The following is a 238,816-nucleotide window of genomic DNA, read 5'->3' as shown; positions in this document are numbered from 1 at the left end:
AGGCGTCTCAAGTGACGAACGCCAGACAGCAGAGCACTCCGCTTGTACGGAGGGAGGAAGATTCGGGCGCTCCCGGTATCGAACCGGAGGCCCAGAAAGACCAGAGACCAGGAGGGAGAAAGGTTGGCTTTCTCCTCGTTGATCAGCCACCTGAAGCTGGTTAGGGTCAGCAGGGTCCTCGTTCTGGATCCGGAACGGGGCCTTGATAAGCAGGTTGTTCAGGTAAGGAAGGACAGACACTCCCCGGGACCTGAGAATGGCCATGGCAGCCGCCAGGACCTTGGTAAAAACCCGGGGGGCCGTGGCCAGGCCGAAGGGCAGAGCCACAAATTGAAAATGACCCTGCGGAACGGCAAAGCGGTGGAAACGTTGACGAGGAGGAAAAAAAATTGGGATGCGTAGATACGCATCCCGAATGTCCACTGAAGACAGGAATTCAGGTCCAAAATCGGACGGACTGAACCCTCCTTTTTGGGCATAACGAAGAGGTTTGAATAGAAACCCCTGAAACGGTCCTGAGATGGAACGGGCACAATGACACCCTGTTGCAGCAGAGTTCGAATGGCAGAATGAAAATCTGCGGCCAGAGTAGGTGAACAAGGAGGCCGGGACCGAAAAAAACGATCCCGGGGAAAAGAAGCGAACTCGATTTGGTAACAGTCGGAGATGACGTCCTGAACCCAAGAATCCTGGACTTGCGCCTACCAGACGTTCCGAAAGAGAAGTAAGCGACCACCCACCCGAGACGGAGTCCCGGGTGGGGGCGCCCCTTCAGGTCGAGGAAGGTTTGCGGGTTCCTGATTTAGCGGGAAAACGGTTGGAGCGATTATCGTGCTTCCAGGAGGAGCGAAGTTTGAAGGACGGGCCCTGCCTACCCTGCAAGGGGCTCGATTTTTCCTGGCGCCCTTGACCCAAGGAGCAAAAGGACCGAAAGGAGGTTGACTTACAAAAAACCCCACGCGCCGCAGTGCGGCGAGCCTTGTTCTGGGGAAGCAAAGAACTTTTACCGCCCGTAGCCTCAGAAATGATGTCATCTAGCCGTTTCCCAAAAAGGCGACTGCCAGTAAAGGCCATTGCCATCAGAGATTTCTTGGAAGCCGAATCGGCGTTCCAAGCTTTGAGCCACATGGAGCGACGAATTAGGTTGCCAGCCGCGACAGCCGCACAGCGAGCAGACTCCAACGACACCTGACGAGCAATTTCAGCCAGATCATCCAGGGAGGCCCATGACAATAGTCCCTGATGAAGCTGAGAAGCCCACACCGCTAAGGCCTTCGCGACCCAGGTTGAAGAGAAGGCTGGGAGCAGGGAGGATCCCACTGCCTCAAACGCGTATTTGGCCAAATTCTCGACCTGCTTGTCCGCGGGATCCTTAAAGGAAGCGGCATCCGCCAACGGTAGAGTGGTGGATTTAGATAAACGGGAGACTGGGGGGATCCGCAGATGGTGGAAAGGTCCATTTAGAGATAAGGTCCTGAGGGAATGGACACAAAGTCTTTAGCCGTTTAGTGCCTTGGAAGTGCTTCTCTGGAAGCTTCCAGGCGTTCTCCAGAAGTACATCAAACTCCTTATGAGGATGGAAAAACTTAGGAGAGCGAGGAGTACGGGTAAAGGAAACTTCAGGAGCAGGGTCTGAAGGTCCAGGGTCCTGTAGACGGAAGGTGTCCCTGACTACAGACACCAAGCTGTCCACCAAGTCAGACATGAAGGACAGCTCTTCAGAATCCAAATGTGGGTCTGAATCCGCCAATTCACCCGGGGATCGGGAACGGTTAGTGGAGGCTCCTGATCTAGGTGACCGGGATCTAGAAGGGCAGTTCGGGGAACGGCCCCTAGGAGAGCGGTCGAGAGACCGGGAACGCTGCCTAGGAATGGGAGATCTGGAGTGCGAGCGGTGCCTATTATCAGGAGATGAGTCAGGATAAAAAACCCATGGACGTCTGTGGGAGGGTCGACTGTCCGAAGACGCCGAACTCGCTTTCCAAGAGGGACGCTAGGAAGACTGCCTTAAGGCCGAAGCTACCTCCTTGGAAACCTGTGTCAAGTCTGAGATAGTTTGGCAGAGGGAAGACACCCAAACCGGGGCCGGATCAGGGACCACAGACACCGAAGGACCATCTTGGGCAGGGGGAGCAGGGCATGAGGAAGAGCAGGCAGAACAAGTGGGTACAGCTGGACCCCCCGAAAACGTAACCTTACACCCTGTACAAGCATAGTAAGTGACCAAGGCAGGGGCCGCCTGTCTGAGGGAAGGTTCAATGCTGGGGGTAGACATTGCCAAGCACAGCCAACTAGTGACAGAAGAACTGGAACTTGCTCACCCAGGTTCCTGGAGACCCACAGGAGCAGAGTGCAACAGCGTCTGTGAAGAAGCAGTGCTGAACCAGGAGCGAGTCACGTGATACCGAAGGGGAGGAGTTACCGCGCGCGCTAGCACAGGAGAGGCTGAGACAGCCTGGTGTGCCCGCGCTGCCGCCTGATAGGCTGAACCAGCCCTCCCCGTGCCAGTGCTGTAATGATTGGGCACTCAGAGCGCGAGAAGGGGCGAGCTACACTCGGCCGGGACCAAGCCAAAGCCGCGGCCTAAAGTAGCGGCCTGGCTCCTGGCCGAAAGCCGCCCTGAAGACTGTAAAGCCGGCAGCCGTCTCCCTCTGCGGGGACGGCTGCTGGGTCCGTGGGGCGGATCTACACTCGGCCGGGACCAGGCCAAGCTGCGGCTGGCTCCCGGCCGAACCATGCGGCCCCGACAGTGAAGCACGCAGCCGTCTCCCTCTGTGGGAACGGCTGCCGGAAAAAACCTAGCTGAGACCGGCCGCGGGGCGGAACTACACTCGGCTGGGACCAGGCTAAATTAGCGGCCTGGCTCCCGGCCGAACACGCCGCCCCGACACTGAGAAGCCGGCAGCCGTCTCCACTGCGGGGACGGCTGCCGGGGATATATAGCCAGACCGGACGGCCGCAAATCCCGTCCGGAGGGGCCGGCAGCTGCCTCACCATGTGTGGGGGGCTGTAGCCCACAGTATGATGGATGCGGCCAGTGCCCCAAAAAAGTCACAGGTCCCCAATGCCCTTACCCCACAACAATAAAGGGGCCCCCCAACTGGAATAAAGTAATTTCTCTGAGTAACCCTGAGGAGCCTTAGTAGATGGAGGGGGTGAGGGGTGTAGGGAACTCACCTGATTATGGAGGTATACTTACCTCCCCAGAAGTCTTCGCCAGACTAAGCCTGCTGCATCATGACAGGCTTCTTTAAGCGGGGCAAGCAGAGGCAATAGGCGACCCGGACCCAAAAGGTACGGACCTGGTGCTGGCCGGTGGCGAGGAAGGGTTAACGGACCATACTCTATGAAACCGTGCCCTTCAGTCGCATGTGGGGAAACAGGCAGCGCCATGCTCCTGTCGCCCCTACCTAGAAAATAAGTAAAAATTCTAAACGCTAACACTAAAAAATAATAAAAAGACCAGGCCTGGAGCAATCCAGGCCCGTGTTGCATCATATGACACTAAGCTAAAACTGAGTGTCTCTAAGGCAGTAGGTGGGGTATACCCTGCTGGGAGGGGCCGACTTTTTTTTTGTATGCCTAGTGTCAGCCTCCTAGTGGCAGCAAGATATACCCATGGTTCCTGTGTCCCCCAATGGAGCTGAATGAGAAACATCATTGAACCTCCACCATATTTCACTGTAGGTTCTGTGTTCTTTTTTTTGTAGGCCTCATTCCATTTTCGGTAAACAGTAGAATGATGTGCTTTACCAAAAAGCTCTATCTTGATCTCATCTGTCCACAAGACGTTTTCCCAGAAGGATTTTGGTAAAATGTAGTCTTGCTTTTTTATGTCTCTGTGTCAGCAGTGGGTCCTCCTGGGTCTCCTGCCATAGCGTTTCATTTCATTTAAATGAAGACTGATAATTTGCGCTGGCACTGATGCTCCCTGAGCCTGCAGGACAGCTTGAATATTTTTGGAACTTGTAAACTTGTATCTTTGGAATTATTCTGCTGAAAAAGGCCACTGTCATTATGGAGTACTGTTGAAGTAGCTATGAAGGAGTGTACTTGGCCTGAAACAATGTTTAGATAGGTGGGATGTATCAAAAGTAATATCCACACGAGTCCCAGGACTCATGGTTTCCCATCAGAACATTACCAAGAGCATCACACTGCCTCTTCCTGCTGTCTTCCCATAGTGCATCCTGGTGTCATATCACCCACAGGCAAGTCACATCCACATGATGCAATACAATGTGTAATTCATCAGACCAGGCTTTTTTTTTCTGTTGCTCTATGATCCTGTTCTGATGCTAACATGTCCACTGTAGTTGTTTTTGGTGGTGCAATGGGGTAACCTGGGCACTCTCAGTGCTATGCAGCTTCATACAGTGGGGCAAAAAAAAGTATTTAGTCAGCCACCAATTATGCAAGTTATCCCACTTAAAATGAGAGGCCTGTAATTTTCATCATAGGTATACCTCAACAATGAGACATAGGGGGGCTCCACGCAAGATCTCACCCAGTGGTGTCAAAATGGTCACAAGAACAGTGAGAAAAAAAATCCCAGAACCACACGGGGGACCTGCAGAGTGCTAGGATCAAAGTAACAAAGGCTACCATCAGTAACACACTACGCCGCCAGGGACTCAAATCATGCAGTGCAAGATGTGTCCCCCTGCTTAAGCCAGTACATGTTCGGCCCCGTTTGAAGTTTGCTAGAGAGCATTTGGATGATCCAAAAGATTATTGGGAGAATGTCATATGGTCAGATGAAACAAAAGAACTTTTTGGTAAAAACTCAACTCGTCGTGTTTGGAGGAGAAAGAATGCTGAGTTGTATCCAAAGAACACCATACCTACTGTGAAGCATGGGGGTGGAAACATCATGCTTTGGGCTGTTTTTCTGCTAGGGGACCAGGACGACTGATCCGTGTAAAAGGAAAGAATGAATGGGGCCATGTATCGTGAGATTTTGAGTGAAAACCTCCTTCCATCAGCAAGGGCATTGAAGATGAAATGTGGCTGGGTCTTTCAGCATGACAATGATCCCAAACACACTGCCTGGGCAACGCAGGAGTGGCTTCGTAAGAAGCATTTCAAGGTCCTGGAGTGGCCTAGCCAGTCTGCAGATCTTAGCCCCATAGAAAACCTTTGGAGGGAGTTGAAAGTCTGTGTTGCCCAGTGACAGCCCCAAAACATCACTGTTCTAGAGGAGATCTGAATGGAGGAATGGGCCAAAATACCATCAACAGTGTGTGAAAACCTTGTGAAGACTTACAGAAAATATTTGACCTCTGTCATTGCCAACAAAGGGTATATAACAAAGTATTGAGATGAACTTTTGTTATTGACCAAATACTTATTTTCCACCATAATTTGCAACTAAATTATTTAAAAAAAAAAAATCAGACAATGTGATTTTCTGGATTTTTTTTTCTCATTATGTCTCTCATAGTTGAGGTATACCTATTATCAAAATTACAGGCCTCTCTCATCTTTTTAAGTGAGAGAACTTGCACAATTGGAAGCTGACTAAATACTGTTTTGCCCCACTGTAGCTACCTATTCAACAAGCTGTGATACATTGTAAGATGTGGAAGTTGTCAGTATTAAGACTGTGCGTGTAATACATCCTGATATATAGTCTGACGTGTATTTGTTGTGTTACCCAAAAATAGTTCCAACAACTATGCCAAAATTGTTTTGAATAAGGGAACATGCTTTGGAGTTAGTAGAGAGGATTTAGGTGCCATTTGTGAAAAAGGCAATATTGAGAAATGAGAAACTTGCTTTCATTATGAATTTTACAGTAAAATTGAGGATTCTAAACTTGGTAAGGACCAGAGAAACGGCCACTCCAAAAAGGACTTTTCTCCTGGAGAAAGGGCCACCATACAATGTCTAGGAAACAATGAAAATTCTTCTCTCTTTGGGCCAGAAAGAGCTCGAGATTAGAAACCCCAGAGGCAAGCTCAAGCACCTACAAAAACAATCACTGGAGAATGCAGGAAATAGATCAGGAGCGAGGTGTATGTAACTGGACTAGATGGTCAAACGATGAGGCAAAATAAGCAGCACAGTGTCACAGACCAATGAGAATTACAAGACCACATGGTGGCACAAAGAGAGGTGTCACTAGGGCCCCTGTTGGCAATGTATATGCCAATTCCAATACCGCCTGGGGGCTGTCAAGATACCATGAAAGGTCCGTAAGAAAATGGTAGTCTAGGCCGAGGGATCAGCAAGTTCAGCACAGCTAGGCAAGGTGGCCTTGACATATAAGTACTGAAAGGGATGTTCTGCAGTATGAGAAAAGAAGGCAGCAATGTGGCTGAGGCCTGTGCAGAAAGCTGGTGAGCTCGATTTGTCTAAATGACCAACCTGCTTCTCTCAGTTTAATGATACAGGACAGCATGATGTGACAGGGCAGTACAGCTTTAGTGGTGCAGTGTTGCAGCTAAACAGATTTAATGATCTGAGGCTAGGAGGGGACATGATCTGGATTATTCAACAGGTGAGGACTTCCAAGGTGCGGTGGGGGGTATCGGCGCTAGCCAAGATCGGACACGTCAGGTGAGTAAAAGATTTTTTATTCACATCACATGCAACGCGTTTCACCGCACTTAGGCGGCTTCATCAGGCATCGATGCCTGATGCAGCAGCCTAAGTGCGGTGAAAAGCGTTGCATTTGAATAAAAAAATCTTTTACTCACCGGACGTGTCCGATCTTGGCCAGCGCCGATACCCCGCACCGCCCCTTGGAAGTCCTCACCTGTTGAATATTGCCCAGGTCGGGGAGGCTGCAGACCAGATGTACTCTCTCATCCATGCAGACCATTGTTGTGTATGTTCACACAACCGCCTTCGGTAAGGGATTTTTACCACTTTAAATTGGACCCTGGAGTGGCGGTTTTACGCTATGGAGCGCTCTTCTTTCTTGTTTTAATGATCTGGATTAGGCAGGCTATAATGTATATTGCATGGCAGCCTAGTGCATAGTGTATGGCAGCCACATATGTTCCTGTTGCTCAGCAGAAACAGGTTGTGTTATGACAAACTTCATCTGCTGAGCTATAGGCCTGACATAGGCTACTGCAAATGGCAGCCTATGTTCTGCTGAAGGAGATGCTGGGAAATTATAGTGATGTATGATCAGATCATTAGAGATGATAAAGAGAACAATTATGACCATAAAATAACATGTATATTTTGTACATAAAACTCCCTAATTTACATTCAGATAAGACTTCAAAGACATTTCAAGTTGTAGTATTGTTTATTGATCACAGCAGATTTTGGAATGCTGTGTTTATAATATTACATTCACCAAAGATGCTATATCAGTTTGCAATTTAAGCTGCAAGTTTTCTTTTGCTTTGGTTTACAAGATAAGGCAAGAAAAATGCTGCATTTCCATCATCGGGCAGCAGATTGAGAAAATCGTGAAGGTCTAGCTCCATGGCAATCACATCCAAAGTGTCTAAAATGAGAAAAACATGAGGCTTATTAATAATTCTCATGAGGCTTATTAAAGGGGTACTCGGCCACACCACGTTTGTGATGTCACGGCCATGCCCCCTCAATGCAAGTCTATGGGAGGGGACGTGTCGACCCCCCCATAGACTAGCATTAAGGGGGCGCGGCCGTGACATCAAGAGCCTCTGGCAGTGAACCCAACACTCTAAATGAATGCCGGCTGCAGGAAGGAGATCGTGGGGGTCCCCTTTGGATAGGGGATATGATGTCTAGGGGTGGAGTACCCCTATAAGGATTCTCCGATCTGTTGCAATGTTAGTCAGTTACAGCACATTCAATGTAAATGTAACAACTCCGTGATGCCAGTAGAGAAATTGGAAAAACAGGGATATTTAAACCATTCGACCATAATAGCAATGGTATGAAAGGGAACCAGAGGGCAAGAAGCAGCAAATTCCATTACCATATTGTCACAAACAGGGGTTTACTGTAAAGACATTCACAGTGACGTGACGTGATGTAATGTAATGAAATTAGGTATTCATTTGGGTGTTACTAAAAGGTCAATCATAATTCTAGTTTAGTGACAACAAATGTAGAGTCAACAACACATGTAAAGCAAATTTACCTTTTAAAGAAGAAATAAATACTGCATTAGTGTTTTCACTGCTGCGTACCCTATTACACAGTTCAGGTAATAACTTGTTCCACCACAGAGCCTTAAAAAAAAAAAAAAAAAAAAAAAAAAAAAGCAAATAATAAATCAGGAATATATCTTAATATCTGTCAATTGGTACCTTTAAAAAAAGTGGTATTGTGCTAGGAAAGCCCTGTACTACTTTGTCTTCTGTCAGGTATACTTGGGCTTTTTCCACTCACTGGACAAAAGTGTTATTTTCTACAGAAGTACCACCATTCAACAATATGTATTTATTTTTAAGTAAATGTAAAAAGTCTTATATGCTGGTTAGACAATGGAATAAATAAGCCATAAATCATGGATTCAGCTGGATTTTGTTTAAAATTGTCAGTTGTGGCCACATAAAGGACCCTGTGATACGTGTTACAGTACATTAAAATCCATCAATGAGGTAAACAGTCATGTAATGGACTTTCATCTGACATGGGAATCTTACCTGGCTTCCACCTTTTATTTCATGCTTTGCATACATTGTAACAGCCTCAGGACACTGATCTAGTAGTCGCTCTATGGAGCCCTCATAATTCAGGAGCCGTGTAGCACAAATAATGTGAATGCTCAGATATGAATTATTGCTGTCTGGTAAAAAGTCCAGAAATGGCAGAAATGACACAATATCCAGGGAAGGTCCACATAGCAGAGACTAAAAGCAGACAGAAGACAAGCACACATAAGGAGTCGTAAAGTATAAAGCGTTTAGCATTGTATTCCTACTATGAATTTAGCATATACTAGTCCTATGGGCCTAAATGTCAGAGGTAATAATAACAGCTTCATTAGTAGGAGAAAGATACAAAAAAATATATAAAAATATACAAAAGAAATCATCTCTATATGTTTACTGATTCAATGTCAATAGATTTGGATATAGACTAGGGTCTCCCTCCCTTACAGGAAAAGTAACTGTACATGACAAACCTGTAACTTCAGCAATTCTCCACAGGCTGCACATGACACAGGTTCTGAAGACACCATCTTTGATATCCAAGGGCTGATTAGTCCAAAATGGCTGCAGGAGTTCCTCTAAATAAGACAGATACATTAAAGGAGTACTCTGGGATGGAAAAATTGTCCTCCATACTACCGTCAGTAAAAAAAAAATAAAGAGATACATGACTTCCTTCGCTCCCCCGGTGCCTCCAGTAACCCTCTCCGTTCGCCGCCGCGATCCTCTTCCTGGTTGCTGGCGAGTCATACTGCACTCAGTCAATCATTGGCCGCAGCGAAGTCCCAACTCGGCCGGCGATAGGCTGAGCGGCAGGTGCCGGGGCCGAAAACGTCACACTGCCGCTCAGCCTAATGCCGGCCGAGTCGGGACTTTACTGCGGCCGGTGATTGGCTGAGTGCAGTATGACTCGCCAGCAACCAGGAAGAGGATCGCAGCAGAGAACGGAGTGGGTTACCGGAGGCACCGGGGGAGCGAAGGGAGGTATGTAGCTCTTTATTTTTTTTACTGCCGGCAGTATGGAGGACAATTTTTCCATCCCGGAGTACTCCTTTAACCCCTTAAGGACGCAGGACGTAAATGTACGTCCTGGTGAGGTGGTACTTAACGCACCAGGACGTACATTTACGTCCTAAGCATAACCGCGGGCATCGGAGCGATGCCCGTGTCATGCGCGGCTGATCCCGGCTGCTGATCGCAGCCAGGGACCCGCCGGCAATGGCCGACGCCCGCGATCTCGCGGGCGTCCGCCATTAACCCCTCAGGTGCCGGGATCAATACAGATCCCGGCATCTGCGGCGGTTCGCGATTAAAATGAACGATCGGATCGCCCGCAGCGCTGCTGCGGGGATCCGATCATTCATAACGCCGCACGGAGGTCCCCTCACCTTCCTCCGTGCGGCTCCCGGCGTCTCCTGCTCTAGTCTGAGATCGAGCAGACCAGAGCAGGAGATGACCGATAATACTGATCTGTTCTATGTCCTATACATAGAACAGATCAGTATTAGCAATCATGGTATTGCTATGAATAGTCCCCTATGGGGACTATTCAAGTGTAAAAAAAAATGTAAAAAAATGTAAAAGTAAAAGTAAAAAAAAAGTGAAAAATCCCCTCCCCCAATAAAAAAGTAAAACGTCCGTTTTTTCCTATTTTACCCCCAAAAAGCGTAAAAAACATTTTTTATAGACATATTTGGTATCGCCGCGTGCGTAAATGTCCGAACTATTAAAATAAAATGTTAATGATCCCGTACGGTGAACGGCGTGAACGAAAAAAAATTTAAAAAGTCCAAAATTCCTACTTTTTTAATACATTTTATTAAAAAAAAAATTATAAAAAATGTATTAAAATTTTTTTATATGCAAATGTGGTATCAAAAAAAAGTACAGATCATGGCGCAAAAAATGAGCCCCCATACCGCCGCTTATACGGAAAAATAAAAAAGTTATAGGTCATCAAAATAAAGGGATTATAAACGTACTAATTTGGTTAAAAAGTTTGTGATTTTTTTTAAGTTCAACAATAATATAAAAGTATATAATAATGGGTATCATTTTAATCGTATTGACCCTCAGAATAAAGAACACATGTCATTTTTACCAGAAATTGTACGGCGTGAAAACAAAACCTTCCAAAATTAGCAAAATTGCGTTTTTCGTTTTAATTTCCCCACAAAAATAGTGTTTTTTGGTTGCGCCATACATTTTATGATATAATGAGTGATGTCATTACAAAGGACAACTGGTCGCGCAAAAAACAAGCCCTCATACTAGTCTGTGGATGAAAATATAAAAGAGTTATGATTTTTAGAAGGCGAGGAGGAAAAAATGAAAACGTAAAAATTAAATTGTCTGAGTCCTTAAGGCCAAAATGGGCTGAGTCCTTAAGGGGTTAAGGTAGTCCAATTATAATGCAACAAATGCAAAAACAGCAAGTGAATGTATGCCTATATGAAGAGGACATATGAAAAGAACGAGACACCTACCAGATCCTCTGGGCTCTTGAGAGACTCAATACATGCATGTTGTGGTTGGCATAATCTGAGCACATAATGAGATGTAAGCTTAAGCAGTACATCTTGCAGGATAGATTCTGGAGGATATGAGGATAGACGAGCTTCCCAAAAATCTACAAGTAATTGTGGAATATCATCTTCACCAGTCTTGTTACATAATGTCTAGAAGAAAAGAACAATCTCTTAGCTTGAATAAGCCATAACAAAAGTTTCAGCACCATTGCTGTAACAGAGTGTGTTGTTCAGAAGAAGAGTTGGCACTCCAGTTGAGGTGATCAAAATATAAATTATATTTATCACAAAAAAAAACCACTGTGTATTATGGCAATGTTTCGGGTTAACAACCCTTCATCAGCTTAGAATGTCCTGGAGTCGGGCATGTACACAGTACTGTGCATACTGCTATGCATATGCTCGACTTCTCTGTGTCCTAGTCTAAGGAAGGGTTACCGTAATACACATTGGTGATTTTCTGCACATGGAATGAATTAAAATAACTTTTCCATTATAGTTTTTTTTTTTTTTTTCTACATCAGTCACACTTTTGGCTCCTGACCAATATCTAAGTGTGAACCCAGTCTAATTCCTCTAGCGAGCACTCAAAATCCCCCTCTCCAACTTGCAATCATCACACTGTATCAGTGAAATACATAAAAGCAAAGCCAAAACCAAGAGTGGAACCTTAAAGAATGACTCCGCTTCCTTCAGATTAATTTTACTGTTTTCATGAAAAGCCACCAGAACAGCAACAAGTAGTCCAGGCAGAGTGTCTCGGAATTGGAAGGCCATCTCTGTGGGAATGACCTCTCTGTCTCTACGTCTTAGAATAAGCCTTGGTTCATCCAGGAAACCAAGCAGGAGCTGCAGCTGTGAACAGAATAATTGGACAATGATAATAAAGGAAATGTAAGCAGTCAGACCTCTCTAGGACAATGGATGCTTTACAGTGATCCGGCTACATCTATGAATATATAAACGTGGTGATAACACATTCCTATACTGGATATTTTTAGTTGGTTTGATATGTAATGCATATACAGTATATAGCAAATAAACCAATATTGTTGCTATTATTATTATTATATACAAGGGTATACTTGTGCTAATCACTTTATTGTTGGGGAATGGTTTAGCTTGTATTGTAAGGACCTACTGTTAACTTGCTGGACCGGATACACCCCCATCAATATTGGTTTATATTACCCTAAGATGCAGATAGGCATACAGATGTATTTGTATTTATATTACAGTGATCCCTCATGTTACAATGGCCTCAACATGCAATAGTTTTAACATACAATGGTCTTTTCTGGACCATTGTAACTTGAAACCAGACTCAACATACAATGCTACGGACAGTCCAGATCTGCAAAACATGTCAATGGCTGAAAGAACCGACCAATCAGAATGGGCTTTTCACTGGTAAAACTCCTGTATTACTGAAGTGCATGCACTGACTGGCTGTCTGATGGCGCCCCCTACAGTACCGGGTGGTACTACATGTTCTATATTACTCTTTACCTGTGCCAGGGTTACCTGCTCTTTTGGACACCAAGTAAGGGTGGCTCCATGTTACTTTTTTAGGACACTGCGTGTACTGTACAGGACCCTGAAGAAGTTCCTGTCCTCTACATAGACAGTGATTACAGCTCCCAGCAGATCTTTATTACTTTTATATGTAAGGACTTGCTTTATCTATATTAACCCCTTAAGGACGCAGGACGTAAATGTACGTCCTGGTGCGGTAGTACTTAACGCACCAGGACATACATTTACGTCCTGTGCATAACCGCGGGCATCGGAGCGATGCCGGTGTCATGCACGGCTGATCCCGGCTGCTGATCGCAGCCAGGGACCCGACATGTCATTTTTACCGTAAATTGTGCGGCGCAAAAACGAAACCTTCCAAAATTAGCAAAATTGCGTTTTTCTTTTTAATTTCCCTACAAAAATAGTGTTTTTTGGTTGCGCCATACATTTTATGATATAATGAGTTATGTCATTACAAGGGACAACTGGTCGCGCAAAAAACAAGCACTCATACTAGTCTGTGGATGGAAATATAAAAGAGTTATGATTTTTAGAAGGCGAGGAGGAAAAAATGAAAACGTAAAAATTAAATTGTCTGAGTCCTTAAGGCCAAAATGGGCTGAGTCCTTAAGGGGTTAATGATCTACTTATTTTTGTTTAATCCTCACCTTTTCCTTTTTTTAGATGACATTTTGGGGGCTTCAGAACCAATTACCAGGTTTCCATAGAGTTATGGTCTAAACATACAATGGTCGTCCTGGAACCACTAATATTGTAACTTGAGGGACCACTGTATTACTATTTGACCCCCAGTACCCTAGTTTTTCTTTATGTGGACTACTAGTGTTTTTTTATAAAATTTTTCTTAATTTTTTTTTTTTTTTGCTCCTATAAAGCTAAGCCCACACTGCTCCTGGCTCGTTCTAGTAATTCAATAACACAAATATAATGGCACTCCAATAAAAATCACCTTGCCCGAACAATCCACATTTACTCCATACCACAGGGAGAAAAATAGATAAATCTAAAATATACTGTATGTGGAGCTGAAGGATCACTGGACAAATAAGTTTATATTTTATTGCTTATGCAGTTTATATTTTTATAGTGTTATTATACCAAGGGTTGCACCAACAGGTGCCCTGTGGGTGATAGCCCCGTATGATATGCTGATTGGTATATATACAGTGATCCCCCGACTTATGATGGCCCCGACATATGATCATTTCAACATATGATGGCCTCTCAGAGCCCATCGTATGTTGAAGGCAGCCTCGACATATGATGCTGCTGTGTGTCGGGGCCATCGTACAAACAGCTATCTGACAGCGCTGACAACTTCAGCAAATGACAGATAGTTGTATAATGTGCCCCGTGTGCCCCGTTCTGCCTCCTGTTACTCACATGCTGTACTGCTAACTCACGGAGGCTTCCACTGTGAGCTCCGTGTAAGCCCCGCCCCCCCAGTGCAGCCATAGCCAATAGCTTGCAGCATCTTGCTGCAGGCATCCAATGAGCTGCTCCCCTTCCTTTCCTATAGAGCTGTAGTCGGCAGGATCGTAATGGAGGACATTCTGTCCCCCCTGAAGGTATTTAAAGAACTGTACAGTACTGTATGCGATGTCACACATCACATACAGTACATATACACACTATACACCCCATACATCAATGTTTCCCTATCAGTGTGCCTCCAGCTGTTGCAAAACTATAACTCCCAGCATGCCCAGACAGTCAATGGCTGTACATGCATGCTGCGAGTTGTAGTTGTGCAACAGCTGGAGGCACCCTGGTTTGTTAAACACTCCCCATACATTCCACATACAATGGTCATCCCAGAACCAATTGGCAGTTTCCCATAGAGATATGTATTCAACATACAATGGTTCCGAGGCCCCAGAACCAATTACTATTTTTACATAGACATATGTACTCGACATATGATGGTTCTCCTGGAACCAATTAATATCATATGTTGAGGGACCACTGTATATGTTTTAAACAAATTTATAAGATTTATAAATTTGTTCTAGTAATTGGTCTAAATGTTCAGATCCCAACCAATCAAAATAATTGAACTGTCTCTGACATATCAAATGTTTTTTTTTTTCTAATAACAGTGCCCATTTGTGAGAGAGACGTTTTATTACAATACTAACAAAAACAGTTCTATGAACTATATAATTGTAAGGGAACCATACTATCCCAATTTTAATTATGTTGTTTTTATGAATCTACATTTGTCAGCACACACTGTTCCAAATCAGAAGTAGAGCTATTCTGTATTCTCGCTGACCACTAAAAAAATAACATCTCTATTTTGTATTTGACAAAAAGTGGTCATATGAACCAGCTGCAGTAATGCAATGTATGGATGCAGCTGACTGGGGATGAAACAGATGTCTCTTGAAGAATATTGGGGCTTAAAATGAGTATGCAAGTGAACAATAAAATAAAATAATGTCAGTGGGCTGACCATTAATTCTGTGGCCCTGCAGTCTTGGATAAGTAGATTTCCTTAGGTAATAGCATCATACCTCTGAATGACGCTGCATCTCTGCTTCATAAGTCTGAAGATCCTGCAGTTTCAGTGCCATTGCTGCCTTAGTGAGAGAAATGAGGGCTGAAGGTCCTGACGCACGTAATGTTTCCAATAGGCCCATTGCTTTTTTGGGGCATGCATTAATCATACAAGAACTACATAAAGCATGAGGCAACTGGTTTGGTTCTGTTGCACTGAAAATCTGCAGTACTTTAAATGCCACTGTCTAAGAAAAGAAGAAAATATAGCAATTATTAATGGTAATAAATTATGATGTACAGCTTACTATGCATCTGGTTGCCACCCTGACATACAGAGAATAATGGATTGCATTAAAGGGGTACTCCGCCCCTAGACATCTTATCCCCTATCCAAAGGATAGGGGATAAGATGTCTGATCGTGGGGGTCCCGCCGCTGCAGACCCCCGTGATCTTGGCTGCGGCACCCCAGACATCTGGTGCATGGAGTGAACTTCGACTGGTGATGCAGGGCGGAGACTTGTGACACCCCCTCCCATAGACATCCATTGAGGGGGCGTGGCCGTAACGTCGTGAGCATCCGGAGCTGCACCCGATGCTCTAAATGAATGCCGGGTGCAGCAGGGAGATCGCGGGGATCACCAGCGGCAGGACCCCAGCTATCAGAAATCTTATCCCATATCCTTTGGATAGGGCATAAGATGTCTAGGGGCAGAGTACACCTTTAAGAATATAATTTCAACAGGGATAGAAGTTAATGGCCCAGATTTATTAATCTGTCTAAGACAAAAATTGGTGTGATTTGCCCAGAGCCACCAATCACAGTATAACTTTAAATGTACCAGAGCTCATAAGATATAAAGGCTAAGCTGTGATTGGTTGCTATGGGCAACACCAGACAGTTTTTGTCTCGAACAGATTGGTAAATCTGGGCCAATGTTTAATTAACTATACATTCATAAGATTAATGTTACCAGTGATCTCCATAAGGAAATACAGGGAAGACACAGGTCATGTCAACTCTGCACCTTCCCATCTACTGTCACCAACTCAGGAATCAATACAATTAAATTTTAAAAAGTACTACAGTTCTCTGCTTATTTTATATCAGTACTATAATTTGGCTTGATCCCACTCCATAAAGAAAATTCAAAGAATTCAATTCACTATGTACGCAATTTAAAATATATTCAAAATATTAAAGCTAAATAACTGGTGAATGTACAAATTAAAAATATATAATATAAAAGACTTTTCTACTTCACTAAGTTTCTCATCCAGTTCTTCATAAAGTGAATGTTTGAGATAGAATATGAAGCCTTTGCCATAGTCGTTCTGCTGTTCCTTTGATAGTACACGCTCTATTACGTCTGACACTGATAAACCAGACATTTTGTAGTAAGGGAGAGCAAGGTGGGTATTCTTTGTGTCCAAGCTGAAGACCATGAAAGAACAAAGAAAAAACACAATAATAATTTTATGATAAGCCCAATAAATTGAACTAAACCAAATCCATCCATAAAAAAATTACATAAGGTTTATCAATTCTTTAAAGGGGTACTCCACTGGCTAGCATTCAGAACATTTAGTTCCGAACGATATATGTTCGCACTGCGGGGGTCGACCACGACCCCTCATGACGTCAGATCACACCCCCTCAATGTAAGTCTATGGGAGGGGGCAGTGGAGTACCCGTTTAAAAAGGAGATTTTTTAACACTTACCGTAAAATCTCTTTCTCGAAGGATCCATTGGGGGACACAGACCGTGGGTGTATCTTGCTGTCTCTAGGAGGTGTTGACACTATGGTATTAAAAAAAAGTCAGCTCCTCCCAGCAGGATATACCTGCCTTCAGGCTCTGAGCGAGTTCCAGAGCAATAGGAGGAGACCAATAGGTCAAGGAAACCCCCTAAAAAAAAAAAAAAAAAAAATAAAACCAGAAGAAGAAACATAACTGAACACACACCCTTGGACAGAGAACCAAAAGGAAAAAAAACAAAAAGGGCAGGAGCTGTGTCCCCCAATGGAGCCTTCGAGAAAGAGATTTTACGGTAAGTGTTAAAAAATCTCCTTTTCTCTATCGGCTCCATTGGGGGACACAGACCGTGGGACGTACCAAAGCCGTCCCTTGGGTGGGCAGATAAGTAATCAGGCAGACGGCCGATCCACTGCCGGCTGCAACACTTTACGGCCCAGACTAGCATCAGCCGATGCGAAAGTATGAACTCAGTAAAAACCTTGAGAAAGTGTGCAAAGACGACCGGGTAGCCGCCTTGCAAATCTGCGAGGCCGAGGCGGAAGGAGCCACAACCCTGAAAGAAGGAAACTACCCCTTACAGCGAAGGCTTCCGAAATGGCGGACCAAATCCACTGAAAAATGTGGGCTTGGAAGCAGGTTGTCCCTTGCGACGACCTTCTCGAGCTTGAGTAGTAAGCGCTCCTTAGGATGAGAAGGAACCGGAAAAAAGGGATGAGAGGACAATGTCCTCATTGAGATGAAAGGCCGAGACTACCTTAGGTAAAAAGGAAGGAGCTGGCCGGAAAACGACCTTGTCCTGGTGGATCACCAGAAACGAAGAATGGCAGGAAAGAGCTGCCAATCCAGACACCCTCCGGATGGAGGTGATAGCCACAAGAAACGCCGCTTTCCAAGAAAGGAGGCGGAAAGACATCTCTCTAAGGGGCTCAAAGGGTGCACCCTGGAGGGCACTCAGAACCAAGTCAAGTCCCAAGGGGGAGAAGGTGACCGTTAAGGAGGAACAGCGTGTGCCACTCCTTGCAGGAAGGTCCAGACATGAGGATTAGAAGCCAAGGGCCGCTGGAAAAGAACAGTCAGGGCCAAAACCTGACCTTTAAGGGAACTGAGGGACAACCCCAGTTCCAACCCCGACTGCAAAACGGAGAGAAGACGGGGAACCGCAAAGATCACCGGGGAGAAGACCTGAGCTGCACACCAACGAAAATAAGACCGCCAAGAACGGTGGTAAATTCTTGCGCAGGAGGGCTTATGAGCCTTGAGCATGGTGAGAAGAATTGGGAAGAGAACCCGCGGGTCCTCACAACCGCGGTCTCAACCACCACGCCGTCAAATGCAGCGACTGTAAATTGGGGTGGCAAAGAGGACCCTGAGCGAGTAGATCCGGGCGTAGCGGAAGGCGCAGAGTAGCGTCGTCCAGGAGCTGGACTACGTCGGCATACTACGACCTTCGGGGCCAATCTGGAGCTACCAGAATGGCGGAGACGTCCTCTGCCTTGAGCTTCCCCAGCACTCTGGAAAGAAGCGGAAGAGGGGGAAACAGATAAAGGTATGGGGAACCCCATCCAAGGAATCACTAGGGCGTCCACGGCCAAAGCCTGAGTGTCCCGGGACTTGGACACAAACGGAAGAATTTTCCGAATGTGACGGAACGCGAAGAGGTCCACGTCCGGAATGCCCCAGAGGCCGCAGCGCTGCATGAAGACCTCAGGATGAAGAGAACACTCGCCGGGGGCGGGTGAGGACCGACTGAGGAAGACCACTACCCCGTTGAGCACTCCCGGAATGTGAAAAGCCGAAATGGCCGGAACCTTGTTCTCCGCCCAGGTGAGAATCTTGGTCACCTCGGTCATGGCTGCCGAGCTGCGAGTGCAGCCCTGTTGATTTACGTACGCCACGCCGTGGCGTAGTCCGACTGAACGCGGACAGGACGGGACTGAAGACGGGACTCCCAATGAAGAAAGCAAAGAAGAATCGCCCGTAAGTCCAATATGTTTATCGGAGGAAGGGTCTCCGGAGGAGATCAGAGTCCCTGAACTGTCCAATCTCTGAACACACCGCCCCAGCCAGACAGGCTGGCATCCGTTGTAACAACCTGCCAGTGAAGGGGAAGAAAGGACCGCCCATGGAGAAAAAAGGGGGGAGTGAAGCCACCAGAGCAGAGACTGACGGACCCTGAGGGGGAGAACAATCTGACGATCGAGGGACAGAGGAGACCTGTTCCATCGAGAGAGAATCGCCAGTTGAAGGGGGGCGGTAAAGAAACTGGGCAAAGGGTACAGCCTCTATAGATGCCACCATCCGACCCAGGACTTCCATACAAGTGCGGATGGAGATTGATACCTGGGTCTGAAGGGAGCAGACCCCCGCCCGTAGCACCAGACGTTTGTCCGGCGGAAGACAAATTCGGGCAAAGGCCGTGTCGAATCGAAGTCCCCACAAGGTTAGAGACTGGGTAGGACGGAGGACTGACTTGTCCCGGTTGACCATCCACCTGAAGCGAGTCAGAGTGTGGAGAGTGACTTCCAAATTCTCCAGAGTCTGGGCTCTGGTTGGGGCCTTGATGAGAAGGTCGTCCATATAGGGTATCCCCGAGATACCCCTCGACCGTAACAAGCCTATCACTGGCGCAAGAATCTCTGTAGAGACACGAGGAGCCGTGGCTAGACCAAAGGGGAGGGCTACGAATTGAAAAATGCCACTCCGGAACCGCAAGGCAGAGGTACAGGGAGGCGAATTCGATCCGGTAACCGTTGGACACCACGTCCCCTGACCAAACGGTCCTGAACGTGCGGGGTCCAGATGTCTCGGAAAAACCAAGAGACTACCTCCCACCCGAAAAGAAACCGTGGGTGGGGGCCTCACTTCATGCAGAATTGGGTTTTGCGGTTGCCCGATTTGGGCGCAAAACGGCCAGAGCGGTTGGAAACCAACTTCCAAGACAGGCGCGCCCGGAACGAGGGAGCCTTTCTGTCCCGCGAGGGCCCCAGCCCGGACCCTTTACTGGGGCCAGAGGTCCGAAAGGAAAAAGGACTTCCTTTGGGAAGTAGGGCGAGCCTTATTTTGAGGTAACAAGGAACACTTACCTCCCGTTGCCTCAGAGATAATCTCATCAAGGCGTTTGCTAAAAAGACGGCCGCCCGTAAAGGGAAGCTCAGTGAGAGACCTTTTGGAAGCGGCATCCGCATTCCAAGCTTTAAGCCACATAGAGCGGCGGAGGGCCGCTAGGTGACCCACAGCAAAGGCAGAACAATGGCTGATTGCATGGAAGCCGCGCACAGAAAGTCCCCAGCTTTAGCGCATTGGAGAGCCAGAGCAGATAGATCCTCTGGGGGGGATCCCGCTAAGATATCCTGATGGAGCTTTTGGCACAACTCCGACAAGGCCTTGGACATCCATGTCGAGGCGAAGATGTGTAGAAGAGAAGAGCCAGCTGGTTCAGAAGCGAACTTCGCTAAAGATTCTACCTTCTTGTCCGCGGGATCCTTGAAGGCAGCGGCATCTGCTAGAGGCAGTGTAGTCGCTTTAGAGATCCGGGAGATTGGTGGATCTACAGAGAGAGGGGAAGCCACCTTAGCGACAAAGTCCTTGTCAAATGGATAACATTCTTGAATTGTCTTGATTCCCGGAAATCTCTTGTCTGGATGTTTCCATGTGGATTCCAGAATGCCATCAAAGTCAGCGTGAGAGCTGAACCTTTTACGTGCTGGCTGAGCACGATGAAAGAATACTTTTGGATAGACATCTGAAGATCCTGGGTCCTCCAAGTGAAAGGTGTCTCTAATGGCTGCCACCAATGAGTGCACCGTTGCAATCGAGTCCGAGCGGTCCTCTGGATCAGATGCCGGTTCGGAACCCCCAATAAAATTTTACTTTTAATGATAACTATTAAAAGGACAAAGGGTTTTAACCCTTTGTCCTTTTAATAGTTATCATTAAAAGTTAAATTTTATTGGGGGTTATTTGGCTTTTGTGTGCCGTTTTGCACTTGATTTTGTTAGTTATAATTAGCCTTCCCTGATAAGGGTTTCTTGTGGTTGTTGTTGCAGCACAGTGATTACAGGCACTTTGGTACTACAGTGTTTATAGACCAAAAAGTCTATGCATCCTGGCAGCTGCGGAGAGGAGAACAGCTCCATGCAGCTAGAGTGAGAAAGTGATGGCTAATGGTAGAGGGGGCGTGCCCACAGCAGAGGCACTAACTAGTTGCCCCCCCCCCTGACTGAAATTCGCGCCCATGGCGCTGATTGGAGGATGATGCGCGCCTCAGAAGAGCTCCGACAGCCCTGTGGGCGGAGCTAAAACCAGGCCGAGAGAGAGCTGTAATGGCGCCCGCTCCTTGTCCCGAGCGCACATGTAATTCGCATATGCACTCGGGGGAACAGAGCGGGCGGTTAAGACGCCGGCAGAGACTGCAGGAGAAAACGAAAGTAAGCCGGCGCTGAGAGCACCCGGCTCGTACCAGCGCCGCAGCTGTCAGCCGCATATAAGGCGCTAGCGGCGAAAATGAAAGTAAGCCAGCCCGTACTGGTGCCGCGGCTGTAAGCCGCAAATAAGGCGCTGTTCACCGTAACACACACAGAGCCAACATAACATACATGCCCCCTCAGAGTGCCACTGCTCACAGTGTTAAACAGAACATATATGCCCCCTCAGAGTGCCACTGCTCCCCCAGAATAAAGTTCATTCCCAGTAAGCCAGCCCAACCTTAAAAGGTGGGGCAGAAACAGGGGGTCTCCAGCAGTTGCAAGTCCGTTTACCTGAGGAGAAAGAGGGAAAGTACTTACCTCAGTCAGAAGAACTTACCTAATGAAGTCTTCAGTGAAGTCTTCAGTCAGCTTTAGGTACCTGCATCACGCCTGGCTGCTATGCACGAGCGAGGCGAGCAGGAAAAATAGGGGGACCCGGACCCATGAGGTACCACCCAGGCACTGACCGTTGGCGAGGGAGGGTTAACAGCACATATACGCAATGTCTGTGCACCCTTACTCACAATGGGGAAACAGTGAACCACAGTTCCTGAGTCCCCACCTGAAAACGGAAAAGAAAAAGGAATAAAAAACTAACACATCCCTATACTAGGAAAACAGAAGACCAGGTCTGGAGCAAACCAGACCCGTCCACCTCCTTCAGACACTAAGCTTAAACTGACTAGCTCAGAGCCTGAAGGCGGGTATATCCTGCTGGGAGGAGCTGACTTTTTTTTATTACCATAGTGTCAAACCTCCTAGAGACAGCAAGATACACCCACGGTCTGTGTCCCCCAATGGAACCGATAGAGAAAGGATGTTCAATGGGCATTGTTAGATCTAAAAACTGTTGATATGTTGTTACTGATTATAAGACCTTTTGTAATATGGTTGTTTAAAAAATGTTGAATATTTAATAAAGAAAACGGCTCCTGAAAATCCCACCACTAGGGGTCCCCATACCTGCTGTGACACTAACCAGTCCTGCAGCAGCATCAGGCTTGTCCATGACTCATGGACAAGGCTGCGTGAGCAGACACACTAATCACCTCCCTCCACAAGGAGGGACACGCCACCTTCCTCTGAGAGGATTTCTAATACTGTGAGCTAATGGAAAGAGGGATTTCAATAATAAATATAGGTGATAGATGCATCATTTTTTTGGTGGAATGTGACAATTACGCTTTTGCAATATATTGTTTTAAAAAGGCTGTCTTCTCACCAGAACTGATTGGTGAGGATTTGACTTGTTAACCATAATAAAAAGAGTTTCTAGGGCTAGTTATGTGATGTACAGTAGCTTCTTTACAGTTTCCCCCTGCAGAGCACAGCTCCTATCCAGCAATAAAATGCAAGACAATTCCATTCGCATCACTGGATCTTGTAGTTCCTGCACAACAACACAGCCACAATCTTAATATGCCAACCCTTTTTAAAATTGTAAGCATTAAAAAGGTACTCCTATGTGGACATTTAGGAGGTCAGGAAGTCAAACACATCCAAGCCAGCTATTTTACACAATATGTGACGCCCCGCTCAGCCAATCACCAGCTGCCAGCCATTGTTCCTAATGGAGAACTCTGGTCTTCTTTCTGTTTTTGGGGGCCAACATGTCACACTGCGTTCAGCTAACTGCAATCTGCAATGATGTCCAGCCTTGGCCGAGGTTGGACATCATCACAGCCAGCAATTAGCTGAACACGCTGTGATGTGTCGGGCACAAAAAGCAGAAAGATGTTCGGGGCAGGAGGGCAGGAATACAATTCCAGCGGCACTAGGGGAGAGGCGCAAGGTAAGTAAATGTAATACTTTAGTTTCAGTAGCCTGGGCATAATGTCAAAAGAAATATTTTTGTCTGAGTTCTCCAATAAAGTGACCATGGCCCACGCTGCCTGATCTTAAAATGTCAGCTGTTGCCGTAGACAGAAATATTATATATTATATATATATATATATATATATATATATATTATATATATATATCCCCTGTCCTGTTTTATGCTAACCCTATGTTTTGTGTCTCAAGGAAACATGGTCAGCCTACATTTATTGTCCCTTTAAATCCCTATCATTATATTCACCTGCTGAAGCAGTCTCCCAGGTAGGCACAGCTCTCTCTGAAGGCCGCCATTAGCTCCTCCTTCTCTTCAGATTCCACCACGTCTGGGTTTATTAACGCTGCTCTAAGTAAAAGGTGAGCTTCACTTAACAGATGAATACTACCATGGGTCTTTACTGTCTCGTATCTCTTGCTGTACTCTACCTGGTGAAAGCAGCAGAAAGAATGGATGAACATAAAAAAAAAAAAAAATCTGTATAGCACAGGCTAAATGTATTGAATGTATTGTCAGTTTTCCTCTCTACAGGCTTCACCGGCAATAAGCCTACCAACTCTATTGCAAGGCAGGAAAAAGGACAATAAACAATACGCAATACAGGCACTTGCCAGGACAAATGAAGGAGGCGGCATATATATGATAGAAAATACAATTAAGTAAGCCTGCTCCACCCAAACAGTAAGGAGAAAGCTCTGAAATAATTCATGTTATGAAAATGGAAAAGGTCCACAGCTGAGAGACCCCCTGACAGCAACACATATTAAAGTAGTTAAATAATAAAGAGAAATTCAGCAACTATGCATTTGATGACCAAGTAGACACCACACAATAGGACTGTGAACCTCCCAGACAATATCCTTTAAAACATTTTTCATCCCTTGCACTTCTTGTAGATGCCCCCAGCAAGGCGAACTATAGAAGACACTTTTAGAACAAAATTATTAGTAGCAGGAGGAGTATGGTGGGCTATAAGCATTCTTGCTAAATAAAGTATAATCAAAATGTCCATCTTAGGTCCAAAAGGTTCATCACTACAACCTATAAGGCCAGTATGCAACATTTAGGCATTAGAGATAGCCGAGTACTACATATCCTAAGTATAATAGCTAAAATGGAAGAAGAAGAAGTCATTCCCAAATCATGAGACAGTAGCATCCACACGCCCACACATAGGAAACTGGACACCAGCCATGTCTATAAAATAGAACCGGAGTTCTATATAGCCTATGAAGCCAATAGAGTTGTGATAATCGGCTAGCTTCAGAAAGGGAGAGTAACGGGGTATAGGATAAAGTGGTTTTCTAATCCTCAAGGAATAAGCCACCCAAATCAAAGTTTAATTCATTGAACTGTAAGGGGATACCTCAAATCCCAAGTGATACTTCTGCAAACATTCCCAAAAACATAAAACCTTCCTATGAAAATAACTCAGGGAGGGCCAGATTCCACCATAGTGGCATGAAACCAGTGCACCACTCCACTCTAAAGTTACAGGAAACATATTCATGAACTTTTGGGGTAATCTTGATACATTAATATTTGAAGGAAGAGACCATCTGTATCTAAAATGTCTGCACCTGACTGAGGCATATGAGGAAGAGGGGCTCGAGGTAGAGCAGATTTGTCCCAATTAATAAGCAAGCCAGAGTAGGAACCAAACTCTGTGATAAGGTGCAGAACTAGACCCAAGGAACTTGCAGTGTCCCCAAAGAAGAGCACCACGTTGTCTGCATAATGTGCTACTCTCTCCTCCAGTCCATCATACGTAAACCCCACAATGGAAAAAGAGGAGTGAATCAGAACAGCCATGACCTTGATGGCCAGGGCAAAGAGCAACAGGAATAAAGAACATCCCTGACAAGAAAATACATTGGACAATTGCCCAATAACCCCCACCCTGGCCACCAGATCCCTACAGAAAAGACGGACAATCAGCATAAATTAGGGATCAAACCCCATACAGTCCATTCACCTTCATAAATGATTTGGCACAGTGGAGTAAAAAGATGGAGCTTTAAAAACAAATGCGGATGTTATTTATAGTGGAGTTTAAATTCCATGGACCAGCGATAGGATCACCATCCCCCATCTATTAGCAAGGACCCTTTCAGTAATTTGATATCAGAACAAAGCAATGAGATAGGACAGTGGGCACCTGCATATAGAGGGTCCTTTCTGGGTTTCCGAATGATAACAATTATCACTTATATAGATCGGTGAAGGAAACCCTCCTTAACTGCAGTCGTGAAGACCCGCAACAATTGCGGAAAAAGTACTGTAGCAGGGTCACCTGCCGTAACCTAAATATACAGGTAGATCATGCGGGTGACCCAGTTTCTAACACTGCTAACATCTCAGGAGATATTTATCTTGTTGCTAATATGGTTTTTACTTCTTTAGTCTGCCCACTCTGGTCAATAATCCTGCCCCTTCACCTGATAACTCTGCCCTTTCACATACCTGCTGAGGAAGAGGGGATGAAAATTTATGAAGCGCGTGGCAGAATAAGCAACTGGAGGGGGGGGGGGGGTTATCACTGGAGTGGGCGGGAGAAAGCGTTACACATACAGCAGCAGCCGCCTCTCAGTGCAGCTAAGAAGTAAAAACCATATCAAGATTAATATGTCCTGAACGGCTTCACCGATTTTCACCCAGTAAGACGCATTTGAATCAGCATCATCAGCACCATCTACCTGTAGGGCAGGAAACCCTGTTGTCAGTTTCCCTTTAAGTATATCCAAAGTAATAGCACACATGGAGGCTCAGGACAGTGTTTAAACGGGGTATTCCATTCTTAGACATCTTATCGCCTATCAAAAGGATAGAAGATAAGATGTCTGATCACAGGGGGGGGGGGGGGGGCCCGCGATCTCCAGCCCGACACCGCAGCATTCTGAACACAGAAGCTTGGGGCTTCCATGTTTGTGATGTCACACCCCCTCCATTCATGTCTACGGGAGGTGGCGTGACAGACATGAATGGAGGGGGCATGACGGCTGTGGTCACCCGTCATGGAGCAGATTTCGCTCCGTGCACTGGATGACTGTGGTGCAGAGTCAGAGATCTTTGGGGGTCCCAGAGGCCGGACTCCCACAATCACACCTCTTAAGCCCTATGCTTTGGATAGGATGTTCAGGGGCAGAGTACCCCTTTAAGCTGTGTTCTTTGTTTCCCATACATGTAATATTTCAGTAAAAAGTTTATCAATCATCTGACTATTATTGTGGGTTGGGATTAGTTGAAGTGCTCTTTGTATGAACAAATACATGTAATATACATAAAAAGGAATACCATTTCTTTGTACAGCTGGAGAGTAGGTGTAGTGCTAACAACATAGAGATTCCAGCCATGCTCTGAATCACTGGAGGATTTGTTCTTCACACCAGCTTTTCTGGAGCTACAATGAGATGCAAGCTAACATTAATAAATGCATACATACAAGACATGTATTTTTCTTGACAAGATTATCTATGTGAAAAAAGCTGATCTTTTTTGTTCCCTAATGAACATTACACTCTTCCAGGCTTTGTGCTTAAGAAAGGTGCTTGTCTCTGAGCCAGAATGATAATTGTGGACAAATAATGGAGCATTTTTTTCTGCTTACAGTCAACTGCACAATACAATTCAGTGTGCTGCTCCAGCTCTGTTCACACAGGTATGTTATCTTTGTGTGTGAGCTCTATAGTTAACTTCCTCTGGCCTGCTTGTGGATGCCAGAGTTGGTTGGGAAGCCAAGAGCAACAGGGCAGACTGTTTAACAAAATTTATGTAACTCTCATTGACCTTAATGGAAGCTGTATAAACAGTGTACCTCAAGGTGCTATGCTGTTAATGCTATTCCCATTAAAATCAATGAGATTTAGGCAAATTGCGTAAAATAAACAGCTCTGCTCTTTTTTCCTTTCCGACCTTCCCCGGCAGCCACATGCAAGCTGAAAGGGGCTAGGAAGCCTTCATACCGAGATGGGTATACCCCTTTGACTGAGTCTATTACAGAGATCCATGTTGCAACATCTAAAACTGTAGAAAGAATGTGTTTTCAAAAGGTTTCCAGAGGGGGCCATAGACTTGGATAGATAATTATTCAGGAGGTACTGCCCATGTGCACTTTCATGCATGCCTGTGGACTATGTGACACCAGGTGCCCACTGGCTCAAGAAACACCTTTGCATCCCTTTTCACAGTGCCTATATGCACAAGCGCTGCTGGATGTGGTAAGAAATTAACTGAATGACTTCAGAGTTTCCAGGAGCAGTTTATGGGTACTTTATAGACTATTTTCTAGGAACCATGAACTGTTGAGCCTATCCTGGAAGCCAAGTGTTTTGTGTTTTAAAGGGGTTGTCCAGCAAAAAATTAACTTCTCCCCTATTCACAGAATAGGGGATACGTAGCTGAATGTGGGAGGTCGGATCACTTGGAGCCCCCGCACGCTACAGAAAGGGACCCCGGCTCTCAGTAAGGAGCGGTAGACGGTACGTGCTTTATTCATTTCCTGGAGATAGGGGATAAGTTAGTTATTGCTGGACTACCTTTAACCCCTTAAGGACGAAGCCCATTTGGGCCTTAAGGACGCAGACAATTTTATTTTTACGATTTCATTTTTTTCCCCTCCTATCAAAAAATCATAACTCTTTTATATTTTCATCCACAGACTAGTATGAGGGCTTGTTTTTTGTGTGACCAATTGTCCGTTGTAATGCCACTCACTTTACCATACAATGTATGGCGCAACCAAAAAAATACTATTTGTGTGGGGAAATTAAAAAGAAAACCGCAATTTTGCAAGGTTTTGTTTTCACGCCGTACAATTTACGGTACAAATGACATGTGTTCTTTATTCTTTGGGTCAATACGATTAAAATAATACCCATGATAATATACTTTTCTATTACCGGTACTGTTGTGCTTAAAAATAAATTGCAAACTGTTTAACCAAATTAGTACGTTTAAGATCCCCCTATTTTGAAGCGCTATAACTTTTTCATTTTTCCGTATAAGCGGTGGAATGAGGGCTCATTTTTGCGCCGTGATCTGTACTTTTTATTGATACCATATTTGCTTATATAAAACTTTTAATATTGTTTTATAAATTTTGGGGGGGAATAAAATGTTTTAAAAAAGCAGCTATTTTGGACTTTTTTTTTTACGTTCACACCGTTCACTGTACGGTATCGTTAACATTTTATTTTAAATAGTTGGGATATTTACGCATGCAGAAATACCAAATATGTATATAAAAAAAAAAAAAAAAAAAAAAAAATTTTATATATATATATATATATATATATATATATATATATATATATATATATATATATATATATATACACATTTTTTTTTTTATTTTTTTTTATTTTTTTACACTTTTTGGGGGTGAAATAGGGAAAATGGGACAATTTACGTTTTTATTGGGGGAGGGGGTTTTTCAACTTTTTTTACTTTTATTTTTACACTTTAATAGTCCCCATAGGGAACTATTTATAGCAATCAGTTGATTGCTAATACTGTTCAGTGCTATATATAGGACACAGCATTGATCAGTGTTATCGGTCATCTTCTGCTCTGGTCTGCTCGATCGCAGACCAGAGCAGAAGACCCCGGGAGACGGCCGGAGCAAGGTGAGGGGGACCTCTGGCCTCCATGCTGGATGATCGGATCGCCGCGGCAGCGATGCGGGCGATCCGATCATCCATTCAATGTACCGCGATGCTGCAGATGCCGTGATCTGTATTGATCACGGCATCTGAGGGGTTAATGGCGGACATCAGCACGATCGCGGATGTCCGCCATTATGGGCTACCAGCAGCCGGGACCTTCCGCGCATGACGCGAGCATCGCTCCGATGCTCGCGGTTATGCATAGGACATAAATGTACGTCCTGGTGCGTTAATTACCACCTCACCAGGACATACATTTACTTCCTGCCTCGTTAAAGGGTTAAATACACTCTGTAGCTTGCATGGGAAAACATTGATGAACTGGGAATAGATGTCCATCTAAGATTGACACAGGCTCCTCAGAAACTATACCATTATGGACAGTGAATGTTGTTGAAGAAGAGGACTGCTCCCTCTGCCCTTATATTTCAATAACCTAATGGGCCTGTGATACACCTCTATTTCTCTTACTTCACAAAAACCCCATCTAGTGTTTTAAAGTTTAACTGAATGGTAGTAATGCACAGTGACTATGCCCTTTTCTGTATGTACTTGTGCTACAATGTGTGTTTAAATGTTCTGTGTCTCTGTCTGGGCAGTGTCATGGGATATTGTATACCTGTATCTAACTGAAGCTGGGTGACCCCTTTTTGGAGGAGATTCTGATGTGGCTAAAACCCCAATTTGGTTTTAAAGACGATGGACTGGGCAGTGACTTATAGGGAAGTTACCTTAATATGTGGCACTTGAGACATTTTCTAGAGATAATTTGCTAAATATTTGTTACAAATGCAAGAACAGTATGAAGATACGATAACCTTCTGGTACTTTTCATTTTATCTGCCTTGTCCTCAATATCCGCCTTTGTTAAAATGATTATGTAGTTATTAAAGTGCTGAATGGCTTTTAATCCAATAAACAGTTGCATCCTTAGGGTACAGACATCGAGGGATACTGGCGGGCAAGTCTGGAAGAGGAAAGAAGGAAAAGGTTGCTTTAACTTTCTAATGAAGACAACCTTTCCTGCTCTAAAACAAAGAAATAGGTACATTTGACAATATGGCTTCTAAAATATGATAAATAAAAATTCTTAAGAGAAACTTAGTTCCAGTTTTCTCATTATCTAACAGTATTTAACCTTACAGAGTTGGTGTAGACACTCCTGTAGGACCTTATACTAGTGCTAGTATGGTGTTTGTATTCCATGCATGCTCAGATTTGCATATATGTTTACTGCTATAGGGGAAGGGGAGGTTAAAGAGGTTTTCCTGGTAAAACTAATAAATATGTGCCTCCCAATACATTAAAAAGTAAATATATTTTACCTCTCCTGCTGTAATTTGACATTGGCAACCGGAGAGGTAAAATATAGTACAGAGTATTAATATTATTGTGGTTTTTTTTTTGTTTTTTTTAAATGCTCAGAGAGACATACACTTAAATTATTAGCTTTGCCCAGAAAACCCAATTAAATGCTATCATTTAAAAATCCAACAGGCCAAAGCCTTTTGTACCCTGACATATGTTGCTGGGAGCAGACTGTGAGAAGTCTGTTTGCGGATCTATCAACATTAATCTAAATGTGTTATGCCACCATAAAAAGGTAATGTCTGAAGTAACTATGATGGAATACCTTCAACTAAAGACATATATACCTCAAATTTACATGAAAATTTCACTTGACATACAGTTTCACATCTGGCATGGCATATGGCAGCTATTTATGCTTGGTTTAAAACAACAGGTGAATTTGAAACATAACATAATATGGCTATATTATTCTGTTCCCCTTTAAAAAGAGTTGTCTGAGATTAGAAAAAGGAGATTTTTGTGTGCTCACCGTAAAATCTCTCTCTCAAAGCCTTCATTGGGGGACACCTTACAGATGGGTATATGCTCTTGCCACTAGGAAAAAAAGTCAGCTCCTCCCTGGCAGGATATACCCACCCACCTGTAGTGAGGTTATCAGTTTTGTCACAAAGCAGTAGGAGAAGCCAACAAGAAATGTCCGAAGGACGCTAGAAAGGAATGCTGGATCAACAACCCAAGAACCGGAAAAAGTAATCCGGAAAAAGACCATGAAGAATTGAGTGGGTGCAGTGTCCCCCAATGAAGGCTACGAGAAAGATTTTACGGTAAGCACAAAAAAAAAAAAATCTCCTTTTCTCGGTCGCTCTTCATTGGGGGACACCTTACAGACGGGACGTACCAAAGCAGTCCCCTAGGGTGGGAAAAACCAACCACCAGAGAAAAAGTCAGTCCTGAGACTGAACTCGCGTGTCCACAAGGCCCGAGGACGAGCCCCCAGGCCAGAGACAAACTAGGTCCATAAATAGAGCTTCCAGAAGATCCCCGGTCCATGGAGATGGACTAAGACGCCAAAGGAAGGGACCGTCCTTGTAGACTCAAGCTGCCTGGACTGTCCTTTGTAGACTCAAGACACCCGGTCCCTATAGAGAGACCAGAAAGAGTTGACCAGGAAGCCAGATGGGCCAAAACCATCCCGGAAGCAGATAGAAAAAAGTCCCAGGAACACAACAGGGAGATCAGCATACGCCTGATCTCCACAGAAGGTGGAAACCAGAAACCACAGGAAAAAAAGAAAGACGGAAACTGGGGATGTCAGACATCTGGAAGATGGACCTGTAAAGGAATACTCACACCTGAACAGACGTCCATGAAAACCCTCGGACGACAAACTTCCATGTCGAAACAAGAAGAAGTGAAGGAGTGCAGAACAGAACCCCCCCTCAATGGGATCGAGGAGGAGTTTGGGCCGGATGACCACACCTGCCTGAGACCTTAACCATCACCAAAGCCCAAAGAAACGGAAGAGCCGTCTGAAAGGAAGACACGCCACAGCAAAAGCTCTGTTGATTGCTCTCAGCAAAAACCAAGGGCCCAGTCAGATGCCCCACCTATATAGTGGAAACTGCGAGATGGCAATCTCTTGGCGGCAGGAAAAACTCAACAAAATAGTCCCCCTAGAGGAGGGAAAACAAGGGTGGACAAGAGAAAACTTAGGTACTGACCCATGCCAAGCACCCAGATACCCATAACCCCTGTAACCCCTGGAATTCTTCACACTGGAGCTGTGCAAAAATACAAGACGTGTTGAGAGCCAGTTCAGACGGTGACAAAGGCAGCCAAGTAGGTGCCTGAGCCACCCCAGATCGAAAACCCTGGAAACCTGGAGGCAGAGGGAGGGGCTTGACTGTGATGCCTCAGTAGGCCCTAGGCCAGAACAGAAGTGCACAAACGCCGCAGAACTGCACAAACAAAATCAGGAAGCCCAGAGGCACACCCCACCGAAAGAAGCGGTCTCAGCATATGTAGGGACACGACATGGGTACCTCCCCATAGTAGTGGGGAACCAAGACTGCAGACACGAAAGAAGCCACAGGCATTCAAAGGACTGGCAGGAAGGGAGGTATGCTATGCCTCTACATGACCCACATTGCAACCTTAGAAAGGAAAAAGGAATGATGCTGCTGTTTCTGAGAAAGTCCCAGGGACCTGAAGAAAAAAATCCACACCCCATCTCCCAATGGTGCTAGACACCAAGGCTGCAGACGCAAACTCAGGAGATGAAGAATGCATGTGTAGAAGGAAACATGCAGACACAGTAGTCTGACTAACAGGTAGATGAAGTTCCAAGAGCCCACAGATACACAATGTGGGATTAAACCAGGGAAGAGAGACACCGAACTACAGCCGCAGCATCGGCAGAAACGGGGGAGGTGACCTGGTGGAATAGAAAACCATGCAGAGATAGTTTGGCTATGTGGCATAGGGACCATAGCCACGCTGGGTCCAGCATACTGAAACCCACAGTGAAGTGAGATACCAGCCTACAAATAGAGTAGCAGGCGCACAGAGAGGGACCTAGTAATGTAGGGAACCCTGCAAATCAGCATGTGATGCATTGGATAAGGCCCAAGAAGCAGCATGGGGTGACTCACTCGAAACTACCACTTGGCAGTGGGTTACCTGAACTACCATCCACGGTGTGGAAAGTGTATGGTAGTTGACCCAACCTAGTAGAGAGCCATGCAGATAACCGTCTGGCCGACCGGCATTGGAGTCCTGAGCGCACAAGGTCACTCCATGCAAACTTCCAAAGAAAGCGGGGTAATTGAGTGCAGCCTATGCAACAGGCGACCTGGTGGTGGTGAAGACCCAACAGACGAAGGACTGTCCGACTGGCAGCAATCCCACGTACGTGTAGGGACCTTCCTCCAGATCCCTCACCCGGCAGTGAGGTACGGGAACTCGGCTATGTCCGCAGCAGCCCTGAAAACCATGCAGACAACAGTCTAGCTGAACAAGAACACCTCCAGGTGCTTGGTAAAAATGGAAAAGTCAGATAGGAGATAACTGTGCCCCTTGGTGGGAGGTCAGGAAGGCCTAGAAACCCCACCCCTGGGAAATAGGAGGCCGAGGAGCCATAAAATGCATCCCTGTCATCCTGTAAAGGGTCCATAGGACACGCTTGGTCAGTTCTACGTATACCGCGCACAGCAGTGGGGTACCAGAACTCCAGCCACAGATACATCAGCCGCGTGAATTGTGACAGACAGCAAAGGAAACCATGCAGACCACTGTCTGGCTTACCAGTATGGATCCATAGTAGATAATTCATTCCGTCAGTACCTCGCACAGTAGTGAGGAACCAGAACTCCAACCACAGATACATCAGCCATGTGATGTGTGACCGGCGGTATAGGAAACCATGCAGACCATTGTCTGGATTACTGGAATGGGTCGAACGTAGACAACGTGTCACTCCATCGGAAATTCGCTAAGTTGTGAGGAACCGAAATTCCGGCTGCAGATACATCACCGTGTGATGTGTGACAGGCGGTGCAGGAAACCATGCAGACCATTGTCTGGCTTACTGGTATGGGTCCAATGTAGACAACGTGTCACTCCGTCAGAACCTCGCGACAGTAGTGGGGTACCAGAACTCCAACCGCAGATACATCAGCCGTGTGATGTTTGACAGGCGGTGTAGGAACCACGCAGACCACTGTCTGGCTTACTGGAGTGGGTCCATAGTCGACAACGAGTCATTTTGTTGGCACCTCACACAGTAGAGAGGTACCGGAAGTCAAGCCGCAGATATCTTAGCTGTGTGAGGCGAGACAGGCAGCAGAGAAAAAACATGCAGACCACTGTCTGGCTTACTGGTATGGGTCCACAGTATCAAACGGGTCATCCTTCGGATACCTCGCACCAGTAGTGGGGAACCGGAGTGCCCGCTGCGGACGCGGCAGCTGTGAAATGAGTGACAGTCGAGACTACAGTCTGGCATACTAACATCGGATCCAATCCATGCCCCCATCGGAATATTCCCATGGAGACCTTGCGCTGGATGAGGGGATCCGGAACACTTGCCGCGTATGCGGCAGCCTGTGGGGAAGGGAATCATATAGCATGATATGTCAAGGACACCCTCAGGATGGGTGGCCGGTAGAATTGACAGATGAGGGATCTCAAAAGAAACTGGAGTGTCTGTTAGGAATGCAAAAGAGCTTACAATGTGCACTCAGTGGTATGAGAAGGCTTGGTTGAAAATATCCCCCGGGAAGTTTTCAAGGTAAAGTGAATCCCCGGCAACAACCCGCCACGGCAGATTAAATAGGCTCCACGACCATGAGCCATAATGCAGCATCAGGGATGCCAGAGGGATACCTTAAGCGGCTTATGTCGTTTGTGAATAGTAGGTCACCTGCTAGGGTGACTAAAACAAATAAAGCAGCCCTCAAAGAACAGATATGCCCACCAGGCTGCAATAGAAATTAGAGTACCATACAATTATTGGCCACAAGAGGGTGCCAAACCACCTCAAATAGCAGAAGTGACCAAGGAATACATTTTTTTTTTTTTTGCTGGAAAGGAGCATGGGGCGCCAGGCGCCCTGCAAAGTGGGCAGACAGGAATCCCATGGAGCAGCGATGGCTTATAGCAGCATGCTATAGAAGTGCCCGCCATAACCGCCGCAAGCTCCAAGGTAGGGGAAAATAGTTCATTACAATAAGCTCCCTCCGGCTACAGGCTCAGGAGCATGGAGTGCTGCCGGCCCCTGCAGCGGGTAGGGAGGGCGGAGCTAGACGCCACAGACACGGCCCCCAGCAGCACGTGAGCCGAGGAGGAGGAACTGCCTGATCTCCCGGCTTGCGCGAGAATAAGGGGAAGAAGGGCGAAGCTACTTGCCGCCATGGTTCCCATCCCCCCCGCGAACTCCCGCCGACTGAGCACCTTGGAGTGCACCCCTGCCAGGTCCGCAAAGCAAACCCGGAGAAGAGGTGCGGAGGTGACTGATCCAGGCGGCAGGAAAGATGAAACTAAAATTAGAAAGCTCCCGGCCGGGAAAAAACTAGCACTGCTCCCTATTAACCCCCAACTATAGCGCTGCGCACCGTAGATGCTGCAGAGGCTGCATGAATAAAAAAAGCTAGGGTTAACCCCTCACTGTTCAGACCCCCATAAACAACCCCAGAAATAGGGGCATAGTAACACTGTACTACACAAGGGGGGGGGATGTATACTCACCTCAGTTGCACACATACTCACCTGTCTCCACATACTCACCTAGAGATGTCTTCAGTCAGCTTTTTAGTCACCTGCATCACGTCAGGCTGCAACAGCAGGACAAGCAGGGAAAATAGGGGGACCTGGACGCAAGGTGCATACCCCAGGCGCAGGAAGTTGGCAGGAAGGGGTTAAAAGTGCATTCATCAATGACCCGTGCCCCTTAGCCGCATATGGGGGGGGTACAGGTAGCGCCATGCTCCTGAACCCCCGCCTGAAAAAAGGAAACAAAAGGGAATAAAAAAAACCAATACAAAAACTAAACTGCCCTTACTAGAAAATAATTAAAAAAAAGAAGGTCTGGGGAGTACCCCGACCTGTGTCTCGCCTCCTGCTGACTCTAGCTAAAACTGATTACCTCACTGCAGGTGGGTGGGTATATCCTGCCAGGGAGGAGCTGACTTCCCCCCCCCTAGTGTCAGGAGCATATACACATCTGTAAGGTGTCCCCCCAATGAAGAGCGACAGAAAAAAGGGTGTGCTTTTCTTTCTGCAGTCCTGACCCATTCATTTGGGCAATACCATACACAATATGAGGAAAGGAATGGCACTGTTTTACTGGAAACAAAAAAGCCTAAACATTTTTTTCTAACCTTTGATAACCCCTTTAATCCAGTAGAGAAAATATGTTTCTACAAATAATTTTATTTAAGCTACACCTTTCTTATTTCATTTAATTTTTTTGCACAGTTGAACAATCTAATAAGAATTTAAATAATTTCAGCTACATATTCAATGTCATAGTGATACAAATTCTGGATATCACACATTTAAAGGGGTACTCAGGTGGAAAATTATTATTATTATTTTTTTTTAATCAACTGGTGCTAGAAAGTTAAACAGATTTATAAATTACTTCTATAAAAAAATCTTAATCCTTCCAGAATTTATTAGCTGCTGAATACTATAGAGGGAATTATTTTCTTTTTTGGAACACAGAGCTCTCTGCTGACATCACGAGCACAATGCTCTCTGCTGACACCTCTGTCCATTTTAAGAACTGTCCAGAGTAGGAGAAAATCCCTATAGCAAACATATGCTTCTCTGGACAGTTCCTAAAATGGACAGAGATGTCAGCAGAGAGCACTGTTCTCGTGATATCAGCAGAGAGCTCTGTGTTCCAAAAAGAAAAGAAGTTCCCCTGTAGTATTCAGCAGCTGATAAGTACTGGAAGGATTAAGATTTTTGAATAGAAGTCATTCACAAATCTGTTTAACTTTCTAGCACCAGTTGATTAAAAAAAATAATAATAATAAATAAATAAAATTGTTCCACCGGAGTACCCCTTTAACAGAATTAGAGAAATATGCTTCTAGAGACGCTAGTATAAGGTGGACATTTACCTTCATAGTTGTACCAATATAGGGATCCTCCTCCCGAGCTGCGGCTGCACAGCATCTCACAGTAAAACACTGCAGGTTGTTACTGTAAAGAGGAGATTAGAAAAAAAATATTCTTTATTATTGACTAGGAGATCAGGGTATATTATAGGTGTACAAGTTTTAGGGCTAGTTAAGACTGAGAATTTCCGCTGCTGAATTTTTGCTTAAAGAATTAGCATTGTACTTCTTTCTGAGATATTGGGTGTGGATTGCATTGCTGTCAATGGGGATGGTACATGTCCACATGGTGAAAGTGCCAGCCGAACCTGCTGCACTCGGAATCTCCAAGAAATTTTCAGTGAGAACAGACCCTTAGGGCATCATGTCTATATTTAATTATTTATAAGTTTTCCTTGTATTAATGTTAGGTGCAAATTATGGCTATTTTATAGGGTCCTCTATAGTAGTGTACAAAAAAATAACAGGACGTTCACTCCCTGGGCCTCTCAATTCCCAGCTGTAAGGCCTAGTTTTGCCCAATGCCTATTTCATAGAGAGCATTAAACCCCCCCCCCCCCCCCCCTAAAATTGCTGCTTCTCTTCCAAACCTTAAATAAGCACTGTCAGATACAAAAACTTTTTATATGTTGTACATCTTGGCAACACATTAACCTTTCTAATATACTTAATTGGAAATTTTAATTTCTTTTGTATAGAAATCATGGCTCATAAAATCATGGTTTTGTCCAAGCTGAAGCACAGGCATGGACAAAGTCCAGTAAGTGAGGGTGGGCTAGCACTTCTCTGTGTTCTCTTCTGTCTGTCTGAGAGCCCAGAGGAGTGCTATCAGACAGGAGAGAGCCCAGAGGAGTGCTATCAGACAGGAGAGAGCCCAGAGGAGTGCTATCAGACAGGAGAGAGCCCAGAGGAGTGCTGTCAGACAGGAGAGAGCCCAGAGGAGTGCTATCAGACAGGAGAGAGCCCAGAGGAGTGCTATCAGACAGGAGAGAGCACAGAGGAGTGCTAGCCCACCCCCACTTACTGGACTTTGTCCATGCCTGTGCTTCAGTTGGGACAAAGCCATAATGATTTCTATAAAAAAGAAATAAAATTTTCTTATTAAGTAAATTAGAAAGGTTAATGTTTTGCCAAAATCTACAACATAAAAAAAAAAAGTTTTGGAATCTGACAGTGACCATTTAAAGGGAATCTGTGAGCTGCATTTACATACATATATACAAATACCCAATCTAGCAGAGCTTACACTTAAAAAAAAAAAAAACCATAACAAAAACATACCAAGTTTGGAAAGTAAATCCTTCCTTTGTTCTCAGATGAGAAAACAGTAAAGTGAGAGTCTTATTGTCTCTTAATTGATGTTATGTGCCAGAGACCTGGTGCCCCTTTATCTCTAACAGATTCTTTAGATTCTGTCATTTTGTGGTTTAAAATTGCCTGTTCTGTGGATAGATGAGAGGTTCAATACATTTCAACCCACCATAAATTTAACATTGGACTATTCTTATAGAGAACTCCTCTATAAGAATTTAAAACACCACAATTCAGATGTTCCAGTACAAATACCTACTAAATCGACCCACCCACCTTAGATGGGTCAGCTTCCACTCCAAATACTTTAAAAAAAATCAATTGCATACAGCTAGGCCATCAGACATTATCGGATCTGTTCCAACTCTACAGACAGAGATGACACAGCATTTAAAAAGGACATTCCTAAACCAGGGCCATCATACCATTTAAGTCCAAATCTTTAGAGCATCCAGGATACTTAGAAACTAATCACTCATATACAAAGGACAAAGAAAGAAATCGTGTACCACTGGTGGTGACCTACAGCCCTTGTATAGAGAAGTACATGAGAAAACTACAACATATGCTACTTAACCCCTTAAGGACGCAGGACGTAAATGTACGTCCTGGTGCGGTGGTACTTAACGCACCAGGACGTACATTTACGTCCTAAGCATAACCGCGGGCATCGGAGCGATGCCCGTGTCATGTGCGGCTGATCCCGGCTGCTGATCGCAGCCAGGAACCCGTCGGCAATGGCCGACGCCCGCGATCTCACTGGCGTCCGCCATTAACCCCTCTGGTGTCCGGATCAATACAGATCCCGGCATCTGCGGCAGTGCGCGATTTGAATGAATGATCGGATCGCCTGCAGCGCTGCTGCGGGGATACGATCATTCATAACGCCGCACGGAGGTCCCCTCTCCTTCCTCCGTGCGGCTCCCGGCGTCTCCTGCTCTGGTCTGAGATCGAGCAGACCAGAGCAGGAGATGACCGATAATACTGATCTGTTCTATGTCCTATACATAGAACAGATCAGTATTAGCAATCATGGTATTGCTATGAATAGTCCCCTATGGGGACTATTCAAGTGTAAAAAAAAATGTAAAAAAAATGTAAAAGTAAAAGTAAAAAAAAAGTGAAAAATCCCCTCCCCCAATAAAAAAGTAAAATGTCCGTTTTTTCCTATTTTACTCCCAAAAAGCGTAAAAATTTTTTTTTATAGACATTTGGTATCGCCGCGTGCGTAAATGTCCGAACTATTAAAATAAAATGTTAATCCCGTAATCCCGTACGGTTAACGGCGTGAACGGAAAAAAAAAATAAAAGTCCAAAATTTCTACTTTTTTAATATATTTTATTTAAAAAAAATTATAAAAAATGTATTAAAAGTTTTTTATATGCAAATGTGGTATCAAAAAAAAGTACAGATCATGGCGCAAAAAATGAGCCCCCATACCGCCGCTTATACGGAAAAATAAAAAAGTTATAGGTCATCAAAATAAAGGGATTATAAACGTACTAATTTGGTTAAAAAGTTTGTGATTTTTTTTTAAGCGCAACAATAATATAAAAGTAATAATGGGTATCATTTTAATCGTATTGACCCTCAGAATAAAGAACACATGTCATTTTTACCATAAATTGTACGGCGTGAAAACGAAACCTTCCAAAATTAGCAAAATTGCGTTTTTCGTTTTAATTTCCCCACAAAAATAGTGTTTTTTGGTTGCGCCATACATTTTATGATATAATGAGTGATGTCATTACAAAGGACAACTGGTCGCGCAAAAAACAAGCCCTCAAACTAGTCTGTGGATGAAAATATAAAAGAGTTATGATTTTTAGAAGGCGAGGAGGAAAAAATGAAAACGTAAAAATTTAATTGTCTGAGTCCTTAAAGCCAAAATGGGCTGAGTCCTTAAGGGGTTAAGGAAAACTGTGCATAGGAAAAGTTGTATTCCGCATGGATTCTGCCGAATGAGCAAGATTATTCTTTCGGTAACGGAATCGCAGTGGTGGAAGCTCTGATGCTGAAATTCCGTAGTGTGCACTGTGCAGCGGAATTCCCTCTACAAGAATGGGATTCTGCTTCACTGGAATTTCCAAGAGGACTTTCAAATCAAAATTCTGCTTGGAAATTCCCTAGTATGAACCTAGCCTAATAAGAAGCTCACTGCCTTCTGAGACACAAGGAACCTATCCCTGCGCTATAAGGGCCCGAAAAACCTGCTCCCATTTAATAACCACAGACAGGAACCATATGGGGGAGGGGCAGTAATCATTGTAGGTGTAAGTGAAGCATTTTTCTACACCTTTTTTTTGTGTGCTGGTAATGTGTAGGAGTTGATCAATTTTGTGCAGGTCACATTTCCTGAAATTTCACTCTTCACATACACCAAATAGTTAAGCTAAATCTGGGATGGTGTAGTTTTAGGGACTTTAGTGGCTTTGCGCCTTTTTCTGCACCTTTACACAAAAAGTCTCAAGTGATAAATTCATTACCACTGCAAGACTAACCTTACCAGGTGGTATGTACACACACACACAAAAAATAAATAAATAATTAAATCAAAAAAGCGCACAAAATAGCCTGAGGTGCTGCGCCAAATTAGAGACAAATCTACACACAAAAACAGCTCTAAAGACAAAAATAAATGTCCCCCACCACCTATATCCATAACACAACAGGACTATAAGATTTCTAGGACACTCCCATGTTCTACATCCAATGTGCTCTACCTGATTCCCTGCACTAAATGTTCCGTTGGGGATCTTTATGTTGGAAAAACAGAACATAGAGGTCAAAATGACAGAAGGGTCTGGAAAAGAAAATTCATGACAATCTTTAACACTTTAAAGGGGTACTCCGCTGCTCAGCGTTTGGAACAAACTGTTCTGAATGCTGGAGGCGGGAGCTCGTGAAATCATAGCCCCGCCCCCTCAATGCAAGTCTATGGGAGGGGGAGGGGCAGCTGTCACGCCCTCTCCCATAGACTTGCATTGAGAAGGAAGGGTGTGACGTCATGAAGGGGCTGGACTATGATGTCACGAGCTCCCGACGTCGGCTCCAGCATTCGGAAAAGTTTGTTCCGAACGCTGAGCAGCGGAGTACCTCTTTAAACATCTAAAGAATGTGCTCCTGAGATAAAGGGGCACAAGATCCCTGGGACATAACATCAATTAAGAGACCATAAAACTCTCACTCTCGAGTCTGCTGATCGGTGAACGGAGGAAGGATTTACTTTCCAAACTCAGCCTGTTTCGTTTTTTTTTTTTTTTTTTAACTAGCTAACTTGATTCCAAACCTTTATCTTTAACATCTTTACTGTAAACAGTATGAACATTAAAGTAGGTTTACTGGACTTTAAGGTGGAGGAGGGAGCTGCTGGGTCTGGTAGTGCAACTCAGTCCTATTTACTTGAGTGGCAATGGGCTCTACTAAACTGTAACATCTAACATTGGTACAACAAAATTTACCGAGCTGTGCGTGTAAAACAATGAAGGGGATGTGGCACCCTCTTAGCTAGCTGACTGTGGGTTGCCGGTAGTCAGACCCCCACCAATCTGATATTGGATAAGAAGAAGCATAAAGTCCCACAAATCCCTGAACATAAAGCGATGCAGGAACTGAAAAAGAAGAAATACTTTAACAAATGAATACCTTGTAATGACATGTAGGAATTGGGAAGTCAGAACTGCCTGCTGTGACCTTTCTGGGTACTGGTAAACTGATATAAGTTCTACAGCATTGAATAGTGTGTACAAGAATCCAGCATGTGGCATGGAGAAGAAACAGAACAGGCTTGAAATTTCCTTCCGAGAAGCTGAACTTTCGCCATGAGTAGGAAGAATATGATTTACTAAAAAGGTATAACAAAAATAAATCAGTGAAAGCAAAGGACAGCCATGTTCAATAAACTACTAAACCCCAGAAATATTATTTAATCACATTTTACCTTAATATTAAAAGGAGTAATGAGGGCTTTCAAAATGGACAGACTATCTTCAGGATAGGTCATTAATGTTAGATTGGAGGGGTCTGACTCCATGCAACCCCGACAATCATCTGTTTAACCCCTTAAAGGAAAACTGTCACCAAGTTCACCAACACTAAACCCAATACATAGGGTTATAGTGTGGGTGAACAAGATTCAAACGAGGGGTCACTTATTTTTGTCAACTGGCTGCCAAGATATGCTTCTAAAGTTCTGGGATTTCTATTATAAATAAGCGCACTGAAGGCGTCTCCCTGCCCGCTGGCCACCTCTAGGCAAAGCGGAGGGTCAGCCTTAGGAGCTTTACTCCAGGAGAGAGAGGCGCCTAGCGGGCGAGGGGGAAACCTTCAGTGCTCTTATTTATTATAGAAATCCCAGCACTTTAGAAGCATATCATGGCAGCCAGTTGACAAAAATAAGTAAGTCACCCCCTGTTTGAATCCTGTTCACTCACACTATAACCCAGTGTATTGGGTTAAAGGAGAACTCTGGAATATAAAAATTGTCCCCCATACTGCCGGCAGTAAAAAACAAAGATGTACATACCTTCCTCCGCTCCCCCGGGGCCTCCGGTAACCGTCTCCGGTCTCCGCCGTGATCTTCTTCCTGGTTGCAGGTGGTCGGAGAGTCATACTGCATTCAGCCAATCACCAGCCGCAGCAAAGTCCGACTCGGCCAGCGATAGGCTGAGCAGCAGTGTGAGAACGCTTCAGGACACAAAATCCTTCACTACACTGGCACCTGCTGCCGGGGCCGAAAACGTCACACTGCCGCTCAGTCTATCGCCGGCCGAGTCGGGACATCACTGCGGCTGGTGATTGGCTGAGCGCAGTAAGACTCTCCGACCACCGGCAACCAGGAAGAGGATCGTGGCGGAGACCGGAGCCGGTTACCGGAGGCCTCGGGGGAGCGGAGGAAGGTATGTACATCTTTACTTTTTTACTGCCGGCAGTATGGGGGACAATTTTTATATTCCGGAGTTCTCCTTTAAGTGTGGGTGAACTTGGTGACAGTTTTCCTTTAAGGACGCAAGACATACCTGTACACCCTGCGCCTGCTCCCCTGCAATGACGCGGGCTCAAGAGCGGACCTCGCATCAAAGCGGAGTGGACCCCAGTGCATATGTCAGTCACTTTTGATATTATTCATGTATACAGGCATTGACTGACACCTGAGTGATGCCTCTTTTGCCCTTGGGTGGAACTCCTCCATTTTTAATGTAATGTTTTATCAATAAAGATTTAGACATTTTGTAATAATTGTGGTTTAAATCACTCCAGTTTTTTTTCTTTGCGATTTTGTAGGTATTTGGGAGGTCATATAGCAGTATTTATTGAAGGTGTGTGTATTTTATACATTGCGTATAGACATTTGAGTAGTATCTACCTATATACCCCATGTCTGAGATACTTCGGGGACTATAAAATGAAAAAAATAATATCAAATAAAAAGTTAAATAAATCAGAAATAACCCCTTCCCTAATAAAATTTTTAATCATCCCCCTTTTCCCATAAAAAAAATAAAAATGTCCGAACTATAAAAATGACGTTAGTTAAACCGCACGGTCAACAATGGCGTATACATAGAAAAAAATACCAAAAAGTCCAAAATTGCGGATTTTTGGTCATTTTGCATACCCTAAAAATAAAAAGCGATCAAAAAATTCCCATTAAAACAAACATGGTACTGATAAAAACTACAGATCACGGAGCAAAAAATTAGCCCTCACACATCCCCGTATACGGAAAAAAAAAAAAAGTTATAGCAGTCATAAGAGGACAATTTTAAATGTACAAATTTCCGTGCACAAAGTAAAAAATTTTTTATAGAGGTAAAACAAAATCAAACTTATATAAGTTGAGTATCATTTTAACATTTATAATTTTTACTGAAAAGTGCATTGCGTGGAAACGGAAGCCACTTAACCCTGTAAGGACTGAGCGTTTTTCCACTTTTGTTTTTTCCTCCTTACCTTTTGCACCTAAAAATCCATATGATGGCTTATTTTTTGCGCCACCAATTCTACTTTGTAATGACATCAGTCATTTTACCCAAAAAACTACGGTGAAACGGGAAAAAAAAATCATTGTGCACCAAAATTGAAGAAAAAACGCAATTTTGTAACTTTTGGGGGCTTCTGTTTCTATGCAGTAAATTTTTTTGTAACAATGACACCTTATCTTTATTCTGTAGGTCCATCTGGTTAAAATGATACCCTACTTATGTAGGTTTGATTTTGTCGTACTTCTGAAAAAAATCATAACTACATGCAGGAAAATGTATACGTTAAAAATTGTCATCTTCCTATAACTTATTTTTTCTGCATACAGGGCGGTATGAGGGCTAATTTTTTGCGCCGTGATCTGAAGTTTTTAGCGGTACCATTTTTGTATTGATCAGACTTTTTGATTGCTTTTTATAATTTTTTTCATGATCTAAAAAGTGAACAAAAATACACTTTTTTGGACTTTTGAATTTTTTTGCGCGCACGCCATTGACCGCGGTTTAATTAATGATATATTTTTATAATTCAGACATTTCCACATACGGGGATACCACGTTTATTTTTATTTACACCATTTTTTTTTTTTATGGGAAAGGGGAGGCGGGTGATTTAAACTTTAACTTTTTTTTTTTTGCAATGTTATAGCTCCCATATGGGGCTATAACACTGCACACACTGATCTTTTACATTGATCAACGGTTTTTCATAGGAAACCATTGATCAATGATTCTGCCGCTTGACTGCTCATGCCTGGATCTCAGGCACTGAGCAGTCGTTCGGCGATCGGACACCAGGAGGCAGGTAAGGGGACCTGTGGCACCGCGTTATAGAACGGGAGCGGACTCAGGACTTACAGGTACGCCCCGAGTCCTTAAGGGGTTAAAATTACAAAATGGCGGGGTTTTTTTTGTCACAAAAATGTTTTGATTTCATTGTAGATTTTTGTGGGGAAATGACTGATGTCATTACAAAGCAAAATTAGTAGCGCATAAAACAAGCCCTCATATCGGTCTGTTGGTGAAAAACAAAGCGTTATGATTTTTAGAAGGTGAGGAGGAAAAAAAACGAAAGTGCAAAAATAGAAAAACCCTTAAGGAGTTAAAGGAATGCTGCAGACACATCGTTATGTAAATATGCTCTTACATGCACACGCCATATTTTTCATAGCAACTGTTAAGCTTTGTAACTGTGTGCCATTCTATTAAGCGTTTCTTAATGTTCATCTTAAATTGAACAGAATATTCAGATCCCCTTTAACGCTTTAAAGGGGTATACTGGCTTTATACATCTTATCGTCTATCGAAAAGGTTAGGGGATAAGCTGCATGATCGCAGGGGTCCCGCCGCTGGGGACCTCAGCGATCTCGGTGCAGCCCCCGGTGTGAGGTGCAAAACTGCGTCCCATGGATTTCTGTGTCAGCCCCTCCCTTCAGCTGTCTGGAGATTTCTGAACATACAGCGGGGGGAGGGGGAAGGCAGAGCTGTGCAGGACACAATTCTGCACCTCCCTCAGCCCTGTACAGACTTCCCTCCTCGCCCCTCCCTCAGGAGGAGGGACGTAGATTCTCACAGCTCCGCTCCTGGATGTAGATTTTGACAGTTGTGAAAATGTACATCCAGGGGACTGTGGGAAGCCCTCTCCTCCTAAGGGAGGTGCACAGCCCCGCTCACATAGCCCCCTGATCATAGATTTTCACAGCTGTCAAAATCTACGTCCAGGAGTGGGGGAGGGAGGTGCAGAACTGCATCCTGCACGGCTCAGCCTTCCCCCGACACAAATGCATGGGGTGCACGGGCATTCTGTGCCAGGCGCTGCCTCCGAGATGGGGATGTGATGTCAAGACCACGCCCCCTAGTGATGTCAGTTTCTGCATTCTACTTTTGTCTTAAAGGGAGTCTCTCAGCAGAATCACCATCACATTTATACAGGGTGATGCTAGTTCCATTGTGCCAAGAAAATCAGATAAATCCAAGTGTGTGCTGCGGAATCTGTAGGCGCTATATAAATAAATAAATAAGTATGCAGATGCTGGTCTTGGTGCATTGGGGGGGGGGGGGGGGGGGGGCGGGGGGCTTTCCTAGCACCATTTCCTAACACCATTCTTCCCGCCCAGCTGGTCCCTGTAATCCGGCCTTTTCATAAATATTCCTCTTCTCTCCAGCACTAGGGGAGTAGCTGAGAATGAGCATTCAAGGGCCAGGGCCATACATAATGGCATGCACGCAGCACGTAACGGTGTCTTGCTGGAGAAAAGAAGATGAATATTTATGAAGGAGCCACATTACAGGGACCAGTCTGACAGGCAGAATGGTGCACTTTTTGAATTTATCCATTTTCCTTAGGACGGTGCAACAACATTAAAAAAAGGTAACCTGTATTAGATTTAGAATCATCCACATTATTACCATGTATAAAATGGTTAGTGCAGGTGATGTCTTATATAGCTACATCACTTGTTTTTACAGGATGCTTTCTGGGGTAAAAATAGTTTTCTTAAATGTTTTGGTTGCTTGGTGTGTAAGTGTTCAGACTGCCACTATTCAGGCGATTCTAGCGATCCAGACCTTGACAAGTCAAAACTTTTTCGAAAATGAAAGAAACACTTTAAAAAGAGCTGTCCAGGAATACATTGTCATCTGATCTGACATCAGGAGTGAAAAGACGACACTACATACTGGGCTAGACAGATACTGAGGTAATTGCCTGAACCCTGCATTTAGTAAAATAATATAATAATCCATTTCAAAGCAGGATAATGTACTGTGACCACCAATTTTACTATACCTGTCTTATACATAGGCAGCAGCTGTAGAGAATGTAATCTTGTACTTTCTACAACGAAGCCATCTGTAAAGTCTGGAGCAAACCTCCTAAGCATAAAAAAAGTTAAAAAAACAATAAAACTAAAACAAACAGTGTGTTACTAGTCCCACAACAACTTAAAATTTACTTCTTGGTTAACGCTATACAAACAAAAGGCAACATACAGCAAAAAAAAGCATCAGCAATGATGTCCCTAGTGCATGGTTTGTTGTACCACTTTACTATAGGTCAGTGTTTCCAAACCAGCGTTTCCCCAGCTGTTGCAAAACTACAACTCCCAGCATGCCCGAACAGTCTTTAGCTGTCCGGGCATGCTGGGAGTTGTAGTTTTGCAACAGCTGTGGGCACAGCGGTTGGGAAACACTTCTATATGTCCACATTAGGATGTAAAATTCTTATTGCTCTGTAAAGCGCAATAAAAAGCATCTAAAGCATGTTTAGTCAAATACTATATATAGAGTATACAGATTTCTAGAATCACTGTTTCACCTTAAGGGCGGGTTCACACTACAGAATTCGTGGACGGATTTCTGGCTGAAGATTCCGCTCAGAAAATTCTGCAGTGTAAACGGGTATATATATATTTTACTCTCAGGAAAAAGAATTTCCGGACAAAATTTAGAAGCGGAATACCGGTCAGAAATTTGGTAATATGAACCCACATGTGAAGGAGAAAGTTAGTGCTGTACAAATATGGTACACGCTGCTGAACCAGACAATAGGTCATTCTATTCATTATTTCACATGGTGAAATATTGCTGTGGGCGCATAGATTTTGAAGCTTGGTCACAAGAGGGGTAAGGTAGTTGATCAGGTTTCATTACCTGTACAATATATAATTCACATGGCAATGGCTTTGTGCATCTATGGACAGCCCTGTTGGCTCTGGGGTCACTACTATGTTGCAGGATTTGCAGTCCTCTCCAACAAGTTCCTCAGGCCTCTGAAACATGACAAAGTCCTCACATTCTAATGGATGGGACGCTGTGACAACAAGACCATTCTTACTACCTGTAAAGCAAGAAGAAGAGTTTACACAGGGACGAGCAAATAAAAGAAGTCTTGTAGCCAACATATCTAGGTGGCTTACTTTTTGAGCTAAACATAAAAAAATAAATCGAAAATGCCTGGCATTGAGAGTATTATGTGCATTCATAGGCAAGGGTTGGCACTCCAAACTAATATTTTTACTGTACACCACATACTGCATGGGATTCTTCAAAGGATTCTTTAAGACTGTGTGTGCTGCCTGTGATATTTAATGGATATGCCAAGAAAAGCTGCCGGCATATAAGGTAAACATATTCATCCAGCACAGGACAGAAGTGTGTATTTGTATCAGGCTATTACACAGACATACCTTTTTTGTGTAACACATCGCTATTTACTATACAGAGGGTCACTGCAAAACAAGTATACTTAGTGTCAACTGCATAAATACATTTACCATCCTACTTATCAACCGTATGGGTCTTAACATAGTCTAACATTGTCCGATCAGTGCTGACAGTGTCAAGAGTCCATTGTGGATGGTAACACCCAGCTGTGAAATCATTCACTTCAAGAAGGAATAAGGCTGGGTTCACTTATGTCTGGCATAGGTGAACTTAGCCTAGATGCAACTGATGCCACAACTGATGACAAGTTGTCATCAGTTGTATGGCATGCGGCGTCTATTGTTTCTACCACTGGACAGCTTGCTGTGTTCCCCTATCCTGTGCCTTCCGTGCGTTTCCAACCATCCGGTATCAAAACTGAGACGCTGGATGATTGTGAACTGTCCCATTCAAATGAATGGGATCAGTTCTAGCATCAATTTCCCTCCAGTACACGCACGAGGGAAACTGTGTCGGGCAACTGATATATGTGAACTCAGCCTTACAGATGGATGGCAAAGTTCTAAGAAATGATTAGACAGAATGGTTATTTTATTGGTATTTTGTGCATTTATCACACAAGACATTTCATGACAGCTAACAGATCGTCCTATATTGGCACATGAAAGAAAGCAGTTACTTACATGTAGAGCAAAACAATCAATAGAATAGAATATGAAAAAAAATAAAAAAAATGATGGAAATGTAAAAATTCATTTCTGCTTTTCACGTTAAGCACGCTTTTTAGATTTAGAAGTACCTCTAATGGTGTGGTAATTTTATCAAAAAATAATACCGTGCAGCACTGTGCATTATGCTGGGTCTTGCACCAAAGATGACGGCTGCTATAGGGACAGAGCAGGAAGGTCAGTCTCATATGATTAGCAATATGTGGCGGTGAACATGGTGCCTCATTCTGTCATTTAGGTGGCAAACTTAAAGGGGTACTCCACTGCACAGCGTTTGGAACAAACTCTTCCGAACGCTGGAGCCGGGAGCTTGTGACGTCACGCTGTCCAAACGATGAGCAGTGGAGTAGCCCTTTAAACAGTGCTCCACGATATCCATTTGTCAAATTTTCATTGGAAGTAGCTTAAAAAGTGACACGCCCTTAGCTTCTTTTCTGCTGCTGATATTACCTGCTGTCCAGCGATTTCAGGTCAGGGGCCGCAATGCCTGCACAGCCAATCAGTGACTGAGGGGGGACACTACGGCAGCTGCTGATAGCATGAGTGGGTGCATGAAGTCAGGTCCCCGAACCCAGTAGAATGGGACAGCGAGTACCAGAAGCCAAACAAACTAGCAGCAGCAAGAAAGGCAAGTGTGTGTGTGCTTTTTTTTTTTTTCTTTCCTTTTACGTACCTCTTCTCTGACCAGATTTAAAAAAAAAAAAAAAAGAAAAAGGCCCAGACAACCTCTTTTATACTGTTCAAAACTCTCAACTGAAATGTTAAAATAAATTTGTACCTTTATCTGGCAACAATTTAACTTCTGTTGTGTTTTTCAAGGTTCCTTTTGGCGACTCCGAGCTCAGTCTGAACACTAAAACTTCCAGATCATTTGCGATACCAATATACCAGGAACAAAAGCACAGCTGACTAGGTTCAATTCCATTTATGTGTAAAACCAAGGATCTGTCAAAGTCTAACACTGCTGTATCACCAATGGCGATGTACTTCAAATTGAAGACCATTAGTTTACTTTTACAGCCGACCAGAAGATCTCCTCGTACAGGACAACAAGAGAGGCACAGTGGGTTTTCAGAAAGGGGCATCTCGATGATTTCCATCTGGTCCTTTGAGGCCCCACTAAGGAGAGACTCTAACTGGAGGCCAACCATCCGTACACTGACCCGGGAGCTCCCTGTAGTCTGACATCTCCAGTTCACATAGGCTCTAAGAGAGGAAATGTTGTTTTTCTCTTCGATTGTAACCAAATAATCTCCTGAAGAAGACAATCACATTTATTTAATACCAACAAAAATTGGAAGAAGAAACAGAAAATACCAAATGGGCATTGTATCCTTTGTTCTAATGATGACTTGGAGGGGCTAAGGATATGGACCCCAGAAATTACTATATCACAGCATTGTAAAGCTGAGCACGGAAATGGTTTTATACATTAAACTTTTTTTTATGTACTACTACAACCAAAGATAAGCTTCCTAATAATATTCATTATGTCTATGGTATCAAAAAGATCCAATACAATACAATAAGGTCATTTCAATTTAAATGGGCACTGTTAGATACAAAAAAACTTTTGAATATGTTGTACATCTTGACAAAACATTAACCTAACATACTTCATAAGAAAATTATGTTTCCTTTTTATAGAAATCATGGCTTATAACATCATGGCTTTGTCCACGCTTAAGCACAGGCATGGACAAAGTCCAGTAAGTGAGGGTGGGCTAGCGCTCCTCTGTGCTCTCCCCTGTCCGATAGGACTCCTCCTCTGTGCTCTCCCCTGTCCGATAGGAGGAGGACTCCTCTGTGCTCTCCCCTGTCCGATAGGAGGAGGACTCCTCTGTGCTCTCTCCTGCCCGATAGGAGGAGGACTCCTCTGTGCTCTCCCCTGCCCGATAGGAGGAGGACTCCTCTGTGCTCTCCCCTGCCCGATAGGAGGAGGACTCCTCTGTGCTCTCCCCTGCCCGATAGGAGGAGGACTCCTCTGTGCTCTCCCCTGCCCGATAGGAGGAGGACTCCTCTGTGCTCTCCCCTGCCCGATAGGACTCCTCCTCTGTCCGATAGGACTCCTCCTCTGTGCTCTCTCCTGTCCGATAGGACTCCTCCTCTGTGCTCTCTCCTGTCCGATAGGACTCCTCCTCTGTGCTCTCTCCTGTCCGATAGGACTCCTCCTCTGTGCTCTCTCCTGTCCGATAGGACTCCTCCTCTGTGCTCTCTCCTGTCTGATAGGACTCCTCCTCTGTGCTCTCTCCTGTCTGATAGGACTCCTCCTCTGTGCTCTCTCCTGTCTGATAGGACTCCTCCTCTGTGCTCTCTCCTGTCTGATAGGACTCCTCCTCTGTGCTCTCTCCTGTCTGATAGGACTCCTCCTCTGTGCTCTCTCCTGTCTGATAGGACTCCTCCTCTGTGCTCTCTCCTGTCTGATAGGACTCCTCCTCTGTGCTCTCTCCTGTCTGATAGGACTCCTCCTCTGTGCTCTCTCCTGTCTGATAGGACTCCTCCTCTGTGCTCTCTCCTGTCTGATAGGACTCCTCCTCTGTGCTCTCTCCTGTCTGATAGGACTCCTCCTCTGTGCTCTCTCCTGTCTGATAGGACTCCTCCTCTGTGCTCTCTCCTGTCTGATAGGACTCCTCCTGTGCTTCAGCTTGGACAAAGCCATGATTTATAAGCCATAATTTCTATAAAAAGAAAATATTTTCTAATGAAGTATATTAGAAAAGTTCATGTTTCGCCTAAATGTACAACATATAAAAACGTTTTTAAATCTGACAGTGCCCATTTAAAGGCAAAAACAAAAAAAAAAAAAAAGGTAGAAGAACATATGGTAAGACCACCTTGATAAAGCCTCATCTGCAAAGCTCCTGTAAAATTGGGGCTTCAGACCCCGACACTTGCTTGAGCTTATTCAGCCATGAATTAGGTAATAGCTGATATTCATTTGGGATCTACCTTAAATGTAATACACACATTTTTCTGTGCATAGCAATGCCATGACATCGCTGTAGCGCCAAAAACAACAACCCTATTTTATTTTTAAATGTATCCTTGTGCCCTTAGCTTTAGACACAGCCTCTAAACATGGGTGATAATCCCCCAGATACAGCATATGATTATATTTGGCGTAATGTGATTCTTTGTGACAGCTACTTGTTAATGCCCGAGCACTTTACATCCATTCAAAACACCTTAACCCCTTAAGGACCAAGGACGTACCGGTACGTCCTTGGTCCTGCTCTTCTGATATAACGCGGGGTTACACAGTAACCCCGCGTCATATCACGGCGGGCCCGGCGTCATGGCGAAGCCGGGAGCCGCCTCTAATAGCGCGCAGCGCCGATTGCAGCGCCGCGCGCTATTAACCCTTTAGCCGCGCGCTCAGAGCTGAGCCGCGCGGCTAAAAGTGAAAGTTCCCGGCTAGCTCAGTCGGGCTGTTCGGGATAGCCGCGGCTAATCGCGGCATCCCGAACAGCTGACAGGACAGCAGGAGGGCCCCTTCCTGCCTCCTCACTGTCCGATCGCCGAATGACTGCTCAGTGCCTGAGATCCAGGCATGAGCAGTCATGCGGCAGAATCGTTGATCACTGGTTTCTTATAAGAAACCAGTGATCAACATAGAAGATCAGTGTGTGCAGTGTTATAGGTCCCTATGGGACCTATAACACTGCAAAAAAAAAAAGTGAAAAAAAAAGTAAATAAAGATCATTTAACTCCTCCCCTATTAAAAGTTTGAATCACCCCCCTTTTCCAATAAAAAAAAAAAACAGTGTAAATAAAAATAAACATATATGGCATCACCGCGTGCGGAAATGTCCGAATTATAAAAAATATATCATTAAATAAACCGCTCGGTCAATGGCGTGCGCGCAAAAAAAATTCCAAAGTCCAAAATAGTGCATTTTTGGTCACTTTTTATATCATTTAAAAATGAATAAAAAGCGATCAATAAGTCCTATCAATGCAAAAATGGTACCGTTAAAAACTTCAGATCACGGCGCAAAAAATGAGCCCTCATACCGCCCCATACACGGAAAAATAAAAAAGTTATAGGGGTCAGAAGATGACAATTTTAAACGTATTAATTTTCCTGCATGTAGTTATGATTTTTTCCAGAAGTACGACAAAATCAAACCTATATAAGTAGGTATAATTTTAATCGTATGGACCTACAGAATACATATCAGGTGTCATTTTTACCGAAAAATGGACTACGTAGAAACGGAATCCCCCAAAAGTTACAAAACAGCATTTTTTTTTCAATTTTGTCGCACAATGATTTTTTTCCCCGCTTCACCGTAGATTTTTGGGCAAAATGACTGACGTCATTACAAAGTAGAATTGGTGGCGCAAAAAATAAGCAATCATATGGATTTTTAGGTGCAAATTTAAAAGAGTTATGATTTTTTAAAGGCAAGGAGCAAAAAACGAAAATGCAAAAACGGAAAAAACCCCGGTCCTTAAGGGGTTAAGGTCATGTTGGATGTCTGCAATTGCAATTGGAAAGGTGTGCACTTTATTTAGGAGAGGGGCCTTTTTTTTTTTCCTTTGATTTATTTATTTTTGCTATATTGTGTGTTTTTTGGGGGGGACAGTTTATATATGTGGAAAAATAAATGCAATGTGTTTTCTACTGTATTCAATAAGAATCTATATATTGGGTGTCTATTTCTGTTAAGTGTAAATAAGTAACATGATATGTACTTGAGTGGAAAATGTGTTGGGAAGGCATGAAGTGGATTCTCTCTATTAGGGTACGGTCACACATACAGGATCCTGCACAGATTTGATGCGCAGTATGTGTAACTGCAGATTAGAAGCTGGGCTCAGTCATTTGGTTTACATTGAAATCTGCAGCAGAAAATCCTGCACATGAAGTCTGCGTACGTGTGAACGTGCCCTTGTATAAAAATAATCCTCATCCAAAAATACAGTCAAAATGTGCAGTAATATAATACCCTGTGTAAACCTAGCCTCAAATGTAGATCCTGACAGAACCTGATTAGACGCCCATACACAGTGATTATTAATCCTTTTATCTATACACACTGATACAGGGGCAGCTGTCAATCACTGTGTGTGGGTGGGATAAGCAGGAATCTCCCACAAGTCCTTTCAGGATGTACTCCACTTTATATTAAAGGGGTACTCTTTATGAGAATGAGAATTTTTAGAATACAGAATATATAGAAGTATTATCCTCTTACCTATGTCACTGTAGCTCATATGGACTACTTTCCCCAAGGTGTTGAAGCTGCAAAGTGGCTGACATAGCTCCTGCCCCACACTGAACACCTCCACCTTACAGCCCCCAGCACAGGTCACAAATACACTATCCCGGCCACAACAAAACACCTCTGGTGCCTGCTTGGTGGGGACAATCCTCTGGGACCCAAAGGGATGGCAGTTGTATAATTGCACCATTGTCTCACACTAGGGCACCGCCACCACTGCTTGTACCAATCCTCAGCAGCTCTTCATGTCAGGATGCACAGGGGATTATTTAGGGTCCTGGATAAGGCATCTGCTGAGATCTGTATGCATGATGAGAAGAGTAGTCCTCTGCAGCTCTGTACATAAACATAGATTAATAATATTAGGTCTGATCCTTTCCCTCCCCCACTATAACGTGACAGTATGAAGAGCATCTTACCTGTCCCCCCTCCTCATTGTAACATCAACGGCTCCGTATACCCCGCTGCACAATAACATTACATGTCTGCCCCCCTATTCAGAATTGGGCTCTTCCACCTCTTCCTAGAGCAGCATGTGACGCCCATTAGCAGATCACATGCTCCGTGGACTGGGCGTGTCCATTGCAGTAGGAAGCAGGGGGGAGTAGCAGCTCACATGACCCACGTTTAGCACACGGGGAGAGTTGTTTTCTTTTTTTTTTTTTTTTTTTTAATTGAAAGGGTTATGGTTTCAAAAGGGAAGGAGGAAAAAAGAAAGCGGAAAAACGCTCAGTCCTAAAGGGGTTAAAGTTTTTGCACTGTACATGTGAATACACACCACAGGGGTTGGGTCACACGTACCGTAGTATTTTGCTGTGACCCTGCCATTAAGGCGTTATGCCATAGATGGACATCACAGTGATCTTATGGACACAGGATGGGGTAGTTGCCAATAGCAACCAGATTTCACTTTACCATAGAAAATAAAAGCAGAGCGCTGATTGGCTGCCGCGTCACAGCACACTACCTTTCCTCTGCTAAGCCTGCCCCAAGTGCCCTCCTATTTATGGAAACACTAATACTGTAACAGTCTGCATGTTGGATAGACATAACATGGGCGCGCTACGGGTCCCCACAAGGGACAACACAGACAGATGAGACACAGCTACGTCCCCGCGCCAACCCCACACATTGCGATCCTGCATAGCGCCGCCCTGCGCGCTCCTGATTGGCTGACGTTATGTGAGCGCGTTTTCATTGGCTTTCGCGACGTTTGCGGAGCGCTGATTGGCTGGGATCTAACCAATCAGGCGGGAAGTAGGAAGAAAACATTTCAGAGAGGACGCGGGATAGCGGCCTGTTGTGTATGACAAGGAGTGTCAGGATATCTGCCCGTACCGTATAACTATGTCCTGGGGATTCATGAGGTAATGTTCCGCTTACTATTCATCTCTACACACAGATCTAGAAGCCGTGTACATATGGACCAGTGTTTTCCGACCAAAGTGCCTCCAGCTTTTGCAAAACTACAACTCCCAGCATGCCTTGACAGCCAAAGGCTGTCATTTTGCAACAGCTGGAGGCACACTGGTTGGGAAACACTGGTATAGATGAATTCTATGGTAATTGTGCTCCATCACTTTACAGTCATATGTTGTGACATGTCTGCATTGTCAGGTGACAATTTTAACCCCATAAGGCCTGGTTCACACCACGTTTTTGCAATACAGTTCCAATATACATATTAAATTGGAAAACCATTCAGAACCGTATTGAAAACCGTATGCCAAATGATGCATCCGGTTGCATCCGATTTACGTCTTGTACGGTTTTGTCCATTTTTTTTTTCTCCCCGTACCCAAAACCGCAGCCTACCACGGTTTTTGGTCCGGGTGAAAAACCGTGTGGAAATTGTATACGTTTTTTTTTTTTTTTTTTTTAACCCCTTAAGGACTCAGGGTTTTTCCACTTTCGTTTTTTCCTCCTTACCTTTTAAAAATAATAACCCTTTAAATTTTTCACCTAAAAATCCATATTATGGCTTATTTTTTGCGTCACCAATTCTACTTTGCAGTGACATTAGTCATTTTACCCAAAAATTCACGACAAAACGGAAAAAAAAATAATTGTGCGACAAAATCGAAGAAAAAACGCCATTTTGTAAATTTTTGGGGCTTCCGTTTCTACGTAGTGCATATTTCAGTAAAAATGACACCTTATTATTATTCTGTAGGTCCATACGGTTAAAATGATACCCTACTTATATAGGTTTGATTTTGTCGGACTTCTGGAAAAAATCATAAATACATGCAGGAAAATTTATACGTTTAAAAATGTAATCTTCTGACCCCTATAACTTTTTTATTTTTCCACGTACAGGGCGGTATGAGGACTCATTTTTTGGGCCGTGATCTGAAGTTTTTATCGGTATGATTTTTGTTTTGATCGGACTTATTGATCACTTTTTATTCATTTTTTAATGGTATAAAAAGTGACCAAAATACGCTTCTTTGGACTTTGGAATTTTTTTGCGCGTACGCCATTGACCGTGCGGTTTAATTAACAATATATTTTTATAGTTCGGACATTTACGCACGCGGCGATACCACATATGTTTATTTATTTTTTTACACAGTTTTATTTTTTTTATGGGAAAAGGGGGGTGATTCAAACTTTTATTAGGGAAGGGGTTAAATGACCTTTATTAACACTTTTTTTTAACTTTTTTTTTGCAGTGTTATAGGTCCCATAGGGACCTATAACACTGCACACACTGATCTCTCATGCTGATCACTGGCGTGTATTAACACGCCTGTGATCAGCATTATCGGCGCTTGACTGCTCCTGCCTGGATCTCGGGCACAGAGCAGTCATTCGCCGATCGGACACCGAGAAGGCAGGTAAGGGCCCTCCCGGTGTCCTGCAAGCTGTACGGGATGCCGCGATTTCACCGCGGCGGTCCCTAACAGCCCGACTGACTAGCCGGGATACTTTTGCTTTAGAAGCGGCGGTCAGCTTTTACCGCCGCTTCTAAAGGGTTAATACCGCACATCGCCGCGATCGGTAATGTGCGGTGTTAGCGCCGGGACCGACGCGATGTGATGCGGGGTCGCAGCGCGACCCAGCTTCATATCGCGGGAGTCGGCGCAGGACGTAAATATACGTCCTGCGTCGTTAAAGGGTTAAACATGTTAGTCAATGGGAACCGTACAGAACTGTATGTGTGTACGGTTCCATCCGGTTTACACCATCCGGTTTTTGACTTTGCACAGTTTTTTTTTTCATGGAATTTCAATCAAACAAGTGAAACTTTATTCATAATAGGGTGAAAAACCGTGTGGAAATTGTATACGTTTTTTTTTTTGTTTTTTTTTTAAACATGGGAGTCAATGGGAAACAAGTGAAACTTTATTCATAATAGAGTGAAAAGTTAAAAACATATATGTTTTTTTTTCTTAAAAAAAGGATGCAACCGGACGGCCGTTGGCTGTCCGGGCATGCTGGGAGTTGTAGTTTTGCAACAGCTGGAGGCACCCTGGTTGGGAAACACTGCGCACAAGGGCTCAGCTCATTTTTATTTTAAACCTCACTTATCAATTAAGACGTAGAAGTGTCTAAAACAAATGAGTAACCCAGTTCAAGCAGAATTCTAATGCATTTGCAAGAGTACAATGGCCCCAATATGAGCTTTGTTTTTGTAATCCCTACAGAGGCTCTGCCTGGAGGTTCCTGCAGTCTCCGCAGTACAACAGAAGTGCCAGCCGCGGATCTATTTCAGCTTCCAACATATTTTTCGATGAATTGCAGGAGAATGTGTCTTCAGCGGATGGTTCTACATCTGGAGATGAAGATCTGGATTCTCTTGTTTTATTTGGGATGTTGAGAGGGAATGTGGTTGGATTACGTTACTATACAGGAGTGGTATGTGTAATGGTATTGTAAATGAAGATTTTGCTCCCAAAACCCATGTATTAGTAAATCAGAAGATAAAGGGGTGTTCTCATTTCAGAAAGATATGATAGTACGGTGTCCATTTTAGGACATCGCCAGTCGTCAGCCATAACTCTGTCCTCTGTCCTCTGTCAGGGGAAAAAGGGTGTCGCCTCCTCCCTCAGACCAATCTCTGTCAGACATCAGCCGCAAATCCCTCATTGGTCATCCTAAACTCACTCATCCGAAACTCCGTCATCCCTCAGACGAAAAACCTTCCTGAGCTGAGGTCAGTGTTGGCTCTCCGCTATACCGGTTCTGCTGTACACACTATTCAGTGTCGGCTCTGCTATACAGACTCTGTAGTACATTTAGTGTCCGTAGTACATGTGCAAGTTTCACAGTTTCGGCTCTGCTATACATGCTGTGCAGCGTCGGCTCTGCTATACATGCTGTGCAGCGTCGGCTCTGCTATACATGCTGTGCAGCGTCGGCTCTGCTATACATGCTGTGCAGCGTCGGCTCTGCTATACATGCTGTGCAGCGTCGGCTCTGCTATACATGCTGTGCAGCGTCGGCTCTGCTATACATGCTGTGCAGCGTCGGCTCTGCTATACATGCTGTGCAGCGTCGGCTCTGCTATACATGCTGTGCAGCGTCGGCTCTGCTATACATGCTGTGCAGCGTCGGCTCTGCTATACATGCTGTGCAGCGTCGGCTCTGCTATACATGCTGTGCAGCGTCGGCTCTGCTATACATGCTGTGCAGCGTCGGCTCGGCTATACATGCTGTGCAGCGTCGGCTCGGCTATACATGCTGTGCAGCGTCGGCTCGGCTATACATGCTGTGCAGCGTCGGCTCGGCTATACATGCTGTGCAGCGTCGGCTCGGCTATACATGCTGTGCAGCGTCGGCTCGGCTATACATGCTGTGCAGCGTCGGCTCGGCTATACATGCTGTGCAGCGTCGGCTCTGCTATACATGCTGTGCAGCGTCGGCTCTGCTATACATGCTGAGGCATGACGGTGTTTTGGATGAGGGAGTTGTGGCAGAAGGATGAGGGCGATAGGTGTGAGGGAGGGGGCAGGATGCTGTTTCGCCTGACTGGTGACAGAGTTGCGGCTGACGACTAATGATGTCCTAAAATGGATAGAAACATAATGAAAACACATTCTTCATGTAGAAATAAGTACCATATTTTTTGCCCTATAGGACGCACCGGCATATAAGGCGCACCCAATTTTAAAGGTGCAAAATCTAAAAAAAAAAAAAAAGATTCTGCACCCAACAGTGATCTTCAACCTGCGGACCTCCAGATGTTGCAAAACTACAACTCCCAGCATGCCCGGACAGCCAACAGCTGTCCGGGCATGCTGGGAGTTGTAGTTTTGCAACATCTGGAGGTCCGCAGGTTGACGACCACTGGATAGGAGGTAGTACTCACGTGTCCCCACCGCTCCGGACCCGTCACCGCTGCCCTGGATGTCGCTCCATCACTGTCGCCGCATCCCTGGGGTGTCCCCGACGCTCCGGACGTCTTCTTCCCCGGGATCCACGCTCTCCGTCGCCGTCATCACGTGGCTACGCACGCCGCTCCTATTGGATGATGGGACGGCGTGCGCGACGACGTGATGACGTCGAAGGAGAGTGCCGCCATGCAGGGGATCCCGGCACGGAGCAGACACCGAGGAGGCAGGTAAGGTCCCTCCCGGTGTCCTGTAAGCTGTTCGGGACGCCGCGATTTCAACGCGGCGGTCCCGAACAGCCCGACTTTCGCTTCAGATGCGGCGGTCAGCTTTGATCGCGTCTGAAGGGTTAATACAGGGCATCACCACGATCGGTGATACCCTTTATTAGCCACGGGTCCCGGCTGTTGATGGCCGCAGGGACCGACCCGATAGGTGTTTATTCGCCGTATAAGACGCACCAACTTTTGGGGAAGAAAAAGTGCGTCTTATACGGCGAAAAATACGGTAATAGCCAAACTTGTCTAATACCGATTCCATCTACAGGTAGACCACCACTAGCTCTCTTATAATAAACATGTAAGACAAGTGGGAAAGCAGTTCAGTATTTATGGGGCAATCATACCTCTGGCTTAAAACTGAAGAATAGCTCTATAGGAAATAAAAAACCAACTACAATGCATGACTGCTACTAAGCAGCCTTTCTAAGTCTGTATGTGGCAGAAGGCACTTGGTAAAGTTTAGAGATGGATAATAAAGGTTTATTTTTAGGCCTCGCCTTTACTTCATATGTGTGTTTGAGGCTCATTTCGGGAACACCGTCCCAGATGCAGAAGAACTGACCCTGCTGGGTGCCCATGGCTGCATTTGTTTTGCCCACTTGTATGTACATTTATTTAGTGGATAAATGGCACAGCACACTGAGTCTATCTGAATAAATGTACATGCGTGGGAAGTGGCCTGAACGTAATCACTAGCTGACTACATTTGGCCCATTAAAGTGGGGCTCTCTACAGTGTGCCACGATATACCTTGGCTTGTTTCCTTTTTTTTTTTTTTTGATGGGTTGCAGAAGTAAAGATAGTGCGCACTGCAATTACACTGTGAAAAGCCTTGTGAAATGTTAAAGCTGAACAGCTGGATTCCTGAAATAATCATCCATTATGTCCATGTTTGCAGGTAAACAACAATGAAATGGTAGCCCTTCAGCGAGAGCCCGGCAACCCATATGATAGGAACGCAGTAAAAGTGAACAATGTTAATGGGGAACAAGTTGGACATATCAAGAAAGAACTTGCTGCAGCTTTGGCACAGATTATGGACCGGAAGTTAGTGAGAATTGAAGGGTAAGTAGTTTTGCCCGGTGTGTACATTGTTTAAAATGTGTATTTTTTTATTTTTATTTATTTATTCTTTGGGGTATTACAGCTCATAGCCACTCGTTTACAGAATATGTAATAAGAATACTTTGGCATTAATTGATTAAATGGAGCTTGTCATTTGTTTTATGATGCCCAAACCCTACACAAATTGGGAAAGACGAGTCACTAAGGGACCCCTGGGGTATAGAGCAGCCAGAAGGACAAACCCCCCTCCCCCACCCCGGGACCACTTACTTGGGTATCAGTGGCTTTTTTTCTTTTTTTTTTCCTACTGATTATTTATTTGAAATGCTTGAGTGTTTCAGAGTAAATCTAAGTGTTTCAGGACCCTGCTCCCTGAACCTGTTTCATGCTGCCCATGGTCTAGGCAGCATGAAACAGGTGACTGGTCCTCTTTAACTTATCTTATGTTCATTGGTTGGATGTTCTGGTGATGTAAGCCAGTGTCAAAGTTGTCCAGCTGTCATTCTGCTAATGTGAAGCTGTCAGATTCGTTATAATTTTATAATGTAGCGACACACACTTTTTCAGCAGTCTATTGCCTATAGCAAGAGAAATTTTTACTCAGCTCATCCACATATGTAAGTGATCTCTGTGATTAACCACAGTACACAGAAGAGACCATGATAGCTGTGGATAATCACTTAGGAGTTTTATCAAAACCTGTACAGAGGAAAAGTTGACCAGTTGCCCATAGCAACCAATCAGATTGCCTCTTTTATTATTAACAAGGCCTCTAAAAAATGAAAGAAGCGCTCTGAATGGTTGCTATGGGCAACTTTTCCTCTGGACAGGTTTTGATCTCCCCATATGGCTTTAACCCCTTAAGGACATAGGGCGTATCCATACGCCCCCGTTTCCAAGTCCTTAAGGACCGAGGGCGTATGGATACGCCCTGAGCATTTCCGGCCCCCACCGCTAGCCGGAGGGGAGCCGGAGCCGGATGCCTGCTGAAATCGTTCAGCAGGCATCCCGGCATATCGCCCAGGGGGGTCATTATGTCCCCCCATGTCGGCGATTGCCGCAGATGGCTGGACAATTCAGTCCAGCGATCTGCGGCAGATTCCGGGTCAATCGGGTCTCCAGTGACCCGATGACCCGGAATTACTGGCTGATCGGGGCCGTCAGAGACGGCCCCGAACAGCCATTGCCAGCAGGGGTGAGGTGGCACTGGTGCCACCTCACGATCGCCCTGATTCGTCGGCCGGATTACCGGCCGACCAATCAGGGCGCCTGCTGCGGGTGTCACTCCCGCAACCCGCTCCGCCCCTCTTCCGGAGGACGTGAGCGGGTGCGGGATGACGACCCCCGGTGCTGGGGACCCCGATCCCCGGCGTCCCTGTTGGGATCGGGGCCCCAGGAGCGACGGCCGCGGCGGAGACGACGAGGGACTGACCTGTGCTGCTGGATCGTTGGAGGTGAGTGACAGCCTCCTGCTGTTGCTTAGCAACAGCTCCCAGCATGCAACAAGGGCATGCTGGGAGCTGTAGTTATGCAACAGCAGGAGGCAGACCACCACAACTCCCAGCATGCCCTTAACAGCTGAAGGCACATTCTTTCTATGTAAAAGTGTACCTTCAGCTGTTGTGTAACTACAACTCCAAGCTTGCACAATCAGCTAAAGTGCATGCTGGGAGTTGTAGTGGTGCATCTGGTGGTTGCATAACTACAACTCCCAGCATGCCCGTTGGCTGTCGGTGACTGCTGAGAGTTGTAGTTTTGCAACAGCTGAAGGCACACTGAGTTAAGTAGTAAACCAGTGTGTCTCCAGCTGTTGCATAACTACAATCCCCAGCATCCCCAGCCAATGTAGTATGCCTCCGGCTGTTGCATAACTACAAGACCCAGCATGCCCTTCCGCTGTCCGTACATGCTGGGGGTTGTAGCTTTTGCAACGGCTGAAGGCACACTGGTTGCAAAACACTGAGTTTGTTACCAAACTCGGTGTTTCACAACCTGTGTGTCTCCAGCTGTTGCAAAACTACAACTCCCAGCATGCACTGATAGACCGTACATGCTGGGAGTTGTAGTTTTGCAACAGCTGGATGTTTCCCCCCCCCCCCCCCCCAATGTGAATGTACAGGGTACACTCACATGGGCGGAGGATTACAGTAAGTATCCGGCTGCAAGTTTGAGCTGCGGCAAATTTTCTGTCGCAGCTCAAACTGCCAGCGAGAAACTACTGTGAACCCCCCGCCCATGCGACTGTACCCTAAAAACACTACACTACACTAACACAAAATAAAATAAAAAGTAAAAAACACTACATATACACATACCCCTACACAGCCCCCCTCCCCTCCCCAATAAAAATGAAAAATGTCTGGTACGTCACTGTTTCCAAAACGGAGCCTCCAGCGGTTGCAAAACTACAACTCCCAGCATGCACTGATAGACCGTCCATGCTGGGAGTTGTAGTTTTGCAACAGCTGGATGTTCTCCCCCCCCCCAATGTGAACGTACAGGGTACACTCACATGGGCGGAGGATTACAGTAAGTATCCGGCTGCAAGTTTGAGCTGCGTCAAATTTTCTGCCGCAGCTCAAACTGCCAGCGAGAAACTACTGTGAACCCCCCGCCCGTGCGACTGTACCCTAAAAACACTACACTACACTACCACAAAATAAAATAAAAAGTAAAAAACACTACATATACACATACCCCTACACAGCCCCCCTCCCCTCCCCAATAAAAATGAAAAACGTCTGGTACGCCACTGTTTCCAGAACGGAGCCTCCAGCTGTTGCAAAACAACTACTCCCAGTATTGCCAGATAGCCACTGACTGTCCAGGCATGCTGGGAGTTTTACAACAGCTGGAGGCCCCCTGTTTGGGAATCACTGGCGTAGAATACCCCTATGTCCACCCCTATGCAATCCCTAATTTAGGCCTCAAATGCGCATGTGCTCTCTCACTTTGGAGCCCTGTCGTATTTCAAGGCAACAGTTTAGGGCCACATATGGGGTATCGCCGTACTCGGGAGAAATTGGGCTTCAAATTTTGTGGGGTATTTTTTGCTATTACCCTTTTTAAAAATGTAAAATTTTTGGGAAAACAAGCATTTTAGGTAAAAAAAATAATTTTTTTTTTACATATACAAAAGTCATAAAACACCTGTGGGGTATAAAGGTTCACTTAACCCCTTGTTACGTTCCCCGAGGGGTCTAGTTTCCAAAATGGTATGCCATGTGTTTTTTTTTTTTTTTTGCTGTCCTGGCACCATAGGGGCTTCCTAAATGCGGCATGCCCCTAGAGCAAAATTTGCTTTCAAAAAGCCAAACGTGACTCCTTCTCTTCTGAGACCTGTAGTGCGCCAGCAGAGCACTTTTCACCCCCATATGGGGTGTTTTCTGAATCGGGAGAAATTGGGTTTCAAATTTTGGGGGGTGTTTTCTGCTATTACCCTTTTTAAAAATGTAAAAATTTTGGGAAACCAAGCATTTTAGGTAAAAAAAAATAAAAAATGTTCACATATGCAAAAGTCGTGAAACACCTGTAGGGTATTAAGGTTCACATTACCCCTTGTTACGTTCCCCGAGGGGTCTAGTTTCCAAAATGGTATGCCATGTGTTTTTTTTTTGCTGTTCTGGCACCATAGGGGCTTCCTAAATGCGGCATGCCCCCAGAGCAAAATTTGCTTTCAAAAAGCCAAATGTGACTCCTTCTCTTCTGAGACCTGTAGTGCGCCAGCAGAGCACTTTTCACCCCCATATGGGGTGTTTTCTGAATCGGGAGAAATTGGGCTTCAAATTTTGGAGGGTATTTCCTGCTATTACCCTTTTTAAAAATGTAAAAATTTTGGGAAACCAAGCATATTAGGTAAAAAATAAAAAAATGTTTTTACATATGCAAAAGTCGTGAAACACCTGTAGGGTATTAAGGTTCACATTACCCCTTGTTACGTTCCCCGAGGGGTCTAGTTTCCAAAATGGTATGCCATGTGTTTTTTTTTTGCTGTTCTGGCACCATAGGGGCTTCCTAAATGCGACATGCCCCCAGAGCAAAATTTGCTTTCAAAAAGCCAAATGTGACTCCTCCTCTTCTGAGACCTGTAGTGCGCCAGCAGAGCAATTTTCACCCCCATATGGGGTGTTTTCTGAATCGGGAGAAATTGGGTTTCAAATTTTGGGGGGTATTTTCTGCTATTACACTTTTTAAAAATGTAAAATTTTTGGGAAACCAAGCATTTTAGGTGAAAAAAATATAATTTTTTTTACATATGCTAAAGTCGTGAAACACCTGTGGGGTATTAAGGTTCACTTTACCCCTTGTTACGTTCCCTGAGGGGTCTAGTTTCCAAAATGGTATGCCATGTGTGTTTTTTTGCTGTTCTGGCACCATAGGGGCTTCCTAAAGGTGACATGCCCCCCAAAAACCATTTGACGCTCCTTCCCTTCTGAGCCCTCTACTGCGCCCGCTGAACAATTAACATAGACATATGAGGTATGTGCTTACTTGAGAGAAATTGGGTTTCAAATACAAGTAAAAATTTTCTCCTTTTTACCCCTTTCAAAAATTCAAAAATTGGGTCTACAAGAAAATGCGAGTGTAAAAAATGAAGATTTTGAATTTTCTCCTTCACTTTGCTGCTATTCCTGTGAAACACCTAAAGGGTTAATACACTTAATGAATGTCATTTTGAATACTTTGGGGGGTGTAGTTTTTATAATGGGGTCTTTTATGGGGTATTTCTAATATGAAGGCCCTTCAAATCCACTTCAAACGTGAACTGGTCCATGAAAAATAGCGAGTTTGAAAATTTTGTGAAAAATGTCAAAATTGCTGCTGAACTTTGAAGCCCTCTGGTGTCTTCCAAAAGTAAAAACTCATACATTTTATGATGCAAACATAAAGTAGGCATATTGTATATGTGAACCCAAAAAAAATATATTTTGAATATCCATTTTCCTTACAAGCAGAGAGCTTCAAAGTTAGAAAAATGCAAAATTTTCATTTTTTTCATCAAATTTGGTGATTTTTCACCAAGAAAGGATGCAAGTTACCATAAAATTTTACCACTAAGTTAAAGTAGAATATGTCACGAAAAAACAATCTCGGAATCAGAATGATAACTAAAAGCATTCCAGAGTTATTAATGTTTAAAGTGACAGTGGTCAGAATTGCAAAAAACGCTCCGGTCCTTAAGGTGAAAAAGGGCTCGGTCATTAAGGGGTTAAAACAAAAGGCAGGGTCCACCACACGTAAATAAAGGTGGATATTTATCAAAACCTGTCCAGAGGAAAAGTTGCCCATAGCAACCAATCAGCTAGCTTCTTTAATTTTTGCAAAATGAAAGAAGCGATCTGATTTGGTTGCTGTGGGCAACTGGGTAACTTTTCCTCTAGACAGGTTTTAATAAATCTCCCCAAAATCTTTTTATGAACAACCCCTTCAACTGGGAAAGGGAAAAAAAATGTACCGTATATAAAAAAATTTAAAATTAAAACATAAAACATAAAAATGACAGGGATGTTAAATGATAACATATATTCTTGACACGTTTTACTGTAATATCTTTAATTGTGATATGTACATTTTTATTTTACTGCAAACCTAGGGTTTAGTATTTTCTAGCCAGGAGATCGGGTTCAAACTTAGATTCATATTTATCTATGATGGCCATGAAGAAGGACTTGATAGGTCCGAAACACATCCAACTAAGGCGTGCCCTTGGGATGCCACATGCTTTCATACATGAATAAACTTGGATATTTATTCATGACTACTTGACCCTTCCCTCTGTTTGGAAAGTCTGTCACCTTTGCAGAAATATATAGTAGTTTAGGATAATTTGCAACTAGAAATACACAGTGTGCACCCAGCACTGCAATTGAGGAGTCAGCAATATTATTTGCCACTGGCTCTGCCCACTTGATGATGATGATTGGCAGGCTTCTCTTTATGCATAGTAATGGACAGCGTGGGGCCAGCGGCAGCTAATAAAAATAGGTGACGAAACCCTGCAGCGTCAGGCGCTCACTATTCTACAGCAAAGGTGACAAACCGCTTTAAAGAGGTCCTGTTAACAAATGTAATATGGACATGAAGTGCTCATATACTGTAATGTACATTCTTTTGCCTCACAGTTTGACTCTTTGCATACAATCTGCTCTGAAATCTGCAATATAGCTTCTATCTGAATGTAGTCTAAAACTCTGATCGGTCATTTCAATTTTTTTTTTTTTATATTAATGGGACATGAACTTGTCGACATTGTTAGTCTATAGGGTTGTGTTCATATTCCTGAAGCACTCCATCTTGTAAAAATCCTGTGGAGAGCACAGGGGTTAACTCCATCCTTACTTAGGCTGTTCACACTACTAGTTGACTCTGTAGTTCAGTCAGATTTGATGTGAAGAATGACAAATTGACAAATATCTTTTCTGAACCCAGTCGAGCCCATTGTAAGTCGTGGGGTCTGTAAAGCACAGTTGGTGTCCCTTTTGATCTGTCTCTTTCATCAGGCCTGCATTTGTAATAAAAACCATGACGGTGGTGTTAACAGAGCCCAGTACAAACTAATTACGACAAAACAATTTCTGGCTTAAAAAAAACCAAAACTGTTTTTTATGTAAAGGAGAGTTTGCAGCAGGAAAGTGTAGCAAAGTGAAGAGTGCTCACAGGCACCATTTGAGGTCCAGGAGTATGGAAGAAAAAAAACAACCTGGGACCAAATTTCTGGGGCAGCTGCAGAGTAGATTGGAGTATGTACGGCTGGGTTCACAGCCCGTTTTGTTAAATACGGCTGGGAGGAGGGGGCGGGGCTTAATCGCGGTGCCCACGCCCGACCGGAGTGAACCACAGCCTCCGGTCGGCTTCGTTTTCGGCCGTATGCGGTTTCCCGACCGCAGGCAAAAACGTGGTCGACCACGTTTTTGCCAGCGGTCGGGAAACCGCATACGGCCGAAAAAGCAGCCGACCGGAGGCTGTGGTTCACTCCGGTCGGCTCATAGACATACATTAAATACGGTTCCCGAATATGGCTGAGTGCAGGCGCGGCGATTAAGCCCCGCCCCCTCCTCCCAGCCGTATACGGGAGCCGTATTTAACAAAACGTGGTGTGAACCCAGCCTACCGGAGGCAAGACTTCAGTCCGTTTTTATCCCAAGCCTCCTGAAGTAATACTATCAGATCTCTGTCAAATGCTCTTACTGCAGGTCACTATCTCTGATCGGTCATGGAGAGGAGGAAGAGATGCAACATTGAGAGAGTAGAACTTTAGTAAGGTCAGAAGAGGGTAAGTTCTGGGAAATCTAAGGGTTTAAGGATGAAATGGATTGCCAAGGGAATACTGTTTACTTTAATATATGCTCAGGTTGGGGTAATGATAAAAAAATAAATGAGTACAAAGCTGTCTCTATCCCCTGCTGAGTGAGCTTGTTATCAGTCTCTAAAAGGATATACATATCTTTTATGGTTCTAATAACTGACTTTTTTTCTTTTGTATAGTGTAGTACCATACGGTGCACACAATGCTTTTACTATGCCGGTAAACTTGAGTTTTTGGGGCCAAGAAGAAAGCAAGAAGGTTGTTTTAGACCACATGAAGAAATATGGTTATAAGCTTGAACCAGTTCCCAAAAGTGAGTAATAATTCTGCCTACTGTGTAATGAAGAAAAAGGATGGCAATGTAATGTAACATGAAAGCAAGTGTAACTATGAATAAGAACTTGTCGCTCAGATCATGCTTGCCTACCTGAGGGCACTTAAAGGGGTACTCCGCTCCGGTGGAAAAAAAAAAAAAAAACATTTAAAATCAACTGGTGTCAGAAAGTAAAACAGATTTTTAAATTATAAAATGAGTTCCCAGTCCTCAAATACCTCAGCCAAAAAGGTTGTACAATGGATGTTTGGAAAGATGCATACATTTTATTATAAATAACTTTTACACATAAAATTTCTCACAGGGCCCGTGTGATATAACATAAAAATATAATTGATAATAAATGGACAATCTATAAAAATGGAAACCTGTAAGATACAAGAAAAATGTCCAGTGTGTATGGAAGGACACTTCTGAATATATATAAAAAAACTGCAATAGTGATTGACCGCAATTCACATTCAATAACAGTTCGTATTCAATAATGTGGTATCTGAATAACTGATGGTACCATGTACCGCTCAACGCTCCTTTAAATATTTGCCATCCACCACTCTGTAAAGGCTCCGCCGATGTATGTAAAAGTTGCTGGTATACAGTAAATAATATTGCGACTCTGCTGAAACAGTATACAGCCAAGGTGCTCCAGACCGGGCGCGTGTAGATGGTGAGTGAAACCGGCGTCTGACATCACTCTGGCAGCCGCAGAGCTCCAGTGATTTTGAAGCGCTGGATACACACGGTGGTATGCAAAGTAGTACCTGGCAGGGTACACAGATGGAGGTAGTTGGAACAGTGTGACGACAGGAGCGGCAGAATTTTCAATCTAATAGCGTCAAATAGTAATCCAGGTAAAGTTCCTTCATGGAAAATCCTTCCTTAACACCTTGTTTAGACAGGGTAGGTAGGCCAAATGCATTTCGGGGCATGTACAAATGTGTACTAGCCCCTTCCTCTGTGTCTTTAGAACTGTATACTGGCAACTTTTACATACATCGGCGGAGCCTTTACAGAGTGGTGGATGGCAAATATTAAAAGGAGCGGTGAGCGGTAGATGGTACCATGAGTTATTCAGATACCGCATTATTGAATACGAACTGTTATTGAATGTGAATTGCGGTCAATCACTATTGCAGTTTTTTTTATATATATTCAGAAGTGTCCTTCCATACACACTGGACATTTTTCTTGTATCTTCCAGGTTTCCCCTTTTATAGATTGTCCATTTATTATCAAGTATATATTTATGTTATATCACACAGGCCCTGTGAGAAATTTTATGTGTAAAAGTTATTTATAATACAATTCATGCATCTTTCCGAACATCCATTGTACAACCTTTTTGGCTGAGGTATTTGAGGTAGGGATCGACCGTTTATCGGTATGGCCGATATTATTGGCCGATAATCACGATTTTGGGCATTATCGGTATCGGCAATTACCTTGCCGATAATGCCCCGCACCGCTCCCCCATCCCCCCGACCCGCCGCACAGCGACCGATCCCCCGACCCACCGCACCGCGTCGCACCCCCCACCGTAGTGCTGGGCGGTATACCGGTATGGATTTTTTCCCATACCGCTATACTGGTCGGGCCCCTCCCCCACCCTCCGAGTCAATAAAAAAAATTAAACTTACCCGTAATGGGGGTGGTCCGGGCCATCCATCCTTCCTGTAGTGCCCGTCGGCATTCCAGGTGGAGGGTGAACCGGTCGGGGCTGTCCTTCTTCTCCGGGGGAGCTCTTCTCCACTCCGGGCAGGCTCTGGCCTAGTGTGCTGCATAGACGCCGCTACGCCGTGACGTCAGGTGCGTCGCTGCGCACGGGCGTCACTGCGCAGCGGCGTCTATGCAGCGTATTAGGCCGGAGCCTGCCCAGAGTGGAGAAGAGCACCCCCGGAGGACGACAGCCTGGACCGGTTCACCCTCCACCCGGAATGCCGCCGGACACTACAGGAAGGATGGATGGCCCGGACTACCCTGACAGGTAGGGGGAGAGAAGTGGGTGGTGGCGGCGGCGGCCTATGGCACCGCAAAAGCCACTGCAGTGCATTGATTTAAAGCGCCCGCTTTAAATCAATGATCTACAGCGGTGTCGCGGGGGGATAAATAGCCGATAACTTATACCGATATTATCGGCCCTAACCTCCACCGATTATCGGTATCGGCCCTAAAAAAAACGATATCGGTCGATCCCTAATTTGAGGACTGGGAATTCTATTATTTTACATTCCGTTGTTATTTCACCTGAGGGTACAGGTGCACCCAGTTAACCTTGTACAATTTTTAATGTGAGTTGTCCATCTATTTTGATAGATTTTTTTTAATTCTTTCTATTTAAAAATCTTAATTCTTCCAGTCCTTATCAGCTGATGTGTGCTCAATAGGAAGTTGTATTTCTTTCTGGAATTCTTTTCAGTCTGACCACAGTGCTCTCTGCTGACACCTCTGTTCATAGTACAAGCAAATACTCATAGCAAACCTCTACTGCTCTGGACAGTTCCTTTATATGGACAGAAGTGTCAGCAGAGAGCACTGTGGTCAGGCTGAAAAGAATTCCAGAAATAAATACAACTTCCTCTGTAGTATACAGCAGCTGATAAGCACTGGAAGGATTAAGATTTTTAAATAGATGCAATTTACAAACCTGTATAACTTTTTGGCACCAGTTGACTTAAAAAGAAAAAAAAAAGTTTTCCACCAGATTACCCCCCTTAACGACACAGGACATAAATGTGCGTCCTGGTGAGGTGGTACTTAACGCATCAGGACGTACATTTACGTCCTATACATAACTGCAAGCATCGGAGCGATGCTCGGGTCATGCGCGGCAGGTCCCGGCTGCTGATAGCAGCCAGGGACCCGCCGCTAAGGCCGACATCTGCGATTGCCCGGATGTCCACCATTAACCCCTCAGATGACGTGATCAATACAGATTACGGCATCTGCAGCGCTGCGGTCACTAAAATGGATGATCGGATCGCCCGCAGCGCTGCCGCGGCGATCCGATCATCCAGAACGGCAGACGGAGGTCCCCTCACCTGCCTCCGCCTCCTTCCACGGGTTATCTGCTCTGTTCTGAGATCGAGCAGAAGATGACCGATAACATTGATCAGTGCTATGTCCTATGCATAGCACCGAACAGTATTAGCAATCAAATGATTGCTATAAATAGTCCCCTATGGGGACGATTAAAGTGTAAAAAAATAAAAAATGTGAATTAAAAAAAAAAACATTTATTATTATATACATATTTGGTATCGCCGTGTGCGTAAATATCCGAACTATTAAAATATAATGTTAATGATACCGTACGGTGAACGGCGTGAACGTTAAAAAAATAGCTGCTTTTTTTTTTTTTTACAACATTTCATTCCCCAAAAAATTGGTAAAAAATGTATTAAAAGTTTTATATAAGCAAATATGGTATCAATAAAAAGTACAGATCACGGCGCAAAAAATGAGCCCTCATACCGTCGCTTATACAGAAAAATGAAAAAAGTTATAGGTCTTCAAAATAGGGGGATTTTAAACGTACTAATTTGGTTAAAAAGTTTGTGTTTTTTTTTGTTTTTTTTAAGTGCAACAGTAATAGAAAAGTACGTTATTATGGGTATCATTTTAATTGTATTGACCCAAAGAATAAAGAACACATGTCATTTTTACCGTAAATTTTACGGCGTGAAAACGAAACCTTCCAAAACTTGCAAAATTGCGGTTTTCCTTTTAATTTCCCCTCACAAATAGTATTTTTTTTGGTTGCGCCATACATTTTATGGTAAAGTGAGTGATGGCATTACAACGGACAACTGGTCGCGCATAAAACAAGCCCTCATACTAGTCTGTGGATGAAAATATAAAAGAGTTATGATTTTTTGAACAAAAACATAGAAATAAAATTGTCTGAGTCCTTAAGGCCCAAATGGGCTGACTCCTTAAGGTGTTAAAGGGGTACTCTGCCCAAAAAACATCTTATCCCCTATCCAAAGGATAGGGGATAAGATGTCTGATCAGGGGGTCTCAAGTGGCAATCTCTGGGCTGGCAGCGGGGACCCCTGCGATCAGACATCTTATCCCCTATGCTTTGGATAGGGGATAAGTAGTTTTTCGGCAGAGTACCCCTTTACTATTAGGGCTTCTACGGTAGGGACTGGTTTGAGCTCTGCCCATTTTTGACAGCTCAGATTATACACATATAAGATAACAAGATGGTCCATTTTATAGATAGAAAACTACTCTGTGAGCTGCTGCTCCAATATTTCAGGCTGTTTTTTATTTTTAAACTAGAACTGTCAACTGAGCTCTTACCTTAATGTGGAGAGCGTCTACACTCCACATTGTTACCAGTGGACCCCCCAATCTAAATCTACAATTAATAATCTGTCAAAATGCAATTACTATTTTATTGTTCTAGTGTACTTAAAAGGGGGGGGGGGAATTTTTTTTTCAATAGACTTATTTTTCTGTACATTTTCTGTAATTTTGTTTCAGTAGTTCCTTTGCAGACCTATTTGTCTCCATGGTTCTGATATATGGAAACTATGTAGGGGACAGACAGTACATGAATAAACACTTTGTTGTAAAAGTATTCATATCCTTAAAGGGGTACTCCAGCATAGAACTTTGTTGAGCAATCATCCCCGGGCTACCAACATATTAAATAACAACCTGAACTTACTTGCTACTGCTCCCACGGTGACCTGGTATCTCTGCTCCAGTCCTCCGGTGCCATCTACTTCCCAGTTTCCTGTGTTTGACAGGTGACACTGCTGATCAACTAATCGCTAGCCACAGCAATGTCCCGCCTCGGTTACTGAACGGCTGAATGGCAGTGTGATGTATTTGGCTCCAGCACCAGGAAAAAGACCAGTGCTGGGGGTCACTACGTCACACTGCCGATCAGCCTATCGCTGGCCGAGGTCGGACATTGCTGGGGCTGGTGATTAGCTGATTTAGCAGTGTGATGCATCGATCACAAGCAACCAGGATGTATGTGGCTTCAGAGAACTGGAGCAGTGATACCGGAGCAGTGCGGGAGTGTCAGCAAGTAAGTCTGGGCTGTTGTTTTATATGCCAGCAACCCAGGTATGATGGTTTAAAAAATTTCCATGCTAGAGTAATTCTTTAAGTGTAAGCTTTTTTATTAAACCATTAATCAGAGCAACTCTGCTCTCTGTGTGATCTGTCTGATGTTTTGTTTATTGAACTATAGATTTTGGAACAAGCTTCATGTCACAAGGTGCTGGATCCAGTCACAGTCCGCCTCTTCCAGCTGTGCGGTTAACAGTAGATCAGGTTTGTGGTGTCATTTAAATAATCTTAAATTCTTGCAGTATTTGTCCAATAGGCTAGGTTCACATTAACATTGTCTTCCGTCCCATTCAGGGTTCGTTCGGCTCCTTTTTATTTTATTTTTTGAGCAAAACGGACCCTGAAACAGGTCGGGACACAACCGACGGGGATCCAGTAGTTTAGCGGAGAAAAAAAAGTGACGGAATTGGTGACGAACCTCTGAGTAGCAGAGACCGACAGCATTGTGAATGAGGCCTCCATTTATACATATAGTGTTACAAATAAAGATTATTTACTCTCCTGATTTAAAGCATAATGATTACATATATTTTTTTTATTTAACAATTTTTCAGTAAAAATGTTCTGTTTTTGATACTAAATATGCTAAAGAATATCAAGAAACAATTATTATTATTTTAATTTTTTTTTTTTTTTTTTATAAAAAGTGCTTGCGCAGAATCCCTTTTAGGCTTTAGTTTCTGAGCCTAAGCTAGATATGGATCCAGTAGGAAGAAATAATATAAATACTGATTTTACATTTCCCATTCTTTTTTTGGATCAAAAATTGGCATTGGCTTAAAAACTAGCAGACTGGTAGCAGACAAAAAAAAAAAAAAAAAAAAAAATCTGGCAAATGGAAACCCAGCCTAATGGGATATCCAGCAAAATATTGTGAGATAGCATACAAAATCATGTACTTACCTCCCTGGCTGCTCTGGTATCATAGCACCCGGTGGTCTTCATTGAATTTAGCTTTTCTAAAGCTGCAGACAATACGTCACATTGCCTCTTAGCCAGTCACTGGTTGCAACAGTGAATCTAGTATAATTCTAAACTAAAATGTTTGTAGTGCTCCTGTTTTTATCTATTGGGTGACTGCTGCAATCCAAGATTACACACAGCTCAGTGTATTCTTTTTGACTACAGCTGTAGCTCAGAACTTAAAGGGGTACTCCGCTGAAAATCTTTTTTACTTAAATTAACTGGTGCCAGAAAGTTAAACAGATTTGTAAATTACTTCTATTTAAAAATCTTAATCCTTCCAGTGCTTATCAGCTGCTATATGGTCCACTGAAAGTTCTTTTCTTTTTGAATTTCCTTTCTGTCTGACCACAGTACTCTCTGCTGACACCTCTGTCCATTTTAAGAACTGTCCAGAGTAGGAGCCAATCCCCATAGAAAACCTCTCCTGCTCTGGACAGTTCCTAAAATGGATCCTATTACTGATCTGATAAATGCCACTGTTGGTTTAGTGATCCTACATTATCACTGCAATCACTGACCTCAGCAGTCTCTCTGCCCCTGTCAGAATTTGTGTACACGGTGGTAATTTATTTGTATTTTTTTTTATTTCAGTTGAAGAGTGAATTTGATAAATTGTTTGAAGATTTGAAAGAAGATGATAAAACACAAGAATTAGAGCCTGCAAAGGTGAATTTCTATTGTTAATTGTGAATCCTCTTATCCATTTTTGACCAATGTCTTGTTGCTCAATTTCTTGTCAAATGTTATGGTTTAGCAAGTGTGGCATTGGTCTTGTGTTAGACCCAACCCCCCTCTCCATTACCTTCACCATTTTGCGCAATATGACAAATTTGTTAGTCTTTCCTTTTTCTGTTTGTTGATTTGTAGTAAAACCGTTGTTAAAAGGAGTGTTATGCCATCCAACAACTGACTTCTATCTGTCTGAGCCAATATGGAGAAATATTTTTTTTGTTACTCCTTGCTGGATGTCAGATAGGTACCTTGGCAACGTTCTGCATTAACATACTATTTTAGAATTGTATAGGTAATTGAATGATGCTGAAATTAAAGAAATTCTCTCTTCCTCAAAATGAACAATTATTCAATTGTTACTTCTTGTAAAGACAGGGGTAGCTAGGGTATACCTATGATAAATGTCACAACACCTGGTATACGCCTTTATCTGGTATATGGTGGTCCATGTATCCATTTATGAATTGTCTTGGATCTTATCCTGGCACTCAGGTTAAACAGATGGATGTACACTGCGTATTGCTGTGTAAAACCAGCTCAAATGAGAAGTCAGAAAATCAGTTTAGGTAAAACCTTTACAATATTTTTCTGTTTAAAGTTTAAGAGCTTTAAAAATATGTTACCGTGTGTGTCCTAATGAAATTGCTGTTTTTTTTTTCTTTCTAGTCAATACAAACAGTTTTGCTTCCACATCAAAAGCAGGCTTTGGCTTGGATGGCTTCACGTGAGAACAGTACAGAGCTGCCACTTTTTTGGGAACAGAGGAACAACCTTTACTACAACACTCTTACAAACTTTGCTGAGAAAAGAAGACCTGAAAGTGTCAGAGGAGGGATTTTGGCAGATGACATGGGCCTGGTATGTATTTCTTTGTAGTTTTTGTGAAACTTAAGATTTTTATTTTACAAATTGCAGAAAATCTGATTAACTGTGTTAAAAATCACAAATTCCCAGAAGGATGCTGACAATCCACAATGCTCTATGGAGTAAGCAGCACAGGGGTAAAAATAGTGATGCACAACCACTCACATGACTACTATTCATCAGGGGTGTAGCTCCTTAGAATTATACTGTACATACTGTCCTATAATGTGACAGTCACAGGTCACATGTGGTGTACCTTGCTGGCTTACTGTCTAAAAATTAGACCCATATTTTTCGATAAGGCGACCTTGTCCAGCACCCTCTACTTTCAATGGCTTTTTATTATTTTTAAAGAAAAGAGAAGTGCAGATGACATAAACAATAAACAGGAGACAGAAGCAGCTGTCAACTATGGAAATAAGGCCAGACGCAGCAGTCATTGTGGTAAAATTATCTAATCATCTTGATGCGCATGTATCTTATTACCTTTTGAGGTTATAAAGCAAATAAAACATAAACAAGAAAACATCCCTGGGAGAGGAGAAGAACAGAACAGTATGCCTGCTCAAGTATCTTATAATAGACAGTGCCAAACCAATAAGATTAATCAGTGTTGATAAGGATAGCGTGAATTACAGCAGGATAGGGTCGACTTATGACCTCTGAGTAAAGTACAGAATATCCAGCACCTTTTAAATATATCACACTAAGAACTGACCCCTTCCCCATCTACGCCCAGCATAAAAGGCCAGAATGAATCCTGAAAAACATTATAAATGTAAGGTTTTGGCATTGTGGCTTATCTGTTTTTACCCTGCCCTTATACCAGTAAGTAGTTAGTATGGCTCTTTTCCAGTTTTTTAAGTGTATTTGTGCATTTTGATCTTTAGTTTATTTGTAACATGCACCTATCCACTGCATTTTGCAGATTTTACACTATTACTGTGCATAAGAAGAAAGTTGTAATCGGCAGAGGGAGCCTACATTTAAAAACTACACTGGACTCCAATCGGTTACATTACCATGCAACTAATAAACTTAGTTTCATAAAACTATGTTATAGTTCCACATAAACAGCACAGCTGAAATTGCTGTCTGTAACTATGTCATGCTGCCCCGAGAGAACTTATCTTTAAATGAATTCTCTATGTAAGTGTAGTTTTCTGTTTTGTCTTTATTTTATTTATCCTTTTTTCTACAGGGAAAAACTCTGTCAATGATTGCATTAATTCTTACAAACTTTCATGATGGTCAACCTTTGCCAACTAAGAAAGTTAAATCTGGAAAACAGGTGAGGTTTATGTTTTGTCTTTATATTGTGCAAATGGTTTGGAGGTTTTACTGACTATGAGCAATCTCCATCTTTTTATTTTTAAGAATATACCAAACAAATCTCTGACAAGTGATTCTGATAAACCATCAAGAAATAAAGCCTCACAGGGACTGTGTAGTGGTAAGTTTGTAAAAAAATTACTTGAAAGGACCTTTAAAATAAAAATGTGTATTTCATTGACCTTTTTACTACAACAAAATGGACATGGCAAGAATTTCCATTACATTTGCACAGTGTTTCTGTAAAATGCATATTCTATCTTATTCCCTTACTATAGGATGAAGGCAAATATTGGCTGAACCTGGCCAATAAACATGTAATAAAGTAGTCATAAGTAGAGATGACGAGCCGAATCCGGCAAACCCGGATTGGACCTGAACTTTTTTACCGCTCGGGGAACACTCAAGCTTTTACTGGTTCGGTAAATAGCGCGAAAAACCAGAAAGCATTATTTCTCGGTCGGCTCCATTGGGGGACACAGGAACCGTTGGTATATCTTTCTGCCACTAGGAGGCGCTGACACTAGGACATAACAAAAAACAAGTCTGCCCCTCCCGGCAGAATATACCCCGCCTACTGGCTCTGAGCTAGTCAGTTTTAGCTTAGTCTCAGTAGGAGGCAGACACAGGTCTGGAGTTCTCCGGACCTGGTCGGTTTCTTATTTTTTAGTTAGGGATGTTTTAGTTAGTTAGTTTTTTCATTCCTTTTATTTTCCTTTTTCAGGAGGGGGCTCAGGAGCATGGCGCTACCTGTTCCCCCTTCTGCGATGCAGGGGCATGGGACAGAGTATGGACCATCAACCCCTTCTCGCCAACAGCCAGCGCCAGGGTAGTACCCCGGGTCCGGGTTCCCTCTTGCCCCTGCTCGCCGCGCTATGGCAGCCTGGCGTTAAGCTGGACGAAAACTCCATCAGGTGAGTATGAGTGGACACGGTAAGCTGCGCCAAAAAAACGCAAAAAAGCTGCGTCTCCCCTGCCAATCCGCCGGAAACTGAGCATAGTTGGCACTGCCGACAGCAGGGACGCGGGTGAGACTTATTGTATTACAGCAGAGACTCATGAAAGCCCTGCCTCAATGGACTGATGGAGAGTATCCCAGCCGAAAAGAGTTTTTCTACGTTGTGTGTCTTGCCCCCATTCTCTGGAGGTCTCATTATGGCCTCTATATGCCATGTACAGCCCTCCACCTCTGCCCAGGATGCTCTTATAAACCATTCTGTGGCTGAACCAGACCCTTCCTGGGTTTCTCCCCTGTTCCAGATGATTTTTATCTCTGGGCCGCATTTCCCAGGCCTTTGGTGTCCATCCTGGAGCGTGCTGGTCCTTGCCATTCCCCTGTCCGAGCCTGTTGTCCTTTCGGTTCTGGCCAGTCGCCAGTTCCCCCTATGGGCACCCCAATTGTTCTTCGGGGTCCCCTGCTGAATCTCCTGTCTGGGTCTCCTACTCGCTTGGCGAGTGCGGTCCCCAGGATGTGCTGCTGCTCCCCTCCCCTGTCCGCCCCAGGTCCCCTGTCACGCCTTCCAAGGTTTCTGGGCACTGATCCTATTTCCTGCCCAACAGTTCTCTGTCTGGTTTGCCATGGGGCGAGTCCCCTGTGGTTCGCTCTTGCTCCCCTGGGAGCTTTGTGTTGTGCTTGAGCTGAAGATCAGATGTGGAGGAGTCCTCTCACACAGCTGACACAGTGGATAGCCTTTTCATGGCATTCAAGGACACCTCACACCTACAGAGACTGTGGGCTCAGTTGCAGAAGTCTCCTTCCACCGCTCTCGTCAGTCTCTTCAGATGTTCAGTCCCCATGCTGAATGGACGAGTTTCTGGACGCGGCCTGGAAGCATAAGGAACAATGTTTCCGGAAGCTTACAGGACTTGAGACCCTATACCCGCTCTTTTCCTGCTGGGTCTCCAAGTGGACATCTCCCCCTTGTGGGTTCTCCGGTGTCCTGTCTGTCTAGTCCGCCGCTCTACTCCTGACGAATAAGGCTACCCTAATGGCTACGGCGGCAGGCGCGTTGTGAACCTCTCTAATTCCGCCTTTAGGTTGATTTTCGCCTCTACCTGTGTCGTCACTGGTTTCCTCGTCACTGTGCTACCCTATCTGTGCGGTTGCCCTTTTACGTCGTTGGCTAGCACCTGCAGGTGTACCAACTGACAGTTCAGACTGTGGCCTGTACGATTTCAGCCTTCTCCAGTACCCCATCATGGGGCTATGGCATACAAGGCTAGATTTTTTGCTCCTTACTACTGGTGTGAGAAGTCCGGAAGTGTGTCCCTTCAGGTACAAGGGACCATAGGCCAGTCAGAAGGCTTGTAGTATGTATTGTCCCCTATGACGTCAGGTCGTCTGGCACATATCTGCCGCACCTGCAGCCACAGTCCGGGTCTAAGGAGTGGACCTGCAGGTTCAGGAGGTCTTTTCCTAGTCGGTCAGACTTGGTTTGTGCTCCTATCATACATTTCCTGCGCATGGTAGGTGGTTAGTTACCCTGCTGGCAGAGTGGGGGGTACTATTGTGTAGCCCTACATGTTACATGGGCCCTATACATTGCGCCAGACAGTGTCTGCGTGGTCCCATTTCCTGCTTGCCATGCCCACCTCTGAGGCCCAGTATTCTGCTTCCAGTGTGAGGTTTGGATGGATTGCCTTGTGGGTTCAGTGATCCCTCTACCAATTCACCAATCTATGTCTGGTTGGTTTCTTGTTCACCAGGTCACCTACTCTGCTACTCAAGTGACTGACGTCTGGTTATTGCCTTCGGCGTTAGGTTTCCGATTGACTTTGTGTGTTTCCTTGACCCTCATGCGGTCAGGGGGGCCAGATGAAGCAACACGAGTGTTCCTTATCTTCCCATTGTCTCTGCTAACAGATTCCCTACCTTTTTTAGCTGGGGGCTCAGTCCTCTGAGCCTTTGCCTTTGTTCAAAGGCCATAATGGTTCAGTTGTCACAGTGTTTGCCTTTTTACTCCAAGGGACCAGGGTTTCGTCCCTCTTGAGGACGTACCTCCTCAACTGTATGTTGCTGCGCGTGCACCTTTTTTTTTGTCATTCATACTCTTTTGTCTTCCCTAACACGTGTGTCCCCGGTTTCTCAGGAATGTGTGCCTGCGCTCTTCTTGGCTAGGAAGCTGGTTGCAGTGCATTGGTACTGCCAGTGTCGTATCTACTCTGTTCCCTTCCTGTATGCGGTATCTTGCTGGTTTCCTGTTTTTTGCTCAGAGCATCCCGGAGTAGGTTCCGCCAGCTATTCCTGTGTGTCCGAGGCCTCCTATTATGGCCTGGCTCTTTTTTTAGTTACCTGCTGTCCTGACAGCCTGGATTCTCTACTCTGCTGGAGGAGTTTATGCGGTCATGTCTGGCTCAGCTGCGGGGGGGGGGGGGGGGGGGGTTGGGGTGTTGGCAATCTGTGGTGTGGTTCCTGTCATAGCTCTTCTCCTGCCTTGGTGGAGACCTCCTGGATGGTGTGTCAACCCTTTCCTCTAGCTCTGTCACGCTGCACTGGCCCATTGGTCTGCTGGAGTGGCCTTCTGTGCCCGGATAATGGGAGTTCCGGCTAGGCTCCTTTTTCCCCTCCAGTCCCATCCTACAGCCTTTTGCTTCATAGTCTTCGGATCCCTTCAGACCATTGGGTCCAAGGCTTCTCCGGATCTGTTCGGACAGCTGGGGTCCAAGGCTTGTTCTTCACGTTCTCCCCTCTTTGTTCGAGTTCTCTTGTGCTGGGGAGTCTTCTTGCATGGCAAACTTCCTGGATGCCTGGGGTGTCCCTCTCCTTGGTCGGCTTTCCTGTTTGTGGGGCCGTGATTAGGTTGGGGTCTTGGGCATGGGTGGCACTCCTGCCCGGCTCCTCTCCGCTGCCCCGGACCCTCAGGGGTTCCGGGACATCCAGTTCCCATCTCGCCTGCTCCGGTATTCTGGGATGCTGCTGTTCCGGCATTCAGGGCTGCTCCTTCTCAGGGCATTCCAATCCTGGTTGGGCCATTTCCCTCGCTTCTCCTTTGGGGTTATTTTCCCCTGGGACGGAGGACGCTCTTATCATCCGGATTACGCCCATCTGGCCGAATTTCAGCTTATGTGTGGCCGTCTTTTCCTCGTCATGCTCTTTTCTGCGGTTCAGGCTGGCTGCCTTCTCTCTGGGGCCATTGCCTGTGGTCTGGTGATGGTGGTTCTGGAACCGGTGGCCTTTGTTTCAGGTTGTTTTAGAATGCCTCTCAGCAGTCGATTCTCGTCTTCTTCCTGTTTTGAGGATGTTTTTATCTCCATCTTCTGGGTGCTCGCCCTTCCCGGGCGTACACAGATCCCCCTGGTGTTTTCAAGCCACGTTCACTTGACTCGAGTGATTCTTTGAATGGGGTTCGCTTGCCGTTCCTCTTCCTCTGTGTTTAACAGCCAGGATGGTACTCTGGCAGGTTCTGTGGCTTCCTTGGACTTGGGTTTCTCCTGCCTTCCAGGATGGTGTGCGGTCCATGGGGGTCTCGAGTCGACCTTCTTGTTCCCCTGTGTGGCTGATTGGTCTCTGGTCTCTGTATGGGACCGTGTCTTCCTTGGCATCTTCACCCCCTCCACTGGTTGTGGGGGCTTCCAGGCGCACACTTCCTGGCTCCGGCCGCCTTGCGGCCCATGGTCTTGCCCTAATGCTTTTGACGCTTGTGGTTCAGTCTCTGGACTGGCTCCCTTTCTCTGGTGGTGGTTATTTCCCTCCCCGGGGACTGCTTTTGTACATCCAACGGTTCTAATGTCCCCCAATGGAGCCAACCAAGAAAAGTCCAGAGGATCCATTGGGGACACAGCACCCACCCATTTGCTGTTAGTTTGTTGGCCTGCCAGCCGGTTGCCTGTCAGTTGCTTTGTTGTCTGGGCTCTGTCCGGACATCCTTTGTTGTTTCCTGTCAGTTCTCTCCTACTGCTTTGGGCCTAAACTGATTAGCTCAAAGCCAGTAGGTGGGTATATGCTGCCGGGAGGGGACAACTCAATCTTCTGTGGAAACCTTAGTAAATTATGTTGTGATTATTATTTTTTTAAATGTTAGGGACACGCCCCCTTTTTGTCAACCACTCCCCTTTTCTCGGGTTTTCTCAATAAAATGGAGAGTTGGTCGGGTTTTTTTTTCATTTTGTTCGGTGCAAATTCTGGACATACAGAAATTCTGGTGCTATTTCTGGCGCACAACCCAACAAAATGGGTCGGGTTTACAATAGTAAATCCGGGCCATAGTGCAGTAATCTCTGCCTGCCAGTCAAAAAGCGGAAGTTATGCGTATCTAGCCTCTAGTGTTTAATACAGGCATTTCATACAGTTCCGCAAACGCAGTCAGTACTCATTGTGCTGTCATCTCTGGCATGCAAAAGCGTGATCCTCTGACACATATCTGGCATGTTAACACAGTTTTGTTGAATTTTATATTTTTCTGCAAATGCACCTTTTTAAATCTTTCTAGTTGTGTACACGCAGATATGCATTATACTAAAAAAGCCTGTGCGTTCCAAACACATTAGTCTTCTAAAGGGACTGAATTTAAAAATTTTGGTTTTATTAAACTTGCTCTATACATACCTCGCTGTAAGATAAACGCAGTTCGAAGCATTAAACTTAAAATTAACAGGTTGGTTAGAAATCGCCCCAAAAAGATAAAACGATCCTTAAAAAATATGTCTGGTAAAGGAATTGTTCTAGACTGTCTGTTTCCTCATCTCTGTCTTGCTTCAACCCCCCCCCCCCCCCCCCCCCCTCCTACTGCTACATAGAAGGATGCACTATCCACAAGGAGGAGCTGGGTCACGGTCAGCCTTTGGAGCGTGTTGCTGAGGTGGGGGAAGGGGTTGCAGTGGCCGAGCATAGCACTAGTGGGATTGGTGGTAGTCGTTATGAGGATTCTGGAAGGCATCATGGTGGATGTGGTGCAGAGGAACAAGAAGGTCACAATGACACGTCAGAAGTGCTAACAAAGAGGAGTGGTGGGGATGATGAAGAGGAGTTTAAAGAGGAGGGTGTCAGCGGGCCTTCTGGTCCGAGCAGCTCAAGAGCAAGTCTCTGCGGAGAGGAAGTGAGGCACAGTCAGGGTCCAAATTTAGGAACGCTGGCTACTTTTAGTAGCACCAATTCACCATCACCCTACTTTCAGCTAGGCCTACATGTACACAACCCATCATCCCCAGAGAAGGGATATTTTTGTTGGCTTTTCATACAAGAGCTATTTCTTCTTCAGTCTTCACTATTTTAGAACTCCAATTCTGTTACTACTAAAAAAAAAAAAAAAAAAAAAAAAGGATAATTTTTGGCACGCTGGGATAAAGCTACGACGTCTTCCCATTCCTCTGTGTGCATATTAACACTGGCAGGCATCTACCGACAACCAGGGATACTTTATGCTGTTTTATTTTGGTGTGAATAGGCCTAAAAATGGACGAGCTGGAATAGTTACCATGGGTTACCGCATGTCGCCATAACTGAGCATTAAAAACACTTTATAATACTACTAGAACTCCTAACAGTGTTAGACAGGGTTTAGAGCTGTTAGGCAGTGTTTTTAAACGTGTTTAGAGGCTTATTTAATTGCCGGTCCAAGTCGAACCGAGCCGAACTGAACTCGAGATTTTCGAAAAGTCCGGTGAACCTAATTCTTTAAAAGTTCACTCAACTCTAGTCATGAGATAGTCACAGGACTCAAATAACTATTGGGACAGTAGGAAACAAGGGAAGAAGAGGAAAATAAATATGTAGAAAAAAATTGAATTGGGGTGCCTTTCCTTGGAGGTAGTCACGCTGGTTTCTGAGGTTTTGGGAGTCATAATGGATCCATGAGAGCCAAGTCTTTAACCTCTTAAGGACTTAGGACGTACCTGTACGCCCTGAGCCCGGTCCCAGTGTGAAAAACGTTGTGCCACGCGCTGTTAATCCTTCAGACGCGGCGATCAAAGTTGACCGCCGCATCTGAAAACGAAAGTAAACGCTTCCCGGTAGCTCAGTCGGGCTGATGGGGACATCGCGATAAAATCGCGATGTTCTGATCAGCTGGGACGCAGGCGGAGGTCTCCTTACCTGACTCCGCAGCGTCCGATCGTCGATTGATTGCTCAAAGCCTGAGCTACAGGCTTGAGCAATCAAGCCCCTAGCTGACTGATCCGTGCAAAGCTATGGCTTTGCAGTGATCAGCATAGATCAGTGTGTGCAGTGCTATAGCTCCCTATGGGAGCTATAGCACTTCAAAAAAAAGTGAAAAAAATGAAAAAAAAAAAGTTAACAAAGGTCATTTAACCCCTTCTCTAATAAAAGTTTGAATCACCCCCCTTTTCCCATAAAAAAAAAAAAAAAAACTGTGTAAATAAATTCCAAAGTCCAAAATAGCGGATTTTTGGTCACTTTTTATATCATAAAAATGGTACCGATAAAAACTTCAGAACACACCGCAAAAAATGAGCCCTCACACTGTCCCATACGCGAACAAATAAAAAAGTTACAGGGGTCAGAAGATGACAATTTTAAACGTATAAATTTTCCTGCATGTAGTTATGATTTTTTTCCGAAGTGCGACAAAATCCAACCTATATAAGTAGGGTATCATTTTAACCATATGGACCTACAGAATAAAGATAAGGTGTAATTTTGACCAAAAAATGCACTGCGTAGAAACAGAAGCCCCCAAAATTTACTAAATGAAATTTTTTCTTCAATTTTGTTGCACAATTATTTTTTTTTCCATTTCGCCGTGGATTTTTTGGTAAAATGACTAATGTCACTGCAAAGTAGAATTGGTGGCGCAAAAAATAAGCCATCATATGGATTTTTAGGTGCAAAATTGAAAGCGTTATGATTTTTAGAAGGCGATGAGGAAAAAATGAAAATGCAAAAACGAAAAAACGCAGAGTCCTTAATGGGTTAAATTTGATTTAGTATTCTAAAGGAATACTAGTGAGCTTTTCATTAAAGGGAGCCTGTCATCACTTGTCTGAACCTTTTAATCTGAGTGGTCCCTGGGGATTTTTGCTGGCATTGATTGATCAATCTCTATCAATGAAGGCTGGTTGGACGTAGGAAGCAGTCAGGAAGGAGTCTCACCCCACCAACCTTGATAGATTTCTCCCTGTTTAGGTATAGGGAGAGATCAATCAATGAGGGCAGGCAGAAACTACCAGGGACCACCCTGCATGGTAGCATTAACTGGTGGCAGGGCTATTGTATGTATATTCAATGATCAATAGTATCTGAGTATGAGACTAGAAATATTCCACTCAAGTGTGGCTTTCTCAACTGACAACAATTTTCAGTTAGTCTCCTTGAGGTCACACTTGAGTGGCGAAACATGTGGGAGTGGACAGTGTTAAATTTAGCAGCAGTTCTCTTTGTCTACCTCTGAATTAAAACTAACCTCACAAGTAGCAGATAGGAAGCTTTATTGTTTGGTGACTAAGGGCACGCAAGGCCCACAGCCTGTGGTGCACAACAGACAAGTGGGATATCACGCCTGAGTGATTAAAGAACCACAAACTCTAACATTGTATGCCAATCTTATCACCCTATAAATAAAGGGGATATTTCTAGTCTCATACGCTGATACTATTGATCAATGAATGTACATAAAATGGCCCTGCCACCAGTGGACTCTCTCCTAGGACTATATCCACCTTTTCCAGCCCACCGGAGCACCTGAAAGCCTAACTAATTTATGCAGGCTAAAGTCGGCAACTGCTGAGCCGAGAAGTTTGTGATGAATTGAATTACTGGAAGTTCGCTCATCACTAGCTACCATGCATCATTTTTGATGTCAAGTAATTTATAAATAGCGAAACGAGACAACAGAGACTGTAGTTTTAAACCTTTTGCACTCACATCATACGTTTTAATTGAATTCAATAAAGTAAATAATTTTTATAGATACATGATGAGAAGGAATTGGTGAACCCCCTGGGGTTCTGTGTTGTAATTCTGTTGACCATCCCATGTGCCTGAGTACATTTGTTGTTTTGTCCCCCAATGCTCGTCTCTTATGCCTGCTTCCAAGACGAGAGATCTGAGTAGGACCTGCCCGCTAAGCCAATCACTGGCCAGGAGTGGACACCACCATGACCAGTGATTGGCTGAGTTGGCAGGTCCTGCTTCAATTTCTTGTCTCCAAAGCAGACAGAAGAGACAAATCGGGAGACAAGAAGAAGCTAAACAGGATCTGCAGAGCACCCAGGGTTATGTAAATGTAGCTTATTTTCCTTTCTTTACAGCCCCAGCATTATATGAAGATTTTGGGGTCATTGGTATACCCCCTTTTAAGGACTTGATAAAGGTGTGTGAATCATACCGAAACACATTCTCCATTTGTTTATAAAAAAATTACCACATTCCTAGGGTTCACTAAGTTTTGTACATAGGTGTCTGTGTTTATGTCTATGGGGGAGATTTTTAAAAACCTGTGCAGAGGAAAATGGTGCAATTACTCATAGCAACCAATTGGATTGCTTCTTTAATTTGTGAAAAAAAATTGCCTCTAAAAAAATAAAAGCAATATGATTAGTAGTTATGGACAACTTCAACACTTTTTCTCTGCACAGGTTTTTATAAATCTCCCCCTGTGTGTATGCACTGCAGCCAATCTGAGGAGCTGTGCAGGGGAGGGAGAGGAGAGGAGGTGCACTTTAGACTATCTCAGACTCCCTGTAGGTCCTGTAACAAAGCTATAGATACAGATCACCGCTCTCACCCTAGTTCATCTAAAAAGCAACAACCATTGTGGGAAAATAAATGGCAGGTAGGTAGAAGCTATAGGTCATGTTTGAGCTTGTGACTGGACATCTATTGTAACAACGTGGAGATGTGTTAACCACAGAGATTATGTTATATGTGTTTAATAGTACATAAATAATTCTAAACCTAGTTAGTTAGTTATTTAAAGAAAAAAAATAATTTGTTTTTCTTTTTTTGGGTTGGGAAACTAAAGAAACAAATGAGATTGGTAACAGCCAAGAAGCTAAAGGTACAAGTTCTGAAAGGTATGTATTACTGATTATCTATCTAACTTTTTCATTCATTCAAATAAAATCCAATACTAAACAAGTCGCTTATTTGTACAGCCCAGTATATCATTGAGGGGGAAAACAACTTAGTCATACACCTTTTAGACAAATCTGCAACAAAGTTATAAAATTAGGAAAACTTTAGCAGTGAAAATCTAATATCTTTAGCTTTTCATACATCTTATCTAAAGCAATAGATAAGATGCATCAAAAGCTAAAGATAGATGGAATTGTAGATTAGAAAATGTTATTTCATTTGAGATACCGATTTAATTTTTGTTGAACCATGGAAAAAGTGCATATTAAAGGGGTTATTCTAAGAATAAGCTTTTCCTCACAGGATAAGGGATAACTAGCTGATATTTGGGGTCTGATTGCTGGGATCGCTGTGGATAACAAGAATTGTCCTCTAAGCATATGGATATCTGACATGCATGTTCGGCCGCAGCTCCTTTCACTCTCATTGAGACTTACTAACATTAGACTTTCCAACATAGTGCTGAAGCTGTGTTCTGAAGTCCTCTAGACTGTGGAGGAGTGGTGACCAAACAGCTAGTTATCCCATACCTTGTGGATAGATATCTTGTCAAATAGTTACAGCAAGTCAGTCTCTCTTGGCTGTGTCTTGTGTCCCATCAACTGTAGTGTATTTATGTTTCTCAAGACGTAAACCCAGAAAAGCAAAGTGTGGTTTCAGTGATTCTGAAGAAGAGTGGCTTCCACGCAAAACAAAATGTGAGTACAACATAGAATCTAAAAATAAATGACTTATTATTTGAAGGAAGGTTACACTTACGGTTTTGTGTTATTTAGCTTCTCCGGCTTGCAGTTTGGTCGATGATGATCAGTTTGCTATGGCTCTGTCTGGTGCATCTTCCGGAGTGAAGAAAAAATCTAAGAAAAAAGTAATAGGTTTGTATTTTAAAAGGCCAAGAAAAAAGTAAAACAGTCATTACATATTTTTTTTTTCCAATGTGTTGAAAGAAAACACATTGCAGCACAGCACTCACCCTTTAGTTGCCAAACGAAGTGTAGTTTATTTCATAAATCACATTAGTACAGTGGAGCAGGAAAGCAGAGCAGGAAAAAACGAACTCTCATGAACTCGTGCAGCGATGGCGCTGTTTTGTGGGTAAACCGCTTGGTCACTCCTTACAGACCTGTGCACACGGTCAGGTAATAACCTCTTAATTGGTTGTGTAAGCTACTACCTCAATGACGATTGACACTAGGAGCAACGTATCGGGATGCAGAGGATTAACCCTCAGCTGTCTGTTGCTGAACGCAAACCTACTAAGACAGCTGCCATTCTAGCACTGTAACAGAGACAATAATAGGAGTACAGCGAAAACACTTATGCTACTGTAACTTCTTTCTTGGGTACCTGTTGGGAAAAAAAGAAAAGAGAAAAAAGAGCAAGCATAAAAACAATTACTAAAAACAAGGGTTGTGCTTTAGCAGGTAAATATTAACAGAACGCATTGAACTCCTTTCTTTCATTAAAGCCACACTATAGGCACATAGTGGAGGAAGATCCCACTTTGCAAGAAGTAGCTAAAAACAAAGCAGTAGTGGCTAACTGTAAAACCACCACTATAAAAAGTTTCCTGGTACAAAGTACGTACAAGTCCATGGGACAGCAGCAAAAGAGAACTTGGCTAAATGATGCATGTCTGAAGAGCACTTTTTAAATGCAACAGATTCTCTTTTTGTAAATATTTTTCACCAGGGAAAAACTATCAGATAGGAGGCAATGATGTCTATGTAAAAGATCTCATTACCTGCAGAACAGATCACATTGCATAAAGTGTCCTTGCCAAATGTACTACATCAGCTCTATGACAAGACCACTCATTTGTACGCTTCAGATTGACTCGCTTAGGTGCCGGAGTCCTGAGATTGTCCATGCATGTAAAGGAGCACAGCTGGATTTCCATTATGGTGCTCTTTTACATGCATGGACAATCTCAGGACTCCGGTCTTTAAGCGAGTCAATCTGAAATGTTCTCTGAAGCTTACAAAGAGTGGTCTCGTCGTAGAGCCTATGTAGTACATTTGGCAAGGACACTTTATGCAATATGCAATGTGATCTGTTCTGCAGGTAATTAAATCTTTTACATAGACATCATTGCCTCCTTTCTGTTTTTCCCTGGTAAAATATATTTACAAAAATAGAATCTGTTGCATTTAAAGTTCTCTTCAGACATGCATAATTTAGCCAAGTTTTCTTTTGCTGCTGTCCCATGGACTTGTAGGTACTTCGTACCAGGATACTTTTTATAGTGGTGGTTTTAAGGTTAGCCACTACTGGTTTGTTTTTAGCTACTTCTTGCAAAGTGGGATCTTCCTCCACACTGGCTTAGGCAATGTTTACACAGTGCAGTGGAATTTAACTGCATATGAAATGTGCTTCAAATAAACTTCAAGAAACTTTTTGCAAAATAAAAGAAAGGCCTCTAAAATACACACGAAAAGTGCACATATTTCAAGTACATTTCTGACTTGAAATACATTGGTTCTGGGACAACCATTGTATGTTGAAACCGGTAAATGGTTCAGAAGAACTTGAAATGTCAACTCGAAATAAGAAAATGTGAAAAATGAAGGTTTGGTTACTAAGACTTACTACCACTCTATTCATGGATCACTCTTAGACCGCTGTCCTCTTGCTTTGTGTGAAAGAAATGGTAGCATGTCTGCGTGGCCACTGCTCAGTTTACCCGCTAATGGCACTGAAGGAGATGGGACAGTGAATAGAGCTGTGCTTATGTAGGCGTACTACCGCTCCATTCACACAGGGCAAACCCCCACATGCTGTGCATTGGAGATAAAGTCTTACAATTTAAGAATTTATCATTTATTCTTCCCTTTTGTTCTTTATTATTCTTTTGCTACTCATTTATGGCTCCTGACTCCTCAGCCAATCAGCATTTACAATGATCAGTGTAAAACAGCTGTAGTTCACAGTAGTGAATAGCTTGATTTTCCAGCTGTTCAGTACGTTATTACAGAGTCTTTGCTGACTACCATCACTTATTACAACATGCAGAACTGCCTACTACAGCTGCTGCTGGGCAGCTACTGTAGTAAGCGAGCAATCCAGCCAGCAACTCTGTTAAGCAGCCTGACGGCAGCTATGGTGGGCAGCTCTGCCAAGCGCCTGTTGTAACAGGTTAATACACCATACACGGAGGGCAGAGGCTCTATCAAGCAGTTGTGCTCATCAGCTCCACCATATTGCTGTTTCAGTTTGGGCACCTGGCATACAGTAGTCAACGGCATAAATGGTTAGAGGTGCTCACTGCTGACTTCTGCCTCTGAGAAGCATCACTTGTGGATGCTGATCCTGTCAGAGGCTATCATAAGTTGAATCAATTAAATGTATATCATATGTTAAATGTCATATGTTCGGGGGAGTACTGTATTCTGCTTCTATTTTACACAGTGTGAACATAGCTTAACTGTTTTAAGCTAATATATAATGTGCTAATATTGGAAGCACCCTCTTTGGTTTGAGGGCATATCTATACATGATTGCTATAGGCTTCGAACAAACAAATCAATTAACATTCCAAGTGCAAGTACCTCTGTGCTTGTGCCGGTTGCTTTTGTGGATGGCAGTAAACTTTGTATTGAATCAGAATTGTAACTACTGCATATGCATGACCAGCTAAAATGTAGACTACTAGATGTCTTTGCTAATAGCAAGAAAAACAACGAGTAGTTTCAGGGGTTCTCAGCAAGGCAATATGTAACACATTACATAGCACAATTACTAATTACAATATATTGCACTTGGTATTGTACATAGATTCTACAAAAAAAATTATAATTGTAGTATTGGACATGTAATGGTTTATATATTTGTACATTTTTTTATATACATTTTTTTTTTTAGAGCTGTCTTAAGTTTTGAAGTGTCTGTAGTACATTGTGTGTGTGTGTGTGTGTGTGTGTGTGTGTGTGTGTATGTATGTGTATATATAATAATTACATTTTTTTTTTCCCCCAGAAACTACAGTGCAGGATCATTCCAAGTGTGGCAAAAATCTTCCTAGACCAACATTGATCATTTGCCCACTATCGGTGATGAGTAATTGGATTGTATGTAGACAATTTTTTATTGTATATTTTAGAAGTTAGTCTGTTTTTAGAAATTCAAATGTAATGTGTAGATCTGTACCAGATATGTGTAATGTATGTTTGATGTGGAAATCTACACAAATTGCAGGGTTCTGTTTACCTTTAGTGTTAATAGCCCAGTCTACAACACTATATTTTAACTGTCACATCCCATGATACTAGTTAAAACACACCTAAAAAATTTACTTTTAAATTGTCACCATCCTTTTTAACAGAGTTTTTAGTATAAGATGCCATGTGTGTGCTTGAGAAGTAGAGATATTTCTGGCCATTAAATAACTTGTATAGTAAACTTTTTACCATTTTTCGCCCCTGCAGGCGCCATCTTTAATTTTCAGTTGTCCCTGAGCTAGTGGTGAAAACTAGCTGTTATGATGTCTTTCAGAGTTAAGGAGATCCTGCTTGCCTATATCTCTATAGCATACCCTCAGAAGTAGCAGCATTATATGGTGCATTATAGAACAGTACTAAGCAGTGTAAGCTGTAAATCCAGCATTGGTGGAAATATAACTCAAAATCCTCACTCTCTGCCTTCAGCCTATTTTCGCCCCATAGACTTCTCTGGCCAGCTGTAACCTAATCTTTCAATGAACTCCTCTGTCTCCAGATGAACTTGACTACTTTTTGGACTGTGAATGAGGGAGGGGAGAAGGAGGAAAGGAGCCTGAAAAGTTAGTGACCTTTTAGGTTACAGTCCCATGTAGCGCTAACGCAGCGTATTTCATGCTGCGCAAAATGCTTATCCAACGGCAGCCCTGTGTATTCAGTGAGGTTTGGGAGCGTGGCATTACTGTGATGCGCAGTCCTGCCCCCAAACATCACTAAATACACAGGGCTCCCATCGGGTAGCCCTGTGTCTATGCCCATTGCAGAATCAGTAGCGTATTTCCCGCTGTGCAGCATATTTTGCCCAGCATGAAATACGCTGCGTTAGCACTACGTGGGACCATACCCTTAAGGTGGTACTTTGAAAAAGCCTTTTGGTGTGCAAAATTGCCCCCACTTACGGTGTCACTCTTATTTCAGATAAATTCTTTAGTCCCCTATGCACAACCAATTTCCTTAATATGCCATGTTTTTCAGTATACTATTTGAGGGTTGTCACAGAAAAGTCTGCTTTATATTACTTCTTAGATACTTAAACAATGCAAAGGGAGAAAGCTGTCAATCATCAGCGGGTGGGCGGGGGTTAAGACCTCATGAATATCTGCGACTCTTCTCTAGCAGTGTCGGGTGCACGCCGAGTACTTCAAAGCATTTTCTTAAACTGCACTATGTACTGGAATAAGTAACAAACTGCTGGAAACATGTCTGTTGCTATGTTAACATGATTTTTTACCACCTGTTAAAAAATAAATAAATCTGCAGTTATGTTTTTTTTTTTATTATTTTTTTTTTAGGGTAGGGTCACACGTAACGGATCCGCTGCATATTTTATGCTGCGGATCTGCCGGTGACCCAACCCATAGTGTGTCTCCAGCTTTTTCCATCCCCCGCCCTGCCCCCTGGCCTTCTTGAAGCGCATGCGCAGTGTACTCAGACATTGCGGCTGCTCCGTGATGTCTGAGTACACTGCGAGTGCACTCTGCGACTCGCAGGCCCCTGTGTGTCTGCTCGTAGCGGCAGATTGTCGCTATGAGCAGACCAGGGGCATTATAAAATACGCTGCGGATCCGTTACGTATGGCCCTACCCTAAATCAGTCAATGTATATGTACCTTAAAATGGTGTCCTCGATAAAAGCCCCAGATTAAGCTTCACACTAGGTTGGCTTAAAAAAATCATCAAAAATTATGGCTGTTTAAGTGTGAAAGTATCTAAAGGATGAGGGATAAGTGTCTAATGAGGGATAAGAGGTCCAACTGCTGGCATCCTCTGTGATCTGTACGGCACTACAGCGATGCTCGTGCGCGGAGCACGGGTTGACACTCCTCCTCCATGCATCTCTAAGGGAGAGCCTGAGATAAAAAAAATAAATACATTTTTTTTATTAAAGAATGGTTTTAATAACAACATATGCCATAATATCAAAGTAAACAATTTTAATAAATACTTCTTACTTTTCAGGATCAGTTTGAGCAGCATGTCCAAGCTGAAGTGGACTTAAATATCTATGTATATTATGGACCTGAGCGAAGCAGAGATCAAAAAACCCTTTCTCAGCAAGATGTTGTGCTCACCAGCTATAGTACTGTTGCCTATGATTATGGGGTAGGTATAATCTTGAAAGGCATCTAGGAAAATGGGAGGATTGCAAGTAACAATAATCCATATCTTACATTTTATAAACTAAAGTTAACATATCATGCGCATTTCCATACTTTGTCATTTAATTAGAAGATGACTGGTTTTAGCAGTATTAACTTATATGCGAAATTTACCTTTACACAATGTAAGTTAAAGACAGTCATCGGCCTATGGCAAGTGATGATAGTCTTTACCTCTCCTCAATTTTAGGGGAGTTGTTTAATGGGTGATTTAGGACAGGATACCTCAATAGGTTTCTTTCAGAGTAAGGGCCCATTCACACCTCAGGTCAGAAATTCAGGTGCAGTAGACTCCCTATTTCCACAGAAATTGAAATTCTCGACTCTGAAAGAATGGACCTGTTCATTCTTTCAGTGGAATCCACTCAGATATGCATTGATGTCAATGGAAACGCATGTTTGAGCGGTACTAACGCCTAATGGTTCAGATGGAGCATATGATGCTCAAGGAATGTTGGCTATTCTGCTGTGTTACTGGACCTATCATTTCCAGTCAGTTGGGGTTATGGTAAAATGCAAATGGCATTGTATGACCTGGGAGTCAAAAAGACTGTGGGAGGGAATGACCGAGAAGCCAAGTAGGAGCTCTTATGGATTTAACTAAATTTTGGGGAACATTTTCATATTTACATTTCTTCTTGCAGCCTAACAGCCCATTGCATAAGATAAAATGGCTGAGAGTGGTGTTGGATGAAGGGCACACTATCCGAAACCCAAGCGCACAGCAAACAATAGCTATTCACAGCCTGGATGCAGTTAGAAGATGGGTTCTATCAGGTACAAACAAATAAACTACTAAAAATAAATGGGGAAAAAAGAAACATTCTTGGTGGTATAATGTAGGAATCCTTCTAAATAAAGTGACTACCATAGTTTATGGATTCTTGAAGAAAAATCTGATTTTATTTGTTGCCATCACAGTCCTTGCTAACTTTTATTGATGTTTTAGGACATTTTCATAGAAGGGTTTATTTAGATTCTAGTAGATGTTAATTACATGATAAGAAAACAGTTTTATCTAAATGGATGGAAAAAAACCCTTAAAAAAACCTTTACAAAAAAAAAAGGGACAATAATTTCCCATAGTAAATTCAATTATTTTGAAATGGACCTGGAAGACTTGGGGGGACATTTATCAATGTTGGCTGTAGGATACCATTTTCCCTGGCAGAACTTTTGGGGCTTTTTTTTTCCGGCTAACTTGTGCCAAATTCACTATAGAGGAGCATGGTCTTAATGCATATTACGCATTTTTACTTTTAGATCTGATTTCTCTGGCTCCAGCCACAGTGAAAAGGTTGCGTTAACGTGGTATGAATTTGCAGCGCTATTAAAGTAAATCCGTTTTTTAATGCCCCCTTTTCCAAAAAGGCGCACATAATAAATAACATACACAGCGGCAGAAATAGCGCATTGCTGGATTTGTCACTTTGCAAAAAAGGACATATATCCAAAAGGCACACAAAAAAAGGCACAACAACACACTGAGCCTAAAGATGCGCCTTTTTGCCACCAAAAAAAGGCAGAAACACAATAATAAATTTCCCCCTTAGTTCTAGAATCATTTTGGCTGCTGTGGCTTACTATGTCTTCACTTTTGCTTTGTAAAAGTCTAGATAAATCTTTCTCATTGTGTTTCAAAGCAGCATTGTCTCTTTACTCATTGCTTCAGAATATATCCAATCCGGGTTTATGTCTGGCATCCACTGGAGATTGAGTTTGGACAATGCTATTTGTTAAATCTTGGTCAGCCTTACACCATTTCTCTTAGCCACCTTATAAACATGCATGGTCAGATTGGCTGAAAATGCTTCTTTATTTCATTTATGGAAGAGAGTGATTAAGCCATTGGCAACAGCTTATCTCTTGTGGGAACAAAAGATCTAGCATGTTGAAATCCACAATACTCATACACATCTGATGGCAGATCCAGGATAGCAAATACCATATTTTATTTATTTAGTCCCCTCTTGTCCTGGGTAATATTTTAACATTAAAGCACAAAGTGTCTTTTACCCAGTTCCCATAGTCAATGACCTGCAGGAAGTAGTGTAAAACCAGCAGTGTGAAGTCCTCTCCATCCTCAAGCTGCCCCCTCATTTATCAGTCTCCACTCTCTTGAGACATAGACCATGTGACCTAGGTATTGGGTAGGGGCCTGGCTTGCTGCTGCGTCTCATTGTAAGCCTATATGTATGGGGGACCTCCTGAGCCTCCTCTGATAGATGATGTCAGAGGATAAGACTATGTTTCCACAGCAGAATTGCTGCACGGAATTCTGCATGAAAATTCTGCAGAAGTTAATTGCCTATACACTTCAATGGAATTCCTGCAGCAGAAATTCTGCTGTGTTAATAAGACAACAGAATCCCATTGAAGTGTATTGGCTATAAATTCATGCAGATTTCTCGGTCGCTCTTCATTGGGGGACACCTTACAGATGGGTATATGTTCTTGCCACTAGGAGGTGCTGACACTAGGAAGAAAAAAAAGTCGGCTCCTCCCTGGCAGGATATACCCGCCCACCTGTAGTGAGGTAATCAGTTTTAGCTAGTGTTAGCTAGGAGGCAGACACAGGTCGGGGTGCTCCCCAGACCTTGTCTTTTATTATTTTCTAGTAAGGACTGTTTAGTTAGGTTCTTTACTCCTTTTTATTTCCTGTTTTCAGGTGGGGGTTCAGGAGCATGGCGCTTCCTGTTCCCCCATATGCGGCTAAGGGGCACGGGACATCGAGCAATGCACTGTTAACCCCTTCACGCCAACGGCCAGCGCCTGGGGTTGCACCTTGGGTCCAGGTCCCCCTATTTTCTCTGTTTGTCTTGGGCTATAGCAGCATGACGTGATGCAGGTGACTTAAAAGCTGGCTGAAGACATCTTAGGTGAGTATAAGAAGACAGGTGAGTATACGAAGGTGGAGTCCACGGGTGAGTATGTTGGGCCCCCGGCCCCCCCCCCCCCCCCCCCCGACACGGAAATTAAGGAGTTAATTGGTTCCCGTGTGTCTTTTAGGGCAGTTTAATGGAGATCATTGGCCTGTTCTTTAATGGGGTCTGGGCTCTCACTTTAAGTCTCTCCTGTCTGTGGGGTTTCAGAGCAGCCGCAGCTCCCTGTACTTATTGAGCCACAGTCACGGCTCTTCCGGCGCTGTGTGGCCGGCACGATCCATAATTGTGGCAGGTAGCTCCGCCCCCCTTCTTCCGAGTTCAGAGCGGGAACAAGGTTTCAAGTGTAGGGTCCCTCTGCCAGCCCTGCCTTCATAGCGCCGACAGGGCAGAATCTGCACCTCTCATTACGGAGCTTAGGTCCGCCCCCTCCTCCCCGCAGCAAGTTCTTCGGTCTGGCGCGCTGCAGGGGTCTTTAGTTCAACCAGGGATGTCAGAGGCTGTAGCCGTCCTCTGACTCCCTGGTTTGGGGCCGTACTTTTCTAGCCGGCAGGACGCTTCCCAGCCGGGCACTGCTGCTCTCCCTCTCCCACCAAATGGATGGGGACTCGGAGTTTTGCTCCGCCCCCGTCCTTTCTCCTCATTTCTGGACCCGTCTCTCTCCTCTCCCACAGCCTCACAGGTGCCGGCAGGCATGTCGCTGTTGTTACCTATCTTCCCCCCTTCCCTCTTATATTAGTGAATCTCTTTTTCTAGTCTTTAAGGCCATGTAGTGGTGGTTGGCGCCCTCTTGTGGCCTATAATTAGATTGTGCCTTCCTTTATTCCATGCACCCTTGTGACCTCTGGGAACACAAAATTGCAGCCTTAGCCGGTGCTATCTATCACTTCTGGCCTTTTGACTAACATCAATTGCAGTGTAGGTTCTTATCATTTTAATATCTGATACTTCCCCTATCCGGGGACCATATAGTACATGGATTTTTCAATACGGGGGCCCCCTTCCTGTCTCCATCACCCTGTATGGGTCCTGATATGACACACTGTATTGAGTCATGGAGGTATGCCTCTGGCATTCCTGCTTTAGCCAGGTTTCTCACTCTGTTGGAGACATACGTGACTCGCTGTGGCGGGTCGTGCCAGGGATTTCATGTTTCCTTGTAAGTATACCAGGGTCACAGTCAGGACTGTTTATCCTCTACTGCCGGCTGTCATGACATGTTTGCCATGTCCGCAGGTGTTCTTGACTGTACATCTATTATTCACTCCTCCACAGGCTGCCACATCCTCGGCTGCCGTCCCGGATCTCCACGTCCAGTGCGAGGTTTCCATGGAAGTGTCCCTGCGTGGCCATAGATTGCACCTGCTCTCATTGGGTCATTCATCAGCGTGAGGCGACCGCCGGAGTGTACCGTGCTCTACATGGACCCTTACCAGTAAGCCAGACAGTGGTCTGCATGGTTTTCTCTGCTGCCTGTTGCTTCTCCAAGAACTGAAGTATCTGCGCCTGAAGTTCTGGTACCCCGCTACTAGTGAGAGGTGTCCGCTGGAGTGCACCGTTGTCTACATGGACTCATACCAGTAAGCCAGACAGTGGTCTGCATGGTTTTCTCTGCTGCCAGGGGCTGAAGTGTCTATGGCTGCAGTTCCGGTACCTCTCTGCTAGTGCGTGATGTCCGGTGGAGTGACCTGGCTTTTCCTGTGGACCCTGTGCTGAGAATAGGGTTATAATCCACTGCTCCCAAGCCTCCCAGGTGACGAGGATCCTTTTTCTGGCTTCTAGGTTTCACTGCCTTTCCACAGGCATACAGGGGCCCAGTTATTGCTATCTGACTGTCCCCTTATCACCAGCGCCTTGAGGGGCACTCATTTCTCCAGACCATTGTCTACACAGTTTCCTTCCGCTGTTGGTCTCCCATCTCTGGGCTGCTGCGTGCTGTCTGTGGGTTCCTGCAGGCAAGGGTCAGCTGACAGTCAGCCAGCCTTCATCTGCATGGTCTTCCTACACCACCGGGTCGCCCATAAGTTTGGCCGCACTCCTGTGTCCCACTGTCTGGGGGAGGCTTCAAAGAAGTGTTCCTGTGTGCTCAGGAATCCTCCACCTGTCAAATACCATACACTTCCCACTGTGTGGTGGAAGTTCTGGTAACTTCGGTGTAGTCCCGAGGGGGTCTCCCCATGTTTCTCTGTGAGCCCACTGCAATGCGCCACATGCTGATTAGTGGGGTTTCCTATTTTATCATGTCCTTCTCCACATGCCTGCCGCTCTCATGGTTTCAGGCTCGTAGCCCATTTTTAGTGTGTGGTTCTGGATGCGGGACCCGGTGTGGCCATGGTCTCTATGCCAGATAGTCGGACTGTGCCTACATGGCTTTCGATTCCACCAGGTCATCTCCCCCATTCCTGCCGCTTCCGTGCCGTAATCTGGTGATCCCTTCCATGTGAAGTTCTACTCAGTGTGCCTATGGGTTCATGGGACCCCTTCCGGGTCTGCATGTTTCCTGCCCCACATTCATCCCTCATCTCTTGCATCTTCGACAGCAGTCCAGGGGTGTAGCACCATTAGGAGCTGGGACGTGGGCGTCTCCTGCAGGTTCCATGGCTTTTCATGGCTACAGCTGCACTCTCTGTTTTCCCTTTTTAGGAGTACTACGTTGGTCTGCTAGGAACATGGTGGTGACACACCATTGGGTGCTGTGTTTTCCATTCTGCCGGACTTTGCATGTCTGCGGTTTCCTTTGTGTCTGCAGTTTGGTTCCCCCTCTACTATCGTGAGGTAACCATGTCTGTGTCCCTACGTATACTAGATCCTCTGCAGGTGTAGAGTTCTCCCTTCCTTCTACTCGGTGTGGTACCTCAGGCCTTCCTGTGGTCTTGTTCTGCAATCCTGCGATGGTTGAGCACACCTGGCATTGGGGCTGCTTGGGCATCAGTCAGTTCAGCCCCTCTCTATGCCTTCAGGTACTTTTCTGGGGTTTTGGTCCAGGGTGGCTCAGACACCTACTCGGTTGCCTTCGTCACCATCTGGCATTGCTCTCCTCATGTCTTGCATTTTTGCTCTTTTAAGGTTTTATGGTTATCTGCGGCTGCTCTCACAGCCTTGGTTCTCCTCTGGTGGGAGGAGTTTGTGTCCTTTTGTATAGCCGGTGTCAGCTGGTCTGGCCACCGTCTGTTGTTTCGGGTTCTACCATTGCTTTTTTCCTCCCTCGGAGCAACCTCCTTGAAAGGCTGTGTTCTTCATTCCCTATTGTTTGTGTCAGTTTGTACTGCACCGACTCCATAGTGTTCTGAAGTAACCTTCCTGTGCCCAGAGCCTGTGAGTCCCAGCTGGGTTCTCATTTGTTTTCCCATCCATTTCCGTTTTGGGAGATGTTTCTCTGGAGTGCTCTGGTCCGCTCGGACCTCGGGGGTCCAACACCGGTTGGTCTCCTTGGCTTGGACTCTGTCCTGGGATGCTGTGGCATGCCTTTCTTTCAGACGGCTCTTCCGGTTCATTGGGCCCCAGTGATGGCTAAGGTCCCGGCCATGTGTAGTGATCCGACCCGAACTCCTCCGTAGTCTGTGGAGTTTTCGCGGATGTCGGTTCAGGGGTGAGTCTTCCATTACGAGTCCGTCTTCCAGATGGCTCAGACATCTCCAGTTTCCAGGTCGGTCTCTCCGGTATACGGGATTTCCCCTTTTCAGGGCCTTTCCACTCCTTTTTTCCTTCGGGGTCCAGGTCCTCCTGAGATAGAGGGCGTTCAGGTCTTCTGGATTGCACCAGTGCGGCTACTGTCGCCTTCCAGGTGCTCATGGCGAGCCCCTGGGTCAGGGTTTTTTTTTCCGGTCTGCAGCTGTTCTTTGTTCTCTGCACCAGACCTCTCCAGGGAAGATTCCGTCTTTCTTTTTTTCCTGTATTTTCTGGTCTCCACCTCATGTGGAGATCGGGCATACACTGATCTCACTGTTGTGTTCCTGGAATTTTTTTGTCCTATCTGCTTCTGGAATGGTTTCAGCCCATCTGGCTTCCTGGTCGACCCTTTCTGGTCTCTCTATAGGGACCGGGTGTTATGAGTCTACAAAGGACGGTCCCTTCTTTTGGTGTCCTAGTCAATCTCTAGGGACCAGGGATCTTCCGGGAACTCTATTTCTGGACCTCATTGGTCTCTGGCCTAGGGGCTCGTCCACAGGCCTTGTGGTCTCGGGAGTTTGCGTCTCGGGACTGACTCTCTTTTTTTTTTTTTTCTTCTGGTTGTTGGTTTTTCCCACCCTAAGGGACTGCTTTGGTATGTCCCATCTGTAAGGTGTCCCCCAATGAAGAGAGACTGAGAAAAGGAGATTTTTATGTTGTGCTTACTGTAAAATCTCTTTCTCGTGGCTTGCATTGGGGGACACCGCACCCACCCATTTCTTCATCTTTTTTTCCAGATGACTTTTTCCGGTTCTTGAGTTGTTTTATCCAGGATTCCTTTCTAGGGTCCTTCAGACATGTCTTGTTGGCTTCTCCTACTGCTTTGTGACAAAACTGATTACCTCACTACAGGTGGGCAGGTATATCCTGCCAGGGAGGAGACGTCTTTTTTTTTTTCTTCCTAGTGTCAGCGCCTCCTAGTGTAAAGAGCATATACCCATCTGTAAGGTGTCCTCTAATGAAGGCTACGAGAAAGAGATTTTACGGGAAGCACAAAAAACTCCTTTTTTCATACAGAATTCCACGCTATGTGAGCCTGAAAGGATCTGGTAATGTAAAATTCAGCTGCCTGATTCTTTTGTTCTGAGGGAGATAAACCACTGCATGATGTGTCTGGCATCTGTTAACACCACCCCCTTTCTTAATTCTGAATGCTTAGAGATCTAGTTGGGTTGTCAATGTAGCCATTTCCAAAATAAAGATTTGTTCTGCCCCATTAAAGTGGTTTGAAATAGGTGTTTTCTGCCTCATTTAAATACAAATTATTATATATTTTAAAGGGGTTATCCACCATAAGGTGATTTTAGTACTTGCCTGCCAGAACTGGGTATTTCCTGTTGCTTGAAAGTTTGAAATCACTTTCCTTCCTCCCACCCAATGAAACACTGTTTTCTAACCAGAGGGCCTACAGCTGTTGCAAAATTGAAGCAGGACAGTCTCCCTCTGATCACCTGACTAGTGATGTCAGGTCTTGATGCACTGCAACCTGGGAAATCCCGAGACATGAGTAATTTTGTATGCTGTTAAAAATAAATATTGGGGCGAAAATCACAGAAGAATGTAAGACAACAGAGACCACAGTCATACACAGGTACAGACACTATATTATGAACTACACTAACTTTACAGCCCCTGTAGCATAGTCAAATAAAAGAAAAACCTGGAATACCCCTTTAAGGCACAATTACTTTCTGGTCACTCTACATATAAAAAAATATATGTAACATGACAAAAACAAGTATAATAAACATGAATCAAATGATGGACTGATACAGAGGGAGAAATTACTCAGCCCTCATGGACTTACAATCTACAAGGCAAGACAGAAGGAGACAATAGGTGAGGGAAGCAGGAGATGTATGGCTGTGTAGAGGCAGCAGGATTATAATTGATTGTAGGCTTTGCTGCAGAGATGGGTTTTGAGGTTGCTTTTAAATCTTACGATGGGTGAGAGTCTCTTGTTGGGGTAGTGAGTTCTATAGCAGAGCCTTGAGGGATACCAACAGACTGAGGCATAGGAGATACTAAAGGGGACTTTATTAATCCATATTTGCCAGTTTTCTGGCCTGCAAAAGACAAAAATGACAAAAAGCTCATTTGCTGCAAACATTTTTTACTTATGGGCTTAGGAGGAGGAGGCTTAGGCCTTCTGTGGCCTGACACATTTACTGTAATTCACGCAGAAATCCATGCCATGCAAAGTCTGATAAATTTGGGACACCTTTAATTTTTTTTCTTTACTATTATTTTTTTAATTCTCCAATACATTTGTTTCATTAATGGGTGTGTTTTGTTAATACCTTTCATTTTTTGTTTTGTCCATTTTGTGTTTTCTTTATATTTTATCAGCACTGCTTGCCTTAATTGCATTAAAGTATATAGTTACTGACCACTATGCTTATTTCCTTTCATTTATCACATCATCACTGTGGTCATTGTTTGTCTGCTGCATTAACCTGACCTATTGAGATTATTGATGCAGGACCAGCAGAAGATTTAAATAGTACTTCTATGTTATTGTAAATCATATTCGATATGTATGGTAATGAAAAAGCCCTAAACTTTTTACAACACAGGTACGCCTATTCAAAACTCCCTGAAAGATATTTGGTCCATTCTGTCTTTCTTGAAACTGAAACCATTCAATGAGAGGGAGTGGTGGCACCGTACCATTCAGAGACCAGTCACTACTGGAAATCAAGAAGGATTAAGGTAAAACAGTTTCGTTTCTTGTTTATTTTTCCACAAAAGTGGTAAACTGGGCTTCTTTGGGCCCACCAGAGGAAATGATTCTGAGGCCGTGTCCTCCATCCATACAGAATGTGTGTACAATGTGGATTGGTAAATGTATGTAGATATACACATTTAAGTTTTTGTCAAGTTAAAGAGACATGTTTTGATCAGTCAGGCTCAGTGCTCAGACCTCCAATCCGTAAAACAAGTGGAGAAAAGCACGCACTTAAGCGCTTCACTCCGTGGCTTATAGTGATTAATATTACATACAGGGCATATCATCAATAATACAGAATCATCTCAATCCTAATAGTACATATATACAGATGTGCTGTTTTAAAGTACAGCTACTTCATCCCTGTACATTTCTCCTTGGATTTGCTTTCCCTGGTTTCTCTCTGATATGTTGCAACATAGCTCACATTTTCACACAATCCCTTTTGGACTCCACTGCTTTCATAAGACTTCATTTAAACCAAGCATGTGTGATCATATAACTGGGCTGTAACCAAGGACAATAGGTTAACAACCTATGCAGGCCTTTGTGGGGATATTACAAAGTACATATTTCTCAACAGGGCATTTTCAGAAATGCTTATATATTTGTTCTTTTCTCTGCTTTTCCAAGATTGTCCATATTGATGGTTGTCTATGTAGTTCCATATCTCTGGCCCATGTCCTTGGTGATCTGGCCCTAGAGGAGGATGTCCAGCTTCCCTTGGTTCTTTCCTAGTGGTACATCCCATGGAGACTTACCTCTTCTTTCTTGCTGATGTTTTTCTCCTCTCCTTGTTTATCTAACTTCCCATAGTTTTTGTGAGTAACCTTACCTCCTCTGTTGCCATTTCTCCAGTATCCTTGTCTTTCCTTCAAGGGTCCTATAGCGCAGTCCTGCTTTCTCCTAGTATCCGCTTCAGCCCAGGCCTTTCCAGGTTGTCTTGACAGACTGTGCTAACCAATGTTTGGTGCCAAGATTCTGCCTGCGACTCTAATTTATTATGTTTCTCTTCGTTAGCTGCTCTACCACCCTGGTTGCCAATGGTCCTGTCTATTTTGGCAGGCTTTTTTTTTTTTTTTTGTCTGTGATAAGGAGTCAGACACAGATTGTTCATGCATCTGGCTTTTTCCCCCCTTCCTATCCTTGTGGTAATAGGGTGACTTGTCTGGTTCTCCATGTCACTCTCATCAGTCTTTGCTCTGGTCCTTGACCACAGCATCCCTTTTTTTTCACCAGTCCATCTTCCTTTTTGTATGGTCTGCAGATCCTTGTCCTCTGCAAGGTTTTCATTCACTGTGTATGCACTCTGGGCATAGACCTTTTCCTGCCCCACTCACAGCTGACTACCATCCACCTGTAGCCGGCCCTCCTTGTTGACATGTCCTTGTAATTCTGCCCTTCTGTCAATTGGGTAATTTCTGCTGGTCTTCCAACCTCTGTCATCCATTTTTCCAGTTTGCTTCCTCCTCAGCTTTAGGTTAATGCTTGTTCCCATTCTTGGGTATTGTTTACGAGAGATCTACTAGCCCTTCTGTATAAGCTTTTCTTGTCCTCAACACCTGGGCCTCTTTCCCACTACCGTTATTATGTCCCGTGAATAACGGCCGTCAAACCCTGGAGTTTTTGGAATTTGACGGCTGTCATTTTGACGAGTCATAACTGGTCCCAATGGAACCCATTATAGTCAATGGGGTCCGTTGGGTGCCGCTATTTTTAGAGAGAATAGCTGGAGAAAAAGGTGTTGCAAGCACTATTTGTTTTCTCCCTTTATTCTCCCCAGCGGTCCTGACGACAGTCACACTACCAGGTCATAACTGTAGTGTGAAAGGGGCCTTACTCCTACTGCTTTTATACAAACTGATTAGCTTACTGTCTGCTGGAGGGGTAAAGACTGTGCATGAGGGGCAAACACTTTTATTGCTTAGTGTCACCTCCTAGTGGCAGCAGCTTATACCCAGTTTTCTGTGTCCCCTCAATGAACTAATCAAGAAAAGGATTTTACTGGTGAGAAACACAAATATCCAAATTTTCTAAACTTCAAAGTCATTCATGGACTTTTAAACTATAGCTTGACGAGAGTTAAAGATTATGCTTCAGTTTTGTCACTGAATGTGAATGTTCTGCTTTTTGGTAAAAACATTTTTGAACTTGACTTGCTAAGCTATACAAAGTTGCACAAGGGATGGTTCCTTTTGTCTTTGAGAAACTGTACCCATGGCCAACACTGATGAGAGGTTTACAAAATAAACTTTGTATGCCCTCATGTTTAGCATTTTATTTGATTTAGCAGAATTCACAAGTGACAACTATATACAGAATGAAATCTTGAGCTGGATTTTTTTTTTCTTTTTCAGACGTCTTCAAACACTTATTAAATATATCACTCTGAGAAGGACAAAAACTACCAAAGTCAATGGGAAACCTGTGCTGGAATTGCCAGAGCGCAAAGTTTATATCCAATACATCAAACTGTCTACAGAAGAGCGAAATATCTATGAATCTATGCAAAATGAAGGAAAGGCTATTATTGGAAGGTGATATGTTTTACACTTTTTTTTTTTCCTTTAGGATTCATTGTTCATTACATGTATTTCATAAAGGGATTGCCCAGTTTTTGTGTTCTTTCTCAGCATTGTGAATGTAAAAGAGGAAGCCTCTGTTTGGGATTTCTTTTATTTTAACCACAACAGATGGCTACAGTAAAGGGCAGCTCTCCCTCTGGGGCATTATATTTTCAATGGGAAATGAATCTTTTCTTAAACTGATTAACTCCTTTAGGGTATGTCTACATGTTACAGATCCTCTGTAGTTTGTAGCCTATACATTGCAAAGGACGAAATCCATTGTGAAAATCAACAAAAAATGTGAAGCATACAGATTTTAAAATTTACACCATGTGCCAATTTATAAACAGACATGTTTTCGAAGGGCACAGATAAGATTTACGCAAATAAAGTGGCCTGTGTAATACAGACACTTGTCTGCTACTTGTCATTGTAAATCTTTAATGAGTTATGTACTTAATAGCCTTGGTTGCATTTTTACATTAAGACCCCTTTATGACTCCCCAGTCTTACTCACTTCTACCCATTGTGTTTTGTTCTAAGTGATTAATACAATGATAACATTATGTTTCCAAACATTGTAAATAAAAAAAAATGCTTGCATCTTCCAGATACTTTGAAGAAGGGAGCGTTCTGACACATTACGCTGATGTTCTTGCTGTGCTGGTGCGATTAAGACAGCTTTGCTGTCATCCATATCTTGTACCTAACAATTTTTCTTCTGCTTCCACAGGTGAGGAAAGTATGTTTGTACTGTCTTAGCATGTAGATAGGAAACATGAAATTGAGTCCTCAGTTGCTAATACTTTTTTGGGAGCTAGCTGAAAAGGTAATGAATGACAAAGGGCAAACTTTCAAGACTGCCTAGGTGCCTTCTAAGGGTTGATAATTAAAATAAAGGCCATTTCTCTAGCGCTCTTCATTGGGGGACACCGAACTGATGGGTATATGCTCTTGCCACTAGGAGGTGCTGACACTAGGAAAAAAAAAAAAGCCGTCTCCTCCCTGACAGGATATACCCGCCCACCTGCAGTGAGGTACTCAGTTTTAGCTAGTGTAAGCAGGAGGGAAGACACAGGTCTGGGGGCTCCCCAGACCTTGTCTTTTTTTCTGTTTATTTTCCTGGTTTCAGGCTAAAAGTTTAGTTTTTCTCTCCTTTTTTATTTTTTCTAGCGTGGGGCGACAGGAGCATGGTGCCGCCTGATCCCCCACATGCGAGCTAGGGGCAAGGTGCATTGAGGATGGGCCGTTAACCCCTCCTCGCCAACAACCAGCGCCTGGCGGTGTACCCTGTGTCTGGGTCCCCCATTCGCGCCTGTTCGCCATGGCGCCTGTTCGCCATGTCTGCAAAAGGCAGGTGGCACTAGCTGGTCGAAGACTTCGAGGGTGAGTATGTGGTGGTTGAGGGGATTATATCCCCCCCCCCCCCCCCCCGGGGGTCATATTCCATTAATATGTTCCCTTCTTCCACTCGGTGCCATACAATGCGCAAGTTCTCTTGCGTTCCTGCAGACCCTCAGGTTTCTTAAGATTCCCCATCTGTCAGGTCTGCTACCCATCCATCTTAGGGGTGTTTTCTTGGCGGTTATGCTGTGGGATCTCCTTCTCCACAGACTATTGCATACACGGCTAGTGCTCCGGATCCCCTCATCCAGCGCATGTTCCGCAGGAGAATATTCCTGCTTGGGCATGGATTTGTCCTGATCTTATTCTGCCAGACAGTAGTCTCAACTGTTTCTCGGTTAATGACTGCCCCTACCGCGACTTGCACTCGGTACCCCACTGCTGGTGCGAGGTGCTCGGGGAGTGCTCCATAGCATCTATGGACACTTACCAGTAAACCACACTGTAGTCTTTTGCGGCTAGAGCCCGGTACCTCACTACTGTGTGAGGCTTCCGATGGAGTGTCCCGTTGTCTCCTGGGGGCCAATCCACGTAAGCTAGACAGTGATCTGCATGGTTGCCTACACCACCTGTCATACATCAAACGGCCAATGTATCTGCGGCTGGAATTCCGGTACCTCTCTGCTGTGAGGTGTCCGACTGAGTGTCCACTTGTCTACTTTGGACCATACCAGTAAGCCGGACTGTGTTCTGCATAGTTGCCTCCACCGCCTGTCATACTTCAACCGATTTATCTGCGTCCCGGTGCCCCACTGCGGTGTGAGGTACTGCCGGAATGACTCGCTGTCTATTATGGACCCATACCTGTAAGCCGGACAGTCGTCTGCATGGTTTCCTGCAACTGCCTCTCACGGCTGACATACTGCGGTTGGAGTTTCTGGTACCTCTTCACTGTGCAAGGGGCAGATGGACCGACTCCTTGCCTACTATGGACCCATACCAGTAAGCCAGACAGTTGTCTGCATGGTTTCCTACATCCACCTGTCACCCGTCACACGGCTGGCATATCTGCGGTCGCATTTCTGGTACCTCTCTTCCGTGCAAGGTACAGATGGACCGGCTCCTTGACTACCAGGGACCCAGACCAGTAGTTCTCTGCATGGTTTCCTTCTCCTACAGTCACCCATCACATGGCTGACGATTCTGCTGTTGGAATTCAGGTACCTCACTCCTGTGAGGTGTCCGATACCAGTGGGCCAGACAAGGGCCTGCATGTGGGTCTACACCACATGTCATTCATCAAACAGCTGAGGTATCTACAGTGGGTGTCTCGCTACCCCACTTTTGTGCATGGTGTCGATGGAATGACTCGTCCTCTACTGTTGAACCGTACCTGTTAGCCAGATAATTGTCTGCGTGGTTTCCTGCAACAGTGGTTTCCTACAACCGTGGTTTCCTTCTCCTACAGTCACCCATCACTTGGCTGACATTCCTGCGGTTGCAGTTCCGGTACCTTACTACTCTGCGAGGTGTCCATCGGAGTGTCTTTGTCTCCTATGGATCCATTTCGGTGATGACTGACACCGCCTGGCTTACATCAATTGGCTGATGTATCTGCGGCGGGAGCCTCGGTACTCCTCTGTTTTACGTGGTGCCAACGGACCGGCTCGTTGTCTACCCTGGACCCATACCTGTTAGCCAGGCAGCGGTCTGCTTGGTTCCCTACGCCACCTGTCACACGGCTGATGTATCTGCGGCTGGAGTTCTGGTAACTCACTAATGCCTGCCGGAATTACTTGTTCTCCCCATGGTTTCATACCACTATACCACTCAGTGGTCTGCATTTTTCCTCTGCCGCCTGTCGCGGCTGACTGCTTTGTGGCTGGAGTTCCAGTTCCCCACTACTGTAAGTGGTATGCTCGGAACTGACCCATAGTGTTCCACGGACCCTATAGGCATGACAGTCATGCACTCCTTGGCTTCTCTGCCCCCCTCTGGGGCACAGTTGCTGACCGTCTGGCTGTTCCCTTTCTCCCCACACTTTGGGCGATATTCTTGTGCAACTAGTCAGTTGTCTACTCGGTTCCACTGACATCGGTCCCTGACCTCAGGGCCGCCGTGAGCATAGCCAGTTTTTTTTTTCCGTATCTCACTGCTGGTTGGGGGAACTGGGATGAGGTCCCTACAGATACGTGGGTTGCTGTCAGTCGGTCATTCCTTCGGCTGCTGTTTTTTTTCCATTCAACCTGGTCAACCGTTTGGTCGGACCGCACTCTATTACCCCACTTTATGTGGGAGGCTGTCTGGAGTCATCTTGGGTTCTCTGGAATTCTATCCCTGTCGGCCAGTCGGTTTTTCAAATGGTTGACTGCTAAATTCAGTCATCTACCATACATTTCCCACTCTGTGGACGGTAGTTCAGGTGCACCACTGTCACTGTGTTTTTGCTGCATCAGCCCGTGTTGCTCTATGGACTTTGTTCCAGGCATCACATACTGAGTGGCCTGTCCGATGGCAGGTATCTCACCTCTCTGGATGTTTTCTGTATGCGGGACCGAGCTTGCCCTTGGTCTCTCTGCCACATGGCCGGAATGTGTCTTCATGTCCTTCGAGGCTGCAGATGTGGTTCGGTGTCCTTCTCCAGGTGCAGTTCCGCAGTGTGTGTATCTGTGGGTTTTTGCCGCACTTTCTACCTGTAAGTCCTCTGTATCTGCAGGTCTCCGGCTCTGCATGCTTTCTTCATTGGAAGTCGGCAGTCTTCTTTGCATGGCGGTCTTGGTACCCCACTACTGTCCTGAGATCCCCATGTCTGTGTCACTACGCATACTAAGGCCGCTCGGTATGTGTAAAGCCCACCTTTACTTTTGTTCGATGGGGTAGGCCTCGTTTTCTTTCTGAGATTTGGCTCCGTGATCCTGTAGCGATTCACCACTTCGGTTCTGACATGGGGCCTGCGGGGCGACAGTCTGTTCAGTCTCTCCCTTTGCCTACAGGTGTCTTAGGCCCCTTCTCTTTTGCCTTTTTTCTCCATATGGTCTGGCTCTCTAACCCGTTTTGGGTTCTTTTGCCCAACTCCAGTGTGCAGGCTTCAGATCCCTCTGGGGTCTCCTGGTAGCCCCCTAGACGGCGTTGAGCTGCCTCCGAGGTTTTGGAGCTCTTGTCCCATGGCCCAGCTCTTGTCCCATGGCCGTGGGGCAGCATTCCCCTTTTGCTGCTGTGCCTGGCGCACTTGCCATTCCCCTTCCACAGGTGGTGTGGTACTCTGGGTGCTTAGCATGGGTCTTCCAGTGTTTTTCTTCGCAAAATTTGACCATCCTTGTTTTTCCCTCCTCTTGAGGGACTATGCTGTTGAGTTTTCTCTACCGCCGTGCTGTTGCAGTCTCGTTGTTCCGCCTTTTTTAGGTGGGATTTCGGCGGGGCCCTTGTCTTTTACCGAGGGCATTCAACAGAGTTTCTTACTGTATGGGCTTGCCGGACGCCTTTGTGGCCTGGCTCTCTTCCACCATTTTGGTTGTTTACTGCTGCTCACGCAGCCTGGACTCTCTCCTCGGTTGGAGGAATTTGTGCGATCTCCATGGAGGGGTTAGTTTGTCGTTCCCTTCTTTGTCGGTCAGTTGCACCGCACTAGCCCCCAAGTCTTCTGGTGCACTTTTTCCTGCGCCCTGACCCTGGGGGTCACAGTTGGGTTCTCCTATCTGATCCGCTTGGACCGCTGGTTCTATGAATTGTTGGCCTTTGGCTTAGTCTCTGTCCTTGGATGCTGTGGCATGCCTTCTCTTTAGGCAGCTGTTTTGGCCCAGATTCCACCGCTAGCCCATCAGGCGGTGCGTTTATTTCTCCACTGCACTCCTTTTTTTCATGTTTTCCCCTAGACGTGGTCGTCCGGTTACGTTTCGCGGACGTCTATTTTTCCTTGCTCTTCAAGGATTTTTTGTTTTCCAGGTGACCCTGACATATTAATTTCCTTGTCTGGTCCCCCCAGAGGTCGGCCTTTTCCTTGGGGTCCTAGCCCATCTTCCTGGAAGGGGGATCTTCCCAGGAGCTCAATTTCTGGCTTTGGTCTGTATCCGACCTGGGAGCTCGTCCACGGGACCTGTGGACACGTGAGATCAGTCTTGGGACTGCTTCCTTCTTTCTGTCGGTTCTATTTTTCCCACCCTAGGGGACTGCTTTGGTACGTCCCATCAGTTCGGTGTCCCCCAATGAAGAGCACCAGAAAAAAGGAGATTTTTGTACTCACTGTAAAATCTCTTTCTCGTAGCTCTCATTGGGGGACACCGCACCCACCCTTTTCTTCTTCCTTTCTCCGGATTCTTCTTTCCGATTATTGAGTTGTCTCTCTGGGATTCCTTTCTAAGGTCCTTCGGATGTATTTCTTCTTGGCTTCTCCTGCTGCTTTGTGACAAAACTGAGTACCTCACTGCAGGTGGGCAGGTATATCCTGTCAGGGAGGAGCCGACTTTTTTTTCCTAGTGTCTGCGCCTCCTACTGGCAAGAGCATATACCCATCAGTTCAGTGTCACCCAATGAGAGCTACAAGAAAGAGCCAGATTTTACGGTGAGTACAAAAATCTCCTTATCTTAGAGTGCAGATAAATATTCACACTCCTTATCTATGAAATGCTCCAACTATTTACTACTTTAGTTAACTTCCAAACTTGCATTTATGATTCTTCTAAACACCACTTGTCTAATCCTACTGCCCTTTGTGTAAAAGTATGAAACATCAGATTTTGTGTTAATTATTCATAGATTTAGTGTTTTATCTTTTAAGCATATTACTTCAGATATGTTAATGTGGGTAGAGAAAGTTTAGTGGTTCTTGGCTAAGCTACTAAACACACAGAGCTATATTTAGAAAAGCATTGATGGTATGTAAGTCAACATTTTTACAAAAAAAATATAAAAATAAATGTTATTTTTTTTCTTTAGTAAGCTCAACCCCAGAAGAGATGCGTGTAAAACTTGTGAATAAGATAAAGCTGGTTCTAAACTCTGGATCAGATGAAGAATGTTCTATCTGTTTGGACTCTCTGAACATTCCAGTTATTACCCATTGTGCTCATGTTTTTTGTAAACTGTGCATTTGTCAGGTTATCCATAGTGAAAAGGTGAGTAGATTTCGTTAAAAAGAGGGTGATAATGGTTTCTACTCTGTTTATGTTATTTGTATATACATTCTAAATTAATTGTATTTATTTTCTGCAAGGTAACTGAAATAAAATGTAATTAATAAATTTACCTGCCTACAACTTGGGTCAATCTCTTGGCATATGTGTCATGAATGTGCATCATGTAGGGCAGGAAAGAGTGAGCCCTAAGCTTATCCTAGAACCTTCTTTCCCTGCCTACTTGCACAAAACAAACACCAGGAAAACATGGTAACAGAAGCATAGTGTACAGGCAACAGCCTAAGTACCAAAACAAGATAAACGGCAGATATGAAAATATGAACAAGACAGGTAAACTAGGAATTGTATATGACAGGATGCAAATACCAGAATGACAAGAACAAACGCTCTAAGGCTAACTGGTCTGAACACGGACCAAGAACAGGATACACAGAACTAATTCAAACTAGATACAAAGCAAACTGTCTCCTATGTTAGAGACAAAGTGAAGCTCAGGAAAAGGATTTAAATGGGCACTCTCATTAAAACTTATTTTGCTATTGCACTCCTTATGGTAAATAAAAAATATTTCTAATATACTTATATACTTTGTTTTAAAAAAAAATGAAGTTTTCTATGTTTTATTTGTGCTTAAAAAAGCTCAAAAGCACATTTTCCTCCATAATATACACAGACTTAGGACTGAGGTCCAAACACAGAAAGTGCAGCCTGGAGTGCTGAGGGGGTATTTCCAACCAACAGCATATGGCAGTTAAGTATGAGAGGAGCTATGATTGGATGAGGCTGGACACACCCCCCCCTCAGCACTTCAGGCTGCACTTTCTGTGTTTGGACCTCGGTCCTAAGTCTGTGTATAAGATGGGGGAAAATGTGCTCTTGAAGCTTTTTTAAGCACAAATAAAACATAGAAAACTTCATTTTTTAAACAAAGTATATTATAAATATTTTTTTATTTACCATAAGGAGTGCAATAGCAAAAATAAGTTTTAATGAGCATGACCCTTTAACACTAGGGGGAACCAGATAACTACAACACCAGACTCCACAAATATAGAGACACACAATACCAAATCCAAATAGATTCTAAGTTTGGGGCACACCACTCTGTGAGACAAAATCTAACCTTGGAGAAAACTAAAAATCCAAAACACATCTAAACACGGGTACATATACTAAGCCGCTTCATAAACTCACAAACAGGACTGAACAGGGGTCAAGATACAAGACTCACAGAAGCAGTTGTGAACACACACCAACTGATAATACATAACAAAACCCAACCAAGTACACATAATAACAAGAATATCCTAGCATAGCAGCAGGGAAAGGGGGGGGGGACTTGTTGGTGGCAGAACAGAGAGTTAAGATGTTACAAAGCACCCAAGTTCTAAGAGAGGGCAGATCACACATGCTGGGCGGAAAGCACAAACAAGTCAACATTTAGGGGGATGGGAAATAGACCACATAGGCTGTGTATAAGTGTAAAGAGAAAGCAGATCACCCAAGGCAAACTCACAGTTCAGTTGGAAGGTAAATCACACACTCTCCAGCTCATGGGAGGAGAGATTCCTCATGGATTGTAGAAGGGGAAATTAGTCCAGGAATTAGACTGTGTACTACATGAGTGCTAGTGAGGGCAGCAGCATCCTGGACATCCAGCATGTATTACTGGAAGGGATATGCCTACATGAGAAAAACTGAAACTAGGCAGGTTACAACTTGCATTTCAGGTGGTCTCAAAAATTGCATGAGTGGATGTAAAAAAATCAATCTTTCCATGTCCTTCGTATTAATCAAAGGGGTTATCCAGGCAAAGTAAACTTATCACCTATCCACAGGTAGGGGGATAAGTTTCTGATTTTAGTGGTCCAACTGCTGGGATTGTTGTATTAGTTGTGGAGATTGTGAGGGTCACAGCGGTACCCCTGCGATCAAACACTTATTCCCTATCCTGTGGATAGGGATAAGTTTGGGGGTGTTTTTTTGGCTGAATATCCTTTAAATTATAATTTAGGAAAAATTATTGTAAAATGTCTGTACTCTACTTTTCCCAGCCAAACGCCAAGTGCCCTCTTTGCAGAAGTGAAATACGTCTGGAACATTTGCTGGAATGTCCTGAGGAAGAACTTGACTCTAGCGCAAAAAAGGATCAGAAGTGGGTGTCTAGTTCAAAAGTAAGAAATGTTAATAAGTACAATAAATGAAGATAACAATAATTACTGGCTTTGTGGTTTTGCAAGTACAGTCACTGCTTACCTGCAAAATTGTGCAACTCTAAAGGGGTACTCCGGAGGGGGGGGGTTGGAGTTTTCAAATCAACTGGTGCCAGAAAGTTATACGGATTTGTAAATTACTTCTATGTACAAATCTTAAGTCTTCCAGTACTTATCAACTGCTGTATGCTACAGAGGAAGTTGTGTAGTTCTTTTCAGTCTGACCACAGTGTTCTCTGCTGACACCTCTGTCCATGTCAGGAACTGTCCGGAGCAGGAGAGGTTTGCTATAGGGATTTGCTCCTGCTCTGGACAGTTCCTGACATGGACAAAAGTGACAGCAGAGAGCACTGTGGTCAAGCTGGAAAGAACTGCACAACTTCCTCTGGAGCAATACAGCAGCTGATAAGTACTGGAAGGCTTAAGAATTGTACATAGAAGTAATTTACAAATCTGTATGGGGGAGATTTATCAAAACCTGCCCAGAGGAAAAGTTGCCTATAGCCAACAATTAGGTTGCTTTAATTTTGCAGAGGCCTTGTTAAAAATAAAAGAAGCAAGCTGATTGGTTGCTATGGGCAACTTTTCCTTTGCACAGGTTTTGATAAATCTCCCCCCTATAACTTTCTGGCACCAGTTGATTAAAAACATTTCTCTGGAGTACCCCTTTTAACTATTTTGAAAACCATCTTCACCACATGTGGGAATGTTTTTTAGTTGCATGTCACAAACCCTATGTGGGACCATATTCTTCTAAAAGTCCAGAATACCTGATAATCCATGATTAATATTTCAGATAGACGCTCTTATGTGTGCATTGATAGAACAAAGAGAGAAAGATCCACATGTGAAAAGTATCATCGTTTCACAGTTTACTTCATACTTATCACTAATAGAATCAGCGCTTGGGTAAGACTGCATCATTATTTTTGTTTACTTTATTAAATTATCAAAATAATGTTACATTCAAGTCTTGTGTACAGCTTCCTACTTAGTTATTACAGCTGAAAAGAAGTGCCCATCAAAGTCAACCAATTGGTGCATTTACCTTGTTTTATTTAGAAATCTATTTTTTATTGTATGTGAGTGCAGGGTCATACGGGGTGTATCAGCAGCCTATTTGACTCCAGGGGACTGCAGAGCGAGCTCCCGGCTAAACCAAAATGTTTAGATTACATCCAGATTGTACTAGTCTTAATAAAGTTTTTTTGTTCTTTGGGAAGGCCCCACCAGGAGAAAGAGACTTTTTAACAAAGGAATGTCCACCTTTTTAACCTCTTAAGGATACAGCCCATTTTAGCCTTAAGGACACAGACCATTTCATTTTCGTTTTTTCCTTCTCACCTTCTAAGGGTGGGTTCACACCATTCCTATACGGTTTCGGCATACAGTTTCATAAAAAAAAAAAAAAAACGTATGTAACCGTACAGAAAACCATGCCCATAGACTTCCCATTCAAAACCATATGCACCATAAAGTATACGGTTGTCTCCGTTTTCCAAACCATACGTTTTTTTACCTTTTTTTTTTCCAGACAGAAAGCCGTGGCCTACCACGGTTTTTGGTCCAGGTGAAAAACTGTATTAAACCATATACATTTTTTTTTCAATGGGTACCGTACAGAACCGTATGTAGGTACGGTTCTATCCGGTTTTCACCATACGGTTTTTGACTCTTTGCACAGTTTTTTTTTCTTGGAATTTCACCCAAACAAGTGAAACTTTATTCATAATGGAGTGAAAAGTTAAAAACATATACCGTTTTTTTTTTTTTTTTTTTTTTTAAACGGATGCAACCGGACATCATTTTTCAAACCGTATAAGGTTTTGAACCATATACAGATAAAAATTTGTATACACGTTTTGATACAGTTTAGTCAGGTTTTGAGGAATGTTTTTTTTTTTTTTAATCAAAAACCTGAAACTGGGAACTGTGTTGCAAAAACGTGGTATGAACCCAGCCTAAGAGACATAACTCTTTTATTTTTCCATCCATAGACCCAAATAAGGGCTTGTTTTTTGTGCAACCAATTGTACTTAATTACAATTGTACTTAATGACATTACTCTTTTTACCTTTAAAATGTACGGTGAAACCAAAAAAATATGATTTGTGGGAAAACTGAAAAGAGAACCTACTTTTCCCAAATTTTGGGGGGTTTATTTTTCACATGGTACACTTTAATGACATGTTTTCTTTATTCTGTGGGTCACTTTTATTAAAATGATACCCACTAAAAATTTGTAGAAAAATAAGTATGTTTTAAAATTTGCTCTATTCTCACCCCTATTAAAGCAGTACTCTGAGATATGAAAACGTATCCCCTATTCTAGTCCCCATAGGGCTCTATTAAAACAACCATTAGATTTCTATGTACTAGTTAGTATTATCGACGATCTTCTTGTACAGCCTGGCGTACTCCGATTGCACAGCGGAGGTCTGTAAAGCCCACCGGAACCTCCGGTTTACCTATAAATGCCGTGATGGGCATAGATCATGGAATCTATAGGGTTAATGGTGAACGTCAGCATGATCCCTTTTTGCTAAGTTTCACTGTTTGGAAAGAGTGCATTTTTGTTTTAAAGAAAAAAGAATGAAATATATAATTATGAATACATTTTGCATCAAAATTCTGGTGCACACACTTTTATTCATTACCCACTTTGAGGTAGAGTTAACAAAACAGGTGCAGAAGGAAAGGGGTGCAGTTGACTATATCAACCTGTCAGATTGCTTATTTCATTTTCAGAGGCCTTTTAAAAAAAAAATAATAATAATAATAATAATAATAAACAATCTGGTTGATATGGCCAACTGCACAATTTTTCTTCTGCACAGTTTTTGATAAATCTCCTTTATTGTCTATAGTGCAATTTAACCATTATGGGAATTATGTGTGAATAAACAATGTGCACTTTATTTTTACTGTACCGGTATCTGTTGCTTATAGACACAGTATCCTAATGTGATATGCATGAATACAGGATTTATAGCTCCAGCCATGTAAAGCCTTTAGCACCATTGTTCCTTCCCTTTTAGCACTTACGTAACCTAGTTATTTTTGTGCATAACACAGGCTTGATGCCACATCAGATTTTTTTTCATCCATGTAATGTCTGTTGTCATAGAAACTGTACACTGTCCTAATTTTGTGTGCAGAGAGTCTGGCTTCATGTTTACACGCTTGGACGGCTCAATGACACAGAAAAAGCGAACCAAAGCAATTCAGTCTTTCCAAAGCACTGATGTTGACTCTCCGACCATTATGCTGCTGTCATTGAAAGCTGGAGGAGTAGGTCTGAACTTGACGGCTGCTTCCCGTGTGTTTTTAATGGATCCTGTAAGTAGCAAAATAAAAGTATGGAGAAGCATTTGTGAATGTATTCTATAATGTGTATACCTCTTCTGCGCCTGGATCTTCAAGTGATCCACAATGATCATTTGGCATGACAATATGATAAAATATAGTTGGGTCATGGTCAGGAAGATGTTCATATGCCTTTTCATTAAATTTCCTTACACAAACAATCCTATAAAAATATATAAATATAGAGTATTGTTTTTGATAAAATATGCATATACCCACTTGACAGGCATGGAATCCAGCTGCTGAAGAGCAATGCTTTGATCGTTGTCACCGTCTTGGACAGACAAAGGAGGTCATCATTACCAAGGTAAACCTAGTTACACATTAGTATTAAGGGACCCTGCTACATATGTACTTTATAATGTTGTTAAAGAAAATTTGGATTTTACTTATTTAAAGGTGCTATGATCAAACACCTTTTTACATTTTTTTCATAGGCCTTCCAGTTCTCAAGATATGCGGGTTTATTGTTTATCTGACAATTCAGAAATGAGTCAGATGGGCGTAAACTTACTTTTTAAAAATACAAGTGAATATCCAGTGATGGGCGGGATTATACATTTGGGAGTGTGAATGCTGTACACTGAGGGGCATGTATGCCTAATACACACCCCCTGACTGTATCATCTCGCCCATCACTGGATAGTTACTCCAATCATTAAAATTAGGTTCATGCCCATTTGACTCATTCCTGAATGTCAGATTAAATATAAATCCTCATATCTCGGGAATGGAAGGGCATATCAAGAAACTATGATGTGGGTACCATAAGCTATTTAATGGTAACACAATCTTGTTTTGGGGTTGGTTCGAGGTCTTCTTTAACCCCTTAAGGACACAGGACGTAAATGTAAAGCGGTGCTGCCATCATGCACGGCAGGTTCCGGCTGCTGTTGGCAGCAAGGGACCCACCAGTAATGGCAGACATCAGCAATTGCAATAATATCTGCCATTTACCCGCTTAAATGCCGTGATCAAGACAGATCACAGCATCTGTGACAATGCGGGCGTTTGGATGATCGGATCGATCGTGGCACAGCTGCGGGGATCCGATCATCCAGCATGGTGGCTAGAGTTCCCCTCACCTGCTCCGTACGTCATCCTGGGGTCGTCTTCTCTGGTCTGACATCGAGCCCAGATAAAAAGATCGGCAAAAATACTGATCAGTGGGGACATAAAGTGTTACAAAGTGAAAAAGCCCCTCCCCAATAAAAATTTAAATTGCCCTTTTTCCCATTTTACCCCAAAATGCGTATAAAAAAAATGATATATATATATTTCTCGAGCGCTTCATTGGGGGACACAGGACCATGGGTATATGCTGCTTGCCACTAGGAGGCTGACACTAGGCAAAAAACAAAAGAAGGCTGGCTCCTCCCGGCAGGATATACCAGCCTTCTGGCTCTGAGCAACTCAGCTTTTAGCTTAGTGTCAGAGGAGGCAGACACTGGTCTGGTTTCTCTCCAGACCTGGTCTTCTATTCTTTATTTATTTATTTTTTTCCCCCTAGTTTCAGGGTCTAATTAGATTTTCTATGCCTTTTTTATTTTATCTAGCGTGGGATGACAGGAGCGTGCCGCCGACTGCTCCCCCATGTGAGCTAGGGGCACGGTGCATTGATGGATGCGCCTTTAACCCCTCCTCGCCAACAACCAGCGCCTGGTGGTGTACCTATGGTCCGGTTCCCCCAATCGCCCCTGTTCGCCATGTCGGCTTAAGGCAGGTGGCACTGGCTGGTCGAAGACTTCAGTGGTAAGTATAGAGGTCTCCTTTTGGTAAGTATTCCTTCACTTCGACACAGCGGCTGCTCGTGTCTCCCTGCCAGAGGACAAACTCCGGGAGCTCCTGTCGGGGTCCGCTCCCTTCGGGCGCCGGGCCCATTTCCCATCCGCACCTGCCTGTCCGTTTTGGGGAAGATGGTGGCCTCCATGGAGGCGGTTCCCTTCACTCAATTCCGATGCCGTCCTCTCCAATGGGCCATCCTGTCCCAGTGGGACAGGTACCCCTTGTCTCTCCATCACAGGATCCGGCTCTCACCCCAGGTGCGCCTCTCCCTCCTTTGGTGGCTCCGGTCCCCCCTTCCCCGAGGGGGTCGTTCGTTCCTGCCCCTCCTTTGGCATGTCCTGACCACCGATGCGAGCCTCCTCGGCTGGGGAGGGGTTTTCCAGGACCGGACGGTCCAGGGTCGTTGGACTCCGTCGGAGTCCAGACTTGCTATCAACGTTCTGGAGCTTCGGGCGATCCTCCTGTGCCTTCGGCACTGGAGCCGCCTTCTCCGGGGCCTCCCAGCCCGGGTGCAGACGGCCAACGCCAGGGGGGCACCCTCAGCTCGGCAGCCATGAGGGAGGTCACGAAGATCCTCAGGTGGGCAGAACTTTAGGTTTCAGCCCCCTCGGCCGTGCACATCCCCGGTACCGAAAACTAGGAGGCCGACTTCCTAAGTCGCGCCAATGCGGATCCGGGCGAATGGTCTCTCCACCCAGAGGTCTTCGATCATAACTGCCGCCGGTGGGGAGCACCGGACGTGGATCTGTTCGCGTCACGTCAGAACAGGAAAGTCCCTCACTTTGTGTCCAGATCTCGGGATACCCTGGCGCTCGCAGAGGACGCCCTGGTGGTCCCCTGGACCCCTACCTCTTCCACTTTTTCCCCGGGTCGTCCAGAAGCTCAAGGCGGAGGGGGTCTCGGCGATTCTAGTGGCTCCGGACTGGCCCCATCGCGTGTGGTACGCAGACATGATCAGCCTCGTGGCAGATGTTCCCTTCCGTCTTCCGGATCGTTCCGACCTTCTCTCCCAAGGGCCCCTCTGCCACCCCAATCCACTTCCGCTGCGTTTGACGGCGTGGCAGTGGAAACCGCAGTTTTGAGGGCTTGGGGGTTTTCCTCCCGAGTTATCTGGACTATGCTCCATGCCCATAAACCCTCGTCTGCCAGGATTTACTACCGCACCTGGCGGGCATATTTCCGCTGGTGTGAGGCCCGTTCCCTTTCTCCCACCTCCTTCTCTCTGCCGAATCTCCTGTCTGTCCTTTTCCAATTCCCTCTGACCTTCATATTCGCACCTTTTTGTAGGGCATGAGGTCCCACGCCTTGGGACTTTAAACTTGTTTTGGATGCTCTTCAGGGCTCCGTTTGAGCCTCTGGCTCAGGTTTCTCTTCGTTTCCTCTCTTGGAAGGTGGCCTTTCTAGTCGTGGTCACATCCCTTCGCTGTGCCTCGGAATTGGCCGCCCTCTCCTGCCGCTCCCCCCTTTCTGGTGGTTCACCAGGACAAGGTGGTTCTTAACATACAGAAAAATACACCCCAATGTAGAATCCAAATATTCAATATCAGCTAATGCCTAGTCTGGGATGCTAGGGTCTCTGACATACTGAACTTGGTATAGCTCCATAATAAAAATTTTGAATACAGACAAGAAAAGGAGCAATAGCTACTGCAAAAAATATATCTTTATTTATCAAAAATATTCATAAGAAAAAAACAAGAAGTTTAAAATCAAATTGGTAAGCAGGATGGCTAAGATAACATCAATAGTAATGCAATAAGGTGCAAAATGTGCAGGACAATGTGGGTAGCTGATCATAAATTTAACATGGGCAAGGTAGTGCACTTTATTTGCTGTAGATATACCAGCTACCTTGCCTATGTTAAATTTATGATCAGCTACCCACATTGTCCTGCACATTTTGCACTTTTATTGCTTTACTATTGATGTTATCTTAGCCATCCTGCTTACCAATTTGATTTTAAACCTCTTGTTTTTTTCTTAGGAGTATTTTTGATAAAGATATATTTTTTGCAGTAGCTATTGCTCCTTTTCTTGTCTGTATTCAAAACAAGGTGGTTCTTAGGCCGGGGCCCTCTTTCCAGCCTAAGGTGGTGTCTCCCTTCCACCTGAACGAGGACATTGTGTTGCCCTCCTTCTGTCCATCCCCCTTCCATCCAAGAGAGCGCCGGCTTCATAAGCTGGATTTGGTCCGGGCGGTACAGACCTATTTGTCGGTCACCTCCTCCTTTTGGCGAAGTGACTCCCTGTTTGTGCTCCCTGAGGGGAGGTGCAGGGGACTCCCGGCCTCAAAGTCCACGATCTCCTGGTGGATTCGTTCGGCCATTTCGGAGGCGTACCGCTGTAAGGGTCAGGTGCCTCCTGTCCGCCTGACGGCTCACTCCACCCATGGGGTGAAGGCCTCCTGGGCGGTCTGTCACGGGTCTTCGGCCCTGCAGGTTTGCAAGGCTGCGACTTGGCCGTCCCTGCATATCTTTACCAGGTTTTACCTGGTGCATACTTTTGCGTCCTCCGACGCAGGCTTGGGCTGCAAGATTTTGCAGGTGGTGGTTCGAGATTCCGCCTGAGCCTTCTTCTGTCGAGGTTGGTTTGCCCTCTCCAGGGACTGCTTTAGGACGTCCCATGGTCCTGTGTCCCCCAATGAAGCGCTCAAGAAAAGTCGATTTTTGGACTTATCGTAAATTCTCTTTCTAGGAGCTTCTATTGGGGGACACAGCACCCACCCATCGGTTTTTTTATTGCGGCCGGCGATTCCACCCTTCCGGGGCGGGGGTGTTTTCCTTTTGTGGTCGGTTCCCCCCCATTTTCTCTGGGTGTTGTGTTCCGACTGTTTTCTCTGGGTTGGCTCTCCTGCTTTGGGACTAAAACGGAGTTGCTCAGAGCCAGGAGACTGGTATATCCTGCCGGGAGGAGCCAGCCTTCTTTTGTTTTTTTGCCTAGTGTCAGCCTCCTAGTGGCAAGCAGCATATACCCATGGTCCTGTGTCCCCCAATAGAAGCTCCTAGAAAGATTTTACGGTAAGTCCAAAAATTGTATTTATTCTTGGTATCGCCGCGTGCATAAATGTCTGAACTATTAAAATAGAATATATTAATGATGCCATAGGAGGAAGGGCGTAAACGTAAACAAAACAAACAAAAAAAGTCCAAAATTACAGCTTTTTTTTTTTTTTGGGTCATCACAGTCCAAAAAAAAATTATAAAAAGCGATTTAAAGTTACACACACATATATATACCACAGAATACAGAAAAAGGAGATTTTTGTTTACTTACCGTAAAATCTTTCTCGGAGGATCCACTGGGGGACACAAACCGTGGGGTGTATGCTGCTGTCTCTAGGAGGTGTGACACTATGGTAATAAAAAAAGGTCGGCTCCTCCCAGCAGGATATACCCGCCTTCAGGCCCTGAGCTAATCAGTTTAAGTTCCAGAGCAATAGGAGGAGACCAACAGGTCAAAGAAAAACCCAAAACTGTCCGAGAACCAGAAGAAAAAAAAACTGAATACACTCTCGGACAGAGAACCAAAGGAAACCCCAAGAAGGGCGGGAGCTGTGTCCCCCAATGGATCCTCCGAGAAAAAGATTTTACGGTAAGTAAACAAAAATCTTCTTTTCTCTATCGGCTCCATTGGGGGACACAGACCGTGGGACATACCAAAGCCGTCCCTTGGGTGGGCAGATAAGCAGTCAGGCAGACGGCCGATCCACTGCCGCCTGCAACACTTTACGACCCAGACTAGCATCAGCCAATGCGAAAGTATGAACTCGGTAGAACCTCCAGAAAGTATGCAAATACGACCAGGTAGCCGCCTTGAAAATCTGCGAGGCTGAGGCTCTATTCTGGAGAGCCCAGGATGCCCTAACAGAACAGGTAGAATGAGCCACAACCCTGAAAGGAGGAATCTTCCCCTTACAGCAATAGACTTCCGAAATGACGGACCAAATCCACCGAGAAATGGTGGCCTTGGAAGCAGGTTGTCCCTTGCCACGCCGTCAAATGCATAGACTGTAAATTGGGGTGGCAAAGAGGACCCTGAGAGAGCAGGTCCGGACGGAGCGGAAGGCGCAGTGGAGCGTCGTCCACGAGCCTGACTACATCGGCGTACCACGACCTTCGGGGCCAATCTGGAGCTACCAGAATGGCGGGGAGGTCCTCTATTTTGAGCTTCCTCAGAACCCTGGGAAGGGGAGGGAACAGATAGGGTAGGGCAAACCCCGCCCAAGGAATCACTAGGGCGTCCACGGCCAGAGCCTGAGGGTCCCGAGACTTGGACACAAAAGGAAGGATCTCCCGATTGTGTCGGGACGCGAAGAGGTCCACGTCCGGAATGCTCCAGAGGTCGCAGAGTTGCGCGAAGACCTCTGGATGTAGAGACCACTCGCCGGGGTCGGGTGAGGACCGACTGAGGAAGTCCGCTTCCCAGTTGAGCACTCCCGGAATGTGAATCGATGAAATGGCCGGAACATTGCTTTCTGCCTAGATGAGAATCTTGGTCACCTCGGCCATGGCTGCCGAGCTGCGAGTGCCGCCTTGTCGATTTATGTACGCCACGGCCGTGGCGTTGTCCGACTGGACGCAGACAGGACGGGACTGAAGCCGGGACTCCCAATGAAGAAGACCGAGAAGAATCGCCTGTAATTCCAATATGTTTATCGGCCTCTCGGGGAGACCAGAGTCCCTGAACCGTCCAATCCCTGAACACACCACCCCAGCCCGACAGGCTGGCATCCGTTGTAACAACCTGCCAGTGAAGGGGAAGAAATGACCGCCCTTGGAGAAGAAGGGGGGAGCGGAGCGGAGCCACCAGAGCAGAGACTGACGGACCCTGCGAGGGAGAACAATCTGATGATCTAGGGACAGAGGAGACCTGTCCCATCGAGAGAGTATCGCCAGTTGAAAGGGTGGTAACGAAACTGGGCAAAGAGTACGGCCTCCATAGTTGCCACCATCCGACCCAGGACTTCCATACAAGTGCGGATGGGGACTGAGACCTGGGTCCGTAGGGAGCGGACCCCCGACAGAAGCGCCAGACATTTGTCCGGCGGGAGACAAATTCGGGCAGAGGCCGTCTCGAAGCGAAGTCCCAAGAAGGTTAGAGACTGGGTAGGACAGAGGACTGACTTGTCCCGGTTGACCATCCACCCGAAGCGATCCAGAGTGTGGAGAGTGACGTCCACATTCTCCAGAGTCTGAGCTCTGGTTGAAGCCTTGATGAGAAGGTCGTCCAGGTAGGGTATCAAAGAGATTCCCCTCGACCATAACAAGCCCATCACTGGCGCAAGGATCTTGGTAAAGACCCGAGGAGCCATGGCCAGACCAAAGCTGAGGGCTACGAATTGAAAATTCCCCTCCGGAACCGCAAAGCGGAGGTACCGATGATGGCCTGGAAATATTGGCACATGGAGGTAGGCATCCTTGATGTCCACCGATGAAAGAAACTCCCCTTGTTCCAGGGACGCCACCACCGAACGGAGAGATTCCATTTGGAAGTGGCGGATAAGAAGATGACCGTTGAGACGCTTGAGGTCTAGGATTGGACGCACAGAACCATCCTTCTTGGGAACCACAAAAAGATTTGAATAGAAACCCCGAAACCGTTCCCCTGGAGGAACGAAAACGATAACCCCCTGGAGAAGCAGAGACTGGAGAGCCTCTCGAAATTGCTTCGCCACAGAAGGAGACCGGGGGGGGGGCCGGGATCGAAAAAGCGATCCCTCGGAAGGGAGGCAAATTCGATTCGGTAACCGTTGGACACCACATCCCTGACCCAAGAGTCCTGAATGTGTGAGGTCCAGATGTCTCGAAAAAGTAAGACTACCTCCCACCCGAGAAGAAACCGCGGGTGGGGGCCTCACTTCATGCAGAAGTGGGTTTACGGTTGCCTGATTTGGGCGCAAAACGGCCGGACCAGATGGAGTCCGACTTCCAAGACGGGCGTGCCCGGAACGAGGGAGCCTTCTTGTCCCGCGAAGGTGCCTGCCCGGACCCTTTGCTGGAGCCAAAGGTCTGAAAGGACCGAAAGGAAGAGGACTTCCTTTGGGAAGTAGGGCAAGCCTTATTTTGAGGCAACAAGGAACTCTTACCTCCCGTCGCCTCAGAGATAATCTCATCAAGGCGCTTGCCAAAAAGATGGCCACCCATAAAAGGAAGCTCAGTGAGAGACCTTTTGGAAGCGGCATCCGCATTCCAAGCTTTAAGCCACATAGAGCGGTGGAGAGCCGCTAGGTGACCCACAGCAAAGGCAGAACAACGGGCTGACTGCATGGAAGCTGCGTACAGGAAGTCCCCAGCTTTAGAGCATTGGAGAGCCAGAGCAGATAGATCATCTGGGGGGGGATCCCGCTAAGATATCCTGATGGAGCTTTTGGCACCACTCCGACAGGGCCTTGGACACCCATGTTGAGGCGAAGATGTGTAGAAGAGAAGAGCTAGCTGCTTTAGAGGCAAACTTCGCTAAGGATTCTACCTTTTTGTCCGTGGAATCCTTGAAGGCAGCGGCATCTGCCAGTGGCAGTGTAGTCCCCTTAGAGTTCCGGGAGATTGGTGGAGGGAGGGGAAACCACCTTAGTGACAAAGTCCTTGTCAAATGGATAACGTTCTTGAATCGTCTTGATTCCCGGGAACCTCTTGTCTGGATGTTTCCATGCAGATTTCAGAATGTCGTCAAAGTCAGCGTGAGAGCTGAACCTTTGAGGTGCTGGCTCAGCACAATGAAAGGATACTCCTGGAGTGACATCCGAAGATCCTGGGTCCTCTAAGTGAAAGGTGTCTCTTAAGGCTGTCACCAATGAGTTCACCGTTTTAACTGAATCTGAGCAGTCCTCCTGAGTCAGATGCCGGCTCGGAAGCCTTGTCCGCCAGTTCACCAGGAGAATGGGAACGAGTAGAGGCAGTCCTGGAGGGGGGCGATCCTGACCGGGTACGCGGCTCTGGAGGAGCGACGTTTGTGCCCAGATGACAGGGGGCGGGACTCACGAGGGGAACGCCCACGTCTATCTGAAGTCTCAATGGAAGAGTCAGACGAGGCACCCCTAGTACGTTTGTGAGAGCGTGAAGTATGTGGAGACGAGCGGGCACTCTCAGAGGCCCTGCGCACGGAAGACCCCTTCAAGGCGGACACCACTTCCTGGGAGGCCTCAGCCACCGAACGGGAGACTTGAGTCAAGTCAGCCATATACTGGGTCAGGGAAGAAACCCAGGCTGGTGGAGCGGCTGAATCCACCGGAACCGAAAGGGCATCGGGGTACCAGGGGGTCTGGGGGAGCAGTGGAGCAGGCAGGGCAAGTGGGCCCAGTAGAGCCAGGCATCTTGGTATTACAGTGCTTACAGACAAAATAAGTCACTGACGAACCAGGTTTCTATTTAGAGGGAAGAACAGCTCTGGGTACGGACATAATGAGAAAAGAGACAGGAACTTTCTCACCCTAGTCTGTGTCCCCTGGCAGCTGCAGTGAGGAGAACTCGGCTCTATGCAGCTAGAGTGTAAGAAACAGGCTAGCCAATAGAGAGAGAGGGGCGTGCCTGAAGCAGAGGCACTAACTAATTGACCCCTTCTAACTTAAAATAGTGCCCACGGCGCTGATTGGAGGCTACTTTGCGCCTCTGAAGAGCTCAGACAGCCCTGTGGGCGGAGCTATAGACTGGCCAAGAAGAAGCTTTAATGGCGCCCGATCCTTGTCCCGAGTGCACATGTCAGCCACATATGCGCTCGGAGAAACAGAGCGGACGGCCTATACGCCGTCAGAGACTGCCGGAAAAAGTGAAAGTAAGCCGGCGCGGAGAGCGCCCGGCCCGTACCAGCGCCGCAGCTGTCAGCCGCATATAAGGCGCTGCCGGAGAAAGTGAAAGTAAGCCGGCGCTGAGAGAGCCCGGCTCGTACCAGCGCCGCAGCTGTCAGCCGCCTATTAGGCGCTGCGGACACAGCCGCAAATAACCACACACACACACAGTGAAGTGCCCAATGTAAAACATAGATGACATGCCCACTAAGGTGCCACTGCTCCCCCAGAATAAAAGTCCAGCCCCTGTATAAGTCAGCGCCAAAAACAGGGGGTCTCCAGAGAAAAGGGGGGTAAGTACTTGCCTCAGTCAGAAGAACTTACCTAATGGAGTCTTCAGTGAAGTCTTCAGTCAGCTTTAGTTACCTGCATCACGCCTGGCTGCTATGCGCGAGCGAGGCGAGCAGGGAAATAGGGGGACCCGGACCCATGAGGTACCAACCCAGGCGCTGACCGTTGGCGAGGAGGAGTGAACAGCGCATATACGCAATGTCTGTGCCCCCTTACTCGCAATGGGGAAACAGGGAACCGGAGTCCCTGAGTCCCCACCTGAAAAAAGGAAAGAAAAAGGAATAAAAAACTAACATGTCCCTATACTAGGAAAACAAAAAATCAGAAGACCTGGTCTGGAGAATTGCAGACCATGTCCACCTCCTTCAGACACTAAGCTTAAATTGATTAGCTCAGGGCCTGAAGGCGGGTATATCCTGCTGGGAGTAGCCGACCTTTTTTTTTATTTCCACTGTGTCCCCCAATGGGGTCTGTGTCCCCCAATGGAGCCGATAGAGAAACATGTAATTTTACTGTAAAGTTTACAGCGTAAAAATGAAACCTTGAAAAATTGTGGTGTTCTTTTCAATTTCCCCACACAAATAATATTTTTTTATGGCCATACATTTTATGGTAAAATGAGTGATGTCATTACAAAGGACAATTGGTCACAAAAAAACAAGTCTTAACATCGGTCTGTGGATGGAAATATGAAAGAGTTATGATTTTTAGAAGAGGAGGAGGGGAAAAAAAGAAAATTCAAACATAAAATTGTCTGTGTCCTTAACCCATTTTGGCCTTAAGGACAATTTTAATTTTTACATTTTCATTTTTTCCTCCTCGCCTTCTAAAAATCATAACTCTTTTATATTTTCATTCACAGACTAGTATGAGGGCTTGTTTTTTGCGCGACCAGTTGTCCTTTGTAATGACATAACTCATTATATCATAAAATGTATGGCGCAACCAAAAAAAACTATTTTTATGCGGAAATTAAAACGAAAAACGCAATTTTGCTAATTTTGGAAGGTTTCGTTTTCACGCCGTACAATTTATGGTAAAAATGACGTGTGTTCTTTATTCTTAGGGTCAATGCGATTAAAATGATACCCATTATTACATACTTTTCTATTATTGTTGCGCTTAAAAAAAATCACAAACGTTTTAACCAAATTAGTACGTTTATAATCCCTTTATTTTGATGACCTCTAACTTTTTAATTTTTCCGTATAAGCGGCGGTATGGGGGCTCATTTTTTGCGCCATGATCTGTACTTTTTTTTGATACCACATTTGCATAGAAAAAAACTTTTAATACATTTTTTATAATTTTTTTAAAATAAAATGTATTAAAAAAGTAGCAATTTTGGACTTTTTTTTTTTTTTTTTCCGTTCACGCCGTTGACCGTACGGGATCATTAACATTTTATTTTAATAGTTCGGAAATTTACGCACGCGGCGATACCAAATATGTCTATAAAATGAATTTTTTACGCTTTTTGGAGGTAAAATAGGAAAAAACGGACGTTTTTACTTTTTTATTGGGGGAGGGGATTTTTCACTTTTTTTTTACTTTTACTTTTACATTTTTTTACATTTTTTTTTACACTTGAATAGTCCCCATAGGGGACTATTCATAGCAATACCATGAATGCTAATACTGATCTGTTCTATGTATAGGACATAGAACAGATCAGTGTTATCGGCGATCTTCTGCTCTGGTCTGCTCGATCTCAGACCAGAGCAGGAGACGCCGGGAACCGGACGGAGGAAGGTGAGGGGACCTCCGTGCGGCGTTCTGAATGATCGGATCCCCGCAGCAGCGCTGCGGGCGATCCGATCATTCATTCAAATCGCGCACTGCCGCAGATGCCGGGATCTGTATTGATCCCGGCACCTGAGGGGTTAATGGTGGACGCCCGCGAGATCGCGGGCGTCGGCCATTGCCGGCGGGTCCCTGGCTGCGATCAGCCGCGCATGACACGGGCATCGCTCCGATGCCCGCGGTTATGCACAGGACGTAAATGTATGTCCTGGTGCGTTAAGTACCACCGCACCAGGACGTACATTTACGTCCTGCGTCCTTAAGGGGTTAAAGGGGTACTCCGTTGCAACACATCTTATCACCTATCAAAAGGATAAGGGGATAAGATGTTAGATCGCGGGGGTCCTGCAGCAGCGGTGTCCAAAACACAGGAGCGTGGAGTTACCACGCCCCCTCCATTCATGTCTATTTAGAAGACGAGGAGGTGTACGTAGACCTCTCATAGACCTGAATGGAGGGGGCGTGACAGCTGTAGTCACCAGTCATCCAACACGGAGCGGAGTTCGCTCAGTGCACGGATGACCGGGGTGCCGCACCCACGATCTAACATCTTATCCCCTATCCTTTTGATAGAGGTTAAGATGTTTTGCGCCTTAGTACCCCTTTAAGGCCAAAATGGGCTGTGTCCTTAACCCCTTGCCACAAATGGACGTTCATTAACGTCCATTTGCGGCTCCTGAGGTATGACGCGCGCTCCGCAGGTGAACATGCGTCATACCCGGTGGGTCCCGGTTGCTATAAGCAACGAGGACCCACGGCTAATGCCGGACATCGCTGATCGGCCTGATGTCCGGCATTAGCCCTTTAGACATGGGGATCAAACTTGATCGCTGCAGCTAAAATGAAAGTAAACATTAGCTCAGTGGTGCTGTTCGTGACCGCCGCAGTGAAATCGCGACGTCCCGAACAGCTTGCAGGACGCGAGGAGGATTCCTCCGTGCCTGAGATCCAGGCAGGAGCAGTCTAGCAGCAGAAACACTGATCAATGCTATGCTATGTCATAACAATGATCAGTGTATTGCATGTTATAGTCCCCTATGGGAGCTATAACACTAAAAAAAAAAAAAAAAAGTCTATAAATGGGATTTAACCCCTTCACGAATAAGTTTGAATCGCCCCCCTTTTCCCATTAAAAAAACTGTAAATAAAAATAAACATATGTGGTATCGCCGCGTGCGTAAATATCTGAATTATAAAAATATATTAATTGAACCGCACAGTCAATGGCATCCACGTAAAAAAAAAAAAAAAAAATAGGCCAAAATAGTGTATTTTTGGTAACTTTTTATACCAGAAAAAAATGACTAAAAAGTGATCAAGAAGCCAGATCAAAACAAAAATGGTACCGCTAAAAACTTCAGATCACGGCGCAAAAAATGAGCCCTCATACTGCCCCTTATACGGAAAAATAGTTGTAGGGGTCAGAAGGACATTTTAACATATTAATTTTGGTGCATGTAGTTATGATTTTTTTTATTTTTTATTTGTAGTAAAATATAATCAAACCTATATAAATTGGGTATCATTGTGACTTTATGGACCTACAGAATAAATATAAGGTGCAATTTTTACCTAAAACTGCACTGCGTAGAAACGGAAGCCACTAAAAATTACAAAATTACTTTTTTTTTTCTTTTTTTTCAATTTTGCCCCACAAATTTTTTTCTGGTTTCACCATTGATTTTGTGGTGAGATTATTAATGGTATTACAAAGTAAAATTGTTGGCGCAAAGAAAAATCCCTCATATGGATTTTTAGGTGGAAAATTGAGTGTTATGATTTTAAGGTGAGGAGGAAAAAAACAAAAGTGGAAAAATGAAAAATTGGCAAAGAGGGAAGGGGTTAAAGGGGTACTCCACTGGAAAACATTTTCTTTTAAATCAACTGGTGCCAGAAAGTTAAACAGATTTGTAAATAACTTCATATAAAAAGTACTGGAAGGATTGGGGATTTTTTAATAGATGTATACTACAGAGGACGTTCTTTTTCTTTTTGAATTTCCTTTCCTCTTGCTTTGGACAGTTCCTGAAGCGGACAGAGAGGTTTGCTATGGGGGATTTGGATAATTCCTAAAATGGATAGAGGTGTCAGCAGAGAGCATGTTTTCAGACCGAAATGAAATTCTAAAAGAAAAGCACTTTCTCTGTAGTATATAGCAGCTGATAAGTACTGAAAGGATTGGGATTTTTTTTATAGAAGTCATTTACAAATCTGTTTAACTTTTTGGCACCAGTTGATTTAAAAGAAAATGTTTTCCAGTAGAGTACCCCTTTAAAGAGGTATTCTGGCTGTATACGTCTTATCCCCTATCCAAAGGATAGAGGATAAGATATATGCTCGACATGACATGAATGGAGGGGTGTGGCGTGACATCACTAGGGGGCATGGCAGTGACGTTACTGCCCCGTCTTTGAGGCAGTGCCTGGCACAGAATGCCGGGAGCTGCACACAGATCTCGGGGATCCCGAGCAGCGCAATTCCTGCAAGCATACATCTTATCACCTATCCTTTGGAAAGGGAATAAGATGTATAAAGCTGGAATACCCCTTTAAGGGGTTAATCAGTTGGTCCTAGTCAGATTCTTCTCTAAATTGTGGCTTCAATCAACAGAAATGCATGCACTATATTCACCAATTTCTTGAATAGTTTGTTTCCACTGTTTACATGGGTATTTTAGCAATTTTAGGCTGCATGGTTCTGGATGTATTATGTACAGTTGTAACTTTTTGTTATTTTATTTTTTATACTGACTTAAAGGAAAACTGACAGCTGGTTTACCCGAACTTAACCCAATACACATTGTGCTGGTTAACCATATTAAAATGATGTATTACTCTCTTGGATTGGTGCCACCATTCTGGACATACAGCCCATATTAGTCTGCCTTGTTAGTATGGTAATTGACCCCCTTTGTGCAATGAAGGGTAGAGCTGGCATACCCAGCTTCCCTTAAAGGAGTACTCTGGTGCAGAGTACTCCTGCTCCGTCCTGTCCGGGCTGCAAAAAAAATTAAAATAAACCAGCCCTCACCTTCCTGGGTTCCTGCGGAGCGCCACTACAGCTGATCGGTCCTCCGGTCCATCTTCTTCATACTTCCGTGTGAACAAAGCGTCACATGGCGCTCAGCGCCGCAATGTTCTGCCTCGGCCCATAAAAGGCTGAGCGCCATGTGATTCTTCGTTCACACGGAAGTATGAAGAAGATGGACCAGAGGACCGATCAGCTGTAGTGGCGCTCTGCGGGAACCCAGGAAGGTGAGGGATGGTTTATTTTAATTTTTTTTTTTTTGCAGGACGGAGCAGTAGAACTCTGCACCAGAGTACTCCTTTAATAGCAATAAAATAGAGAAGAAACTGTGCACTCACCAGGACTTCTGGTAGTTATTTTTTATCGGCATCCATTTAATAAATACTGTACAAAGAAGGACTTGAATGCCGGTCGGCTGAGATGGAAACACAGCGGGGGAAACAAACACCTGCTACAATTCTTTCACGCCTCAACTGGCGCTTCTACGGGCTGGTGCTGACGTCAACATGTCAAGTACGTTTAAATGCCCTTCCCGGATCTAGTTGCCATTGTAACTTATAAGCAATCAAGAAATACAAAGTGCTTTTCATGATATACAAATGATAAAAACATACCCTCTCAGCAGCGAGCGGTTAATAAATAAAAAACTACTTAACTCATTATTTTCATTGAGACCTAAAGATCCTTTGGCATTTATAGGAATTTTCCATCTTGATTGACATTTCAATAGTTTATCATGCCTATCTCCTCCCTCTGGTAGAGCATAAACTCTCTCAATGCCAAAGAATTTTATTAAGTTAGGATCAATGTTATGCTTTTATCCTACGTGTTGCCCCAACTCCTGTGCATACAGAGCGAAAAGGCTCATTTATATGCACAAAGAGCTGGCGTTAAGCTTTCCCTATGTAGAAGAACATGCATGGACATACCAAAGTATATACCACATAGGTACTTTAGGCGGTTTTCATATCACTGTTAATCAATTTATCTCCTGCTAGTGTGAACTGTTTTTGGGCAATAAGTGCGTTACAAAGGGTGCAACCTCCACACTTAAAGTTTCTGTTGTGCCCAATATCGGAAGGGTTTTCTTTTTAGATTTTTTTCTTTCCTAACTTTCTTTATTTTCTCACCTATAGACTGAATTTTTTCTGTAAGTAATAGGTTTATTTACAGTATATTGTTTAAGGTTGCTGTCTTGTTCTAATATGTGCCAGTTATATTTAATGGCTTTCCTGCCTTTCTATCAAGTAGTCGAACACATGGATACTATAAAGCCACAGTGCCGAAGACTTTTCTTCTTGTTTTGTCTATTGTACACAATAGACTTTCTATCTTCAGTCATCTGAGCATGTGTGCCAAATATGGGTTGTCCCCCTTTACCATGACAATGGAAATGGACCTAGAGGCCTACGAGTATATAAAACCCCCTCTCAATACAGTGACGATCCTGAGTTTATGGCAAAGAATGAAGCTCATCTCATGCGCTCTTACACTACAAAAACTAATTTTAGAGAGGAATAAAAAAAAAGAATATGAAAAAAAAGCTACCGAGTTATGTAAAGCAAAGAAAGAAATACATACTTGTCTTTCTGGGGAATGTATGAAAAAATTCACTCAAACTTTGAAGAAATAAATGCTCTTTCAACAGGGTACCGGTAGTCTACAAGAGACCAAAAGGGATAAATACATGATGGATAAGAAGGACTTCGAGTCTAATATGGTGTTAATGTGGTCTAAAACAGAACCAACTGGAAGGGAAAAACATGCATTAAGAAAAATCTGAGGAGCAAAAAAATGCATTAGAAACGCACCTCAGATTATCTAACAACGGAAACTTAATCCAGCATGTCCGATGAAGGAGCAGCAAACTTTCCTCCCGAGATTATCAATCCCCCCTGTTCCCTTCAGGCAGAAAAATGAGACTAGGGGGCAGAAGGAAACTAACAAACAAGACAACCATGGCGAACTTAGAAACAAAAGAAAACAGTAACTTGGAATCAAAGAGCACTCAATCATTAGTCATGAACTTGACAGAATTCGAGATGCCTCAAGCAACCATCTCTGTCCTTAGCAAAGGACTGAATTTTGGACTTACTACTAATTTTTCTTATGAAAATTTTGAGATCGATCTTTTTAAAGTGATGCGGAACATCTGGCCAGGCAAAAAAGGTTAGTGGTTAGGTCCCGCATCACATGAGAAACCTTGGCTCAGGTATGTCCTTCATATAAGGATATACTGGCTAATGTCTCATTTTTACATCAGTTTTGAGGATTAGCTAATATCATTGTATATATTAACCACAGGATTGAAACCCCACTTTTGTCCATAGGTGCGGGTCCTCTACCCCATTGTATGAGTGCACAATTGCACTTGGGGTTGAGCACCTGTTATCACCTTGAGACTATGTTGTTTTGTTTTTCTGATGCGGAACATCAACCTCAAATTTTTCTCTAATTATGACCCTAATGATAAAAAGCAGAACTGATAAAAGGAGGGGTGACATTCCTTGTTGCAATCCCCTGGGATTCTCTTGTTAACCCCTTAAGGACCAAGGACGTACCGGTACGTCCTTGGTCCTGCTCTTCTGATATAACGCGGGGTTACACAGTAATCCCGCGTCATATCACGGCGGGCCCGGCGTCATAGTGAAGCCGGGACCCGCCTCTAATAGCGCGCTATTAACCCTTTAGCCGCGCGCTCAGAGCTGAGCCGCGCGGCTAAAAGTGAAAGTGAAAGTTCCCGGCTAGCTCAGTCGGGCTGTTCGGGATAGCCGCGGCTAATCGCGGCATCCCGAACAGCTGACAGGAAAGCGGGAGGGCCCCTTCCTGCCTCCTCGCTGTCCGATCGCCGAATGACTGCTCAGTGCCTGAGATCCAGGCATGAGCAGTCATTCGGCAGAATCGTTGATCACTGGTTTCTTATGAGAAACCAGTGATCAACATAGAAGATCAGTGTGTGCAGTGTTATAGGTCCCTATGGGACCTATAACACTGCAAAAAAAAAAGTGAATAAAGATCATTTAACTCCTCCCCTATTAAAAGTTTGAATCACCCCCCTTTTCCAATAAAAAAAAAAACACAGTGTAAATAAAAATAAACATATATGGTATCACCGCGTGCGGAAATGTCCGAATTATAAAAATATATCATTAATTAAACCGCTCGGTCAATGGCGTGCGCGCAAAAAAATTCCAAAGTCCAAAATAGTGCATTTTTGGTCACTTTTTATATCATTTAAAAATTAATAAAAAGCGATCAATAAGTCCTATCAATGCAAAAATGGTACCGTTAAAAACTTCAGATCACGGCGCAAAAAATTAGCCCTCATACCGCCCCATACACGGAAAAATAAAAAAGTTATAGGGGTCAGAAGATGACAATTTTAAACGTATTCATTTTCCTGCATGTAGTTATGATTTTTTCCAGAAGTCCGACAAAATCAAACCTATATAAGTAGGGTATCATTTTAATCGTATGGACCTACAGAAGATAAGGTGTCATTTTTACCGAAAAATGTTTTACGTAGAAACGGAAGCCCCCAAAAGTTACAAAACAGCGTTTTTTTTTCAATTTTGTCGTACAATGATTTTTTTTCCCGCTTCACCGTAGATTTTTGGGCAAAATGACTAACGTCATTACAAAGTAGAATTGGTGGCGCAAAAAATAAGCCATCATATGGATTTTTAGGTGCAAATTTGAAAGAGTTATGATTTTTTAAAGGCAAGGAGCAAAAACGAAAATGCAAAAACGGAAAAAACCCCGGTCCTTAAGGGGTTAAAGAATTCAGCTAAGTAGAAGTGGATAGTGCCTAAGTCCTGGCCAAATTGGGGAAAATGGTAACATGCTGATAAAATCTTTACTGGAAGTAATCAATCCTCATTCAATTTAACCCCCACCCTCATTGTCCCAGGCAGCCCCCTTGACATTTTCAGTAAAAGAGTCCTTAGAGATGGTAAAACCTTTATTGTACCCACATTCCAAACCCAACATTACCTGAGGGGGAAAAAAAAGCTATTACCTGAGCAGCAGAGATTCTTGTCGTGTGGCATGTGGCAGCAGTAGTCGTGTGGCATACGGCTGATCACGACACAGAGGCATTTAAACAACTTAGCAGTAGAACTGTATATGATACACTCCCCTCTGATCCCACTCATACCAGTGTTGTCTGAAAAAGCCACACTGGAATATCCTGCCCGAGATACACAAATTGCTGAGCCAACCCCCGGGTCACCCAGTTGTGGCGGGGGACAGCTCATTGACTGTCTCTATCCGTTTACCTTAACTGGCTCCTATCTCCAATTTTAAAGGAGTTTCCTACATACTTACGTGACACAGGCAACCTGATATCTACTTTAAAAGTAGTAGATATAACCTGGCATCCATTGATGTAGAAAGCTTATTTACCCGCATCCTCCATGATGTGGGTTAGAGATGAGCGAATTTACAGTAAATTCGATTCGTCACAAACTTCTCGGCTCGGCAGTTGATTACTTATCCTGCATAAATTAGTTCAGCTTTCAGGTGCTCCGGTGGGCTGGAAAAGGTGGATACAGTCCTAGGAGACTCTTTCCTAGGACTGTATCCACCTTTTCCAGCCCACCGGAGCACCTGAAAGCTGAACTAATTTATGCAGGATAAGTCATCAACTGCCGAGCCGAGAAGTTCGTGACGAATCGAATTTACTGTAAATTCGCTCATCTCTAATGTGGGTATACAGGCCATACAGGAGTTTCTGCATTACACTAATAAATCTGAGGCATTTATAGAGATTTTCATTGAAGCTTTGCAGTTTGTACTTATGGATAACGTCCTCAAATTCAAGAATCAGTGGTACCGCGATGGGTACTCCTGTGTCATGCACCTATGCTAAGGTCTTCCTCTCTATGTTTAAAAGTGAGTACATCTTCACCTCCAATAACACATTTGTTGGGTATATCAAAATCATTCTTCATTATGTCGACAACATTTTTTGTAATATGGGATGGAGGTGAAAATGTATTTAACCCCTTAACCACCAAGGAAGTAAATGTATGTCCTGAAGCAGTGGTACTTCGCGCACCAGGACGTATATTTACATCCTGTACATGACCGCGAGCATCTGACAAATGCTCGGGTCATGCACGGCAGGTCCCGGCTGCTGATGGCAGTCATGGACTCGCCGGTAATGGCCGACATCCGCGATCGCGCAAATGTCCGCCATTAACCCCTCAGATGCCATGATCAATACAGATCAATACAGTCTGCGGCAGCGCAGCTACATTTTAGGCTGACCTGATCCCCAGCGGCACAGCCGCGGGGATCAGATCAGCGAATATGGCGGATGGATGTCCCCTCACCTGCATCCACCGCCTTCCCAGCATGTTCTGCTCTGATCTGCCGTCCAGCAGACCAGAGCAGAAGATGGCCAATAATACTAATCAGTGCTATTCTGTTTGCATAGCACTGAACAGTATTAGCAATCAAGTGATTGCTATAGATAGTCCCCTATGGGGACATAAAAAAAAAAAATGTAGAAAAATTTTAAAAATTCCCTCCCCCAATAAAAATGTAAATTGTCCCTTTTTCGCATTTTACCCCCAAAAAGTGAGTAAAAAAACATAATTAATAAACATATTTGGTATCACCGCGTGTGTAAATGTCTGAACTATTAAAATAAAATAATATATAGGAGAAAGAAAGACAAGCGCACTCACCACCCACATATATTGCTTCATCTGTGTTGTTTATTGGTGTTCATCCATGTACAGAGGCATAATAAGTGCAGAGGGACGACAAGGAAGGGAGGTGTTCACGGGCTACAGAACAGTCTATACCTAATGAAGCGCATGTAGCGCAAAACTGTTCCGTAGCCCGTGAACACCTCCCTTCCTTGTCGTCCCCCTGCACAATTATGCCTCTGTACCTGGATGAACTCTAATAAACAACACAGATGAAGCAATATATGTGGTGAGTGCACTTGTCTTTGTTCTATATATTATGAACATTGTGTCTACTGTCACAAGTCACTCACCACCACCACCACTTGTGAATATACAGAGCCGCTGCCTTATAATGTCTATTGAAGGGATCACCATTTAAGATTTGCCACGCAGCAGTGCCAGGTAGCTTTCTTCTTTCTATACATATTAAAATATAATGTTAATGATCCCATAAGGTGAACGTGTAAAAATAAACAATAAATAAAAAAAATTGCTTTTTTTTTTGTCATTTTTTTTTTATTCCAAAAAATTAAAAAAATATTTAATTAAATATAGTTTTATACAGTGGTGCCTCAACATACGATGGTAATTTGTTCCAAATGAACCATTGTTTGTTGAAACCATTGTATGTTGAGGGATCCGTGCAATGTTAAATATAGGAAGGTATACTCACCTGTCCCTGCCGCTCCGGACTGTCACCGCTGCCCTGGATGTCGCCCTCCATCGATGTTGCAGTGTCCCCGCCACTCCACATAATTTAGTTAAAGTTTGCAGGTTTTTTTCCAAAGCGGTACAGTAATAGAAAAGTATGCACTCACTTTACGACACTGCACACATAATCCCCTGCTGTTACACCCCAATGTCACTCTACATACCACCTGCCTTAGCTGGCTAGAGTGGGGCCTTGTCTTGGCTCGGCGCCGGGTGGGCTCGGAGCATTTTCTTCTCCCTCCCTCTTTCCTTTCCCCTTCTTTTCATGATCCGGTTATTCTTTCCTATCCCCTCCCCCCCCCCCCTGTCCTGTCCTTGTTCCCTCTCCTACCCCCCCCCCAGCCCTCCTTCCTAGTATTCCCCTCTCCCTCCCCCCCTTCCCTACTAAGCGAGTGGTTTCTTGTTACCTCGGATTATCAATGCTACTGGAATATCTTGACACTTGACGTTCCGATGTTTTATTGCCTTGTCTTTGGCTTACCACTTTTATGTACTGCGACATCTTATCTGTCATGTTTTGCCTTCTGTTTACTTAAGTGAAAATACAATAAACATTTATGTGGAAAAAAAAAGTATGCACTCATGGGTACCCTTTTATTCGTATGACCCACAGAATAAAAAACAAGTAATTTTTACCGTAAGTTGTACGGCGTGTAAACTAAACCTTCCAAAATTTGCTAAATTGCGGTTTTCTTTTCAATTTCCCTACACACATAGTATTTTTTGGGTTGCGCCATACATTTTATGTCATTACAAAGGACAACTAGTCGCGCAAAAAAACAAGCCCTCATACTAGTCTGTGGATGAAAATATAAAAGTTACGATTTTTAGAAGGCGAGGAGGACAAATTTTAAAATTGGCCTGGTCCTTAGAGGGTTAATGAATTCATCGATTTTCTAAATCATACCAACCAAAAGAATATGCTGTTTACTAGTCATTTTGGAGGAAATACTCAATTTCCTGGACGTGGAAAATTCAGATAGATAAGGACAATAATATAACTTCTGCTTTTAGAAAAGACACGTCAAGAAATGCCCTCCTGCACTATATCTCATCTCCTCAGTGTGAAAAAAGTGTCCCCTATGGTCAAATGGTAGGGTTGAAAAGAATTAACAATAATGCAGTAATACAATATACAAACAACAAATAAAAGATCTTTTGAAGAGAGCTTCTTCAATAATGTTTATGGGGTACTCTTCTAATCTTTTTCAAAGTGGAGAATAAAACTAGAAAAGAATTGTTTAAACAAAATCGTAGAAATCCTGAAGAGAAAAATAAATGATACCATCAGGAAAGCTATTTAAAAATAAATGGCACATATTTGAACAATACTACAACCTTAAACAATATACCGATTATGTACAGAAAAAAAATCAGACGATAGGTGAAAAAATGGCTTTGATATTGGGCTCAAAGGAAATTTTAAGTGTGTTGGTTGTACCCTTTGTAACGCACTTATTGCCCAAAAACGGTTCACACTAGGCGGTTTCTTACATCACTGTTAATCAATTTATCTCCTTCAAAAGTCCCTATGTGGTATATGCTTTGGTATGTCCATGCATGTTCTTCTACATAGGGAAAAGTAAACGCCAGCTCATTGTGCATTGAGCGTTTTTGCTCTGTACGCACAGGAGTTGGGGCAACAAGATTTAAAAATTGCGTAAGAGAAAAGCAAAACATTGATCCTAACTTAATAAAATTCTTTGTTATTGAGAGAGTTTGTTCTACCAGAGGGAGGAAAAAGGCATGATAAACTATTGAAATGTGAGTCAAGATGAAAAATTTGTCTCAATGCTACAAGATCTTTAGGTCTCAACAAAAATACTGAGTGAATTAGTTTTTCTTTAATCGACCCCCTGCGCCCATGTGAGCACCAGGTGGGTGGTCGTATGGGAACAGAGGGGATGGATGCAGAGAAGCAAAGTGTGGTGAGTCCTTCCTCCATTGCACAAAGGAGGTTAATTACTATATCAGCAATACAGGATAAAACTGGCTTTATCGCGGCACCAATCCGGTTCACCCGCACTAAAACCCTGTGTATTGGGTTTAGTGTCGGTAAACCAGCGGTCAGTTTCCCTTTACGGGTACGTTCACACATACGCAGTTTTGATGCACAGGATTTTCTGCTGCAAATTTCAATTATAAACTAAATGACTGAGCACCGCTTCTAATCTGCAGTCACAAATCCTGCGCATAAAATCTGTGCAGGATCCTGTATGTGTGACCGTACCCTTAAAGTAAGTTAAAAGGATTTTGTGTTTTTTCCTCAGTTTGTTGTAAAAGATTCTGTAGAAGAAAATATGCTGAAAATCCAGGACAAAAAGCGAGAACTTGCTGCAGGAGCCTTTGGGACAAACAAGCCAAGTTCAAGTGAAATAAAACAAGCCCGGATCAATGAAATAAGGACACTGGTTAATTTATAAAGTCTGCACATAACAACAAATGTTTTATAAAAATATTACATTACTTTATTGTAAAATGCATCCTCTTCCACCTGAATCGGTAGAGAGTCTGTTGTGCCGTCAGTGCACTTGTCAAAAGGAGTGAAGGAAGTGTAGGAAATGCAGAGCAAGGTTTAACAGCATGCCCTTTCCTAAAAACATGGGGTGAAACCTTGGTTTATATCTTTTCAAATTTTAACATTTTCAATTTATTTTAATTTTTTTGAGATTCAGTAGATACTGAAAGTCAACAGATTGAGATTTTTATGTTTTGAGCCTCCTTACAGAGCCTTTTTTTTCCCTTACCTGAGGTGGATCTAATTGAAAGCTTTGATTAAAAAAAAATAATAATAATAATAATCTTAAAGGGGAACTCCGCCCCTAGACATCTTATCCCCTATCCAAAGGATAGGGGCTAAGATGTCAGATCGCCGGGGTCCCGCTGCTGGGGACCCCCTGGATCTACCATGCAGCACCCACCTGTAGCGGCTTCCGGAACCGCTGGAGGTCCTCAGGCTGAGTCCATCTCAACCACCGGGACGGAAGATCGTGACATCACGACTCCGCCCCTGTGTGACGTCACATGCCACCCCTCAATGCAAGTCTATGGGAGGGGGCGTGGCAGCAATCTGACATCTTATCCCCTATCCTTTGGATAGGGGATAAGATGTCTAGGGGTGGAGTACCCCTTTAAGCACACAGTATGACGGACAAAGACTTCATGTAGATTATGCTTGTGACAATGGTCGTGACCACAAATTTCTGTAATTGTGCTGTGTTACACCTAAGGTAAGTGAATGAGGTCAGTGTTACTCACATGTGGCCATGGCCTGACAGTTGGGAAAAAAAAGCTCATCCATATCTTGTGATTGTGAGGTGGCTCGCACTTTTCAGTTGCAGTGTGACCCAATTTACTTACCTTAGCTATGCTGTAGCCTGATCCACAGTGTGACATAGGGATCTTTGGTCGTGTGACCCTTGTTGCAGCCAAAATTGTCATATAGCCTTAGCCTAAAACTTATACATGCAAACTGCCCATTGCTCTATGTGAGTGTGTAAAGCAGGGCTCTCAAAGGCTTCTTTTCAGCACTGGTAACATTTAAAAGATCTGAAGGTCCAATTAATTCTCGTTTTGTAACACATGGCACAAAACGTGACTGCATTACAGATAGTTATGTTTTGAGGTTCAAATTTATGGATACATTTTCTGAAGATTTTATTTTTTTTCTCTAATAAAATGCATTCTCCATTACATGCTATATATCACCACTGGGATATGCATAGCCCCATTGTAATGTAGTGACACAGTATTTGGGATACCAAATATGCCTGTGTGCATAAGACCCAAAATCAGTTTTGGTCAGCAGTAAGAATACCTGGATGTCATGTGAGTCTAAGCTTTGAACCTAATTCCACATAAAAGTACTGCTACTGCTCTTGTACATGAAAATACAGACTCAAAAGGTGTAATATACCATGAGCAGCCCTGTAATGAGCCATCAGTATTTTTATGTATACATGCATCCCCTAATATTGTAGGAATATGTACAATATAGCTTTCTGTACAGTTACATGTTCAATAAAAGTAGTAAATTCCTTTTCACTAAAGGGTGACTTATTAATCTAGTCAGTGTATTAAATTAACTCAAGGAACCTGATGCTTTTACAACATATTTGTACCAGTTTATTATATGCTTTACCATATCTGCAGCAATTGCCTCTGCTATGCTGTGCCTTGTATTGGTCCCTAGAGCCTCAAAAGCTATTTTGCAGGATTAACATCCTTAGAATGCATGTGAGCCTCCCATCCTCAGTATAAAATGCCTTCACTCCACCTCTACTTTTAATAGTAGAGATAAACAGTACATACCTACTGTATGCAGGTGAATGGCAGATGATGGTTTTCCAAGGTGATAAAGATAGTTTAACATTTCTGTAATATTTGCAATTTTTTAACGTTGCAAAGTTTAACGAATTTTCATTAAAATTGGATGGGAAAATGAAAATAATTTTTTTTTTCACTAAAATGCTGGTGTCACCCTAAATTTTTCATGTTCACAAGGGAAAATAGGAAAAAATCCCCCCAAAATTTGTAACCCCATTTCTTGAGTATATAAATACCCCATATGTGGATGTAAAGTACTCTGCGGGTAAACTACAATGCTCAGAAGAGATGGAGCGCCATTGGGATTTTGAAGAGAAAATTTGTCCGGAATTGAAGGCCACGTGTGTTTACAAAGCCCCCATAGTGCCAGAACAATGGACCCCCCCCCCACATGTGACCCCATTTAGGAAACTACACCCCTCACGTAATGTATTAAGGGGTGCAGTGAGCATTTACACCCCACAGGTGTCTGACAGATTTGTGGAACAGTGGTCCGTGAAAATGAAAAATTTAATTTTTAATTTGCACAGCCCACTGTTCCAAAGATCTGTCAAACGCCAGTGGGGTGTAAATACTCACTGCAACCCTTATTAAATTCTGTGAAGGGTGTAGTTTCCAAAATGGGGTCACATGTGGGGGGTCAACTGTTCTGGCACCACGGGGGGACTTTGTAAACACATGGCCCCTGATTACCATTCCAAACGAATTCTCTTTCCAAAAGCTCAATGGCGCTCCTTCTCTTCTGAGCATTGTAGTTTGCCTGCAGAGCATTTTACGTCCTAACATGGGCTATTTCCATACTCAGAAGAGATCGGGTTACAAATTATGGGGGGCATTTTCTCCCATTACCCTTTGTAAAAATTGTAAATTTGGGGAAAATCACTTTTTTAGTGAAAAAATTTTTTTTTCATTTACACATCCGATTTTAACGAAAAATCGTGAAAAACACTTGTGGGGTGTTAAGGCTAACTGGACCCGTTGTTACGTGCCTTGAGGGGTGTAGTTTCCAAAATGGTATGCCATGTGGGGTTTTCTGCTATTCTGGCACCATAGGGGCTTTCTAAATGTGACATGCCCCCCAAAAACCATTTCAGCAAAATTCACTTTCCAAAATCCCATTGTCGCTCCTTCCCTTCTGAGCCCTCCACTGCGCCCGCCGCACACTTGACATATACATATGAGGTATTTCCTTACTCGAGAGAAATTGGGTTACAAATTTTGGGGGGCTTTTTCTCCTATTACCACTTGTAAAAATTCAAAAACTGAGTCTACAAGAACATGCGAGTGTAAAAAATGAAGATTTTGAATTTTCTCCTTCACTTGCTGCTATTCCTGTGAAACACCTAAAGGGTTAACACACTTACTGAATGTCATTTTGGATACTTTGAGGGGTGCAGTTTTTATGATTGGGTCATTTATGGGGTATTTCTAATATGAAGGCCCTTCAAATCCACTTCAAAACTGAACTGGTCCCTGAAAAATTCCAATTTTGAAAATGTTGTGAAAAATTGGAAAATTGCTGCTGAACTTTGAAGCCCTCTGATGTCTTCTAAAAGTAAAAACATGTAATCTTTATGATGCAAATATAAAGTAGACATATTGTATATGTGAATCAATATATAATTTATTTGGAATGTCTATTTTCCTTTCAAGCAGAGAGCTTCAAAGTTAGAAAAATGCAAAATGTTAAAATTTACCATCAAGAAATGATGCAAGTATCGACGGAAATTTACCACTAGCATAAAGTAGAATATGTCACGAAAAAAAAATCTCGGAATCAAATTTATAAGAAAAATCATCCCAGAATTATTAATGCTTAAAGTGACAGTGGTCAGATTTGCAAAAAATGCTCCCGTCCTTAGGGTCATAATGGGCTCCGTCCCCAAGTGGTTAATGTCCGCTCATATCAACATACCATTACTGTCCTTACTATGCCAGAAAGGTTAGCAAACAATCAGGACTTCCGTTAATTGTTACCATCCATTTCTCAGCAACTGTCTCTTATATGTTTATTTGCATTCCTACTATGTACACAGTGGAGCCTCCTAAATGTAATCCCTTTTAGCTTATAAGCAGCAGGTCACTACCTAGAACAGGGTCTTGCTGTAATCATGCTGCTGTCTCCACACATAGCAAATTCTAAAGCCTAGTGTATCAATAACTTTCCCAACCTATAGCATTGTACAAGAAGTCATCCAGTCTGTTCAGTTTAGGCAATGCTAAAACAAATATTGTATACTGTATGCTTCTCAGGTGCAAAGAATAGAACTGTTCATTCAGGCACTATGTGTCATGGTAAGCCACAAGTGAAACACATTTTACAATAAATAGCTAGACTTTTGCTGCAGCACTACTGATATGTACCTCAAATGATAGAACTGTATCAAGAATAGTTTAAAAGGAGCTGTATCACCTACATATTCTTTTCTAATCGGTTTCTATTTTCTGATTTGCAATTTTTTGGTGCATTTGGGGGTTACAATCTTTAACAGCATTTAGCAATAAACTTTACAGCAGGACCAATGGGCAACAATAGACCTGTCACATTCAGATGAAACAGACACTATTGGACATTCTTTGTGACCTTTTCAGAGGTCGTTCTACAGAAAGGGGGGTGGGGGAGGGTGGTGCTGCAAATGATGGGGGATCCAGTGTTGTCTACATACTGGTGACACTTTTTACTATACTCTTTTGACCAATGTTACCTTATGGATGCTCCTTAACAGTGCATAAGAGAGATGTGAACAGAGATTAAGGAAAAACAATAGTCATCCTGTTTAGAGATGAGCCAACTTTTAAAAATTTTGATTCGGCCGATTTGCCGAATTTTGCCGAAAATTTTTTTTCGATCCGAATTTGTTCGCGGCGAATCGAAATTAAAAAAGGCTATTTCTAGCCTACATTCAGCCTCTATAGGGGTATGGAACACTTTGCTGTGTCCTAAAACGCATATGGAGTGTTGGCAGCATGAGGACACCATATAGTGGCTGAATGGCACAGCGTGGAGGTGTTGGCAGCATGAGGACACCAGATAGTGGCTGAATGGCACAGCGTGGAGGTGTTGGCAGCATGAGGACACCATATAGTGGCTGAATGGCACAGCGTGGAGGTGTTGGCAGCATGAGGACACCATATAGTGGCTGAATGACACAGCTTGGACATGTTGGCAGCAAGAGGAGACCATTTAGTGGCTGAATGGCACAGCGTGGAGTTGACTGATGCACTAGTACACTACACACCAGGGCTTCACAATCTTCACAATTTTTGACAAAGATTTCTCATAGGTACCACCCGCTATCCAAAAATGAGAAATTTCCAGACCCAGGCCCCACCTCTGCGGCATCAGGAACCCATATATTGCCTGAAGGACACAGCCTAGAGTTGGCTGATGCACCAGTACACACCCGGGCTTCACAATCCCCTCCAAAAAACAACATTTTAGAATTTTAAATTTAAAAATAATAAACCACACAATGTTTGAAATTTTTTTACAAAAACTAATTCAATATGTGTGTAAGCGCATCTGTCTCCAAAAGATCAGATCACCAAAGGACTTTTTTTGCCCGAAATGATGAAGCAGAGTTAACCCCTGTCCGTATTTTTTTTTATTTTCATTAAAAAAAAATCACACGCAACAAGAGTTCCGTTGTGTAACGATTAGCATTCTGGAAAATTCTATTTTATTACCGATAAAATTATCAGTAAATAAAAAAAAAAAAAACACTACCCAAAAGTGTTTAATTACCCCATACATTACACCAGGAGTAGGCCTCAGCAGTACCCAAGAGGCTTTAATAACCCCCTACCTTTGCACAATCAATTGCGAGATCGAGCAATACCAGGTGTGTTATGCCCTCAGATTGCCGGGGCCGCAGCCGCGCTCCACTGAACGGATTAGCGTGTCTCTATCTTTCAAGGACAGGTGCGTGTTGCACGTTGAAACCAGTTCGTGATAGGGATCTGGGATTGCAATTATTTAACCTTAAAACGAGGAATTACCAGTAAGTGAGGGTCATAAGCTGGCGTTGATTAAGTCCCTGCCCTTTGTACACACTGCCCGTCGCTATAAGCGATTGGATTAGTTAGTGAGTCGGTTAGTGAGGTCCTCGGATCGGCCCAGGCGGGGTAGGAGAAGGCCCTGGCAGAGCGCCGAGAATTTAACGATCATTGTTGAAATTTGCATTAACCCCTTTACTCAACAGCCTGTTTTGGCCTCAATGACCAAGGCCTTTTTTTCAAATCTGACATGTGTCTCTTTATGTGGTAATAACTTTGGAACGCTTTTACTTATCAATCCAATTCCGAGATTGTTTTTTCGTGACATATTGTACTTTACATTAGTGGTAAATTTTGATTGATATATTCAGCGTTTTTTGTAAAAAAAATGAAAAATTTGGCGAAAAAAATGAAAAATTTGCATTTTTCTAGACTTTCCATTTTATGCTTGTACCATAAATAGTCATATCGCACCAAATTAATGATTAATTCACATCTACAATATGTCTACTTTATGTTCCCATCATTTGATAAACATTATTTTACTTTTTTAGAATGTTAGAGGGTTTATAAGTTTAGCAGCAATTTTCCAGATTTTCAAGAAAATTTCAAAATCTGATTTTTCAGGGACCAGTTCAGTTCTGAAGTGGAATTGAGGGGCCTGAATGTTAGATACCCCCCATAAATCACCCCATTTTATAACCTGCACCCCTTAAAGTAGTCAGAATGACATTAAAGAAGTTTATTAACCCTTTCGGTGCTTCACAGAAATGAAAGCAAAGTGGAGGCTGAATTTTAAAATTTCATTTTTTTGCAGATTTTTCATTTTTATCAATTTTTTTCTGTAAAACAATAGGTGTTGACAAAGAAATAAAACTCAAGATTTATTCCCTGAATTCTGACGTTTTTAGAAATATCCCATATGTGGCCGTTTTGCGCTATGTGTCTCTCATGCAGGCCTCAGACATGAAGGAGTGCTATGTGGATTTTGGGGCACCCTTTTAGTTTAGGATATTTTGTTGGCATCATATAAAGTCGCAGAGGCCTTGGGGTGAAAAAATATTTTTGGGAGACAAGTTGACGCTTTTATTGGTACCATTCTGGGGTACATGTGACACTTTGAGCGTTTTTTATTTTATTTTTTATGAGGTGATATACATAAATCTATTCTGCACTTGTTTTTTATTAAAAGAATTTAGGTCGTTCGTCATGCGGTATAAAAGACATGTTAACTTTACTCTGCAGGTTGATACGGTTACGGCGATACCAAATTTCTATGCTTTTTTTTATATTTTAGTTCATTTATAGCATAAAAACGATTTTAGTAAAAAAAATCACGTTTTTAATTTGCCGTATTCTGTGAGCCATAACTTTTTTATTTTTTCACTGACGCAATTGTGTATGGACTCTTTTTTTGCGGGACATGATGATGTTTTTGGGGGGACTATTTTTGAGTTTGTGTTGGGGTGTATTATATATATATAATTTATTTTACTATTTTTTTCCAATTTTTTTCATTTTATTTTTCATATTTTTTATTTTAATTTTTTTTCACATTTTTATTTTTTTTTCACTTTTTTAATTTCTTTTTCACTTTATTTCACATTTAACTTTTTTTTGTTTTACTGTTATACACAGAATTCAATGGAGTACACATCTGTACTCCATTGAATTTTGCCTATGTCTGTCAGTACTGACAGGCATAGGAAAGATCAGTCCCTACCTTAGGTAGAGACTGATCACTCATGTTGCCATGGCAACGGAGGCTACTGTCAGTCCTCCGGTTCCCATGGCAACCATCAGCGCTCTGCTTTCACTTTGCAGAGCGCCGATGGTGACAGTTGGAGCTCCCTCCTTCTGTAATCCTAATAGACGCCGCGGTCACAGTGACCGCAGCGTCTACAGGGTTAACTCAGGATCGGAGCTGCGCTCCGATCCTGAGTGCTGCGGGCGGTCTCCCCCAACGGGGCCCCTCTCACCACCGATCGCTTCACTGAATGAAGCGACGGAGGAGAGGGGGAAGGAGGAGACCGCCGCCAGATCCCTGCTTTCGGTTCGTCTGAACTGACGGACCAATAGCAGCGATCGCCGGCCGGGGACCGCTGCGATTGGTCCCTGGCCGGCTTCAGGGAGGTCCTGCTGTGTAGCACAGCAAGTTTCATAAAACTGTCACAGCGCGCGGCGGCGCTGTGACAGTTTATGTCCATCAGGTACATGTACCTGATGTTGCGGGAAGTCACCGCTAATCATCAGGTACATGTACCTGATTTTGCGTAAACGGGTTAAGCATGTATTTAGCTACTGCTAAACATCCAAAAATTTAAGGCCAGAGGCACCAGGGAGGCAAGTAGTTCCTGAAAGACAAAGAGTGAGTCTGGATCATGCATTTGCAGTACCCAAGAGGTTTTCATAACCCCTTACATTTAAAGATCAATGTTTACATTTGCATTAAGCATGTATTTAGCTACTGCTAAACTTCAAAATATTATAGGCCCAAGGCCAGAAGCATCAGTTTTCCCCATATTAGGAGCATAGTTGTCCCCCAGATTAGGCAACATAGATGTCCCCCAGATTAGGCAGCATAGATGTCCCCCAGAGTAGGCAGCATAGATGTCCCCCAGAGTAGGCAGCATAGATGTCCCCCAGATTAGGCAGCATAGATGTCCCCCAGATAAGGAGCATAGTTGTCCCCCAATCAGCGCAGGCCGGTCAGAGCCAATCAAAGGGCCGTATGTGGCAACCGGGCCGTACAATGCCCAGGTCTGCCCCAGAGGGTTTCATAACCAACCACAATAGAGAAAATTTTGTTGTAGGAGCATGGTCAATCTACTCAGACCCATCTGTCATTGGCGGCTGGAAATCCTGGCTGATCCATCCCTGATTCATCTTGACAAACGTCAGTCTCTCCACATTTTTAGTGGACAGATGAGTTCGCCTTGGGGTGACTATGGCCCCGGCTGCACTTAACACCTGCTCTGATGGCACACTACTGGCCGGGCAGGACAGCTTTTCCAGGGAAAACTCCGCTAGTTGCGGCCATAAATCGAATTTGGCTGCCCAGAAGTCCAGCGGATCTTCAACGGTTGTTGGCAGGGTCATGTCGAGGTAAGCCACCACCTGCTGGTTCAGGTCCTGCTCCATGTCCACCTGCTGCTAAAAGAGTAGCTTCACTATGCGGCTGAAGGAAGCTACTCATCAGCGACTGTGTAGACTCAGGCTGCTTCTGATTGAGCCGGTACTGCTCCTGCCACCCCTCCCCTCCCCAGCAGCTGTGGCAGTGGAAGGTGAGCGCAGAGGGCCCTTCCGAGACAGACCTGTGAGCGGATGGACCATGTGGCCGATAGGCATCAGCCAACCGACTATGTAGAAGCTCTCTGAAGTAGGTCAGTTTGTCCTCCCTCTCAGTGGGTGTAAAAAAGGCCCCCATTCTGGGCCGGTAGCGAGGGTCTAATAAGGTGGAAATCCAGAAGTCATCGCGCTGACGAATTTTGACAATTCGGGGGTCACTACGCAAGCAACTCAGCATGCATCGTGCCATTTGTGACAGTGACTCGCTGGGACTACCTGCCTCCATCTCCACTGCATACTGCCACGGTGTGTCTGGGTCCTCTGTCTCGCCTCCCTTGTAATAACCCTCCAGCTCCTCCTGCTCCTCCTCTCCTGTTCAATGACCAGAAACACCGGCCATCTCATCCACCGTAAACTGTGCTCCGCTCTGCCCCTCATCATCCTCCTCCTCCAGTTCATCCCCCACAGGACTCATGTAGCCTTCTGATGTAGGCGCAACATCTCCATTGCCGTGACCAGCCATGTTTTCAATCATTTTTTGGAGTAAATGTAGGAGTGGAATTACGTCGTTCATGGCGTAATTCGAGCAACTAACAAAAAATGTGGCTTCCTCAAAGGGCCTCAGCAAACGGCAGGTGTCACGTATGAGCTGCCACTCGTTCACATAGGAGTACTCCCCTGTGTAACTTCAATCTGCTTGTATCATCAAAAAATCTGTGATGGCTTTTCTTTGTTCGTATAGTCTGTCCAACATATGGAGGGTGGAATTCCAACGTGTGGCAATGTCACAAATGAGACTATGTTGTGGGATACCGTTCTGACGCTGCAGCTCAAGCAAAGTGTGCTTGGCGGTGTACGAGTGGCTGAAGTGCATGCACAGTTTCCTTGCCATTGGCAGGATGTCTTGCAAATGGGGTGAAGACTTGATGAACTTCTTGACAACCAGATTCAACACGTGTGCCATGCAGGGCGAATGGTTCACACTTCCTTGTCGCAGCGCGGCCACAATGTTCTTCCCATTGTCCGTCACCATGGTTCCCATTTCATGGAGTAAGCCATACTCGGATTCCTCCCCTGTGTGACTCCGTTCGCCAAGGCAAACCATGTGAAGGACGGCTTGACACCGATGTGCCCTACACACGTGGTACGATGAAGGGCCACCGAGATTTGGACGTGCAGTGGAGGCCGAGGACACGGGGAAGGAGGAGGACCAACTGCCTGGGAGCGAGAGCGTGGAGGAGGAAGCGGTGTTACCTGTCCAAGTTGCTGTTGTGGCTATGCAGGAACAACATTTACCCAGTGGGCCGTAAAATACATGTATTGTCCCTGCCCGTAGTTACAGCTCCACACGTCGGCACTGCCGTGCACTTTTGAACACACCAACAGGCTCAAGGACTGGCCCACCTTCTCTTGTACAAAGTTATGCAGGGCTGGTACTGTCTTCTTCGCAAAGAAATGACAGCTTGGGACTCTCCACCTCGACTCGGCACAAGCCATCAATTCTCTGAAAGCTGCAGAGTCCACCAGTTGGAATGGGAGGGACTGCAACACCAGCAACTTGGACAGGAGCACATTCAACTTCTGCGCCGTTGGATGAGTGGGTGCATACTGTTGTCTCTTGGACATGGCTTCGCCAATCGATTGTTGGCAGAATGGCTGACTACGAGCGGAAGAAGCAGGAGCGCGGCTGAGGTGGTGGAGCCTTGGCTGGATGACGGAGGCAGCGGATGGCCACTGGGTGATGCAGCAGGCTGGACCACTACATCGGAGCCACGGTTAACCCAGGCCGCTTTATGGTGGCGAATCATGTGTTGACGCAGGGCCGTGGTGCCGAGATTGAGACCCTGGCCACGCTTCACTTTCTGCCGACAGATTTTGCATGTGACTACGCTAAGGTCCTCCGGATTCTTTATGAAGAACAACCACACCGGAGAGTAGCTGATTTTCCCACCCACAGTCCGCACTATTTCACTGCTATTGGCGCCGTCTCCTGGAACCCCTGTTCCACTACCTCCCTGAATGGTAGCTTGCCGCGAAGCAGGTGGTCTCCCTCTGGCACGTTTGGCTCCTGAATTTCCACCACCACGCTGATTGCCAACCGTGCTACCGCCTTGGTGCCTCATAGACAAAGAGCAAATATCTTCTCCTGATGATGATGAAGCCCCGGCTTCTGCACCCAGCTCCCAATTGCGATCGGCTTCATCATCATCATCAAAAGATGTGTGCACGTCACTGATGTCCTCCTCGTGTTCTACAACAGTGTCTGCCTCAGGACCCTGAACAATTGAAACACCGCCTCCCACGTCACCCTACTTGCTACATCACTACTTGCCCACCTTTCGGAGCAAGCGACGCATGTCTCCTCACATTCTTGGCTGCCCATTAGCTGCTGACTATTGGATCGTCCTCAGTAAATAGTGGAGCTGAACCCAAAGCATGAGATACTTCTTTGGGAGAGGGAACAGCATAGGACAAAGGCAATGGGATTACGGGGACTGCTTCCGGGCCATGCCAACTGAGGGTTGTGTATGAGGAACCCACCGACTCTTGACTGGGGTTGTCACATGTCACTTGTGATGATGGAGATGAGTGTGCAAACCAATTGACGAGGAGAGATGGGTCGACGACACGACCGCTGGGTGTTAACAGGAGCTCAGGCCTATTGCTGCGACTCCTGCTGCCACTCGCCCCAAGTCTGCTGCCAACTCTGCCTGACGTATGAAGGCCTCTGCCCCTTCTCTGTGCATGTCCTGGCACTTCCCTGCCTGACATACTTAGTGCATTTATGAGGGTATAGAACAGCAGCAGGCGATTACTTACGGCTGTCCTTTCTAAGTATATAAGCCCTAGACAGAATAAGTTACTAAATAGTACACTCCTTTGTTGTATGTATGCCCTTTGCAATGATGAACGCACTGGTATGCATATTTCTACGCAGAAAAAAAACACTTTTTCTTTTCTTTAATACACTGGCAGGTGTATAACGTGTGGTATAACACTGAATTTAGCACAGAGACAGAGTAACAGGTGAAAAATGGTAAAAAGGCACTAAAGTCCACACCAATGACTTATTTCTGAACAGCAGCAGGACCCAACAGTGCAGCACCACAAAAAAACAATCCAGGGATTAAACCCTAAATTGCACTCTGTCACACAATTCTGAGCAGCAGAAGATTTGTGGAGCAAATAAAATTAAACTCAATTGGGCTGAAAAATGAGAAGATAAGATGCTTCAGAAAGTCCAGACAGCTTGGAGATCTGTATGAGGCAGCTGACAGCTATCTGCCCCGCTCTGCTGTAATGCTCAATAACGTGAATAGGAGGTTTAGCTATCAATGATCCTTCTCAGTGTAACAGCACAGCACTCTGCACTCCTGTCTTTCCCTAATGCTGATGTGACTAGCAGTTGCAGTGTAACGCTGTGGTATGAGCTATTCACACACATGCAGTCCCGTCCTCTCCATCTGAGTGCATAGATGAAATGAAGAGAGGCAAGATGGCCGCCGATTATATAGGGCCTGTGACATCCCAGGGGTCAGTGAACACTGATAGGCTGCATCTCACATGTGATTCAGGGTCAGCCCGCCTACCTTCATTCCCGCCGCTGTTTCCCGCCCTCCCATAATTATTTTTGCCGACTAGATTTTTAGGTCCCTGCCTGCCCACATAAATTTATCCCTGTTTAACCCCTTAAGGACCAAGGACGTACCGGTACGTCCTTGGTCCTGCTCTTCTGATATAACGCGGGGTTACACAGTAACCCCGTGTCATATCATGGCGGGCCCGGCGTCATAGTGAAGCCGGGACCCGCCTCTAATAGCGCGCAGCGCCGATCGCGGCGCCGCGCGCTATTAACCCTTTAGCCGCGCGCTCAAAGCTGAGCCGCGCGGCTAAAAGTGAAAGTGAAAGTTCCCGGCTAGCTCAGTCGGGCTGTTCGGGATAGCCGCGGCTAATCGCGGCATCCCGAACAGCTGACAGGACAGCGGGAGGGCCCCTTCCTGCCTCCTCGCTGTCCGATCGCCGAATGACTGCTCAGTGCCTGAGATCCAGGCATGAGCAGTCATCCGGCAGAATCGTTGATCACTGGTTTCTTATGAGAAACCAGTGATCAACATAGAAGATCAGTGTGTGCAGTGTTATAGGTCCCTGTGGGACCTATAACACTGCAAAAAAAAAGGGAAAAAAAAAAAGTGAATAAAGATCATTTAACTCCTCCCCTATTAAAAGTTTGAATCACCCCCCTTTTCCAATAAAAAAAAAAATACAGTGTAAATAAAAATAAACATATGTGGTATCACCGCGTGCGGAAATGTCCGAATTATAAAAATATATCATTAATTAAACCGCTCGGTCAATGGCGTGCGCGCAAAAAAATTCCAAAGTCCAAAATAGTGCATTTTTGGTCACTTTTTATATCATTTAAAAATGAATAAAAAGTGATCAATAAGTCCTATCAATGCAAAAATGGTACCGTTAAAAACTTCAGATCACGGCGCAAAAAATGAGCGCTCATACCGCCCCATACACGGAAAAATAAAAAAGTTATAGGGGTCAGAAGATGACAATTTTAAACGTATTAATTTTCCTGCATGTAGTTATGATTTTTTCCAGAAGTCCGACAAAATCAAACCTATATAAGTAGGGTATCATTTTAATCGTATGGACCTACAGAATACATATCAGGTGTCATTTTTACCGAAAAATGTACTACGTAGAAACGGAAGCCCCCAAAAGTTACAAAACAGCGTTTTTTTTTTTCAATTTTGTCGCACAATGATTTTTTTTCCCGCTTCACCATAGATTTTTGGGCAAAATGACTGACGTCATTACAAAGTAGAATTGGTGGCGCAAAAAATAAGCCATCATATGGATTTTTAGGAGTAAATTTGAAAGAGTTATGATTTTTTAAAGGCAAGGAGCAAAAAACGAAAATGCAAAAACGGAAAAACCTCCGGTCCTTAACCCCTTAAGGACCAAGGGCGTACAGGTACGCCCTTGGTCCTGCTCTCCTGATATAACGCGGGGTTACACAGTAACCCCGCGTCATATCGCGGCGGGCCCGGCGTCATAGTGAAGCCGGGACCCGCCTCTAATAGCGCGCAGTGCCGATCGCGGCACCGCGCGCTATTAACCCTTTAGCCGCGCGCTCAGAGCTGAGCCGCGCGGCTAAAAGTGAAACCGAAAGTGGCCGGCTAGCTCAGTCGGGCTGTTCGGGATAGCCGCGGCTAATCGCGGCATCCCGAACAGCTGACAGGACAGCGGGAGGGCCCCTACCTGCCTCCTCGCTGTCCGATCGCCGAATGACTGCTCAGTGCCTGAGATCCAGGCATGAGCAGTCATGCGGCAGAATCGTTGATCACTGGTTTCTTATGAGAAACCAGTGATCAGCATAGAAGATCAGTGTGTGCAGTGTTATAGGTCCCTATGGGACCTATAACACTGCAAAAAAAAAGTGAAAAAAAAAAGTGAATAAAGATCATTTAACTCCTCCCCAATTAAAAGTTTGAATCACCCCCCTTTTCCAATAAAAAAAAAAACACAGTGTAAATAAAAAGAAAAATGAACATATATGGTATCACCGCGTGCGGAAATGTCCGAATTATAAAAATATATCATTAATTAAACCGCTCGGTCAATGGCGTGCGCGCAAAAAAATTCCAAAGTCCAAAATAGTGCTTTTTTGGTCACTTTTTATATCATTTAAAAATGAATAAAAAGTGATCAATAAGTCCTATCAATGCAAAAATGGTACCGTTAAAAACTTCAGATCACGGCGCAAAAAATGAGCGCTCATACCGCCCCATACACGGAAAAATAAAAAAGTTATAGGGGTCAGAAGATGACAATTTTAAACGTATTAATTTTCCTGCATGTAGTTATGATTTTTTCCAGAAGTCCGACAAAATCAAACCTATATAAGTAGGGTATCATTTTAATCGTATGGACCTACAGAATACATATCAGGTGTCATTTTTACCGAAAAATGTACTACGTAGAAACGGAAGCCCCCAAAAGTTACAAAACTGCGTTTTTTTTTTCAATTTTGTCGCACAATGATTTTTTTTTCCGTTTCACCGTAGATTTTTGGGCAAAATGACTGACGTCATTACAAATTAGAATTGGTGGCGCAAAAAATAAGCCATCATATGGATTTTTAGGTGCAAAATTGAAAGAGTTATGATTTTTTAAAGGCAAGGAGCAAAAAACGAAAATGCAAAAACGGAAAAAACCCCGGTCCTTAAGGGGTTAAGAATGAACATAACATTTTTTTTATTTTTTTTTGTCTTTCAAATTTCGGGAGCAGGCAGGGACCAGAAAATTCAGCACAAGTATTAAAAATGGGGCTAAAAAAGTAAAGTGAAAAAAAAAAAAAATTTTAGAATGAAGGCAGTGCAGGGGACCATAGAAGAGCAGCCACCCGCATCTATACATTATACAGGAGGATGGCAACGGACCCGAGGCGATCTGTCAATTAGTACAAGTATTACTACTCCCATCATGGAACAGTGTGTTCCATGCTGGGAGTAGTAGTACTACCTTAAAAATAAAAATGTAGTGTTTCACACTTTTTTATTTTTTTTTACACATCAGGCCCCTTTCACGCTATAATAGTTGCTCCGTTAAAAGACCAATTATAAATTTCCGTTAGGTTATGTTCACACGGCCGTTTACTTCCATCCCACTTTTCTCCCGTCACTGCCTCCTTAACGGACCATACTACTAACGGATGACATTCTGTGGCTTTTTACTTTCATTTTTTAAATCCCCTGCTGGAGCCCTGAATGGCCGGCACCGCCATTCAGGGCTCCCGACGGGGTTTTTAAAATGAACATTGTGAGTGGCAGCCGGCCGACCCAATGATGCTGATACTTTTCACACATATGCCCCTGCAGCACATGTATAAAGATGCGCGGCCGGGGGGTGTTAGATAATGCTGTATGTCTACCCCCTCAGCGCTTCTATATACATATGCCCTTGCAGCACTATGTGTGAAAAAGTATCCTATCAGCATCATCGGGCTAGCGCTGCAGTGGCATCTTATGAAAAATGCACGGCGGGGGGCACATTATAAATATGCGGTGGGGGGGGGGTATATATTTATAAAATGTGCTGGCGGGGGTCACATCTTTATAAATGTGCTGGGGGGGCATATTAGAAATTGAATTTGCATATTATAAATGGGCCGGGCGGGGCTAGATATGTAGCACTATAGCTGCCCCCCCCAACCAGCACTTTTGATATATGTATGGCCGCTGCTGCCACTGAACATTCATTTTAAAAACCCCGCAGAGAGCCCTGGATGGCTGAACGTAAACACAAATGCTACATTGCAGAAGAGTGCAGCATGCTCGCATTGGGTCTCAGAAGTGACATCTGTTGCGATCAATTCCTCAGCCCCTGTACTACAACCCCCATGATGGGGGTAAGTAGTACTAATTGAATTCGGGTAGAAAACAGACATGGTGCACATCTACAATCTTGTATAATGATCTGATTGCTTCTCAGCATAATATCAAAAACTAACAGGTTGTTAGTATACATTTTTGATCAAAAAGTACAAGCCCACTCGCCACATCAAGGCCACCTATTCAGAGTGGGTCCCTAATGTCCCTAGCATAAAATGGCGCAGCACTGGGCGGCGACCACCACCGCCGCGACACCAGTGCCCATTGGGGGGGGAACGACCCACTGGCAGAGCGGCCTCAATACAACTCAAACCAGTCTGTGGGCCGCACCCGCCCGCAGACACAGCGCCACGGCAGCAACGGACGACGCCCAGCACCACACCAGTGCGAACAAGATGTAATAGCTCACTTACCATGCTCTCCCAGTCAGACTGGGAGGCTGCTAAGAAAGAAATGGCCCTTATGTAGCTAATTACTACTTATATAGGGTTGGGCTGAGGGGGTGGGGAAGAGTGCAGCACATGTTCAAAAAAAAAATAAAAGGAGGGGATAGAAATCACAGTGTGAATTCGGGTAGAAAACAGACATGGTGCACATCTACAATCTTGTATAATTATCTGATTGCTTCTCAGCATAATATCAAAAACTAACAGGTTGTTAGTATACATTTTTGATCAAAAAGTACAAGCCCACTCGCCACGTCAAGGCCACCTATTTAGAGTGGGTCCCTAACGTCCCTAGCATAAAATGGCGTGGCACTGGGCGGCGACCACCATCGCCGCGACACCAGTGCCCACGGGGTGGGAACGACCCACCGGTGCGGCCCATAGGCTGGTTTGAGTGGCATTGGGGCCGATCTGCCGGTGGGTCGTTCCCCCCTGTGGGCATTGGTGTCGCGGCGGTGGTGGTCGCCGCCCGGTGCTGCGCCATTTTAGGTTAGGGACCCACTCTGGATAGGTGGCCTTGACGTGGCGAGTGGGCTTGTACTTTTTGATCAAAAATGTATACTAACAACCTGTTAGTTTTTGATATTATGCTGAGAAGCAATCAGATCATTATACAAGATTGTAGATGTGCACCATGTCTGTTTTTCTACCCAAATTCACACTGTAAGTAGTACTAACACTAATGTTGCCTCCCCAGCCATCAGCAGACTCCCGCAGCCAGGAAACTACTACTCCCATCATGGAAAGAAGTCTGTTCCATGATAGGAGGAGTAGTTTTCCTGGCCGATACTAACAGATGAAAAACCAATGCATATGGATGCCACTAAATGGCATCCCTTTGCATCAGTTACTAGAAGTGTCCCTTTAGGAGGCAAGAACTGAGAAAATATGAACTTAAGCTATCCCAAAAAAAAGTGATTGAGATACCGTTTAAAAATGTATTTTGTTATAAAGAGAAATTTAAATACACAATTTTTTTATTTTACCCTACAAAATTTTATTAAACAGGGATCAATTTGTGTGCGGGCAGGGCACTAAAAAAATGTAGCAGACAAAATTAATAAAAAAATAAAATAAAATGATTACCTGTACTAATTAACAGATCGCCCATGTTACTTCTGACACCTGTATAATGTATAGATGCGGCGGCCGCTCTTCTCTGGTCCCCTGCACTGACGTATATATACACCTATTCATATTTCCCGCAGAGAGCTGTGAGATTGGCCAGATGGTTCCAGCCACTCACAGCTCTGCAGGGAAATCAAGATGGGAGTTAAATAGACCCCTTAAGGATGCGGGGGTTCTGCTCTTTAATGGGTTTGTAGGTAAAAAATTGAAAGCGTTATTAGGAGGAATAAACTAGAGGGATTGTTTTCCGCGCCACCAGTTGTACTTGGCAATTAAATCAATTTCACCACTAAATTTACAAGAACAAAAGACACAACCAATTTTGTAATTTTTGGGCAGACATGTCAGTGCACTTTTCAGTAAATTTACCTTATCTTTATTCCCTAGTGCCATATAATTACAAAAGATCAAATTTATATTGGTTTTTATTTTACAATTTTTTTTATTTTTTTTTACACAGTGATCTGAAGTGTTGAAATTGGTACTATTTTTGTTGTAATGGGACTTTGTGACCAGAAATTGTTATCTTTTTTACATCGACGCCATTAACTGCTGTTTAATTAAGGTTATATTTTAATAGAACATTTATGCAGCGGAGACATTAGATAAGTTTGTTCATATTTTATTTAAATAGAAGGGGGGGGGGGGGGGGAGTGACAAACTTTCATTAGGGAAGGTGTTAATTCACATTCTTACTTTATTTACATGCACTGCACTGTTCAATGCTATGCCATTGATCAGTGTAAGGCTAGGTTTCCATGCAGGTTTTTTCTGCCACTTTAGTTATAGAGGAAGGGCTTATATTTTTCCTTTCTTATGAATCTACTGAGTTTGGCTCAAAAAACTGCAGTGGCCGTTTTCCAAAATCACCAGATAAAAACCCTGTGTAAACCTAGCCTAAGTGGCCTCCCACCGTCCTCTCAGCTGATAGACACGCTAGAATTTCACTGCAGGTGTCCCAGGCAACCAGGATTGAAGTTTTACATGCCGTGATAAACTGATTGCAGCTAAAGAGTTAAATGCCAGACATCCAGATCGTGCTTTAACAGTGTAACTAGCACTCCACTGATACAGCCTGGAATAGTCTGGACCAAATGGTCCCTTACCTGTGGCCAATGAACCCACTGAGCTAGCCAGGATGTATTTAAAGGAGTTGTGCGCTGCCCTGCAGTTCGGAGCTCCGCTCACAGCGTCCGAAAGTGCATTACTCCGAATGCTGTGTGCGGGCTTCAGTGTTTGCAGCCGCCGGGCGTGACATCACGCCCGCCCCCTCTACCAAAGTCTATGGGAAGGGGGCGTGACAGCGGTTGAGGGGGTGGGCGAGACATCACACCCGGCAGCTGAAAACACGGAAGCCCGCACACAGCGTTCGGAGTAACGAACATTCGGATGCTGTGAGCGGAGCTCCGAGCTGCAGGGCAGCGCACAACTCCTTTAATACTTTAGATGCCCTGATTTACGCCGATCACCGAGTCTAAAAGGGTTTAACAATGAGGATCAGCAAGGAGTGTCTGACTTGTGATAGTAGCTGACACTCACCACCAAGAGGAGACTGCAGCTCCTGCATTTGCTTCATAGTAATTTACTGCCCTAGGTCATACATTTAGGCTCTGGAAAGTTATTAAAGAGTATCTGTCACTAAACTTATTACAGAAGGAACAATATAGTAAGACACTTTGCTATTTACTTGCTGTTAAAATTCTCAGCCTTTATATGCTTTTACTGTTCCCTGCGCAAGTCAAACAGTTTGGTCTCTTGCCAGACTGGGAGGAGACCAAACTCAGGAAGTGCGTGCAGGGCATTGCCAAGCTCTTGCAGGCTTTAGTGATGTTGTGCCTGCTGGGGAACACACACTTTCTCCTGTGGGGTGCTCACACAATGTGAGCAAGGCAAAAAGTAGGATAGAAAGCTTTTTAAAGCTTGGGGAAAAAAAAATTAAAGGGCAGGAGAGGTGTTAGTTTAGAAAATCTGGTTTTATGATCAGTACTCAGATTTTTATTCCCCAAGTCCTGGATGTAAATTTACACTGCAAAGTTTGAGATGCAACAAATTTTCTGCTGCAGCTCAAACTCCCAGCAGGAAACTCTAAACTCCTGCTGGTGTAAATATACACACACAAAAAAAAAAAAAAAAAAGTTACACACACACACACACACACACACACACACTTTCTCCCCCCCCCCCCAAAAAAAAAAGTCTTACGACACGGAGCCTCCAGCTGTTGCAAAACTCCCAGTATTGCCGGACAGCCATTGACTGTACAGGCATATTGGGAGTTTTGCAACAGCTGGAGGCACCCTGTTTGAGTAACACTACCATAGGGTAATTTTGGTATCTGAGCCAAGTCTAGCTCTTGCATCTGGGTCTGTCCCTATGCAAATCCCTTATTTAGGCCTCAAATGCACATGGTGCTCTCACTTTGGAGCCCTGTCTTTTCAAGGCAACAGTTTAGGGCCACATAGGCAATTTCTTTGAGTACAGAAACACTCCATAACAAATTTTGGGGGGCCTTCTCCTTTTACTCCTTATGAAAAAGGTAAAGTTGGGGTCTACTCTAGCATGTAGTAAAACATTTTCTTTTACACTAACATGCTGGTGTTGCCCCATACTTTCCACAAGAGGTAAAAAAAATAAAATTGTATCACAATACCCCATATGTGGACAGGAGTGAGCACCATATACATTTGAGGTGATTTGACCAGGGGTGGCTGATTGTTACAGCGATTTGGACAAATGCAAGAGAACACACAAAAACACACGTGACCCCATTTTGGAAACTACACCCCTCATGGAACATAAGGGGTAAAGTGAGCCTTCACACCCCACAGGTGTTGGACGAATTTGTTAAGCGATTGACGTGAAAAACAAATATTAAAAATGTTCTCACTAAAATGCTGGTGTTATCCCAAATCTCTCATTTTCACAAGGGGTAATAGGAAAAAAGCCTCCCAAAATTTGTAACACTATTTCTTCTGGGTATAAGGATCGACCGATGTTTTTTTAGGGCAGATACCGATAATCGGTGGAGGTTAGGGCCGATCGCTTATGGGGGGGTCCCACTGTTCTGGCACCATGGGGGCTTTGTAAACACACATGGCCTTAACTTCCAGACACTCGCTTTTCAAAAGTCCAATTGCATGACTTCAGCATTGTAGTTCACCCGCAGAGCACTTTCCATCAAGATATTGGGTACTTATATTGGGGATCGACCGATTATCGGTTTGGGCGATAATCACGATTTTGGGCATTATCGGTATCAGCAATTACCTTGCCGATAATGCCCCGCACCGCGTCTCACCCCTCACTGCACCGGCTCCATTGCCTCCCCATCCCCGGTTTTATTACCTGTTCCCGGGGCCCACGCTACTTCTGGCTCCTGCGTTACGCTGTGCGCAATGACGAGTGATGTGACGTACATGACATCAGTCAGTGCACACAGTGACAGCTCAGAAGCACGCCACCGGAGCCAGATGTAGTGGACCCCGGGCACAGGTAATTATAAAACCGGGGATGGGGGAGGCAATGGGGGTGCGACGCAGCAGTGGGGGGAGTGATGCGGGGATGGCGGTGATAGAACCCCCGGACAGGCAGGGGGAGAGAAGCTGGTGGCGGCGGTCTATGGCTCCGCAAAAGCCACTGCAGTGCATTGATTTAAAGCGACCGCTTTAAATCAATGATCTGCAGCGGTGTCGCGGGGGAATAAATAGCAGATAACTTATACCGCAATATCGGTATAAGCGATCGGCCCTAACCTCCACCGATTATCGGTATCTGAACTACAATGCTCAAGTCGTGCAATCAGACTTTTGAAAAGAGAGTGTCTGGAAGTTAAAGCCATGTGTATTTACAAAGCCCCCATGGTGCCAGAACAGTGGGACCCCCCCCCCCCCATAAGCGATCGGCCCTAACCTCCACCGATTATCGAAATGGGACCCCCCATGTAACCCCCATTTCGTAAACTACACCCCTCATGTAATGTAATAAGAGGTGCATTGAACATTAACACCCCACTGGTGTCTGATTTTTTTTTTTTTGAACAGTCATCCGTAAAACTGAAAATGTTATTTGCACAGCCCACTGTTCCAAAGATCTGTCAAAAGCCAGTGGAGTGTAAAATGCTCATTGCACCCCATTCTTAAATTCTGTGAGGGGTTAGTTTCCAAAATTGGGTCACATCTGGGGGTCTACTGTTCTGGCACCACAGCAAGGGTGGTAAACACTTGGCCCAAAACTTACATTCCAAACCAATTCTCTTTCCAAAAGCCCAATGGTGCTCCTCTGAGCATTGTAGTTCTCCTGCAGAGCACTTTACATCCACATATGGGGCATTTCCACACTTTTGGGGGGGGGGGGGGGGATTTTTCTCCCATTACCCTTGGGAAAATTAAGTTTTGGGGGGGGGCAACTCCAGCATTTTAGTGGGGGGGGGGGGGGGAAGGGAAATCAAATCTCATTTTCACATCCAACTAGCAGAAATTTGTCCAACACATGTTGGGTGTTGAGGCTCACTACACCCCTCAAGAAACTTAGAGGGGTACAGTTTCCAAAATATGCCATGTGGGTTTTTTCCTGTTCTGGCACCATAGGTGCTTCCTAAAAGCAACATGCCCCTGAAAACCATTCCTTTCAAAATGCCAAGTGTGGCTCCTACGAGCATTGAAGTGCACACACAGCACTTTATGGCCACACATGGGGTATTTCCATACTCAAGAAATGGAGTTATAACTTTTGGGGGCACTTTCTTCTATTACCTCTTGTAAAAATGGTTAATTTGGTGAAAAAAAAAAAAAAAAAAAAACTCATACACATCTGATTTACCAAAAAGTCAAACACCTGTGAGGTATTATGACACCATAGGGGCTTCCTAAAATGTGATATGCATCCCCCCCAAAAAAAAAAAAAAAAAAAAACCTTTTCAGCAAAATTCAATTTACAAAATCCCATTGTCACATCTTTGCTTCTGAGCCCCCTAGTGCACCCACAGAGCATTTTATTTTCACATGAGGTATTTCCTTACCCAAGAGAATAGGTTTCATGTTTTGGGATCATTTTCTCTTTTTATCCCTTGTAAGAATTCAAAAACTGGGTCTACAAGAACATTGAATTTTCTCAATTTCCATAATTTCTCACTTTGCGGCTATTCCTTTGAAACACTGAAAGGGTTAAACTTTCTGAATGTCATTTTGAATGCTTTGAGGGGTGCAGTTTTTATAATGGGGTCATTTATTGTGTATTTCTACTATGAAGGCCCCTCAAATCCACTTCAAAACTGAACAGCCCCTGAAAAATGGATTGTGAAAAATTCGAATATTGCTGCTGAACTTTGAAGCCCTCTGATGTCTTCCAAAAGTAAAACATGTTAACTTTATGATGCAAACACAAAGTAGAAATGCCAAATTAGATTTGCAAGTTCAATATGTCTATTTCTTACAAGCAGAGCGCTTCAAAGTTAGAAAAATCCAAAATTATGAAAATTGAAGATGTTGCAATTTTTCACCAAGAAATAATGCAAGTAGATGAAAATTTACCATAATGTTATAGTAGAATATGTCACGAAAAAAAAATTTTGGAATCAAATTCATAGGTAAAAGCATCCGAGTTATTGATGCTAAAGTGACAGTGGTCAGATGTGCAAAAACTGCTGTCCTTAAGGTGAAAATGGGCTGTCCTTAAGGGTTAAACTGGAACAGGAACATTTAAATAGAGAAGGGTTTGCATCTGAATGAGCAATTCTTTTTTTCTATTCCATCATAGAATTAGATAAACCAAGATGGATTACAGATCCATTGTATAATTGAGAGGTTTCGCACAAAGCATTTTGTTGATCTGTGGAATTTGAGCCAAAGACAGAAGTGGAACCAGCGAGAATGAGAAGTTCTGTCTCCCATTTCTGTTATTTTATTTAGCCACAGAAAGCCATGAACCACCCACCCTTCTCCAAACAGCAGCACACTGATCCCATTGATGTAGGGAGCCTGTTTTTGATATGACTAGCAGACCATGTAGGAAGATTCTGGTAGGGAGGCCCCGAGTAGTTAAAGTACATTTTGGTTTGATTTCTGCACTGGAGGCTGTTTAACCCTACACAAGTTTCCTCTACAGTATACAGTGACCCCTGACATACGATCACTTCCAACATACAATGGCCTCTCAGAGGCCATCGAATGTTGAAGGCAGCAAACAAAAGCATCTTATGTCGGGGCCATCGCATAAACGGCTATCCGGCAGCGCAGCCGGCTATCCGGTGGCAGCTGAAGCAATTTACGGTGCCCCATGTGGTCCGCTGATGATCACTTACCTGTCCTCGGGGCTCCGGCACGTCCTTTGGGATCCCCTGCATCGTCGGCACTCTCCATCATAGTCATCACGTCGCTGCGCACGCTGTCCTGTCATCCAATAGGAGCGGCGTGATGGCAGCGACAGAGAGTGAGGATGCTGGGGAAGCAGAGGCCTTGCCGGAGCGGCGGGAACACCCCAAGGACGCGGCGACAGCAATGGAAGGCGACATCCAGGGCAGCAGTGACGGTCTGGAGCGGTGGGGAAACGCGAGTATAACCTCCAATACCAGTGGTCAACAACATGTGGTCCTCCAGATGTTGCAAAACGATAACTCCCAGCATGCCTGGACAGCTGCTGGGTGTTGTAGTTTTGCAACATCTGGAGGTCCGCAGGTTGAAGACCAGTGTCCTATACTTTGCATTGCACGGATCCCTCAACATACAATGGTTACAACAAACGATGGTCCATTTGGAACAGATTACCATCGTATGTTGAGGGACCACTGTATTTACATTTGGTGAAGTGAATCTGTACACCAGGCAAAGTTTGTGCACAGATTAGGCTAGCAGGGTTGAGTTTTCAGCTCTGAACTACAGAGCTCCATTCACAGTTCTGAAGGCCATTTGTATGGGTTGCAAGTTAGAACAAACTCACTTGAGGCCCGATGAGAGTTTATCATATGCATGTATCAAATACTCTCTGGATGCACTACATGTGATCCTATGATTTGTTAAAGCCATCACTCCCTCAGTGATCACCAAGTTCAATAAAATGGGCTGCAGATATTAAGTGCCATAGATTTAGCTGGCACTAAAATTTACAGTGTACCGGTCTTTAAAATATACTCCCCCTGCTTGTCTATGTACCCGCTCTCCCTGCTGGCGTGTTTTGATCCTTTATGAATAAAGACGACACCTTTGTTGGAACCTTGGTGAGTGCAGCGTATTCTTTGAAATACCGTATTTTAAATACTATGGTACCAATGTGTTGTATGACCCTACCCTTAGGGTTATACAACACATGAACAGATGAACAGATTAGTGGACCAGTATATGAATCTAACATCTGGTATATGAAAGGTCTTCTCTCCACTTATTTGCCAACAACTGACCAGTTAGCACTGCTTTAGCAAGCTGATCTATGCAAAACTATATGCACTTGTCATCGTTGCCTTTTTTTATTTCACAAGGGAAAAAAGGCAGTTGTGAAATAAGGCAAATATAACAGAGTTGGCAGGGGTCCGAGTCCTGAACTAGCAGAGGGAGCTGCTTGCTGACTGCGGCTGTGCCTGGAGTCTTGTTCACACTGACATTACTAACTGATAATCACCATAGTTTATTGATTTTGAGATGGCCTTTAATACCATCAAGTTTAATATACTAATCTCCACTCCTGCAACCCCAGATGGAAACGAAGATAATTCAAGCTGACCAAAACCAGTTTATTTCTTAAGTGCCATGTTACAGTTGGTTTGGAAGAAGCATTACATAAGCCCACTGAGGAACAGAAAAGGAAGAATTCCAAGGTTCAGAGTGCTCCTAGTCTGCACTGTGTGATCAAGTTTTTTGAACAGAACTGGTTTGGCCATTCACAGATCTGTACATAGAGGGAATTTGTACAGTGTTGTATGGAAAGGCAAACAGAAGACATCCTTGACCACCCAGGACAAAGAAGCAGTGGGAACAAGAGCATCAATTGTTCTAACGTTGTGAAAAAGGTTCTTGATGGGAAGGCAAAACCAGTTAAGTACTACTAACATGTTAGGTCTGAGCAGATTGGTAACCAGTTCCCCTAAAACCAGTGAAGCCATTTAGCTAGTCAATTGAAGAACCCAGAGAAATGGCAAACTGGGCATGTAACAAAAAGATGCTTACATTTTCATATCCCACTTACAAGAGTGGAAGAATCCACCAACTGAGGTTTAGTAAAGCTCCTAGCAGTTTAGTAAACATTGTGGTAGAACATAGTCCAAGATGCCATACAGCTGGATAACCGAGTCCCTTTAGGTTGGTTTTGAGGAAGTTAATACTATTGGAGATAAGCATCCAGCTTCTTCTTGATGTTCTCATATGAATCTGCACCCATGTAGTCAACCTGGCCCTGTTCCCACCTTTCCCTGCGTTCTTCTGAAGATACAGATGGTGGCGGTGGTGGTGCTGCTTCTGCTGCTCCTATGGACATCTGTGACACAGCTTCTGTAACCTCCTCCTAACAAGAAAATACACAAAGCCATGTTTACCAGAGTAGAACCACAGCTAGAACAAAAATTGCTAAAATGAGGAAATCAATGGATAGCTTCCATGCAAAGAGGCAAGCAAAGCAGAACTGAATGCAGCTGGCAAGAATTCCAAAATTAAAAGAAACCCAAGTAGGCAAAAATATATAAAACAAATGAACTGCATGAGGTCTGCAAATTGTACATAGCAGCTTGACATTTTAATTCCTTCATACCTCTTTACAGAAGCGACAAGAGTAAGCCAGTGAGCAGACCAAGCCCGACAGCTGTGAATAGTTATAGAAAAGTGGAGAGGTTGAAGAATAATGATACCCCATCAAGGAGGAACCCTTGCTTCAATAGAAGAACATAGCTCATGCAAAATACAAGTGTGCAGCACTTGTCAAATACAAAAACCTATTGGCAATTGCTTGGTCAGTCATACAGTCAGTTTTATTGATTCCAACTCCCCCTACAGACATGCAACTTATGACACTTAATATTTTTGGCTCTGGTTTTGTATGAAATCTTGAATCCCGTAGCCCTAAAATGTGGGCATTTAAAAAGGGTATTCCAAAGTTTTTTTTTTTTTATTACACTGCTTACCTAGCCTCCGTCTCCTTCAGCTCTGGTCAGATCCTGTGTTCTGCATGCTTCTAAGATGAGTGCTTTGTGAAGAACCAACCAGCTCCAACAGCGTCCTGCCTTGATCAGAGATTGGCTGAGCAGGCAGGTCCTGCACAGAGCACTTGTCTCAAAAGCAGGAAGACAAGATTGAAGGGCTGGATGGAGTCAGATGAGAGCTGAGGCTAGGCAACTATAGGTTTTCCAGTTTTTGCATGGCCCCCAGCAGCTTAAGAATTTGTTTAAAGTGCTGAAATACAGCTTTAAAGTACCTATCAAAAGGGAAAATTAGACATGCCTTAGCGACAATTAGTTTTGATTGGTGAAGGGGTATTGGTCCGATTTGTTCAGACATCTGCCAATCAGGTTAGTGACCAAGGAGAAGACTAGAGATGAGCGAACTTACAGTAAATTCGATTCGTCACGAACTTCGGCAGTTGATAGCTTTCAGGTGCTCCGGTGGGCTGGAGATGGTGGATACATTCCTAGGAGACTCTTTACTATGAATGTATCCACCTTTTCCAGCCCACCGGAGCACCTGAAGGCTGAACTAATTTACGCAGGATAAGTCATCAACTGCCGACCTGAGAAGTTTGTGACAAATCGAATTTACTGTAAGTTCGCTCATCTCTAGAGAAGACCGCACTGCCGTGTGCTCCTCTCTATGCCCCATCAGGAGCTTCTTGCATGTTGAAATTAAAAGCAGAACACTGTTCAATGTGTGCCATTCATGGTCAGGATGGACATCAAGGAATCAAGGCTGTCAATTATCCCTGCCATTTACATACCAGCCTGGTCCATTGCTTAAAGAGGTTGGCTTGCCCCACTATTAAAGAGGCTTACATGTTGGTCATTTGCTCATGCTGCATGCCAAACACTGCAAATATTTCTTCTGAGCAATAATCAGATGAAGGATTGTACAGCTGGTATGGACATCAAAACCTGTGCAGAGGAAAGGTTGACCAGTTGTCCATAGCAACCAGATTGTTTTACATTTTTAAAAATGCCTCTACAAAATGCATATCTGGCTATGGGCAACTAGTCAGTTTTTCCTTTCCACAGATTTTGATAAATCTCCCCAATGGTCTCCTTTTACCTCCCACCCTTTCCAAAATACCAGCTGAAATCTGGTTGCCATAGGCAGAACAGTAGCTATTTGCATTTGAACTTTGATCAGATGGTCAAATGTTACCAAATTGGAGCCCACTTTGCCAGATTCTGCAACTAAACCCAGTTAACATTTTTGGGAAGTTAAACTTGTAAAAGTGGACACCAATATTTGGGATTGATCAGCGACATCATTTTAGAAATCAGGCAGGACAGTCAGAAGCTTACATACCGCTTTCAAGCCAGTTGCAACATCTTTAACTACGCCATGTTCTGTTAAAAGTGGTAGGATTCTGGATGTGTAGATGTCCCACCAGAGGTTGAGGAACTCCGGATGTGTTAGAATTTGGTCATGAGCATCTCCTTTCACAGTCCGTGTTTTACCATCATATGTATAGTTCCATGGCTTTACTTTACCAAGGAAGTGCACCACCTTTGCATCGGCACCAAACCTAAAGTTAATATTGTAGGTCAGATATCAGTAACAAAATGCAGTTTTACACATTACATTTGCAAAAAGCCAGTAACAGGTCTGACTAGAGATTGTAAGGTCTGGGGGGGGATGGATATGTTCTTTTATAGTGATAACTAACATGGTACTCTAACACTGACAGTTCTCCAGTCTCAAATGAAGACAAGCAAAACTACACAAAATACAGTTCAAATACTGAGAAAGCAATTTTTAAAGAGCAATATGTTTGTCTTTGGGGTGCTGCAGGGGAAAATATAATTTAAGTTTGGTTGTGCCTGGGCTCCATCTTGTTGGTATACATAAGGCTGATCTGAGAACCGTTAAACTGGCATTTCAGATTCCTATTAATGTTTGGATTTACTTTCCTCCTCCGACCAACATCCAACATTTAAATGCCTCAATTTATTAAGACCACTCCATGCCATTTCTCAAGTTTTCAAAATGTTTCCTGAAAACCTGACTAAACTGTAGCAAGAGTACAAATTTTAATCCTTCAGTTAAAAACTTTATGGTTTGAAAAATGTTCAGTTGCATATTTTGAGAAAAGGAAAAAAAAAACTTTTCATTCCATTATGAATAAAGTTTCACTTGTTTGATCGAAATTCCAAGGAAAAAAAAAAAAAACTGTGCCAAGTCAAAAACTGTACACATACGGTTCCCATTGACTCCCATGTAATGCCCACAGTGGACCCATCTTCTGATGGCTACTTCCTGCAGGATAATGCAAAGCTCACATCTCAAACTGGTTTCTTGAACATGACAATGAGTTCCCTGTACTCCTTTGGCCTCCAGTCACCATGTCTTAATCCAATAGAGAACTGTTAGGATAAGGTGGCATGGGAGATTTGGATCATGGATGTGCAGCAAACAGATCAGCAGTTACACGATACCATTGTGTACATATGGACCAAAATGTTGCCAGCACCTTGTAGAAATTATGCCATGAAGAACTAAGGCAGTTCTGAAGGCAAACAGGGGGAAGGGGTCCAACCTGTAACTTGTACCAGTTAAAGTGGTCAGGGAGTATTCTACACCTGCATAAACCCAAAAAGGTGAAAATAGATTTTTGCTTATCTACAGAACTTTGTGGCAGGGACCACTTTATGGGTTGTCCTGATCTTACTTACTAGTCCCAAGTACAGGGAAGCTGAAGTGCACTGGATCTGATGTTTGCCATTTCAGTGCATACCTCTAAATCTGCACTGCATCTGGAAAGTTCATGTACTGCCCAGACCTATGAGAGATGAACAGTGGTGCTACTACAGGAGTTGTGTCCCCACCCCTCTAGAAGGGCCATGTAGCCGACTTAGGGTTCTGCCCACTTCCTTCCCCGGTTCTAATAGATCCCCTGATTGGACCTGAACCAACATGCCTGCCCCTAAAAAGAAACAGATAAGGACTGCTGATTGGCTGAACTTATCACTTGTTCTGTGTTTTCTGTCCCTATTAGGCCAATGGCTACAACCTCCTGCTGTGCTGTCACACATTGACACAAGCTAAGCATTTGCATAGTTACATTTATGTAGATTATCCATCTAAACTGTCATTGTGTTCTAGGTGGATATACTATTAAACATCAAGACATCCCCTGGTTCACAAGCAGGATCAGTAGGATTCTGGCTGCTGGCCAGCGCTCCAAATATCCTTCAACAACCACAAATCTATGAGCAAGAAAATGGTTTTCCTGGTCCTGAACTAAATACAGTCAGTCAGTCCTTGATGAAGTTTTAACACATTTTCTGCATCTAGACAAGCAACAGTGCCACTTCATCTTTGTATCCTGACGGGGAAAGCCTGATAAACCCCCAGAGATGAGAAGCCAAGTTTAGTCATGCTTATATTAGTTGCAAGTAGTCCATGTCCTGTAACCTGATGTTGGTGCGTGGGGAATGGAATTTTCATGTGATGTCTGTCATTGATAGAGTAAGCAATTCTTCCACCCCCCCCACAATTACAGCTTCCTTAGGCCACCATATACTTACGCTTTGAATGCTGGAAGATAAGAGTATATGGAGATGCTGCTCAAGTTATAAATAAAGGGTAGATGCTTGTGGATGTCTTTAGTTGCCCAGGTGCTAAAGAATGAGTTCAGTAAACCTTGGTCACCTCCTAAGAGAATATATATGCACAAATTTACTCCACACATCAAGTTTACAACAAGTTAAATATGAAGTTAAACTAAAATTATATAAACTAAAACGAAAGTCTCACAATAAGCCACAGACAGGGATACAACAAAACACTTAAGACTGTAGGACCACAACACAGGATTCTCCATTGACAGTAATATTCCCAAATCTCCTGTATCGTTTCCTATCATGTAGCTACAGTAAATCCCCCTCTGGTTCACTTCATGAACAGAGTAAAGTTTTTTTTAAACCCTTTGATACATTGAAATTTTGCATGTTTAGTGCTCTGGATACAAGCCTGCTTTATACCTAGCATCCCATGGCTGTTTTTAACAGTGTTGCTCCTAATAGCTGGCAGAGTTACTGTTTCTGCATGTAAACAGTTAATAGGCAGAGTCATTGGTAATTTAGTGTATGTATGAGCGCCATGCAATTGCATTGCAGGGAGCTCATACAGACACTACATTACCAGTGATACAAAAAAGCTGATACATTGTAGCTGCAAAACTTCTAGTAGATCTGTATTTAGAGTGTTTTAAAACAGAAATTCGAGAAAGCATTACAATAAATGTTCCAAAAAAATAATGTATAAGTGAATGAAAAGGAGGCAACTTAAAATGCAGAGCCCTGGTTGCTTGCCTCCTGGAATTTACAGATAGATGCCAGTCTTGTCCTCTGCTAAAGTAGTTGGCTGCAGATTAAAATGCTACACTGTTACTGACATTTGACTGAGGTGTAGGGATTCCCTGTGAAACCTGAGCAGTTTAAAGGAATCTACCCAAGTAGTAAATGCCATTGACTACATTTTTTTAAGCAGGGGAATTGCCCATTTGGTAACCAAATTAAAACTTACTATTTTTTTTACCAGTTCTAGTCTCACAAGTTGAGATTATGAAATTGTAAAAAAAATAAAAAAAAACAATACTGGTTAAATACAAGATAGGCCCGACTACAGAAGTACAATTCCTCCCCACTGTCCAAAGCCAACAGTCTAGACTAGTAAAGCATAACCTGTCAAAACTCATTTTTACCACCATATGATTGTAAGTTGTGAGAATTTGTAGAGGAAATACCCATTATATGTGTAGTTCACATCCAGGTCAAATATAAATACAAATCTATTTGCCAAATACAGATCACAGTTTCCTGTAATTTGGAGCCTAAATTTACCATGTGGTACCTGTACACCAAGGATCACAGATCATCTCTATAGGGGTTCTAGCTCTTTGTTAGTGCAGCCAGTTTCAAGTAAGGAGTAGATTTAAGTCAAATACATTGATCACAACATCTCCCTCTCCCCTCCCCCCTGAGCATATCCATGCACTGTAATCAGGACTATCAAACTTTGCACAGAACTTGTCAGGTTTTTTGGGCACCCTAAAGGGTAGGGCCTTTCATTTTGTTCAGGGAGGTCACTAAACTGTCACCAATATAAAACTAGAAAGTGAAAATGTTTTAATCTACTTACCATCAAAGCTGCCTTGATCTGTAGCCAATTGTAACAACTGGTTGTGAGTTTCAATAGAAGGCCTGTATACAAACACTCCAGAATTAAAGCAGTCAGGCCAGCCTGGGTCTGGGGCAGCAGACAGCTCTTCTCGCTCAAACAGGTCATCAATGTTTTGTAACACCTTAAAATGAAGAAAGTGGTTCTTTACATTTGGCTCTTGTGTATGGGGGAGGGGAAAGAAGAGTCAGCTACCCTGAAAGACTGGGAAGCTGTCTAAGAGGATGCACTAAAATGAGCAAAAGTTGCAACATAAAGATTGCCAAAATAAAAACCCCAAAAAGTACCTGCAACCTACATTAATAAACCTAAAACTGAAAGGTTTGTCCCTTAAAGTAGTGTGTAATTGTGGAAAAGAATGGGGAAAAAGGCCAATCCAAATGCCTTTCTATTGCATTTACACAGGAAAATCCAATCTCAGATGACTAGGGATAGTTTAAATTCTGCAGCAAACCCAACAAGCATAAGGCTGGGTTCACATTAAGTTTTCAGCAATATGGGGCTGAAAACCGGGTGCTCCCATATCCCTGGCGTATGCGATCCATATGTAATTCTTTTCAATGAGCCAACTGAAGTGAAGAGCTGACTCCGGTTGGCCAATTTTTGCCCCGTATGCGGTATTCCCACAGGACCTAAAAGACACTGGTACACTATATTTAGGTCCGGTGGAAAACTGCATACGGGGCAAAAAATGAGCCAACCGGAGTCAGTGTTACACTCTGGTCAGCTCCCTGAAATGAATTTCATACAGGAGCACCCAGTTTTTTGCTCCCAGCTGTATATGGTCCTGTATTGAACCCAGCCTAACAACTCACTAGGCCCAGTTGGCATCCATCCCATTGTTTTGCAGAAAAAAAAATACTGTGCTAGACAGATTGTGCCTCAGGACTGACACCTGGCAATATTCAACAAGGGGTCCAAGATCCCTAGAACTATAGGCCTGTAAGTTTCACATTTGTTGTGGTTAAACTTGAGGGTTCCCTGTCCTGTCAGACTAATCAGATCAGCTTCTATGAGACCAGATACAGATGGCGATTAAGCTGTGGACATTGTGTATTTGGACTTAGGGTCCTTGTGGACAGTAATCTTATCTTTAGTGACCAGTGCCAGGCAGCAGGATGCCAAAGCTAATAAAGTTATGGGATGTATGAAGGCATGTGACAACAATACTTTTGCACCTGTATAAATCACTAGTCAGACCACATATGGGCAATTGTGTCCAGTTTTGGCAGATTTATATAAGTATTGGACTGCCCTCCTCTGCACCTGGTGAACTAGAGAAGGTGCCGAGGAAGAGCACGTAATGAAAGACTGGTTATCAAGCTTGAGGTCATTTAGAGAAAATAAGTGTTAAGGGCAATTTAATAATGTACTACTATATGTATTGACAGTACAGAGATCTTTCTAGTGATCTTTATACTAGGCTGGCAACCATGACAATGGGCATCCTCTACATCTAAGGGAAAGCCAGGTTATCACAGATAGGGATTATTTACTGTAAGAGTAGTGAGACTATGGAACACATGATGTGGTGCTTGCTGACAAGTTCAAGGAGGGGACTGGATGTTTCTCTGGGAAATATTAGTTAGGGATACTAGATTTATAGGGACAGAACCAGGGATTTATTTGATCATGTTGTTGGATAGCCGTTTGCCTTCCTCTGGATCACAGTAGGGTTTTCAGCAAAGCTTAAAAGGAATCTTGTTTTTCCAAACAGCCTATGGACTTGTGTAAATGCCATACAGCTACTAAAATCCTAGTTAGAATCAATAATGACTTACCACTGTATCTGCATCCATAAATACACACTTTGTATATTCTGTCAATGTCCAGCAATGAAGTTTGGTTAATGTAACACCAAGCTCCGGTCTCTCCATCAAAGCCAGGTGAGCAGAATCCTCACTGTCCAAGACATCCACAACTCTTACAACATCGTAGACTTTGTCAAGTACTCTTCTGCAAAGAGAACCAAAATTAGTAAGACACGGACAGCACCTTCCACTCACAGTAAGTGCAAGAGAGCAGCGCACCTCATGGACTCTGAGACCTGAGGAGTTATAAGCACAACCAGCTTCTTTGAAGTATTTTTCTGAAGAGATGAGCCCAGTACCAGTGCTCCTTTCGCATAAGAGTCATTTGTGGCCAGGGTGACATAAGCATGATCTAGATGGGAGATGAAGAAAAGTAATTAGAAATATACTTTCAGCTTTGGCCTCAGGCATCAAGTGTTCAAACAAATCACAGAACAGTTATTTAAGTGTAAGGTTATGTATGGATTAAGAGGAAAGACAACATAGGATACCAAATACTAGACCCCAACATCTGGATTAAAAGCATTACTTACCTTATATCTAAGAGTTTGGTGCTCAATTCTAACCCCATATTGTTTTATTAGGGTAGGGTCACATGTGCTGTATTATGCTGCTGCATTTTCCTACCCATTGAAGTCTGTAGCAAAATATGCTGCAGATTTTGCCACCCATTGACTTCAATAAGGAAAATATGTGGCAAAATCCAGCATGTGACCCTACCCTTAGAGGTTTCCAGCCTCTAACTTTGATGGGCCTGGATTCAGGATATCAGCACAACACCTTACATTACAGTCCATCAGGAAGTTTCATAAGTTTATAGTGCAAGAGCCAAATAATTCTTTATGTTCCTGGATAACCCTTTGGCAGTCACGAATACTTTATTTTGTAGCTTCTGCATTTCTGCCATTACCAAGAGGTTTATCTATAAACCATGCAGAGGAAGCAGTCACTCCTAGACTACTTAAAAGGTTTCCCAAGGGTGCCCCAAGGTTTCTTTACCCCAAGCAGAATTAGCAAGACATTGGCGAGGAGCCATGTGATCGATTGCATTAAGGGTCCCCACATTTTTACCTTTCTTCTAATGCATTTTATGTAATACAGTCCTACGTTGAGATTCATAAGGCCATGTGCTAGATACAAATACATAACTGAAAGCTAATAAAGAGAGTTCTATTCTGCAAGTCTCCGTAAAGAATTGGTAAAAATAGACAAATCATGAGAAACGACCCAATAGTAGGTCATACCAGAGAATGCAATACTAAGTTACATTGTAAGAAGACTTGACAGCCTGCCACTTATTCAGTGTACTGTAACATTAGAGCTAGTTTCTAGGTGATAAGTTACTCTAAGTATTGGCTTCAAGTAAGTCATGCAAAGCAGAAACTGAATTTAAAACAATTTCTATATTGTGGCCAATATATGATTTATGTATTGCCTGTCCCAAATAGAAAAAAACTTTAAGTGCAACCAATACCTGCAGTCATGCACCCACCATTGCCCAAAAACCTTAATTTGCAAGAAAGCCTGGTTGGAGACACCCCAGTTACTGGTCAGGGTGTCTTTAGCGTTCATTGATGTGCCCCATCAAAAGCCATGCACTGCACTAAAGATACAGTCAAGCTTGTAAGTGGCAACAATGTCTAGTCAGCTTAAAATTCTCATTTAACAGAATTGATTCAGTGTGGAATACTGCATTTATGTGGTAGAATCTCATTAGAAAGCAAGATGTCCAGCACCCCAGTATAAGATCTTCAATGCTGAAGCTTTGTGAGACATGAGTTCTGACAGAGACATGGATACATTAACCTCTCACACACTGCGTGTAATCAGAGTATCTTGGAATAAGACATCACTTAAAGTGCTACAAAACTCTGCCTCATACCATGACGCGTTTCATGAACCCCATGGCATAGGTGTGTGGAACAGGTTACAATCTTCTATCCATACAAGAGGGGAGATTTATCAAAACCTGTACAGAGGAAAAGTTGATGAGTTGCCCATAGCAACCCGATTACTTTCATTTTGCAGAGGCCATGTCAAAAAAGTAGTGATCCGATTGGTTTATCAAAGTATGTCCTGAGAAAATCTCCCCCAAAGTGTCCTGACTAATTCTATACCAAATCATGTTAAGATATTAACCATATTAGGCATCTAATTTTAAGCACAGAACTGTGGTATATTGAACATTGACATGGAGCGTTCTTGTGCAGTAGTAAGATTTCTTATTCTTGAGAAGTAGGGGTTACGGCATAGAAATATGACAGGATAGAATAACACTGAAATATTTTTGTTATATATCAGTATGTTCCGGTTCCTATGGTTAATATGTTTTAACATGATTTGGAATAGAATTATTCAGGACAAATTCTGTTCAAATAAGTTTTATGGATACAAGATTGTAACCTGTCCCACACAGCTGTGCCATGGGGGTTCACTAGTTAATGAAACACATCCAGTATGAAGGAGGGTTTGTAGTATTTTAAGCAGTGTTGTCTTGTTCCAAGATACTCTATGCTTAAAGGGGTACTCCACCCCTAGACATCTTATCCCCTATCCAAAGGATAGGGATAAGATGACTGATCGCAGGGGTCCTGCTATTGGGGACCCCTGCAGTATAGCATGCGGCACCCACCTTTTTATTGTCCGGAATTGCTGGAGGGTCTGAGTCCTGACCACGGGAACGGAAATCAGTGATGTCACGACTCCGCCCCTGTGTGACGTCACGCCCCATCCCCTCAATGCAAGTCTATGGGAGGGGGTGTGACGTCACACAGGGGCGGAGTTGTGACATCACCGATTTCCGTTCCTGTGGTCAGGACCCAGACCCTCCAGCGATTCTGGACAACAGGTGGGTGCCGCATGCTTTATTGCTGGTCCCCAGTGGCGCAACCCCCATGATCAGACATCTTATCCCTTATCCTTTGGATAGGGGATAAGATGTCTAGGGGTGGAGTACTCCTTTAAGCACATTAAGTGTGAAACGTGTTAAAGGTTCATGTACCCCTGTTTGTTTGCTGTTGGAACCATGTCTCACTAATAAAGCTTTGGCATTGAAGAGCTTATATACTGTGGCACTGGACATCTTGTTTTTCTGTTTACCTGAAGCCGGACTGTACAGAGGTGTACTTGATCAGACGGCGTGATCTGTTCTCCCGAGTTTGTAGAGTCATTGACTGATTGGATAACAAGAAATCTCCCCTTACAGTGCAGTTAAACATAACTGGACATTCTAGTGCCATCTTCCATCACCTGATGGATAAAGTGGGGGCAGAATATGGGTTGACGTTTCCACTGATGTAGACCAGGTTAAGAGTCTAAGACATTATTGGCAATGTGAAAGTCATCTTTCACATGGGGAAATGATCTGTGCAGTGAATGCTCAACTAGTGAACATGAGGATTTGTAACCCTAACCTAGCATACGTCATTGCCCATGCCTTAGGGAATATATGGAGACAGCAGAGCATACGTTAATTTTTGGTCCACAAATAGAAAGGCCAATAGCTCATTCAGGCATGTGTCCATTGAGAAGCAGCATTTACAGATTCAGCCACATGCAACAGTATCCAATTCATTTAGGAACAAGATCGTTCCTATCCTACAACTTAGCATGGCCTTCCATTACATAACCTGTCCCTGCCTACAAGACACAGGCACACTGTAGAAACTCTGGTTCACCTCCACATTCTTTGCAGAGTCACATCTGCCAAGAATTCAGCAAGTTATTAGGAGGAGACTTGTGCTTAGAGGCCTTTAGAGAAAAGAATCCTTTAGCGTGAAACAACGTCGATGCCAACTACCTTCAAGAACAGTCATGGACTTGTCTAAAGCCATCAAAGCCCAAACTACATTAACTCGTGCCAAGAAAGCTGCAATGGGGTTAGTTTCTTACAAGGCTCAAAACTGATGTTATAAAGTAATATTCCCTACTCCAGTGGTCTCCAGATGTTGCAAAACTACAAATCCCAGCATGCCCGGACAGCCAACGGCTGTCCGGGCATGCTGGGAGTTTCGTTTTGCAACATCTGGAGGTCCGCAGGTTGGAGACCACTGCCCTACTCCATCCTCCACTGGACAGTTTTAACCCTTCCTGGCTTTGTTAGCTCAAGCAAGTATGGGAGCAAGCAAAAGTTACATCCCTTAGCACTTTTGGGGCTTAGGAATGCCTTAACGCTTATTCTATGTTGGAAGGACAGCGATATGACGTTTTCTGTGTGTCTCCTTGTCCTAACTACTAACAGTGTCAGCAGTTTGGAACATTAATTGCAGTTGACAGGTTCCCTTTAAAATTACAAGTTAAAGCAGACCGACGACGGTCCAAGCAGCAGGGTATATGTTTAAAGGGGTACTCCGGTGGAAATTATTTTTTTAATCAACTGCTGCCAGAAAGTTAAACAGATTTGTAAATTACTTCTAAAAAAAAAAAAAAAAAAAAAATTAATCCTTCCAGTACTTCTTAGCTGCTAAATACTACAGAGGAAATTCTCTTTTTGGAACACAGCTCTCTGTTGACATCTCTCCATTTTAAGAACTGTCCAGAATAGGAGAAAATCCCCATGGCAAACACATGCTGCTCTGGACAGTTCCTAAAATGGACAGAGATGTCAGCAGGGAGCTCTGTTCCAAAAATAAAAATAAAAAATGTCCTCTGTAGTATTCAGCAGCTAATAAGTACTGAAAGGATTAAGATTTTTTAATAGAAGTAATTTACAAATCTGTTTAACTTTCTGGCACCAGTTGATTTAAAAAATAAAAAAAATTCCACCGGAGTACCCCTTTAAAGTTCAGAGCCATGACTTCCAGCAAACACATTTTACCGATTTAGTCTTGGCCTTGAGTAGATCGGAGTTTTAAACAGATATTCTGCCACTGAAACCATTGGAGGTATGCTTTAACGACAGCAATCCAGGGTACAATTTATTGTTTTGGAGAGAGGGTTCAATAGCAGTAGTGAGGGTCAAACCAAAATAGTGTCAAAAACCTCTAACTTACAGATTTGGTCAGATAAGGGCTCACTCACAGATTTCTCATCCGTGTTCTGCATGTTCCCATTTTTGGGAAGTGACTCAAATTAAACAGACTGAAGTTTCTTCTTGTAAACACTAATCCTGATTTACAGAACAGTAGGTTTGAAAGTATGAGCAAGCCAGGGGCTGCTGCATGGAGAGCAGGTTAGTGACCATAAAGACCGCTGTAGTCACTGACTAGGATGGCATTACAACTGGTTTAGTCTAATCTCTTGCTCCGACCAACAAAAATACCACTCTGCAAGTATCTGAGGGCTTTATAGTTCTGCTACAAGAACTATTTACAGAGTCATGACCTACATCTGCATTCCCTCGATGTAGTGCACATTTTCCGGAAATAGATTTCGTGTAGCAGACATACCTGCTCATATGATGTGTGAATGGTAGCCAAATGGGAGATGGCACTATAGACACTAGTACAGTTAGACCCTACAGTGCAACGTTATGTTCACATGTAGCTTTTTGCTGTGAATTTGAGTGAAAAAATCTGCAGCAAGATACAGTAGCCAAGCAGATTATATCAAAACCTTATCCACATGCTGCAGAGAATGTGCACTAGAGCTATGGCTAATGCTGATTGATAATTATTTTGTAGATTGATTGACCACATGCCCCAGAAGGCCAGCACACAATCTTCACTTCCTGAATCTATGGCAAGTCTGTCCATCACAGAGCCCGACAACCGGGGACTCACGAGCGCGGCAGAAAGGAAGCAAGTATTCAAAGAATTAACGCTACTTTTTGCTTTAGCCGTGCCACACACATATTTAGAACCCTGCTAGCCAATTTAACCCCTTAAGGACCAAGCCCATTTTCACAGTTAGGGCCAGAGCATTTTTTGCACATCTGACCACTCTGGGATGCTTTTACTTGTGAATTTGATTCAGAGACAGTTCTCATGACATTCTACTTTATGTTGGTGGTAAATTGGTCAATACTTGCATAACTTCTTGGTGAAAAATTCCAAAGTTTCATGAAAAATTTGAAAATTTTGCTTTAACTTTGAAGCTCTATCCTTAAGGAAAATTAACATCCCAAATAAATTCTATATTGATTCACATGTAAAAACATGTCAACTTTATGATGTAATCATAAAGCAGACATTTTTGGAAGACCAAGCGCTTTAAAGTACAACAGCAATTTTCTAGGGACCAGTTGAGTTTTGAAGGGCCTTTATATTAGAAATACCCCATAAATGACCCCATTATAAAAACTGCACTCAAAGTATACAAAATGACATTCAGAAAGTGTTGACCCTTTAGGCGTTTCACATAAATAGCAAAAGTTTGTTTAACTCCGTGTTTCACAACCAGTGTGCCTCCAGCTGTTGCAGACACATGCTGGGAGTTGTATTTTGCAACAGCTGGAGGCACAGTGAATGGGGCCGTCATAGCAGGAGTGAGGTGTCATGATCATGTGATCAGAATAACTGACCAATCACTAAACTGCTGGGCCGTGATCAGGGCTGGCAGAGGTCTCCTACCTTTGCCTGGCCCGGCAGGCGTCCCCACAGGAGCAGCAGCAGCGCAGGAGTTCCAACAACTCCCAGAATGCCCATTGGCTGTCTGTGCATGCTGGGAGTTTTAGTTATGCAATAGCTGGATACACTTTCATAGAAAAAATCTGCCTCCAGCTGTCACATAACTACACCCCCCACCATGCACAGACTACCAAAGGGCATTCTGGGAGTTGTTGGAAATCCAACTATTGCAAAGCTACAACTCTTAGAATGCCCTTTGGCTATGCATGCTTAGAGTTGTTGCCAAGCAACAGCAGAAGGTTAACTGGCCTCACCTCCTGCACTGCCGCTGCTGCGGGGACCCCTGCCGGGCAAGGCAAAGGTAGGAGACCCTGCCACCCAGCAGGTTAGTGATTGGTCAGTCGTTCCAACCGATCATGTGATTGTGAAACCTCCCTCCTGCTGGGTAAGGGTCAATGGGGCTCTCTGACAGCCCCATTCACCTTTTTTTCCAGGTCACCGGAGACCCGATTGACCCAGAATCGCTGCAAGTCACTGGACTGAATTGCACGGCAATTGCCGACATAGGGGAATTCCCATAGGCATACAGGTAGGCCCTGGGAGTTAAAGGGGTGTGGCTAAGCTTTGTGCTATTAACACCATGTTTTCAGAGGTTTAGCATCACTTTCTGGTGCACAAAGTGTTGCAGTTAATATAACTATAGCTGGTATTAAGTGATGTGCTATTTGTCCCACTTTTTCTAAAGACCAAACTTCTGAAAATGAGGTGCAGTCAGTCTGAGGTGCAAAATAAAGAGCCCTAATAGCACAAGTCTGAATATTCCCCGTGTGTGCTGGGCCCCCTCCATTGAACTGGCTGCAGATAACCACAGTTGTATGTACACACACCCCTGTTAAGTGTTTGTGAACTTTAGAAATTGTCTGACCAACTAATGAATAGTTGACAACTATTTTCATAGTAGATTAGTTGCAGATCAATTAGTTTCAGCCCTAATGTGCTATATTTGGCTTTTAAGTCCCCTAGAAGACACACACACACCACTTTTCTGTTCCTCCGCCAGACTCTACTCATGATGTCAGGGCAAATACTTGGTTAAGAACATAGTCCTTCAGTGCATAGTAAGGCTGAATGCAGGTAGTTATACTTAAAGGATAACATGAAAGTTTTAGCAATTTATTGCCTTATTAGTTAAAGTATCCCCTGGTCATGCCTGACCAAAAAAAAAAAAAAAAAAAAAAAAAAGAAAAAACCTCCCCCTCTGTCAGAACACTGGAGTAGTCAGTCAAAAGCAAACAGTACATAGTGAAAAGCAGAAGATCCCTGGAGTGGTCACATTAATGTAACCAGTTATAAACAGGCCATACAGATCAGTGGTCAGAAATGCAGGCAGCATGTATTTTTGGTCGCAGCAATTTGTGTGCCGCAGCACTGCTAGATTCACTTTGTTAGCATGTCCTGTGATGCAGCTGAAATCAACATGTAGCCCTAAGCCTTAACTGGTCCTTAAGAGCAGCATCACCTGAGAACGGTCTAGGGCAGCATTCAGACAGATGTAAATTGTCATGGAACCATCGATTATGACAATCCCTGACCTAATACTTAGCAAACCAACTCCTAGGGAACTTATTGGTGTAAGCTCTGGTCAGAGGTAGACGACAGTGAGAGGCCATAATACAGACTGAACACTACGAGTTGAGCATGCCTCTAGCAGTGACATTAAGAGATGCATCACAACATCACTGACCATCCCAAGTGATAGGGATCTGTGTGGAAGAGGAATCCTCAAAAGACCTGTATATCTAATGTGGAAATATTGTTGACTAAAGACCTGAGCTTAGGGTGACAGCACGAAAGAAGCTAAAAATAGGAGAGCTGGAAGCTACGTCAATAACCAACAGCTGGCGAGAGGGAACACTGGCCTGTTTAGAATGTGCCTTTACTTCTATATGGCTAGATATACCTCCAAGTGTACATATAGCTGTTTTTGATGTGTGCCAGAGCCACATGCAGGTATCTTTTAGGATATGTTCACACAAGGCATTGAATACAGATATAATATAGAGTGCAAGTTTTGGTTTGAATCTGTTGCAGATGTTAGGCTGTAGATTTTTTTTTATTTTGCAACATTACTTCAAGCCTTTTACAAAGCAGTCTATGGTGAAGGGATTTCTGGGGATGTAATGAGTGATTTATAGTATATACATATACAGGGTGCTGAGCATCACTACTCACCTCTACCTGCTGTATAGTATACAGGGGTGCATAGTGTACCCATGTATAACATACAGGATCCCAGCAAGGAAAGCTTTAACCCATGCTGAGCAGTTCTGGGTTAAAGGGGTATTCCAGGCAAAAACTTAGTTTAACTTTCTGGAGCCAGTTGATACATAGATTTGTAAATTACTTCTATTAAAAAATCTTAATCCTTCCAATAGTTATTAGCTTCTGAAGTTTTCTGTCTAACTGCTCAATGATGATGTCACATCACGGGAGCTGTGCATGATGGGAGAATATCCCCATAGGAGCTGGACAGCTCCTGGGATGTGAGTCATCAGAAAGCAGTTAGACAGAACACAGCAACTCAACTTCAGAAGCTTATAACTATTGGAAGGATTAAGATTTTTTAATAGAAGTAATTTACAAATCTGGTATCCAATAGGAAAAAGAAGCGGAGCACTCACCAGACCTTGAATGCAGATAGACTTTATTGACCGGAACGATCAAAGGCACATCGGGGTGGGGGGGGAGCGGGGGAGGTCGTACAGACAGGGGAGTGTAACTTAGAGACACGGGGGTATCCCCTCATCTCTAAGTTACACTCCCCTGTCTGTACGACCTCACCCCCGATGTGCCTTTGATTGTTCCGGTCAATAAAGTCTATCTGCATTCAAGGTCTGGTGAGTGCTCCGCTTCTTTTTCCTATTGGATACCTGTTCCCACTGTCTTACAGCGTAGCAGCACCTGTATGTACCTCCAGCAGTTGCAAGGGGAGAAGTCATTAAAGTAGTCCAGTGGTGACCCAGTGGTGAACAACTTATCCCCTATCCTAAGGGGTATTCCAGGCAAAAACTTTTCTTTATATATAAACTGGCTCCGGAAAGTTAAACAGATTTGTAAATTATGTGTGTATATAATGAAGCAAGCTCGGCACCACTCTTCTGTATCTTGAGGACAGGAAAAGCTGGGACCCTTAAAGGGGTAGTCCAGTGGTGAAAAATGTATCCCCTATCCTAAGGATAGGGGATAAGTTTGAGATCGCGGGGGGTCCGACCACTGGGGCCCCCTGCGATCTCCTGTACGGAGCCCCAACAGCCCGCAGGAAGGGGGCGTGTTGACCTCCACACGAAGCGGCGGCCGACACGCCCCTCAATACAACTCTGGCAGAGCCGAAGCGCTGCCTTCGGCAATCTCCGGCTCTGCCATAGATATGTATTGAGGGGGCGTGTCGGCCACCGCTTCGTGTGGAGGTCGACACCCGCTATCTGGCTGGACAGCCTGGCCCCCGTACAGAGAGATTGCAGGGGGCCCCAGCGGTCAGACCCCCCCGCGATCTCAAACTTATCCCCTATCCTTAGGATAGGGGATACGTTTTTCACCACTGGACTACCCCTTTAAGAGTCCCAGCTTTTCCTGTCCTCAAGATACAGAAGAGTGGTGCCGAGCTTGCTTCATTATATACACACATAATTTACAAATCTGTTTAACTTTCCGGAGCCAGTTTATATATAAAGAAAAGTTTTTGCCTGGAATACCCCTTTAAGTCTTTGTGCACTATACTGTTTAGACAGCTGTCTTGATAACTATACACAGGATACAGTAGGCAGACATCAATTGGAGGCTCCCTGTTCTACACTGCAGTATGGGTGCACTCCCCAAGGGAGCGCAAAAAAAAAAAAAAATATACTACCTTTTCTTATTTCAGATATGTGAATGTGGAGGACTACATCAGATTTGGCGGATTGCAACAACGACCACTTTTTTTATGTCAATAAAATGGTTAACAAGGCCTGTGGGGGGAATGTTTTTTTAAAATAGTTTCTCTTCAGTGTGTTGTGTTTTTTTATAATTGAATTTTCAGGCTTAGTAGCGGAAGCAGTCTTGTAGACTGAATCCATTACTAAACTGGGGCATAGTGTTAGCCACAAACCAGCTAGTGCTAACCCCCCACTTACCCTGGTACCCACCACCCCAGGGGTGCCGGGAAGAGTTGTACCAACAGGCCCGGAGTGTCAAAAATGGTACTCCTGGGCCTAGGCGGTAACAGGCTGGTGTTATTTAGACTGGGGAGGGCCAGTAACAATGGTCCTTGCCCACCCTGGTAACATCAGGCTGTTGCTGCTTGTTTGGCATCTGGCTGATACTGAAAATATGGGGAACCACACATTTTTATTTATTTATAAAAAAATAAAAATGCATAGGGTTCCCCATATTTTCAGTATCAGCCAGATACTAAACAAGCAGCAGCCTGATGTTACCAGGGTGGGCAAGGACTGTTACTGGCCCTCCCCAGCCCAAATAATGCTAGCCTGTTACCACCATGGCCCAGGAGCGCCATATTAGATGCTCCAGGCCCGTTTGTACCGGCTCTTCCCGGAACCCCTGTGGCGGTGGGTACAAGCGTAATTAGGTGTTAGTGCTCAGCCCTGGCTTAGTAATTGATTAGTTAACATTCCCCACAGCCCTCATTAACCCTTTTATTGACATTCTAAAAATGCTGGTCATCGTCGCAGTCCACCAAATCTGATGTAGTCCTCTACATTCATGTATCTGAAATGAGGGGAAAAAAATTAAAATAAAGAGTAGGGATGTAAGAAAAAAAATCGATTCTCGCGATAATCGCGATTTTTCATTTGCCGATACAGAATCGATTCAAAATATTTTTGAATCGATTCTTTTAGGGATGTGGAATTTTTAATAAAACGCACTTTTCTTACCTGCCAACGAGCCCGGAGCTCCGGTACAGTCCGGTACAGGTGTTGGGTCCCCGGGCTGTATTCTTCTTACTTCCTGTTAGTCCGGCACGTCACATGGAGCTTCAGCCCATCACCAGCGGAGGCGGGACATCGCTGCGGCTGGTGATAGGCTGAAGCTCCATGTGACGTGCCGGACTAACAGGAAGTAAGAAGAATACAGCCCGGGGACCCAACACCTGTACCGGAGTGTACCGGAGCTCCGTGGGCTCGTTGGCAGGTAAGAGAAAGTGCGTTTTATTTTATTTTGCAGCACCGGAGTACTAGATCGCCGCTGTCAAAGCTGACAGCGGCGTCTATTGGGATCTATGAATGCTCCCAGGTGGGCGATATATCGCGATGTATCGTCACCTAGACGGTATCGCGATATATCGAATCGCCACACTGGTATCGCGATTCGAATCGAATCGCCAAATTCTTGGCGATTCACACCCCTAATAAAGAGTGGGTTCATACATTTGCAGTGTGTTCCAAAACAGGGAGCCAAGGTCACTGTTTAGTCTAAACTTTTATTTACAAAGGATAGACACTCAGCGGGAGGGAGGAGTTGCTAAACTACAACTCCCATCATGAGGCTGTAGTTGAACAGCTGAAGTCTCCCTGTTTGGGAACACTAACAGAAAGTCTTACTTACCACCCTGGCTTCAGGCCTGCACTGTAGCTCTGCCCCCTAATGATGTCATCACTAGGGGGCAGAGTAATAAAGGTCACAGGGGGTCTCAGGAGTGAGACCCAGTGCAATCTGTCCCTTGGACTACTCCCATTGTGGGACACTGTCCCATGATGGGAGTAGTACTGCAGTGTTGAGGGACAGCTCTTGCACATCCCCAGATGTGGGACTCTATTGGGACTGTTAGGACTACTACTCCCATCATGGACAGAATGTCCATGATGGGCGTTGTAGTCATGGGACTAAAGGACAGATCGCAGCAGGTCATTCTCCACAGACCTGCATTTATTAACTTAATTTTAAAGCCGGCGGTACATGCAGTTCTGATTGGTGAAAAGCTTTTCACCAATCAGAGCTCCCATCGATGGGGATCATGAGTTGTGAGGGGTTTATATAGGAGCCAGTGGCAGCACAGGAGCTGGATTTTTAAGTTAATAAATGTGAATGACCGCAGGTCTCTGGAGAATGACCTGCTGCAATCTGTCCTAGAGTACCAGGACTACAACTCCCATCATGGACAGATTCTGTCCATGATGGGAGTAGTTGTAGTAGCGCAGTGCTGAGGGCTGGCTCCTGCATCTGACACTTTTTTACGTGTCCTTGGCAGTACTTTAATTGCAATTTCGGAAAAAAAATAATCAAATTTGCGCAAATGATACATACCAGTCCACTGGATAAAGTGTTGTACGGTACTCCTAGGACTGTATCCACCTTTTCCAGCTCACTGGAGCACCCGAAAGCACAACTAATTTATGCAGGCTAGAGTCAGCAAGCCAGCCGAGAAGTTTGTGATGTATCGAATCACCAACGTCGCTCATCTCTAGTTCATTCATCATGATTGTATGCATTGTTACTACTTTCCCTGCCTTTTAGCCCCTAAGTGCAAACTCCATGTATAGCAGCCTTATTGGAACAATTCAAGGCAGAAGTCAGCAATTTCTCATTTTACCATATTTCAAATTGTTTAGTTATCACAAGACAGTACATCATAAAGGAATAAAGCTGGACCTTCATGTCCTCTATCAACAACATGAAGAAATGCTCCAAGTCCCAATGACCCCTTACTATTCAAATTTGTGTCAAGGACATTAGGCCAGGTTCACACACACATTTGTGGTTAAAATAGGCATGTGGTTTCTCTTGGAAGTGTAGTAGACTACCTGGAAACTGAAGCCAACCTAGAGGATTGTTCCTTGAATGCCAGGCATGCAAGTGTTAAATTCCTCTAAGGAAACACAACACTGCACTGCAGGCCTGTACCACCTGACCATCAGCAAGCCCCTCCATGGATCTCCGTCAAGGACATTTCAAGTGTCTTGCATTCTAGGAGTAATCTGTAGTATATAGGCTTGGGTTACACTTCTCACGTCAATCATTCACAAGTCTTCATTGAGCTCAACCGAAGACATGTGCCAACAAAGGAATGCTACGAGGCACGACTACACTAGATCTCTAGGGATGGCATAAGTATTACAGGGAACAAAAAAAATTTTTTTTAAAAAAAACACACATTGCGTATGAAATACCACCATGCTGCCTCCTGTGGCACTGGAAGAAGCAGCACAATCCGGAATTTATTAAGTGGTACTTGTCACCAGTGAAATGTAATATATCACAAGAGTAATTCAAGTAGACTAATCTAATGTGTTTTAATAAAAACTTGTAGCCATGTGTTAAATTAACCCCTAAAAGTTTGGTCACCAGGGACCTTTCTGGTCCTGCCAGCAGATTGTCTCCTGCAGCAGCTTGGCAGACACCAGAAATGCAGGTGGGACCTCAGCACAGTGTATAGAGTTGAATATTTCAGCTCCCTTTCACTGTGAGCTGAACCTGACTGTCCAGCAGGGTTTCCCCAACCTGGGTGCTTACTGGACAGCCTGGTTGTAGTTTAGCAACAGCTGGAGGCACCCTGGTTGGGAAAGCCTGCTTTACAGTTTAGTTCAGCTCAAAAAGGGAATGGGAGCTGAAATATGCACTATACATGTTATGCTGGATAAATATTATGCTGGATATTATTGCTTCCTTTTGCAGCTGCTGGGCAGATCTGAGCACACTGTAGAGTTGGATGGGCTCTGTCAGACCCTAAAACTTCTATATGTTGTTACTGATGAAAATTAAATGGGCACCGTCAAACTTTTTTTGATATGTTTTAGTACTTATGTACTACAACATCTCTAATTAAGATACATTCATTTTTTTTATTACAATAGTTCTCCCTCCTAGTGGCTGGCTGCAGGCTGGCGTGATTTCATGCTTGAATTCGGACTGATTCTGGCCAGGCAATCAGTCCTCATTCATTTAGCCTGCCTTGCTCCCTGCCAGTCAGACAGGCTGGAGCGAGCACATTGCTCCCTGGCCTTACATGCCAGCCCTGCCTCCCAGCATTTACATGCCGCTGCCTCAGGACTCTGCACTAGGGTATGTCTTGGGGAGAGCGGGGTTCGGGGTTTTTAACACAGGGAGGGGAACAGGGTTGCGGCGCAGCCATGGCCCCAACTTGTTTTCAACACAGGGGGCCTCCAGCTGTTTCACCACTACAACTCCCATCATGCCCTGACAGCCAATAGATGTCCGGGCAAGCTGGGAGTTGTAGTGGTGAAACAGATGGAGGCACCCTGTATAGGTGAAGGGCAGAAGTCAGCCCCCCCCAGCAGGCATCAGTGACATAACACCTGCTGGGGAAGTCTGCCTGGTAAGTGAGCACACTACCAGGCAGACAAAAAAGGCCTTTTTAATATAGTAAAAAAAAAAATTTTTTTAAGGCAGAGAGGGGGTTAGGGATAGATGGTCAATAGGCAGGGATAGATGGTCAATAGGCAGGGATAGAGAATAGAAAAAAGGTGGGAGCTACTCTTTAAGTCCTGCAGCAGCAGATTGTCCACGAGTAAACAACAAGAGATGACTCCTGCACAAGCTGATGAAGACTGAGCAGAATCTCATGACAGGGACTCTAAAAGTTCATTTTAATGTCCCCTATTTGGATCTCAAAGTTTGAGAAAATCTGTTTTTTTTTTATTTTTTTAAACGTCCCATTACAATTTAGTTCACAACTAAGATTCCTTTGGTTAAGTTCACCTTTGCAGCAAAAGTTGCACATTTTTCTACAGGGTGTAGTTTTCACTAGTAACATGATTTGCTTGATACTGCTTCATAAAGTCCATGAGTTGTACTCTGCTGGAATAGACCACTGGATGCTACATTACACTTGGTCAGAAGAATTCGATGCCATACAACAGTGTTTCCCAACCATGGCACCTCCAGATGTTGCAAAACTACAACTCCCAGCATGCCTGGACAGCCTTTGGCTGTCCAGGCATGCTGGGAGTTGTAGTTTTGCAACACTTGGAGGCACCCTGGTTGAGAAACACTGCCCTACAATGTCTATAAAAGCACCATCCTGTTGTGCTGCAGGAACTACATGCATGGGGCCTGTAAGGATCGGACTATACTTAATCACAGTACCTATTGTAAACAGCTGTTAACATTTTATAGCAAAGCCCAGTAGTGCACATAGGCATTGCTGACACAGGTCTGAGGAGCCTGGAGATACATTTCTTGGCACCAGCACTGATTGGCAGTAAGAGATAAGCATGCCAGCTCCGGGTGCACAGGAACAATACGCCAACAAGACGGCCAGCTGGAGAACCTGGGCACCCACTGCAGAAGCCAAGACTGGATTGTAGTAGTCCCTGCCAACAAGTTGGTAGACAGGGGAAGCCTAGCTGTAGTATACTACAGAAAATATTTATATGCCACTTCGTGTATATCAAAGTACAATATATGTGCTCTTACACCAGGTGGCATAAAGTACATTACTATTCAGCAGGTCACTCAAGGGTTAATTGTCCCAATTTACACAAAAACTGCAGAGTCTTAAACAGTTCGCACACAATTAAGCATCTAAAAAGATTGAGAGAAAAATAAAAATAAATAAAGATAGAAAGTCCATAACAGGCCAGACATTTCCCTTGTGAAAACCTGACTAGTGATGAGCAAACACAGTAAATTCGATTCCTCACGAACTTCTCGGCTCGGCAGTTGATGACTTATCCTGCATAAATGAGTTCAGCTTTCAGGTGCTCCGTGGGCTGGAAAAGGTGGATACAGTCCTAGGAAAGAGTCTCCAGCCCACCAGAGCACCTGAAAGCTGAACTCATTTATGCAGGCTAAGTCATCAACTGCCGAGCTGAGAAGTTCGTGACGAATCAAATTTACTGTAAGTTCAGTCTCTCTACACCTGACTCCAGGATGACCCAAGTACTGCATGCTGGGAGATGTAGTCCAAAAAAGTCAGACTGCAACCTACCATTCTCCAAACTGACTAATCGGTGGGGGGAGGGAGCAATTGCACTGTGACATCTGTACAGCCACAAAGCCTTCTAGGTGACACAGGTCACATACATCAATGCAGTGTTTCTCAACCAAGGTGCCTTCAGCTGTGGCAAAACTACAACTCCCAGCATTGTCGGACAGCCGAAGGCTGTCCGACAATGCTGGGAATTGTAGTTTTGCCACAGCTGGAGGAACCCTGGTTGGGAAACAGCATCAGTGTGAAGATGCCAGGTACGTCAGTTCTAGAATGCGCACAGGTGCGGAGCCCAGCGCACAGGTGCGGAGCCCAGCGTACAGGTGCGGAGCCGGACAGTAAAGTGTTAAGGAGCCGCACACGGGACGCTTTCCTCTCAGGAAGCCATAGGGAGGGAGAAGAGATGGAGATCAGTGCAGCAGGTCACCCCCTCCACAAGGAGTGATGATATAAGCGGGTAATGCAATACGACAAGACGGTGCAGCCATTAGATAACGCGACCGGTCAGAGCCGGAGCATGTACGTGCAGCACTGCCCCCCCTTCCATGCTGCCCGGCACAGCCCCCAACACGGCGGCCACCTTACCTGCCATCTCTGCGCTAGTCTATTAAACTGCTGCGCGGTTCCGACGCTGTTGCAACCGCCTCCTCTGACCCAGCTGTACAGATGCTGCCGGTCATACAGCCGCCCAGTGACCTCCCTCTTATACGCGGGACCACGTGACCAGGCCCCGCCCCCACCCGGCAGGGCACGGAGGGTGTGAGAAGCGCGCACGATTCGTGAGCACAGGGAGCGGGGCCTGCGGCGGTGCGATTCCTGGTGTGCGGTGTGAACACTACTTTACGGCTAATAACTGGAGCGTGCAGCGTAGACACGCCGAGAAATAGCGGCAGTCAGTACATAGGAGCAAGGCAAAGAAGGGGTTAACGTGCTTAAAGGGGAAATCCAGCGTGATATGTCATAGATACACGTAGGAAGGTGTTATTGGTGCGATATGTCGTCCATGGTCACCACTTCTTTCCGGGATAATAAGACAACCCCTATTATCAGGTTTCATTTACTGTAAGCTTTCTGTTCACAATGGCAGTGTTGCCTCTGTAACTAGGGTTGCCACCTTGCAAAAAAATACCGGCCATGCTAATTTGCATAATTAATTACATATGTGTGACATCACAGTGAATACACATATTCTGACCCCTATAACTTTTTTTATTTCTCCTTATACGGAGATGTATGAGGCTCATTTTTTGCGCCCCGATCTGTTGTTTTTAACGGTACCATTTTTGTTATGATGGGACCTTTTGATCCCTTTTTTGTATTAAAGGACATCTGTAGCGCAATATAACTTATCCCCTATGTGAAGGATAGGGGATAAGTTATAGATCGCGGGGGGGTCCGAGCGCTGGGGCTACCGGGATCTCCTGGACGGGGCCGCAGCAGTGTTCTGGAAAGGGGGTGTTCCGTCCCCGCATGACGCAGAGGTCGACACCCCCCCTCTATGTACCCCATAGAGATACATGGAGAAGGCGTATCTGCTGCGGCTTCCTGCTGGGGACGAAACTTCACTTCCTGCAGACTGCCGCGGCCCCGTCCAGGAGATCCCGGGGGGCCCCAGCGCTAGCCCCCCCTCATGCGATCTATAATTTATCCCCTTATTTTGCGCTGGAATACTACATTAAATTCGGGAGTTGCAGTTAGTTACTAAGTACAACTCCCAGCATGCCCTGATACAGCCTGTGGCTTAGCAGCTGCCCCAAATGAAAACTACAACTCCCAGCATGCCCTGATACAGCCTGTGGCTCAGCAGCTGCCCCAAATGATGTTGGACTATATAGTAGAATATAGTATAGGTCAGTGTTTCCCAACCAGGGGTGCCTTCAGCTGTTGCTAAACTACAACTCCCAGCAGGCCCGGACAGCCAGCGGCTGTCCGGGCATGCTGGGTGTTGTCGTTTTGCAACAGCTGGAGGCGCTCTGGTTGGGAAACACTGGTCTAGTATATGGTGCAACATTCCGGGAGTTGGAGGATTGGATGGATAATTACCGGCCATTGCATTGCCGTCTTTTTTAATATAAAAATACCGGCAGGGTCGCCAAAATACCAGCTGTGCCGGTAAAATACCGTCCCGGTGGCAACCCTATTTGTATCAGAAGCCATGATGCTTTTCCATATCTTCCTACATTAGATGTAAATAGTGGGGTCTCCCAGGGATCAGACAACATACTGTCCTAATGAGAATTGTGCTACTTTTGTTGCCAAGGAAAGGGTCAGAACTTTTGGCAGAATTCCCATTGACCAAACCAAAGAGCAGTGTGAACAGAGCCCAATCTGATACATCATCACTGCGGTATTTCAGTCTGGAGGATCTTATTCTCCTTTGTAACAAATGTAAATATTTTACCTATTTGTAAACGCCAAACGATATTTGTAAATAACTGCACATATGTGTAAATATAGGAGATCTTCCTTAACCCATGTAGCAAACTAAGGGCTCTTTCACACTATAGAAGGACCCGTTTTAAAGATCCATCATGAGGACCCGTTAAAGGAGAACTCCGGAATAGGAAAATTGTCCCCCATACTGTTGGCAGTAAAAAAATAAACAGGCACATACCTTCCTTCGCTCCCCCGGTGCCTCCGGTAACCGGTTCTGGCCTCCGCCGTGATCCTCTTCCTAGTTGCCGGTGGTCAGAGAGTCTTACTGCACTCACCCAATCACCAGCCGCAGCAAAGTCCTGACTCGGCCGGCGATAGGCTGAGCGGCAGTGTGACGTTTTCGGCCCCCGGCAGCAGGTGCCGGTGTAGTGAAGAATTGTGTGTCTTGAAGCGTTCTCACACTGCCGCTCAGCATATCACCGGCCGAGTCGGGACTTCGCTGCGGCCGGTGATTGGCTGAGCGCAGAATGACTCGCCCGCAACAAGGAAGAGGATCGTGGTGGAGGCCAGAGTGAGTTACCGGAGGCACCGGGGGAGCGAAGGAAGGTATGTACCTGTTTATTTTTTTACTGCCGGCAGTATGGAAGATAATTTTCCTATTCCGGAGTTCTCCTTTAACAAAACCGGACATTAAAGGGGTACTCCAGTGCTTAAACATCTTATCCCCTATCCAAAGGATAGGGGATAAGATGCCTGATCGCGGGAGTCCCGCAGCTGGGGACCCCAGTGATCATGCACGCGGCACCCTGTTTGTAATCAGTGCCCGGAGCGTGTTCGCTCCGGGTCTGATTATGGTCGACCGCAGGGCGGGCGGCGTGTGACGTCACGCTTCCGCCCCCGTGTGACGTCACGCTCCACCCCTCAATGCAAGCCTACGGGGGGCTTGCATTGAGGGGCGGAGCATGACGTCACACGGGGGCCGTCGCCGGTAATCAAATTATAGTCTATGGGATATTTACATTACCCGTCATAGCCCGTTATTAATAACGGACGCTATTTTGTGATGGGAGAAATAGTGCATGCACTATTTCTCCCGTTACCTCTCCCGTCACAAAATAACGTCCGTTATTAATAACTGGTAATGTAAAAATCCCATAGACTATAATGGGATTTTGTAACGGCCGCTTTTAATGGTTTTGTTAACGGGTCATTATAACGGATGTTTAAAATGGAGCATTGTATAGTGTGAAAGCGGCCTAAATTGCATCTGAGTCGCGCAACCAAAATACATATGCCACTTGTCTGTGACTTGGTGCTCAACTTCATTATACAGAATGCCACATGTCACAACACAACTTCATTTACTAACATTATTTGTGACATCGCATTACGACACTGCAATCTTTGTGTAACGCAACCAGAGTCACCATGTAGCCCTAGCCTTTTTCTTAGGGCCAGTTCACACTAAGAATTCCTACCAGAATTTCCACTTTGAAAGTGGAATTTGCAGTAGAATTTCTCTATTTTGCGCAATTCCTGTTTGTTCTTGTGAGTATAGCGAGGTTCTCATGCAGAATAGCTCCCTGCCTGGACACCTCTTTCCTGCTTTATGGAAGTGAATAGTACAGCTGCAGGGTATGTAAAGTAGTCCTCTAGTACAGCATTTCCCAACCAGGGTGCCTCCAGCTGTTTCAAAACTACAACTCCCAGCATGCCCGGACAGCCTTTGGCTGTCCGGGCATGATGGGAATTGTAGTTTTGCAACAGCTGGAGGCACCCTGGTTGGGAAACATTGCTCTAGTACAGCATCAGGATCACACCATGTTTTCTTAATACGGGGACACGATCCCCAGCCAGACCGGGCCCGCATCTCATTCATTTGAATGAGCCGACCAGAGTCAGTACTGACTCCGGACAGATCATTTTTGCCCCTTATTCGGTTTTGTCACCGGACCTAAAACTGTAGTATACCATGGTCCCTGTATGAACTAAATGTGGTGTAAACACACCCTAAGGCTAGGATTCCACCTGTTTTTTTTTTTCCAGCGTTTTTTTTTTCCAGCGTTTTTTTTTCACTGAAAAAAACAAGAAAAAATGCCAGTGCAATATCCTCCATCTGACGTTTTTTTTCCGTCATTTTTGCATTTGAGTTGAGATATGAATAGTTGTATATATACTTCAGTGCAGGCGACCATAGAAGAGCGGCCGGCCACATCTATACATTATACAGGAGGATCGCAACGGACCCGGGGCGATCTGTCAATTAGTACATGTACTACTTACTTCCATCAGGGAACGGTGTGTTCCATGCTTGGAGTAGTAGTACCACCTAAAAAAAAAAAAAGAAAAATGTAGTGTGTGTGTTTTTAACTTTTTTTTTTTTTTTTATTATTTTCTATATTTTAGTGCCCTGCCCGCCCACATAAATTGATCCCTGTTTTAAAATGAATACACATTTTGTTATAAAAAAAAGATACATTTTGTTAAATACTATTTTTTCCATGACTACTGTATTTTTTAATGGTACCCTGCGAAATTTTATTAAAAAAAAGGTATCTTCATCACTTTTTTGGATCGCTAAAGTCCAAAAAAGAATAAAAACCGCCTGAAAAAAATGCCAAAGTTAAAACCCACATGGCGTTTTTCTTGGCGTTTTTTTACTCCCATAGACTTCTATGGGAGAAAAAACATCACAATTTCAGGAAAAAAAAAACGCCATAGGCTCAACATGCTCAAAGGAGCTGAAAAACGTCAAAAAAGAGTGAAAAAACACCAAAAGCATTAACTGAAAAACGGCAAGTAGAAAAAGAATTTTGCGATTTCTCATTGATTTACAGCTAACATCTGGCTGCAGTGTTTTTTGGCCGAAAAAACGCCATGCAGCAGAATTGGTGTTTTTCTTTGTGTTTTTCCCAAATAAAAAACAAGTGGAATTCCAGCCTAAGAGGTGAATCTATCATAGCGATGCCCGTGTTGCCCACAAAACTTCAGAAGCCAGAGAACTAGTTGTTGGGAACTCTGCACAGAAACATTGGAATTTCTGGTGGGAAAATTGATCAAAGGTACTGTATAGGTTATTTTGCCAAAAATATTTGAAATAACGGTTAAAAAAAGATGGAAGATGGGAAAAAAAAACCTTTTTAGGATTAGGACATTCATAGTTTTGGGGTTTTACATGTAGGTAATGGGGTGCAAAATAGAAACAAATTGTACTCACCACTAAGATCGCCACTACTACAGCACTATTGCCGCTCTGGTTTTACCCGATGATGACAACCCAACCCCCTTCTCCCTGTACATTTAACATGTGTCTCTCCGGTAGCAATGAATAAAAAAGAATAGTCTTTCCTCATTGCTGTTTTCCCATATAACTGGGGCTAAGTAAGAGCTTTTTCTTTTACATGGGAATGGGCACTGTCATTATAACAAATTTTTGCTATTGCATTCCTTATGGTAAATAAAAATCTTTCAAAAATAATTTAGATTAAAAAAATGAAATTTTCTGTTTTATTTGTGTTTAAAAAAGCTGTCACTAGTCGTCTCCCTACTTGTCCAGAGCACATTCCCCCCCCCCCCCCCCCATCTCTTGCACAGACTTTGGACTCCTGCTTTCCTGGCAGAAGTCCAAAATTAGGAAATGCAGTCTGGAATGCTGAGGGTGTGTGTGTGCAGCCTTAGCCAATCATAGCTCATCTGAGACTGAACTGCTCTGAGTTGTGTGTAGCAGAGTGAGGGATGAAGTTCTCCCCGTATGGCTTCAGATGATGTCACGCCTGCTGGGAAACGCCCCTTTCCAGTCTGTGAATCTGACTGAGCAGAAATTACAGGGCAATATCAAGGTAGAAAACAAAAAATATATATAAAAAAGGCAGGGGGTGGTTTATCATGATGGGGGCAGTGAACTGGGAGGATTATAAAATGTATCAAGATCATGAGAGGTACTCTTTACGTAATAAAGAAAAAGGAAAAAAAAATAAATGTCCCCCGGCGGTTTTTGCTTACCTTTCGGAGGACATATTTTTTGGATTAGATGCTAGAACTATCCAGTCATAGGTGAGAGGCAGGCCAGGAATGTTATTAAGACAGAGTGCTCTGGTCACCTGATAGAAGGAGCCCGCCTCCTGGACAATGTTTTCCTCACTCATGCAAGCTGCATGACTGAGACCACAGGTATTGGTGCACTCTCCTACCAGACCTCTGTCTAGGTCTGTCAACAGTTTTGCTTAATTCTTCTCACAGGTCCACTTTAAAGGAAACCTGTTACCATTTTCATGCTGCTTGAACCTTGAATCAGGGTCAATGGGATGGGGAGAATTTTCCAAGGCCTTACAGTATTTCATGCAGCCATGGTTTAGTAACAGGTTCACTTTAAAGAGGTAGTCAAGTATCCCAAAGAATAGGGGATAAATGTCTGATTGCGGGGAGGGGGTCTGACTCAATCTCCTACACGGCGCTCTGGCTCTCCTCGGACATGGAACGGGGGTTGACATGCCCCTTCATGCATCTCTATGGGAAAGCCTGAGATACACAAGTACACTTGTGTATCTCCGGCTCTCACATAGAGATGCATGGAGGCTCCATAATTGATAAAAGTAAAAGTTAGGGTGCATTCACGCTACGATTTGGGCATACGGTCGGCGCGGAAATTTAAAAACCGTCCACTGGCGTATCCCCGCCAGACCCGTGCCGTATCCCTTTTATTTGAATGAGCTGACCAGAATCAGCTAGTGACTGCGGTTGGCTGAATTTTGATCTGTATAAGTTTTATTGCTGGACTAAAAATGGCAGACCATGATTTTCAGTCTGGCAACAAAACCTTATTAGATAAAAAAAAATCACTACCTGACTCTAGTAGGAACGTTCAAATGAATAGGATGCGGCATGGGTTTACATATTTTGTTTTATTACTTTGTGTACTTATATCCTGACCACTATAAGGCTAAATTCACACTGCAATTTGGGCATACGGTCATCATTTTTGAAAGTATTTTTGTTTTTAAAATTAGTGAAACAAAAAATATAAATGTGATATTGTTCTAATCATAATGAATGTTTGCCAGTCCCTTTTTATTCCACTGGGAACAAAAAAAAAAAACAAATCAAAAACAGAAAAACAAAAACAAATGGAAGCCACAAAGACATTTTTTTATTCTAGCTAGCTATATTTTTGCTAGGGATCGACCGATTATCGGTTTGGCTGATATTATCGGCCGATATTCACGATTTTGGACGTTATCGGTATCGGCAATTACCTTGCCAATAATCCGATGATGCACCCCACCGCCGCACCGCCCCGGCCACTGCCCCATTGCCTACCCCATCCCCGGTTTTATAATTACCTGTTCCGGGGGTCCACGCTATTTCTGGCTCCTGCGCGTCCTGCGTTACGCGACGTCACCGTCATTGCGCACAGTGACAGCTCAGAAGGACGGCGCCGGAGACAGAAGTAGAGCGGACCCCGGGAACAGGTAAAAAAATGGGAATGAGGGAGGCAATGGGCCAGCGGCGGGGGGGTGCAGTGTGCCGGTTGGTGTCGCCGGGAGGGGATAAATAGCCATTAACTTATACCGGAATATCGGTATAAGTTATCGGCTATCAGCCCTAACCTCCACAGAATATCGGTATCGGCCCTAAAAAAACGATATCGGTCTATCCCTAATTTTTGCATATTTAAATTTTTGCCTATTATTGTGAAACCACACCTTTTTCCTTTTAGCCACTTCCCCTTGTCACAGGAGTTGCAGGGGCAATGTTTAAATACTTAATAAGTGTGTCTTGAATGAAAACTCAAAATTTTTGCACATTTTATGACACGTTAGTATATCTAATATTATTATTATTAAGTTGTATCACCTCGTTCAGGGGTCGGCAACCCCTGCCTCATGAGTGGCACACGGGGTGCTTTTGAGTGGCACGCGAGGCTGGCTCCGCTAATTGGGATCCAGGACACTTGTCCCCGATCCCTAGCCAATCGAGTGCAGCTCTAACCTGTGTGCGCATAGATGGGGGGTGCAAGTGATGATAGGGGGGTGTGCAAATGATTATGGGGGGTGCAAGTGATGATCGGGGGTGCAAGTGATGATGGGTGGTGCAAGTGACGAGGTGAAGGGGATGCAAGTGTCGGGGGGGGGGGGGAAGGGTGCAGGGGGGGAGGTGACGGGAAGGGGGATGATGATTTGGATATGAAGGAGCACTGGCTACCTCCCTACCTGTAGCACTGGCTACAAGTGATGATGGGGGGGGGGCAAGTGATAATGGGGGGTTGCAAGTGATGGGGGGTGCAAATGACAGGGGGGAAGAGGGTGCAAGTGACGGGGCTGAAGGGGGGTGCAGGTGACGGAGAGGGGGTGACAGGGAGGGGGATGCAGGTGACCGGGAGGGGATGATGATTTGGATGTAAAGGAGCACTGGCTACTTCCCTACCTGGCTACCTACACAATTACCTACCTGGCTACCTACATTATTAATTTCCTGGCTACATACCCCACTACTTAGCCACATGGCTACCTACCTACATAGCTACCTACCTACATAAAAAAAATCCAAGAAGCAGCAGCACACAAAAGTATTGGTGTCAAAAAGGTGGAAGTTTATTCCATCAATCCAGTGAATAAAGTGCGAACAACGTTTCTGTGACCTCACGTCACCATTATCAAGCTTATCGAGCTTGATAACGGTGACGTGAGGTCACAGAAACGTTGCTCGCACTTTATTCACTGGATTGATGGAATAAACTTCCACCTTTTTGACACCAATATTTTTGTGTGCTGCTGCTTCTTGAATTTTTTTTATGCGAGTGGATCTTCTGACCCAGGCTCCCACACAGCTTGCACCTCATCTTTACTTTTTTTGCTCTTTGGTTGTGCTGCTCTCCTAGAATACTACCTACCTACATAGCTACTTACCTACATAGCAACCTAATTACCTAACTACCTACCTATCTTCCCATGTACCTACCTACATACTTAGCTACCCATTTACCTACCTTGTTACCTACCTATGAACTTACCTCCATATCTACTTACCTACCTGCATAGCTACCTACTTATATCCAAGGAAAATTGTAGCTCACCAAAGTATAAAGTGCAGAATTCAGTGCAGTTTATTCTATTTCAAACAGTGTTACAGAGCAGGCTACATTCCATCGCCTCTCATGCTTGACAAAGACATGTCGCTGAAATGTTGCTTTCTCTATAACGCTGTTGGAATGGAATAAACTCCACTGAATTTTGCACTTCTGGGATCTGCACTGGAAAATGGAGAGACTAAGATGTTGGTCTTGCAGATGCTGCAGTGATGGGTTTTTGCTGGAAGAAGTCGTCATGGTGGTCTGAGCCAGATGGAGAACAGTAGGAAAGAGGACGACGCCGACTGGAAAAAAGACATGAATTGTGAGCCAGTTAATGTAACTGTATGTATATTATTGTGCAACACGACTGGGGTCTGATCCTGGGGTCTGTATTATGTAGGGGTGGGGGGTCTGTATTGTGGTGGGTGGTGATTCTGGGATCTGTATTATGATGGGTGGGGATTCTGGGGTCTGTATTATGGTGGGTGGGGATTCTGGGGTCTGTTTTATGGTGGGTGGGGATTCTGGGGTCTGTATTATGATGGGTGGTGATTCTGGGGTCTGTTATATGGTGGGAACTGATTCTGGGGTCTGTATTATGGTGGGTGGGGATTCTGGGGTCTGTATTATGGTGGGGTCTGATTCTGGGGTCTATATTATGGTGGGGTCTGATTCTAGGGTCTGTATTATGGTGGGTGGTGATTCTGGGGTCTGTATTGTAGTGGGTGGTGATTCTGGGGTCTGCAATATAGAGGGGCCTGATTCTGGGGTCTGTATATGGCAGGGACTGATTCTGGAGTCTGTATTATGGTGGGTGGGGATTCTGGGGTCTGTATTATGGTGGGTGGTGATTCTGGGGTCTGTATTATGGTGGGGACTGATTCTGGAGTCTGTATTATGGTGGGTAATGATTCTGGGGTCTGTATTATGGTGAGTGGTTATTCTGGGGTCTGTATTATGGTGGGGTCTTATTCTGGGGTCTGTATTATGGTGGGTGATGATTCTGGGGTCTGTACTATGGTGTGTGGGTATTCTGGGGTTTGTATTATGGTGGGTGGGGATTCTGGGATCTGTATTATGGTGGGTGGTGATTCTGGGGTCTGTATTATGGTGGGTGGTGATTCTGGGGTCTGTATTATGGTGCAGACTATTTCTGGGGTATGTATTATGGTGGGTGGTGATTCTGGGGTCTGTATTATGGTGGGGTCTGATTCTGGGGTCCGTATTATGGTGGAGTCTGATTCTGGGGTCTGTATTATGGTGGTAACTGATTTTGAGGTCTGTGTTATGGTGGGTGGTGATTCTGGGGTCTGTATTATGGTGGGTGGTGATTCTGGGGTCTGTCTTATGGTGCAGACTATTTCTGGGGTCTGTATTCTGGTGGGGTCTGATTCTGGGGTCTGTATTATGGTGTGTGGTGATTCTGGGGTCTGTATTCTGGTGGGTGGTGATTCTGGGCTCTGTATTATGGTGGGTGGTGATTCTGGGGTCTGTATTATGGTGGGTGGTGATTCTGTGGTCTGTATTATGGTGGGGTCTGATTCTGGGGTCTGTTTTATGGTGGGTGGTGATTCTGGGGTGTGTATTATGGTGGGTGGTGATTCTGGGGTCTGTATTATGGTGGGGTCTGATTCTGGGGTCTGTATTATGGTGCGTGGTGATTCTGTGGTCTGTATTATGATGGGGTCTGATTCTGGGGTCTGTTTTATGGTGGGTGGTGATTCTGGGGTCTATATTATTGTGGGTGGTGATTCTGGGGTCTTTATTATGGTAGGTGGTGATTCTGGGGTCTGTATTATGGTGGGGTATAATTATGGGGTCTGTATTATGGTGGGGACTGACTCTGGGGTCTGTATTATGGTGCGGACTGATTCTGGGGTTTGTGTTATGGTGGGGTCTGATTCTGGGATTTGTATTATGGTGTGGTCTGATTCTGGGGTCTGTATTATACTGGGGTCTGATTCTGGGCTCTGTATTATGGTGGGGTCTGTATTATGATGCAGACTATGTCTGGGATCTGTATTGTGGTGAGGTCTGATTCTGGGGTCTGTATTATGGTGGGTGGTGATTCTGGGGTATGTATTATGGTGGGTGGTGATTCTGGGGTCTGTATTGTGGTAGGTGGTGATTCTGGGGTCTGTATTATGGAGGGGCCTGATTCTGGGGTCTGTATATGACAGGGACTGATTCTGGGGTCTGTATTATGGTGGGTGGTGATTCTGGGGTCTGTATTATTGTGCAGACTATTTCTGGGGTCTGTGTTGTGGTGGGGTCTGATTCTGGGGTCTGCATTATGGTGGGTGGTGATTCTGGGGTCTGTATTATGGTGGGTGGTGATTCTGGGGTCTGTATTGTGGTGGGGTCTAATTCTGGGGTCTGTATTATGGTGGGGTCTGATTCTGGGGTCTGTATTATGGTGGGTGGTGATTCTGGGATCTGTATTGTGGTGGGGTCTAATTCTGGGGTCTGTATTATGGTGGGGTCTGATTCTTGGGTCTGTATTCTGGTGGGTGGTGATTCTGGGGTCTGTATTATGGTGGGGTCTGATTCTGGGGTCTGTATTATAGTGGGTGGTGATTCTGGGCTCTGTATTCTGGTGGGTGGTGATTCTGGGCTCTGTATTATGGTGGGTGGTGATTCTGGGGTCTGTATTATTGTGCAGACTATTTCTGGGGTCTGTGTTGTGGTGGGGTCTGATTCTGGGGTCTGCATTATGGTGGGTGGTGATTCTGGGGTCTGTATTATGGTGGGTGGTGATTCTGGGGTCTGTATTGTGGTGGGGTCTAATTCTGGGGTCTGTATTATGGTGGGGTCTGATTCTGGGGTCTGTATTATGGTGGGTGGTGATTCTGGGATCTGTATTGTGGTGGGGTCTAATTCTGGGGTCTGTATTATGGTGGGGTCTGATTCTTGGGTCTGTATTCTGGTGGGTGGTGATTCTGGGGTCTGTATTATGGTGGGGTCTGATTCTGGGGTCTGTATTATAGTGGGTGGTGATTCTGGGCTCTGTATTATGATGGGGACGGATTCTGGGGTCTGTAATATGGTGCAGACTAGTTCTGGGGTCTGGATTGTGGTGGGGTCTGATTCTGGGGTCTGTATTATGGGGGGGTCTGATTCTGGGGTCTGTATTATAGTGGGGTCTAATTCTAGGGTCTGTATTATGGTGGGTGGTGATTCTGGGGACTGTATTGTGGAGGGGCCTGATTCTGGGGTCTGTATATGGCAGGGACTGATTCTGGGTTCTGTATTATGGTGCATAGTGATTCTGGGGTCTGTATTATGAGGGGGACTGATTCTGGGGTCTGTATTATGGTGGGGACTGATTCTGGGGGTCTGTATTATGGTGCGGACTATTTCTGGGGTCTGTGTTGTGGTGGGGTCTGATTCTGGGGTCTGTATTATGGTGGGGTCTGATACTGGGGTCTGTATTATGGTGGGTGGTGATTCTGGTGTCTGTATTGTGGTGGGGTCTAATTCTGGGGTCTGTATTATGGTGGGGTCTGATTCTGGGGTCTGTATTATGGTGGGTGGTGATTCTGGGGTCTGTATTGTGGTGGGGTCTAATTCTGGGGTCTGTATTATGGTGGGGTCTGATTCTTGGGTCTGTATTCTGGTGGGTGGTGATTCTGGGGTCTGTATTATGGTGGGGTCTGATTCTGGGGTCTGTATTATAGTGGGTGGTGATTCTGGGCTCTGTATTATGATGGGGACGGATTCTGGGGTCTGTAATGTGGTGCAGACCTGTTCTGGGGTCTGGATTGTGGTGGGGTCTGATTCTGGGGTCTGTATTATGGTGGGCTCTGATTCTGGGGTCTGTATTATAGTGGGGTCTAATTCTAGGGTCTGTGTTATGGTGGGTGGTGATTCTGGGGTCTGTATTATGGTGGGTGGTGATTCTGGGAACTGTATTGTAGAGGGGCCTGATTCTGGGGTCTGTATTATGGTGCATAGTGATTCTGGGGTCTGTATTATGAGGGGGACTGATTCTGGGGTCTGTATTATGGTGGGGACTGATTCTGGAGTCTGTATTATGGTGGGTAATGTTTCTGGGGTCTGTATTATGGTGGGTGGTTATTCTGGGGTCTGTATTATGGTGGGGTCTTATTCTGGGGTCTGTATTATGGTGGGTGGTGATTCTGGGGTCTGTATTATAGTGGGTGGTGATTCTGGGGTCTGTATTATGGTGGGTGGTGATTCTGGGGTCTGTATTATAGTGGGTGGTGATTCTGGGGTCTGTATTATGGTGGGTGGTGATTCTGGGGGTCTGTATTATGGTGGAGTCTGATTCTGGGTTCTGTATTATGGTGGAGTCTGATTCTGGGTTCTGTATTATGGTGGGTGGTGATTCTGGGGTCTGTATTATGGTGGGGACGGATTCTGGGGTCTGTATTATGCTGGGGACTGATTCTGGGGTCTGTATTATGGTGGGGACTGATTTTGGGGTCTGTATTATGCTGGGGACTGATTCTGGGGTCTGTATTATGGTGGTTGGAGATTCTGGGGCCAGAAACCTCACCCACAGCAAGCCACACCTACAGCAAGCTATGTTGCCTGCACACCAAGCAACTTTGAAAAAAAATTGGGCACGGCACTACCAAAAGGTTGCCTACCCCTGACCTAGTTCTTCATGAATGTATTTATGGGATTACATACTTGTTAAATATTTTAATGCAATTGTGGTCATACATGTTTGTTTAGGACATTTAATTAATTTCAAAAGCATTAGAGGAAGAATCAATATGTTCTCATTTTGTAATTACTTGGTTAATTCTAAGAAGCAAATACTTCCTCACCTAAATATATTTTAACATTGTTGCCCTTTATGGAAAATTCAATAGCTACACATGGATTTGTATCTAACTCTTCTCATTAATGAATCCATATCTTGATTTATAGGAAGCAGTGCTTGGAACAACCAATTACAGCTTTTAAAAAACAAAGTCCTAGAATGACATTTCTTGCATTTACATCTCATTTCAGCCCAAATGAACGTCATTTAATCAAATACATGACCACAAAATGGCATTGTTAGGAGATGCTTTTAAATTAGAGTTAAAGGGGCAAAACTTTTCTTTTTAAATCAACTGGTGCCAGAAAGTTAAACAGATTTGTAAATTAATATAGACACAATGGAGAGGCTCCTGTCTGTCTGACCGTCACTAAAGACCCGAGCAACCCAACAGACACCTATACCCACGGTGTAAAAATAGGGACAATATATTAAAAGTAAATGGGGCTCAAAGGTCAAAGATATCTGGTTTAGAATAATTTGTATTTATTAATATAGAAAAAATGGATTAAATAGGGAATGTACAGGGCCCTTGTACTCCCCTAATTAATTTAATACACAGTAAAATATAATATATAATAATCCCAATAAAAAAATAGCAACTAAAAACTAAAAATAACAACTGTAAAATTATTCTGCGATATGAGCCTGTGTTATCAATATGGCGATCTACTAATCCTGTAGAGAAGCACAGTGCAAATGCTCATTCAATTATTCCTGTTCTCGGAGCTCTTCAATAAAGCAGATATAATGTAGCAGCTACAGATAACGGTAAGTCAATTGATACAGTGGTATTGTATCTGTCCAGCCAGTGGCAACTCGATCCCACCGATATAGTGATACAATGTAGCGCTTTGTGAATAGTCGCTTAAAATCGATCTTTAAGTATCTCAGTATATACCGCACATCAAAATATCAAATCAGCCAGTTGGCAATAAACTCCATACAATGTTCACCGCTCCCGGGATACCACGGATCTCCCTTCGGTGTAGTCCTGTGGGCCGGCTGTATAGCGTCTTTCGCCCGGTGACTTGCCTCAGTCAGGGATCGTGCTGCTGGAGTCTCGGCCGACTCCTAAGAGCGCAGCACTTGGTGGTGGGCACCGTTTAGGGGGACTGCAGCGCTGTCAAGCGGAGTCCCTTGGTCGGACCAACTGGGAATGATGGCGGTCAGCAAGCATCAAATCCTTATTGTAGATAGCCCGATTGGCTTTTCACTTGTGATTAAAGTAGCGGCTGGATACGGTATGCAGAGTGAGTAACCCGGCGGCGTTCCTCATGCACAGGTCGCGCGCTCGGGAGATAGCGCACTGTAATAAATGCCTTGGATTTGTCAAATGATCGCTAGTGTTGTCAGGCAGATATTCTATATTGGCAGGCTCAATATCGCATATTTAAAATCGCTGGACGCGTTTCAAAACCATCCTTGGTTTTTTCTTCAGCAGCGGAACGTATGAACCCTCATATGCCAAGGTGTTTTTTTTTTTGCTTGTTTTTTTAAAGTTGTGAGCAAGTCTATGGGACTTTCAGGAACTTCCTTGATCATGTTACTCCTGAGCTGCAAAGATTGCCTGTGACTTAAACATTCTGCTACCAGACTAACGTGGTGGAAAAGTATGATTTTACTGTCCGACAGGCAGGTGCAGAGAATAGTGTGGGGGACAAGATGTGAGGTTGGAATATGAAGACAGATATGAGGTTGGGCTATAAGGACAGGATAGGAGGATGGGATATGAGGTTGGAATATGAGAACTAGATATGAGGTGGAGATAGGATGGGATGTAAGGGCAGGATCTGAGGACAGGATATGTGGATGGTATATGAGGTTCAGAATATGAGATCATTGTTGCTTTTCCTCTCTAGTGTTGCTCGCGAATATTCGCAATTCAAATTTTATTCGTGAATATCGCATATTCGCGAATTCGCGAATATTCGCGAATATAGCGCTATATATTCGTAATTACGAATATTGTTTTTTTTTTTTTTTTTTTTCACAGTACACATCACAGTGATCATCCCTCTCTGCTTCCAGCTTATGTGGTGTAAGAAGGCTCTAATACTACTGTGTGAGACTGGTGTGCGAATTTTCGCATATACGAAAATTTGCATATGTTAATATTCGCATATGCGAATTTTTTGTTTAAGTTAATTTTTGTATATGCAAATTTTCGCATATGTTAATTTTCGCACACGCGAATATTCGCATATGCGAAAATAAAACGAGAACATTACGAATATGCGAATATTCGCGAATATGACGAATATTCATCCATATATTCGCGAATATTCGCGAATTCGAATATGGCCTATGCCGCTCAACACTATTCCTCTCCCAGGTAGGAAGACTGAGCAAAAATATAAAGACACATAACTAGAGTTTCTTCAGAATAAAATAAAGTTTTGCTGGTTGGGATTCACAGCTCTAAATGCTTACCACTTCATGTCAATCTCACAGTGCCAATGTCAAAGGCTTACCACATACACACTGTACTATTAGTTTTTGAATGATGAGGGGTCATCTCAGGTCATTCTAATACTACTTTCAGAACCGCCCCTTTTTTTTTTCCCCACAAAATGAATGTATATGTTTATAGACCAAATGTAGTCACTAGTTGACTACATTCAGTCCATTACACTCAACAGGTTTCAGTGCACAGTGTTATACATTGACACCCCTTTTTGACATATTTGTGATGTATTACCCAAATATACAAGGTAAACATTAACAGAGTTATTGTCTACTTGGTCTGTTTTATGTCAGTATACGTTTCAGTGAAACAGAAAAAAATAGGCTTCTATCCTTTTTTTCACACGTAAAACCTACACCTGCATAAAACAGACCATATTTATTTACATGGAGACTGCAGATTTGCTGGTATTACAGTATAATATATCTTTGATGGTATGTTGGCAAGATGTAAATGGAATTATCATTGTAAATATTAATATGTGAAGTATAAACTTGTAAACACTGGGGGGTTGATAAACAAAGACTGTCTAATTGTTAGACATTAAAAAATTAGTGTAAACTAGACCAGGCATATCACAGTGGTTAGGCTGTTTGAAAATGTGGCGCATGCTTAAACTTTCTAGTCTAAGTTTGCACCTATTAGTTGTCTTATATACCAAAAAGGTGGGCCAACAAAAAAGTTTGGTGCATATAAGCCATGCCCCTTTCCGCAAGGCCTCTCTTTCTATTAAGTAATGCACCTTTTGTCTAGTGAGGCACAAAAGTGTCTAAAATGCATAGTAAATGTGGTGCAAGTCTTAAAGGGGTACTCCGATGGAAAACATTTTTTTTAAATCAACTGGTGCCAGAAAGTTAAACAGATTTGTAAATTACTTCTATTAAAACATTTTTATCCTTCCAGTACTTATTAGCTGCTGGATACTACAGAGGAAATTCTTTTATTCTTGGAACACAGTGCTCTCTGCTGACATCATGGCCACAGTGCTATCTGCTGACATCTCTGTCCATTTTAGGAACTGTCCAGAGCAGCATATGTTTGCTATGGGGATTTTCTCCTACTCTGGACAGTTCTTAAAATGGACAGAGATGTCAGCAGAGAGCACTGTGGTCATGATGTCAGCAGAGAGCTCTGTGTTCCAAAAAGAAAATAATTTCCTCTGTAGTATTCAGCAGCTAATAAGTACTGGAAGGGTTAAGATTTTTTAATAGAAGTAATTTACAAATCTGTTTAACTTTCTGGCACCAGTTGATAAAAAAAAAAATAATAATAAAGTTTTCCACCGGAGTACCCTTTAAGACTCTTTTTTGCAACAAACTGTTCATTTTATTTTTGAAGCTGGCAGTTTTATTTATCTTCCTACCAGGAGTCAGTCTTCCCGTGATCAGGTAGCTATTCCTTATTTAGTGTTTAGGGGATAACTTTATGAGTTGGGACAACCCCTTTAATGGTGCAGTGTCTTGTCGCTACAGCAAGCTTACTATAATTTATACCAGAAAACTGGCACAGCAACAGAAAATGTATTAAGAGGTGTGTGTCTTTTAATATATTTGTAGCAAGTTACCCCAGGCTAGATAAGCTAAAGACGGGTATGTAAAATGATGTTAAATCTGTAGTGTCTGTAGTAAATCTGCCCCTTTTACTAAATAGTTTGTTTTCATCACAATAGTCTTTATAATGATCTATTCTGCTTCCAACGGGAGTATTATAGTTCTTAAACTCTCAAAAATAGATGGTCCTTGCTGACAAAGTTGTCATTCCGAAGGGGAGGTGAATGGCATTACCAGGGCTCACATTGATAAAAGACCATGTTGATGATAGCTGATGACAGGTCTCAGTTGACAAAGCAAGATCTTCTATCTATCTGAAGTTCTATGCTGGTGTTACTGTATGTTGAAAGGAATGGTAAGTATTGGCATGCCAACTTCTCGGAACAAATTTGACTGCACCAGGGACTATTCATAGTATCAGTGATTCTATTCTCATTCAACAGATTCTTTGCTGGTGGCTTTTTACTTCAATTTTTTTTATTTTATTTTAAGACAAGTAAGGTTACACATAGACATAGGATAAAATAAGACATGATTCACCATAAATAATAGGAACCAAAATGCATATTCGAACTAAAAGCAAAGTAAAAAAAAATTATTGTAATATTGTAAAATTTAATTTATAAAGAGAAGACTCCATGAAGCTCCTGAATTTAAGCTTCTTTATTGCTTTTTTGCTGATACAAAGGGAGACAATGAACCATCGTTTTACATTATGTGATGCTTTGTCAAGGAATGACGAAAACAAGTGCACATAAATACAGAGACTACATTTACCTTGTGATTACATATAAACAGATTGGCTTGGACATTCACAAATAAAAATTACATATTATTGTTTATAAAAAGGAGAAAAGATCATTACCAGAGTTAAAGCTTTCTGGTCCTAGCGCATCTGTATGAATGATCCACATTGCTTCTGCCTGTAACAGCATGGTATCACGACCTCTACTAGAACTAGATTCAATACTTCTCTATAATCCACAGAAATAAAAATTTAAGTTCCCACTATAAAACTCATTCTGGTGTGAAATAAACCATGAAGAGTCTTTGCCTGTATGTAACATATATATATATATATATATATATATATATATATATATATATAAAATATAAAGTAGAAGCGGCACTCCAAAGTATCAATAAAGCGTGGATTTATTCACACATCTGTGCAGAAAGCGACGTTTCGGCTCAACAAGAGAGCCTTTCTCAAGCATAACAAACAGTGTACAATGGTGTCCATATATAGGCCCTCTAATCACACAAGTAAATGAGGGGGGTGTGGCCAACACAACAATCAAAACAATCTATAAAGTTACTCAATAATACCGCAATCGGTTATATATAAACGTGTTAACATATACTCATATAATGTCATATACAGTGCAATCAAATTATACACACAATCCAGTGCCAAAAGTGTGTACCGTGTAGCGAAATCTATAAAGTTCATCTGAGGTCCGGTTCCAGAGGCAGCGCTCACCTGTTGACAACAGCGCAGGCATCCAATCAAAATCGTCTCTTGCTGAGGCATATTGTGTTTGTACACAAAGCGAGTGCGCAGGTGCCGATTCACCGCATCCGGTCGCCGCCGGAAATCGTCACCAGTCACGAGGTTAACAGACGTAGTGTCAACGGGAAGTATCCATATTTTGATGGCGCATGTGTGGATTCATATGCGCATGCGAAGACGCGCAGCAGGGTCATAAGTCCTCAGACGCCATATCCAGTACTGGCAAAACTGTGGGCAATGCCAGTTAGCTAAATTATAGCACAGGGGATGACCATACTATTCTCCCAAATATAATTTAGCTAACTGGCATTGCCCACAGTTTTGCCAGTACTGGATATGGCGTCTGAGGACTTATGACCCTGTTGCGCGTCTACGCATGTGCATATGAATCCACACATGCGCCATCAGAATATGGATACTTCCCGTTGACACTACGTCTGTTAACCTCGTGACTGGTGACGATTTCCGGCGACGACCGGATGCGGTGAATCGGCACCTGCGCACTCGTTTTGTGTACAAACACAATATGCCTCAGCAAGAGACGATTTTGATTGGATGCCTGCGCTGTTGTCAACAGGTGAGTGCCGCCTCTGGAACCGGACCTCAGATGAACTTTATAGATTTCGCTACACGGTACACGCTTTTGGCACTGGATTGTGTGTATAATTTGATTGCACTGTATATGACATTATATGAGTATATGTTAACACTAGAGGTGCACCGAAATGGAAATTTCAGAACCGAAACGAAACCGAAATTAAAAAAAAATGTCCGGCCGAAACCGATACCGATACCGAAAATGAGATTAGATTCCCCCACATTAGATTGCCAGCTCCCCCACATTAGGTCAGGAGTTCCCCCACAATAGTAGGCAGCTCCCCCACAATAGTAGGCAGCTCCCCCACAATAGTAGGCAGCTCCCCCACAATAGTAGGCAGCTCCCCCACAACAGTAGGCAGGTTCCCAAATTAGGTCAGCATTTCCCCCACAATAGTAGGCAGGTTCCCCACAATAGTAGGCAGCTCCCCCCAACAATAGTAGGCAGTTCCCACACAATATTAGGCAGCTCCCCCCAACAATATTAGGCAGCTCCCCCCACATTAGGTCAGCAGTTCCCCCACAATAGTAGGCAGGTTCCTCACATTAGGTCAGCATTTCCCCCACAATAGTAGGCAGCTCCCCCCAACAATAGTAGGCAGTTCCCACACAATATTAGGCAGCTCCCCCCAACAATATTAGGCAGCTCCCCCCACATTTGTAGGCAGCTCCCCCCCCACAATATCAGGCAGCTCCCCCCAACAATATTAGGCAGCTCCCCCCCACAATATCAGGCAGCTCCCCCCACATTTGTAGGCAGCTCCCCCCCACAATATCAGGCAGCTCCCCCCAACAATATTAGGCAGCTCCCCCCACCAATATTAGGCAGCTCCCCCCAACAATATTAGGCAGCTCTCCACCCCCCGAAAATATCAGGCAGCTTTCCCCCCCCCCCCCCACAATATCAGGCAGCTCCCCCCCCCCCCACAATATTAGGCAGCTCCCCCCCCAACAATATTAGGCAGCTCCCCCCCCCCCCACAATATTAGGCAGCTCCCTCCCCCCCCCCACAATATTAGGCAGCTCCCCCCCCCCACAATATTAGGCAGCTCCCTCCCCCCCACAATATTAGGCAGCTCCCCCCCCCACGCACACACACATTTGTAGGCAGCTCCCCCCACATTTGTAGGCAGCTCCCCCCACATTAGGTCAGCAGTTCCCCCACCCCACAGACATACAGCTTCCAGCCATGTACAGTGTATGGCTGGAGGCTGTATGTCTGTACTGCCGGTCCGGGCATGCTGGGAGTTGTAGTTTCACAACAGCTGGAGGCCCCCTGGTTTTTAGTATACAGTATCAGGTTTTATATGCGCTGGCCGGCCCCCGCCTGCAGCCACACACGGGAGCCGGCCTGGGCACATAAAAAGAAGTATTCCTAATCCTATCCCGGAGAGCGCAATATGGACACAATTGTACACTGTTTGTTATGATTGAAAAAGGCTCTATTGTTGAGCCGAAACGTCGCTTTCTGCACAGATGTGTGAATAAATCCACGCTTTATTGATACTTTTGGAGTGCCGCTTCTACTTTATATTTGAGATTTCTTGGGAATTGGTCTGTTCCTGAAGCTGTGCACCCACACGGATCTGGAATCCTTGAGCACGGTGCTCCCCTTCATCTATACTATCTATCTATATATATATATATATATATATATATATATATATATACTCTCTTATTCTTTGGAATAACGGTCTGATAGCTGTCCTGCTATTTGGATTGGTTTTTATGACCACTTTTACAATGTACTCAGTTGCAAATGGTAGACCGACTAGACTGGAAAGATGGGTATAGGCTGGCAACAATTAATGTTGTCAGTTTATATACAAGAATTTATCATAAGGATGGCATTGAAGCTGTCAAAATCTTTCTAGAGAGGGAAGGAAGCTCACTAAACAGAATTTTTCTGGGAGGTACTACAGGTTGTGTTAGACAATAATTCCTTTATGTTTGGTAAGAGGTGGTATGCCCAATTTATGGGTACCACGATGGGCAAACTAGTGGCACTTGCATATTCTAATACATTTTTAGCAAAATTGAGGGAACTTTTCATTTACAATTCACAAAACAAGCTTGTTCAGTGCATCGTCAAGTGGACAAATACTGAGTAACAGTTTTGTGAATTTTTATTATATATATTTGAAGTATCAAGATTAATTTTACAGCCAATTTCGGACACACCTTGGTGGAATTTTTAGATGCACTTACCATCCCACACATGTCACTTCGTTCACAAGTTTCGTTGTAGGGTCATTTCAGACTATGGAACTTTTTAGAACGATCTTGTGAATTGATGACCAGACTTAGACAAAGGAGGTACGATAAAACAAACAGTTAATCTGCATTTTCCAAAATGAAAGCTCAAGATAGAAATAAACATATACATGGTGGACACAGAAAAAAGAGAATCCTTGGGTCATGCAGAGCCTTGTAAGCTATGCCCTTGCCATGATCTGTTTCTCCTGGAGTGCTCTCTTAACCTAAAGGTAGCTATGAGCTAGGCTTCTTCTTGGCAGGATAGCAGGCACAGATTCCTTTTGTTCATTCCAAGCATTCCGGCAGGGAAAATGTAGGTTACTGCGTGGCATCGTCCTCATTCTTTTTGGCACTGATAGTGTAAAGTGCGGCCCCTGATTGAGTCAAGAGACACCTGTGCTATAGAAGAGTAAGATTACCTCCTATAGATATTATATAATGTGATGTTACTCGAAGTATTAATCAATCCAGATATTTTCTACTGATCACCACCATTAACTAAATGGATAGATATATTTGTGTCTAGAAAAAAGCAGTAAATACTATCAGGGGACACAAGTCTCAGTGTATTGAGCACCACTAGGTCTGTCAGCAGGAACTCCTCCATGTGGTGCAAGTGGCAATGTAAGATTTATTTAGAAATAAAGATAACCTTCAAAAACATCACATGATTTTTTGTCTCACATTGGAGCCTTTGTTAAATGTTTACAAATAGAAAGAATATATACATTTTACAAAGAATCCAATGTGAGCCGAAACACGTCAGCTGATGCTTTTGAATTTTGCCTTTATTCCTAAATAAACCTTGCACTTGGTTTAAAGTTACATGGAAGTGCCAGTCTACATGCTTATCTGGCAATGCATTGAATGGCAGCAAAGAAACAAGAAAATCCAATGATTCTGGTATACATTATTGATGCCAATCTGAGGAAGGGTGTATACCCGAAACATGTCATTGGTGAATAAAGGTCAACTTTATTATACTTTATCTCTATGTGTGATTCCGTTTTGGAGAAGTAGCGCCTATAGAGGGATTTTCTTGTTTCTTTGCTGCCTTACCCGTGGACGGACCTGGGCCTGTCTTCACATCTCTACGGCCTCGCAACACTCCTGGAAACCACCAGACCTTCATACCCTCTGAGTTTGGGTGATATGCGCATATGTATTGCGCACTAGGGGAGCATAATACAAATTAATTTACTGTCATATATTTAGGGTAATGCACTAGGCGCCTTGCATGGTTTCTTTTTTGTCTTTATCATTTACTAGTTCATTGAATGGACATCCCTGAATTGGTACAGTATATTTGGATACTTCATATAGTGGACACACAGTTATCATTACCTGTACTCTCTGCACGGTTTAGATAAGATCAGTAAATTGGAATTAATTCTTAATATATAGTCAGGGGACTTAGTTGTCCTTTGCCTCTACCTTACTGTCGTAAAGCTTTGTTATTTGGGTGCCTTCGTAATACCTTCTCCTGTGAGTGATTGACACACTGATACAAAGCTTTTGATCCTTCTAGTCAGGCCAGCATCCAAGAGCAAAGTAATCCGTAAGCATGAAATCCACATCTCAGCTTAGCTAACAATATCTTGGCAGAGCACATGAGGATACTTAATGTGCCATGGTGGTTTATGTGGAACCTTTAGAACACTATTTTAGATTTTTATTATCGTTGTATTATTTACCTGTGGATATTTTCCATGAGTGCTAACATTTGGCTAAGACTGTAGTAACACTTTAGCAGATTGTGTACAATATGCAATGACTCGTTTCAAGAGCCTTTCAGCTTAAATGGGTTGCCCAATTGTAGACAACTCCCTTTAAAATTTAGCATCCATGGAACATTGTGCTAGCTGATTTTGCCAGTGAAAGCCTTAGTCAGTCAAGTGTTTTTCTTGCAACACAATGCAAATATTGTATTACATGGCAGTCATATAGATGAGTAGCCGATCATTTTATACATGGACTGCTTGAGTATCCCAGAATGAGACCAAACTACAGATTGGCTTAGGGGTGAGGAAAACTATAGTCAGCATAATGGGACTACGGAGAATATTACTGCCACACTGTTTGATTTGTCATCAGTAATATGTTGTAAAACATTTTCGGCTTATGTCATCTTGGGTAGCTATCAGTAATACACTTATTGTTTTCTTCAATATTAGAGTGTGACTTAAAAAATTGGGGACCAATATAAAAAAAAAAAAAAAAAAAAAAAAAAGGAACCCTGGGGTTTAATTGCATCATATAGACAAACCTTCAGTCCAAAAAATCTTCACTCCATTCTCCTCCAGTACACATATGGGCACCTGAGGGAATACCTAGAATAAATGTGTTAGCACTAACAGTTAGGTACTCGGTATGCAGAAGAAAAGCTCCAGGGCTTCAACCACAACCGGTAAGTCAGCTAATTTTACCTGCTGGTGTCTTCTTTTTAACAGACACTATGCACTGACAAAATGTGGCTTCTGTCTTCAGATTTGTTATGCACTAAACCAGGGGTTCTCAAACTACGGCCCGCGGGCCACATGCAGCCCGCCGAACACATTTTTCCAGCCCGCCGCTGCCTGGGACATCCCTGTGTCCCGAAAGATGTTTTCGGGACACAGGGATGCGCTTTCGGAGACCCCGCGTTTACTTTAAAAACGCAGGGGCCGCCGGGAAGGTGGCACACGCAGGGACGTCTCTGACGCCGTGCGTGCGCCCATAGCAACGGGGCGCGGAGGAGCGGGGCAGCGATGAGGACGTGCGCTGGCCAGCTGGGTAAGTGTTACCAACGGCACGTCAGCTTCGGTGCTCCGACCACCCCGCTCCTTCGGTCCCGGGGCTTACTGCTATGTCCGGACCGGAGGAGCGGTGGTCGGAGCACTGAAGTGGGGCAGAACACAGGCATACAGCCTCCAGCCATACACTGGCTGGAGGCTGTATGTCTGTGGGTGAACATACTGCACCTAATGTGGGGGGAAATACTGCACCTAATGTGGGGAGCTATACTGCACCTAATGTGGGGGAAAATACTGCACCTAATGTGGGGGAAAATACTGCACCTAATGTGGGGGAACTATACTGCACCTAATGTGGGGGAAAATACTGCACCTAATGTGGGGGAACTATACTGCACCTAATGTGGGGGAAAATACTGAACCTAATGTGGGGGAACTATACTGCACCTAATGTGGGGGAACTATACTGCACCTAATGTGGGGGAACTATACTGCACCTAATGTGGGGGAAAATACTGCACCTAATGTGGGGGAAAATACTGCACCTAATGTGGGGGAAAATACTGCACCTAATGTGGGAGCTATACTGCATCTAATGTGGGGGACTATACTGCACCTAATGTGGGGGAACTATACTGCACCTAATGTGGGGGAACTATACTGCACCTAATGTGGGGGAAAATACTGCACCTAATGTGGGGGAACTATACTGCACCTAATGTGGGGGAACTATACTGCACCTAATGTGGGGGAAAATACTGCACCTAATGTGGGGGAAAATACTGCGCCTAATGTGGGGAGCTATACTGTACCTAATTTGGGGGAGCTATACTGCACCTAATGTGGGGGAAGATGCTGCACCTAATGTGGGGAGCTCTACTGCACCTAATTTGGAGGATCTATACTCCACCTAATGTGGGGGGACAATACTGCACCTAATGTGGGGAGAACTATACTGCACCTAATGTGGGGAGAACTATACTGCACCTAATGTGGGGAGAACTATACTGCACCTAATGTGGGGAGAACTATACTGCACCTAAAGTGGGGAGAACTATACTGCACCTAATGTGGGGAGAACTGTACTTCACCTAATGTGGGGGGAACTGTACTGCACCTAATGTGGTGGAACTGTACTGCACCTAATGTGGGGGAATTGTACGGCACCTATTGTGCATATATATATAGGTGTATATATACCTATTGTTGGGAACTACAACCTAATGTGGGGGGAACTGTGCTGCGTACTTAAAGTGGTAGTCCACTAATAAGATATGTGTGCATAGGAATTTGTTCATGTTTTGTTATCTATAGTCCAGCCCTCCAACGGTCTGAGGGACCGTGAACTGGCCCCCCGTTTAAAAAGTTTGAGGACCCCTGCACTAAACAGTCATAATTTTTTTTTTTAAATCTTGAAAATAACAGGAAAAAGTCCAGTAAATGGAGAAACCGATTCGGCCTTTATTAATGCAGTGTTAAAATTAATCATTACAAAATACACAGGATCCAATAGCCTATGCATTTCTGTGACAAACTGCATCCTTTCTAACGGAAAAGAAAACAGTTTTGCTATGAGTAAGGACACCGTTTGTGGTTCCACTTTTCTTTGGTTTTATCAGTAACTTAAGTAAATTTATGTTGAAAAAATCAGGTAACTATAGGGGGGCAGAGGTTGCAGACCTATCTGGGTCTCAACACCTGATGGGGCCCAATGACTCATTAAAGGAGTATTCCAGGCCAAAACTTTTTTTTATATATATCAACTGGCTCCGGAAAGTTACAGATTTGTAAATTAGTTCTATTAAAAAATCTTAATCCTTCCAATAGTTATTAGCTTCTGAAGTTGAGTTGTTTTTTCTGTCTAACTGCTCTCTGATGACTCACGTCCCGGGATGTGACATCATCATTGAGCAGTTAGACAGAAAACTTCAGAAGCTAATAACTATTGGAAGGATTAAGATTTTTTAATAGAAGTAATTTACAAATCTGTTTAGCTTTCCGGAGCCAGTTGATATATATATATATATATATATATATATATATATATATAAAAAAGGTTTTGCCTGGAATACCCCTTTAATTTAATGTAGATTTATTATCTCTGTGCTGTGACATCACTGTAGTCCTTTAGCCATGACACCACTAGGTTTTAGGACCTCTGTTGTGGGATATCACTGTGCACATTATTTCCATTCTTTAACATGACTGCAATCACCTTTTGTTACATTGTTCATTAGCCATGTACTGTGACATCACTGTTTATCATTACTGCATTGTGACATAACTGTTACTATTACTTCCCTGCTGTATGGTACAGGTTCCTCCCAGGTTCAGCTTGCAGACTGAGTAACACCCTGTCTTAAAGCCCATTAACCAGCTGTCTTCAGCACCTGTGCTGATTTTGGCCCCACTGTAAACCTTGACTGGTCAGGAAGCGAATGAAAGGACCCACTACCAACCTGTTTTTCATTCCATAAAAATCCTACCCCGAAAACAGACTTTACCAAAGTCCTCAACAGCTATGTTCTGCTGATCTATTGGAATTGTAATGCACAACCATCTGTAGAGCTTACAGAGAACTGTCCTTAATAGTATGTATACCATTAATGACTATAGGCCACATTATATATACATCTTTATCGTGGCAATTGGCCATTTTGATTTACATAGCCTCCTGATATCTAAAGAAGGTCCAGTGGGACCAAAACGTTATATTGTATTGAAAAGGATTGCGGATAATAAAATTGCATTGAACCTCATTTCGGAGTGCCAACTTGTCTTTGATATATCATCCATGAGATGTGACATATTTGTAAGAATTATTCCTGTGCAGTGACATGACTGTGTGCATTTTAAGAGATGTATGTGTGGAAGGTACGAGCTTGCAGCTGCATTGTCTTTGGTGGCCTTATGTTACATAATAGAATACCAGTCGGATGAACTGCATGAGGCCCATGAATGTCACTTTACACCTATGTATATGATTCCAAATCTATTGTACCATTGTAACATTCCTTTCTGACTCCACATCTGAGAATCTGAATAAATCCCTGGATGAACAATCCTCCAGAATCTAGTACCTATAGCTTGTGATATTATAACACATGGGTCATATTTGCTCTGGTAAAATGGAAGTTAAGCTCTGATTGGTTGCTATGGGCAAATCAGACCGTTTTTGTGTCAGACGATTAGGATAAATCTGCCCCCATAGTGAGTTCACCATGACTACTTCCTCTGGCAGAGGGGTCCAGAGTTTTTCTGCTCTTACAGTAAGGGCTCATCCACACTGAATATACCTTAAAGGGGTACTCCAGCCCTGACATCCTATCCCCCATCCAAAGGATAGGGGATAAGATGTCTGATCACAGTGGTCCCACCACAGGGGATAACTCTGGGAGTTGTATGCAGCGTGGCAGCCTTGGAGTCTGCTGGGTCACAATTACATGTTACGTCACGCCCTGCCCCCCTAATGTAAGTCTATGGGAGAGTTGGGTGCTGCATGCGAGATAGCGGGGGTCCCCAGCGACAGGACCCCCGCGATCAGACATCTTATCCCCTATTCTTTGCATAGGGGGTAAGATGTCTTAGGGCCGGAGTACCCCTTTAAAAGATTCCCTTCTATGTTGGTATAAGGATAACCACTTTTTATGTAGCTTACCATTCCATTTATTACCTTGGTACCCACCTTTGAACTTTCCCAAACTCTACTACTGTATGTTTTTCTTGCGCTTTGATGCCCAAAACTGTACACAATATTCTGTGTGTGATCTGCTTTGTACAGTACCAGAAATCTTACTGACCTGGGTAGCAGCTGCCTGACTCTGGTTGCTACTGGACTGCTCAATCATGCTTAGAACTTTATATATTTAAAGGTTACCTCTCATCAAATAAACTTTTGATATATTTTAGATTAATGAATGTTGAATAACTTTCCAATAGCATGTTAATGAAAAATATGCTTCTTTCTATTGTATTTTTCCCGATCAGTCCTGTCAGCAAGCATTTCTGACTCATGCTGGAGTCCTAAACACTCAGAGCTGCCAGCCTGCTTTGTTCACAGCCAAACAGGCTGTTTACAAAGCAGGCTGGCAGCTCTGAATGTTCTCCTTTGTGAACAAAGCAGACTGGCAGCTTGTAGTGTTTAGGACTCCAGCATGAGTCTGAAATGCTTGCTGCCAGGACTGGTAGGGAGACCCCTAGTGGTCATTTCTTCAAAGTGGAAAATTAAATAGAAAGAAGCATATTTTTTAATAACATGCAATTGTAAAGTTATTCTGCATACATTAATCTATAATATATCAAAAGTTTTTTTGATGAGAGGTACCCTTTAAGGGGATAGATATTCAGATTTACAGCCCGCTAGGCTGATGAAGTGCTCTCTTTTCTCTGCTGATATCATTCCAAAAACACTGGGCCCAACAAGGTGAGCTTGCTCTCTATTTTTGTTGTACAACCCAAGTAAGCAATAGCAATAATGACAATACGATTGAAACGGCCAGAAGTCAGAAAGTACATAACTTAAAAATGTAAGTGACCCTTCATTTTACAGCTATTCCCTGCACTATATAACCCAGTATATTGTGTTTAGTGTGGGTGAAATAACTGTCAGATCCTCTTAAAGGGGTTCTCCACTGCTCAGCGTTTGAAACAAACTGTTCCGAACCCTGGAGCCGGTGCCGGGAGCTTGCGACATCATAGCCCTGCCCCCTCATGATTTCACACCCCACCCCCTCAATGCAAGCCTATGGGAGGGGGCGTTATGGCTGTTACGCCCCCTCCCATAGACTTGCATTGAGGGGGTGGGGTTTGATGTCATGAGGGGGTGGGGCTATGGCATCACCAGCTCCCAGTGCCAGCTCCAGCGTTCGGAACAGTTTGTTCCAAATGCTGAGCAGCAGAGTACCCCTTTAAAGCACAGTAACAATTGTAAGCTCAATGGTCACAGCAAAATTGTTAGGTTACCGCTCAGTGATCTCCATGTTTTATTAAAGGGAAAAAGATGTAATAATTTCCAGACCTCCAAAATGCTTAATTATTGCAAATCTCATTTTCCTCCATACGGTTAGGGACCATACACATGACCAAAGAGCATATGGAGTCTGAGCCTAATTCACCTAATGTGTGCTGATAGACCTTGAGCAGAACCCTAAAAACCTGTCTCTGATGGATACTTATTGTTGGTTTCAGTGCTTATTTATTTGGCTACTCTACCTGTTATTTGCACTAGACATTATATTTCCTTTTGTTTTATTGCAATCACAATAGTAAATATTTTATCACCCTCCTAGCTACTTTCCACAGGTAAGGGCAATTCCCAGCTGGAATCATATGTGTTTAGAAATGGCTGGGTCTGAGGACAGGATGACTACTCAGAGGGGGGTTTTGCAATACTGTAGGTCACGTTTAGTATGTGCTATCATCACAGGTTCAGAATGGCATCAAATGAAGTAAAGAGTTGATACCCAGAGTATACAATGCATTTAGAAAGTTTTCAGACCTTTTCATTTTTTCACATTATGTATGTGTTTACTCACAGTATCCCATGATGATAATATGAAAACAGGATTTGTTATTGCATGTAAAATTTTAAATTTAGCTGGGGGTGTGTGTGTAGGGGGCCCCCCAATTCTCTCATCTTTGAGACATTTCTACACCTTGATTGAAGTCACCTGTAGTCAGGGCCGGATTAACGTAGGGGCGGATGGAGCGGCAGCTCCAGGCCCCTGCGTTAAAATAGGCCCGGTGGCCCACACAAACGGCCCGCACAGACCGACCGGTGCAAACTACCGGCCCGCGGGCCATTTGCGGCCCGCGGAATGAAAGTTTGTGGCCCGCACCAAGTTTGTGGCCCGCAATGTGAAATTTGTATTGCCCGATGCCCGGGACATGCAGTTCCGGGCACCGGGCAGGTAACTTCTTCAGGCATTTAACCCTGCTTCCGGCGAGCAGCGTTAAATGGCAGAAGGCTTCACTTACGCCGCCCTCCTCCACGCCTACAGTTGGCCGGCCCAAGTCTGATGAGGGACGTCGCGCATGTGACATCCCTCCGCAGACATGCGCAGGACGTCAGTGACATCACTCGCCCCAGGGAGGAGAAGCACAGCGCAGAACGGATAAGTGTGTCTACATGTTTGTGTGTGTGTCTGTCTGTGTGTGTATGTTGGTGTGTATGTGTGTGTGTGTCTGTATATATGTGGGGGGGGGGGACAACATTGCTACCTAATGTGGGGAGCCAGCTTCTACCTAATGTGGGGAAACTGCTACTACCTAATGTGGGGAACCTGCTACTACCTAATGTGGGGAGCCTGCTACCTACCTAATGTGGGGAACATGCTACCTACCTAATGTGGGGAACATGCTACCTACCTAATGTGGGGAACATGCTACCTACCTAATGTGGGGAACATGCTACCTACCTAATGTGGGGAACATGCTACCTACCTAATATGGGGAAACTACTGCCTGCCTAATGCTCCCCCCCAGAAGTAGCACCCCCATCATCCATAAGCTCATGCCACATTGGGGTAGGGGGAATGGGGGGGCTGCTGGTAGATGATGGGGGTGCTACTTTTGGTGGGGGGTGTTGCTGGTGGATGATGAGGGGCACATGATGGGGGCATTATATGTAAGGGGCACATGATGGGGACATTATATGTAAGGGGCGCATGCGGCCCAGCCTCACCCAGCTGCTACCTCCAGTGGCCCCCAGATAATTTGAGTTTGAGACCCCTGCTTTATCACCTCCGTGCTGCCAGTGGCAGAACCAGGGGGGGGGGGCAACGGGGCAATTGCCCCCTGAGATTGTTGCCCCTCCTGTACTTTAGTATGGTGGAGCGGGAACTGTCAGCAGTCCCGCTCCACCACTCCCTCACATTTCTCACACGCTGCTGCATTCTTGCAGTGTGAGCCGCGGGGACGCCATCCATGACAGGCCGGCGCGATGATGTGCCAGGAGATCACCTCCCCACAGCTCTCATACTGCAAGAACGGAGCAGCGTGTGAGAAATGTGACAGCTGGAGAGAGGTGCTCGGGGACCGAATGGTACAGGGGAATTATTAAAACTTGGGGGGAGGGGGGGTGGTGTGCATGCACAGAAAAGGGAAAATTATATGTGAGAGGCACATAACAGGGGCATTATATGTGGGGGCACAGGACATGGGGCATTATATGTGAGGGGCACAGGACAGGGGGCATTATATATGAGAGGCACAGGACATGGGGCATTATATGTGAGGGGCACAGGACATGGGGGCACTATTTGTGAGGGGCACAGGATATGGGGGCATTATTTGTGAGGGGTACATGTCAGGGGCATTATATGTGAGGGGCACATGACAGGGCCCCCCATGTTAATATCTTTAGCCGTTTGGACGTGATGCTGGAACATACACACACATACAAACACACACACGTTGAGTTTTATATATATAGACTAGCTCAGTACCCGGCGTTGCCCGATTTTTCCTTCCTAATCCTTGTTGGGGAGGAAAATAAACAAAGGAGGAAGCTTTTGACTTCATATCCCGTCCTCATATATTGTTGTCATATCCCGACCTCCTATCCTGTCATCATATCCCGACCTCCTATCCCGACCTCCTATCCCGTCCTCCTATCCCGTCCTCCTATCCCGTCCTCCTTTCCCGTCCTCATATCTCGACCTTCTTTCTCGACCTCCTTTCCCGTCCTCCTATCTCGACCTCCTTTCCCGTCCTCCTATCCTGTCCTCCTTTACCGTCCTCCTTTCCCGTCATCCTTTCCCGTCCTTTTTTCCTGTCCTCCTTTCCCGTCCTCCTATCCTGTCCTCTTTTCCCGTCCTCCTATCGCGTCCTCCTATCCCATCCTCCTATAAGGACCTCCTATCACGACCTCCTATCTTGTCCTCCTATCCCGTCCTCCTATGCCGACCTCCTATGACGACCTCCTATCCCTCCTTTCCCGTCCTCATATCTCCACCTCCTTTCCTGACCTCCTTTCCCGTCCTCCTATCTCGACCTCCTTTCCCGTCCTCCTATCTCGACCTCCTTTTCCGTCCTCCTATCTCGACCTCATTTCCCGTCCTCCTTTCCCGTCCTCCTATCCCGTCCTCCTATCCCGTCATCCTTTCCAGTCCTTCTTTCCCGTCCTCCTTTCCCGTCCTCCTATCCCGTCCTCCTATCCCGTACTCCTATCCCGTCCTCCTTTCCCGTCCTCCTTTCCTGTCCTCCTTTCCCGTCCTCCTTTCCCGTCCTCCTATCCCGACCTCCTATCCCGTCCTCCTATCCCATCCTCCTATAACGACCTCCTATCACGACCTCCTATCCCGTCCTCCTATCCCATCCTCCTATGCCGACCTCCTATCCCGACCCGTAAAACGTGTACCAGTTATTGAAATATCTCCAGCCGTAGGGAAGTTATGTGAGAACCTACATTTCCCATTGATTTGCATGAGACTTTAAACAAAAACCCCGACCCTCACAAATGGGGGTAGTTAAGGGTTAAATTAACTATCCTATATTTTAAGTGGACATATAAGTAACATGTGACCAAGTATTATCAAAATATCTCCAGCCGTTTTGAAGTTATGCAGTAACATATATTTCCCATTGACTTGTATGGGACTTTAAACATAAACCCCGCCCCTTGCAAATGGAGGTAAGGGTTAAATCACCTATCCTATGTTTGTTGTTGACACATAAGTAACATGTGTGCCAAGTTTCATGTTAATATCTTTAGCCGTTTGGACGTGATGCTGGAACATACACACACACACATACATACATACACACATACACACACGTTGAGTTTTATATATATCTAGATTTCCAAGCTTTAGAGGCATCATTATCGGTCGTGTACAGGACCCTATACTTTGCGCATACTAATATACTCCTTTGTGGAGCCCTTTGCTTATATCGTTTGTTGGCTGCATATCCCCTATTACACTGGACGATGTGTGGCCAACAAAGCGGTTTTAAGCCTCTCAAAAAGAAGTCACTAGCCAACGAATATGTGTTTGCTCATTGCTCAATTGGATCTATTACACAGGGTGATATTGACCTGTTCAGATGAGGATCACCCCCTGTAATAGGTAGCTTAGAGTAAAACTGGCTCTTACACATTATTGTTCTCGGGACTCTAGTCTTGCCCAACCACTTGTGGTTAGGACATGTTATTTATACAACTTGTACTGTCCATTAAAAACAACACTTACAACCCTGTTTCTTTTTTTTTTTAGGTACTACTTCTCTAATGCAAGAAAAATTATAATTTTTCAGTGTTTTGACATTTGCCTGGTTTTAAACGCAACAGAAAAATGCAGACAGGAACCACTTTCATATGTCGCCATATGCTCTGTGCTTTATGACACTTGTTAGTACTTGCTGTTCTCTACTACAGAGGGATTGCAGTTAGCAAAATGTATAAGCTTAGTCATGATTTTTAGATGTCATTGCCAAAAAGGGAGGCTTCCCTTAGCCTTCAGTTTGGTGCATGTCCTTAAACTGTATTAATAAGGACTACACTGCTTATATAGAATTCCTATAATAGGAAACTGGTAAATTGGAGGTGCAGCTCCTCTGACACAACTTTCTTATGAGTGAGAAAGCAGCCAGCATTATATATGGAAAAAGGAGGCTGTAGAAGAGAAACAGAGTTAACATTTTAAAGGGGTATTCCAGCTATAGAAATGCATCCCTTATCCACAGTACAGATCAGGCATAGGCAACCTTCGGCACTGCAGATGTTTTGGACTACATCTTCCATGATGCTTTGGCAGCATTTTGTCTGAAAGAGCATAATGGGAGATGTAGTCCAAAACATCTGCAGTGCCAAAGGTTGCCTATGCCTGGTATAGATGATAAGTGTCTACTTGCAGGAGGTTCAACCCCCACAACAATCCATTTAGTAGAGAGAGCCAGGTCCCCTTTCTTGCGTGTTTTTCCCACCACATTTGAGCTATAGTAGTATCTGTGTTAAATGTGTGAAAAAGTTGCTAAACAATTTTGATTTCAACTGCTTGATCTTTTTGTTCTCAAAAAGATAAGCCAGTGCCAGAGTCTGGCAGGGGTTTAATACCGTCTCTATTTAGAACACATGAATTCTCTTGTGGTGTCCCAGCACCAAAGGCTGTCCTGTGGGCTGCGGATCTCCTCGGGCATGCCTGCTGCTCTTGTGTTGGGCCCACTCTGGAAATGTTTATTATGTTTAATTTGTTCTAGCGCTTTATGATATTTACTGTGTTCACTGTGTAATATGCTATTTATGTACTGTACCTTTAACCCCTTAAGGACACATGACGTACTGGAACGTCATGTGTCCACTCCCGATCTATAACGCGGGGCCACGGCGTGGCCCCGCGTCATAGCGGGTCGGGCCCGGCCTCTAACAACGGCCGGGACCCGTGGCTAATAGCGCGCGGCATTGATCGCTGTGCCGCGCGCTATTAACCCTTTAGACGCGGCGTTCAAAGTTGAACGCCGCGTCTAAAGTGAAACCGAAAGCATCCCGGCTAGCTCAGTGGGCTGTTCGGGATAGCCGCGGTGAAATCGCGGCATCCCGAACAGCTGACAGGACAGCGGGAGGGCCCCTACCTGCCTCCTCGCTGTCCGATCGCCGAATGACTGCTCAGTGCCTGAGATCCAGGCATGAGCAGTCATCCGGCAGAATCGTTGATCACTGGTTTCTTATGAGAAACCAGTGATCAACATAGAAGATCAGTGTGTGCAGTGTTATAGGTCCCTATGGGACCTATAACACTGCAAAAAAAAAGTGAAAAAAAAAAGTGAATAAACATCATTTAACTCCTCCCCTATTAAAAGTTTGAATCACCCCCCTTTTCCAATAAAAAAAAAAACACAGTGTAAATAAAAATAAACATATGTGGTATCACCGCGTGCGGAAATGTCCGAATTATAAAAATATATCATTAATTAAACCGCTCGGTCAATGGCGTGCGCGCAAAAAAATTCCAAAGTCCAAAATAGTGCATTTTTGGTCACTTTTTATATCATTTAAAAATGAATAAAAAGTGATCAATAAGTCCTATCAATGCAAAAATGGTACCGTTAAAAACTTCAGATCACGGCGCAAAAAATGAGCCCTCATACCGCCCCATACACGGAAAAATAAAAAAGTTATAGGGGTCAGAAGATGACAATTTTAAACGTATTAATTTTCCTGCATGTAGTTATGATTTTTTCCAGAAGTCCGACAAAATCAAACCTATATAAGTAGGGTATCATTTTAATCGTATGGACCTACAGAATACATATCAGGTGTCATTTTTACCGAAAAATGTACTACGTAGAAACGGAAGCCCCCAAAAGTTACAAAACAGCGTTTTTTTTTCAATTTTGTCGCACAATGATTTTTTTTCCCGCTTCACCATAGATTTTTGGGCAAAATGACTGACGTCATTACAAAGTAGAATTGGTGGCGCAAAAAATAAGCCATCATATGGATTTTTAGGTGTAAATTTGAAAGAGTTATGATTTTTTAAAGGCAAGGAGCAAAAAACGAAAATGCAAAAACGGAAAAACCTCCGGTCCTTAAGGGGTTAAGATGGAAAGTAGCAGTATTAAAGGGGTATTCCAGGCAAAACCTTCCAATAGTTATAAGCTTCTGAAGTTTTCTGTCTAACTGCTCAATGATGATGTCATGTCCCGGGAGCTGTGCATGATGGGAGAATATCCCCATAGGAGCTGGACAGCTCCCAGGACGTGAGTCATCAGAGAGCAGTTAGACAGAAAACAACAACTCAATTTCAGAAGCTAATAACTATTGGAAGGATTAAGATTTTTTAATAGAAGTAATTTACAAATCTGTTTAAAAGGGTTCTCCACTGCCTTAACCTACTTTTGGCAGTTAGTTAGCTCTGTGGCTATATATTATTATGGCTTTTTTTCATGTTGCTAACGGTTCTGTATGTGGTGTTTTACTTACCTTTTTTCCAGACCCAGAAGCTGGTTTCTTCATTTGCTTCCTGCCTTGCCTCGACCACTTTGTTTCTTTTCTTCCGCCGCCATCTTGCCATCGGGACGTCACCGTGGAGGATGGTGTGTTGGAGGCCGGCCTGCCCCTCGCTCCGTACGTGCCCGCCTCCCACGCGACTGAATCCTCGGTCGTCATCAGCGCGCACCCTCCTTACTTTCAGCTTCTTCTAAGATGAATGCGGATTGGGCTACTTTCTGCGAATCGGATGCCGTGATGGGCATGCGCAGTTGGTCCTCGCTCTGGAGGATCATCTGCGCATGTGCCATAGTGATGTCAGCATCGGGCCTGACGCGCTGAGGGTTTGTTAACCCTGACGTGGCCAGAGCTGAGTTCCGGAGCGCTGGACAGCTCCTGAAGGTTTGCTATGGCAGAGTTTCCCAACCAGGGTGCCTCCAGCTGTTGCAAAACTACAACTCCCAGCATGCCTAGACACCCAAACTGCCAAAAGTAGGTTAAGGCAGTGGAGAACCCCTTTAACTTTCCAGAGCCAGTTTATATATATAAAAAAGTTTTGGCCTGGAATACCCCTTTAACCAGGTGACCCTGTCTGCCCAATGGGAACCCCTAAATTGGTCAGTATATAGTGTAGAGGGGGAGGAGTTGCCCCAGTTCTAGTTTAGTGTGTGCTGAGCTAAAGTGTGGAAAGGAGGTGGAAGTCGTGTGTGGAGCATCCTGAGGGAAACCTAAGAAAATATCTTCTCAAGTGAGCCCCTCCATTCTGCCAGTGTTCCCCCGGACAGTAATGAGTAAAGCCCTGGCTGTGAAATTGATAAATTTGGTCCAAAATGTGGAATAAAAAATATGAAAAGATAGCATGTATCGCCAAAAAGGTACCAATAAAAAGTACAGCCTGCACAAAATAAGCCCTCACGCAATGGCATTGGACAAATAATAAAAAAGTTTGGCTGTCAGAACATAGCTGTACTGACCAACAGAATAAAGACAACATAATTTTAACCACACGGAAAATGCTCTAAAAATTTTTTAAAACTAAGATTTACCACTAATATAAAGTAAAATATGTAACGAAAACACAATTTCAGAATCGTGTCGCAGAGTAAAAGCATGTCAGAGGTATTACCACTTAACCTGTTCAGTACCCTTGACCTACGCCGATTCCGGTGAAACACCTAAAGGGTTAACAAATATTTTGAATGTCATTTTGAATTCTTTAAGGGGTACAGTTTTTATAATGGGGTCATTTGTGCGGTATTTCTAATATGAAGGCCCTTCAAATCCACCTCAAAACAGAACTGGTCCCTGAAAAATTTCGATTTTGAAAATTTTGTGGAAAATTGCTGCTAAACTTTGAAGCCCTCTGATGTCTTCCAAAAGTAGAAACATGTCAACTTTATGATGAAAATATAAAGTAGACATATTGACCCTCATTTACAATATTTTGGCGCATCTTTGTCTGCGACATGTCGCAGACATCGTGCGCCAGTCTGCGACACCATGGGACATTTTTTCCCGACGGACCCAATGTGGATTCTCCCGAACCCGAAAAAGGGGCGTAACCCAACATTTCTGAGCTTTCCCATGTATTTATAAAGGTTTCCAACCCAAATTTGTTAAATTGTTGTGGATTTTTTCCCGACAACTCAGAGGAGTTGGAAACCAAAACCAACAAAACCCACGTGCAACAAACAGGATGCGACATAATAATAAATACCAGGGGAAAAAAGCAGTCGGGTAAGAAAGCAAGATAGACTTACAACCCGATTTTCTAAGTAAATGAGGGCCATTGTATATGTGAATAAATATATAATTTATTTGGAATATTCATTTTCCTTATAAACAGAGAGCTTCAAAGTAAACAAAAAAGCAAAATTTTCAATTTTTTCATCATCATAAGTATCGACAAAATTTTACCACTAACATAAAGTAGAATATGTCACGAAAAAACTATCTCGGAATCAGAATGAAAGGTAAAAGCATTCCAGAGTTATTAATGCTTAAAGTGAAAGTGGTCAGATGTGCAAAAAATGGCCGGGTCCTACAGTGAAAATTGGCTGGATCCTTAAGGGGTTAAAGGGGTACTCCACCCCAGGACATCTTATCCCTTATCCTTTGTCTGATCGCGGGGGTCCTGCCGCTGGGGACCCCCGTGATCTCAGCTGCGGCACCTCAGACATTCGGTGCACGGAGCAAACTTCCCTCTGTGCCGGATGACTGGCGATGTGGGGCGGAGGCTCGTGATGTCCCCTCATGATGCCATGCCCCCTCAATGCAAGTCTATGGGGACCCCCGGATGAGGCGGGACCCCCGCGATCTAACATCTTATCCCCTATCCTTCGGATGTTTGCGGCAGAGTATCCCTTTAAATAAAATGATGGCTCACCGGACAATCATTTGATCAGCAGTTGTTCAGCCTTCAACCCACCTTAAGTAACATCTGCTCGACAATGAAAATCCCTTATAATCATATGGTTTTTGTATAGATTAGATAATTGATGATCAAGATATTGACCACAGAATGACAACCTCAACTTTGCCCATGGAAATATTTGTTCCTGGAAAAGTCCCTGTTTGGTCAAGCAGTCCAGCAATCCTCCTTTTCCTATTTTACAATTCAATTCTTGCAATCTATTGACATTTCCCAGGCTTTTTAATTTAATATTTATTGAATAGGATTATTTAAAATGGAAAGAATATTTTAGTGTTCAGTATTTACTGTAGGTCAAAGTAATGTAACATTTCCTGATGAGGAAGTGATACTGAACATGTTTTCCCATACAGTATTACCCTTGATAAGATTAGATGCATAGTCTTAGGGTCCTTTTATATGGGCAGAGGCATGGACAGCACTCATTTACTGAACCTTTTATGAACGATTTCTGAATTGTTTATGCGGCCCTTTACTTACATTAGAGTCAGCTGCACATGCCCTGTTTATACAGAGAGATGTGTGGCTAATGTGAGAGGTGGTTTAGCATTCATGATGGATAAAACACTGTAACACTAAATACTAATGTATTTAATGGTCACCATTATTTCAACAAACTTTAATTAGAATAATACTATAAGCGAATGGAACGTTGTAATATATCGTTTCAGACAAAAATGCTTCTTACTGCTGTTTTCTAGCTTCTTTCCTCCCCCTGCTAAACTGTCATTCACCCTTAAAATCAGTTCAATTTTGTCCTGGGTTTTTACAAGACAGCACTGCAACTCAAATGGTAGGAAAGACCAGAAGCTGCAGAGAGACATCAAAAAGACTTCACAGAAGCTACTGTAAGTAATTGATCTTACTCCAGGGCTGGATTTACAGCTTAGACTATACACTAGTGCTCTAAATGCCTTCTAACTTCTCTTCTTTGTCTGTGTAGTGTATGGTATACACCAGAGATGCTGAGCACCAACCACAAGCTCATAGACAACCAAGAACTACGGAGGAAGTCTGCAGAGCAGAAATCTGATATAATATGCCATATAAACATAATATAATGGCCAGAAATAATGAAATGGCCAGAAAAATGTAAATGTTTGCTGAAATGACAGTTACATTTTAAGATTTGCCACCTGTAAATCCCTGGAGTTAGTCTCTTGTGTTGTTATCTTGCAATTGTGTGAGGTGTCCAGTAGATGGTAGACTGTGCAAGGAAATGTCCGAGCAGTGGCTTGAGCTGGGGGAAGGGCCAGTCTGCACATGTGCTGGGGACCATTTTGGGACTGAAGTTCAACAGAGAGCCAGCACCCAGGAAACAGATTATCAGGATCTAGTTTGAGGAGTGCTGAAATTTGATAGCAAGTTGAACAAGATACAGAGCTTGTTACAGAAAACTATCACTCTGTGATCAGTAAGGAGAAAGTTAAAGCTGGACTGAACTGGTTTGCAGATTGTGGAAGGGTAGGCTTGAAATCCTTTTCCCCCTGTTCCACAACAGGGCACACTAAACTTTACATACCGATAAAAGATCTTGATATCTGGTTTAGTGATATTCTGAATGTAAAGCCTACTCCAAGTAGCACTTTGGAGCAGAACTTTGCTATGGGCCCCATCTCTTTAATGTGCACCAACTGAAGGTACTCAACGGCAACTAGCGCAAAGATCAGGGTGGGTGGCAGGTGTTATTGTAGGCGGGTGAGACTTATATACATATTGCATTTATCTCATTTTTGTTCTATACTATACCTCACTGTTATAATTGAATTCATGAATTCATGGTTGTTTTCTCTATGCAATAGAAAGTTATTTTCAAGTTAGCTTTATGTCAGTTTTATTAAGCACTTATAGATGCTCCCAATGGGACCCCACATCAATACCCTGGATGTTCCATTATGTACCTCAGCTCCCAGGTAGAGGAGACATAGGCTTGGTTTGCTGAGCACAAAGAGGTAACTAGGATAAGGTTATACACATGTTTTGAGATTGTAGTAACTCCATTCTCAGGCCCTTTTGTAATTTTTTTTCTATTAAAGGGGTACTCCGGTGGAAAACATTTTTTTTTTAAATCAACAAGTTAAACAGATTTGTAAATTACTTCTATTAAAAAATCTTCCAATACTTATTAGCTGCTGATTATTACAGAGGAAATTATTTTCTTTTTGGAACACTGTGCTCTTTGATGACATCACGAGCACAGTGCTTTCTGCTGACATCTCTGTCCATTTTAGGAACTGTCCAGAACAGCATATGTTTGCTATGGGTATTTTCTATTACTCTGGACAGTTCTTAAAATGGACAGAGATGTCAGCAGAGAGCACTGTGCTTGTGATGTCAGCAGAGAGCGCTGTGTTCCGAAAATAATTTCCTCTGTAGTATTCAGCAGCTAATAAGTACTGGAAGGATTAAGATTTTTTAATAGAAGTAATTTACAAATCTGTTTAACTTTCTGGCACCAGTTGATTAAAAAAAATAAAAAAATAAAAAAAAAAGTTTTCCACTGGAGTACCCTTTTAAGGCCTTTATATTGCTGACTAATTCTCTTCCAGGTCAACAAAGTAAGTCAGGCTAAGAGCTTAAAATATTTATCCTTTATTACACTAAGGCCAGGGCAATATTGTGAATTATTCCTGCTTTTATGGTTTTGAGTTTTCATACAGAAAAGATCCATAATTAAGTTCTGCTCTACCTGTGTGAGGCATATTAGGTGGGGATGTCATTCTCCCCGGCCAGAAGCTACTTCTTTCTATTAATGTTCTACTTTTAAGAATCAAACGGAGTTTAAACCTTTTCTGAACCGAGTTATGAATGTGTTCAGAGAGGTTGTTGTGTGTCTTTGCTCTCTACAACAGGTGGTCATTCTAGGCGGAATAAAAGACAATGTAGATTGAAAAAGACAAAAAGGGCTCATGTTCTAAAGCTTTTTAGGGGAGGTTAACCTGGCACGTTAGCGAGCCCTCAGATGCAGCCCGCATCTCTTTTAAAGGGCCACACATCACATTCAGCGAGATCTGTGACACGATCTAAGCTTATCTCTGTATTACCACCTCAATGACAACTCATACATTTATTAATATGTTCATGCATTATAGTATTCATTTACATGTCAGCTTTCAATGATAACATAAGACAATCTTAAGTTTGATTCTCAAACCCTCAGGGCAGTGAGAACAAGCTGTTTAGGAAGTGGCTTCTCGTTTCCTTACTTTCTTAGGCTCTAAAGCAAGACACTTGGCCTTACACTGTTACATTCTGCGGTTTATTACAGTAAAGCTGTTGGTCAACATCATTTCCCATTGATGAATGTAATAAGAAGTGCCTGATGAAATGTAGCAATGAATTCGGTTGTGACTGTTGTTGACAGTATGAATAGTCCTCCAGACCAAATCAATTAGAATCTTCCACTGCTAATGCTGCAGTTATTCCCATTGCATGCTTTTCAACAGATTACAGATAATACTTACATGAGAAATATACTTACTAAAAGAAAACTACTACTCCTGACTTGTATTTCTCAGGAAAAAAATAAACTATATTGGAGAATATTCTTTTACTCTGCACTGTGCTGTTCTCAGTTATTATTCCTGTTAAATAAATTGACAAATGAGTGCGATTATTACCTTCAACAATTGGGCTCATCCCTACACAGTTGGATGTGTTCCAGTCCATACTGACAGTGATACTCTATGGGGACACACCTAATTGACAAGGTGCATAGTAAAAATGATATACTGTAGATACTTCCAGGAGGAAAAATAGAAGAGCAACACAGAGTTGTAAGATGGTCTAGAAATCTTTTTTCATGGAAAATAAATAATTTCATATCAGAAGAGCATGTACTTAGAAGCTACACCCAATAGTGTCACATGTGTAATAGTCGCTGAGGACAGACAGTATGTGAACTGTGTCTGCTTGGGAAAGAAATCTCCCAGGGAAAGAAAATTAATATGCATGAAGAGGGCATTATCATTGTACATGAGGGAACTAAGCGCCTCAATTACATATCTAAAATTTTTGGAATAACCGAGTAATGGAGGCGCAAATCAAGAAACGGTAACAACCATTGTTATCAGCACCATGTTATGTACCAATAGGTTATTGCAGGTGATGCTGATGACAGATTCCCTTTAAGATCTTATTTTAGTGGAACTCGACAGACATATTAGCCTTAGCTTAGCTGCTTAAGCCCCTTTAGGGTCTATTCACACATACAGTATCCTGCGCATATATGATATGAAGGATTTGATAGGCAGGCTTTGAAGCTGATGAGTAGATAAAGATGGATCCAGCTCCTGGAAAAACAATGCCTGATAAAACTTAATGTTTAATAGTGCACATCAAAACGGTATGCCACCATAGCGGCAAGTGACATGTCACTCAGTAAAAGTATGACTAAGAGCTTAAGCTCGAAATGTGTCGACTTTTCACTCCCTGTGTGTTTTTACTGAGTGACATGTCACTTGCCGCTATGGCCTATCAGACAGGAGAGGGCACAGAGGGGTACTATTAAACAGGAGAGAGCATAGAGGAGTGTTATCAGACAGAAGAGAACACAGAGGAGTGCTATCAGACAGGAGAGAGCACAGAAGAGTACTATCAGACAGGAGAGAATACAGAGGAGTACTATCAAACAGGAGAGAGCACAGAGGAGTACTATCAGACAGGAGAGAGCACAGAGGAGTGCTATCAGACAAGAGAGAGCACAGAGGAGTGCTATCAGACAGGAGAGAGCACAGAGGGGTCCTATCAGACAGGAGAGAGCACAGAGGAGAACTATCAGACAGGAGAGAGCACAGAGGAGTCCTATTAGACAGGAGAGAGCACAGAGGAGTGCTATCCGACAGGAGAGAGCACAGATGAGTCCTATCAGACAGGATAGAGCACAGAGGAGTACTATCAGACACAATAGAACAGAGAGGAGTCCTATCAGACAAGAGAGCACACAGAGGAGTGCTATCAGACAGGAGAGAGCACAGAGGGGTCCTATGAGACAGGAGAGAGCAGTACTATCAGACAGGAGAGAGAGCACAGAGGAGTCCTATCAATCAGGAGAGAGCACAGAGGAGGACTATCAGTCAGGAGAGAGCACAGAGGAGTGCTATCAGACAGGAGAGAGCACAGAGGCGTGTTATCAGACAAGAGAGAGCACAGAGGCATGCTATCAGACAGGAGCAAGCACAGAGGAGTCTTATCAGACAGGAGAGAACACAGAGGAGTGCAATCCAACCGGAGAGAGCACACATGAGTCCTATCAGACAGGATAGAGCACAGAGGAGTCCTATCAGACAGGAGAGAACACAGAGGAGTCCTATTAGACAGGAGAGAGCACGGAGGAGTACTATCAGATAGGAGAGAGAACATGGGAGTGCTTTCAGACAGGAGAGAGCACAGAGGAGACCTTTCAGACAGGAGAGAGCACAGAGGAGTGCTATCAGACAGGAGAGAGCACAAAGGAGTCCTGTCAGACAGGAGAGAGCACAGAGGAGTGCTTTCAGACAGGAGAGAGCACAGAGGAGTCCTATCAGACAGGAGAGAACACAGAGGAGTCCTATCAGACAGGAGAGGGCACAGAGGAGTGCTGTCAGACAGGAGAGAGCACAGAGGAGTGCTGTCAGACAGGAGAGAGCACAGAGGCGTGTTATCAGACAAGAGAGAGCACAGAGGCATGCTATCAGACAGGAGCAAGCACAGAGGAGTCTTATCAGACAGGAGAGAACACAGAGGAGTGCAATCCAACCGGAGAGAGCACACATGAGTCCTATCAGACAGGATAGAGCACAGAGGAGTCCTATCAGACAGGAGAGAACACAGAGGAGTCCTATTAGACAGGAGAGAGCACGGAGGAGTACTATCAGATAGGAGAGAGAACATGGGAGTGCTTTCAGACAGGAGAGAGCACAGAGGAGACCTTTCAGACAGGAGAGAGCACAGAGGAGTGCTATCAGACAGGAGAGAGCACAAAGGAGTCCTGTCAGACAGGAGAGAGCACAGAGGAGTGCTTTCAGACAGGAGAGAGCACAGAGGAGTCCTATCAGACAGGAGAGAACACAGAGGAGTCCTATCAGACAGGAGAGGGCACAGAGGAGTGCTGTCAGACAGGAGAGAGCACAGAGGAGTGCTGTCAGACAGGAGAGAACACAGAGGAGTGCTATCAGACAGAAGAGAGCACAGAGGAGTAATATTTGACAGGAGAGAGCACAGAGGAGTGCTATCAGACAGGAGAGAGCACAAGGAAGCACTTTCAGACAGGAGAGAGCACAGAGGAGTCCTATCAGACAGGAAAGAGCACAGAGCAGTGCTATCCGACAGGAGAGAGCACAGATGAGTCCTATCAGACAGGATAGAGCACAGAGGAGTACTATCAGACACAATAGAACAGAGAGGAGTCCTATCAGACAGGAGAGCGCACAGAGGAGTGCTATCAGACAGGAGAGAGCACAGAGGAGTCCTATCAGACAGGAGAGAGCACAGAGGAGTACTATCAGACAGGAGAGAGCACAGAGGAGTGCTATCAGACAGGAGAGAACACAGAGGAGTGCTATCAGACAGAAGAGAGCACAGAGGAGTAATATCAGACAGGTGAGAGAGCAGAGGAGTGCTATCAGACAGGAGAGAGCACAAGGAAGCACTTTGAGACAGGAGAGAGCACAGTGGAGTACTATCAGACAGGAATGAGCACAGAGGAGTGCTATCCGACAGGAGAGAGCACAGAGGAGTACTATCAGACAGGATAGAGAACAGAGGAGTACTATCAGACACAATAGAACAGAGAGGAGTCCTATCAGACACGAGAGCGCACAGAGGAGTGCTATCAGACAGGAGAGAGCACAGAGGAGTCCTATCAGACAGAAGAGAGCACAGAGGAGTGATATCAGACAGGAGAGAGTGCAGAGGAGTGCTATCAGACAGGAGAGAGCACAGAGGAGTGCTATCAGACAGGAGAGAGTACAAGGAAGCACTTTCAGACAGGAG

At 44.0% G+C, this 238,816-nt stretch overlaps 3 protein-coding genes and 1 pseudogene across 7 annotated transcripts; 2 read left to right on the top strand and 2 right to left on the bottom strand.

The window, feature by feature from the left end:
- Window positions 1-7,247: 7,247 nt before the first annotated feature.
- Window positions 7,248-55,156, bottom strand: HPS3 (HPS3 biogenesis of lysosomal organelles complex 2 subunit 1). Of its 3 annotated transcripts, none has more exons than XM_056564840.1 (18): window positions 55,048-55,156; window positions 54,220-54,582; window positions 49,797-50,273; window positions 47,778-47,964; window positions 46,915-47,000; window positions 41,791-41,989; window positions 36,837-36,918; window positions 29,712-29,866; window positions 26,531-26,636; window positions 23,483-23,664; window positions 16,437-16,611; window positions 15,193-15,423; window positions 11,807-11,992; window positions 11,096-11,287; window positions 9,083-9,187; window positions 8,601-8,807; window positions 8,093-8,183; window positions 7,248-7,468 (listed from the first exon to the last, which is right to left on the bottom strand). In XM_056564840.1, exons 2-18 carry the CDS (start codon window positions 54,434-54,436, stop codon window positions 7,341-7,343), a joined length of 3,006 nt encoding a protein of 1,001 aa, XP_056420815.1. In that variant the 5' UTR covers window positions 54,437-54,582; window positions 55,048-55,156; the 3' UTR covers window positions 7,248-7,340. The 3 variants fall into 3 exon arrangements, with proteins under 3 accessions (XP_056420815.1, XP_056420814.1, XP_056420816.1); XM_056564839.1 differs by lacking the exon at window positions 55,048-55,156 and adding an exon at window positions 54,666-54,798; XM_056564841.1 differs by lacking the exon at window positions 55,048-55,156 and adding an exon at window positions 54,666-54,798 and having other exon boundaries at window positions 29,718-29,866.
- A 303-nt stretch (window positions 55,157-55,459) lies between these two features.
- HLTF (helicase like transcription factor) lies at window positions 55,460-143,302 on the top strand. 2 transcript variants are annotated; one of them, XM_056564842.1, is made up of 24 exons: window positions 55,460-55,613; window positions 57,897-58,107; window positions 60,762-60,928; window positions 68,414-68,547; window positions 73,778-73,860; window positions 75,214-75,288; window positions 76,021-76,212; window positions 77,420-77,509; window positions 77,596-77,673; window positions 87,455-87,519; window positions 88,208-88,278; window positions 88,357-88,455; window positions 91,556-91,647; window positions 93,753-93,896; window positions 94,597-94,729; window positions 103,080-103,215; window positions 105,589-105,768; window positions 106,410-106,531; window positions 112,075-112,253; window positions 114,329-114,448; window positions 115,284-115,396; window positions 117,646-117,826; window positions 118,080-118,160; window positions 141,220-143,302. In XM_056564842.1, exons 1-24 carry the CDS (start codon window positions 55,594-55,596, stop codon window positions 141,370-141,372), a joined length of 2,919 nt encoding a protein of 972 aa, XP_056420817.1. In that variant the 5' UTR covers window positions 55,460-55,593; the 3' UTR covers window positions 141,373-143,302. The 2 variants fall into 2 exon arrangements, with proteins under 2 accessions (XP_056420817.1, XP_056420818.1); XM_056564843.1 differs by having other exon boundaries at window positions 77,596-77,671; window positions 87,468-87,519; window positions 141,220-143,301.
- On the top strand, window positions 97,717-97,878 carry LOC130363490 (U2 spliceosomal RNA; annotated as a pseudogene).
- Window positions 143,303-167,238: 23,936 nt separating the features above from the next.
- GYG1 (glycogenin 1) lies at window positions 167,239-192,995 on the bottom strand. 2 transcript variants are annotated; one of them, XM_056564837.1, is made up of 8 exons: window positions 192,721-192,995; window positions 175,903-176,035; window positions 175,654-175,828; window positions 173,834-173,996; window positions 172,219-172,345; window positions 169,997-170,216; window positions 168,270-168,320; window positions 167,239-168,026 (listed from the first exon to the last, which is right to left on the bottom strand). In XM_056564837.1, exons 1-8 carry the CDS (start codon window positions 192,725-192,727, stop codon window positions 167,847-167,849), a joined length of 1,056 nt encoding a protein of 351 aa, XP_056420812.1. In that variant the 5' UTR covers window positions 192,728-192,995; the 3' UTR covers window positions 167,239-167,846. The 2 variants fall into 2 exon arrangements, with proteins under 2 accessions (XP_056420812.1, XP_056420813.1); XM_056564838.1 differs by lacking the exon at window positions 168,270-168,320 and having other exon boundaries at window positions 192,721-192,992.
- Window positions 192,996-238,816: the final 45,821 nt, after the last annotated feature.

Source organism: Hyla sarda, chromosome 3 (genome assembly GCF_029499605.1).
Source record: "Hyla sarda isolate aHylSar1 chromosome 3, aHylSar1.hap1, whole genome shotgun sequence".
Classification (NCBI taxonomy): Eukaryota; Metazoa; Chordata; class Amphibia; order Anura; family Hylidae; genus Hyla; species Hyla sarda.
This window is presented reverse-complemented; position numbering and strand designations above follow the sequence as displayed.

Excerpts from the sequence above, each read along its gene's own strand:
- HPS3 (XM_056564840.1), bottom strand. The coding sequence starts at position 54,436 with ATGGTGCAATTATACAACTGCCATCCCTTTGGGTCCCAGAGGATTGTC. Across the intron at positions 47,001-47,777 it reads GTGAATTATATATTGTACAG|GAGGTTTGCTCCAGACTTTA; the intron begins GTAATGAAACCT and ends TTTTATGCTTAG. Across the intron at positions 8,808-9,082 it reads GAGAATTGCTGAAGTTACAG|TCTCTGCTATGTGGACCTTC; the intron begins GTTTGTCATGTA and ends GTCTGCTTTTAG.
- HLTF (XM_056564842.1), top strand. The coding sequence starts at position 55,594 with ATGTCCTGGGGATTCATGAG. Across the intron at positions 88,456-91,555 it reads ATCTAAGAAAAAAGTAATAG|AAACTACAGTGCAGGATCAT; the intron begins GTTTGTATTTTA and ends TTTTTCCCCCAG. Across the intron at positions 117,827-118,079 it reads GTGTGTTTTTAATGGATCCT|GCATGGAATCCAGCTGCTGA; the intron begins GTAAGTAGCAAA and ends CCCACTTGACAG.
- GYG1 (XM_056564837.1), bottom strand. Across the intron at positions 173,997-175,653 it reads TTATGGATGCAGATACAGTG|GTGTTACAAAACATTGATGA; the intron begins GTAAGTCATTAT and ends CTTCATTTTAAG. Across the intron at positions 170,217-172,218 it reads TATCTTCCAGCATTCAAAGC|GTTTGGTGCCGATGCAAAGG; the intron begins GTAAGTATATGG and ends TATTAACTTTAG.